This window comes from Peromyscus eremicus, chromosome 6, assembly GCF_949786415.1.
Source record: "Peromyscus eremicus chromosome 6, PerEre_H2_v1, whole genome shotgun sequence".
Classification (NCBI taxonomy): Eukaryota; Metazoa; Chordata; class Mammalia; order Rodentia; family Cricetidae; genus Peromyscus; species Peromyscus eremicus.
This window is the reverse complement of record NC_081421.1, coordinates 18410353-18669205: the sequence shown is the minus strand read 5'-3', so window position 1 is coordinate 18669205 and position 258853 is coordinate 18410353. Positions and strand designations below refer to the sequence as shown.

Here is a 258853-nt window from a genome sequence, read left to right as displayed (position 1 = left end):
AAAGACTAGCAACCACTTGAGGTATAGCCCTGATGGTAGGAAGGAAAGATAACACGGTGGTTCAATGTGAGGAAAAATCTGAAAACTTCAGGATAGTATTTAAGTAAGCATAATAGGAACATAGTGTTTCCCTATAATGATTTTAAATAAAAATTTCAGCTAAATCATAAATTGAAACAAATTATAGACAGTGAGGCAAACAAATTTGTTTAATTTGGATTCACCAATAAAATCAGCTGCTACTCCTTCACTACTAAGCACTTCGGTCCCTCTCAGTCTCCTTGTAGCACTGAATATGGCTTCAGAGTGACTGGAATAAAGTCAGTTCATTGGATTATACCCTACCTGTTACCTCTTTTCATTTTTTGGTGGGATGTAGGCAAAAAAAAAAAAAAAGTAGATAAATGAGAGTGTATGTCCATACCAGCTCTATGGTCATGTGACTCCCAAGGAAGATCCAAGCTTTGCAGCTCCTCCACACACTTTTCTCAGCATCTTTGTACCTGATGTTCCCACAGATGAAACATCATTCCCTCCTTCCTTTTCAAAACTTGATGTAACTTTTCATGAGTGCTTGAGACTAAATGTGCCTTTCTTTCACAGGCTGGGTTCCTCAAATGACTCTTAAACTAATATTTCCTTCTGTCACTTTATCCCCTTCAATTGGCTACATTTCTTCAGAATATGTATCATGACCTAACCTGACATTATATACTTACTGTGGGCTTCTTTATTAACAAGCTCAGTATTTCTCCAAACATTTTGCCTGTGGGGACACCCCAAGACTGCACAGTGCAAAAAAAAGCTACCATGATATTCTAATATATGGTCTGTTTAAGAAGCTTGACTTTGATGAATGTGACAGCTTCTAAAGTCCTAAGATTTTTTTTTAATTTATTTATTTTGTATACAGCATGTATGACCAGAAGAGGGCACCAGATCACATTACAGATGGTTGTGAGCCACCATGTGGTTGCTGGGAATTGAACTCAGGACCTCTGGAAGAGCAGCCAGTGCTCTTAACCTCTGAGCCATCTCTCCAGCCCAAGTCCTAAGATTTTAATTAAAATTCAAACTTAATAGATTTGGGAAGGTAGGGCTTGAAGGTCAGGGAATAACATAATACTAACATTCCTCGCATTACACTGAAGAAAATAGGAAGAGATGGATTTGAGGCTGCCTCTAAAACAGGAAAGTTACTCAAATATTCACCAGTGCTCCATTTTTTTAAACAGAAAATAAATATTCTATATTTGGAGGAAAAAATAAAACTAAAATTTGAATAAATTTAATGTTTAATCAGAATCTTGATCTTTTTTAATCAGATTGCTCATGTCTGTTGCTATCTGTAAACTCAAACTGCCCTTTCATCTTTAGTCCAAAAAGTACTGTAAGAGGAAACCAAGTTGGCCAATACTTAGAAGCAATCTAGATAATCCCCCATTCTTAAACCACGGACCTGCTCACAGCTATTCTACTTTTTTAGCTATTCTATTTCTACATTGTACCACTGCTATTGCCAATGCCCTGTCTATACTGTGTCTTAAATGTAGCCTCTTTTGTGGCAGAATAATGAAATGGAGAGAAGGAGAGGATGGGGAAAAGAGGGGAGACAGAGAGAGACAGAGACAGAAAGATGAAAATCTGGACCACACACATCAATCATTAATGAAGAAAATACCCCTACAGACTTGCCTATAGTCTAATCTGATGAAGACATTTTTTCAATTGAGGTTCCTTTTCTCAACTGTGCAAAGTTTACAGGAAAAACTAGCACAGTGAAATTCACTGTCCTGGGACATAGAGCCTGGAAACTTCAGTGAGTGCCCTCCAAACTCAGATGTGCATCTATATAGGTCGGTAAGCTGGCCAGGAAGTTGACACAAACTCTTTTGTACTTGTCCCTATTGTGTGACAGACTTTTCCTAGGGAGATCACACACACACACACACACACACACACACACACACACACACACATTTACTCACCCTAGATAAGGGACCAGTGACAGACTAAAGTAACAACTGCACTGAAGTCCATTTAGTGGGCCAATGAGTTTTTATCACCATAATGGTGGAGTATTAGTGAAGAATTACTTATAGGAGCAGGAATGTCTCAAAAGCAGGTGAGCCAACACAGGCGACAGCTGACAAAAAGCTACATCCTGGGAGCTCTCTACACAACCTGGAGATAGCTCAGCATATCCAAGAACTTTCTCCTTGGCTGGTCAGTCTCCTCTCCCAGCTGATTCTGGCTATAAATCTGAAAATGAGACTTTCAGAATGAAAGACCCCGCTTATAGCAGGCTTTTACTTAGCATAAGAAACACCATTCTGCGAGGTAAGTACCAGAAAAACAGGGTGTCCTTGGCCTAACTGCAAAATGTATGTTTAGATAAACCACTTGGCATAAACCGTAATCAGCCAGCTGCAAAGCCTGGGACCAAGGAAACACCCACCCTGAACACCCGCCCTGGGAGAGAAACCGTTGAGTCAAAATAAGATATCTATGGTTGGCCACTTGGCCTTGGGGAATAAACAGTTGGGCTGGGAAAGCACCCCCAAGGCCAAGTCAGCCACACACATCAAATTTCCGAGAATTAAAAATATGTCCCCAAGTTCACCCTGGCCTTCTTTGAATCAACCAATGAGAACCCTGTAACTATGCTTCTCGCTTCTGTAACCGTGCCTCTGCCCCTGGGATCCTATAAAAAGTCCCCTTTACCCAAGGAGGGCGCGCAAGTCCTCCGAGAGACTTTGTGGCCCCGGGTACCTGTGTATCTGAATAAACCCTCTTGCTGTTTGCATTTGATCCGTGGTTTCGGTGTGTTCCTTGGACTTGGGGTCTCTCCTGAGGGAAGATCTCCTCCGGGGGTCTTTCAAGAATATTCCAGGTTTCAAATTTCCCAGACATGTGACCTTTTGTTGACCATCAGCCTTCCCCACCCTTCTGGAGAGAATGTTTCAATTTTGAGGAAACAGCTATAGGACACTGTAGCTTAAGTTTTCCTGCCTGGCCCACAGTCAGGGCAAATCTCTCTCACCTGCCAGTCCCACAGCCGCTCAAACCCAACCAAATAAACACAGAGACTTATATTGGTTACAAACTGTATGGCCGTGGCAGGCTTCTTGCTAACTGTTCTTATAGCTTAAATTAATCCATTTCCATAAATCTATACCTTGCCACGTGGCTCATGGCTTACCGGGATCATCACATGCGGCTTGTCATGGTGGCGGCTGGCAGTGTCTTCCTCACCCAGCTTCCTGTTCTCTCAATTCTCCTCTCTGTTAGTCCCGCCTATACTTCCTGCTTGGCCACTGGCCAATCAGTGATTTATTTATTGACCAATCAGCAACACATTTGATATACAGACCATCCCACAGCACTTCCCCTTTTCTTTTCTTAAAAAGGAAGGTTTTAACCTTTACACATCTCCAAAGTCAGCTTGGTATATTTGGGAATTTGGGCGTAGCTTCTCTTACTACTTCCTGCTGGAGGGGGGCGCTGTATCTTATGGGGACACAAAGAAAATTTTAGGATTATGGAGTAGTCCATGAGAGTGTATCATCTGAGCCAGTTGCCTGAAACCGTTTTGGATGTTGGATCATCTGGGCCATGGTGTCATTGGAGACCTTTCAGGAGGTCTTGGCTGGTCAAACCTGATGTATCTTAATCTGGAACAAATCCATAGTCTCTGGCTTTCTGTGGAAACAAAAGCAGAGCCTCCTTTCCAAAGCAACATATCCTTACATCCAAATTTTGAAGTCAAGGTACCTTTAAAATATACATTTTGGCATAACTTAACAGCTTTTGTAATCAAATGTTTTTTTTCAGTTACAAATATCAAAGAGAACATAATCCAGATTCTCTGTGTGGTAGCCATCTTTACGTGGCTTTTTTTTTTTATATTAGCTTGAGCCTATTGCTTTAAACTGTAGCCTTCTAAGCCTGAAAAGGCACTGGCACTATGGCTGCTGGCTCCACCCACTTTAGCTTCCCAACATGGTGGTGATACGTTTTCCGCCAGCTCTGGGAGCTATCAACTCTCAGAAATAGTGGGTCTATGCTTCTATCAAAGCAGCGTGTAGCCCAGAAACCTCTTTTTTTGTTGTTTTGTACTAGCAAAGGCTAAATCCACCACACAGCTTAATGTGCCACTTGCAGAGGCCTCATTCCCGTCATACTGCAGATTGAGCATGCACGCCAGGAACCCGCCATAGTAGCTCAAACACACAGGCTGCCACTAGCTTGAAAGAGACAACTAGGAGCTGTTTTTAGCTCCATTTTAGAATCTTTTTTGTCCGTTTTTAGGTGGAAACTCTTGCCATCACGTTGGACGCCATTTGTAGCTTAAGTTTTCCTGCCTGGCCCACAGTCAGGGCAAATCTCTCTCACCTGCCAGTCCCACAGCCACTCAAACCCAACCAAATAAACACAGAGACTTATATTGGTTACAAACTGTATGACCGTGGCAGGCTTCTTGCTAACTGTTCTTATATCTTAAATTAATCCATTTCCATAAATCTATACCTTGCCACGTGGCTCATGGCTTACCGGGATCTTCACATGAGGCTTGTCATGGTGTCGGCTGGCAGTGTCTTCCTCACCCAGCTTCCTGTTCTCTCAATTCTCCTCTCTGTTAGTCCCGCCTATACTTCCTGCCTGGCCACTGGCCAATCAGTGATTTATTTATTGACCAATCAGCAACACATTTGACATACAGACCATCCCACAGCAGGACACTTTCTTTTTTAATAAGGAAACCTCTTCCCTTCTATCTTTCTGGCTTGTCTTCAGGGTTGCACAGTTCATGTTGCAAAGGCTGTTTCCCTCCCTGCACAGTTAGGGACTCTGGGTGAATTTCTTCCAGAGCAAAGGAGAACCTGCATTGGTAGTATTACATAGATCCACAGGGACCCAGTACAGTATCTAAGAAAGGCACAGATACCTCTGAGTACATATGCCCTGATGTGAAAAGTTCTATGCTTCCAATGGCCACCAACTAAGTCTAGATCATGAAGCTCATGTGGTACTAAACCCACTGGGTCCCAGAAAAACCACCACACCCCTAGACTTTCCCATACAACTGTATTCATTTTTACAACCCCAGTTTTCCTTCCACTCTCCAAGATTGTGGAGACCCACAAAGGTTTCCTAGTGAGATCTGAGCTTGCTTTACCCAGCAGGGCTGCATTAGAGGATTGTTTGACCACATGTGTGGTTAATAGGTGATTGGAAGGGTTTGCACTTGGCTGTGCTAGGGGGAAGTCTTTGCTCCACCCCTTGGTTTTTCCATAAAAAGCCCTTTAGAAGAGACAGAGGGGGCTGGTGGATAAGGATCCAGGCCCTCCAGAGGCTATCCTGTATTTCTATCTGTCTCTCTCTCCCCTCTATATTTCTATCTAAATCAACTCTTTCCCCTCAAGAGTATCCTGGGGGAAAAGTGGGACAAGATGTCTGCTGGGATGATGGGAACAGGAAGTCTCAGACATGGCTCTGGTGCTACCGTTGTTGCAGATTTTGCCATCCACCTTCTTCTAGTTAACTTTGCCCCACAGGCTTACATTGTGCATTGTTTACTTCAGCTTCATTTATACTCTAATTCAGTGATTCTAAACCTGTGGGTGAGATCCCCATAGGGGTCACATATCAGGTATTTAAGATTCATAATAGTAGCAAAATTACAGTTATGAAGCAACAATGAAAATAATTTTATGATTGCAGGGTCACCACAACATGAGAAACTGTACTAAAGGGTCACAGCATTAGGGCATTTGAGAATCACTATTCTAACTGCTCTAACTCCTCCCTGTTCATTTACTGTAGACAGTCCTATTCTCAAGGTTATGGAAATAATATCCCAAGTAAAAAACCCATTGCCTTGAGCTTTAGATCCAAAGAAAAATTTCCACCCATTTGCACTGCTAACCCAAATGGTAACTCGGGGAAAATAAAATAAAAATAAAAATAAAAACCAAAGCTGTTTATGCAAATAAGTCAGAATTTTTAAAGAGCTTCTACAGAAGAGTGAAGAAGAATGCTAAAGCAAAAGACAAAACCCCAAATATGCTCAGAATATGGGCTACCTTCTTAGCTCTGGAACAAAGGCAATGTAAGTGTAAACAATTAGTCAAAACTCCAGCCAGGGTAAGAATGAATATGACAGTTGGAGATTGAAACCAGAGTCTCTGATTCTTCTGTGTACACTCAAAGATTTGCCTAAGGATGCTTGGGTTGTAGTAATGGGAAAGAGACCCACCAGATCTTCTTGAGAACTCTGAGAATGGACCAGTGGGATACATATCTACTCTCATAAAACTTGTCACTCCACTGAGGATGTCCCTTTACTCCACACTACTACTGCAGCCTCAAGAATCAGAACAAGCTGATCCTGAGAACATAAAGAAAAGCTGACTCAGGCCAAGGTAACAGCTGGGCTAACTGTAGATCTTCACCTCTCCTTCCATTCCTCCATCCATTCCCCAGGCTCATGCCCAGCTCTGCAGCAGAACACCTACAGCAGAGTCAGCATGCTGGACAGCCTTATGTCAACTTGACATAAGCTAGAGTTATCTGAAAGGTAACTTAGCAGAGAAAATGCTTCCATAGGATCAGGCTGTAGGACATTTTCTTAATTAGTGATTGATGCTGGAGGGTCCAGCCCACTGTGGGTGGTAAAACAGAATGAACAAGCTATGGGGAACAAGCCACTAAGCAGCACCCCTCCATTGCCTTGGCATCAGCTCCTACCACTAGGTTCCTGCCCTGTTTGAGTTCCTGTCCTGATGTCTTTCCATGATGAACAGTGATGTGAAAGTGTAAGCCAAATAAATCAACTTTCTTAATTGGTCATGGTGTTTTATCACAGCAAGTGGAAACCAAACTAAGACACTCATCCACTTCATCTTTAGTGGCCCCCATGATCTCTCCTTCCTAACTCCCTACCCCTATTTATGCTTTATTCCAGCCCCAAATTCCAGTAGGCACTCTCTGGGAACCCACAGGCCACTCTGTCAGAGGAAAAGGCAGGCTAACATCAGATCTTCATCTCTCCCTGCATTCCTCCAAACCCAACTTTCTAGTCTTGTCCCTAACTCTACAGCAGACTACCTGCTGAGGCCTCCCTTTACCCTGCCCACATCTCCAGTGGATTCCACAGATCTAACACTAATTTCCCTCTCCCTACTTGCTTTATCCCACTTCCTGATACCTAATCACTGCCTGATAGCACATAGGCCACTCTAACAGGGAGTCAGGTAGGCTAACTGCAGATAACTTCTTCCTCCAGCCCTCAATGTTAATCCCCTAGTCTCATCCCCAGCTCTGTAACAGAACACCTTCAGCAACCTCCCTCATACCTCATCTCAGGTATATTCCACAGGTCTTCCCCTCCTCACTTCCTCACTCATTGCTTTGTCACACATGTCCACTCCAGCAGGCATTCCCTGGGAACCCACAGGCCAAACTGGGCATGGAAGCAGGTAGGCTAAAGGCAGATTTTTCATCTCTCCCTACATTCCTCTAAATCCCATCACCCAGTCTCACCCCCAGCTCCTTTTGCAAAGTATCTGCTGTGGCTTCTTCTCACTTTCAGCCTCCATTCCAAGGGGACTAACTAAACAGATGTGGAATACCCTGCTTTCCTCCCCCTTGTGAAGCCATGCTACCACCCCTAGTCCATTCCCATTCCTAAGTCTCAGGTATCAATACCCCAAAACATATTTTACTAGAACCTCACAATGCCCATATCTAACAATATCCCAGATTTTCCTATGGGGACCAGAGCCACCACGCTCTCCTAAGAACCAGAGAGCAAACAGAAACTAAAAAACAAAACACCCATCCAGCAAAGACAAGCACCTAGAATTGTAATCCTCCCAATCCCAGGTGCCTAAACACCATAGTAAAACCATGATTGGTAACAGGCAGTACATTATTTCTCCACTGCAGTCAAGTGCCTGAATATTCTAATTTTTTGAAGTGCAAGTAAAACAACTTAAAACTTATGATCTTTATACATACAATAGAAGTTCTTAAAAAAGAAAAGAATAAATCCCTTAAAAAACTCTATGACGACACAAACAAGCAGTGTAAGGAAATGAATAAAACCATTCAAGAATTGAAAGTAGAAATAGACTCAATAAAGAAAACTCAAACTGAGGGAAATCTGGAAATGAAAAATATAGGAATTCAAACAGTAACCATTCAGGCAAGCTTTACCACCAGAATATAAGAAATATAAAAATCTGAGGCTTTGAAGACATACTAGAAGAAGTGGATACATTAGTCATATAAAATAGTATATGTAAAAATTTCTGGCATAAAATATCCAGGATATCTGGGATAGGTGATAAAACCAAATCTAAAAATAATAGGAACAGAGGAAGGAAAATAAACACAATGTATATGTATATTTATATATACAAATATATGCGTATTTATGTATTTATATATATATATATATATTAATGAAATCATAGAAGAAATTTTCCATAAAGAAGGCACAGAAGCAGTACAAGAAGCATACAAAGCATACAAAGCAACAAATAGACCAGACCAAAAAAGAAAGTCCCCTCAGCACAAAGTAATCAAAACACTAAATGTAGAGAACAAAAAAAGAACATTAAAAGCTGAAAAGGTAAAATATGAAGAAACATATAAAGGCAAGCTTATTAGAATTATACCAGACATTTAGTGAAGACTCTAAAAGACAGAAAAGCCTGGACAGATGTGCTTCATATTCTAAGAGACAACAGATGCCAGCCCAGACTACTATATCCAGCAAAACCTATAATAAAACATTCATGACAAAACCACATTTAAGCAATATCTCTCTATAAATCCAGTCCTACAGAAGATGCTAGAAGGAAAATTTCAATGTAAAGAGGTTAGCTACAAACAAGAGGACACAGGAAATAAATTAATCCCAGACCAGCATAGTCAAAAGAAGAGAAACATGCACACACACACACACACACACACACACACACACACACACACACACACACACACACCATGACCATTGTAAGAAAGTGTTACAGCTCAGCTCTGGAGGGAAAGGTATCTTGACTTATTGGGAAGTCAGGTGATACCTGAAGCTGAGATGCAGTGTGGAATGGTCTCCCAGCAGGATGTAGCAATCCTGTTCCTCTCCTAGGAGAGAGCCATTACAGCTGAGCTTTGCTCCATGTCCCATTAAGGGGGCTCCCTGGCAGAGCTCCATTTCTTCTCTCCAGCCCAAGATGTTGCTTTTTAGCTTCACTCTGCTGAAGGGAAACTCCTGCAGAAATAGAGCAATCTCAAAAAGTGGTCACTTTTTCTCTGCTCAGTCCCCTAAGGGATGTCTCAGCAAGGCTCTTCTGTTCTATGCCTGTGAAAGAAGATTTTCACCCAAGACTCTTTTGAGAAAGAGATTTACTTGGGAAGGAGTAGTCCAGGAAAATGGCTGCCTCTGCAATGGTGGGAAAAGACAGTCAACAACTAAACAGGGTTTATATAGGGCTTCTTAGAGGCAGAGCTTCTCCAGGGAGATTTTCTGCTCAGGGATTGGTTAGTTCTGCTCAGAAATTGGTTAGTTCCTTGTTAACAAATTCAGAAAAGAAACTCACTAAAGATGTGTAAAGTGTATAAGTTTGAAAGACATCATAAGCTAGTTTTCTGTTGGTAATACAAGATAGGATAGCAAGTGAATTAGGTACATTTTGGACTCAACAAAGTCGGATAGATAGTGGAATATTTTCTCTGAATTTGTCAATGCAAATGGACTAGACATTCTTGTTGTATTTATTGCTTATATATATTGTATATGTTATTGTACTTATTGTATATAGTTTTTCTTATATTAGTTATAACTTTAAAATTTTTTTATTTTTATTAGACAAAAAAGAGGGAAATGTGGTGATATTTTATTTGTGCTTTAATAAAGCTTGACTGGAGATCAGAGTGAAAAGGCCAGCCATTTTAAGTAAACAAGAAATCAGGCAGCACACACCATTATTCCTATCACTTAGCAGGTTGGGTCTCTGTGTTCAAGGCCACACTAGGGAACAGAGCCAAGCATGATGATACACGCCTTTAATCGCAATACCAACCATAGAGACCTAGAGGTCTGTACAGACAGACAGAAAGTGACAAAAGTGTGTAGGAAGAGGAAGTAAGGTAGCTGGGCTAAGATTGCCAATGAGAGAGCAGAACAGAAAGGCAATAAAGACTTGGTTAGATACGAAGTTACTCGCATTTGGAAGCTGCAGAGTTGGTGAGGTAAGGTTGGCTGGTGGCTTTCCCTATTTCCCTGATCTAAGGCTTTCACCTCTATATTTGGCTCCATGTTTTTTATTTAATAAGACCATTTAGAAATTTGTCTACATTTGGATCCCATCATGACTGTGGATGTTTTTCTGTGTGCTGTGAATATGTGTTGCTCTGATTGGTTGATAAATAAAGCTGTTTGGCCTATGGAAATGCAACTTAGAGGCAGGTGGGAAGTTCAAAGAGAGAGACAGGAAGGAAAGAGGAGACAGCAGCAAGGCGCCAAGGAACAACATAAAATGAGATGCAGGTAAAGCCATGTGGCAATACATAGATTAATAGTTATGGGCTTATTTAAGATATAAGAGCTAGCTAGCAAAAGGCTTGAGTCATGGCCATACTGTTTGTAAATAATATAAGCCTCTGTGTGTTTACTTGGGGGAAGTCCCGACCGATGACAGGCCAGGTCACAGGAAATCTTCTGACTATAGTATGTTTCTTTGGCACTGATTTCAGAGTCAAGACATGTTTCTTAGGTTCTGGATTCAGGGATAAAGTGTTTCTTCCACTGGCTCAGGTCTCAGATCCAGGGTGTATTTCTTTCACTAGTTCTGGTTTCATGGCCAGGGTGGGTTTCCTTTACTAGCTCTGGTTTCAGGGCCAGGGTGGGTTTCTTTAGCTGAACCCATTTCCCTACAACCATGACGTCACTACTCCATGCAAGCGTGTAGATCACATGGCCACGTTGCGCGCCTACATAGCCATGGAACGTCACGGATCCTGGTCACGCGAGACGCCCTGACCCGGAAATGGCTATCTTGATGTGGAACTGGCTAGGCGGAACTGTCCACCGGGCATATGCGAACACATGTGACCGTGGGGGCGTGTTATAAACCCTTCATCCCTGACTTTCTTTTTAAAAAAGAAAAAATTGTGGTTGACTGGGTATGGGGGTGACGTTTCTCTCAAAGACTGCTTCCAGCTGAATAGTGGGCATTGGTTGGCTCTTGGGGGGGTGGGGATGAGAGGGTATCTTGTGAAGTCCTGGAATGATGGTGGGCAGGTGCTGGAATGATGTTCTGCCATCTGTGCTATGGCTGGGAACCTTCTGTTTGACAAGATACTGTTGACATAGAAAAAGCTTAGAGAGAAAGAATCATTATTACTTTATTTTGGAGTTGGCATTTGTCTGAGGTAGATCTGGCCTGCCCAGATAGAGACATGTGATATTTACCTGAGGTAGATCTGGCCTTAGTACTCTGCTTAATTTTTATCTGAGACAAGCCTTATTAGAGGTAGTTTATTTAAGGCACCTGTTTCCCTTATTAGGTTAACACTTAGGAAATGCAGGTGATCAGTTGCTGAGTATTGAACAACGATAATGTTGTATTACATTATTCCTTACCGCCTGGATATTTTTGATGGTCCTTTTTGCCTCCGGCTCTGTGTGGCCCTGGTTGGGAAATGAAGGGGTGATACCTTATTCCTCTGGAATTGGTGACAAGGCAGTGGATCCTGGTGTCCTCTGGAGCTTGAGAGTGAGAGGCCCTGTTTGTTTCACTGTATATGAAGAGAGATTTTTCTGGGATGGAGGTGAGATAAAAGGTTTTAGATGAGACAGGTGGACCCAGTGAGAAAAACCCTCAGGTTTAGCAGGTGTGGGGGTTACAAGAATGACCTTGAAGGGTCCCTGCCATTTAGGGGAACGGGGTGAAGGGCGCTGGCCTGGAGGGAAGAGAAAAACCTGATCTCCAATATGTATTGGAGGTGGACAATTATTGTCACACGGCTGAGGTAATGAATAGTCTGCATAGCTCCATAGAATAGACCTTAGGTGACATAAAAGAGGAGTTAACAGGCTATCTGGAACAGTTGGAGGGTTGGATAAAAGATCTGGTGTTAGAACTGGCCTTCCACACATTAGTTCAAATGGAGAGATTGAAAGAGGCTTTTTAGGGAGAGCCCTGAGCCTGAGGAGAGCTAGAGGCAATACTCTTACCCAGTCAAGATGAAGTTCCAGTGACATCTTAGTAAGAATAGTTTTTAAAGACCGGTTGGTACGCTCCACCTTTCCTGAGGATTGAGGGCGGTATGGGATATGGAAATCCCAGGGAATATTTAACACTTTAGCTAGTGTCTGAGAAATCTGAGAAGTAAATTCTGGGCCATTGTCAGACTGGAGAGAAGCAGAGACTCCAAACCGAGGAATAATTTCTCGGAGAAGGAGGTCTGCAACTGTCTGAGCCCACTTATTAGAAACCGGATATGCCTCCACCCAATTTGAAAATGAGTCCACCATCATGAGGAGATATTTAACTTTCCTAACGGTGGGCACATGGGTAAAATTGAGCTGCCAGTCAGTCCCTCGAAGGGAACCTCTAGCCTGGTGGGTGGGAAAAGGCTGACTCCTGTACTTGGTATTGGGATATGTTTTTGGCAGATCTCACAAGAGGCAGTAATAATTCTTAAGAACTGTAAATCCTCAGAGGTGGGCTGCAGGTAAGCTTTTATGAATTGAGACAGAGCAAGATTATTAGGATGAAAGAGCTGGTTTAGATAAGAAAGAATTTGTCTAGTATCTGGAGTTCCCTGTGAGGGTGTAGGCTGTACTATATGGATTCCCTGTGGTGGGGGAGGTGAGACTTGGCCCTGGAGGGCCGCTGTTCTGGCTGCCTGGTCAGCCTGGTTGTTTCCCCTAGAGATTATGGAGCTATCGGTCTGATGAGACTGGCAGTGGACAATTCCTATAGCCCTGGGGTGGTGGGAAGCCTCCAGCATGGCCATTATTTGGCCTGAGTTAGATATGGATCCCCCTTTCGCTGTGAGAAGGCCATGCTCCCTCCAAATAGCAGCATGGGACAGGAGGATATGAAAAGCATATTTGGAGTCTGTGTAAACATTTAGAGATTGTCCCTGTGCCAATTGGAAGGCACGGGTGAGAGCTATCAGCTCAGCCTGTTGGTTAGTGGTGTGTGTGGGTAATGCCTTTGCCTCCACTGTCTCAGTATCTGACACTATGGCATAACCTGCTTTACAGGTCCCTTCATATAAGAAGGAGCTGCCATCTGTGTACCAGGTATAAGTAGCCTGAAGCAATGTGCCCTCCTGTATGTGTGAAGGGTGAGGTAACAGCTCTTCTAAGGTTTCAGTGCAGGAATGAGAAGGAGAATAGTCAGCATTAGGTTGAGGGAGGAGGCTTGAAATATTAAGAGGTAGACAAGGCCGGAAAGTAAGCATGGCATCCTCTAGTAATGCCACCTGGAGAGAAAGAACTCGGGAAGGAGGTAAAGTTGGTAAGCCTTTATAAGTTAAAAGATGGGACAGATTATGGTGAGAGAAAATAGTAATAGATGACCCAAAACTTAGCTTCTTTGATTCCCGAATAAGGAGCTCTGCAGCTGCTAAGGCACGGATGCAAGGTGCCCAGCCCTGACTGGTAAGGTCTAGCTTCTTTGACAGATAGGCTACAGGTGCAAAGGAGGGTCCCGGCTGATGCCCTAGAGTTCCCAGGGCAAATCCCTCCTTCTCTGCTACATAGAGGGAGAAGGGACGGGTTAAGTCTGGGAGATGGAGTGCTAGAGCCTGAAGAAGAGCCTGCTGGAGCTTTTGGAAAGGTTTAGTGACAGGATGGAGGAGGGGCTCATGCAGCGAGCCCTGAGCTTCCTCGTATAAGGAGCAAGCAAGGAGAGAAAAAGATGGAACCCAGAACCGTAGAAAGCCAGCTATTCCTAGGAAAGACAGAATCTCCTGTTTAGTAGAAGGGACTGTGAGGGACTGGATTAGATGCTTTCTGTCTACAGTAATAGCCTTGTGAGTTGGAGTAATGGATAGACACAAATAGGTGACCTGGGGAATTGACAACTGAACTTTAGAAGGAGATACCGTGTAACCCTGGATGGATAAGAAATTTAGGATAGCAGAGGTGTTAGTTTGACTAACCTGTAAGGATGGGCTATAGAGTAAAATATCATCTACATACTGTATTACTTTAGAGCCAGAGAGAGACAGAGGAAGCAGGTCAGAGGCCAGAGCCTGACCAAATAGGTGTGGACTGTCTCTGAATCCCTGAGGCAGAACAGTCCAGGTCAGCTGTGTGGACCAGTGAGTGTCAGGGTCAGTCCAGGTGAAAGCAAAGATATTTTGACACTGAGGACTGAAAGGAATAGAAAAGAAGACGTCTTTGAGATCTAGAACTGAGAAGTGAGAGGTTCCCAAAGGGATAGTGGATAGAAAAGCATAAGGGTTAGGCACTACAGGATGGAGAGGGACCACTGCAGAGTTAATGAGCCGGAGGTCGTGAACCAGGCGGTAGGTTCCATTAGACTTTTTAACTGCAAGTATGGGGGTGTTAAAAGGTGAAGAGGTTAGGTGGAGCAGCTTTTTCCTGAGAAGGTCAGAAATGATAGGCTTAAGTCCTCTTAGGCTCTGGAGTGAGAGAGGATACTGAGCTTGGGTGATATACCTGGCAGGATCTTGTAGCTGGATAATAACAGGCTGATGATGTCTAGCAATAGAAGGGTTCTGGGTATCCCAGACTTTTGGGTCTACCTGAGAGACTGTCAGGGGAAAAGAATTGTTAGAGTCAGAAGAGTGAGTGGCTAGGAGAAGTAAAGGAGCTGCTGGTGTGTCTGGGATGAGACGAATGTGTGGAGTGAAAGAAATGGATGATCCTACCTTAGCTAGAAGATCCCTCCCCATTAAAGGTACAGGGCAGCTTGGCACCACTAAGAATGTATGTGTGAGAGGGATGCCTCTGAAAATGCAATTGAGTGGTGGTGTCTGATGAGGTAGATAAGGCTGTCCCCCAACCCTGACAATAGGGAGACAAGCAGGAGAGGTGGGCCCCCATAACTCTCTCAGGACAGAGTATGTAGCTCCGGTGTCTGAAAGGAATGAGATGGGACACACATTGACCTTTATAATTACCCTTGGTTCCTTGTGTGAGATGGGAGTGGCTGGGGCGGAAACCCGGCAGCATCAGTCCTCACCGTAGGCCAAGCCTACAAAGTCAGCCAGAGGGTGGTCTTCGTCTGGCATTCCTATGTTACTTGGGACATTAGGACAGTCAGCTGACCAGTGACCCTTTTGGTAACATTTTGGACAAGGCTTTGTCGGTGCCCTCCATGGGCCAGTGGTGCAAGCCCGGGCCCAATGGCCTTCTCTCCCACACTTGAAACAGGGACCAGACAGCTTTCGGGGAGCCGGTCGGACAGTTCTTGCCAGCATCTGGCAGCTCCTTTTATGGGCTTTTTCATGTCTACCATGGTACACCTTAAATGCTATCACCAGCATATCTGCCTGTAGAGTCAGAGGGCTGTTCTCCAAAGGTTTAAGTTTATCTCTAATGTCAGGGAAGCTCTGTGAGACAAAGTGGGTCATTAGCAGGTGCCTGCCCTCAGGGCTTTCTGGGTCTAAGCTAGTGAACTGAAGTAGAGCTTTGGTGAGCCACTCTAAGAAATGAGACAGATTTTCGTCCTTATCTTGAATTACCATTTTTAGTTTTTCATAGTTTACTAGTTTTAAGGCAGCCTTACAGAGACCTGTCAGGAGACAGGTAATAAACCTATCTCTGGCTAGACAGCCACCCTGGGTGTTATAGTCCCAGTGTGGTTCTCGGTCAGGAACAGCCTCAGCTCCTGGAGGGTGTGAAAGTTTAGTTTGATGAATTTTGTCTGCATGGGTCCTAGCTTGTTCCTATACCCGCCTGCGCTCCTCAGGAAGTAAATTATTAGAAAGTATCATGAATATATCATGAAAGGTGAGACTATAAGATTGAGTTATATATTGAAACTGTTTAATAAAGGCAGCAGAATTAGAAGTATAAGAACCCAGCTTACATGCCGGGCGGTGGTGGCGGTGGTGGCGGCGGCGGCGGCGGCGGCGGCGGCGGCGGCGGCGGCGGCGGCGGCGGCGGTGGCGCACGCCTTTAATCCCAGCACTCGAGAGGCAGAGCCAGGTGGATCTCTGTGAGTTCGAGGCCAGCCTGGACTACCAAGTGAGCTCCAGGAAAGGCGCAAAACTACACAGAGAAACCCTGTCTCGGAAAAAAAAAAAAAAAAAAAAAAAAAAGAAAGAAAAGAACCCAGCTTACTTTCTATCTGAGAGAGTTCTGCTAGAGAGAATGGAACATGAACTTTAATCAGTCCATCCACACCAGCCACCTCTCGCAAAGGGAGAACAGTGGAAGGGTTTGGATGGCTGGAATCAGGCAATTTAGCAGTCCAAGAGCAGGTGGTAGGAGGAGTGAAGTTTGGAGCTAAGGCAGGGCCTTTGGAAACGACCACTGCTGAGGAAGGAGCAGCTTTAGAAGAAGAATCCGGAAGGGGAGCAGAAGGAATGGTTGTTCTAGGAGTTGGAGCTGGAAGTCGAATAGGTGGAGGTTCGTTAGCAGGGTCTAAAGTTAGAGATTCCAGAGTCAGAGAATCCTCTGGTTTAGGCATATCTAAGAGCATATGAGTAGGAGAGAAGGAATCCAAAAGAGATGGTTTAGCAGTGAGAAAGAAAAATGCTATCACATAGGACAACTCTTTCCATTTGCCTAAATGCTGACAGAAATTAGATAACTCCCATAAAATATCGGGATCTAAGGAGCCACTCGGTGGCCATTTTTTGTTGTTTTCTAAAGCATACTTTGGCCATTTTTTAGTACACAGACAAGTTAGCTTAGGAATCTTTATGTAAGGCATTAAACTGAGAGGTTTTAAAGCTTCAACAAGACAGCCTGATGGAGAGGAAGGACTAACAGGGTTGGAAGCCTTGTTTCCCATGTCTGCAGCAGAGAGGCAGAAAAATTTAAAAAAGATTAAAAAAAAAAAAAAGTGATCCAGAGCCAAGGCCCCAGGCGTCCCCAAGGCCAAAGACGGATACCAGGCACAAGCCGCTCCTTGGCTCGTCAGCCACAGAAGCATGGACCCCTGCCATGTGAGGAAAGGATTCCCCGGGAATCCGGACAGCGTCTGCCTCTTCGTCAAGTTGGATGAACGTGTCGGCCTCACATGGCCCCCAGGACGCACCCAACGGTTGTGGTCCCAACGCGAGAAATATCTCAGGCTGCAGATGTGGGAGATGGCTAGAAATCTCAGGCCTGCGATAGGGGCTGACCGTAGCCAATGAAGACTGTGGCCGGGGGTTCCCCCGGTCTCAAGAATACTTGTGAGGTGCTGGATGATCAATGGCCGTTCTCACAGATTCAGGAAACCATTTACGCTGGCTGAAAAATGAGGGGACTCACCAATCAGAGAAAGTGGTGTGGCATGGAATTTGTTTGTGGTCAGGCAAATGGAGAGCAGTCTGTCGCATACGGAGCAGAGTTCTGCAGTCCCAGGTTTACGGGTTTCCAGGCGCAGGGTGCCCGGAAGCGCCCGCTCAGTTTTTGGCACTAAAATGTTAGTTATTCGACTGCACTGTGTTCTTACCCTGCAAGGAAATGTCACAAAACACAACAGAATCTGCTAATAAGAGTTTCATTAAAGATAAAGGGACAGAGAGTGCACAGGCCTGCGGGAAACACATGTGTGGAGAAGAAGAAGCAACCGGGAACATGGCGCTGGATTTTAAAGGCTGGGCATGCACAGATCAACATCACTACTCCACGCAAGAGCGTAGATCACATGGCCACGTTGCACGCCTACATAGCCATGGAACGTCCAAGATCCTGGTCACGTGAGATGCCTTGACCCAGAAATGACTATCTTGACCTGGAATTGCATAGGTGGAAGTGTCTGTCGGGCGTATGCAAACACGCCTGACCATGGGGGTGTGTATGTAAACCCTTCACTTGAAAATCTTCAAATCCTTGAAGAAAGAAATTGAAGAGAATATCAGAAAATGGAAAGATCTCCCATGCTCATGCATCCATAGGATTAACATAGTAAAAATGGCTATACTACCAAAAGCAATATACAAATTCAGTGCAGTTCCCAGCAAAATCCCAACACAATTCTTCACAGATCTTGAAAGAATAATTTTCAGCTTCACCAAAGACACTTAAAACAATACTGAATAATAAAAGAACTACTGAAAGTACCACCATCCCCAATTTGAAGTTGTACTACAAAGCTATAGTAACAAAAACAAAACAAAAAACATGGTATTGGCACAAAAATAGACACATTGATCAATGGGATCCAGCTGAAGCCCCAGATATAAATCTACACACCTACATACACCTTATTTTTTATAATGAAGACAGAAACACAAAGTTGCGGGGGGGGGGGGGGTGTCTTCAGCGTATTCAACAAATGATGCTAGTCAAATACATGTAGAAGAATCCAAATAGATCCATTCTTATCACCCTGTAAAAAACTCAACTCCAAATGGATCAAAGATCTCAACATAAAACCAGATATGCTGAACTTAATAGAAGAGACAATGAGAAATAGTCTTGAACTTATTGGCACAGGAAAGGACTTTCTGATCAGAACACAGCACAGGGACTCATATCAATAATTAATAAATGGGAGCTCATGAACTGAGAAGCTTCTGCATGGCAAAGGACTATACCATTAGAATAAAGCAGCAACCTATAGAATGGTAAAAGATTTTTACAAACACCATATCTGATGGAGGGCTAATAGTATTCAAAATATATAAAGAACTTGAGAAACTAGATATCAAGAAAACAAATAACCTAATTTAAAAGACAGCGCACCTATCTAAACAGAGAATTCTCAATAAAGGAAACACCAATGACCAACAAATACTTTAAGAAATGTTTGACCAAAGGGAGATTTTTGCATTTTGAAATAGTCCAATTTGTGTTGCCCATATGCTGCCTGGAGCATGGCCAAAGTCCCAGTGAACAACTCTTAAAAAAAACTGAGTCTTTCCCTACTTGCACCCCACACCAGAAGTCATCAGTTGTGGAAAGCTATACTTCAGCATCTTTAACACGCTTTTATATTAACATAATTTTTATTGATTCTTTGGGAATTTTATATCATGTATCCCAATCTCACTCCTTTCCCGTTCCTTCCATGTCCACCCTCTACCCTTATAGGCCCCACAAAAGAAAATTTAAAAAACAAAAATAATTTTAGAAGGAAAAGAGAGAGAGAGAGAGAGAGAGAGAGAGAGAGAGAGAGAGAGAGAGACTTCAATTCTCCCATCTTTCCCACCTCTCCATTGCATATTCATTTGTCATAGTTGAAAGGATGAACAACACTGGTGGGTAGGCAGGCCACGACTATGACTACCAGAATTAGTAAGAGCTTTATGAGAAAGAAACCAGGCCTGGAGAGAGGAAAGATGGCGGGAGCAGAGCAGAGAGGAAACAGAAAGAGAAGGGAAGTTCAGAGAGAAAGCGTGGGGGTCAGTGTCAGCTTTTTAAAGTGGTACGTAGTCACCCACTGATGACATAAGGCACCAGCCAAGACCCTAAGCTGTGCATGTAGAGAATCCTAAAAATAGTAGCCTTGGGAGCTTTGCTGTATCACCCAGTCTACCCTTTTGCCCAAACAGCTTTACTTGCAAATGTTCATTACAATGAGTTATTGGTCTGGTTCAAGGCCTTTGGCTTCCGGTATACCATCAATACTGAACCCTCACTGAAACCTCTCTTGGACATCCTGCTGTTGTCCTGAGTCATGGAGATCCTGTGAAACCCAGTCCCTTCATATGCTCCAGCAAGTCATAAATGGAGTAGATGTTGAAATGAGCCAACTCAAAGCCCTGGGTGTGGACCTGGGTGGTAACTGAATTGGTCAGTCTGAGCCTCCACTCAAGTGAGGGTCAGGACCAGATCCTCACCTATGCCATCCAGGCCAGCTTTCCTTCACGAATGGTGAGGGGTGGGGCCAGCTGTCTCAAGTGCAGGGACAACTCTCCCATTCTAGTGGCTGGCAAGGGAGAGGCCAGTTTTCCCAGAGTTGTCAAGGGTTTGGGGGCTAGCTCTCCCATGACCATGACACTGGGAACTGTTCTCCCAGGAGGAGGGTTCAGATCTCCCACTGAGATGGCTCATGAGGGTCAAGACCGGCCCTCTGGTGCCCAGGCCACCAGGGCTAACTCTCCATGGCCCTGAGTAGCAACATGGGCCATGGACATGAACACAAACTCCCATGGACCAGGACATGGCCCTTGGCTGCAACTCAGGTCCAGATGTCACCATGGCAGCACACTCAGATTAATATGGCCCCAGTGGCAGGATGGTGGCCAGACATCAACATAACCTCAGGTGAGGGCACAGACCACAGATATCCATATAGTCTTTGGTAGTAACATGGCCATGAACATCTACACAGATACCAGCTGTTACAGGGCCACAGATCTAGACATGGCCCTCAGCAGCAGCACATTCCCAGCCATCACATCGCCCTAGGTGGCAGCATAAGCCACCCATGTCAGCCTGTTCTCACCACCATCATGTCTTCAGTTCTACTTTTCTCTACAACACATGAACTGCTCTGCTTCTCCTTCTCTCCCATTTCTCTACCACATAGCCTATTCATCATAGTGGTGCCCTCCCACCCACTCAGGCCACTTGGCACCAAGCAGAATTTTTTTCTGTGATAAGAATTTTATCTGTGATAAGATAAAAATCTTATCACAATTTTTAAGAGTTCTCTTAGATGACTTTTTGTCTGGGCTGTTACGTTGGAGGGAGGGTAAGGGTTGTCACAGAAGTCTTCTATGACTCTCTTTCTCAACTGTGAGTCTGCAGTCATTGATACCTTTGCAAAAGTAGCTTCTTTGCCCTTTACAGTCAGGTGAAGCATGGATCATGGACTTCCACATGGTTTCTGGTGACAGCACAGACCATGGACATCCACATGAGACCTCCAGCATCAGTAGGTGCCACTGATCTTAGCATAGTCTCTGGTGGCACTACAGATCATGGACATCAACAGAGCCATCTGCTGCAGCACAGGCCATGGACATCATCACTGCTATTAGTGGCAGCACAGTTAATGACATCAACATGGCATCCATGGCATTAGCCACAGACAACAACATGGTCCCCAGCAGCAGTCCAGCCCATTGACATCAATGTGGCTTCAGGTGACATCATAGACCACAGACATCCACAAGGTCTCCCTTGATAGCACAGACCTTGGACCTCAACATGTTCTCTGATGGCAGGGCAGACCAAGCCCAACAATGTGGCCCTCAGCAGCAGCATGGACCATGGATACTCTCATGGCCCTTGGCAGCAGAACAGACTGTGGCAAGCCACAACAATATGTTATAAGGAGTCCAGCTGTGTATTAAAACAGACCTTTGACCGGCCAAAGGTCTGTCAAGAGGCAAGCCATTTATTATGAATATTTGGTGTTATCCAGCTTTTAATATTTCAGCTGTCTTCTGCTATGAAATTCTTACATGCCCAAATATTCCCTGACCATTTGACAAACAGACCTCCTGAACCTCAGACCAGCTGAACTCTAGGTAACTACTCCCCGCCACCCCCAGCCTAGGAGACAAGCTGACTGGAGGCGCATAGCTTTGTTTCTTGTGCTAATGAAGTTCAGACCATCACCTTGCTATATGTCCTAGTGGCTCTCCAGAGCAATGACTGAGAACAAAAGAGGTTTTTACATATCAAGGTGGAGCAACATTCCTGAGGAGACAGAGAACTGCATGGCCAGGGGAAGAAGGAACGGGCATCTTCTGTAGAGACAGACTGAATGTGACCAGGGAGAAGAGAAGAATACAGAGGTTTTTGTAGATGGTAAGGCAGAACTCTTGTAGAGTTCATCAGAGCCAGGAGTAGAAAGCAAGTAGAGATGGAGGGTGAAGAAACAGAGGACGAAGATGAGGCTAGAAGCATAAAAGTTTAGTTGTTAGCAGAACTATGAGAGGACAGTAAATGAGGGGACAAAGAGGAACTGAGTGTCAAGCTATGTAGACAGGATTTCATCCCAGAGAAATATAGTAGATGGACAAAGAGCTTGGTGTATCTAGATTTATTCCTGCCCTGAATGCTTGACAGAGCTGTAGCTATAAAGATAGAATTTTGTCTTAGAGAAATAAAGTTAACAAACATAAGAGCACAGTGTACAAAGATTTTTTTTTCCCCTCAGATATCCCACACCAGACATAGCATCTTCTCTGGACTCTGGGTAATCCATAACAGACCACATATGCCTGACCTTCAGTGGTAACACAGGCCACAGACATCAACACAGTCCCCAGCTGCAGCAGAACCACAGATCTAACCTGGTCCTGGGCATCAGCACAGACCACAGACATCAACATGGTCTTAGGTGGCTGCACAGGCCACTCACATCAACATGATCCCCAGTAGTATCATGAAAAGTGACTCTTGGTGTTGGGGACCGATTCCGGACAGCAGTGTCCTTACTTTATCAAACCTTACAAAGGCAGGAAGTTCCTGGCCTAGCCTCGGGCTGTACAACTTCCTGGAGTACCTGCTAATCAGCCAGCTGCAGGGGCCTGGGACCAAAGCGACCTCACCCTCTCTTAGGAATTTTCCATTCTTCTCTCAGTGCTTCCCCTGTTCCCCCTCCCTGCCTGAAGCCCTGTTTATAAGCCTCAACACCCAGTCAATAAACGGAGACCTCGACGCAACTCAGAATGTCTCTGTCTTCCTTTACGCGCCTGGTCTCCTTTCTCTCTCGCCCCCATTGATCTTTCAGGAGGTGCCTCCTCGGGTCTCATCAAATAAACTGGCCCGCGGGACCGGGCAAGTGGCGCCCGAACGTGGGGCTCAAGGCACGGTGACCTGCCGGACGACGGACAACGGAAGGGGCCCCGAGAGGATCAGGGTAGAGACGCCCGGACTGCATCACTCGTGCAACGCGGGAGAGTCTTGAGGTAAGTATGTCGTCCCATCGATCATGGGCAAAAATATATCTAAAGAGGCTGTTTTTCTAAAGGAGATGAAAAGGTAATATTAGGGAGAGAGGAATAAGAGTTAAGAAAAAGGATTTGATAAAAATTTTCCAATATGCAGAGGAGAAATGTCCCTGGTTAGTGATTAATGGACCAGGAATTCACCCTCTGACTTGGAACAAGGTTGGAAAAGATATTAACAAATTAATCAGAGATGGGGAAAATGTCCCCAATGCCTTTTTTAGTTTTTATGGTGTGATTAGAGATGTTCTAAAGGAAGCAGAGGGAGATGGGCGTGTTTCACATTTACTAGCCCTTGCAGAGGATTTTCTCTCAAACTCCCCCTGCCTGACACCCAAGGGTCCAGAGGTTTATTGACATCTACCAGTAAGAGCGCTCTCTGTCCTGTCTGTGTCTCTGTCATGTTACTTTTGTTTTGTACCGGTCGATCGATTTGTACTTTGCAGGCTCTCACTGGGGCAGATGTGTCCGGACAGTGAACCTGGCGGCGAAGGGAGACGTCCCAGAGCCCTAAGGCCACCTCAGAGGTGACGATTTGGCTTAGGAGCATCTTTGGGTATCTTCCCCCACAATAGGAGGAAGTGCCACCTTGTATTTTGTCCCGGGAATTTGTCAGAGCCATTTTGTGGGTTTTTTTGTATGTTTTGTTGTGATCATTGTTACTTTACTGTCTCTCCTTCTCTTCCAAGAAAAAAATTTTTTAACTAAATGAAAAAAGGGGAACTGCTTCGGGCTGCAGGAATATATCATAAGAACTCAGCTGGTTATGGCAAAGTCACTACCTGGAGGAATCAGGGAATTCCTCCAGAGGAAGCCAAATCCTAAGGAGTTTTTGGTGTTACTTGGCTTGTTATATATCAGCTGTATTCTGTTATAAAAATCACGTGTGCCTTCATAGTCTTCCCAATTGATTTTTCCCTAAGAAGGGCTAACAATGTGCACTGATCACTCTCTAGACACACACATTCCAGGCATTTGGAGAACAGCCCCAGGAAAGGCTTTCTCTGGAATCAGATATCTCCCCTAGCCATTTTCAAGGACACAAGGAGACACCACCCAGGTGGTCACCCAACTTCCGAGGACTAACAGTGATAACCACCCACAGGCGAGTCTCCTGACTTAAGGTAAATTCCACAAGGAGACACCGCCCAGGTGGTCACCCAACTTCCGAGGACTAACAGTGATAACCACCCACATACAAGTCTCCTGACTTAAGGTAAATTCCACAAGGAGACACCGCCTAGGAGAGGTGGATGTTAAGTAATAGCTTTACACAGTTTAGCTTGGACCCTCCCTTTTATATACCAGGACTTCCAGGGCACAGAAAGAAAAAGAAAAAAGAGAATGGAAGAACTAGATGGGTAAGAACTTGAGAGGAACAAACTGAGATGGGGAAGAACTAGATCGAAGGGCTAAAAGAGAGTACTAGAGGAACGAGATGAAAGATGAGGAAGAGCCAGATGGGGAAGAACAAGATGAGGAAGAGCCAGATGAGAGAGAAGGAGATGGGAGAGGAGCTGATAGGGGAAAGAACTAGATAGATGAGAACCTAGAAGGGTCAGAACTATATGAAGGAATTAAGATAGAACCTAGAGGTAGATAAATATAAAGAAATCAGTCAAGAAAGGAGCTAGACATGAGAGCAGAATAGAAGCTGTGTAGAGAGAGAACTGTCACAGAATAATAAAGTGTATGAACAAAACAAAACAAAAAAAAAAAGGTGCATGTCTGACTGACAGGGATGTGGAAGCCCCTGATGTCTGTTTGATCAAGGACAGAGATCCTCGAGTCTGGATTGTTTTTGATGTGATTGAGCCTGGAGGGTTACCCCCCCCCCCCCAGAGCACATCAGGCTGACATTGTTCTTGGAGCTTTGTTGGTTGTTTTGTTGGGGCAAAGTTTTTTCGTGTGCCCTTGGTCTTGTGTGTAATGTATTAATTGCTCTCATTGTTGACTTGACTGTGACGGACGCTATGGGACAGTTCCCTTCTTCTCTACTAGACCTTTGCCTAGCCTACTGGAAGGATGTGTGAGCCACAATAGAGGGAACTGAGTTCCCCACCCCCACTCCCCGATTGAACTGAGATAAACAGGTAGCTCCTGCCAGGTGAGGCTTGCTGGCTGTGAATGAGGCCGTCATCTCAGTGCTGATGTTCCAGTTCTTGGATTGTCTATGTAAATGTTACTTGTTTCTGTCTACTAACCTCCCTTATTTTCCTAGAGGAAGAGGAGGAGAGAGAGGCATAGCAAAGGCCACCTCCGTCCCTCCCTAGCTCTCTTGCTATGAGGACTGCAGCCAGCTGGCTGCTCTCATGAGGGTGGGGATGCATGCTCTCTGTACAGGCAGGCAAAGACAGGAGCTCTGGACAGGGCAATGGGGACTGCCTGCAATTGACAAAAACTGTGTGAACACTAAAGAGAGAATCTGACCCTCCCTTCCTTTACTATGATAACATCAAGGTCTCTTCTGCCGGCCAGCAGCTTTTCTTGTTAACCCTTCTCTGTCCTGATATTGCTTAAAAAGAAATGTTAAATTACCAGTTCAAGATACTGGGAAAATTATACTTTTGTTTCCACAGGAAAAATAAAAATTTACATGGTGTGAAACCTCAATAACCCCCTTCCTCTATCCCCTACAAAGAGGAGCCTAAACCAGGATTCCTAAGTGTAGATAAGAAGTTAGACCCCCTTTTCCCAGGTGGCTTTATCAGCTACAGAAACTTAGAAAAAAAAAAAAAACACACTAGCCTCACAAAGAAAGGGCGTGCTCCTTCCAATCTCCCTGCTGTGCGTGAGAGATTTGGAATGGGCCCCCTGCCGAGGCTTGTAAACTTACTTCATCTGAATAAACCTTGCTTTTTGCATTCTGTACCTAAGTCTCCCAATGGCTTCTTTGGGGGCTATCTGGGCATAACAATGGGTTTGGGTCATTTGAGTTCAGTGGGTTACAAATACTTGCCATCATTTAAGAGAATTGGTTTCAAATTATTGTTGGTTAAGATAAAAAATAATGTTTTTATAAAAAATGACTTGAGATATATATATATAAAAAAAATGAAACATGTTTCATATTTCTTTGTCTTGCTATTCTGCTGTTACATTGAGACTCCAAAGGGTCATAGTTGTAAAAATGTCTGTCTACTCTACAGGTATGAATGAAAAATGTGGCCACATGTATGTTTGGTTTTGAATGTCTGAGTTTGCATGTCCTTTGTGTTAAGAAATGCAAGTTAATACTAGTCATCTGGCTATTCAGATACTATTCAGATACTAACTTTAAAGCATAAACTGTTTTATTTTAATAAAAAAAAAAACTGAGAGGTATATTTGACTAATATATCTATAGGAGAACAAATTGCCCTGGTTATTGTTACCAAACTTAGAGATATTTTCAAGATTAGGCCTAGATTTGTTTGGCTCAGATACATTTAATAGATAATGGTCCTCAAACCTGTGAAAGATCTGATGAATATGGCATTTACATTATTTGATAAAAAGCTTACTATAGCAAACAGAGACTCTGAGCTCCCCAGCTCCTAGCAATGACTCCCAAGGTCTCCAAAGAAGAAATGGAACAATGACAAGAAGATGCCACCTGAATTGTGGACAATGCTGTCCTGACACCTGTCCTGCCAACACTATGAAGACTATAGGAGCCTGGGATGATGACAGTCTGGGTAATGGATAATCTATGTTGTTTTTTAAATAGACTTAAAAGTCTGCACTCAGGTAAAGTTTATCCCTCTCAGATCTTTGATGACATTGATGACTGGACTAGCTATAGCTTTCTCAGCTTAGTAATTGATTGATCAATGAATTAATTAATTAAAGCTAATAAGTCTCTTTAAAAAAGGTTCTAAATATAGACTTACAGATGTTTTTCATTGGGCCAAGGAAATTTCAGTCCAATCTATTTTTGGTTCTCTAGATAGAAAAGACACTATGGATTTCAGGGCAAATTGATAATACTACAATTACTAAGACTATGGGTCTAAAAGTTCCAATTAAGTTCGTAAGTTTTAACTCCTGTTCCTAGTTTATATCTATCTCAACAGGTTTCCACTTGGCTGACAGATACATCCAAGCATCATTTGCTGGTGACAACCTATTGCAAATGACTATGAGCCCTGAACTTGCTGAAAGCTGATATGGACCAATTCAGCCGATATGCATACCATCTCTTCAGCTGGTCAATAAAACATTCCCTCTTGTCTTTGACTAACATTCTGGCTTTCCAGGGCCTTGACAACAACGTCCCAATGTCAGCAGGAAGTAATTATAGAAGAGAGAAAACATCGCCCCTGTTTCCCCCCCACCCCAGAATGTTAGGTCAAAAGGGAATTTCTTGTCATAGGGAACCTGAGATAAAGTTCCAAGTTGCTTGAGGATAAGGAACTCTGTCAGCCATCATAAGGCTTTTGGCCTTGTGCTTCTGCTAATTACTGTTGGCTCTTATATCACTGATGTCTTAACTAAATGATGATTCATGTCTGGGTACCACTAAACTGAGGATGCTAGAATTCCAATATCCACCTCTGAACCCATGACACACTTGCAGATGGCAAAAACTAAATAAGGGGAAGCTCGCTTTGCCATTGATAATGGGAAAACTCTTATATTCTGGTCCAATTAGTCTCCAATATGGAATTCTTTGAGCAGAGAGGCAGATACACTCGAGAACCTGTGTCTATGACTATTGTCCTCTTGTTAGATATTGGGGGCATCACTGCAGGAATTGGTACAGGAACTACTGCCCTCGTGCAGAGCAACCACCTTATGCAGTTACAAATGGCTATGACTACTGACCTAGAGGCCATAGAAAGATCCATTTCTGCTCTGGAGAAATCTTTAACCTCGCTCTCTGAGGTTGTGTTACAAAACAAAAGAGGTCTGGATTTACTATTTTTAAAGGAGGGGGGATTATGTACAGCCTTGAAGGGAGAATGCTGCTTTTATGCCGACCATACTGGTATTGTCAGGGAATCGATGGAAAAATTAAGGGAAAGGCTGGCTCAAAGAAAAAGGGAGTTTGAAAATCAGCACGGGTGGTTTGACCTTTGGTCCCTGGGCCTTTCAGCGGTTGACTCGGTTTATCAAAAATCAGATTGATTCGGCCTTACCACAACACGTCTCGATTCATTATCACAGAGTAGATTCCGAGGAGGCCGGCTAGGAGCCCCATCAAGGACTCAGATTCAGTGTCCTAAGGCCCTAATGTCCCCACGGTCCTGCTAGAGGGTACTCAATGACGGGAATAGTACAGGGCCCACGCCGGAGACAACAGCGTACAGAGGTCACCCGAGACCGGCTCAACACGGCACGCTGCCGAGCGTGGGAAGCCCCCTGTGTAGCCTAAGACAGGGACTCTCTCGGACCACCCCAATCACATGGACTTGGTCCATTTTTGAGAAAAGAGGGGGAACTGTTGGGGACCGATTCCGGACAGCAGTGTCCTTACTTTATCAAACCTTACAAAGGCAGGAAGTTCCTGGCCTAGCCTCGGGCTGTACAACTTCCTGGAGTACCTGCTAATCAGCCAGCTGCAGGGGCCTGGGACCAAAGCGACCTCACCCTCTCTTAGGAATTTTCCATTCTTCTCTCAGTGCTTCCCCTGTTCCCCCTCCCTGCCTGAAGCCCTGTTTATAAGCCTCAACACCCAGTCAATAAACGGAGACCTCGACGCAACTCAGAATGTCTCTGTCTTCCTTTACGCGCCTGGTCTCCTTTCTCTCTCGCCCCCATTGATCTTTCAGGAGGTGCCTCCTCGGGTCTCATCAAATAAACTGGCCCGCGGGACCGGGCATCTTGGGATTTCTCCAAATTACTCCAGATCCTAACAGGAGGAAAAACAGTGCAACATCTGAGAGAGGGAATCCTATCTGTTAAATGTTTTTTGTTTGTTTGTTTGTTTTTAAGTAAAGCTTGATCCAGGTAATTTGTGGGTCCTGAGATTTGTGAGTTCAGAAAAGTCCTCACTAACTAAGGTATCTCCAGAATTGATGAGACTGTGGTAAGCCAATTCCCAGTAAACTTTTGAATCTTGCTTTTCAACAACATAGTAAGTGTGGAATTGAGCAGTATGTGTTACTGTTGATTCCCAGGCAACTTAAGGATACTGGCTTGTAAGAATCAGGAAAAGTAGACCATTTCAACTAGATTGGATTATTTCTTCACTTTAAATCCTATTGTGTACTGGCTGGTTTTATGTCAACTTGACACAAGCTACAGTCATCAGAGAGGGAAAAGCCTTGAGGAAATAATTCCATGAGATCCAGGTGTAAGGCATCTTTTTAATTAGTAACAAATGGGGTCAGGTTCAACCTATGCTGGGTGGTATCAATCCTGGGCTGGTAGTCCTAGGTCCTATAAGAAAACAGGCTGAGGGTTGGAGAGATGGTTCAGAGGTTAAGAGCACTTGTTCTTCCAGAGGTCCTGAATTCAATTCCCAGCAACCACATGGTGGCTCAGAACCATCTGTAATGAGATCTGGTGCCCTCTTCTGGCCTGCAGGGATATCTGCAGACAGAATACTGTATACATAATAAATAAATAAATAAATAAATAAATAAATAAATAAATAAATAAATACTAAAAAAAAAAGAAAGAAAAAGAAAGCAGGCTGAGCAAGCTATGGGGAGCAAGCCAGTAAACAGCATCCCTCCATGGCTTCTGCATCAGCTCCTGGCTCCAGATTCCTGTCCTGACTTCCTTTGGTGATGAAGAGCAATGCGGATGCTTATGCTGAGTAAACCCTTTTCTCCCCAACTTGCATTTTGGTCATGGTGTTTAGTTGCTGCGATATAAACCCTAAATAATACATATTGATTTCTTCTCTGATGTATTCTCCATAATTGGGACAAATTAATTACCAAAATCTTTTAAAAAATGATGTTATCTTGACCTTGTACAATACCACCAAGAAATTGAAGTCAATTGTTTTAAAATAAATGACCAATAGCTGACAATTTGTGCTTCAATATCATCCTCCAATTGGGTCTGTTTTATCAAAGGCAAAAGAAATCAGATATGCTTTTTGTCTAAGCTTTTCTTTCAGACTAGTTAGTGTAAATGACCTTCATGGTGCTCAAAAATCAAACTTGGAGCCAAAATACGGTGAAAATATGAGTTAAAAGGATGGTCAGTTTTCGGACTCTTTCTCCCAGTTAAGTGAGGCTCAGGGGATAATAGAAGACTATTCTGTAGTAGGTCACCTATTATCCTGCTCAGAGAAGCTGTGAAGACCCACATGTTGAAATGTAACCAGTATACATTCTACAAACCAGGGAGTCAATACAAAAATGTCCTTAATGATTCCCAAGGAAGCCACATGTTCAACAAGGCCATGACTCATCCCAGCAAGTAATACAACTGATAGAGGAAAGACTAAAGGAACTCTTCTCCCACCTGAGTACACATGACAAGTGAAATATGATCAAGAACAGAACATGAAGCAAGGCAGGTGGCACATACCTTAATCCCAGCACTTGGGAAGCAGAGGCAGGAGGATTGCTGAGTTAAAGGTGAACCTGGTCTACAAAGCCAGTTCCCGGACAGCCAGGGCTACACAAGGAAACCCTGTGTCAAAAAGTCAAAGGGGAAAAGAAAAAAACAAGATATGATATATAAATGTGGGAGAACCAGGTGGTATGTAAATGCCCTATAAAGGATCATAATTCCTGCATCTTCTTGAGCATATGGCCCCCTTTCCCACCTTCACCCAGCTCACCATCAAGTTCCCATTCACAGGAGCTGTCTTTCTTCTTCTTAATAAACTGCATCTCTTTCTGTTTCTAACTATGTGTATGAGTTATTGTTCTGGGATACAAGTACATGAAAACTTGCATCCTATAGCATCCTTGGGCTGAAGATATTCCTGAGTGCCTCCTTCTTTCAGTCCCTCTTGGGGAGTTATTCATAGGTCCTCCACCTACCTCTGACTGAGAGGAACTCATAGGGAGAGTGGGTATGTCGTAGCTAGAATAAGCAAAAAGCCTCATTGTGAGAAGCTGTGAATAGCTAATCACAAAACAATTCGATATATTCTTCAAAGAGGCAGAGCCCTTCCTTGTGTCACAAAGAGCAACAATGAGCTGATTAGAATCCCACCCTGAGGAGAAGGGTCCAACATCGTTGAAATTGTCTCATAACAATTGTCTTTCTGATGGAAATTGATCTTCAGAAACTGATTTATGGATATTATTTCTGATAAGGATCACCAGAAAGAACTAAGGAACATGCAGGTGAGGGTGTTTGATAGTCATATTTCTGTAGCCAAATAGTTTAGAGGTGTCCCTTTATTTATGTACATGGTTGGACTGGTTTCATTGGGACTACAGTGACTCCTAGTGGAGCAACTTTGATAAACAGTTTGGTGGTTTGAATAAGAACGGGTCTTATAGAGTCATATATTTGAATGTTTAGTCAACAAAGAGTGGAACTCTTTGGAAGGATTAGAAGGATTAGGAGGTATGGCCTTATTGGAGGAAGTATATCACTGGTATAGGGGGTAGGATTTGAGATTTCAAAAACACATACCAAACTGAGCATCTCTCTCTCTCTCTGTCTGCATATCAGGAAGTAGATCTTAGCTACTGCTCCAGCACCATGCTTTTCACCAGGATAATGGACTAAGCCTCTGAAACTTGTGGAAGTCCCCAATTAAATGCTTTCTTTTTATAAGAGTTACCTTAGTCTATAAAATTATTCCATATTATATCAAAATGTCTAACCTGGTTTGCTTTCATTGCTGTGATAAAACACTGACCAAAACCAACTTGGGGAGGAAAGGGTTTATTTGGCTTACAATGTCTCTCAGTCCATCATTGAGAGACCATGGCAGGAAATCAAGCAGGAACTGAAGCAAATACCATGGAGAATTGTTGTCTATTTGTTTCCTCAGTTTTCTTTTTTTATATAAACTCATAACCACCTATCTAGGGATGATACCACTCATATCAAGAATTAATTAAGAAAACAACCCACAGGCATGCCCAGAGACCAATCTGATGGAGGCAATTCCTCAGCAAAGATTCCCTCTCCCTAGGTAATTCAAGTTTGTATCAAAACAAACGTTCTATTCTGTTGTCTCAAAAACAGAATAGACTAACTTGCCAGCAAGAGAAAGGGTAAGCAGGCAGAAAGTAAAAGTTTTCTTCTTCCATGTCTTTATGTGGGCTGCCAGCAGAAGGTGGGTAAGATTCAGGGTGGGACTTTTGACCCAACAAAGAAAAATCTAACCAGCAAAGTATCCTAAAACAGATATTCTTAAGAATTACCCTCAAAATCCTAGGTCATCAGTCTCTGGAAGAATGGCAGCATAAACATTAACAGAGTTGAATGAGATTGACAATAAACCAGAAGACATGTAAATGTGTGGAGAAATTAGTAAGGAGAAGGTACAAGACATAGGATAATGTTTTCCCTCCAGCTCCTTTGGTATCATGGGAATTTTCCATCAGAGGAGAATAGGACAATATGGATGAGCTAGAAATCTGTGGGCAAAGCTTTTTGGACTTAAAATTCCTTGGGTTACAAACAGAACTATTGAGAAATAGTGGCTAATTTCATAGGAAGTCCTGAGTCATTATCCCTGAGGCAACTGGACCCATTGCCTAGTAGAGTCTAGAAATGCACTTACATTCTTCAACTTAGAAATCACACTTTATGTCCAGATGCCACCATGGGCTTCTTATCTAATATACTATCATCATTATTTCTGATGCAAGAATAGAAGTATGTAACTTTACACCTAATAATATCATATACTAGGCCATTAAACTACCCCAGAAATTAAAATTTTCACTTGCTTGGTTGGCATAGAAGTGCACATGCCCTGTTTAAATTTCATGATGAATTCATCTTTCTTCCTGAATATTGGATTGGATGATATTGGGGAAGGACGTTATTATGCTTCAGTTTTTATTTTTTCCCTAAGGACAGTCATTTGCTGCAGGTCAGAACAGAATGTGACCAGTGACATCATTGAGGCTATTTGGAGCTAACAGTTATCTATTAATCATTGTCTCTGCTTGGTCTGAAGGCAATTTTCTGGTTCTTCATTCTTTATCTATGTACTCTTTTTTGTAATAGCTAACTATGGTTGTCAACTTGATTGCATCTGGAATTAACTAAAATCCAAGCAACTGGACACACTTTGGAAAGATTTTTCTTTGTTGGATCAAAAGTCCCACCCTGAATCTTGTCTACCTTCTGCTGGCAGCCCACATAAAGACATGGAAGAAGAAAGCGTTTACTTTCTGCCTGCTTACTCTCTCTCTTACTGGCAAGTTAATCTATTCTGTTTTTGAGACATCCATTTTGTTAATATTCTGATCTCCCCTTTGAAATCCTACCCCTTGGTGCTGCCCTGAATCCTAGTGTAAGAGCCTCATTCTAAGAAAAAAAACTCCTCCCCTTCTTCTCTCTCTCTTCTGCTTTTCCTCCCATGAGGTACATCCCTCCTTTCTCTCATTCTCTCTCTCTCTCTCTTTCCTATCTTTCTCTTCATCTCTGTATTATAATAAACCCTCCACATGGATGCAGCATCTGGGTTGTGAATTACTGGATGCCACTGCCACTGCCATGCCTGCATAGCATGCATCTGTGCAGCCCACTACTGTATCTGCCCATCATGTGTTCCCTGCATGTGTGGGATACCCTCAGGGGTTCCCACACACAATAATTCATAACATTGGCATCCAACATCTACAGGCAATCCCACTGCTTTCTCCTGCCCACCAGCAGTTTGAGGAGCTCTGGGATCCTGTACCACCCACCATTTTTCAGACTTTAGCACCACCAGGCCTGGTACCTCTGGGGACTCTTCACCTTACTAGATTGGTAAAATTCCTCCCTTCCCTTCTGGTCATTTTTCCACAAGTGAGGATTCATCTTGTTTAGCTCGTTGGTACCACATGTCTTTTGGGCTCAAGGGCCCCTTGTCCCTTGTCTCTATCTTGTGCCATTCATTAGTCCTTGCTGACTCTCTGGGACACTGGAGGTCATATTCATTTCATTTTGCTTGCTGGTGCCACATGTCTTTCAGGATCATAGTCCTTTGGCCCCTGTCCCTGTGTGACAGCGTATGGAAATAGCCTGTGCCCTCTCAATTCCATGGCCCATAACCTTTGTGACAATGCTCCACTGGCTATCTTGTGCTGTTATCATTGGCCCTTGCTGACCCTCTGGGATGATGGAGTTTACTCTGATGGGCCTTATACCTCATTGTGGAAAAATGTGCCTGTGGCTTCCTGCCCCCACCACTGCTACTGACCCATGGCTCAGGTTTATTCCCCTGCAGTTCAGGGGAGGGGTAGTCCTTCTCTCCCGCCCGGCTGTACTGTTACCTCTCCATCTTTCCTCCACAATGTCTATTTTTTTTTTTTTTTGCGAATGGAAATGTATAATTGATATGGCCATCTATATTTCTTTCTGACTGACTTTAAAATGCTTCAATTTATCTGTTCCATATCTGCTCAGTTTATTTTGGGAAACAAATGAACATGTGGTCAGGCTCCATATTTGATAGAGGCGAGGAAAAGTCATCGGGTCTTGGCCTGGCATTCCACAGCTGCCTTTCTCAGGCTCAAGCCATCTGGGCAGGGCGGAGTTCCAGTCACAGCCTGCCATTTGTTCTTCTGCAGCCGCTCATGCCCTTTTCTCCTGTTCTCATTCCACCTTGGAATCTTTCCCCTGTCACTCTTTTTTGCCTTCTCTGGAGACATCTTAAGAAACAATTATTTCGGGGAGGGATGAAAAAAAAAAAGAAAAAAACAATTATTTCTATATGTCATTCAGAATTATAATCTGGCTGTGCTCAAAGATCAGAACTACAGACACAGGGACTTAAAAATGGTAATGGATTCAGATATCACTACCAACAGCTTAAAGAATGTCTCTCTTTACTCAAGCTATAGTCAGACTTAATAATGTGAACCTCTCTGTTTTTGCTAACTTCATTAAGCTGTAACTAACTGGGAAACCTGTATATTCAGATTTAAGTCATATATATGTTCTCAAAGTTATAAGTACATTTAAAAGATTTTGTACCTCCAGTCCTCAAACACCTGTAGAGATCTGAGATTATAGAATTTAACATAAAAGCCTTTTTATGATAAAGAGACATGTCAGCTCCTGGTAGCATCCTGTATCTCCTCCAAGAAGATAGATGGCTGCAAAAGCCAGAAGCTCATGGCAAGGCTGGCCACTCAGTGAAAATCTGACATCCTGTCCAGACTGTGAATAAGTGGAACAACAGAGAACCAATTGCCCCATACTACAAAGTCAGGGTGGGTCAGTCTCCAAATTTCTACTCCACAGAAAAGGTCTGTCAGATCTTCTGGGCCTATCAGCTGAACAAGTGCTGCCTTTGGGTCTTCTGTTTCCTCAACAACCATGTAGAGACTTGGAATTGCTGCCTAGGTAGCTGGAAAGCTGTCTCACTTCATAAATTTATCCTTCTCAGATCTGATGATGTTTGATGATTAGGGTATCAGTTTAACAGCCCCAATACCAAGATTATATATATATATATATATATATATATATATATATATATATATATATATATATATATATATATATGCTCTCCAATTACAGACAGGTATGCCTCATTCACAGACTTCATGTTACAGGATAGACCAGTTTCAGATATAACTCCAGAGGTTCAAAGTTTTAATACTGATAAATGCAGCTTTGATAAACTGATAAAATATTGACTACAAAGAGTTCTTAAGAGTCCTTAAATGAATTTTTTAAAACACTTTTGCCATGATGAAAATCCATTCCAGCTGTCTTACAAATACCTACAGGCTCCAGGAAGAAGTTTTGCTACTTCATCAAGAAATAATGAAAACTAACAATCGCCAGAGCCCATTTCTGACCCCACCTATTTTTCAAGCATATTTTGCAGATGCATTGTTCCTGCCTGACTTCTAGAAAAATAGCAGGCGCCATGGCTTCTATGCTTCTGATTTGGCATGCCATTTACCCACAAGCTCCTGGAATATCACTGCTGTAACCTGTCTCTTCAGCTCCCTCAAGGAAGGTTCCTGAGATCTGCCATGCATGACTTCCAGTTCCCCCCTCCCCACTTCACCCCTTGTCAGCTTGAAGCAGCCTCGAGAATTCAACACCCTTGTTCTCTCACTTGCTCCCATAACTCAGGTCTTTTTACAATAATCAAAATGGGGGAATATTAATATTCCACCCCTTGAAATCCTACCCCTTGGCATCACCCTGGGTCCTGATGTAAAAGCCTCATTCTAAGGAAAAACTTCTCCCTTCCTCTCTCTATTCTGCTTTTCCTCCCATGAGGTGTACATCTTCAACCTCTCTCTCTCTCTCTCTCTCTCTCTCTCTCTCTCTCTCTCTCTCTCTCTCTCTTTCTTCTTCTTCTTCTTCTTCCTTCTTCTTCTTCTTCTTCTTCTTCTCTCTTTCTCTCTGTTGTTGTGATAAATTGTGTGAGGATCACAGGACAGAGCCAGCAACTAGATTAGACATAGAGGTCAGGCAGTGGTGGGCACACATCCTTAATCCTATCACTTGGGAGGCAGAGATCTGTGTCTTGTGAATTCAAGGCCCCACTGACATAGAGCCAGGCAGTCATGGCACAAACCTTTAATCCCAGTACTGGGAAGCACACATACCTTTAATCCTAGAAAGTGATATCTGTGCAGAGAAAATTATATAAAGTGTGAGGAAACAAGAACTCATTCTCTTGAGGCTAAGTATTTCTTAGAGGTGGGTTAGTGGCTGACTTTTCTTGAATGGTAACAGTGCTGCTTAATGAATAACATTGCACTACTGCATTAAAACCAACAGCCTAGAGATAGTTCTTGGGATATTTTAGTGAAGAAAGTAGCTGCTTTTTGTCCTTGTCGAAAGAGTCTGCCTGAGGCTAAAGTGAAGAATTTTGGATTAATTACATTTGCAGAGGAAATCTCAAAACAGTCTAGTATTGACTCTATTGTGTGGTTATTAGTGTTAACTCTGATAAAGATTTATATTGAAAAGGAGCAATCTGAACATGAAAAAATATTTGAGGAGAAAAAGAACACCAGAAAATGGCATGGAGCTAAATTCTGTGTTCAAGAAGATAAACAGATTATGAAATGGAATAAAGGAAGTGGTGACCTCAGGGCAAGATCCCACCTAGCTAAATTTCCAACGTGTAAAAAGGAACTAAAAAAAAAAAAAAAGCTTAGAGCTGGGTGTGGTGGTGCATACCTTTAATCCAGCACTAGGAAGACAGAGGCAGACCAATTTGAATTTGAGCCCAGCCTGGTCTACAGAGCAAGTTCAAGGACAGGCAAGCTTAGGCAGTGAAGGAAAACAGAAAGCTGGTGAATATGTAATTAAACAACAGACCATGTTCCAGCCCCAGCAAGCAGCAGAACTTGGCAGCTTCAGTCATATGGTTCAGTATTTAGAGTTGAGGACAGAAGAAAGGATTTATGGAATAAAGCTGCTGAGGCCAGGCATATGTCAGAGGTGTCTCTGAGTGGAGGCCTAAAAAGGTCATTGTGTGAAGCTGTGAAGTTGAAGCCTAGATTGTCTTGGAGATGTTACAGAGTCATGAGATAACAGCCTAGGAAAGCTGCTAACAGGGAGTGGGAGCAGTCCAAGAGAAAGAAGTGTGTTTCAGTCAACAGAGCTGAATAGAGTTGAAGATCTGAAGAGTATTTTCACATCAGACATGGAGATGCAGAATTTGGAGTTTGCCCAGCTAGCTTTTGGTCTTGCTTTGGCCCATTATTTCCTCACTATTTTTCCTTCCCTACATTTTGAAATGGTAATGTATATCCTATGCCATTATATATTGGAAGTATGTGATCTGCTTTTGTTATAAAATGGCAGAAAAACTGCCTTGATGGGTTGGAGCCAAGGGGGCCTAGAAAGCCAGGCTACATGACCAAACTCACATGGAGAATTTATTGGGGGAGGGGGGATGCAGAGTGTACCTCTGGAGATAAAGGCTGAAGAAAGAGGAGGAATGAGAGGGGAAGAGAAGAGATGGAAAGGTGGGAGAGAGGCAGTGCAGATAAAGCCTCATGGGGAGAAAAAGGGAGAGAGATAGAGAGAAAGGTAAATGGAGCCCACCTCTTAAAGCAGGCTTAGCACATGCACAAATGGGCTACATAGGATGACATTGTCAGGACCCTGAGTGGGCCAAGCTACTGCCTGCTTACTGGCTAGGTCGCTAAGGGGCCAGCAAGGTAAAGTCTAAATGTTAACATTCCTCCCTTTTTTGTTTATTATAAAAAGGTGAGGTGTTAGAAAGGAATAGCATGTGAGGTAGGAATGATGGGTGCCAAATTCTAAAGACTGCTTCCTGCTGACTTGGGACAAAGTGGGGAGGGAGAAGTTGGGAATCAGGGTCATGCACAGTGGGAGGTGTGAATGAAGAAGCATTCAGTTAGCTGTCATCCTGGAGACTTCAGGCATCTGTTCCTTGAGGGAGCTGAGAAGGCAAATTACTAGGAGGAAAAATAAATTGTTATCATCTGCCCCATGAATGGGTTAGCCATGGGAAGAGGGATAACTGCCAGAAAGAATGGAACAGAAAAGTGCCCTGGTTGTTGTGCAGCAGAGGCAAGGGTGAGACACAAGAGCAGATATGCCCTTCATTGGGGCATCTTGGAAAACAAGATTCTAGTTGCTAGGTAGGTGCCCAATTGAGCTTGGAGAGGTGGTATGAGCAGTGAAGTCCCAAGATCTTAGAGGAATGGCATGTCAAATCAAGGAATGATGTGTTCCAGGAGTACCTGAGCCATCACATCTGCTGTTTTTCTGGAGGTGGGAAATGCCGCTATCCATTCTGTGAAAGTGTCAACAAGTTAGGAGATAATGGGGATTTTATGAGTGGGCATGTGGGTGAAGTATTCACCCAGTTGGCATCCTCAGAGCTGGTGTATCTGGAGAACCCCTGTGGGTTTAGCCTTGGCATGAGTCTGACAAGAGGGGTGGACTTGTGCAGGAACCTGCAGGTGTCTATAAAACAACTAGAACAGATTTATATCTTGGTGTCATAGCAAAAGGTTAAAAATTTAAGGACTCCTGAAAACTGTTTATAGTCAGTGCTCTACAAGTTTATCAAAACTGCATTTATCAGTGCTAAAACTTTGAACCTCTAAAGTTACATCTGAAACTAGTTTGTCCTATACCATGAAGTCTGCAAATGAGGTATACCTGTCTTTACTTCTAACAGGAAACTTACTAATGAGCCTCCAAGGTGCTTGTAGACTTGGAGTTGGGGGGAAAGCTGTAAAATGGGCAAGACTGTTGATACCCTGGTCATCAAACACCATCAGATCTGAGAAGGATAAGTAAATGAGCAGTAGTGAGACAGCTTTCCAGCTACCGAGGCAGTCCCAAGTCTCTCATTGGCCATTGCGGGGGGGGGGGGGGGGGGGGGGGGGGGGGGGGCACAAGTCTGAGAAGAAGTACTTGCCTTTAGCTGCTAATCCCAGAAAATCTGACATATTTTTTTGTGGAGTAGGAATTTGGGAAGACTGATCCAACTTAAATTCTCAGCATGGGGCAATCGATCCCCCAGTGTCCTGTTTTCCAGTCTGGGCAGAGACTAGGCAGCAGCTGAGATGAAAGGCAGTTGTTTTGCTCAGTGGCTGGCATTGCCACATCCAAAGCAAGCCTCCAGGTGGAACTCGTCTGTGGCCATTCATCTTCTTGCAAGAGATACAGAATGCTGCATGTCTCTCTATCATAAAAAGCTTATATATTAAATGTCATATTCCCAGATCTCCAAAGGTATTTGAGGATTGGAGAAACAAAATCTGTTAGGTATATCTAAATTATATAAATGTTATTTAGGCTTAATTTGAGAGCATATATAAGTTAAATGTGGATATACAGCTTTCCCAATTAGTTACAGCTTATCAACGTTAGTAAAAGCAAGAAGGTTAGGCATATATTCTTAAATTGGTCTCTGTTAGCCTAAATAGACCTTAGATAAGGAGAGAACCTTTTCAGACTGTTTATGTATCATCAAATAGGAATATCTCAGTCGCTGTTGTTTAGCTGTGGTCCTAAGATATATAAGGCTAAACCAAGTTTTAACATTGCAAACAATTTAGTTTCAATATCAATGGGCTTATTCTTAGATTACAAAATCTGGCTGCCAGCAAGATTCATCCCTGTACATGAATGCAGAGGTGCAACTTTAATATCTCAGTAAACCAGCAAGATTTTAAATTTTATCTTTTATAAACCTTATTTTTAGGACAGTAATTATCATACAGAGCATACCAATCCAAAATATTTGAGGCTTGTTGCTTTCTTAGTCTAGAAGGAGATAAAATGAATGGAGAGGTCATTAGAACTAAGTATACTCTTTATCTTTAGTAAAGGATGGCCACCAGCCGTGTGGCTGCCTGCATCATGATGAGGTTACCAACCAAAAAGGAAGAGAGCCACGTGGTTGATGTTTAAAACATTTTTTTTTTTTTTTTGGTTTTTTCGAGACAGGGTTTCTCTGTGTAGCTTTGCGCCTTTCCTAGAACTCACTTGGTAGTCCAGGCTGGCCTCGAACTCACAGAGATCCACCTGGCTCTGCCTCCCAAGTGCTGGGATTAAAGGTGTGCGCCACCACCGCCCGGCTAAAACACGTTTTTAAAACTATAGTTACACACACATATACACAGAGTTGAATCCAAGTTACATACACATACACACAGAATTAGAGCTAGCTTACATTCACACATATAGGGTTAAATCCAAGTCACATGCATATACATACACATATGTATTAAATAGGAGTTGAGTAAATAAGAAGAAAGGGAGAACCAGTGTGTGCTGAGTGAGATGAAGCTGACTTCTCCATCTCTGATCTGCACATTGTAGCAAACAGAGAGGACATTTAAAGAGAGAGAGTAGACAGGGACATAAGCAGGGTTTTGGAGCAAAGAAAAATAAATAAGTACAGAATTCTTTGTCAGGTCCCCAGCTGTCTGGTCCAAAGAATACTGAGGCCAGATTTGATTTGAAAGGACTGGCTGAATGGAAGGCAAAGCCATCTGTGAATGAGAAAGCAGATTTGTTACAAGAGGAAGAGAGCAGGTCTGCTGTGGGTGGACCAGGTGGATGAGGCTATAGCATGAAGGGTTATCTTCAGACAGGCCATGTCAAGACATGCCAGTAAACAAACAAGAGGTTTGAGGGAGGGGGAAAGCAAAAGAATGAAAGAGTAAAAGACCACGGCAGTGTAGGGACTTGGGACAGGCAGGTCCCAGTTGCTCACAGTAGTCATAAATATCCTGAAAAATATTGGAATCTAGAGGGCTGTTACGTGACCATTTGGATTGATATCTAAGGAGTAATGAAGCCAAATTTGATTGCAAAGAGAATAAGTTAAGGGCCTTTCAGGTTGGGTGCTAGGTGTAGAGGCTGGAGGTTTTGTAAGAGACAATCCAAGGGAGAATCAGAGGGTGTAGAAGGCATGATTCCCACGGATGAGAGAGAGAAAAGGAAAGAGTCACTGCAGCTTGTAGTCATGGGTGTCCCTAAGACAAAGGGAAGACTGAACGAGGACTAAGCTTTCAGAGGGTGGTCACCCAACTCCACAGGAATCAGACTTAGCCTGGCTAAGCTAGAGGAGACTCTGCACCTGGTACCAGGGCTTTCATAGAGGCCAGAGGGTAAGGACAAAACAGCGCTCTAAGAAGGGTCTCACCCATAGGAAAAGGTCAGGAATGGGGTAGCAAAAGCCCATTTGGGCCTAATGAAACTGCAGGATTGCAGCTCCAAAGGCAGTGGGATGGGGTCAGATGAAGAGAGGCAGCCATAGCCTTTAGGGCTGTGGCTGAAGGTACCTTTGCCTCTAAGAGTACCAGAGGGGTGACAGATAATCAACCTTCACTTCCTCACCCTCAAGTGATGGGGCAGGGCACGACCCTGCTCCAAGCTGGCGGACCCTCTGGGGAATGTACCACTGTTCCTGGGAGCACAGGTGAGCAGACCTCCCTGCTGCCTGCCCCTCGGTGACTCCGCATGGCTGAGGCAGTGCTGCACCAGGCAGCCTGAGAGCACAGCCGGCCTTCACCCAGAGCTCTGAGCTGAGAGTGTCATTCGAAATCAGGGAAATGTTTAGAACGACTGAGGAGAAGCTTACACAATTGCCGTTGGTGAATGGGGTGCTGAGCAATTGGGTGAGCCTGTTGCGGGTAGACTTGTTTTGAGGTCCCAGCATAAGGACCACCAGGAGAGCCTGCCGAGTTTTAGGATACCAAATGTTATAAAAACGCAGAAAGGCAGCCTTGGTGGATTGGAGCCAAGGGACCTTAGAAAGCCCGACTACAGGACAGAATTCATGTGGAGAATTTATTGGGGAAGTGGAGAACGGTCGCAGAATGTGCCTCTGGATATAAAGGCTGAGAAGAAAGGAGAAATGAGATAGGAAGGGAAGAGATGGAAAAGGGGAAGAGAGGAGGTGCAGATGCAGCCTCATGGGGAGAGAGAGGGGGACAGAGAAGAAGGTGGGCAGGACCCATGCATAAATGGGCTACATAGGATGATGTTGTCAGATTCCTGAGTGGGCCAAGCTACTGCTTGTTTACTGGCTAGGTCCCCAAGGGGTCAGCAAGGTAATGTCTAAATGTTAACAGCTTTTTTATTTTGATTTTTACAGTTGATTACAGTTAAGAGATTGCATGAATCTCAGAAGAGACTTTTAACTTTGGACTTGAAAACATTGTTGAAACTGTGATAGACTATGGGGACTTTTGAAGTTGGACTAAATGCATTTTGCATTATGATATTGTTATAATCTTATGGGGGCCAAGAGGTGCAATGTGGTAGTTTGGATGAAATTGGCCCCCATAATCTCACAGGGAGTGGCACTATTAGGAAGTGTGGCTTTGTTGGAGTACATATGACCTTGTTAGAAGAAGTATATCATGTGGGGGCAGGCTTTGAGGTTTCCTATGCTCAGAATACCACCTAGTGTCTCAGTCAACCTCCTGTTGCCTGCAGGATATAGGACTTTCAGCTACTTCTCCAGCAATTTGTCTGCCTGCATGCTGATATGCTCCCCACCATGACGATAATGGACTGAACCTGTGAAACTGTAAGGAAGCCATTCAACTAAATGTTTTCCTTATAAGAGTTACCATGGTCATGTTGTCTCTTCATAGCAATAGAAAACCCTAACTAAGATACCCCCCATACCACCTCTTTTCCTTCCCAAATTCATGTGTTACTTTAAAACTAAGTAAGCCCACTTCATGCTGTGAGTATATGTATGGGTATAGGAACACCAACTGCAGCATGGGCAGCCAGCCTATCAGAGGCTACATTTCTGAAGTAATTGAGTCCTCCACCCCAAATAGCCATAAATTAAGGCAGTGGTTATTCACAGGAAGAAACATGCATACAGTAGTTACAAATATTATGAAAAGTAGATCGATTTTATAAGAATAAATAACTTCATGTGACATTCAGATAAGATAAGGCTTAGACTAAAACTCAGTTTTAAATAAATTCCAATCTGTCAGCTTCCCCAAGTAGTCATTTTGTTCAAGCATAATCCTTTCAGTCAGTTAACATGAGAAAACCAAAATAATTTTCAATCATCAAATATCTCTCATCTTTAACACACTGAAGTAATATGTGAAGTAATTATATGTAATCATGCAAGGTGCAAAAGTTAGAGTAAAGGCTTGTACTTTGGGCAAACAGTAGGAATTTGGGATAAGAGTTCCACTGTAGAGATGATGTATGGCCATGTTGCTGGATCCTAATGGCTCCCTCAAGGGAGGGGGTGAGAAGGTATGGTGTCAATGACACAGACACCAAGAGTCAGGTGAAGGCAAACAGCAGACTCATTTATTCAATCACAAGGAAGGCCTTATATACCCTCCTCCCAGCACCCAAGCTATGTCCCAATCTAGTGGCATTGTGTGGTCATCCCTCATTGTATATATGAGTGCTTTATCTGCATGTATGACCTTATGCCAGAAGAGGGCATTTGATCCCACTATAGATGGTTTTGAGCCACCATGTGGTTGATGGGAATTGAACTTGGGACCTCTGGAAGAACAGCCAGTGCTCTCAACCTCTGAGCTATCTCTCCAACCCAATCATCCCCCATTGGCTGGGCACAATCGGGAACTCTGGCAGTGCCTGTTGCTAGGCCCTCAGGCAGACTCCAGGTTGGCTCATAAGGAAGTATATTATGTGCCTGCCTTGTCAACCCTATGGGCCTGTCCTACTATGTGGCTGGAAGCCTGTTTGCAGTTTTACACTTTGTGAGGAAGTTGCTCATGACTGGGAGTTGTGCTATAGGTGCAGTATGGACCAGCCAGAGCCCTACACAGCTCCTGAGGTGGAAAGGGAAGGGGACTTGGAACTACCCCTTAGAGGGAAGCATTGCCCTGAAAGTCTGATTTACCTTTTGGTCTTCACCATAAAATAACTATGCTGAATCATGTAGATCAGAGATGATGGCTGAAGTGGAAGCATGTGGGTTGGAGAAAGGCAGTTTTAATTATTTTCAATGATAAAAATCAGATCTGGGAGCTAGCTTTGTCCCACTGAGTCATTGTCCTGGGACTGGAGTCTTGCCCTAGAGAAGGGGGACAGGGTAATTATGATTTAGCCATTAGCCACTGTGAGAAATCTCCTGGAGAGCCAAATGGAGAAAGTTTTTTTTGTTTGTTTGTTTGTTTTGTTTTGTTTTTTTGTTTTTCGAGACAGGGTTTCTCTGTGTAGCTTTGCGCCTTTCCTGGGACTCACTTGGTAGTCCAGGCTGGCCTCGAACTCACAGAGATCCGCCTGGCTCTGCCTCCCGAGTGCTGGGATTAAAGGCGTGCGCCACCACCGCCCGGCGGGGAAAGTTTTAAGTACCATTATCTTTGAGCTGGAGAGATTGCTCAGTGGTTAAGAGCACTGGCTGCTCTTCCAGAGGACCCAGATTCAGTTCTCAGCACCCACATGTAGCTCACAAGTCCCTGTAACCCCAGTTCCAGAGGATCCTTGACACCCTCTTCTCACCTCTGTGGCACTGCACAAACATGGTGCATATGCATGCAGGTAAAACACTCATTCATACTTGCATACATAAGATAAAAATATTAAGTAAAAACAGTTCTCTCCCCACAAACAAGACTGCTGTAATCTCCCTTATATCCTAGCCATTGTCAGCTCTGTCCTTTGACATCAGACTGTGCATCTCTCATGCCAGCACCTTTATTTTAAAAATCTGTTTCTGCCAGTAGGCAAAAAAAGATCTTCACTGCTCTTATGTTCCAAGTACACAGAACAGACTCCACAGAAGTTGCATACACAAAGTGAGACAGAGTATCCTATGGTTGGGCTGAAAACAAATGCTATAGGCAACAAAAAAACATTTTCTCACTGATCCAGTCAGTGTCTGGTAAGGCTGCTGCTCCTGGTTAATGATCAATCAATTGCTGCTGCTTAGATATTGCCTCTGTGAGAAATTATATAGTTGGAGGTGGGGGTGGGATGATGATAGGGGAGAAGAAGGAAAGAGAGGAAGAGAAGAAAGGGGGAAATGACAGAAAAGAAAATAAGAGGAGGGGAAGGAGACTCCCTTAAAGGATACTAGTTCTATCAGATTAGGGTCCCACTCCCACGGACTCATTGAACCTTGATTGTATCTTTAAAGACTTTATCTCCAAACTCAGCAATTCCCTCAAGTCACTCTTGGATGTGAATAGCTCCTAACAATGGCAGTCCCATCCACAAGGTGGAGCTTCTACTCAACTCCTAAACAGCTTTTAAACACAGACTGAGTTTTTGACAATGAGAGGCATTATTATATTAAAAGAATAATAACCTTCTCAACCATGTTCCTCAAGACTCATCAGATTTATTTTGGAGAGAGACATTAACAATCTCAAATGTTGTAGTGAATGCAGCCCAGAAATTAACTGAGTTACTATGTTTTGAAAATGAGTTCATGGTAGTCTGGGAAATATCCTTCTTTATATTTGAAAAGTTTCTGCACCCCGATAAGCCTCCCCACTGATGCAGCAATCCAAATCAGACTAAATTAGAAAAAGCCCTGGGTTAATGGATAAAGTGTTCCTAGGTGATTTTCCAACCCCCCCCCCCAGAGAGGAGTTGGGAAAGAGAGACTGAAAAACCATGTGTCTGTTTTCTGGGGTGCAGTTTAAATACCCCATGGGAGTGGTCTCAAGCATCTCTAGGGGAAAAGCCATGTTTGGTGGGATTTTCTAAGAGGCAAGGTCTGGGCAGAGAGGTGGGGCTTCTACCAGAACATTCCAAACTCCTTGGGTATATGGGTGACAGGGGCTGAGTGAACCTTCCACCAGAACTATATTGTCCTCCCATGGGCTAGTCCCTTAAGATCAAGCTCTCCCTCAAGTCCAAACATGTTAGCATCTTCTGTCTGTGCTGATTACTGCACCTCTCATCCTCCTATTATCAATTTGAAGCCAGTGGTCCTAGAGACTTGTCTCCTTTTCTTTCTGGATTGTGATAGTCTTAAGCTTCAAGTGTAAATGAAAATCCCTGATGCATGCTGGTCCCTGAGGTAGTCTCTTTGACTGAGTTCTAATGCTTTGCCTGGGATGTATGAGATCTGGGCACTATTACCTCTGATCTGAGGAATTACAGGTACTCATAGGAACTGTGATCTCAGGATATAGTTGGATGCTGGCAGAAAATGTCTCTTTCTCTGTTTCATTTTTAACTGCCATCTCCTTTTGTCCTGTCTAGCATCTATTTGGTAGACCATAGAATATTTGAACATATTCCGGAGTCAGACATAATGACACATCCTGTAGTCTAAACAGTGGGGATGCCAACCTAAGAGGATAACTTTCCTATCAATTCAAAACTAGCCTGGGAAATATAACAAGACCCTATCTTTAAAAAAAAAGTAATTAAAAACATATGAGGACAGCTCCAGAGAAGCTAGCTAACAAGGAGGACCTTAAGAGGGATTATCCTGGGAAATGGAAATAGATGAGATATCCATGAGTAAATTAGGGATAGTGGGGGGCAATGGAGGGTAGAGGATGAGGGATGAGAACATAAGGGAATGGGATGGTCAAGCTGGAACAGGGACAGAGTGGGAGAACAATGAAAGAGATACCATGATAGAGGGAGACATCATGGAGATAGGAAGAAACTGGGTGCTAGGGAAGTTCCCAGAAATCCATAAGGATGATACCAGCTTAGACTACTAGCAATAGTGGAGAGGTGTAGGGCCCTGGTCTCCTCCCATATTTTAGTAAACTTTGCCTGCTTGCCGGCCTTGACCAGATGTTCTCCCTATGCTAATTCCCTGCCGGTATCCACCCTCCTGAATGCTTAAAGGAAGTTCCTTGTTTGTGTATCCTGCATATTGGGCATTAACAGCTTAGATGCAAGAATGTACAACATTCAGTAGCAAACTTCTGCCCTCTGGGGCTCTCCCATTGTGCTGTAAGCCAGTATTTAAGGTTTCTTCCCTCTTTCAATAAATGGCATTTGGCATTCTGCTGAGGCAAGTGACCCGCTGTCTTTGTCTCTGTTTTTTGATCCACAGCCCCTCACTCGGACATGGTGAATGGGTGGTGGTAGTGCAGGCATTATCACTACAAATGGAGGTCCCATCGAGATCCGAGAAAGAAAGGACAAGCTGTTGGACACCCAGGTAAGGCTGGCCAGCAATTTAAAGAAAAAAGAAAAGATGAGGGTGAATTGAAACGGGTGCAGCTAGCTCACAGTCAGTTAATTGGACTGTTGAGGCAGGAAGGCACCAAAGTTAAGATAGGGCAAGACAGCTAAAAATTTTAAATAAAAAAGGAAACCTTCCCAATAGAGAAGAGGGAAGGAAAGGAAATTTCCCGTTAGAAAAGGGAGAACATTTTAATCAAGAAAAAAGGATTTTCCTGGTTAAAAGGGAAAAAAAATTTGAAACTAGGCCTAAAGATTTTTAGGGCCCTGTAGAGGAAGGATGAACAAAAGAGAGAAGCCTCTTCCCAATGGTAGTGGAGGAAGAAAAGACTCTTTCCAATTGTAGAATTTTCAGGATAGCTGAAACTCTGAGCTCTTTCTTCCTGCCAGTGCAGAGTGGCAGCATCTGAATTACAAAGAATCATCAGGTAGGCCTCATTGCTGCTGGCTGAACAGCAAGTTAGCTCAGAGCTTAAAGTTTTGCTGTCTGTTTACTTATTTTGGTTTAAATGTTCATTTTCCCCTCAGAGTGGGAATAATTCAATATTTAGGATCCCTTCGTGGGAAATGTTTTCTGTTTTCCCCTTAATGGTGGGAGTAACTCATTATTAGGTAGTCCCTTCATGGGAGTAGAAAGTTTAAACATGAGTTTGTGTGTGTGCCCAGTGTGGCAGTGGACAAAGGTGAGTGAGAGATAGCCTGGAGCAGAGGGCAGACAGGCACCGGCACTAGAGTCTGAGCACTGGACAGAGCCAAAGCTAAGCCGCAGCCTCTGCCCATGCCCAAAGAGCAGAGGCCGGGGAAGGGACTAGAGCTAAAAGTTTAAATGGGCCTAACTTCTGGTGAAAATGGTTTCAGTCAGGACATGGAATGCTAAGTCAATGCTGTTTGAATTTCCAGGGATATTGATCATTCATTGTATAAAGGATTTTTTGTTCTTTTGATTGTCTTAATAAATGTTTACATGAATGTTTGATTCTCATGGTAGATAAACTAAGGAACAGAATTCATAATTTTGAAAATTTGGTTCTGCTCTTTAAGTTGCTTTCTAGAAATTCTTGGTTTAATTCTATAAAAATATAACACCTAAAATGGATTGGGTTATTATCTTTTTAAATAATGTTGCTAAGATAAACCCATAAATAATAATCTTACTGATAAAGAGGTTACAAAATTATTTTTCCAGTAAATAAAATACAGGTAAATTGTTTGGTCCACATTGTTAATAATTGATTTACATTAATGTATTATTTGAAATCTATAAGAAATGATCATCTTTTTAAGATTTTATAAAAATACTCAAGAGTGTTGCCTCAAGTTACCTCTTCAAATCCTATAGAGATTTATTTAATGCTTTTGTAATTGGCATATGTAAAAAGGACCATAGAAATAGAAGCTGGTGATAGAATTGCTCAATTATTATTGCTTTCATATTTTAAATGCAAAATGGTGCCTATATGTAGAACTTTGGAAGTACAGGAGAAAAGGTGTTTTGACAAACAGTTATCAATGATATGGGATTGAGATTGGAAGATTATTGGATTCTGGTGCTGGATATATCCATAATTTCACAAGAATCCTGAGATCCCAACTGGCCTCTATAAGAAGTTAAGAGAATGGAGACTATTATAAGATCTTAGAGCTGTAAATAAAACCATGCTTCTCATGGGAGCAACACAGCCTGGCTTGCCTGCCCCTGTGGCAATTCCTAAACATTGACATTTAATTGTGATTGACTTATGGATGATATTTTATTGGCTGCTAAAGATAAAAAACTTGTTTTTGATGCCTTTTCTAAATGACAAGAGGTTCTTAGCCTGGCTAATTTACAAATAGCCCCAGAAAAGGTATCAATATGTAGGTCATGAATTGTTACGCACAGGCATACGTCCACAAAAGATTACTCTGTGTATGGATCAGCTATGCACACTTAACGCTTTCCAAACCTTTCTGGGAGATATTCAATGGCTTCAGTCCACTTTTAAAAATTCCAACAGGTCAGCTTCGCCCTTTGTATGATGTCTTAAAGGGTGACCTTGACCCTTTATCTCCCCGTAAATTAACAGCTGAAGTGTGCATAGCCCTACAACGAGTACAAGAGGCCCTGGAACAGGCTCACATGCAATATATAGATCTTTCTTCTCCCTTATTGTATTTGATATTTTGTTTTTCCCATTCACCTACTGGAATGTTTTGGCAAACAGGTCCTATACTATGGGTACATTCCCCAGCTTCTCCAGTGAAAACCATTACTCCTTATCCTCAAACTTTTGTTCAGATTATATTTAAGAGGATCAAGATCAGTGTTCAAACTTTTGGTAAGGAGCCAGATATTGTGGTGACCCCATACACCCAGTCTCAAATAGCATGGTTGCAAGCTAATGATAATGATTGGGCCATATTGACATGCTCCATGCAGGGTCAGTTTGATACTCATTACCCCTCCAATGACATGTGTAAATTTTTTTTTTTTTTGGTTTTTTGAGACAGGGTTTCTCTGTGTAGCTTTGCGCCTTTCCTGGAACTCACTCTGTAGCCCAGGTTGGCCTTGAACTCACAGAGATCCACCCGGCTCTGCCTCCCAAGTGCTGGGATTAAAGGCATGTGCCACCACCGCCCGGTGTAAATTTTTTAAATTGCATCCTGTTATATTTCCCAAGATAGTACAGATGACTCCTATTCCTCAGGCCCATGTGGTATTTACTGATGGTACTTCATGTGGTTTTGCTGTGGTAGTTTCTGGTAACATAGTGAAGAGAATGAAAGTCCAGGGCACTTCTGCCCAGATGGCAGAGGTACAGGCACTGTTGCTTGCTTTACAGATGTTTTCTGATGAGCTTCTGAACATTTATACTGATAGCCAATATGTGGCACATGCAGTTATGCCTTTGGAGACAGCAGCCTACATACCATCCATTTCTCCCATTCATGAATATTTATTGCAAATGCAAGGACTTATATGGTCCTGCTCACATAACCTTTATGTGGGCCATATTAGAGCTTATACTCAATTGCCTGGACCTCTAAGCGAAGGTAATCAGAGGGCTGATGCCATTACTCATATGGCTGTCACATTAGTTTGTTCTGCCTTTGATAAGGCTACTCAGTTGCAACAACGTTATCATCTTAAAGCTGGATCTCTTCGTCATCATACGGGCATAACCCGGGAATAAGCCATCCAGATAGTTAAATCATGTCCTATTTGTGCTGAATTTTTACCTGTTCCTCATTTGGGAGTTAATCCCTGAGAACTATTACCTCATCATGTGTGGCAAATGGACGTTACACACGTGCCTTCCTTTGGAAAATTACAATATATCCATGTGTCTATTGATACATATTCCTCTCTAATTTTTGCTTCTGCCAATTCAAGGGAAAAGGTTAAAGATGTAAAGAATCCTTATCTTCATGCTTTTGCTTACATGGGAGTGCCAACATGTATAAAAACTGATAATGGTCCCGCCTACAGCAGTAGGGATTTTCAAAATTCTGCCAAGATTTTTCTATCATTAATAAGACTGGTATTCCTTATAATCCTCAAGGACAGGCTATAGTAAAATGCTGCCATCATACCTTAAAAACATATATTGCTAAAGTAAAAAGGGGAGAGCTAGGGGCTCATCTCTCCTCTCCATATTCTATTCTTTCCCTTGTTTTATATACTTTAAAATTTTTATCGGTGGATTCTACTGGAGTATCTGCTGCAGATAAGCACTGGAGGGCTCCTGTTGCAAATCATCCTCTGGTGCAATGGAAGGATTTTTCTACTGGCACTTAGAGGGGACCCGATCCAGTGTTGGTGTGGGCCCGGGGATCTGTTTGTGTCTTTTTGCAGGACAATGAGGTTCCTCTTTGGGTCCCTGAGCACTGCGTGCACTCTGTGGCTACTGCTGAATCCCAACATGGCAGAGACCTATTGGGCCTTCATGAAGAACACTCTCCTTCTGATGCCAATGGGAACTGAGAGCCCAATATAGCCAGCCTTGGCAAGCATTCACATAAGCCTAGGAACTGTAGCCATGCAGTTGGATTCTCCAGAAGGTAATGTATGGTAACTGCTCTTTCAAGTATGTTTAAGAATGTGTCACCCAGACACCTTGGAGATTAAGAATAACCCTGAAGGTCACTGACCTTCATTTGTTAACAGTAGCATGCCAGCTAAGCCTTTTCACATTTTGCAACCCTCTTCAAGCTGGTGTAGTACCCCTACTTTTCAGGAGTGCCTCTGTGCAACATTTATTGGCCTCCTGAAATTCATCTAGCCTCCTTTGATGATACCTTTAAAATTTGTGAGCCTGAATGTAGCCATTATTGAGACCATTAGTTCTGCTCCTTGTGTGCTGTTTGTTTTTCCTTTATGGTTCTTAGTTGTTCTTCTGCAGAGCTGCCAGCTTAAGTCGTGCTGGGATCAAGAAAAATGGGCCTTGGTGGTTCATGTTCCTGGAGTCGTGTCCATGCCAGTGGATGCCCACACGCTCCAGAAGAGAATCTGACATTGCTGTTGCCATTGTTACTGTCATAGCGGTGGTGGCCACTGCTGCTACTGTTTCTGGGATTGCTATTTTATAATTGGTTACTACAGCTAGCACCAGGAGACCCTGGCAGCAAAAGTAGCTACCACAGTTAGTTAATCTTTCATTCTATTGGGCATGATAAATTTAATTCAACAGTTATATACATTTGAATTGGCTTTGTAAGTTGTAAAATTTATAAAATTCAAGTTCCATTTGCTTTTGGGATACTATCTTATGAGGACTCCAATTTGCATAAGGCTCAAAGGAAGGGAATGGCTCAATTGCCTTTAGCCTCCTGGCTATGGGTGGGTTAGGACTTCTGTTGGTCTTTTCTGTGTCGAACAGATTGCAAGCCCAGCACCACTTTGAGATCTTTGGCAACAGTTTACTCTACAGCTCATGTGGTTGAGCCTGTATGATAATGAGTATTCAGAGACAGGTAATGCTTGGGGGTGCTCACCAACCTAAGACAGAGCACTTGTGTGGCCGGGGCAGGTGTCTCCATGATGGGTAAGGTGACCTGCTGACATCCCATGCAACCTAAGTCAGAAGCTCATTTTTTAGTAAAAAGGGGGGACCTGTAGGGCCCTGGTCTCCTCCCATATTGAGTAAAGCCATTGCCTGCTTGCCAACCTTGACCAGATGTTCTCCCTATGCTAATTCCCTGCCGGTATCCACCCTCCTGAATGCTTAAAGGAAGTTCCTTGTTTGTGTATCCTGCATATTGGGCATTAACAGCTTAGATGCAAGAATGTAGAACATTCAGTAGCGAACTTCTGCCCTCTGGGGCTCTCCCATTGTGCTGTAAGCCTGTATTTAAGGTTTCTTCCCTCTTTCAATAAATGGCATTTGACATTCTGCTGAGGTGAGTGACCCGCTGTCTTTGTCTCTGTTTTTTGATCCACAGCCCCTCGCTCGGACATGGTGAATGGGTGGTGGTAGCATGGGCATTATCGCTACAGAGAGGGTGCCTAAACTGGCTTACCCTAGTAATCAGATTGGTGAATATTCTGTCATCATAGAGCCTTCATCCATTACTTGATGGAAGCAGATGAAGAAATCCACAGCCAAGCACCAGGCTGAGCTCCAAGAGTCCAGTCAAAGAGAGAGAAAAGGGATTCTATGAGCATGATGAGGATATCTACAGAGACAACCAAACTAAACTAGTAGGAACTCATGAACTTTAGACCAACAGCTCTGGAGCCTCCATGGGACAGAACTAGGCCCTCTGCATAAGTGAGACAGTTGTATAGCTTGTTCTGCTTAAGAGACACTGGCAATAGGATCAGGATCCATCCCTGGTGAATGAACTGGCTTTCCGGAGCCCACTGCCTATGGTAGGACTCTTTGCACAGCTTTGATGCAGGGGGAGGGACCTGGACCTGCCTCTACTGAATGTACCAGGCTCTGCTGACTCCCCATGGGAGGCCATACCTTGTTGGAGCTGGGAATGGGGGGTGGGTTGAGGGGGAGACTAGAGGGTTGGGAGGAGGGAAGAGAGGGGGATCTGTGGTTGGTATGTAAAATGAATTTAAAAAAAAATTCTTTACAAAAAATATGAGGAAACCAGATCACCCCCACTCCATGGAGTCTTAGGAGGTGAAGTGGAAAGTGGGGCTTCAAGGAGAAGCCAATGAGAATTGTGAGAATTAGAACATTACCCAGAAATAGTAGAAAAAAATATTACCCATTACCATCACTTTGTCCTGTAGTGTGCCCACAACCTTAATTCTATTGTTCTGGATTTTGATAAATTAAGTCAACATGCAAGTACTCCTGAAAAGCCATATATTTCAGCTTTACCATTCAAAATGCAAGAGACAGATTAATAACAATGCTGGATTGCCTTGGCTGGCTTTCAATTATGTCACACTTTTTCTAAACTGTCAATAAGGGAAATTCAAACAGAATGTTGGATTCAAATTGAACTTAGAATTCAACTCTGATTCTAACAAGATGTGATCCTTCAATCAGCGTGCCTTAGATTCACTCATGAAATGCTTACCTGATTTTAGAAAATGCTAACATTGTTCAACCAGGTAACATAAATTTGAAGCACCTGAGAACAACAATTTTGAAAAGTTCATAGCACTGGGAGACTGGGAGCCCAAGAGTATCATTCTTCCCTGGCTTACTGTGCTAAAATAAGGATCAGCAATGATCTTAATTATGATCCATTAAAGTGTGAAACAGGAAGTCACCTAGGACACTCTTATTTGCTGATTAGACCATGTCAGGAGAACTCAGTGCTTTTCTAAGATCACAATGAGCAGTCTCATGTTTTTGTCTGACTACTCTGACCACCTACCATTATTTTGTTTACATTGTTCATATTGACCCATTGTACCAAATCCACAACATCTATTTTGCCAGAATTGTAACAAATAAAAACATAGATTTTTGTGGAAATTGTGTATATGTGTTCACTTGTGTACAGGTTTATTTTGTATAGGTACACCTGTGTGCATAGTCCATGGTGCATATGCACGTAGTGGCTAGAGGACAACTCAGGTTATCCACATAGTTTTGAAGACAGAATCTCATCTCTCACTGTCCTGAAGCTCACTGTGTAGGCTAAGTTTGCTACCCAATAAGTGCTAGGTATCAGCCTGTCCCCACCTCCCCAGCACTGGAATGGCCAGTGGCCATTGTGTCCTGATGTTCTTATGTAAGTCCTGGTAGAACTCAAGCAGGTACTTTACTGATGGGGCTATCTCCTCAGCCCTATGCAGATTCTGATGTCAAAAACAACTAGTGAAAAAAGAAAATAATTGGAACTCAATGATATTGATTAAATGAATGAAAGTTCCTGAAGTGTACCTTTCATATGAGCTCATTGAATTCCTCATCATTGTATAAATAAGGAAGGGAAAGACAGATTCTCATAAATTGCACTCTCAGATTACACACAGTCTTAATGCTTGACAGTACATATGGTTCCTGTCTTGTAAGACATGGAGCATTTGATTGCAAAATTTCAAAGAAGGAGTGTTGTTTACTTTCAAAAGGCCTGATAAAGAAACACCCCAAACCATATGACTTGATTTCTGAAGACGAGGGAGGCCATTAGAACTGCTGCCTAAGCTGAACCTATGTATAATCCTTGAAGCATCTGTATAACTTAATTTCATCTGTGCAAAAAGCTGGAAGAAAAAAAAAAACTATTCTTATCTAATCAGGAAATAGCACAAATTTAAATCTCTCACAAATGCATTTTTTCAAGCCACGCATTTACTATTGCCTGCTATCTTTTTTAAAAATAGCAAAAATATCTTTTGCTTTTGAAAAACATTATGAAATCATTAATTCTTCCTAATAACATTTTTAGACTATTTAGACAAGGTGAAAGAGAAAGAGCATATCCAGGAACCTTATACAACTCATGTATGCCATTGTTGAGCTCTGCAAAGCAAGTTATACTCTTAATGTTCAGATGTCTGAATCTTTTGATTTTGAGCCAAAATAAGCCAATTGCATACATCTAAAATAGCTATTTTATTTTAAAAGTTAAGTAATTATTAAAAGAATGATTTTTTTTCTCATAGCAAAAGAATTCAACTCATCCTTTATTTTTTTTGTTTGTTGTTTTTTGAGACAGAGTTTCTCTATGTAGTCCTGGCTGTCCTGGAACTCACTTTATAGATCAGGCTGACCTCAGACTCACAGATATCTGCGGGCTCTGCCTCCTGAATGTTGAGATTAAAGGCGTGCACCACCACTTCCTGACTACAACTCATTCTTATCCCTAAGTCCATAAGATTTAGCTCTATGTGCCCAGATACAATGCTTGAATGTGAGCCATGTCAGCATCTAGTACTTAATACAAAAGAATATATTGGTTCTTTTTAACTAGATTGTTTAATATATGAGCATTTAATGAAACTTTTTTTTAAAACTTCAGCCATAAAAATACAGTGTCTTTCCCTCAATTCCCTAAAGGAAAAGCAACATAAATTGAAAAGAAAAGTAACTATGCAGGTTTGCTGAGTACAAATGGGTTCTAGGGCACAGGCTAACCCCATAATTTCTGTTACAAAGTAGTCCTCATTTGATTATTAGAAAGGTAACCAAACTGGCAACTACTCTTTTCTAGCCTTTCCAAATCCTTCTAACAGAAAAACACTGGCATTCTTTCTAAAATGTTAAGATATAGAATTAACTAATATAATTTCACAAAGCTTTAGTAATCCATTTCAAAATTATGCTGTGAAAAATTATTTCCAAAACACCACATTAATTCTTCATTCTACTGTGCTTTGTTCTGCTACCTTTGACACACATACAAAATCTAAGTGTGAGACATTTTATTAATATATTTTGTAAAGCCTATTTTGAGTTTTTCATCAAAAAGAGCTAAACGTGGCCCTTTATTAAACTTTCTTTGTTAATGTAAGATATCATGTTCTTGTTCACATTTCTTAGTGTGGTGACTGCCAGTATACAGATAAACAATCCTAAAGATTTGACAATTCTATATTTAGTCCTCTACAATGTAGTCACTTTGAAAATTGCCTTCCTCAGTTTAAAAAGAAAGCTATAGACATATATGCATTATGCCTAGTAGTAGTAGTAGTAGTAGTAGTAGTAGTAGTAGTAGTAATAGTAGTAAATGCATTTAACAATCTGCTGATTGAAAAGAAAGCCCTTAGAAGAAAGGGGCTCACAAAGTCCTGACCCTTCTGGAGGATCTATAGGCAGTTTATAGTTGCTGAGAAAGGGGGAAAAGGAAGAAAAGACATTTTCTTCAATATAGGAGCCATTAATAAGGCACCCACTTCAATAAGATAATTATTCATTCATGTTTCTATAAGCAACTCTGATGAAAATGATTGGAACCCTCCCTTCCTCCCCCCACATACAATGACAGAAAAGCAGGATACTTGGAAAGAGGAAGAAGATCAATGGGAGTGGAAGAGGAAAAGAGAAGACAGCCACAGGTGAATATGAACACAGTATTTTACATACACATATGAAAATGTCATAATTAAATCCACTATTATACATAATTAACATATGCTAATAAAACATTTAAAAAGAAGTCCTATTTATCTTAACACTTGTCCTGTATTTGAATACATTTGAGAATTTGAATATTTAAGGGAGTTAGTGGGACTGATATGATTGAGGCATCAAACATCTGTCATGGCATTTGAGGAAGCAGCTCTTAGTGGACTTCAAAGCACATGATGATTAGTTATCTAGCCTTTGGGAAGAGTCTTGCTGTAACAGCTGTTAGGTAAGGCAGGGCACCCCCATAATGAAACACCAGCCTTCTGCTTGGATCTCTCTGGAACAAAATGCTTAAAGTTTCATCTTGGTTCAATTCAAATTAATCTGAGAGTTTCACCAGGTCTCAGCATCAGTGTAATCTCACCCCAGTGTCTATGCTCCACCATCACCCAGAGTCCCAGTCAGTGCACTGTTTGCACATGTGCAAGCTTTGTTTGTAATGCAATGAGTAAGATATGCTCTTGAAATTTCTCTGTATGTCATTCTCCCTGTCATTATTGAATCTAACCTGACTTCAGTGAGAAAAGCATTGTTTCTTTGACCTTAAAAAAGTGTCTAAGATGCTGGGCGGTGGTGGCGCACGCCTTTAATCCCAGCACTCGGGAGGCAGAGCCAGGCCTGTGAGTTCAAGGCCAGCCTGGGCTACCAAGTGAGTTCCAGGAAAAGGCGCAAAGCTGCACAGGGAAACCCTGTCTCGAAAAACCAAAAAAAAAAAAAAAAAGTGTCTAAGAACATTTTTTAATTCTATTCCTGCCCTTTCTCCCCTTCCTTCTCCCACACATATTCTCCCCAGTTCATTCTTCAGCTGACAAATAATATTGCCAAGTGTCTGCCTTGCTGTAACAGGTGGGATGGCGAACCCAACAATAATCTGACTTCTGTGCATATGTCCAGGGCCGGGCTTGTTCACAGTGTCTCGGAGCATCAGTTTCTACTCTGCACCCTGACAGAATCCATATACCTGAAAATCTGCAGAGTAACAGTTTGCTCCTGGCTTCCTCGCTCCACTTCTAAAGAGAGCGATCACCAAAATGAGTGACTTGCTGCGTTGGGAACTGTTTTAGATACAGAACTCATGTTTCCTGGGCCACATTGGTGATCCAAACATATAAAGTGTGTGCCCTAAAGAAAAGGAAACTGTAAGGTGCCCCGGCTATCGGGGTCCTCAACGGGGACCTAAAGGGAGGGCTGGTGAATGAGAGGAACAAGAGACACAAAGAATGAGAGCAAGACAGGACGTCTGATCAAGCTCCAAAACTTTATTTTTCTCTCAAGGCATATATAGGTAGGCAAAGGGGGTTGTAAGCCAGAAGGGACTTAATTATGGGCTGTTTGGCTAGCAGGGAATGTTGCTCTGAGGGTTATCTACTCTTGTCTAACTGCCTAATTGCCTAACTGCAGCTCATTCACCTGATATCTGAGAAGAGGTTCTGGTATTTGTGAGAAGAGGTTCTGGTGCTACGGAGATTTAAGCAAGGCCTCGATCTAAGAAAAGAAGAGAGAAGCTTAAATATGGTAGCTCCCGTCATCTCCTCCCTTTTAATTATTTATGTAGGTCCAAGGTGGCGGTACAAATTCGCCTGGTGGCTATGGGCATTAACCAAGGAGGGAAAACATTGCCCTGATCCTCCTGGTTTATTATAGGTGTCTTTTGTTGGAGGAGGAGCCCTGGATGTATTTTCATCCTTAGACACCAAGCCCTATGCAATCAGGGATATTCCTTGGGGGACCCAGAGGCTGAAAGCTTGGTCCTCCCCCTGCAGTGCCATTGGCCTCACACCTTCCTTGGTACCCAAACTCTTCCCAAGTGGGGCAAGCTTTCATGTTTCTGGGTTTTCATACAGTTCCTGAAGGACAGTCATCGCCCAAAGGCTCTGCGTGGCCTTGATCGGCAAGATCAAGCCAATAATAATGGACCTGTATAGGTTTTGATGCCAGAGAGTCTATTTGTTTTTTGATGAATCAGGTTAGCCTGCCAATTACAAAGGGACCCAAAGTTACAAATAACAAAAGGCTGACTAATGGTCCTACGGGAGGAATCAAAAGGTGTTGGTTAAATGGCGCGCTGCCCGCTGCCCGTGGCTGGCCATGCCGGCAGAGGAGAGTGCTGGTCGGAAGAATCACAGGCTATGGTTTTTAGAGCTTTATTGGGGGAAGGGGGAAGAGAGAGGGAGAGGGAGGGAGAGAGAGGGAGACAGAGGGAGAGAAAAGGAGAGAGAGAGAGAGAGAGAGAGAGAGAGAGAGAGAGAGAGAGAGAGAGAGAGAGAACAGATGGAAGGAAGGAGTGGAAAGGAAAGAGAAGAAAGGGGGAGAGGACAGACAGAAGGAAGGAGCAGAAAGGAAAGAGAGGGGAAAGAGAGGGCCCATCTGCTTTTTAGGATGGATGACGTAATTAAGGACAAAATCCCTACAAAAGGGAGAACATGGTCTCCACCAGCCATCTGCCGTGGCAGAGAATCGCTGCTTATGTAGCTCTAGGCTAGGTTTATGTAGCTTATTTATCTGGGTTTCTACCATTCCAGACTCATTAATATAATAACAACATTCTTCCCTCAGAAAAAGGTTTGTCCCACCCTTTTCTACTGTCAGCAGGTCCAAGGCCCGTCGATTTTGCAGAGCAACCTGTGCAAGAGAGGTTAGCTGCCTCTGAAGAGAGGACAAGAGCACTGCAGAAGCCTCAATTGCTATCTGAAGTTGTTCGGATAAGTGAGCCCTTGTTATGAGGGAGTGACCCAGGGCTCCTCCCGCCAGGCCTGCAGAGACCAGGGAGGTGGCAAGGGAAATTCCAGCCACAAGGGGAAAGAAGACAGCTCTTTTTTGCTTGGGCTGGGGGGCATCCCATCCCAAGAACTCTGGAGGGGTCCCGAGCATAAGTTGGGACCAGAGTAACAGGTAGGCAGAGCATGTCCTGTGGGATAGGGATGGTTAAATTTTTTGACAGAGTGCCATTGCACCAAAAGAAAAACCCAGGGGGAGCAAAAGGATAATTGGTTGCAAGAGGAAAGGGAAACTTTGGAAAAGCAAAAATCAAACTTGGAGCAACCTGGGTCAAGAAACAAGGGTACTTCAGTGATGGGGCGGAAGCCATGGGGATTATCAGTGGTGGTGCAATTAAGGACCTGCAGCAGGGGCACTGCTCTCAGGGGAGGACGCCTCAGGGCTGCACATAGGAAGCACTATGAGAGATTCCCAATACCAGTAACATTGGCAAACATAAGGCCTTCTCGGAGGAGGGAAAGCCAAGAAAATGGAGAGGAGGGGGATGATAGTTGTGTCATTAAATTTTTTTCCTGTATAAGGATATTTTGATAGATGGTAGATTGTACTTGTACATAAGAGCACCAAATGTAGAGTCTGGAGCTAGGCCATCTGGCCATTCGGGTCATGTACATGGCTCCTTCTACTGGACTAGTCCATCGCGAGTCCCATGGGTCCTGAACCACTAGGGGATATCCTGTAGATGTCTTTTAAAATTTAGGGTGGTTCCATTCTCTCCCAATTACCTGTCCCTTAGCAGGAGGAATGGCATCATGAATTTTGCAGTAAGAAAAGGGGCATCCTACGCTTTCCTCCCTCCAATAAATTTTGCAATTGTGGGCAGTCTGACCACACCCACAGAGAAGAAAAAGAAAATTTGTAAGTGGGAGATATAAACTGCAGTCAGGTTGTATTCCTCCCAGTCCTTCTTGGCTTGTGGGCTTGGCAAATTTTGATCTCCTGAAGCTTATAAGAACCTTCTTAATAGACAAAATCTTAGACATGTTAGCAATATAACAGTGGTGAACTTTATCAGAACAAAATTATGAATCCTTGGAGCCTCAAAAAAATATCAGGATAGCAAGAGAATGAAATATGAAATGTGTCATTTATATATCTCTCAAGTCTCATATCTTTTGACAAAAATTAATAAAATACATTTAGAACAGAATTATTAGTTCTAATCACATTTCTATAAGTTTTGATATCATTGATGAACAGTTCTTCAAAAGGGTCTGGAATTGTATCAGTTTATTCACATTCAAGGCTCAATATTTAAGAATCTAGAGGTAAATAACAGCCAGTATTTAGACTGGCAGCTTTAGAGTGCCTTTGTCCTGCAGCTGCCTCGTATATGGTGTGACCAGGCGATCCGGGATTTATAAAGGCATGTCAATGTCCTGTAAAGACATGTATCCTCCTCCTGACATTATGAAAATATCAGGACCTTTTTAAATACCAATGAGGAGATCATAGAGGCTTAGGTGTAACTTTGTGGCTTGGCCTTGTGGTGATGAGGAATACCTGTAGTGGGGGATAAGAAAAATTAAGCATCAATTCTTAAGAGCTCTTGAAGGATATGTAAGGCTGTTGTCTATATATGAGCTCTAGGTATTCCTAAAATTGAAAAGCAGTAGAAGAAATGGTGTATTACTTCTTATTTCATAACCATAAATCATAAGGATGTAAGCCTTGTGGGTGAGCTTCCATAGGGAGAGAATTTGTAATTGTTGGGCAGACATATGAAAAGGTGCCAGTATATCCTGTAGAGCTATTTGCCATTCTATACACTCATAAGTTTCATAGTTTGATATAAATATATCATCTGTATAATAAATGTATTGTAAGGTATATGTATATACATATACATATATACATACATATAGGTTGTGGGACTGTGAGGAAGCTATACTTGACAGTTAATTCTGATAGTTAATCTGTATCTATGAGGAACTTTGCCCAATATGTGAGGCCTGGATAAACAGAACTCGCATTTCCTGCTCTGTATGTCAGCTTTGGCCTCCATCGTGGCAGGGTGAGTAGGCAAGCTAAAAGTGAAACGCTGAATGTCTTTAGGTTGAGGAGGTATGGCAAAGAAGCAATCCTGTACATCTATGACGATTATTTTTTTTATTTCTGGGGATGGCTGTGGGAGATGGCAAGCCAGGCTGTGAGATTTCCCTTGGCTTTAATAAATTTCATAAGGACCTGTAACAGTCTATAAGCCTGATTTTCTTTTTTCTTTCTTTTTTTTTTTTGGTTTTTCAAGACAGGGTTTCTCTGTGTAGCTTTGCGCCTTTCTTGGATCTTGCTCTGTAGACCAGGCTGGCCTTGAACTCACAAAGATCTGTCTGCTTCTGCCTCCAAGTGCTGAGATTAAAGGCGTGCACCACCACTGCCCAAGCCTGATTTTCTTTAAACAACAAATATTGGGGTGACTCAAGGGCTGGTGGGAAGCTTTATATGTCCTATTTTTAAGTTTCTCCTCCCCTAGACAGATCACAGTTACAGTTCTCTCAATATTTAAAAGCCATTGTTTGATCCAGATAGGAGCATTAGATTTTCCTGACCTTCTGGCTACATTATTAGCTTGACTTAGGCCTGTAAGAGATGAAGGAGTAATAGTCATCTTAAGTACTTGGCCAATCTTTTCTTGAAATATAAGAAACATCCATGCTTATATCTAGCAAGCCAATTATCTTTTTTTCCTGTATTTTAAGTGTTTAGTTGGTTTGGAATATTTAATTTCCTGAACCCAGAAGGCCATATCACTAGAATCCACACCAGCAGCTCCCTTAGGCGCTGCCCTGTATGAATCTGAATTGTACAATGATCTTAATCTCTCCAGTAAAGTCAGAACCACACATCCCTGGAGCAACTTTGTACAGCCAAGGAGCTACGGCCTATAATTAGCCCCAGTGTCCCTTCTGGGGAGGTCCATAGACTCATATTAAGGTATACACAAGTTTATTTTTAAAGCCTATATATCTATCTCAGACCTCAATAAAAACTTTGTCCATAGATCTAACTTAGGCATACATCCTCAATATTTTTAGGTAATTTATTGAGATTTATGTATCATTTATAACATATTTAGATGTTTATGTTATATTTCTCTATCCCAATGGCTTGCATTACATATGTAATAAATTATTTCTTAACGTTCTTAAACATTTTTTATATCTAATCCTTTATATCCTATAAAAATTTTACAGCCAGCCTGGGCTACCAAGTGAGTTCCAGGAAAGGTGCAAAGCTACACAGAGAAACCCTGTCTCAACCCCCCCCCCAAATTTACATCTAAAAGCATTTTTGTATTTAATTCATCAAGAGATATAGGTGATTGATTACTGAGAGCAGCCAATATGGTGAATTCCTTTAAACAAAGGAACAGTCAAAGATTTGAAATCTGTTTGGCAAGCTATCTTTTCGATGAATTTGAATGGTAAGGCAAATTATCTTTTAGGCCTGTAAATGGGGATATAATCTAAATGATCTCAAAGCATAGTTTGGACAAAACACTGGCAATAAGGGGTATGGCAGTTTTGTCCAAAGCTTAAACATTTTAAATGCTAGGGGGCTAAGTAATGAATTGATTATATGAAATTTAGCATACTTAGCATGTATACAAATATGATTTTGTATACATTAGAGAATTTGATCATAAAATGATCAAGCTTTAATTTGTATTTTAATAATTATCTCTAATAGCTTATAGCTTAAGTACAACTTATTCTTAACAGTTTATGCTGGCCAATCAATCAGTAAGTTTTATTTCTTAATTGTCTTTAACTAAAGTAAACTTATTTAACAATTTATAAGTTAGTTGTCTTTGTAAACTTAGAACTTAGGTTTTATATCTGTCAGGTTTAGCCTAAAAAATATTAAGTTTGTACTGAAATTATTTTAATATAGAAACAGGAACTCTTATTCAAAAATATAATATATAGGGAGAGTAACAATTCAATAAATCCTTTAAGGTGTGTCATGAAATGAGATAAGCACAGTAAAAAACTAAAACAGAGGAGGATTTTTTTTTTGTAGCAGCTGTAGCCAGTTTGTCCAGTCTGTATCAAGCCAGATAGCCACCGAGAATGGCAAGGTGAGGAGAAGGGTGGAAGTGAGCTGAGATGCAGATAGTTAGGTTCAGAGAGAAGGCAGATATTTAGGATTCCAACCTCCAAACGTCTTCATCTTCGGGGGAGTCTGATGAATCCATACAGGTCGTACATAGTAGGGCATCCCCTAACCAGGACCTGTTTTTGTAATGGGTTAACTGAAGTTCTTGTACTTAGCCAAGATTTTTGTAAATTACCAAGAACTTAAAAGTCAACCCAAAAAGAGGAAAGAGAGAGAAAAGGGCACTTCTTTTTAGGAGAGCTGGGATTTGCCATTAGTTTTTAAATAGGCACTGGCTGTGAGGCTTGCATTAATTTAAATGAAGGCTGCTGGAGCAGAGCTCCTAGTTAGCTGCAGGGCAAGTTTAGGGCTCAAGTTAGCCCTTAGATTCCAATAGTTTTAGCAAAAAAGACTGTAGCAGGACGCTGCTGCTACCATGGAGAACATAGTGAACTTTATTAGTTCTGGTTTACGCTCTCAGGAGGTCTTGTAGTGTGATAACATTGTGTTACCTCCTTGTAAGACCCTGAATGAAGTAACAGCAGGTTTCTCCCTAAAGGGAGGGGTTAGAATCTCTGCCTCTTCTCATAGTCTGACAGTAAATCAATTTCATAAGATTGGCCGCTTTTAGGGGTCTCTTAAATCTTTCCTTACGTGTTTTTGTTTGTTTGTTTGTTTGTTTTGTTTTGTTTTGTTTTGGAGGCCTTATAGGATTAAGATAGACTGTTGCTTCCTTATCTAAGCCTGTAAACAAACTGTAGCTGACTGAAATGTCTTTTGTCTTAAGCCTGTGTCCTGTAACTTCTATCAGAAACTGCTTCTCTTCAGACTCATTGTGACTATTTTTAAGGGGGCGGGGAGTTTATAGGTCCTTATTTCCTAAAGGTGGAGGGTCAGGTTTAGCTGTCTCAGGTATATCAATGGTAATGGAATGACAGACTGATGGTGGACAGGAGGTGCATTTGAGAGCCTGTTCTCCCATTTCTATAATTTCTGTATATCTGGGGAATTATTATAAACCTTTAGGATATCATTTATCAAGTTCCAATAAGAAAAGGCCTGAACAGGCACCTTCTCAGGGCCAAAAGTTTGATAATAATCTCTTAAACAATCTCCTATTCATTTCCATCTTTTTTCATCTATAGTTCCCTCTTGAGGAAACCAAGGATAAATGTCCTCAATATAGTCAAAAAAATTTTAAGATCCTTTTTCTTTACCCTAGTTCCTCGTGTCTTGAGAGATTCTTTCAAACCTGAAATAAACAAGTCCTATTTACTAAATGCTTGTCCCATGGTGACTCACTCACCTTGTGTCAACACCAAATGTCTCTCCTCAGATCTGTCTCATGGGTGGGTGGTCCCACAGTGATCTCTGTTGGTTATTTGCGGTACTCTTACCCTGCGAGGAAATGTCACAAAACACGACAGAATCCACTAACGAGAGTTTTATTAAGATATGGGAGAGAGACTGATGTGCACAGGCCTGTGGAAAAGACACGTGAGTAAAGAAGGAGTCGGGAATCATGGCGCTGGCTTACAAAGGCTGGGCCACGCCTGTGCACACAGGCCCATGTGGCTATTCCACACATGCGGGTAGATCACATGGTTATTGGTCACACGAGATGTTTTGACCCAGAAATGACTAGGCGGAGGTGACTAGGTTCTGCCGGGCATGCGCAACCATGCCCAACTGTGGGGGTGTGTTGTGAATCCATATCAATCTCCTCTCTGGACCTTCACTTGTGAAACCTCAATAACCCCCCTTCCTCTATCCCCTACAGACAAAGAGGATCCTAAACCAGGATTCCTAAGTGTAGATAAGAAGTTAGACCCCTTTTTCCCAGGTGGCTTTATCAGCTACAGAAACTTAGAAAAACACAGAGTCAGAATATATGACCATCTGGCAGAGGCTAAGTGGTCATAAAACATCCCAAACTTCTCGAACCCCGGAGACAGCTCGTAAAACTCCTAGACACGGTTGTTTAACAAACAAGAAATAAAGAAACATGAAAAATTACTGATGTGAACCAGAAAGAAGGGAGGCAGGCTGTGAGAGATGAATTATGTGGTCTGTGCCTTTAAGAACTAGCCTCACAAAGAAAGCAGGCTCCTTCCAACCTCCCTGCTGTGCATGAGAGATTTGGAACAAGCCCCCTGCCTCGGCTTGTAAACTTTGACTTCATCTGAATAAACCTTGCTTTTTGCATTCTGGACCTAAGTCTCCCGGTGGCTTCTTTGGGGGCAATGTGGGCATAACACACTCACAACCAATGCGCCTCTGTGGTCCAATGTCAGCCGGCTTGCCAGGGTGCGATGTTGCTGAGCCCCTCATGGCTTCAGCTCCACATTGGGTGCCAGGTGCCCTGGCCAGCAGAGTCCTCAACGGGGACCTAAAAGGAGGGCTGGCGAATGAGAGGAACAAGAGACACAAAGAATGAGAGCAAGACAGGACATCTGATCAAGCTCCAAAATTTTATTTTTCTCTCAAGGCATTTATAGGTAGGCAAAGGGGGTTGCAAGCAGGAAAGGACTTAATTATGGGCTGTTCAGCCAGCAGGAAATGTTGCTCTGGGGGTTGTCTATCTACTCTTGTCTAACTGCCTAATTGCCTAACTGCAGCTCATTCACCTGATTTCTGAGAAGAGGTTCTGGTATTTGTGAGAAGAGGTTCTGGTGCTATGTAGATTTAAGCAAGGCCTAGATCTAAGAAAAGAGGACAGAAGCCCAAATATGGCAGCATGTGTGTCAAGGGTTGCTTAGGCTTATGGCTCCCATCAATAAAGGAGCCCCAAAATAGCTTGACCACACAACAGCCATGACAGGCATCAGGGCCTGGACACAGCTTCTGTGACAGTCTTACTGGCAGGCAACACCCAGATCCAGGAAAAGCCTTAAGGTGATACCACACAGGGTGAGGAAGTACCTGACATCCCAAACATTCCAACCATTAGATAAGGTGGCCAGATGTCCTTGAGTCTAGCACACACCTATTTTTTGTTTTACAGATACCCCTAGACAACTGTCAGCCAATCAGGGTCCTGGACCCTAGAAAACCCCTCACCCCAACCTCTGCTATGATAAAAACTCTGTCCCACCTGAGCTTAGGGCTCTCTGCTCTCACCGCTGTGTCGATGAGGGACCAAGCTCTAGAGCTTGAAATAAAGGCTCTTCGCTTTTACATGTAGGATTTGGTCTCCGTGGTGGTCTTTTGGGAGTCCCCGAGATCTGGACACAACAGAGACAAGAAATGGCTTAGGGGGTAAGGGCATTCGTGGCCAAGCCAGATATCATGAGTTCAAATACCAGGTTAGAAGGAGAGAACTGATTCCTGCATGGCACCTCTCTCTCTCTCTCTCTCTCTCTCTCTCTCTCTCTCTCTCTCTCTCTCTCTCACTCACACACACACACACACACACACACGCACACACACACACACATAAATGTAATTTTAAAAATTTTTTAAAAGAAAAGAAGATGAACTAAAAGATAATCAATATTTCTCTTGTGCCTCTTGAAAACAAAGAAAGGTGAGAGTGAAACAAGATAGAAAACTAATTAGGAAACTATCCAGAGAAAGAAAATTAACAAAAACTGGTATCATTTTGAAAAAGCATTTTGTCTTTAGAAAATATCTGCCTTTAAATATTGGTGAAGTTCATTCTTTAAAAGTAAAAGCTGAAAGGGATCCCTGCACAGCAGGGGCTTCCTCTCAGACCTCAGATTTAGCACAAATCACACCCAAACACCTGTTTTCATAGAAATCCTTTATTAAGCAGGAAGAAAAGTTAAAGTGGCTCCTTTCTGACTCAGGCAGAAAAACAGCAGCAAATGACCTTGCAGATGTAATTTTTAAGAGAAGAAGGGAAAGTCTGTGTTAGAATGGGCTAGAATGTGGTGGTAAAAAGGGACACAGGACTGACTCTGGATAGAGGGGAGACAGATGTGGTATGGGGGGGGGCAAAACAGCTTGACCACACAGCTGCCATGACAGGTTTAGAGGCCCAGACACAGCTTCTGGCAGGCAACTCCTGGACACAGGAAAAACCATAAACTGACCCCACCCAGTGGGACCTGCATCTAAGAGGAAATGCCTGACACTCCAAACATTCCCTATACCCCTAAACAAATGTCAGTTAATCAGGGTCCTGAACCCTGGAAATCCCCTCACCCCAACCTCTGCTATGATAAAAAACCCCACCCTGCCTGGGCTCTGGGCTCTCTGTTCTCATGCTGCATTGGACAGACAGAGAAACCAAGCCCAGAATTTGAAATTAAAGGCTCTTTTCTTTTACATACGGGATTCAGTCTCCGTGGTGTTTTTTGGGGGTTCCCTGGTGATCTGGGCACAACAGTGGCACATAGGAAAATGGAGATTTATAGAGGTAAAATGAGAAACCCTGTGTTAGGATGAGGTGTTTAATTTTAATTGGGCATGTTAATTAGGTGAAGCAAAGGTGGCTTTTGATATGTGGACTTTGGTAATAGACCTTGATGGCTAGCTTCAGGAATGTAATCTAATGGTTTTTAGCAAGTTAGAGGGAATGGGGGAGAAGGGCAAAGCCTGTCAGAGCCATGCTCAAGTAGGCTAGTGTCCCTTCAAAAACAAAATATGTGAACAAAAGTCTGTAGATTTGCCAGCCATTCATTGCCTTGTGTTCTCAGTGTGTCTAGGCTCAAAATGAGGTCTTGCTGATTCCAGAAGCTAGGAGTGACTTGCACTATATACAGAACTCTCTTCTGGCACTTAAGGAATCTAGAACTCTCCTGGGTCTTTGATTTTTAAGAGGCAATTATCAAATGCTTTCATCTTTCTGGCATGCAGATTGTTTGCAAGCTGCCTATATAAATGTGGTGCAAATCATTTGACCAAAATATCATAGTTGGCAACTATCTTCAAATGTGCATTGTTGCATTTGTCAGTTCATCCTGGTAAGTGCTGGCCAGAGATTGGTTTTGTTTCTTGTAGCCAAATTACACAGGGTCATAAATATTTAATACTCTTGGCTCTGTTTCATGACCTTGACTTCTGCTAGATGGGTCTCTAAAAGGCATGCTGGATAAATTCCCAAGATACCAAGTCATTAACAAAAATACTCAAATGTGATAGAGTCTAGCAACTTCCTTTCTAGGGAAACGATGTAGAACACTGGATACTTACAGATGTTTGACTACAAAGTGCTTAACTCTGGCCTTTCATGAAGATGTTGAGCAGAGTGTTGAAGTTGCATAGTTGGCTAGACCTAGGTATTCTGGTCTAAATAAAGCATTATTCAAAACAATGTGCTATAAAATTGAATATAGGAAGTTAGTTTAAAAAATCATACAGCCTAGAGATCTGACCTTAGCCTCCCTGGTTAAGCCCTGTGTTGGATTTTGTCACTGTTACAAAAGACATGACATAAAAAACCTAAAGGGAGGAATGAGGTTGCATTCCATGGAAAATTTGCTCCATTGTGCCTAGTCCTATGGTGAGGCAAAATAGATCTGAAGGTCATGGTAAAATAAAAATGAATCATGGCACATGAAGCAGAGAGAAATAGAAAGCAACCCTGAATTGGTGAGTCTCTACTTCCCATTTTTGCTTCATCCTGCCCAGCTGGATGGTGCTGCCCATACTCAGCTCAGAGATAACTCCCTCAGTTTGTTTCCAATATGCCAAACATCTCAGGAAATGCCCTCATAAACACATTCAGAATTGTGCTTCACTAATCCCAAGCCATTGGACAATCCAATTAAGTTGACAGTCTAGAGGAACCATCATATACCCCTACACAGTAAACATATATTTTGCATACTTCCAGAATTAGCATCAAACAATTAAAAATCTCCATAATAGATAAAGAGCTACTACATCGTGCACATAAAAAGGCCAATAGTCCAACAAGAAAACTAAAAAGGGATAAGGGGTGGAAAGGAGCTTAATGACTCAAACATAGATTTAGAAGATATACTTGATGTATAAGAGAGAAGTAAATTAAAATTTTATGTTTATAGAAGAGTGGTGATGCATGCCTACAATCTGAGCACTGATGAAGCAGAGGCAGGAGGCTCATGAGTTGAGGCTAATGTGATCTATATCATGAAATACTGTCTCAAGAATAAACAGATGAGTAGATATAAATAAAAACAAAAGTTTACACTGAAATACAACTTTTCCAATATATCTCATATATTATTGATGTAAAATTTATTTGGCACAACTCTTATGGAAGATAGGTGACAAATATATATTTTATATATTATATATATAATTATATAATTCACACTTCATTTTTAGGAATTCATTTTAATTTTTAGGAATTTGCATATATGGAAAATGATCTATATATGGTGTATCATTATTCATTTTAGAATCATTTGTATTAACAAAAAATACTCATCCTAAATATCCATCAAGAGAGATTGGTTTGAAAAATGGTGGTATATCCTTGCAATTGAATACTATGAAGCCTTTAAGATGAAAGAGAAAAAAAGAGTAAGAGAAGGAGGAGGAAAAAAGAATAGGAAAAAAAAAGTTTGCTCTTAGGTCTGTGAATGAAAATTCTCCAAACTATTTTGGGATTGAGGGAACGTGTCCTTAGCAAAGTATGAACAGCATGTAACTTTTTTGATTTGATAGAGTACTGACCAATACAATTATAGCTAGCACCAATGGAAAGAAAATACAAGCTTTCCACTAAGACCAGGAATGAAGGAAGACGTCCTTCCCACCACTGCTTCTCAGTACTGTACTTTGAAGTCCCAGCTAATGCCTAAGGCAGTAAAGGGATAAGTGAGAAGACACAAAACTGTCTCAGTACAAAGATGTGACATTGCTCTAGTTTCATTCTGTTGTTATGATAAAAACTGTGATCTAGATAAACTTATGGGAGTTGCTGTGGGATATCATTCTGTATGCTGTGAATATGTGTTACTCTGATTGGTTGATAAATAAAATGCTGATTGGCCAGTAGCCAGACAGGAAGAATAGGTGGGGTAAGCAGATGAGGAGAATTCTGGGAAGAGGAAGGGCTGAGTCAGGAGTCACCAGCCAGACACAGAGGAAGCAAGATGACAAGGCAGAACTGAGAAAAGGTACTAAGCCTGTGGCTAAACATAAATAAGAGTTATAGGTCAATTTAAGTGTAAAAACTAGTCAGTAATAATCCTGAGCTAATAGCCAAGCACTTAAAATTAATATAAGCCTCTGAATGATTATTTTATAAGTGGGCTGGAGGACTGCAAGGGCTTGGCGGGACCTGAGAAGCCTTCTGACTACAAATGGCAACTCCGGTGGGACAAAACTTCTGACTACATTTTTTAATTTTTTTTATTTTTTATTAGACAAAAAAAGGGGAAATGTGGTAATATCTTATTTGTGCTGAAATGTGGTGATATTTTATTTGTGCTTTAATAAATAAAGCTTGCCTGGAGATCAGAGGAATAGGAACAGGCATTACAAGTAAACAAAGAAGTCAGGCAATGATAGCACACATCTTTAATCCTGTCACTTGGCAGGCAGGAATGTCTGGACCTTTGTGAGTTCAAAGCCAGTCTGGTCTATAGAGGGGGTCCCAGGACAGGCTCAAAAAGCTAAACAGAGAAATCCTGTCTCACAAAAAAAAAAAAAAAAAAAAAAAAAAAAGATTTACAACCTTAAAATTAAATACTAAGGGAGTACAGTAACACAGGAAATAATTACAAGAACTGACATGGGTTTATATGAAATTAAAAAACTCCTATCAAACAAAGAAAACAGTTACTAGAATAAAGAGATAGCTAACAGAATGGAAAAAATCTTCACCATTATACAATATACACAAGATGAATAGCTAGGATATAAGAAAAACTGAAAAACTCAAACATCAAAAACCCAGCTCACCCAGTCAATCAATGGCTTGGTAGAATGAACAGATAATTGTTGAAGGAATACAGAAAAAAAAATACTTTATACATTTGAAAAGTGTACAACATTCACTGTCATTAGGGAAATGCAAACTAAATGGCCTTTGTCCATTGCTTGTGAGAATGTAAACTTGAGTAGAGTGGCTACTGTGGAAATCAGAATAAAGTTCCCTCAAAAACAAACAAAAAACCTAAAAGTGGAAAACCTATGACACAGATATGCCATACTTGGTAAGTACCCAAACAACTCTATGTTGATACACATACTATGCTTACTGCTGCACTATTATCAGTAGCTAGGAAATAGGGCCAACTTAGACGTCCATCAACATATAAATGGATAAAGGAATGTGGTACATGCACATAATATAATTTTATGCAACCACAAGAAAAAATAAAATCATGATCATTGCAGCAAATTAATACTGAAATCATCATGTCAAATGAAAGAAGATGGAATCATAATTTTAAAAAACATAGATTCTAAAATTACATATTTATGTAAACAATTGGTGTATTTATGTCTGTATGTTTTGGTCATGAAACTAAAAAGGGAATTATGAAAAGGGGGTACAAGATCTTAAAGGAGACTGAAAATAGAGAAAGTGATCTTAAAGGAGACTGAAAATAGAGAAAGTGATGGAGTAAATGCAGAGAACAAAAGGTAGAACTTGCCAAGGGAAGACAGGGAACCAGATGGGAGGGGATAGAAAGGGAGGGGAATGAATAAGGTATAATGACCACATTATGAAAATGTCACAATGAAAGCCATGTCTGTCTTTCTACATGCTAACCTAAAGAAATGAAATGTGTAAAAAGTAAGAATCTGAAAACCAGAAGGAAAAAATAGTGTAATTTTGGTGGGGGAATAACCATACAGATTGGACAGTGCACAGAAGAGAGTCTAGAAATACACCCACATAAATATATTCACCTGATATTTGACAAAAGGAAAGGGCAGTTTACAAGAGAAAGGTAATACACATAGACACATGCTCATATATACACACAAGTGAAGCTGAACCTAGGCCTTATGACCGTATACCTAAGTATAAAATGTAAAACTGTGAAACTCCTAAAAGATAACTTAGGAGAAAATTTAGATAATCTTGATAATTCTTCAGTAATGACACCAAAGGACAACCACAAAAGGAACAATCCTGGTAGGCTAGATTTCATTAAAATTTAAAAAATTTTTACTTTGCCAAAGCCATTGTTAAAGCAAGCATGGTCACATGTGCCTGTAGTCCCAACGCATGGGAGATAGAAGCAGGAAGATCAGGAGCTCAAAGTCATCATCCTTGGCTACATGGAGAGACTAAGATCTGCCTGAGCCATATAAGTCATGTGCTGTCAGGATCACAGTTGTGTCAAGATAGACAGACAGACACACAGATAGACATTCAAGAGATTGAAAAGACAAGCCAAATACTTGAACATAATTGTGAAAGACATAATAACTATGCAAAAATGACATAAAATAATTAAGAAAAAATTTCTATATACATAGAAAACAGCTTTTTTAAATCTATTTTGCTGTGGTTTGAATATGATCTGTCAATCAGGTTCATGTTTTGGAAACTTGGATCACAAGGTGGCAATGCTGTAGTAGAAGAACTTTAAGAGGTGGGGGCTTAGTGAGAGATAGTTATGAGGTGTTCACCATCATAAATGGATTAGTACTATCTTTCATAAATGAGTCAAGTTTCTTATCTCTATAAATTCTCATGAGAGCAAGCTAGAAAGCAAGACTACCCAATACCTCAGTCCTTTCTGCACGTGATGTGGGCGTTTGAATTGAGCTGTCCCCGTAAGTCTTAACTGGTGGCTGTTTGGGAGGCTTAGGTGTGGCCTTGCTGGAGGAAGTATGTCACTAAGGGAAGACTTTGGGGTTTCAAAAGACCCATGCCATTTTGAGTTCCTCTTTCTGCTTCCTGCTTGCAGTTTGAGATATTGAGCTCTCAGTTGTTCCTACTCTTATCCAGGTGATTTCATATGTATGGTAATGGATTTCTTTCTGGAACCAGAAGTCCCAAATAAACTCTCCCTCTATAAGTTGCCTTGGTCATGGTGTTTTATCACGGCAACAGAAAAGTGACTAAGACTGAAGACAAGTTCATTTCCTGCTTCCCTGTTTTGCTGTGATGAAGCCATGATTCCCTTGCCAGTCTGTTGGACCTTCCAGTCACAGGACTGTAAACCAAGCAAACCTTATGAGTGCACAGTGTTTCCTGTATAAGTGACCCAGGTCACTTATATTGTAGCAACACAAAATGAACTAACACATCTCTCTTAAGTCAGTTATACGCCCATTTCTATATATTGCCAGAAATAGCTAACGTTTTATTAATTTTTAAGCTGAGAGAAGCGCATAATAGTTTTTTTCTTCATTCTAATCCTGAAAGTTTGATTGCAAATTCCTTGAAACCAACAAAAGTATTTTTTAAATGTTCATGGTAAACATGAGTCATCAGTCTCCATACACTTGCTGTCTGGGTTCTTTGTTTCAAAACCCCTGTGATGGTTCATCTTCTTTGTCAACTTGATTGGATTTGCACTTACTTTGGAGCGTCACTTTAAGGCATGTCTGTGAGGGTGTTTCCAAAGAAGCTTGATGGGGAAGGTGAGACGTACACTGAATATGGGTGTTTCTATCCTAGGAAGTTCATAGATCGAATAAAAAGAGAAAGTGAGCTGAGCACCTACATCCACCCCTCTCTGCTTCCTGACTATGGATGCAATGTGGCCAGCTATCTCACACTCCTGTTCCATGCTTTCCCCACTGAAGTGGGCTATATCCTCCCAAAATGTGAACCTTTCTTTTCTTAATTTGCTTTTATTAGTATTTGTCACAGCAATGAAAAAAGTAACTAATACAATCCTCAAGTCCAAAAGGTGAGTAACACTGGATCCAAAGAGTACACACACACACACCTGGCTGTCCTTTCCAGCAAAGCACAAACCATGGGAACTACTAGACACAGGGCCTCTAATCTTTAGACCAGCAGTTCTCTACCTATGGGTTATGACCTTGTTGTGGGAGTCGAACCTAAGACCATAGAAAAACACAGATATTTACATTTTGATTGATAACATAGCAAAATTACGGTTATGAAGTAGTAACAAAAATAATTTTATGCTTGGCGTCACCACAACATGAGGACTGTGTTAAAGGCTCTCAGCATTAGGAAGGTTGAAGAACTACTGGAAGACTATAGGAACTATGTTGTTATGAAATTCTGGGGCTTCTAACACATTTCCTATCAATAACTGACCAGTCTCCTCTTTTCCCTTTGCTAAAGGTCCAGGCAACCCAGTATGAGATCAAATATGGGTAATGTAAAGTGGGCAATTCCTTTCTTAGACTGCTTGTTGTTATTCCTGAACTATCAGGAATAAGTTCAGCAGTTTCTATATGAACTGTCACCCTTTCTGCATATTGAGAATCAGTAATAATATAAGAGATTCATTAAAGTCTAATAAAACCATCAGAATGGCATAAAACTCTGATTTCTAAACTGAATCGTATGGGCTTTGAACAAATTTACTGATGTTCCCTGCTTTATAACCAACCATTCCTAATTTATTGGCACCAGTATAGAATGTAAGAGCCCCAGGAATGGCTACTTTCTTCACTATGTGAGGAAGAATCCACTTAGCTCTTTTTATAATTTGCAGTTGTTTACTTTTTGGATAATTGTTATTTTTTCCTAAGAAATTCCTATTACAAGCTTTTTGTCCACACTTAATCACCCACATTTGCACAATTTCAGCATTGGTATAGGGACTACAATCACAGCTGGATCCATTCCTGACAATTGACAAAGTCTTATTCTTCCCTTTATGATTAATTCAGAAAACTTTTCTATATAGTTCTTTAACTTTTTACTCTGTTTGTGAGCTAAAAATATCCATTCTAAAATATTATCTTCCTTTTGCATAATAAGTCCAGTAGAGGAATGAGTGGAAGTTAAAATTACCAAAATACACCTCTTTGTGAGATCTAATCAATTCACATAGGCATTTTGCAGCTTTTGTTTTACTTAAGCTAATTCCCTTTTAGCCTTAACTGTTAACTGTCTTGGATTGTTTAAATCTGAAAAAATTTGAAACAAATTAGTTAATTCTTGAGCAAACAAACCAGTGGTATGATGCAGCCTACTAATATCACCCAATAATTTTGAAAATCATTAAGAGTATGCAACTGATCTCTCCTAATCTGTACATTTTGCAGCTAAATTCTCTGTTTACTTAAATTATAACCTAAATAACTAATAGTATCTCCTCTTTGTGTTTTTTTCAGGAGAAATTTGTAATCCCCAACATGGTAAAATTTTCTGTACCATATTAAACATTTTTTCTAAGGTGTCTGTATCAGAAGCAGCCAATAAAATATCATCCATATAATGATAAGTAATAGACTGAAAAAACTGTTTATGAACCACTTCCAGTGGTTGATTTAAAAAATATTGACATAACATATTTAACATTTTTTATTTGTCCTTTAGACCCTATACATTTAATCCATTCTACACTCTGTTTTATTTGACATAAGGTTCTAATGCCTACAAATTGAGTGGAGATTCTCTTGTTAAGCCCAATTGGGATTTTAAGATTTTTTGAAAAATTATAGATACATCAGCTTTAGTGTCTAGTAGACTTGAAATTTGAATGTCATTTACTTGCAGTTTTAGTTTGGGCCTCTTATCATTAATAACAGTTTGTCAAAATACTCTTTTTAATACTTTTAAAACCTCCTGTCATATAATTGGAGCTGTTTTATCTTTAAAATATGGGAGTAATAACAACTGAGCAACTTTACCATCAGCATTTATTGTATAGTCCTTTTCACATAAGCCATCTATAGAAGCATTAAAAGTAAACTCTACAGGATTTTAAGAGGCAATTTTAGGCAACATTATGGAGCATTTCTATGTAATTTTAAAAGGAGGATCCCTTTTTTATAGATCCCAAGCAACGTGTTAATGCAGTTTGTCAACTATCAACAGGGTGGATCAAACAATCTACATGCATTCCATTCAGCAAAAAACAACTTTTGTAAGCTGCTCTCCATCAGCAAAAGAGCACTTCCCATGAGCTTCTACCTTAGTAACCACACTATGTAATAACCTAACAACCCATTTTGTTTCAGGTGTTACATTTTTATAGAATTTAACCAAGAATTTCTAGAAAGCAACCTAAAGAGCAGAGCCAAACTTTTAGTAATGATAAAAGACAGCAGCATACCCAATATGTAGTTTAAAATCATGAATTTTGTTATTTAGTTCATTTACTATGAATATTAAACATTAATTTAAATATTAATTATACAATCAAAAGAAGAGAACACCTTTTTTTTTTTTTTTTTTTTTTTTTTGGTTTTTCAAGACAGGGTTTCTCTGTGTAGCTTTGCGCCTTTCCTGGAACTCACTTGGTAGTCCAGGCTGGCCTCGAACTCACAGAGATCCGCCTGCCTCTGCCTCCCGAGTGCTGGGATTAAAGGCGTGCGCCACCACCGCCCGGCCGAGAACACCCTTTATACAATGAATGACTAATATCTCTGGAAATTTATATAGCATTGACTCTGACTGCAATTGTTTTTTATTAGAAGTTGGCTTGTTCAATTTTTTTTCTTTCTCCCTTGAAGAGATTGTTAATAATGAATTATTTCCACTATTAGGGGAAAAAAAATTTCCCATGAAAGAACCTTGAATATTGAGTTATTCACACTCTGAAGAGACAAAAGCAAGAAGCATTTAAGCAAATAACAAAATTCTAAGCTCTTGGCTGCTGCAACAGTAAGTCACCACCCCCAAACCCCCACTCCCAGCTTGTCATTCTTTATAATTCAGATGCTGCCACTCTGTGCTGATGGCAGATCTGTGAAAGAGCTGACTGGGAGAGCTCTGAGTTTCAGCTATGCTGGATTTTTATATTGGGAAGAGCCTTATTTTTTTTTCTTCCTTTATTTTTACTGAGAAAAGGCTTTTTTTCCCCCTTTATTTTCCATTTATGGCGCATTTTGGTTTTTAGATCTTGATTCAATATTTTTTCCCTTTTACCAGGAAAAATCCCTTTTCTTGATTAACCATTTCTCCCTTTTGTGTTGAGAAATTTTCTGTTATTCCCTTTCCTTCCCTCTTCTCTATTGGGAAGATTTCCATTCTTATTCTTTCTCTTTTTCTTTTTTCTACTGAGAAGAACCTTTTTTTCTTGATTTATTTTCTGTCTCAGGAGCTCTTTTATTTTTAAACTTGCAGTTAGCCTTTTAACATTTCTCATTTCTGAATCTGTTTCATCTGATGAAAGAGGAGAGTCATTTCCAGTGTCTTGGCTTTTCTAACTTCCACTGCCCTCTGAAACAGCATTCCTATCATTCTGTGAAGGCACATTCTCCTCTGCTGACTGACAATTTCTAACCTAAATGTCTTCTCTTTTACTTTCCTGTTCTACTTCAGATGCAGCTTTAAGTGACTCCTCACTCTGCAACAGCTCCAGAACATTTGAAATCAAATTACATAAAAACTAAATTTTTAATGATATGGGCTCTCCATTCTGATGGACTCTCCTCACTTGCTTCCATACTTTCAGTTTTAACTTGCCTTAGGTCCAGTTAAATGACAATGGCAATGTTATTTAATTAATACAAAAAGCTCTGTAAGTTGTTTTTCCTTCAGCTTTACTCAATTTTCTTTTAATAGGCATTTTAATAACTGCATATACTATTGCTCTTGAGATGGGAAGTTTCCCAGGGTTCTGCCAATCCTGCAGTTCTCTTACCCTAAGAGAGACTTCCTCCAGTTCTTTTTGTTTGTTTGTTTTTTGTTTTTTGTTTTTTGTTTTTTGTTTTTTGTTTTTTGTTTTTTGTTGTTTTTCGAGACAGGGTTTCTCTGTGTAGCTTTGCGCCTTTTCCTGGAACTCACTTGGTAGCCCAGGCTGGCCTCGAACTCACAGAGATCCGCCTGGCTCTGCCTCCCGAGTGCTGGGATTAAAGGCGTGCGCCAGCCACCACCGCCCGGCTTCCTCCAGTTCTTAAGGTGTCCAGATCTGCTGTTCGTCAAGCCTCGTGTGGGAACCATGTGGGATCCGGGAATTGAACCTGGGTCCTCTTGGAAAGACAGCTAGTGCTCTTAACCACTAAGCCATCTCTCCAGCCATGGGCAATGGCAGGAATGACTTGAGGAAAGAGGCTCAATTTCCACAGAACAGATCATCCTATCTACTTGATTACTGAACTCCTCCTCCTCAGATGAAGTCACCTTTTGATGACTATTTATATGGGACATAGTATCTTCATGTCTTTTGCCCATTTGGAGAGATTTATCCACATACTTCTTCCCCAGAAGTCTTTCTTAGCCATTTTCCAATCATGCTCTTTCCAAGTCATCCAGCCAGTCCATTGAATCAGTGAACAATTGTACATCTGGCCATCTTTCCTTCTAAACAAATGTATGACCATGTTTACTGCCTGAAGTTCTGCCCACTAAGATTTCCCTTCACCAGTATCACTCAGAGTTGTCCCAGAAAGGAGTTGTAATGCTACAGCTGTCCACTTCTGGGTGGTGCCTGCATAACGTGCAGAACCATCAGTAAACCAGGCCCTAGTCTTCTTTTCCTCAGTCAACTGATCATATGGAACACCCCATGAGGCTATAAGTGAATGCTTGGCAGCAGAAAGCATTACAATGGAGTAGAAACCATAGGTATTTGGGCAACTTCTTCATGTAGCTTGCTAGTGCCTTTAGGACCTGCTTGGACCTGATCTTATATATACTGTTTTGGTGGAAGCTCCACCTCTATTCCCCTCTCTTATCTCTCTCTTTCTTCCCAAACCTGCCCCCTCAAAGCCTGCCAAAAGCCAGCCCTTTCCTGGAGCTGCTCAAGACTCCATCTCCAGGGTACTTAAAGCCTGGTAGCCATATTTGCCATGTGACCTTTCCTCTGTGACTCTTCCTTTGCCTTTCCAAGAGTCACCCAGGATTGCTTTGCTCATTAAACCTGGATTTATTAATTTGGTTTGATTGGCTTATTACATCAGCAGCAGTGGGAACCCAGCAACCAGGAATTTATCATATACCACTTCTATAGATTACTGTTGTGCACATCTTTGTCCTTCTTTATGACTTAGTAGGTCTGATAACACCCAGCTCATGATGGGCAGTTCAGGTCACATGGTAACATGGTGGCCCATTGTCAAACATTCAGTTTCTACTATGGCCCAATATCAGGCCGAGATCTGTCTTTCAAAGGAAGAATAGTTGTCTGCAGATGATGGTACGGCCTTGTTCTAAAATCCTAAAGATCTGTTCTGTGATTTACCTATAGAGGTCTGCCAAAGGCTCCAAACAGCATCCCTGTTTGCCACTGACACCTCAAGTAATGTAGGGTCTGCTCGATCATATGGTCCAAGTGGTAGAACATTCTGCACCACAGCCTGGACCTGTTGAAGAGTCTTCTCCTGTGCCAGGACCCATACAAAACTAGCAGCCCTCTGATTTAATTGGTATGTGAGCCAGCATACCAAAATCCAAAATAAGCACACTAAATGTTATATTTCTTTCTTAGTGGTGGGAGGGGCCAGGTGCAATAACTTATCCTTTACCTTAGAAGGAATATCTTTGCATGCCCCATAGCACTGGACTCCTAAGAATTTCACTGAGATAGAAGGTCCTTGAATTTTGGTTGTATTTATTTCCCATCCTCTGACACGCATGTGTTACCAATGAGTTCAAAGTGGTTGCTACCTCCTGATTACTTGATCCAATCAGCATAATGTTGTCAATATAGTGCACCAGTATATTTTGTGGGGGAGACAGATGATCAAGATCCCTTCTAACTACATTATGACACAGGAAAGGAGAGTTACTAGATACCTGAGGAAAAACAGTAAAGGTATACTGCTGGCCTTGCCAACTGAAAGCAAATTGCTTCTGGGGCCTCATGGACAGGTGCTGAGAGAAAGGCATTTGCTAAATCAATAGCTGCATACCACGTACCAGGAGATGTGCTAATTTCCTCAAGTAAGAACACTGTATCTGGTACAGCAGCTGCAATCAGAGTTGTTACCTGATTGAGTTTTCGATAGTGAACTGTCATTCTCCATGATCCATTTGTCTTCTGCACTGGCCAAAAGGAGATGTGGTGGGAACCACCACCCCTGAATCTTTCAAGTCATTGATGGTGGCATTAATTTCTGCAATTCCTCCAGGGATGCGATACTGTTTTTGATTAACTATTTTCTTTGACAGAGACACTTTAAAGGCTTCCATTTAGCCTCTCCAAACATAATATTCCTCACCCCACAGGTCAGGGAACCAATGAGAGAATTCTGTCAACTTCTAAGTATATCTATCCCAATTATACAATCTGGAAATGGAGAAATAACAACAGGATGAGTTTGGGGACCTACTGAACCTACTGTGAGTTGGACATCAGCTAAAACTCCATTAATCACTGGCCTCCATAAACCCCTACTTTGACTGGAGGACCACAATGTTTCTTGGGATCTCCCAGAATCGGCATCAATTCAGAACAAGTATCCAACAGACCCTTGAAAGTCCGATTGTTTGCTTTCCTCCAGTGTACACTTACCCTTTTAAAAGGCTGTAGGTCCTTCTCGGGAAGAGCTGGAGAAAGGCTAACTGTAAAACTTTTAGATGTCTTATCAGGATCCTTCTTGAATGGTACCTGATCACCCCTTCATTAAATTGGTTTTTGGGTCTGCAAACTGACTCAAGTCTGGAAATTGATTCACTGGCCAAGATTGCCTTTTGCCAGGATCCAGTGCAGGCTTTCATTTGTTTGAGATTTTTTCTGCTTACACAGATCAAACAGAAATGCAGTAGGCTTCTTATCTATTTCATGCCTGGAAACACCATAATAGATTAGCCAGTACCAAAGGTCCATAGGTGTCATGTCACTATTAAATTCACCTTGTGATGACCATTTCAGGTTAGGCCATTATGAACATTGTTTTGTCTACATTGCCCATTATGATAATTATGATCACCTTTCCCTTTGGCGATTCAATGCTACCACCTGGCCCCTGCTACCTCAGGGCTCAATTAAACCCATTGCATTTAATTCATCCAATTGATCAGCAGCATCTCCAACCCTATGGTCTGACACAAGGAAAAGGGCAACAACAAAATTTTTCAAATGTGCTGGTGCCCCTCTCACCATTTTGCCTCTTTTAGGATTTATGAAGGGCATGTCTTCTGGGCCTTCCCATTGTAGATTGGGTTTTACACAGCATACCCACTATGGCATTGCAGTTTCCCTGAGCCTTAAAATCCCTTCATCAACTCTAAGCCAAGAGATATCAAGCATTTCCAACTCCTTTTCAGTAGACCATCTTGTGACAAATGCTTCAGCCAACCATTCAAACAAACTTTTGACACCATTTTTTTTAACTGTGCAAACTTCCATATTAAACCTAGAATCTTCATTCAGAGGCCACATATCAATAAACTCAGCCTGACCCAGTTTTATATTCCCTCCATCATTATCCCACAATCTTAAAATCTGTTCCCACACATATTCCTCAGACTTCTGTTTGAATGAATTCGCCAACTTATTAAGCTCTTTAGTAGTGTAGCATACCTCTTCAATGATTATACTTTCTACCTCTCCACTAGGAGCCTGTTTTGCCTTAAGTCTGGTTATAAGTCTAGAGGCAACTATTGAGGGGTTCTGAGGGACATCAGTAACGTCTTGCCTAGCATTTCCTTCTGAGAAAGCTGCTGCTGGTTTAGCAGATAATGAAGGATTAATTTCCTCTGTCAGAGGTAAAAAATGCAACATTTCATGGGGGTAGGACTGAAGGTGGAGAGACTACTTCCTCAGTTAATTAAACCTTTGAGAATCTGAGAGTTCAAAGTTCTCAGCTTTAATAGGGTCTTCCCACACATCCTCATCCTATGTTACAGGACCCCATTCTTTACCAATTACTGCCCTGACTTTAGCCACCTATACCCTCCAAAACTGGGAATTGAATTTTTGCTGTAGTTCAGCCAACCTTATAGTGAGGGCTTCAGTCTGATTTTCTGCAACTTGAGCTCTGTGGCTGTTGGAGAGAAGATTTTCTTCCATGACACACTAAGAAACCTTTAGATTGCTTGTGTCCATCTGAAGAAGGTCAGTTGTTTTTTTTTTTTTTTTTACTAAGTTCATTGTCGTCTTTACTTTCAGTGCTGGAAGTTGGTTAATTTTATCACAGAGCTCATTCCTATCCTTTGTTAATTTATCTAGAGATACTAAGAGCAACAGAACACCATTGTTTTTCTTATTTTTCCACAAACCATCAGAAGTTTTATATACAGAGTTACCAAATCCACTGCTGCCCACAATTGGTGAATCAGAATAATCAAATACATTTATCTCCTTAAGTTTGTAAACTAGTTCACACTGTGGGCTTTCAGTACTCCCCAAGCTCTCAGGAGAGGCTTCAGTAACTGGAGAGGATTGGGTAACTGTAGATGTTGACAAATTGGAAAGACTATACCAGATATATAAAAGATTGATTCTTTTACTTCTGTTACTCTAAAAGCACTTCTTGTACCAAAATCTATATTATTCAAGGTTCCCTAGATTAAGAGAATTTGCAGAATGACTCTCTCTCTCTCTCTCTTCCTCTCTCTCTCTCTCTCTGTTTCTCTCTCTCTCTCTCTCTCTCTCTCTCTCTATATATATATATATATATATATATATATATGGATTTATTAGAATGACTCACAGGCTATGGTCCAGTTAATTCAACAATTGCTGTCTATGAACAGGAAGTCCAAGAATCCAGTAGTTGCTCAGTCTACAAGACTGGATGTCTCAGCTGGTCCCCAGTGTATATTGGATCCTGAAAAAGTAGCTCTAATGCTAGTGAAGGGATGACATTGCTAGCAAGGTGAGGGCAAGCAAGCAAAGTGAAAGCCTCCTTCTTCCATGTCCTTAATATAGGCTTCCAGCAGAGGTTGTGGCCTAGGTTAACCGTGTGTCTTCCCACCTCAAGATCCAGATTAAGGCTGAGCAGTGTTGGAGCACACTTTTAATCCTAGCACTTGGGAGGCAGAAGCAGGCAGATCTTTGAGGTGGAGGCCCGCTTGGTCTAGAGAGTGAGTTCCAGGACAGCCATGGCTACACAGAGAAACCTTGTCTCAATATATATATATATATAAAATAAGTGGATTTTCCTATTGAATAAAAATCCCTCAGAGGTATGCCCTCCATTTTTGGATTTTAGTCAATTCCAGATGTAGCCAAATTGACAACCAAGAATAGCCATCTCAATTAGGCAGGTAAGTACCCAGACAAAAAATTACATAATGCATTCCAGAGCCAGTTAAAAATGAATTCTGGGCTAAGTATACTAAATACTTACCTTTAACATAGTTTTAATAGGTTAATACTGAATCATATCCATGTATAATATAACTTCAATCCTTGTTGGAAGGTGTTAATAATTCGGCTAGCTCAAGTTTCACAAGAAAATCGACAAGCTAAAATCGCAGAATTTATCTATACACTTCCTTCAATGTCTAATAATCCAAACTGTTCATCATTTCACTATTCAAACTTGGTCCAAACATTGGTCTACAAATTATCTGGGAGAGTTACCTTAAGCTACTGAATGAAAATCTATATTCTAATAGGATTTACAGTTAATTGGCATGCATGTTACAATTTAAAAGGATGTTACCTCATCCAATGGAAACTCAATGCAGAGATGACTCCGGCAACAGATCACTTATTTGTAGTATCATTTAGAGAAGATTGTAATGGCAATCTCAAAATGTCCACATTCTGTTCAAAGTAGTAATGTCAGAGGCAGTTGGATGTAGTCAAGGCTCTGTGCTGCTGCTGGGGAGTTTTTTTTCAGTGACTTTGACTCAGGTAAAGCCCTATTATTAGAATCACCACAGGAGAGAATTTCAGAAGAAGCCATTGTGACGCAGAGTTGAAGGTTATTAAAAGGTATTTTTAAGGGATGGAAAGATGGCTCGGAGGTTAAGAGTACTGGATGCTCTTTCTGAAGACCTGGGTTTGATTCCCAGAACTCATACAGCAGTCACAACTGTCTATAACTGCAGTTCCAGGGGGATCCAACCCTTATTTTCTGTCCTCATGGGCTTAGACATAGAAGCAGGCAAAACACTCACACACATAAAATAAAAAAAAATTAATCCTTCAGTAAAAAATTTTTTTAGCATGTATCTTAAGCACGGGGTTAATAGGATAAGAATCAGGCATGCCCAAGTGACAGAATGGGCTTCTTAAGGGAGATAGGCACTTTATTGTCTTTACATTGCTGTATCCATAATCCTGTGGCTTTCTGAGGTTATGTTTCAAGAGCATAATTTACAACAAGTCTTGAAGATTAAGCAAAACTTAAAATGTCAGTAAATTTTAGAAATTAAGTGAAGACATAAGAGCTAATTTATTTATATAAAAGAACTTCCTTTGTTAATAAAATTATAAATGCTTTTTTCTCTGCTTTAATTTTTAAATTGCATGTATTTATTTAGTATATTGTGGAAGTAGGGAGGGTGGGAATTTGCCCAAAGCATGATTATGGAAAACAAAGGACAACTTGCAGGTGTCAGTTCTCTCTTGCTTTGTGGTTCCTGGGCATTGAACTCAGATTGCTAGGACTGGCAGTGAGTGCCTTTATCTACTGAGCCATCTCACTAGCCCATAGAGTGGTTTTATGAGGGGTCTATTTAGATTTAGGGATGAGACTGGAGTGCTAATATAGTAAGATACAAAGTTGCAAATACTTCTGTCCAAAGTAAATACATTGTTGTCTTTCACATCCTTGTTTGGGATATCCTAAAATTATAAGCATTATCTGGCAAGTAATTTGGTTTCATCAGCTGTATTGAAGTTTCTTGCGAACAAGATCTAAGTGAAAGTCTTCTTTCCCTTCTAATGTCCCTTCATTTTCTGTTTTTCTAATCTGCCTCAGTAAAATCTGTAAACTTTATGCAAATGTGTCATTAAATAACATGAAAAATAGAGGAGCTGTTCTTAAATGAAACCTCCACTTTCCAGTTGTCTGGTGCCTCTTAACTTTGCCTTCTGAACTCCAGTACTGCATCCTAGGAAAGCCCACAATGAGACACTCAGAGAAGAGCAGAAGGTGGTTAAGAGCCACATCAATGGCAGAGGTTTAAAAAAAACCTTGGCTTAAAAAAAAAAAAAATGGCCCATAGTTATCCTGGAAAAGAGCAACTCAGACTGTGAAGCACCTACTTCTGTCTCCCTTCCTCTACTTGAGTACAGTTCAAGCACAGCCTTTATAACTCCCAAAGAGTGCAATTTTCCTAAGCACACAGGATTTGAGTAAGTGGAAAACTGTATGTTTTCCCTTACTCTGCATTTCTGTTTCCTGAAAAGGAAGTATATGCCAAGTACTAGAAGGTCCTCCTTACTTGGCCCACTGGCTTTCAAGCCGCAGTAGGCATGGAAAGATTAGGAAGGAATCAAGAAAGGCTCATGGAGGATAATACTTTAATAGCTAGTTCTCAGGCTCTGACCTTAAGATTCTGATTTCATGTGCATTCCTGTAGTCCCACTCAGAAAGCTGAGGGAAGAGACTCATTTTAGGTCAGGAATATGAGGCCAGCCTTACCTACATAACTAGACCTTATATCAAACAACAATGAAAATAATCACCGCAGCTTTGGGGTAGGAGTATAGCTCAGTAGTACAGCATTTGCCGGGCATATACAAGACTCTCTGAGCCAATAAAAGAAAAAGGAAAAAAATCTTATTCTGGTAATATATATGCTAGTTACTGTGACCTAATCATTACACATTGCAATTCCTACTGAAATGGCAAAGAGTACCTCACAAATGCACTATGTAAATATATATCAATTAAAAATATAATGTAGTTTTCAAAATTGTTCCACTCTAGGAGATTTGGACTTAAGCCCCAAGAGTTAGGTCTTAAAAGGTGCTTTGGTTGAGTCTGGTGGAGGAAGTTTAGGCCCACATGCCAAGGAACAGTGATGTAGACATGGCCCTACATTTATGATGGCTGTGGGACTGTATATTCATAGACCCTTTGTGAGTATCTAGAATATCCTACAACTTCTAGTACCCAATGCCACAGCCTAGCAAAGAGTAACATTTATTTATTTACCTTAATGATCCCACCTCTACCTAGGAGCTGGTGCAACTGTCCAGCATCATGGAAGGATATTGTATTGCACATCATTAGTCAATGAAATATCAAAATTTAAAGTAGTTTCTGCACCATTATAAAGTTGAAAAATGGAAGTTCAGCAAGCATTGTAAGTTAAGAACTATTTTGAGGACCACAGAGCTACCTTTACTTATTCTTCAGTGTCTGTTTTCTGTTTTGATTTGATATTGTCACCATTCATTACTGAGAGATGATTTTCAGAGAGCTGAATCACCATTGCTGAACCACTACCGTGCTTGGGCTGAGTGGGTGGGATGGGGAATTGTGCAAAGTGTAGCTACATTAGAAAGCTATTTCTCAACTTCTCCCCGAAATGACAAGTTGACTTTCAAGATTTGTGAAACAGATTAACTGAAAACTGAATTACCTAAACAGAATTACCGGAACTTACTACCCGTTACCCAGAACCAATATGCCAAAGGCACTAAGGCTTTCTAAGTGAGTACGTTGATCTGAAACTGCTAGGGTCCAGATTCTACCTTTCCACTTACAGCTTACTATCATAGCAAAGTAACAACTTTTTTGAGCCTCGTTTCTCCATCCATAAATTAACAGGTATATGGCATTATTCAACCCCTACACCCTTGATTTGATAAAAGGGTTAGACAGAACATTTAACTGATTGATACCAGTGCTAAGACTAAAATATTTGGTAAATATCTACTTTATTTTTAGGTTAGTGCCACAAAACCATTGTGACAATGTGGGAAGAGGCTGTGTGAAGAAGGATAGTGGAAGTCAACGATCTCTTCTATTTAGGCAGTTCAAATGAATTACTGTAACTTGCATGTCTTGCAAGGGGGCTGGGTCGGTTGAAGGTTCATAACCCTTTTTCATGCCGCAGGCCACACAGCTCTATCTCTTCCCTTCGAAGGCCCTGGAACGACTGGAGGAGGCTCAGTCCCCAACAGGTGTCCTCTGGGCACAGCAGCCCGTGGGTCCCTAGGGCCGCCCCGCCCGCGGTGCGCACCACGGAGGATGCGGCCTGAGCGTGAGCCTGCGCGGCCACGTGACGGCTGCTATAAGAGCAGCAGGCTGCGGACTCCGGCCCTCCTCGCTGGCCGCGGTCCTTTCTCGGCGCCCCGCTCTTCCGACCCACCTGGCCGCAGTATGACAGGTACGCCTGCGTGACCGGGTTCCGCAGCGCGACCGCCGCTGCGCGGGCGGAGCTCCAGCAGCTCCGGAACCGTGGTAGTCTGAGGCTGCCCGAGCTACGGACCCAGCTGCACTGCGGACCCAGCTGCGCTGCAGAGCGGCTGCTTCCGCCTCCTGAGTCCTGGGAAGGCCAGGCGGGGTGGGGCGGACGCGGGGCGCGGCGGGCTCACGCAGAGCCCTCACTTTGGGGCTCCCGATACAGGGAGCTGCGGGCGCCCTGCGGGAACACCAGGCTGCGGCCCTGCTTTGGCCTCAGCGCTGAGCCTATTTTTAGGCCTCTGGGGCCGGGTGCGGCTAGACCGGAGCCGGCTAGCGCCCCGGGAGGGCCTCGGTGGCACTTGTTTCGAGGTTTCAGAAGGCTCTGGGCGAATGTGCCCCAGGACCAGGCACTTAGAGGTGACTGGTCCTTCCGCGCACTTTAAGTTGTAGCCTGGGCTATGACAGCGACTGACCTGACATCTGAAGGTTAAAGCACCTAGCTGTCATTGGTCTTTCCCTTCCACTTGCAAGATTAGCTAACTCTGGTGTTTATAACATCTGACCTCTCCCTTTATTAATTTAATCTGAGAAAGTATAGTGTTGCCACCTGTAACTTTTAAATCCTATTTATATTAAACTTTTCTCCACTTTCTGAAGTCTGGGCCGCTTTGCGGTTAAAGCATAATTCACTTTGCTCAGTTTATTTACTTTTGGGGCAAATGGTTTTGAAATGTTTCTGTCTCAGAATGTTTGGAGGATAACAGAAGTAAGTACAGGCCGAGGTTGATGGATACTTTAGTTGTTATTACAGCGTATAATTGACTGGAGCTGGGAATTCACAACTTTCTACATTTTAGTAGTGTAGTGGCTTGTTCTGAAAGTCTGAATGAAAATGGCTTTCAGGTCAGCTTCTGGGGAATGCACTGATCTCCCAGACAGTCCACAACACTCTCCCTGCTCAGAGGGATTTCACTACTTCTAGCTTCTTCACTGGAAAATGGGCAAAGGAGAATGAGGAAACCTGAAACAGAGTGACAGTGACAAAATCTCCCAGCTCTCTTCTTGGGCAGCAGTGCTCCCAGAAGACCACTGCCAGAGTTTGACCCTCTATGAACTTTAGATGCCCACCAAATAATATTAAAGTCCTCTTAGAGATAGTCCCCAGAATGATCACAGGAAAAGCCTGGGAAAATTTTAAAGGCTGGTATAATGAGGATTGTTCAATGGGGAAAGAATACATGTTCGCCTTCTGTTCTGGCTGGGGCTTTGGGAAAATTGGCATGTATGTCTATGTCTCTCTTAGGGGAGCAAGAGAGGATGGGGGAGGGAGGCATATGGCTCATTCTCCCAAAGAATTGGAGGCTGGCCATGGTTCTTACCTTTAATTGTTGTACTTGGGAAGTAGAGGCAGGGCAACTGTTTGGTCAACTTGGTCTATATAGCTAGGCCCTAGCTCAAAACAGTAAGAATAGAGATGTAGCTTGTTGGTAGAACAGTTGTCTAACATGTGGAAGGGTTCAGAAGCATGTGGATTGGATCCCCAGAGAAGAATGGGGATGAGGAGAAAGAAAAGACAGAAGAGAGATACAGGAGACAGCAAGACACAGGTTTGTTGGCCTCTAAGCTCACCAAAAGTGATTGGTCACTATGAGGTCAGTCTAGGCAGAAGCTCAGTTACTTTCTGGGGTGGTAGGTAACTGGGCTCTTGCTTGGATGAAAATACCACTCATTAGACTTTGTAGAAGAAAGGACATGTGCTTTGTGATCTCATTACTATCCGTTTCCTAAGCTTCACCCCTTGTTAACCTACAGTTTGACCTAAGAATTTGTCTAGACTCTAACTGGGATTTGAGTTTTGTGGTTGGTGATCCTCTGGAAGGTTATCTGGCATTCCTGCTAATCTGCAGTCTTGGCCTATTCCTGGATGGCTACTTGAGTTCTTCCATTAAAGGGGCTGCTGCCTCACTAACACAGAAAGTTGATCTCTGAGGAGATGATTTTGCTGAACTACTGTTTGAGAGTAGACCTGGGAAAAGGCCTTTTCCAGCTGAGATATGCTTCTTTTTCTTTGTATTAAGATCAGGCCTTTGTGACGCTGACTACAAATGATGCCTATGCCAAAGGTGCGCTGGTCCTAGGCTCATCTTTGAAACAGCAAAGGACTACCAGGAGGATGGTTGTACTCACCACCCCACAGGTCTCAGAGTCCATGAGGTGAGGATTACCTGCCTATCTGTCTCTTTGCCCTTGGGGCACTAATATCCTTTCCCCTGTTCCTGGGATCAGTGGGCACCGAGCCCATACCTTCCTAGGGAGCTGAACACTAGATAGAGACAGATAAGTGATGTTAAGCTAAAGATTCCTGAATTTAAAATCTCTTCCTAGCTTTTGGGAGATGTCCCAGGATTCATCTTGGGAGGTGCCATTCTGGCCTCCATCTTCCTAATTTCATCTGGGAATGAGAGAAGACTTGCCCCTCATTGAGTCTTTTGAGGGTGAGCCTGCCAAATTATATCTGTTCTTTCTCATTTGCACTCCTTTCCCCAAATGAAGCTAGAATTGTGTTATTTCCTGTAAACAAGGAAATCTTCAGGTAAAATTGAACAATTTCCTCCATTTCCAGCTGATATTTGCCACCAAATGATCTGTACATATGCTGGAATAAAGTCCTTACTATTAGGCTTTCTGAAACTGTTACAAGATTTGTTAGGGACACACACTAAGAAGTTTAAGCTGCTTATTGACTGGGTTAGTTCCTTTTGATATTTGGAATTCAGTTTTGTGATATCTGGGTGTGCCAGCAGCATTGTGTGGTCTTACTTTTACAGTCTCCTAGCCTTCTTAGAAATTGAGAATACCTTACATTTTAAAAATGTAAACATAGGCCAAGAGCCTTTAAAAATGAGACATTATACGTGTGTGTGTGTGTGTGTGTGTGTGTGTGTGTGTGTATGTGTATCTTCCACATTAATGACATTGATCTTAAATAGCTCTTGAGAAAGGTGCCCAAAAAACTTTTTCCTAATATTTCCATTAGTGAGAATTGCATAACACCCAGATCTAATCTTGAATCCCACTGTCATGATTCACTAAAGTCACTTGTACCACTGACCATTTCTGGTTAAAAACAAAATTTTAAAAAAAAGACCAGTTTACTCTCTGAACTAAAATGTATTTTTATCTAACGTGAGAGATAAAATGCAACACCATTTTTTTTTCCTGTGAATCTGGTAGATGGTTCTTAGTGAAATGTTTGTATCATTCATTTTTCCTCTAGCTAAGTGTCATGCCTACTTTATTACCATACCACTAAAGACATACAAACCTAAGTTCAATACTAAGCACCATTGTAAAAATCTAGGCATGGTGGTACATGTCTGTAATCCCATTACCAGGGAGGCAGAGAGAGGTGGATCCTTGGAGTTCACTGGCCTGCCATCTTACCTAGTCAGTAAGTCCCAGATCTCAATGAGAGAAGATTTCTGAAAAAACAAGGCAGATAGTTACCAAGGAATGATTCCTGAGAACGACCAATGACTTCCACATACTCATGTTCTCATGTGTGTTCACTCAAACACATGAATACACACACACACACACACACACACACACACACACACAAACACACACACACATTTAGGTAATTTTGAACACTGAAAACTCTTAAATATCACAGACCAAAATGAGTTTTTCATTATAGACAAGTAATAATAAGAGCAGTTACATTCGGTTCCAAAACAATGACAGTCTTCTATTGTGCTTTCTTTTGCTGTGATAAACACCATGACCAAAAACAACTTGGAGAGGAATGGGTTTATTTTGGCTTACAACTGAAGGGAAATTAGGGTAGGACTTCAAGGCCCTGGAGGCAGGAACTGAAGGAGAGGCTGTAGAGGAACTCTGCTTACTGGCTTGCTTTCCATCGCTTGCTCACTCAGGACCACCTTGCCCAAGGCTGGCATCACCTGCAGTGGTCTGGACCCTCCCATATCAATCATCAATCAAGAAAATTCCCCCACAGACTGCCTATAGGCTAATTTGATGGAGGCATTTTCTCAATTGAAGTTCTCTCTTCCTAGATGACTAGCATATATCAAATTGGCAAAAACCTAAGCAGTACAGATGGAGAACTTCAGGAAATTCTTGGTTTGTTACTCCAGGAGACGTGATTAGTTATAGGCTTCATCTCACATATTATATGGACATTATTCAGCATCACTTATTTAAAATATACAAAAGTCAGTCAAGTCAATTGCAATAAAATGTTGCTGTCAAACACATAGTACAGAGATATATTCTTAACAAACGTTGCTCAAATTTTTTCAAAGATATTTTCACAGCATGCCAGGTATACAGTGATACAATAAGAAAGAAAAGTTCTCTTGTGATAATGTCTTAAGACAAGTTGAACCATAAACAGTTCCATTACTTCATGGAATTAACTACATGTGAACATGAACATAGTTGTTCTGAGGTGAATCAAGACAGATTTAAGGGGGTATATGATGCCAAAGCACCTGATTGTCTCATGATTAATGGTAGGGCAGTAAGGGAACAGTCTTAAATGGATCATGTGCTTTGAAAAGATTCTATGTGATGTTTTCTGGAATTTATTTTTACAGAAAAGTTTTAGAGACTATCTTTGATGAAGTCATCATGGTAGATGTCTTGGACAGTGGTGATTCTGCTCATCTAACTTTAATGAAGAGGCCTGAGTTGGGCGTCACATTGACAAAACTCCACTGCTGGTCACTTACTCAGTATTCCAAATGTGTGTTCATGGATGCAGATACTCTGGTGAGTGTGACTTTCAAGGCTGAAAGGATGTGCATAGTAATAGAGACCTGTCACTCATTTGAGAAATTCTGTCAAGATTTGACAGTAAAGTTCAGATAAAACCACTATCATAAAAAGTGTCAAGTGATGAAGGGGAGTAATCCCAGGCTGCCTTACAGCTGTCACCATCTTTTCTGTTGTGTAACAGGGAGAACCTAGGAAGGGTGTCCGGAAGCAAAGCATTCTTGTAATGCCTTTCTTTGTCTTTCTCTTTCTTGAATCAGGTCCTCTCAAATATTGATGATCTTTTTGAAAGAGAAGAATTGTCAGCAGCACCAGATCCAGGGTGGCCTGACTGTTTCAATTCTGGAGTCTTTGTCTATCAACCTTCAATTGAAACATATAACCAGCTGTTGCACCTTGCTTCTGAGCAAGGTAGTTTTGATGGTATGTATCTGCTATCATGTATTTGATAAGCTATTAGTAAGGCCTCTTCTCTCTCTGACACATGCATATGCACAATTTCTGTGAATACACCAGAGTAACTTAAACTAAAATAGACAAGTGTTTTTATTTTTTTATTTTTATTTATTTATTTTTGTGTGTGTGTGTGTGTATTTGTTTGTGACAGAGTCTCACATTGTTCAGCCTGGCTTCAAATTCACTGTGTAGCCAAGGATGACTTTGAACTTCTCATCCTCCTGTCTCTACCTCCCCAAGTGGCATTCATCACCACAACTGGGTTTGTTATTCAGTGGTGGGATCAAACCAAGCTTCAGTCATGCTAGGTAAGTACTTCTCTAGATTCATGTAGATGCCTGAAGTGACTTTTTTTTTTTTTTTAATCTAAACTAGAGCAAGTTTTTAAAAACTGAGGAAAGACCAAGGAATGAATTCTGTCTTAAGGCTAAGGTCAAGCACAGTAGCAGCTTGCTTCCCTCAATCCCCATCACTGGAGAAAAAAACGACTTCTGCTTTTAAACCTTAGTAAACTTCCAAAGTACTTGGCAGGCATTGCTAACAAGGATCCAGTGTTATGTCCATGGGAACATAAGAAACCAGCCTGATAATTTGGCAGTCATATTTTCATAACAAAGTTTATATGAACAATCTCTGCTTCCAAAGTGTCATTTTCTATAAGACTATGTATGAAGTAAAATGTAAAATTGTATCTTCATAGCTGATGAGTGTAGCATTGACTAAGTCAGGAGCATTTACTTGTACATATTAACTATATTTATTGCTGTTTGTGACATAGGCCCATTTTGGAGGTCTCATGCAAACACCAGGGTAGGCAGTATAATCCAATTGAGGCAAGAAGGAAATCTGGCTCAATACAACTGAGTATCTAGTGTTGGTTCAAATGTCTAGAGTCTGACAATGGGCAGTTTATTTTAGGCATATTTAAGTAGAGTGCAATTTGGAAAAAAGTTTCCTGGTGTAACACAATTCCATGTGCACAGTGAGGCATAATTACATCGAAATTCTTTTCAAAGCACTGTTACTTCTCCATGAAGATGGGTTCTAGAGAGAGGCTAGATGTGTTATTTTAAGGGCCTAAGGAAGGAACTGATGTCTCAGTCATGCAAATAGTACGAGGTCATCTTGGCCATTAACCATCTTTGGTGCTGTATATGGGAGCCTGGCATAGTACAGAGGTCACCTAGACTATGAACTACATCCATTCCCAGCCTTCTGGGCAGAAAACAAGTTACCCATCTCTCCCTTTGAAGAGACAGCCCTGCATATTTAACATTCCTGGATTCCCTCATGCTATCTGTGAGTGCAACGATTATTGTGCTCCCAATAGGCCCACATATCTTTCACAAAACATTTTTCTCATCTTTTTTTTCCCTCTGATGTTAGAGATGGAACCCAGAGCCTTCAGCATGTTAGGCAAGTGCTCACCAATGGGGAATTTGACCAGCTGAATTAGTAGGTATATTTCTGTTTCAGGCCAATCTGAAGTAATAAGCCATTGTTTAAAATAATAACAAAACCTCACAAGATAAAACCAATAGTTAATATGCAAAAGCAGTTCTTTTTTCAAACTAATGGTAGTGGTTCTTTAGAAAAGGGAGCACATTTAGTGCACACAGGAAGGACATGCTCCATAAAACCTTTGATACTGTGGCAGATTGGAAGCAGGAAACGTGGGGATGGCCAGAAGCCTGGACAGTGTAGCATATCCGTGCTCCAGCAGCTTATTTCTTCCTCTTCTTTCTAAGAACATAACTTGGTTTTGAAGTAAATGGGTCTTTCAGAATAAGCTGAACCAGCCTTTCTCATTATAATTCATCCCTGGGTATCAACAGAAGATCATTCTTGGGTCTTGGGAGATGGCTCAGTAGGAAAGAGCACTTGCAATGCAAGCATGAAGACCTACCTGTGTGTGAATCCCCAGCACCCATGTACAAGATTGGCCTATAATCTCAATGCTAAGGGTTGAAGGAAGACACACAAAGATTCATTTCTGTTAACTAGTTATAAAAGTTAAAAAATTTTAAATGTCTTAAAGGTTAAGCTGAACATTTGTTAGATTGCTGAAGTCAAGCTTGAAATTTCACAGTATTTCAATACACAGTGGGACTTTTTTTTGTTTTTCTCTTCATAGATAATGAATTCTGTATAGTCATTTGCCTGAAGATTTTGGATTTCTATTTGTAATCTCACTGTAAAGAATATAGATGTTTAAGTTTCAATCTTGTTTCACATCCTAAGCTAGTAGTTTAAAACCAGGAATGATTCTGTGTTGTATCTCCTGTTCCCCCACCCCTCACCCCAAATCAAGAGATGTGTGGCTACTTCTGGAGAATTTGTTTTCTTGGGACAGGGTTTATCATGTATCCAAACTAGTTATGTAGCCCAGGCTGACCATGAATTCATTATCATCCTGCCTCAGCCTTCCAAATTCTTCTTGGACACATGTGGTTGTCTCAGCTGAGGAAAGCCAGTGCTACCAGCATCTGAAGGCTAGAAGCTGAGTCCACTGTTGAATAGTTTGCTGAGCACAGGACAGCACCTACCAATTAACTATCCAACCAACAATATCGGCAGTGCTGGGGTTAAAAAGCTCTGTTCTATGCCAGGGCCTCATGCACCTGTGAGGAACTGCAGCGAGGCTGTGGAGATTGGTCAATGGGTAAAGTGCTTGTTCTGCAATTGTAACAACCTGAGTTCAGTTTCCCAGGCCATGTAAGAAGCTAAGGGGAATTTAGAGTGTCACAGTGTTTCTGTAACCCCTGCAATGGGGGATCAGAGATAGGAGGATCTCTGGAACTTATTGCAGGCTAGCCTAATTGATGAGCCTCAGGATCAGTGAGAGAGACCTTGTCTCAAAAAGGAAGGGCAGCAAGCAATTGAAGAACATACCAAAGCCCATATTAACAAATAACACACAAACATACACACACACACACACACACACACACATAGAGTCTTGCTTAAGCAACTTTAAGGAAATATTAAATATTCACTGGGACCAACAAAGTGAAAGGGTGTCACTTTACTGACATGCTTTTAGCTCCTACCATTTTCCTCTTACGAAAAGAATGGAAATGTGGTAATCTTCACATTTAGAACTTCTACAACATTTCTGTTCCTTACACTGAAGACAGTTGCCTTTGCAAAGAAAGAGGGGAGTGATTTTAGCAGAACTCCACTGTGTGGCTCAACTTTCTACTTCCTCTACTCCAATTGAAGGAAGTTTAATCCTCCCAGGAAGCCGGCACAACCACTCTAAGTTCAGAAAATGAATCAGATTCTAAAACATATCTGATGGCCTGCCAGCTGCCTAAAAGCCACACAGTTTTCATTATATAAAGAGAATCTATCTTCTAGTCTAGCTGCTGGAAGTTTAGCTGCCAGTAGTCACATGCCATAGTGAATTATGCAGAGTACAACTAAGGAAAAGGAAATGTGTTAACAGATGGAATCTAAGCTGCACTGTGCACTATGGAGGCACTAGGAGTTGAGGGTTTGTTGTTAAGCAGTTTCAGTGTGTGCAAAGTATTCCTCTGGAAAGTGCTTCTGCTTTTTCACTAGAATGTGAACCACTAAGATTCTCTCTGTGCTGCTAACATGGTTCATCATTTAATTGCAGCTTCCCAGACACTGGCCTTCTTTTCACTTGTTACTGGTAAGGGAATGAGTTTTCTCTGTTGTTATAAGTGAAAAAGTTGAACAGTTGGCTGTTCAACATGTTTAAATTCAATAGAAGAATAAACTAGCTACTCTTAACTAAAAAGCTTTTTCCACTTGAGGTGTGTGTTCCTGCATTTTATTTAGTAAGGGAATCTCACTCCATGCCTTAGGAGCCTGCCCCTCTCTACAGGGGTGTATTCACTTGGAGCAGTACCTGTGTGACAGTGATGAATGGGACTTATACCTAATACCAATAAAATATTTACTTATAAAAAACAACTGTGTGGTGGCAGTAACTATGATTTGCTTCAAATTTTTAATATATTGTATAGTTTGTAAAAATTATTAATAGATACATAAAAATTTTAAAGATCTATTTATTTTTATGTATATGAATGTCTTGCCTGCATATATGTATGAGTACCACATGTGTTCCTAGTGCCTAGGTAGATTAGAAGAGGTCATCAGATCCCCTGGAACTAGAGTTTCTGATAGTTGAGAGTCACCATGTAGGTTCTAGGAATTGAACCCAGGTCCTCTGCAAGAGCAACAAGTACTCCTATCTACTGACCCATCTCTCCAGCTCAATATATAAATACATTTTTAATGTTGTTTTAAAACATTTTTTGTTGCTGGGCATCATGGAACACACCATTCATCCAAGCACTCAGGAGGGAGAGGCATACCTCTCTGTGAGTTCAAAGCTAGCCTTGTCTGCATATAGCAAGTTACAGACCAGCTAGAGGTACACAGTGGGACCCTCTGTTAAATTTTGTTGTTGTTATTTAGGTGTCAAGTCATAGGCATGGGGGCAAACATTTTCAGATGCTCTTTTCTCTTGTGTACATCTTCTAAAACTCCCAGGGTGCCCCTTCACATTTTACATCTTCTGAAACTCCCAGGGTGCCCCTTCACATTTTACATATATTTATCAGGGTCTTACATATCATCATTCTCAGATTGCTACCACAGAAAGCATGTTAGCAGATGATTGTATCTGTCTATCTTGACAGTCCTGCTTAATCTCTTGCTCACGTTCAAAAGATTGGAGCCTGGTGTCCCTGACAAGCCACATGGGCTGCTGATGGCTGAGCTTTTGCAGCTGCTTTTAAGCCCTTTTGATGAGAAAGAATGTGCCTGCTACTCTTCTAATCACTAGCCTTCAGTCACATCCTCTACCAATTGCCTCTGGCTAGGAGAAGAAGCCTAATATGGTAAACCATGCTGACTTTTCTCCCCTGCCCCCAAGTGTCTGTATTATCAGAATTTAGAACTAGTGATTGCATACCTCATTCATGACTGGCATCTAATTTTCCATAGGAGCAAGTCTTAAGTTCAAGTTCCTATAGAGTTTTGTGTTTTTAAATTGTTTTGAAACTGCTTCTTGAAGTTTTCTGAAAAGCTGTACAATATTGTGAAAGTCCATTAGATTTTATAGGACAATATACAAACATTTCATAGAAGATGAAGTTCAGGCATATTAACGAGAGAAAGAGATCCTGACACTACAGGTGATCATCAGGGTGAAATGAAGTTGATACATTGAACTTTAATCTGAACTTAGTCCTCACAAACCTGGAATGTGCTTTATTTCCCCTGTGGCTCTGAAGTATTCTAAATTAAGGCTGCTTGTGTATCTGTATTTATTAGTTTTAAAACCTCAGTACAGGAATTCATATTGCCCACTCTGGAGTGCCCCATTGTTTGTTTAATCTTGATACTTGCTTTAATTACTATAACCAAAGTACCCTAAATTTTTCATTTATATACTAGAACCTGTGTTCATTATAAATTTTGCAGGAAATAGAGAATATATTTTTGTGGCTGAATATTAGGTTTGATTTTACTTTAAGCTGAATTTAGGATCTGTAAGAAAGTTGGTATCCCCCCAGGTTCTCAATTCTCAATGATATCCTTAGTTAGAGTCTGATAATGTTTTAAAATGTCTTACAGATCTGGTGTACCTTCTCTAATCTTTGTAGTTCATCTGGATTTCTACTGAACTTACCCAACAAAAGAATGAAGGACTGAGGCATTTTAAAATAAATGAGTACATATATGCTTTTTCTTAAAAGCTGCTTTTTTCTCATCCTACTCATGAGCCATTTTTCTTAGCCATCTGTCCGCCATTAGCTTCATAACCAGGGGGAAATGAAGGACTTGTGAGAGTCAGGAGGAGGAAAGAACTAATATGTGCCTGCAGACTCTAAATCTAGCTATTTTACATTCTCTTTTATTTCTCCACAGTCCTGTGAGGGACATACTCATGCAGTCATCTGTCAAGTGCTCATTCAGGCCCTGCCATCTAACTAATACTGGGAATCCACCGTTGTTAAAGTTCAGGACAGTAGCTTGCCTGTGGGCTTATGTCAAAGCCAGATCTGATTAGACTCTTTCTCAACTCTGGCTCAGTGTACAGGAGGAGGAAGATGGGAGTGTTGCTGTTGATTTGTTTGTTTTGTTATGTTTCTTTCCCAATTTTCCCACACTGCAACATTCTCTGGAATAAATTCTGAGAATGATTACATAGGAAAAAGTTCTTATTACTTTGTCCATGTTATGGATTAACTACTTAAAATTTACTTCTCTGAGTAGACAGAGCAGCTGGTGCCTTAATAATTTTGTAGTCCAAAGTAAAAGAGAGTCAGGTCTTTTTTTTTCTTTTATTGTTAACCCCCCCCCCCCCCACACACACACGGAAAAGCACTTTATTTAGTGTCACAAAGGACTAAAATTTTAAAAGAATGATGCACAGATGACACTTGAGAATAGTGTATTTCTCCCCAGCATCACCATCAGTACTGTTGTTCAAATGTAGATGGTCTTCTCTTTTCTTTTTTTTTAAATTATTATTAAGAGATTGTTTTTTGTTTTATTTTGTTTTTCGAGACAGGGTTTCTCTGTGTAGCTTTGCACCTTTCCTAGATCTCACTCTGTAGACCAGGCTGGCCTCTAACTCACAAAGATCCACCTGCCTCTGCCTCCCAAGTGCTGGGATTAATTTCTATTCATTTTACATACCAACCACAGATTTTTCTCTCCTCCTTCCTCCTGCCCCACCCCCCCAGCCTTTCCCTCCAATCCCCCCTCCCCCATTTCCACCTCCTCCAAGGCAAGGTCTCCCATGGGAAGTCAGCAGAGCCTGGAACATTCAGTTGAGGCAGGTCCAAGCCCCTCCTTGCTTTGCAAAGTGTCTTAGCATAGGCACTGGGCTCCAAAAAGCCGGCTTATGCACCAGAGATGGGTCCCAATCCCACTCCCTGAGGGGCCCCTAAACAGTTCAAGCTAAACAACTGTCTTGCCTATTCAGAGGGCCTAGTCCAGCACCATGGGGGCTCCTCAGCTATTGGTCCACAGTTCGATTTAGTTTTTTTCTGCAGCTCTGTTCCTTCCTCTCTGATCTGCAAAGCCCAAGAAAACTAGCATTCTAAATCAGCAGCTGCCAGTAGTCTCCTTCTGTTCTTGGATGTTACTGCCCTCACCTGCGTTTCTATAATGGGTCCATTCACTCAATACTTCAAAAATTATTTTAAGCTCTAATCTAAGCTGGCCACCAAGTTGAAGCAAGAATAGTCCTAAATAGCACAGGTTTTGATTTTGGCCTCTCTAAAGCTTATAGTATTTGAGAGCTTGTGGGTGCTTGACAGGTAGTTATACAATCATGATTCTATCAGGATCAGCATGCTAATGAGACTCTGGACCAGGAGCCCCTGCCTCAGACTGGGAAAGTGTAATTCTTGCTATGGCATGTGTATAATATAACTTTGTCATTAAGAATCTTTTTTTTTTTTTTTTAAGTGGAAAGAGCTATTATGCAACATGGGTTGTTAAATCAGTTGTTTTTGGTTTAAATGTGTTGAGGCCAGTGAAATTCGGGAATGCCTGGGCCAAGTGCCTGGATTTACCTAAGCCATGTAGGGTTAATCCACTGATGCCTAGTAAACCTAACTCCAGAGGTAAACCTCACATCTCCATTCTCTCCAGAGCAGTATTAGCTGTGATTTGGTAATCCTTGGCTTGCTGCTGTGTCCAGCAGTGATAGTGTCTTCCAGAAATAATGTAAAAGCCAGCCTTGGAAAATATGTTTTGTGTCATTTCAGTACCTGATTGAGAACAGTTGAAAATTTTCTTAACTTTATCTGCCTTCTTAATGAATTAGGAATCATTTGAGAGTTGGACCTCTCATTGATCATATGTATTATACCTATACCATAAAACTTTAGCTGTTTTCTATAGAAGTGAAATCTTTAAGTGTTATACCCATTGATATAGTAAAACTTAAAAAGGAGTCATTGTCCAAAAAATTGCAGACCAATGCTCCTCAACTTTCATATTCAACATTCTGCATTTCTATCAAGCACTTGAGTAAGACCTATGCTACTGGAACCTGAATCACAAGTGAGGAGCACAATGGTAGGAATATTCTTATGGCAGAGATACTGAGATTCATGTTTAAACTGGAATTGTTTTATACCTTCCTCTTGTGACAGTGGGGAAGCAGTCCCAACAAAATGCAGTTCCAGAAACTAGACAGCATTGGACACATGGACAAATTTCAAAGGCAACACTCACTGTTTTATAAAACCAATAGAACCAATGTCTTCTTATTATGTGTCCATGGTTACCAAGCTCATAACCCTATTCAAGTGCTATGGGGTTGTAAGGTCAGCAGCTTTGGGCAGCCTAGTGGAAGGATGATGCAGAATTGGGTATTTGTTCTTGTTTGCAAAACTGGAGCAATGTGTCCCTTGTTATGTTTTTCCTGCTCCCTGCCTCACCCATGTTGGCATACTCCAGCTTACCAGATTACAGCTGCTGGTGATCACTGCTAATCATATTTGTCAGTTCTGAGATGACTAAGATTTAAAGTGTCTTAACCTGCCAGAGTAAATTAAGCTGCCTCTAAGACTGATAGAAAGTACTGGACAAAATGCTGGATGGTGATGATTACAAATGTTTTTGGTAGTGGAAATTCAGCAGTCTTCATTGGATCTTTAGTGTTTTGTAGTACATATGTACCTATATCCATTTTCTGCTTTGAATAGTGATCTTAATATTTCTAAAAAACAAACAAACAAAAATGAGGGTGCTACTGACGACACTACATAGCTCTTTCTTATTCATGCTTCTACCTGACTGAAATATCAAACTATGTGTTTGGAGAAAGCTGATCTCTCCAGAGTGCTCAATTAAAAGCATTGCCTGAAGTCAGATGTGGTGTCACACACCTGTAACCATAGCACTTAAGAGGTAGCACAGGAAGAACAGAATTTTAAGGTTTTTTCTTGATTACAAAGAGAGTTCAAGGCCACTCTGGGCTACATGAGACCCTGCCTTAAAAATTAACTCTGAGAAACCACAGAATCACTAGATAGCACTAATTTAAATTAATTAATTAAAATTCTAATTTTAATTCACTGTTTTAGGATAAATAATGATTTGTTGTAGTCATATGATGGAACCAATAGCCATAGTTACTGAGATTTCAGTTTGCTGGCATAATGTGCACCACTGATTCACCAAGGCAACTTTATTGCCTTCTGTCCTTACTCCTTACTGTTTCCTGATGCCTAGGTGCCCTCAGCCTTCCACTCAGCTCATGAGCTAGGAATTTTTTTTTTTGCGGGGGGGGGGGGGGGGGGGGGGGGGATGAGGCTGACAATAAACAGAAACCACCTTTCATGACTAGAGGCCACCAGCTAGTGCGTACACTAGGCCAGCAGCTCTGACTCCTGTTTCCTAACTCACAGTGGTCAGACTTGGACAAGAGAAGTGCTAGTCAGGCCTTCGTGGGATTTTTTTGGTGCTTTATGTACGTAGCCAATATTCATTTTAAGAATTGTTTTTCTTTTTTTTTTTTATAGTTAGTTAAAGATTAGATAGTTATAGTTTTCCTTGTTAAGAATTTTAGAAAAGAAACTCACTAAAGAGGTGTAAATGTATAAATTTGAAAGACATTATACAATAGTTCTGGTGATATTTTATTTGTGCTTAAATGTGATTTTATTTGTATGTTAATAAATTAAAGTTGTCTGGGGGTCAGAGCTAAAAAAAAAAGAATTGTTTTTAAATTTATTTACTTTTATTTTATGTTCATTGGTGTTTTGCCTGTAGGTATGTCTGTGTAAGACTGTCCGATCTTGGAGTTACAGACAACTGTGAGATGCACGTGGGTAGTGGGATTTGGATCCTGGGTCCTCTGGAAGCGCAGTTAGTGCCATTAACCAATGAGCCATCTCTGTGCCATAAATAGGGAGTAGAAGGGCTGAGGATGTAGCTCATGGTAGAAGGCTTTCCCAACAAGCATAAGGTTCTGGGTTCCAACCCTAGGTCTGCCAACAAACAAACAACTAGTGTAACAGACAAACAAGTAGTTTTCTAAAGTTCAAAATAAGAACAACTGCTTATATTGTCTGGGGATACATATATAGTAAAATAATTGTGAATTTTATTTGTAATTATAACTTAATAGTTACCCATGTCGGAGGGGCAATGGGATTGGATGTGTGTACCCTCACAGAGAATACAGAACACAGTTGGCAACATTCATGCTCTTAAATTGAATGGTAGATGTATAGAGTTCTATTATTAATATGTTTTATCATCTACATGTATATTTTTCTGTTGATAGTAAAAAGAATACAACATAAAGAATGTTTAGAAAGGTCTTAGGATAATTCCTATTCCTGCCCCTTTGTATTGATATTTTCAGTTACAAAAATAATGTAAGAAAAAATGAAGGATAAACATCTATAGCACCAATCCTCTAATATAATGCCTTGTTTAATTTTTTATTCCTATATGTTTAATGTTTATGTCTTAATTATAATTGCAATGTATGCAGGTGTGTATCTTTATAATATACAGTGGACTGATGGTCTTTATGTTGACTTTAATGGCATAATAACAACTATGAGTGATTAGTTTACTCTCCCTCATGGTCTTTCAGCTTTTCTGCTATGGAATATCTTGAAGGTTCTTGCATTCATTTAGGAAATAGTTTTCCAGTATTTAAGACGTGGGGGGATGATAGTGCTAAGTAAAAAGAGCCAAAATCTCTGTCTTTATAGAATTCAGAATCAAAATGACCAACAGTTTTTTATTGTATTTGGCATTTTAATTACATTGACCCTTGTTAAACTGTTATATTTTTGTAGTTTATTCTGCATTATTTTTATTTTGAGTGAATTGTAGATTCACATGCTGCTGTAAGAAATAATAGATTCTCTATATCCCTCACCCATCTCCCTCAGTGGCAACATCCTATATAACTGTAGTATAATACTAAAATAAGGAATTAACATTGATTCAGTCCACCAATATTATTCCAATTTCATCAGTTTTACTTATGCACTGACTTGTATGTCTGTATGGATGTGTTTCTATTTCATTTTATTACATGTGTACTTTGTTGTGACCACTACCACCGTGAAGAACAGAACAGGGTCCCTCATGATGCCCTTTACAGCCACAGCTCTCTTCTGTCCTTGGCAGCCACAAATATGTCCTCTATGGTTTTATCACTCCAAGGAGGTTATATAAATGGAATCATGCTGGTTTTCACTTAGCATAGTTTTCTTGAGATGAATCCAAGTCCTATGCATTAGTAGTTTGCTCCTTTGTTCTATGACATTTTATTTATGGTTATATTCATGTACTTTTTGGATGACATCTGGGCTATTTCTAGCTTTGCCCTATAATAAATAAAGCTGCTGCGAAACATTTCCCCAGTCTTTGCTTTGATGACTATGTGGAAAAGAAAATTAGTAAGACCGCAGACCCCTGTCCTTGGACATCAGTGTCTGTATCTCCCACTTTATTTAATTTTTTAATTTTTTATTTTTTTATTTGTATTTTTCGAGATAGGGTTTCTTTGTGTAGTTTTGGTGCCTGTCCTGTATCTTGCTCTGTAGACCAGGCTGGCCTCGAACTCAGAGATCCCCCTCGTTCTGCCTCCCGAGTGCTGGGATTAAAGGCGTGCACCACCTCTGCCCAGCTCGCCCTCACTTTTTTATGATCTTTGTGAAATACAAAGTAAGTCCCTGAATGGTGTAGTTACTAGTTTTAATATTCTGTGCCTCAGAATACATGCTTGTCTATGTAGATAGGAACATCTTATGTATTGATCTTTGTTGTATAGTTTAAGGATACTATTGACCAGGGCCTGTAACTAGTAGGAATTCATTTCTTAGTTATGGAGACTGGGAAGTCCAAGGTCCAGATGAAGGAAGATTGTCTATAGAAAGCCGGCATTCTGCTCTCCCATACCATCTTTCTGCAGTGACCTGAAATAGTGCAAGCTGTGAAGGGCCTCCTAGACCACTCTTTTATGACATAAATTCAGTTTCTCTTGGAGATTACAGTTTCAATATGTACATTTGGGGGCCATGACCATTTAATCCACTGCATCTTTGAAATAATGAAGCATATTCTGTTGCATTTCTGATTTTCATTTCACTTGTTGGTTGAGGAATGGGACCTGTTAGTGGTTCCTATACAGAGAACTTATCCCATAAATGTTCACTCAGTGAGTGCCATTGGTCTGTCAATTTGATGGATGGTATTTGAAAAAAATAGGATATATAGAGTGGGGATCAGGCACATTTGGATTTTAAATAAGATGCCCCGATCTTACTAATTTCTCTTAAAGTTGCTAAGATATCTATAGTTTTGAAATGGTCTAGTCCAAATGAAACCAAACAGCACAGACAGACTATTGAGCTTTTTGAATGGTGAAAGAGAATCCTGGAGCTTGACACAAAGCAGACCCAGGACAGGATAGAAATACACAGATGCTAGCTTCACACTTAGAGTCTGACTCATTTCCTCCATCACCCCCACCACACACATACCTCATGTGTCTCCCCCCCAACACACACACACACACACACACACACACACACACACACACACACACACACACCCCACACAGAGCCCATGCGTCTCCTTGCATCACACACACATTCTGCATGTCACCCGCCCCTCCTCACACACTCCATGTGTCTACTCAAGACTGCTTCTAAGCGTATTTTCTGAACTCTTGAGACTAAAATAGAAAACTCAAAGGAAGATTGTGTTTTGAGATTGTTTCCTTACCTGTTTACTTAGGACTTAGGTCAGATTCTTGGCTTTTTAGATTTTTGTTTGTTTGTTTGCCTCCCCTGTTTCGTTTTTGCTTGTTTTTGAGAACAGGTCTCACTCTATAGCATAGACTGTGCTAGAATTCACTTTCTGGCCCAGACAGGCAGACATTAAACTCATAGCAATCCTTCCAGCTTAGCTTCCCCAGTTGGGGAACTATAGGCAAAAGGCTGGGATTCTAGGCAAAAGCTTCCATGCCCTACTTATTTTCCTTTAAAATGAATGGCCATGTCTTCACTTTCCAAGAAGGCATGGAGTCCGGCCCCAAGGGCTGAAGAGGTACTTTACTATGTCATGGATCACCTTAGCCACAGCCATGACTGGCTACTACTTGTCCAGAGACCAGACCAGCAAGAACACATCCCTGATGGTTCGTCTCCATGCTGGCTAAGGGCAGTCACAATTATACAGCAAAATACTGCTCAGCCCTTGGGGCTCCTGGACTTCATGCCTTTCTTAGAAAGTGAGGCCACTCTTTCAAAAGGGAAATCACCCAGGAATAAGGAGCTGGAAGTTGGGGGCCCAGAAGACAACTCCTTATTCCAACTTGCTAGCTTTTGTTTTCTGCTGCTGCTGCTTCCTCCTCCTCCTCCTCCTCCTCCTCCTCCTCCTCCTCCTCCTCCTCCTCTTCTTCTTCCCTTTTCTTTAATCTTAGGTATAAAATCTCATCTGAAAACTGATATGCTGTGATTCTTCTGGTTCCATGGAACTATTCACTATCCCAGAACCCTTCACTTTGTCTACTCCCATGTCTTTCTGTAGCCTCATGTCCCTGCCTGCCTCTGTGCTGAGTGTGTGCTTATTTCTGCCCTATCCAGCTCTTTATCTGCTGCTCATCTCTCCTATATTTGTCAAGTACTCCCCAGTAGACCTCAGGTCTTAGCTCAAGCACAGTGTCCCTATGGAAGCCTTCTCTGAACCATACTCATGTAGCCTTATAACAGTTGTCCTTTTTTGTTTGTTTGTTTTTGTTTTTCACAACAGGGTTTCTCTGTGTAGCAGCTCTGGCTGTCCTGGAATTCACTTGGTAGACCAGGCTGGACTTGAACTCATGGAGATCCTCCTACCTCTGCCTCCCAAGTGCTGGGATCAAAGGCATGTGCCACCACCTCCCAGCAACACCTGTCCATTTTTCTTCTCTGCCCTTACTCCCATCTGTGATCATTTTTGTTAACTTTGACTTGCTAGTATCAGCATCTTTTATGCCACTACTTGTGAAGATAACGGCCATATATCTTATTCACATTGGCTCCATAGTACCTGGTACAATGGGTAGCATATAGTAGCTGTTTCTTAAGTATTTGTTGAAAATAAATCAGAAAGTAGCCATTTACCCTCAAAATATCCTAAAGGATATGACTTGGAATTTATTATTTAGAACAAAATTACTATTTTAAGTTTTCCATATATTTCTATAAAATCCCTAAACTGCCTTAGAGGCTTATAAACTGTAATCCCTTTCTGTTTGTGTGTTTTCTTTCAGGTGGGGACCAGGGTCTACTGAATACATATTTTAGTGGCTGGGCAACGACAGATATCAGAAAACACCTGCCATTTGTGTATAACCTGAGCAGCATTTCAATATACTCCTACCTCCCGGCATTTAAAGCGTAAGTGCAAACAGCTTAACTGCTGTTGGTTATGGTGAGGGCAGGGGAGTGGGCTTTTACTCTATTGTCTTTTGGGGGAAAGTAATAGTTGGGTGCTTTGAGAAAAGCTTGCTTTTGTAAGAAACATGGCTGCAGTTTTGAGAGGCTTGATATTACCCACTGCTTTATACTTGAAGCATCCCAGAGACATTTTGCTACCTTCTGGAACAGAGTTTCTCATTGTTTTGGGTTGGAACACAGAATATGGAGTTCACAGACAAGGTGTAAACCCACCCTTTGCACCATACTAACTGCTGAGCTGTGATCTTCCTTCCCCTCTCCTTTTTCCCCTCCTTTTTTCACAAAGAGGATGTTAACAGTCCTCTCTATGGTTCTTGTGGGGACTTAAAACAGGCAGCAGTGTGCTGTTGTGGTTGAGAGGGGGACTTTGCAACTGACTGCACTCAGCTCACATCCTGAAATTGCCACTTAACAGTTACTGATGCTGGGCTGAAGCCAGTGTCTTCAAGAGTTATTGTGAGCATTGAGAGCTGTAAGCATTAGGAGTCTGGTCTGCACTGAGCACTAGACGAAAGGTCCTTTGTGCCACCTCATTGCAGTGTTTATCAAACTGTGAAAGCCTGAAACCTGTTCTTTAGCTTCTGACTCATCTTTGTTGAACTGAGAAGATGATTCAGACTTCTTGAACAGGGGCCTAGCTGTCAGGGTGATCCTGAGTTATAGACATGAGTGAAGCTCTTTTGAGAGTTGAACTAGTCTCTCCCATCCCTGTGTGGCATAGACATTCCTGAGTGAGCAGGACAAAGGGTCTTTTAGCCCTCATGTCTCATTATCCAAAGTCCTCTCTGTACATCTTGCACCACAGTAATGAGCATGTCTGGATTTTTATGTCAGGAATCTTTCCTTTTCAGTGCTTTTTGGGGCAGACTCTGTGACCATCCCCAGATAAGAATTATGAATATTTTGTGTTTTTCGCTCACTGTTTCCTTGGCATATCTCTGAAAAACTATCAATTTTTTCCTCCTTCTACAGTAAGACAAGCAAACTCTTAATACAGAAATACACCACTATTCTGAGTAAAGCAAATAGAATAGGATGACATTACCAAGAACATAAATGTTATTTTTACTCCTCAGTCTTTGGGCTTGTAAAATACAATCTGTGTTGTATGCAGTTGTGGGCCTGGTTTATTTTAATCCTTATTGACTCATAATGAGTCCTGCTATTTGATCAGTGTTCCTACAGACATGATAGCTTGCCTCCCTAGAGCTGAATTTGTCTATAGTAGAGCAGTTGCTATAATCCAACTGATTAAATGAGTGTAACAAGCAAAAACCATGTGAGAGCAAAGAATTTTTAATGGTATGATCAGTGCTCTGGGTTCTGCAGTGAACGGGTGTTTTGGAATGAACATCATGGGGAGGCATGAATCTGCTTTCATCCATTTAGCTCCAGTTCCTGAACACGATGAACTGAGTGTTCATGAAGCTTCTGTTTCTCTGAAGCTTAGTCTAATCTGCTTTCCATCTTACTTGCCAACATCGGACACATCCCACCTTTCTGGGACAGCTTGGTTTGCTTGAGCACTGCTTGTGTTTTTTAACACAGAAGCAGGGAGATCAGCCTTAGTGCTGGGGAAGAAGAAGAAGAACTTCTTTGCTTTGGTCCATATTTCCCAAGAACCCCACTGTTTCATGTGCTCTGAGTGAATTTCCCAGACAAAGTTTGAGATCTAAATGGTCATAATGGCCAGGGTGGTTTCCTCCTCCTGGTGCAGTGGATGATGTTAGCTCTGGCAAGATCCTTGATTTTTTGCCATTTCTGTAGAGTGTATTGAGAAAATCAGGATCAGTCATCCAATGGTCAGCTTGCAGGCTGACAGGAGTTTATGCTACCATAGGGTAGCTTGCCCTTAGTGGGGCCAGCTCTTCATTTCTATGATATGACTGCTCAAAGCCAGACCTTATTCCTCTGACTGCTGCCTGTTGAAGAATGCTGAAACCAAATTCAAGAGCTCATTTTCTCTTCCATCTGCCAGAAAATGTTTTTAGTTTTCTTCCAGAGACCTAGCTTCATAGACATTTCCCTCTATTTCCTTACATTGGGAAAGGGATGACAAGATGTAGGTAGTTCATTTCTTCTATGTTTTAAGTTAAAATGTATCAATGTCAGAATCATTTTTTAGGCTTAATTAGCCTATCATAAATATCTGGGCCACCATAACTTTCTACAGAGAGGCCTGTAAATTTGTAGCCTACATTGGGTTCAGAATGGCCTGGTGGTCTGCAGGGCTGAGTAGCTCTGGTACATGCTGCCTCCCATGGGTGACCATGGCTAATAGCACGTAGGAGGAGAGACTAAAGAATGGTTTAAAGCAAGGGGCTTCATTGGAAAGAATGGAGATTTTGTTTCAAAACTTCACATAACTAAGATGTCTCCAAAACCTTTAGTTGTTCCCAAATGTTTGGCAGAGAAGCCATTTGAAAGTAGACTGTTCACACAAATGCATGTACACCTATGCACACCTATGGAAATATATAATGCACACTTTGCATGTGCACACACACACACACACACTTTTAAAATGAAATGTGTACTATTACATATAGTTTCAACTCAGATGGCCTCATGGGAATGAACATGTATTTGAGCCATGGAGTAGTAAGCCTAATGCCTTTCTGAATATCATCTGGATAGAACAAAACAAAGGAAAAAGACTTAGTAATTTTATCACTTTTTGTACTACACCGTTGTCTCAGGCTCACCCCAGGACTGTGTTCACCACAACTGTAACATTCCCTTTTTGTTTCTTTTTACATTCTCACATCTTCACTTGAAATCCCAAAATGTTGCTTGTGTCATGTCTCCTCCTTACTTCATATTAAGTGTGCAGAGCTTCTTGACATGTTCTGAGTGCTGAAGAACCAAGGGGTGGCTGCAGATACCTCGATCCTCTTTTCTGGGTGTTGGTAATACCCGTTGGACTTCAGGAGTCCTATTTCTCAATGTGACCTAATCTCTAAGTGTTTATCTCTGTTGGGTATTCTGTCCCTGATCTTACTGCTGCCTGCTCTGCTATCACCTGAGTCTTCATCAACAGGGGAAAGTTTCCATATCAACCTCAACTCACCCTTTACTTGTTAGGTTTTGTTTGTTGTATATTTTTTAATGCTATTGTTCTTGAAAGCAAACATCAGGATCTTGTACATGCTAGGCAAACACTCTATTGCTATGCCACAGTCTTTAGGCTCCCAAACCAGCTTGGAGAAGCATTCTTGGTGATAGGCAAAAAGAACTGAAAGAAGTGAGATCCCACAGGCAGAACCTTGGTTGAAAATTGACATCTGAATTGGAGAGGGGCTCATGGAAGGGAAAAAAAAAAAGAGATTAAGTAGAAGACAAGCCTTTCTTACAGATCTTGAACTCTCAGTCTTCATATTTCATTTGTCCCATATGTATCTTTCATTTGTATTATGCAGAATTTTATTAAATTCTGTTGTCATTGTTTAAAAATTAGGGGTTGACTCCTAGCACCACAATATAAAAATTAAGGAATTTCACTAAGCTTCAAGCTTCCTCTGAAAAATCAAGTATTTGGTGGGATATGTCAGATATGATCATTGGAGTGTGTAGAATGCAAATGCTTCATTTCTTACAGTAGGAAGATCTTTGGGGATAGGTATTGGAGGTATGAAGTTTGGAGGTGTGTATTAATATCTTAGTAAAACTGTAAAATAGATAAATAGATATAAAAGGATTCCCCAACCCTGAATGAGATATTTATTTATTTATTTATTTTTTTGGTTTTTCGAGACAGGGTTTCTCTGTGTAGCTTTGCGCCTTTCCTGGGACTCACTTGGTAGCCCAGGCTGGCCTCGAACTCACAGAGATCCGCCTGGCTCTGCCTCCCAAGTGCTGGGATTAAAGGCGTGCGCCACCACCGCCCGGCATTATTTATACTGCCCCTTTACGGCTCATAGAACATTGCAAAAGAAGTGCTGGACAATAGGGAAAGCTTATGCAATGCCATCTTCTAGATGTGATACAGCACTGTATTCATGAACTTGCAACAGCTATGGTCTCTTGCATTGGGCCTACATAAGACAGGCCCTGACAAGTGTCATCCAGGGATAGGGAAAATGCTCCTGGGGCCTTACCCCTTACTGCTGAACTAGTGGATACTGAGAGATTCTCTAAGAGGGAGCTATTGTCTTTGGGTGTGCACTTAATGTTGAGCTGATAGCTCCAAACTTACAATCACAAAGATTGTCCTGATCAAACTCAGTGGGTTGCCCACAAACATAACAAAAGCCATGAATATGGATAATTTGTAGGGAAGGGAGGAATGTTCCAGGGAGGGAGAGAAATAAGAGACAGTGAGGGTGAGAGCAATCAGAAGGCCATATGTACATCTGTGGAACTGTCAAAAATAAATTTAATTGTAAACAAGTCAGGACATAGGTCTGAATACAATGAAACTATTAGGGCTGCCAGCACATAAATTTTTTTTAGCTACAACATAAGATGATGTAACCAATGGACTGGTAATTGGTAAAAGAATCCTGAATACTGAGCCTGAGGAAAAGGGGTAAGAAGCCTAGAACAGAAGGATTCAAGGAGACCCAGGAAGTAGTGGTATTGTAGAAAGCCTCACAATGAAAATGTTTCCAGGAGAAAGGAACACCTCATCTATGTGAAGTGCTGCTGTAGATAAAATGACAACTTAGAAATGGTACTGGACATAGAATGTAAAGGTCACTGGTGACTTCAGCAAGTGTACATGTAGTAGAGTGGTGGAGGAGAGATCCTGGCTGAAGTGAGTCTAAGAGAATGGAGGTTGTAAATGTACACAGTTTTCCTAGATACCTTCTTTGAATAGGAGCAGGAAAGGGAGAGCAGTTGAGTGGGGAAGGTATTATAGTGATTTTTTTTTGGAAAGAGAGCAGATATCACAACATATTTCTAGCAATAGGAATGGCATGTGGCGGGATGTTATTAATAAACCAGAGAACTGAGAAGAGAGCTAGGAATGATGTCTGTGAGGATGAACAGGAAGAGATCTAGTGTCCACATGGAGAGGTTGTGCTCAGAGAGGAGCCAGGACATTTCATCCTCAAAAAACATGAGGGAAATGGGTGTGTATGTGGATTGGCAGGTGGGATGCAAGCTCCAGTCAGCTGGTAGAGGCAGAGAAAGACATGCAGTCCCAGGAAAGTCTACCTCTTGACATTTTGAGATTTTTGTGGAGAAATGCTGGCCTGACAGGCAATGTAGCTGACTAGGCTCAATCGAAGCTATCAAATCTGCACTGAGTGCTCATGTTCTGACTTCTAGAACTCTATCAAGAGGGTTCACTTGCAAGGCGAGGAAAAATTGTTTGTAGCTGTGTCTGAGGATGGGATAGGAATGCTTCTGTGTTTCACATCCCTACTTCACTCAGTGCACCACTCCTCTTCAGGATTAACCATATCTCATGTACACTTGAGTTTGTGACTTTTTAAAAAAACTTGTACTAGGTCAAGCTGGCCCTGAACTTACTTTGTAGCCCATGCTGGCCAGTAGCCCATGCTGGCCTCAAACAGTCCTTACTTCAGCTCCTCACTCCAAGTGCTGAGATTCCAGGCATGAGCCATGATGTCAGGCTCCCGACTTAAACTGTGGATGGCTGTGAGAAGTACATTTTGGTGAGAAGGGGAGGTATTCATCTCTAGTAAGGAAGAACTATTGTGTAGCTTTCTCCACATGTGTGAATCTGAACAGGCATGTGAGTGAATGCTGATAAGACAGAGACCATGAGCCATTTTGGAGTGGGCAAGAGAATGCCTGTGTCTTTGGCGTGTTTCTAGAGGAGCATCACACAAGTACTGCTTTCTTTTACTTAGTATCTCATAGAACACTGCACATAAAAAGTTGACTGATAAATTTGCTTCTGGCTGTACCCTCCTGTTTTAGTTCCTTTGTACTAAACAGGCCTATAGCCTCATCTGTTACCAACTACTGAACGAGCCATATATTGTCCATCTGATCTTTTGGTAACATCAGGTCACAGGGATTATCTCAACAGCTAACATAAGCACTATTGTTGCTGGCTTGGGTTCAAACTATGTCTTGTGATCTGGATGACTCTTTAGAGATTCTATCAAGTTAAAATTAGAATACTTATTTTAAGAAATGTATGCAAGCTGATACAAATCCCCTTACTGGGTCAGAATAAATGGCTCTTGATAAGTTAGAGACAATTATACCAAAATTCTTTTTTAAATTCCTGGCTGGTGATTTTGTGGATAAACCTAGGATATGTCAGAAAAACTCCTAGTTATTCCTGTCATAAGCTGGTGTCAACTGAGTGTTATGTTCTCACAGCAACATGCCCCTTTCCTAGCCACTGGTTATTTTTCTTTCTGCGAGGTGGTTTACACTTTACCCACTTGCTGCTTTTGGTGGGGAAAATACAACATCAGATATAACCCTGATTTGCATGATTATAAACTGTGTACTACCCACATTTATATTTAGGCTGAAATTATTTGTTCATTTATTTGTTTGCATGTTTGCAGTGCTAAGGCTTAAGCCCAGAACTACATCACGCCAGGCAAGTGTCCTACTGAATGAAATTTCCATACCCATGAAAGTCTTGAAAGACAAAGTATTTTCCTTTTACTTATGACCTTACTCTTATTTCATTTTGATATGATTCTTTTGGATTTTTACAAATGACCAAAGGATAGGAAACGATTTTTAAGTCATTCCCCCATGACCATAATGTACATGTGAAAAATTATCTGAAACTTGTATCCAGATGAATTGAAACCCTGGATACAAAACCCAGACCAGTGTTTGAGACCTTTTGCTCATTTTTGTATACAAGACTATACCTTTAGCCTCCTTGGCTATTCTGCTCTTCAGCTGGCATACTGTAATATAGGTGAAGGATCATCTAAACTTTTGTGGCCAGTGTGCGACTCAGACAGTACTCCTCATACCAAGATAGTCCTACATAGCTTCCAAGAACATTCTCTACTGTGACTACCTTACATAAAACTGCCAAGTTTGTTTTCATTTCCATTCCTGAGCTGCAGTTTGTTTCCCACTTAGCATTGTCTTCTTACCCCTCTACTTCCATCACCCTTCAGGAGCCTTTGGGCTGAACCAGACTACCTGTGTTTGGTGACCAACACAGACACTATTTCTAACATGTTTTCTTTCTCTTGCTCTCTACTACTATCGATTTCTGTAATTTTTATGTATGTGGCAGTTCATCTAACTACTAAAGTATGTAAGAGTCCTTATTCCTTACTGCACAGAAATAAGGCTGGCTACAGCCTCAACTGAAGCCATAAGTAGAAGTCACTGCCTGATTTCTGTGAGCCACTGCATCATTTTCCTTCTTCTGTCCTTTTTTTCTACTTCCACACTCTTCAGTCTTTAGGAGCTATTTCTTGTCTTCCCTTAAATAATCTGCACCAATTAGTTTTGTTTGTTTGTTTGTTTTTCGAGACAGGGTTTCTCTGTGTAGCTTTGCGCCTTTTCCTGGAACTCACTTGGTAGCCCAGGCTGGCCTCGAACTCACAGAGATCCGCCTGGCTCTGCCTCCCGAGTGGTGGGATTAAAGGCGTGCGCCACCACCGCCCGGCTCCAATTAGTATTTTAGGAAAGGTACTCAAATCCTACATTTTGTTTTGTTCTGTTGCAGAAATCTGGGGTCATTGTACCTGCTATTTTCTACAATCCTGTTCATCTTCTTGTATGTAAGAAATTCTATACCTCAGGTCAGAAAGGGCAATTTCATCCACACCCCAGACTCCGTAGAGCAATGATTCTCAATCTGTGGGTTGAGAACCCCTTGGAGGGTTGAGGGACAATTTCACAGGGTCACATATCAGATATCCTGCATATCAGATATTTATGATGTATATATAACAGTACCAAAATTACAGTTATGAAGTAGCAATGAAAATAATTTTATGGTTAGTGGTCACCACAACATGAGGATTAAAGGGTCTCAGCATTAGAAAGGTTCAGAACCACTGCCTTAGAATCTTAGCATCTACTTCAAACAAGCTTATTAAGAATTTAAGACTGCTTTGTTTATAAAACAACTATCCACTGGATTCAGGGTTTTTTGTTTTTTTTTCTCTCTCTTAGGGTAGACTAAGTAAAGATATTTAGAAGGAAGAGGGTCCTTTCTTATTACAAAAGGCAATAGTAATTTAGCTAATGAGTATTGGAAACATGGATTCATGAATATGAGCCCAAGGCCTGGACCACAGTGAAATGTAAGCCTGTGGCTATCTCCAAATGCCATTGCTGTTGAAATTTAAGAGGAAGACCATGGGCCCCAGCATGAATTCATGGAGGTTGTAGGGAGGACCTGAAACTGAGATGCACATTCCTGCCAACAGCAGAGGACTGGACAGTCTGTGAGGATGGGTTGGATCATTATGCCCTTTTCCCACATGTAGCCTGAAGTCCCAGTTTGTAGACTGAGGTACAGAAGAGCAGCTGGGGATGCCTTAGATGATTGATGCCTAGCACAATCTATATGTGGGACACTGTAGACCTAAGAAACACCATTTACTTCTTGTTCTTATTTTTCCTTTCTCATCAAACTTTGTATAAACCTTATCCTTGTAAGAACAGTGTTCAGACTGTTGGTGTTAAGTAATTTCTCTACTACTTACTTCTATTGCAGAATCCTTGACTATACTAGACATATTCCCTTTTCTGCTTAGATTGGCTGTCCATAGGTGGAGAATAACAAATTAACAAACAGTGCCCTATAATCGTGAAAGTCTTGTAGAATAGCTCGTCCTGGTAAAGAGCATCGGCCCTGAGGCCAGATGGCCCCGTTTAATCACAGACTGTTTAGTCACTAGCCACACGATTGATCCTTGACAATTTCTTTAACTTTAAGCCTTGGTTTAAAGATATTTTCTAGTTATTTTAGAGATTAAATGATGCAAATTGCATAATGCAAATGCTAAACAGATTCTAGCATATGTACTTCAAAAATGTGTCAGCTGACTCCTGGTAGCTTACATCTGTGAACTGTCAGGGCAGTAGGTTAGAAAGGATAGTTACTGCCTAATGTTCCCATATATTTTAATTATCTTTGCTACCATGCTGTAACAGTATGGCATTTATATGAGGTATGGGCTAATGAAAATGTAAATATCAGTATGTAGGTTGAAGTTTAGTGGCTGGCTAACACAGAAAAATAAGTGCTATGGCTTCAAGCAGGGAAGTTGCATCAGGAGTGGTGAATTATGAGACCTGTGCTTCTTTATATGCATTTTCTTGTATTTCTACTGTGAGGATGAGACTGTGCCTGTCACCACCTCTGCAAAACACACACACACACACACACACACACACACGTATCAGATTTCTGAGACAGAAACCCTCACTATCACTGGAACATTTGCAAATGATTACTTGAATCCTGCCTATCTTTCTCAGACATTGTCCCTATCCTTACTTCCTGCTTGCTTTTCTATCCTTACTTTCCTCTTTTTTTGGTTTTTCGAGACAGGGTTTCTCTGCATAGCTTTGCGCCTTTCCTGGATCTCACTCTGTAGCCCAGGCTGGCCTTGAACTCACAGAGATCCACCTAGCTCTGCCTCCTGAGTGCTGGGATTAAAGGCGTGCACCACCACCACCCAGCCTTACTTTCCTCTTTTGAAAAGCCCACCTATATTGCCTTGGAACTCCCATAGCCCTTAATGTCAGTATGGCCCTGGTGGCCCTGCTTCTTTATACTGATTATTTTTATGTGACCCATTTTCATGCATGGACAAAAGCTTCTTGTAGACATATACCAAACACAGTGGCCCGAGATATAATACTTACTTATTTAGGGCCTTAGGATTTCTGTCCATTTAAGTATAGAGAATGGGCAGCATGGATGGAATGGAAAGAAGGGGAGGAAAGAAGACCCTATGTATAAAATAAAGAGTTGGGATATCATGCATCTGTTTTCAAAAGAAACATGAGGCATACTAAGCAAACTTGAGGAGGAGCTTTCTTTGTCAGTTTTACTTTTCTTCCATGATCACAGGAGAGTTAAGCTCTACCCTTAGACAAAACTGCCCATCTCTGCTACTTAATAGCTATATGACCTTGAACAGCCCAGTCTCTTTTAGCTTCAACTAATACATTAATTAAAGCCTACCCAATAGGATTATTATTCCCAACCATGCCCTTACAAAATCTAGATGTGTCCCAAACATTACAAAATACAATTGGGAGGTAGGAAATGTTACCCAAATAGTCCACATTATTTTAGCTTTACATCTCAAGTATGTTGGATACATATAGGATAAATCCACTAAGTCTAACTTTTGAACTATGAACAAGTATATAGGACTTATACCCCAGTTTCTGGCTATGACTGGTGGCACATGCATCCACCTTCTAACTGCTGGAATTCAGTAAAAATACCTCGATGCAATCTGTATAAGCTTGAAGTCACAACCTACTGTCTTGAACCTCTGTCTCCAACACTGACTGTAATGCCTTCTTTCCCACTGAATTCCCAAGCACTCAGCATTCCCATTTCCCCTGTGATGCTTCTTGTTCTTGCCTTTATGATTTTATTTTAGCTTTGAGACGGGTTCTCACTAAGTAGTTTAGCCTGGACTTGAACTCATTGTATAGTGTAAGTAGACCTTGAATTCTAAATTCATCTGCCTGTTCTCTCAAGCAGCCAGGACTACCTTCCTGTACAAAAATCGGTCCAGATAGTTGCTGAAATTCATCACCATCTTTTTTATGCTTCTACAGCTTGAAATCTGAGTTGTTCTTTTTGTAAATTAGATTTATTCATTTTATTTGTGTTTTGACAGCAGTATGTATGTGTATCATATGCATGCTAGGTGTCCGAGGAGTCATAGGAGGACATCAGATCCACTGAAGCTGTAATTACAGATGTTTGTGAACTACCATATGGGTGCTGGGAATTGAACCTAGTTTCCCTGCAAGAGCAACAAGTGCTCTTAACCACTGAGTCATCTCTCCAGCCCCTATTGTCTGTTTTTAAATTCACAGATTTCCTTCAAGCCAATAAAGGACCAGGCTTAGCTCTTACGCATTTAAAGGTATCATTTGTTGTTAAATTTGGTATGTATTACGAAAAATTGTGCATGTCAAAAGTGTGCAGTGTGAGGCTGCAGATATGGCTTATCTGGTAAAGTGTCTACTGTGCAGGCAATGAGGTCATGAGTTTGGATCTCCAGCACCCACATAAAAAGCCATGTGTAGATTACAGCCCAACTGTCTCAAAAGTCAAGGAAAACAATTAAGAAAGGTACTGAATGTTGCCTTCTAGTTTCTGTGCGCGCGCACACACACACACACTGTACACACACATCTCTTCATACATATATATAACATACAAGCTGAAGTGGGTTTTAATTTTACTTTTTGTGTAGGTAGGTAGGTAGGTAGGCTTGTACAAGTGAGTGCAGTGTCCTCAGAAGCCAGAAGAGGCACTTAGACCCCATGAAACTGTAGTGGTTGTGGGTTACCCAGTGTGAGTGCTGGGAACTGAACTCAGGTCCTCTGTAAGAGCTGTACATGCTTTTAACCTCTAAGTCATCTCACCAGCTCCAACCCACCACTCAAGAAACATCACGCTGGGCGGTGGTGGCGGCGCACACCTTTAATCCCACCACTCAGGAGGCAGAGCCAGGCGGATCTCTGTGAGTTCGAGGCCAGCCTGGGCTACCAAGTGAGTTCCAGGTAAAGGCGCAAAGCTACACAGAGAAACCCTGTCTCGAAAAAAAAAAAGAAAGAAAAAACCAAAAAAAAAACCCAAAACATCACAACATAGTAGTGTGACTTTAGATAATAATGTACTATATATTTTTAAATGATAGAAGGATTTTCAAAGTTTCACCAAAAGGATATGATACTTCAGGAAATGGATGAGTACACTGATCTAATTATGCACCATGAACATATATCAAAACACTACATTGCCCTACAAGCAAGTATTTATTACTTAACGTTTTGGCAGGCCAGAAGAGAGGCTCTCATCCATTCCTAGTTGAAATTGGAGCCAGGCCACAGATTAGGCAAAGACAGCCTATGTTTCCAGTTCTTCTGTAACCAGCAGGCTACAGACAATATGGTTCTGCTGGCAGGAGTTTTTACTTCTCAGAGAGGGTAAACATAAACAAGTAAGTTCACAAGCGATCACATTTCTATCTTCCATTGACCAAAATTAAATCATATGACCATGTTTAGTATGAGGTAGGAAGTACTCTTTCTGTGAAGGAAGGAGAGAATGCACATTTACTGTTCAATTAACTTCACCTAACATGGGTATGGACTGCTTCTACTTTGACTAGAAGCAATGCAGTTGTGACATTGTGATGTCAGCCACTACACAAATACATCTCTTTAGGATGTGTGCCTAAGAGCTTAGCTACTTGGAGGTAGAACATGAGCATTTTCAAAGTGTCTCCCATTCTTACAGTTAGAGTAGTTTTCTTTCCAACTGCTACCACAGGATGGAAGGTGCACAACTGAGGCTACACACAGAAAAAGGTGCTGATGCTCTGTTACTGCTCAGAATCTACTCACCCTTTCTACTGTTCACTTGGCAGGTTTGGTGCAAATGCCAAAGTTGTGCACTTCTTGGGACGAATCAAGCCATGGAATTACACTTACAGTCACCAAACAAAAAGTGTCCAATGTGAATGTCAAGACCCAACTGTGAGTCATCCAGAATTTCTGAACCTGTGGTGGGATATCTTTACCACCAGTGTTTTACCCCTGCTCCAACACTATGGCCTTGTCAAAGATGCCTGCTCCTATCTAATGATGGTAGGTTTGATTTGCTTTCACTTTTATTTCAGGAAATACAGTGCTGTACTTTCAAAACTTGATATATTGATAGAATTCAGCAATTGTACTATTATTTTAAATAGAGGTAGGACTGTGTGGGGAAAAGCTATGGCCATTTTAGAGCTGGTAAATGACAACAGCACAGAAAACCAAAAGTAGATTGTAGGGCAAATTTCAATAAATATGTTTTTGGAATTCTTCTGTACATCCATACATTGTAATTACAGAATTCTTGGCCCACTGGTCATTAAAAATGATGGTGAGATGATTCCTAGTATTATAAATCTATACAAGAAAAGAGTGCCTAGGCTAGGCATGTAGCCTAGTAAGGGAATGCTTACATAGTATGTGAAAGCCCTTCCTTCCATCTCCAGCTCTGGGTGGGAGAGGTGGGGCAAATGCCACATTTATGGCTTAGAAACTTCAAACTTTTAAATATATCTTTTATTAGCTATCTGCTTAGAAAAATGAACTTTATGTGAACATTACAATAATAGGAATACATAATACATAATAAATACTGTAGGAATATTCTGATTTCCTGTTTTATTCTCCTTAGATCTTGAAATGATCCCTTTGTAAGAGGGACATGACACAGTAAATTTTATAACGACCACTTTCATTAGCATGTTTTCTGACTTTAAAGGTACTTTTCTGAGTTTTGTTCTTCATGATGAATTGGAAGAAGATGAAGAATGTTATTTTACGCATTAAGATACAAAAAAACCCCTAATGAATAAATGATGAGGTAGTATCCAAAGTAAGCATGAGAAAGGGAGAAGTAAATAGCATATTCTTAATAATACTGTATCATAATACCTATTCACAGCAGTGGCTAGCAACACAGTAAGTCCTTCACTGCCTAGTCCATTCCAGTAAGTAGTTATTGTTAATATCCCCTCTTTGTAGATAAATTATACAACTTAGAGAAGTCATGAGATTTTATTCATGTAAAAGGTTACAATAACTTCTACGACTCAAACCCATCTGAAAGACTATAATCTTTATGAAAGTTTATCTCTAGAGCCAATAATTAAGTATAGCATTTGATGGCAGAAGAAGGGAGAATTTTCTTAATTAAATAATCTATTTGGTTATCTCCATACCAAGCTTGACCTTAGGGACATGTCTCTTAAAGACATTCACTATAAACTCAACTTCCTGTACTGTGATGTAGAGAATGATAAGCGACCATGTCTTTAATCCCTGTGTATTTGCAAGTAGAAGGCAAAGGCAAGGTGGATCTGATGTCCATATGTTCTTGCTTTGCCTGCACTCTGACGTTACAGTGCCTAAACTCCTTGGAGCTTCAGAACATTTACATACATGGATTAACGGTTGTTCACATGTCAGCAAAAAACCCTATGCCTAAACTCCTTAGAGTTTAAGTACATTTAAATACTCATCTATAATTTTACACATCAACAAAAACCCTTTACTTAAACTTTTGGGACTTTCAATATATTTACACACAGTTGTAAGATTTATGACAGTAAACCAAGTATAAAAATATTGTTCCACCATTTTTTTCTGTTAAAAGCATTTTTTTAAATCTGTTCTTCTTCCAGTAAGTTTCCAGTACTAACTAAGCATAGAGCTTTTGAATGGCAGCACAGTTGTCTTTTATGGTACACTTGATTACCTAACCATATGCAATGAGAATCTAATTTAAGGTAGAGTAGATTTGCTGCATGTCCCATTCTTTCCACAATACAAGAGCTGAGGGTTATAAGCCAAGAAAAGGTGAAGATGGGAAACAAAAACAGTTGTCTAAAACCAAGCAAATTATCAGAAGCTGAAAGAATAGATGCTACTTGCAATCCAAATGAAAGCTTGAACAGGAAAATTTGGTACAGCTTCAAAACACTTAGCTTTCCTTCATAAAAACAATGACTTGAGTGTGCATTGTCTCTCTCTGGGTAAGTTCTCTGTGAAGCACAGTATCTGAGGAATCATTTTGTTTAAGTTCTCAACCTTTCCAAGCCCACATGGATCAAGAATTTATCATGAGATTTGTGTTCCCTTGTCCGTCCATCTTACACTTTCTACTGAACTGTTTGCAGCTTTCAGACTTGGTCTATACACTGGCTTTCTCTTGTGGCTTCTGTAGAAAGGTATGAAGAACTTAAACATTAACCCTAATTACTTTGTTCTCCCAATGTTTTCACTGAGTCAAGAAGTCTTCATTTTTTTCAGGGTAAAAAATCATATGGCCCTTGTATTCTTGTCTTTTTTGTTTGTTTCATGTAATGCTTTTCAGTTTTTGCATGATGACTCATTTTGGATTTTCTCATGTTCTGTTTATTGATTATTTAAGTTCATCAGAACTTCAGCTCTTAAGGTGCCTCTGGTGACTCTTTCTTCTAGGAACATGTCTCAGGAGCTTTGTCACACCTGTCCATTGGGGAGGCCCCAGCTACACCACAGCCTTCTATGACCTCAGAAGAAAGGAAGGAGCGGTGGGAACAGGGCCAGGCTGATTACATGGGAGCAGATTCTTTTGATAACATCAAGAAAAAACTTGACACTTACCTACAATAGAAGCACTGCCATTTCCCTGTGGACACATCCACGTCTTAGGCACATTTCTGATACTTAGTATGTGAAGCTGTTTGAAAAGTCTGTTACAGTTGTTAGAGGCTTTCACTAAACCTCATCAGATGAGGGTTTGGGCAGAACAAAAGGTGAGAACTGGTCAGACGTTATAAAGTAGCAATTCTGTTATATGAATAACTGCTCTGTTTAACCCTAAACTTTTTCAGAAACTCTTAATTTTTCAATTGCCAACATGTGTGGTAAGGGAAAGTCAACATTAAGCTACTGAGATGGTTCTCACAAGTGGTGCAGAACGTGACTCTCCATCTATCTCACTTCAAAACAAGATATGACACTGTCCCATATCTGTTTGTTGTACCCTTCACTAGACTTGCAATTTAGAATTGCCCAAAGCCTGTCAGAGAGTTAATTCCATTTCCAGGCTACCTTATTAACACTGTGGGGTGACTCATAAGTCTACCAGCTAGTGTTAGTTCACCAGTTTTCTATGCACCATGAAGGCAGCATGCAGACTTACTTTTTTTTTCAGTTCTGTCTACTTGAAAATTGCAGTGTGCTTTGATGGTTACCTGTGGTAGCACCGTATATAACAAATAAAGACTTATTGACATATCTTGGTTGTTTAAGTACTTCTCTACCTCACCCTTGGGGAAAAATCATTCAGTAATTTTTCAAAATTTGTGCAATTGGTCAGTTTCAAAAATATAAACCTTCACACTGGTATATGCTTTAAAAATTATATAAGACATTTAAATCTATTCTCAAGTGATTGTGACAGATCTGATCAGTAGAGAAAAGTGAGATAAAAGGTACCTAGTCTATCTATCATACATTATATCCTTGGTGAGTATTCAGATAGTTTGACTCTTGATACTTTAAAATTATCAGGCCATGTCAGTAATTAGTATACTCAGTAATCATTCAGAATTATCTGACTCAGTCCTGGACCCAGTGATGTATAGTGGTTAATAAAAAAAAATACAAATATAAGTTTGTTAGACTCATGGGTGCCTGAATCTATGTATCCAGTCAGTCACCCTAAAGCAATGACCCACAGTACCAATGGAGTGTAGGCTGTATTGGGTGGCAATCTGTGAAGAGTGGAGCCTAAAACAACCTTTTATAACCAAAACAAAGTATCAAAAATAATTCAGCAGAGAACATGAATGGGAAAAACAAGATTTATTGACAAAAGCTGTAATGGCTTTTATGCCCTCACTTTTATGGTCCCTGTTTTCTTTTCTATTATATCCTATAGATACTAAGTCATTCCTATTTCTGTATGGCTGAATGAATACACAAAGGTTTGGATACCTAAAGACAAGAATGACTAGGCAGCCACTCAGAGGCTGGTAATAACTCCTTAACTTACTTAAGTTATATTAGTGATAAAATATCTGTGTAGCTGAAAGTTTTTCTGTATCCCACCTGGTCCTTAGCCACTCAGACCCAAGTAAACACACAGAGGTTTATATTAATTAAAACTGTTCGGCCATTAGCTCAGGCTTACTACTGACTAGCTTTTACACTTAAACTCAGCCCATTTTTGTTAAGCTATATGTTGCCACATGTTTTGTGGCTTTACTTGTGTGCCATTCATTATATGCTGTTCCCTGGACAGTAGGCTGGCATCTCTTGACTCTGCCTTTCTCTTCCCAGAATTTTCCTTGTCTGCTTATCCCACCTATATTTCCTGCCTGGCTATTGGCCAATCAGCGTTTTAGTAATTCAGTGTACAAAAGCATTATCCCACAGCTTATCTAGGACACTTGGACTAGTAGACAATGAGTTGCTATGATATTCAAGTACAAGAAACATTTACTGAAAATACTGAAGTGTCTCTGCCACTGGTCAGAACACATAATAGAAACAAACATCTTCTAGGTAATTTGGCTAAGTCATATGCTGCTTCCTTTTTTGGTTTCTGAGTCTGCTAGAGATAAACAGAATTCCACCTTATTTTTGTGGCTAAACAATATGTAATCCAAATAAAGTAAATAGGAACCAGTATGATTGGAAATATTTAATTTAGAAAATATTTATAAACATCAAATTCTGTGAAATCAAGAACTGAATTGTTTGTTCTCTTTTTAATACAGCACAAGAAATTAAGCTTTAAGGTGAAAAGCTTATATGATGTTTAGATTTTATGTAATAGGTATTTAGTGAAGTCTATTGATATTATTAGAGTTAGAAACAGTACACAGCACAATAAGTATAAAGGTGTATCAAGCCCTGTGGCTACAGTGTCACCAAATGGCCTACCATTTCTTTGGTAGGCTTCATCTTTCCTCACTTTCATTTTTCAAAGATGCCTTAATTAAACTTTACTGAAAAAAAATCTTACAAAATTGTTTCCATACAGCTCAAATTTCAAAATACCCACAAACCCCTGAAAGTTTATGTGGGAGCCCATGGGCTATGGGCTAGTGAGACCTTACTCAGGGTCAGAGAATTTAGGCTTGCTTTACTCAGCAGGGCTGCATAATGAGATGATTTGGCCACAGGCATGTTTACCAGGTGTTTAGAAGGGTCTACACTTGGCTGTACAGTGTGCTTTGATCTTGCAAGAGGGAGGTCTTTTGCATCTCCCCTTGACATATAAAAAACCCTTTTGAATAAATGAAGTGGCTGTTGGATATTGATCCAGGTCCTCCCGAAGCTATCTTGTGTTTCTGTCTTTCTTCTCGTCGTCTAGGTCTCTCTATCTGATATTTTCTTATCCCTCTCTCCTCCACCTAAGAACCCTTCAAAGGGTGGGAGCTGGAATCTCACAAGTTTATAATAAGATGTATAAAAGAGGCAGTAACTCAAATTATAAGATGGACATTTATGGAAGTGATCAATATGCCCTTACATTTCTATCCCCTTGTGAGCAGTATACTCACTGATAATAAACTAAATAGGATTATTTCTAATCCTAAAAGTACAATTTTAAGGACAAAATCTATAATTTCGTACACAGTTATTATAACAATTCCCACTGTTCTTAAAATGAGGAAATTAAATGGAACCCAGTATTTCAATACATTTTATATAAACTTCAATATACACTAAGATCTGAACGAGAATTTCAACAGGTATACAAAACTTAAATGTAAATGAATAAATTACAGTAACTGTACTTTTTAAAGTGTTTCAATGGAAAATGTGCAACAGTCATCTTTATAGAAGTGAGACAATCTTTTTTTCTGTTAAAAAGAAAATAGTCATTAAATGATGACATCAAGGAAGGTAAATTTTTTTAGGTTTTTATTGATTTTAAATTCAAAGAAAAATTCAGTTTGAAACACAATTAGAAATATAATATTTTCAGTATATTTCTAAGTAATAAAACAATATAGCATCAAATTTTCATTCCAGTAGTTTATGTATCTTGAATTAACTTTTTTATTAATACCTAATATACTAAAAAATTTGCTTGATAAACTTGATTGTTATGAATATGTTTTAAAGCACAGTGCTGTAGTTTTCTGGGTAAGTTTATCTGTAATTAAATAGGTAAGTTGGGTTTCTTTCTTGTTTGTTTGGGCCAGAAACAGTTTATACTTAATCTCATTGTGTGGGTACTACAGAACCCTAATCCCATATGTGATGAGACTGGATTTATATGTGATGCTAGTCCTACAAATCTCCTGTGGGACAGCAGTCCCAGCAGTCCAATCCCAGTCATTCCACATTCACCCCTGCAAAAATGTCGTCCTGAAAACCATGCCTGCCTCATCTGTTATTATGAGAAATGGAGCTGAGAAGATTCTTGCTGGTTAATCCTGTTCTCTTAGAGCAAAAACAGGTTGGGGAAGATTTGGTGAGAGAGACATGGCATATACCTTACTAGGGTACCTATCATCTCTTTCAGTCAAGTCTCTTGTAGCATAAATAAAATCTGAGATGTTCTTTAGTATGTGCCATAATCCATGAAGCTTTTCTCAGGAATCTCTTGTCTGGATTAAAAAAAAAAAATCCACAGGAAAATAATACTACTAATTACATAACCTGACTGCTTATTTATTTTAAATATGACTCAAACTCATCTATAATTCTGTGGCAACTAGTAAGTTTTCTTATTAACAAAAAAGGGTAAAAAAATGTTTGGATAAATTAGTGAAATTCCAGTATTAAATTCTGATTCTAAACACACAAAGGCATTTTTACATTCAGGACTAAGATGTCTTTAAGATTTAAAATGACTTTGAAGGTCATACAGCCCAACTTCCATCCCAATTATCATGCCACTCACATAGAGTAGTAGTCTTCTGTATTATAAAAATTTAAAAAGTTATTTCCAGAAACCCTACATAAATAAAAACAATTTATAGAAAGATCTATTTAAATCACATAATTTAAGCATTCAAACAAACTGGGTAGAACTGGTTCCCTCACCCTTACAGACTATTTACACCGTGTGTTTCTATCATTACATTTAAATAATGAATGTAGTACCACTTCACTAAAATGGACACACAACTTTGATGCGATCCCTAACTTTTTCTAAATACATACTGCAAGTCACATACATAAATTACATCTCAACAAAGCTATAAAAAATTGCAATTAACTTGCTCCCTTGAACTTTGGTCTTTCATTTAAGGTTTGGTTATGGATGCAACTATAGCTTTTGAACATCCAATAAAATCTTTCTTATAGTCTGCATACATATTTGTTAATAATTTACAAGGACTGTGGATCCACTGAATCACCATTTAAAGGCTTTGGTGAATAACCAAATATTTCCAACAAAGAAAAACTAATCTACTGGTCAAAAGTATAAGCTAGGACCACACTTAAGTATGAAGATGTGGAGTACATGGGAGATGTAGGAAAATACTCAGCAAAGGCATTACGAAAAGCTGGAGAGCAAAAAAAAACTTCTATGACCTCCTCTTTCAGGCCAGTTTACAATGCAACTTATTGCTATTTGAAGTATCATTAAATATAAGATTCATATATAGAAGAGATATGACAATAATACCACTTCATTAATATAAAATATGCCCCATATAGAAAGAATATTCTCTAGATCTTTCTTAAATCTGTATTTTTCATGTGTAAAATTTAGGTATCTGTTCCAACTGACTTTACAAAATCCCACAAATTATAAATCAATTAAAGTTCTGATTTCATTGATTTTAGCTTGTTTCATTTCATTAGCATCTGTTTTTTTAGTTCCAAAAGCTCCAGCTGCAAGTTCTCTTTTTGTGTTTTGTATTTTCAACATATTTTCTTCAACAGAATCCTTTACAATGAACTTCAGAAAAAAAAAAAATGAAGTTGGTTAGGAACTTTTCAGGTAACAAAGTTTTTTTTTTTTTTTTTTTAAATTTTCTTTAAAAAAAACCTTAATAAGAAAATTAGACTATTCCTGAGCCACACAAAGGATTAACATACTAATAACACTGCCCACTAAAGTCAGAAAGAATAAAAATAACAGCTTTAAAAGAATTTGTATTTCAACAATACCCAGATTTCAAAATCAAATGATTATATTATATATCCATACACACATATATATGTAAATACATATTTATCTGTCAGGAAGTTATTGCTATTTGAAGTATCATTAAAAACAGGTTCATCTATAATATAGCTTCTTTTGTCATTGCAAGTAATAGGACATTTTATAGTATTCCAGTTAGGAATACTTTATTATTTCACATTTAAATGTGTATATATATATTATATATATAAACCTTTTCTCAACATGCAATGAGGATATTTACAACATATGCAAGAGCTAAGCATGGCTTCCCTTTCTTACCCAATGTCATTTTTTTTTTTGTATGAAGAATATGTCTGAAAGCACAGAATTTATACCGCTGCCCACCATCATCACATGAGAAAAATCACACACACAAAATATATAGGTATCTTTATAGCTAGAATATTATCAAAATGATTTAGTATTATATTAGGAGTAACATCACGCTTCCACAAATGACAGTCTTCACTTACATGAGGAGGTATGTGTCAATATGGCAACAGATGATTAAATTGATATTTGAATAAATTGAAACTTGATAAAATTCAACATTCCTGATAAATATCTTAAAAGTAATAAAATTCTCACCTAGGAATAAAAGTCTTATCCCATGTCCAAGTCTTATTCAAGATTTCCACTAGAAACTTTCCAGGAAAGCATTTAATGTGAAATAATAAAGTGTTCCTAATAAACACTATAATATAAAATGTCCTAGTTACTGCAATAACAATAGAAGTTGTATTATAGAACTTTACTGAAATACATTTAAAAAATTAGATACATTATTTAATATGTTTCTATTCAGAAACATTTCTTATTGCTAAAAATGATAGTTATCAAAGGAATTATAAATTTCATAAATCCTGAGCAATATTCCTCAAGTGGGATATAATGGTGTAGATTCAAATTTCCAATAATAACAGTGACAACTAATAAAATTTTAAAAATGAACATTAAAGAGAACTCTTTATCAGTTATCTAAACATACTTTCTAGACTCAGTAGAACCTAAGTCAAGCTGTAGAACCCACATTTAAAAGGCCAGACATGGAATGATAAGCTTTTAATTCCAGTGCTGGGGAGATGGCAGGCAGATCTCTAAGATTCACTGGCAAACCAGCCTAGCCTGTAAGTTCCAGGCCCGTGAAATGTATCTCAAAAACAAACAAACAACAACAAAAAAAAGGTACATGGTGTGTGGGAGCCCATTCTCGGTTTCCTCGTGGCTTTACCCAGCAGGTCCGCATAGAGGATGATTAGGACCACGGGCCTGAGTGCAGGTGTCTGAGATGGTCTGCACTTGGCTGTGCTGGGGGAGGAGGTCTTTTGTTCCACCCCTTGGCGTCTCTATAAAAACCCTGGGGCAGAGACAGTCGGGGCCGTTGGAATAGGTTCCAGGCCCTCTCGAGGCTATCCTTTATTTTTTATCTGTTTATCTCCGCAATAAATCCTTCTATCTAATATTTCCTGCTGCTCGCACTCAAGAAAACTCTGGGGAACTGTGGGGGTGGTTGGGTAAACGCCCCACAATGGTGTTTGAGAAGCAACACCCTAGGTTGTCCTCTGGCGTCCATATGCATATACCTGCATAAACATAAACATATAACCACATAAACATACTTTTTTATTAAGTTATTTCTATTTATATGTGTGTGTAATGTGATGAAGGCCAGAAGAGGGTATTGGATGGTCTTCTGGAGCTGGAGGTGGTTGTGAGCTGTGTGATCTGTGTGATGTGAACCAAGCTTGGGTCTTCTAAGGAGCAGCAAGCACTCTTCACTGCTGAGCCATTTATACAGCTCCCAACACAAACATACTTGGTAAAAAAGTAAAAAGAATCATAAAGTATTGTTCTGAGAATAGGAAGACATCAGTGCAAATGAATGGACTAAAAATAGACCCCATACACATTTCCTACTAGTAGAAAAGACTATGGACTTTTCAAAACAAAACAAACTCCAAAAACACAAAAGGTAACCAAACAATTGCTTCTTCATTTGGAAAAGGAATAAGTGTAGAAGCATTTCACAAAACACAGTATCTTCCAAAAGAATCATAAGTAAATACAGAACGATTTTTTGTTTTTGTTTTTGTTTTTTGTTTTTCGAGACAGCGTTTCTCTGTGTAGCTTTGCACCTTTCCTGAAACTCACTCTGTAGCCCAGGCTGGCCTCGAACTCATAGAGATCTGACTGGCTCTGCCTCCCGAGTGCTGGGATTAAAGGCATGCGCCACCACTGCCCAGCCAGAATGATTTTTTCAAAGTACAAATAAAACCACCATCCCTAAGACATTAAAACCTAATATAAACAAAGAATGCTTTGACATCCAATAAGGTAAAAGGTTCTTATAATGCTTACTTCTCTGTAACTACAGAAAAAAAAAACGACATCTGAACAACATGTTCAAATAAAAATAGAGCACATTTGAAATCATAGAACTTTAAAATTTTTCTTGACAAAACGCTCAGAAAGTTTACAGACGAGCTGGGAATAAACCATTTCCAACCTATATAATAAACTAAAATCAAAATGGAAAAAGAAGTCCCTGACTATGAAACTATTGGTACTACAAGCAAAAGCAAAGAAATGAACAAGTAGTTCACAGAAGGAAAAACAACCATGATCAGTAGACATATGGACTACATTTAAGGCCCGTGTTTAAGGTATATGCAAATTAGTACATGCTCATTAGCTTATGGCCACACATACTATTCCATATATCATAAAAACTATTATTGTTTGCTTTTTGTTTTATAATGCTAGTGATCAAACCCAAGACCTTCTATAGGCTAATAAGCACTCTATTGGTGAGCTACACTCCCAGGCATTTCATGGCCTACACTGAAGGCAACTTGAAGTTATTTAATAACCATTCTAAATCCACAAGTATAGTTTTGTGAATCTATCCTTAAGAAATACTAGTATATGTGCCCAAAGATGTATGTACAGCATCTTTCATGACAGCATTGTTTTCATTACAAAGCTGAAGACTATTTACTCATGATGGATCTGTGTGCAGGTAATAATGAAGATTCAGATTCACAGATACAAAACAGAATGGTGGTTGTGAGTAGTTGGGTAGTGAAGAGCAATGGGGAGTGTAAAGACTCCTTACATAAAGTGAATATAGAAGGATTCTGTTAAGTACGACAGAAAAGTTCTATAGGAGGATGGTGATGATGACTGCACACTGTAGAGTATTCCTGATGCAGAAGAACTATGTATTTAAAATAATGGCTGAAATGATAAACTGTGCACACATTTTACCACAGTAAGAAAGTGTTGATCTAAATGCAGGTAGATAGTAAATCTTCAATACATGTTTAAGGGAAAAGAATATATTATAAAATAATAAAGTATTACCCTATTTTCTTTCAAATTTTTTATGTTGAGATATATACATAAGAATGTATGTAGCTACAGAGGAAAAAAAAAACCTTTGAACATGTTTGAAATTATGAAGGAGGAAAAAGGGTGTGTTTTAAATTTTCTCCACAATTCTACTTCAGTCATGGCAGTAATGTATTCATATATTGCCTGTGTTACTTTTAAAAAGCAACATAATCTTAAAATAGGTAGCTTTAAAAACTCACTTTTGTGATGATAACCTCTTGCTTCTGGCCAAGTCGATGGCATCTGTCAAAGCACTGATCTTCTGCAGCAGGGTTCCAGGCCTAGGGAGAACAAAACTGTATGACTACTGCTTGGCTGTGTAAGTCTTCTGCACTAATCCTTCATCTCATTATATGTATCATTCTTTTCTAATTGAATTCAAACACTGACATTACAGATGTTCCTGGAAGAAAGCTATTCCCCAATCACTATGAAGACAGGCAGCCTTCTCCCAATATACTGCATTCCATCCACTTCAGCACTAGCTGAAGATATTACCTGAAATGTTTAAGACCAGTGCGTTTTAACATTCAGTGTTTCAGGTTTTTGGAATGTCTGCATAGATCCATAATCTAAAAACCCAAAGTCCAAAACTTTTTGAAGTTTGAGTTAGTACTCCAACAGATTCAAATTTTAGAGCATCTCAGATAGGGATGTTCAACTTGTGCCCAACAAAAGCCTGACAGGTGTTGGCAGCAGCAATATAATGATTTGCCACCTGATCAGAACACCTTGTGACTTTTCAGTGTAAAATGAAAGTTTTCAGTGTAAAATGTGACTTTTCAGTGTAAAAAGAAAATGCATTCTCTCAGATGGCTTAAATGACCACAGAAAATATGTCATTCTCAGGCCCTCATATAAAAAAATTTCTCCTCTTTTGCTGATTTTCTTTTCCCCATTGATGAAATACAATACAAAAAAGTTTCAAAGGTAGTCAAAAGTCCTAAAAGCTCTTTCAGATTTGTTGATGCAACCATATGTATCTGTTTGAATCAGCTGGACTTCAAAAATAAACTTTAAAAGTACATCAGTTCCTTCTTAAGCTGAAGAAAATGATGAAATAAAGGAAAAGGAACACCCAGCTACAGAGTTCTTCAGTAGCAGCCAAATGGCTTCAAAATGATAGAGGCAGTCATGCTGGTGAGACTTTAAGGGTATAGTTTCTGACATGCTAATTAATATGTATGAGGAAAGTCCAAGAGGTTCCAACTGGACAAAGAGCTACAGTCCACTAAGGAATTCTGAGAGTGGGAGAAATTAGTCTTCCTCAGGGATCATCTAATACCAAATGGTCAGCCCTGAAAAAACATACACCAAATGACATTATACAGACTGAGCAGGTTATATTTATGCATTTAGGAATACACACATACATATATGTTTATAACAACAATTAATGAAATAGGCCATGAATTTAAAGGAGAGCAAAGTACATGAGAAGGTTTAGAGGGAGGAAAGGGAAGGGAGCAATGGTATAATTACATTATAATCTCAAAAAAAGAAATTGCTGTCAAGGTAACCAGTACATTGCTCCTCACAGTGGCATTGTAGAGGCAGAGGCATGCAGATCCCTATGAGTTCAAGTCCCATATAGCAAGCTCCACCCTGTCTCAAAATAAAAAAATTAAATTTGGGGGCTGGAGAGATGGGTCAATGGTTAAAGTGCATGCTGCTCTTTCAGAGGATTGGAATGCAGTTCTCAGCTCCCCATTCAAGCACTTCAAAATCACCAGTAACTCCAGCTCCAGGGTGTCTGAAGCTTTCTGCCTAGATTCCTCAGGCACCTGCTATGCACACTGCAGATACATACACATAAATAAATAATAAAAGTTACAAAAAAGTTAAATTTGAAGATTCTTAAAAATGAAAGCAAGAGCTAGGGGTGGCTCAGTGGTATAGAACTTGCTGCGGAAAAATGAGGACCTGGGTTTGAAATCCCCAGCAACCAAAGAGAAGCTGGGCATGGCTCCATGAGCTTGTATCAGTTTGGGGAACAGAGACAAGTGGATTCTAAGATTTCACTGGTCAGCAAGCCTGGACAAAATGGTGAGCTTCAGGTTCAATGACAGATCCTGTCTTGATGGAGTAACATGAAGAGCAATAGAAAAAGACAGCTAACTTCATTCCCTGGTCTACATACTCACTTGTACAGGTACACACTAAAACATACACACAACATACAAACCTGAAAACAGTATTTTGGAGTAACAGTACATTTACACAGCAAGTACTATCTGAAAATAGAAACTATCATAATTCATATGCAGATGATGTCATGCTTAAGCTGTCATTTTCTTCTTAGTTCCCTGGGGACTGAGAAAAGAAATACTTCTACTGTTAATTTGCTGATGACTTAAAAGTTGTATATTTTCCAGTATAGAAGTTTGACTTCAGGATATATCAGATATGGTTTTCTAAAAACCTTATAAATTATTTGTATTTCACAGAAATTTTTAAGTTATTATACCAAGAGATGAAATCAATTGTTTGTATTGCCTATATTTTATTCCAGGGACAATGATATATCTAGTTTAACTAACAGAAATCTAAATTATCTCACAATATAAAACATACAGAACTCTCAGTCTGTGGGGAAGGCTTTGCCCTGGAGGAGATTGGAATGGGGGGTGGGCTAGGGGGAAGGTGAGGGGGACGGGAGGGGGGAGAACAAGGGAATCTGTGGCTGATATGTAGAACTTAATTGTATTGCAAAATAAAAATTAAAAAAAAAAGAGTTTTTACATCTATTTATCAAAAAAAAAACCATACAGAACTCATTCTCACATGTAACAATTAAGGAGGTAACCAGATTCATCAGGAACTCGTGATGTCCATTCAAATTTTACCCCAACACTTAGAGAATGCTTTATTTCTGTTGTTCAGTCTTATTTTTCTGAGTGTTGGCTTTTGCTTTTAAGTTAGAAATGACATTGAAAAGTGTGGCAAGTTCAGTGAAAATTAATCTACTACAAGAGTGCTAAAACAAGCCAGGTGGTGGTGGCGCACGCCTTTAATCGCAGCACTCGAGAGGCAGAGGCAGGCGGATCTCTGTGAGTTCAAGGCCAGCCTGGTCTACAGAAAAAAAAAAAAAAAAAGAGTGCTAAAACATTCTGACACTGTTTTTTAAACTATAACTTGAGTGGCCAACTTAAGCAAGACAAAATAATTTTGGACTCTGTTCTAAAAATAAACTTTTAGGATTATCAACTGAATTACTTAGTATGACATAACATACAAGATTTTTAAAACAGTAACCATAAATTTTAACTTTAGACTTAACCATAGTACGAAGAAAATATACATCACTGCTACCCACGATTTGCACCCATGGAAGTGGTTACAACATGACTCTAGGAAGGTTATCCTCAAAAAGGAAACACACACACACACACACACACACACACACACACACACACACACACACGCCATGACACATGCACCAAGCTAGGAAGCCTTACAGGAATAACTAAGATTCTTAATCTCAGTAAAATGTCTACATGTTAACATGTTTTAAATCTTCTGGTTCAAGGAGCAAGCCTTGAACCATAAATCTTAAATGCATCAGTACATAGAAATTGTACAGGATTACTCTGGCCCACATAGCACACTGAGCAAATTAGAAATTAAAACCAGTCTATGGTCCTTATACCTAAAGAGCCCATTCTGTACATTCTGAAAAATACACTCCTATGTATATGCAACCTCAGATCGTTTGTCTTTGTGAGAAAAGTGCAGAGTGAATTGTGGTTCTCTTATTTCTAGGTCCTGAATTATACAACTACAAGTGACTGCACTCTATCTGCTAATAAAACTTACCCAGAACATGTTGATGGACAGCTGAACCCGAATCAGCTAGGATATATATTTAAAATATACGTTTTAGGTCTCCTTCAGGAATTCCTAAGTCTCAGAAGAGAGAGGTTTAAAATTGCATTTGACCTAATTTTTAGGCAAAATAGAGGCAGCACCATAACAGGAGCCACTATGTGATTTATAGTCAGATTTCCAATGCTTTATCATACAACACAAAGTAAGATTTCATTAGTGTGCTGCTTACTGAATCTTAAAAGCATTATAATAGGCATGTTTTATGTACTCAGAAGAATAGAAATACACAGAATAGTACTTAAGAACACAGAAACTGGGCACAATGTTTAATTTTATTTACTCTTCTGTGACCAGTTTCCTCATCTGAAAATAAGGATAATGTTACCTTTTCACAATTAATTGTAACTACAAAGGCATCTACCAAACAGGTTGTTTTTTTTTTTCTTTCTTTTAGTTTGGTGGCCTGGGTAGTGGGGAAGATAACATTTCCCCACTTTGAAAAGTCTATATAAGTACTTACTGGATCCATTAAGAACACTCGAGAAGCTGCACAAAGATTCAAGCCAACTCCACCTGCTTTTAAGGACAGTAACATTATAGTGGGAGATCCTGCTTCTGTGTTTTGAAAACATTCAATTGATTCAACTCTTTTCTTTTGAGCCATGGAACCATCTAAACGAGTAAACACGAATCCTGAGGCTCTAATGAGAAAAAGAAAACAGACAGGTAATATTATACTATAAAAAATATTAAATAGTTAACAAATTTTAGTTAAACAAAATTCTTTCACTAATTAATTTATGTAGTATTAAAGATCAGTCAAACCCAAGGCCTTGCACAAGCTAAGTAAGCACTTTCATAGCTACTACACAATCAATCCTTCATTCATTTCTCAATAAAGTACCTAGCTGTCTGTCAAATACTAAGTCAATTATTTCCTGATTAATTCAGAACTTGATTTTAAGATATACTCAGTAGAAGTTCTGTGGTTACATGGAATATCATTTTAAACAGATGAAGTGACTAAACCTGGTAAAATATTTTTTTTTTTTTGTTATCAAACAACACACAAGTACTAAATCCTCCTATGTGAAGTAGAAAGTACTGTTAAACTTACTTAAGTGGTGTTTCTATTAAAGACAGGAATGTGGTAAACTGAGAAACAACTAAACTTTTTATGTTGGGGTTCTTTGTCCTTAATTCAATCAAAGCATGCATTAGAGCATTAATCTGAAAAAAAAACAAAACAAAACAAAAAACCCATTGTATCCATTAGATTCCATCTCAATTGGTAAGATAAGTCCAAACATTCTAGTTTTTAAAAATTTATTAGCACACACAAATTTTAATCAGGTTCACATAATGCAGTATTCACTGAACAAATCCCAACATTGAAAAGGTTTTCATATAATTTAACTAAAAAGCAAAAGTAAAAGAATAGAGACTGAAAAAAATACCATAATAATCCAAATCCCTTTCTTTTCCAACTTAAATTTAACACTAAATATCAATACAAGCCAGTAGCACCAAAAGAATATGCAATGACAGGATTAAAACAGAATTACAATTACTATTTTATATGATATTTCCTCATTAAATACAAAATAACAGTAGAATATCTGCACATGGCTACTTTACCTTTGAACTGGATGTCCATTCCATATTGGACTTTTTCTCACTGTCACATGCCAATTCTTCTGGAGGACATTCTAATAAATTATCTCCATGTATATTATTTCTGCATAAAGGGCATTTAGCATGTGGCTATATACAAAAGATCAAAGAATGAATCACACTTGTCATAAGGATAGAGATATAAATTTATCTAAATTTTCTGAAAGTTCTACACTTCTTATGGTTAACGTTTTATTCAGGCTTTTTGTCACATTCATCAACCTGTACCTGAACTCCAAACATACAAACATGTCCTCAAGTTGTAAGAGACATATATAAAGGACAGTGTAAAAGAGTACAGTCTTGACTAATGGCAGCTCATAGCACTGAGTATCATCTGCTACTAAGTAAAATGTGATGAATAATAACTATAATACAGTAAACATGCATGCAATTCTCCAAAAGAAGTCTCATCTGTGGGTTGCAACCCTGTTTGGCATATCAGATATTTACATTACAATTCATAACACTACTAAAATTACAATTATGAAGTAGCAGCGAAATAATTTTGTGGTTGGTGATCACCACACCATGAGGAAATGTATTAAAGGGTTGCAGCATTAGGAAGGTTGAGAACCACTGCAAGGGTTTATAAAACTTGTAGTTTATAAAGCTTATAAGAGCTTGAGAAGTCCATAGCTCTCAAATACTACAAGTTCATTCAAAGCAAGATCTAATAAAATGAGGTTGTATCTTAACTAGATACTCAGCATCATTGCAAAACAAAAAGATACTAAAATTTAAACATTAAAAATATATTCAAAGAACTACCTCTTAGGAAGGAAAGATAAATGACTGGGGGGAGTAGAAAAGGGTAGTAGTTCATACAGCTATGTTTATTTTATAGTCAAGCCTATAACTGTAATTTATGTATTTTCCCACATGTATGTAACTCATCAATTTGAAATATTTTTAATTTGTATTAGCTGAAAGATTGCTTAAAGTATTATCCAGTTTCAAACATTTTCCACAAAAGAATCTAGCCCTACTTTATTCTACTTTGTTCAACACGGCAAAGGGCTGTATGTGTCAATCAGATTCCTGAGACATAGCTGAGACAGATTAGGGTGATAAAAGTACAATATCATCATATTTTGAACTTAGTTTAAGAAAAAAATACAATAAATAGTTTACTTTAAATATATTATACTAAATTAAAATAAACACTTTGCTTTTTACTTTTTAAAAAATGTGGCTACTATAAAACTTAAATTCCTTGTGTCTCACTTTATTAATGTATTTAATTGAACACAAGGATCTAAAATTTAGAACTAGCATTACTGACTAAAACATAGTGCCTCCCAAAAGTAATGCCTTTTAATTTATGATAAATATATCACCTGAAATAATTAACTGTGAAAGGTGCATTATTGAATTCAAGTTAGAACATGTTATCACCCCTGGACTTGGTTGGGTTCTCATTACACCAAAGAAAGTTGTACCACTCCATCAAACACTGACTCCATACTGAACAATAACTAACCTGCTCATTTTGAATGACCTGGCAAATACAAGGTTTACAAAAAACATGTGCACAATGTGTTATCACAGGAACTGTTAATGAATCCAGGCAAACTGCACATTCTTCATCTGAACCAGAGCTCAGAATTAACTTCATCTTCTTTATTAATGTCTTTCTCAGTTCTTCAGGTGTATCATTTCCTAGAAAAAAAAAGAGGCTCAAAAATTAATTGCAAAACAAACTTTGTAATGTAACTAGAATAGTTTATCTTCCATAAGGAACTTTGCTTAATTATCTTTCATCTTTATTCTGGCACTTGCAAAACACATCATAAATTTGGAATTCTAAGAAAAACTCAGAAGATGCCATCTCACTTGATACACATCACACAAGCATAAAATAGTATCTGCCACAATAGCAGCATATGAGAAAGAACTAGTTTGAATGTTCTTCTGGAAATTCTGCAAAGATATCATACTTCTACTTCATTCATAAAAAAATTCTTGGAGCCAGAAAGATTGCTCAGCAGGTAAAGACACCTGTCACCATGCTTGACAACATGACCCACATGGAATGGAAAGAACTGACTCTTGCAAGTTGTCTTTTGACCTCCACAAATGCATCCATGCATATACATATACAAATACATAAAGGTGTTAATTTTTAAAAATCTTAACTAGTTGAGTGATGGTGGTGTACGCCTTTAATCCCAGCACTTGGGAGGCAGAGGCAGGTGGATCTCAGTGAGTTTGAGGCCAGCCTGGTCTACAAAGTGAGTTCCAGGACAGCCAGTACTGTTACTCAGAAAAATCTTGTCTCAATTAAAACAAAAACAAAAACAAAAACTTTTTTTTTTCCTTGGTTTTTCGAGACAAGGTTTCTCTGTGTAGCTTTGCGCCTTTCCTGGAACTCACTTGGTAGTCCAGGTTGGCCTCGAACTCACAGAGATCCACCTAGCTCTGCCTCCAGAGTGCTGGAATTAAAGGCATGCGTCACCACCACCCGGCAACAAAAAAAATCTTAACTAAAGCAAGGCATAAATAGCAAAGTTACAGACCAAATTCAAGTCATATAAAAATATGTCCTTCTGATTGAAATATTTAGCAAATATAATGTTATGAACCAATCACATTTCCTTACCGGAAAGACCACTCGAAGACATTCCATTTGTAAGAAGATGAATATGACAACAAATCTGCTGCAATCTAAGCAGAAGACCCAAAACATCTGCATAGTGTGCAAGAACAGTCCCTTCAGTAAAATACCTAGAGATAAAATGTCAAACTATCAACATCTCTAAACAAGAATAAAAACAAAAGCCACCTCATCTTTAATAAAACCAAGGAAAAAAAATCAGCTAGGAAAATGTAAATAAGCATTGACTACATTCCTCAGCTGGTTCTTCAAAATAAGAGGCACAATGAAAGGGAAATTAGTGTCTCTCATGAGAAAACAGAAATAGGGTATATGCATGATGACCTGAATTTTTTAGTCCAATTTATACACACACACACACACACACACACACACACACACACACACACACACACACACACGGGGGGGGGGGGGATAGGGGGAAGTTGTGGCACAATATTCAATTTTATAAGCAATTATAATGCTTAATCTCTGTTGTATAAACATCAATAAAACCTAGAAGAATTCACATGTGACTCCTATGAATAAGAAAACTGGGTATTTCTTCATGGCCTTGGACATAGCTAGGACCTTTATATGAATCTGGACAAACAGCTAGGCCACAAAGAACTCAAGATAGTCAAATATTGAATAACCAACATAGAGAAAACAAAGGTAGTGAAAGAAAACTCACCAGAAAAAAATAAAAATTATGACTGAGCACTGCCACAATTTAACATCACTCAAAAACAACTCCCACCAAAGAATAAGAATTCATGGCAAAGATAAAGAGACTTTACAAGATGCAGCATATCAACACAAGAGATCCAAGAGAAACCTGAGTATAACAAAGAAAAGGAAATCACCAGAGAAAGGAAGAGTCACACTATGTCTTAGTTACGGTTTCTATTGCTGTGAAGAGACACCATATGTAACTGGAAGTTTTCCTGTGTCCTGCCCAGCCCTGCAGCCAGTCAGACTGAAATAAACATACATAGGGTTATATTAATTACGAACTGTGGCTCATATGGCCTATGGCTCAAGCTTCTTGCTAGCTAGCTCTTAACTAAACTCAGCCCATTTCTATTAATCTATATGTTGCCCCATGTTCCATGACTTTATCTGTGTGCCATTACATGCTGCTCCCTGGTCAGTGGGATGGCATCTCCTCTGCCTCTGCCTTTCTTCTTCCTGTCTCTCTCCTGGATTTCCTGCCTGCCTTTAAGCTGCCTTGTCATAGGCCAAACAGCTTTATTTATCAACCAATCAAAGCAACACATATTCACAGCATACAGAAAGAATCCCACAGCAACCATGACCATGGCAACTCTTATAAAGAAAAACATTTCATTGGGGCTGGCTTACAGTTCAAAGGTTTAGTCCATCGTTATCATGGCAAAGAGCATGGTGGCAGGAAGGCAGACACAGTGCTGGAGAGGTAGCTGAGAGTTCTACATCTAGATCAGCAGACAGCAGGAAGAGAGTGCCACACTGGACCTGGCTTGAGCATCTGAGACTTCAATACCCACCTCCACAGTGACACACTTCCTCCAGCAAGGCCATATCTACTCAAACTAGGCCACACCTCCTAATAGTGCCACTCCCACTGAGCCTATAGGGGCCATTTTTATTCAAATCATGACACACTAAAACCACTGACAAAGCCATATTAAAGGAAATGGGACTGAGAAAACAAAAATTAGTTATAAAGGATTATAAAAAATCAATACCAATAAAAAGCAGATAAAAAGACATTTAAAAGACACAAAAAATAGAACAAAAAAGTACATTTTCTTTTTAAAAAAGCGTGTGTAAAGGAGGGATACATACATAGAATCCAAAGATTTAAATGGTGCTGTTGTTTGGCTGGAACTTCCAGCTACTTTCTGCAAAAGCACCATTCCTCTCTCTCCAAACCCCTCCCTTACAGAGAATCTCCAACAAAGAAAAACTGCCAAAAAGCCCAGTTCTGCATTCTTGGAGGCTATGTTGGCTCATCCCCTGAAGTTGCCAGTGGCCCAAGTCCCCACCCAAAGTGTTATAATTGGGCACAAACCCAGCCTGTGGCAGACACGTCATCACCCCTTACCTACAGGGTACATAAGCGCCCTGCTTTAGTTCAGCCATGTGACTTTCTCCTGCCCCTTCTCCCACCTCGATCTCTGGAGTCTGGAGGACTCACTCAGGAGTTGTTTTGCTCAAAATAAACCTGTTCTTTTACTTTTTCAATTTGGTTTGATCTGGATTACTGCTTCGTCAGAGAAACCTATTACAGGGTACAGAAAATCTATTATCTTCGTGCAGGAAACCTGGGAAGAGTTGAACCTTCATGCAGGTGGATTGGTCCCCTAGCCATGTGGGGGCCACTCCTCTCCATTTATCTTCCTCTCCAGCAGACAGAATCGACTTTTGACTTACGGTAAGTCACCCATTTCCAAGCCACCACCCACAGAGGTCTGGGTACCTCTTCTGGGTCGAAGACCCCCAGGATATCCTTCCAAGCCTCAACTGTGCTGGGACAAACCCAACCAATTACCAGGGTAAAGACTGTCTTTGTTCCCAGGGACCTTTGCAGAGAAGATGTCCTACCCAAAGGCTACCCCCACTGCTGAGCCCCTGTCTATTAAGGGGGGATGCCTTGCCCTAGTCTTTGGTCTCTGGCACAGGCTTAGAAATGGGCAAAACTGAGTCTAAACCAGATCCTCAGTCACCCCTGGGGTGGCTCATACAAAATTTATCCAAATGGGGGCTGACTCACACCATACAACAAATGGTTTGAGCTCCCTTATCCAGAGTTTTTGAGCTCTGCACTCCTGTTCCTTCCTCTTCACTGTACTGTCTACCTGCCTTTCTCATGCCTCTTTCACTTTCCCCAGTCCCTAATAAACGTCTTGCACTAACTCTGTTGTTCTTGGTGTCTATTCTTAGTGGCATACCTTGGCAGGGCCCACAAAAATGTACTCACTTTGCCTTTTTTACTCACTAGGCATTCTTGGCATTTGGTCTGGCCATGCTGGGATTCCATCCGCCTGAAGTAGCTCTGCTCTCTGTTTCTGTTGCTCTCCCAACCTAAACTGCATAAATGTCCCATTCTTACGTTTGTTACAATGTAGGAGTCAGAGCTTGAGAGGCCAGCTGCTTTATGCCCAGCACATGCCTGTTCTCCCTTACATCATCTACTGATCTAACCCTCAATAAGGTTATGTGTGGATCATTTGTCTATAGATTTTATTCCCGATTGTAGAGTCCAATTCTTCAGCTGCTGCTTCCCTCTGCCCCGTATAACTTTCCACATGGACACATGTGGCTTGTCTGCTGCTAACTCTCAGTTCCTGCAGCAATCCTGCAGCTATTTTTCACTCTTAATGTCCCCTATAGGAACACTCACACAGTGTTCCACTTTGCAACCCTCCCTCTCTTCCTCCATGGACTCAGATTGTATTACAACAGCATGACTCAGTACAAATCACTGGCCACAATTGGCAAACTTGATTTCCAAATTCTCAAAAATTGTTAACTGAGACTGCTACAAACAAGTGAGTCCCAAATACTTTATACCTAAACTTGCTCTGTTACACTTCCAAAGTCCCTTACTTCTAAGGCTCTACTTCCTTGCTCCTAAATATCTTTCATTCCTATGATTTCTTTGCATACTGCTCTATGTCTTAAAATTATACTGTAAATTCTTATTTCAGGACTTGTAAGTTGCTCATCTGGCAAGGTTTAAAATCTATATAATTTATAACAAAGTCTGTTTCCTACAGAAAGTTTTGTTTGTCTCACTGTTAGAAAAGTTCTATTTCATATGTATGTATGTATCTGTGCCTGTATGTTTTTCTTGTTCTGTCTATTTCATATGTATGTATGGATCTGTGCCTGTATGTTTTCTTGTGGACATGGGAGCCACACAGAATTACTTCAGGCTCAACTGGGTGTGTAAATGTGTGGCCACTGCATGCTTGTTTCTGAATGGTCTTGGATGCCTGAGTTTACATGTTCCGTGTGTCTTGGTGATAGCTCAGCTGTTACTATTGCAACTAGCTGTCTGGGCTCAGAATCTGCCTCTGGGCTTTCTGGCCACTGAATCTGTTGTAATGAGAGATTCATATGTCATTTGGGAATAAATAATATGAAAGTTATTTTATGATGTTCTACCTTATTAAAAAAAACAGATAAGGGAATTGGGTATGGTTAAAAATCTGTAATAAAATGTTAACTTAGAACTTGTAACTCTAAATTAAAACTGTTCTGGGAAACAACACGTGATTTGCCACCATCTTAATTAAGTACAGCAACGTGGGCAGTTGGCATTTTAACTAGGGTTGGAAAAGGGGGAGTACGTGTGACTTCACTGCCATCTTGAGTAGTGACCACATGCAGTGGGCCTACCAAGGAGACAACAGGTCTCCAAGATACTTTGGATTAAGATGGATTTTTGTATGATTTCTGTCCTGTCCTGAAAACAAGGTTTATAAAAGACAAGATTTAAAAAAAGGCTGGTTTAATGAGGTATTAAAGCTACACCTCCATGTATTCGTGTACAGGGATGTATCTTGCTGGCTGCCAGATTTTGTAACATAAGAGTAATCCACTTGGTATTTATCTTAGAGACACTAAGTTATTTACAGTGTTGAGACTTGGTTTTGACTTCTATAAATTATGGTTGTGCTCTATGTCTTAATTCTTGAAATAAGAACTTGAGACCACAACTAGACACCAGAGAGTGATGTATTCCTATCTTATGATACAGTACGATGGTGGCCTAAGCAGTCTGCAAAGGGTCTCTCCTTACCTAAGTTTTAATCAGGCTAACAAAGACTGATTTAGGAATCTATTTCTAACCTCCTTCGTTTTACTAACATTGTTAAGCTGTAGCTAGTCTGGTAAATTAAATCATACAGAAAACTGTTGTGTTCTATAATGGTGTACTATAAAAGGATCAGAAAAGATCCCAGTCTGGTAAATTAAATCACACAGAAAACTGTTGTGTTCTATAATGGTGTACTATAAAAGGATCAGAAAAGATCCCAGTCTCTTTGTGGACTGTGTTTATGAGTTAAAAGTCTTATCTTGCTATTAGAAGAGCTTCAATTCATAAATTGTTATTTCTTAAGGCTAAATTTAACAGGGATAAAGCTATAAAATCCTAATCTTATAAGACATACAAGTTAACCTTCAGTCACTTCATAAAGGATCAACTTCTTTGAGATGTTAAGAATTAGCTTATATATATGTTCTCAAAGTTAAGCCTAAAACAAGTAACTAAAACAAATAACATTTGTCTAGTTTAGATATACCTAACAGATAATGATCCTCAAACACTTCAAAGATCTGAGAATATGGCATTTAAAATGTTTATTAAAAAAGCTTTTCATCAGCCTGGGCTACCAAGTGAGTTCCAGGAAAGGCGCAAAGCTACACAGAGAAACCCTGTCTCGAAAAACCAAAAAAAAAAAAAAAAGCTTTTCATAATAGAGACATGCCAGGTCCTGGTTGCACCCTTATCTCCTCCAAAGAAGGTGGATAGGAGCAGAACTTCCACTTGGAGCTTATTTTAAATGTAGCAAATCCAGTCACACAGCAGAAAAAAAAAAAAAACTGCCTTTCACTTCAGCTGCTGTCAGGACCCTCTCCAGACTGTGGACAAGCAGAACACTGGGGAATTGATTGTCCCACTTTGTCAAAACAAGGTAGGCCAGTCCGCTCAAGTTCCTACTCCACAGGAAAGTCTGTCAGATCTTCTGGGCTAGGCATCTGAAGACTGATACTGCTCTAAGACCTCTGTTCCCAATGATCATGGAGGAACTTGGGGTAGCTGTCTAGGTAGCCACTAAGTCCCTGTCATTTTAATAGATTGAGAAGCTGCTTCACTTCTGCTTACTCAGGTGAAATTAATCCTTCTCAGATCCGATGGTGTTTGATGACTAGGCTACTGATAGCTTCACCAGTTTAACAGCTCTCTTTCTGACCCCCAAGGCTACAGCCATGTTGGTAATTCATTAGTTTATTAGTTCATTTTCTTGCTAAAAAAAGCAGACAGGTTTGCCTTGTTCACAGGCTTCATAGTAAAGGATAAACATGTTTCAGATGTAACATTACACTAAAGGAACACAAAAAATGATTTAAGATATATAAATGCAAGTTGTAAAGGCATAAGTAAATTATTTAAGGTATGTGAAGATGTTTCAGCTTCAGTCCCCTTTCTATGCTATTATTACCCTGGAATTTCAGAGGTTCAAAATTTTAGCATTGATAAGTGAAATTCTGATAAACTGATAGAGCATGGACTATTTACTGTAGAGGTATTTGCTCCACCCATGACGTTGGGCTATAGGGCCCGAAGGTGTTACTTCTTGCCTCTTAAAAGGAAAAGGAGAAGGGTCACATGCCCCTGCTTCCTGGTCTGATCAAACTGCCAGGTGGATTCATTCCAGGTCAGAACAGAGGATGACTTCAGCTGTTCTGTATTCATGAGTGTATTTCCTCAACTTATATCTTAATAAATCCCTGTTACCCATTAAATAGACTCACTTGTATTGATCTTAACAAGTGGTGCCTATGTGAAAAAAAGACCCCACACTCCCTGTGGCTCCTGCCCAACAGCCTCTGCAGCAGTGGCAGCAGGTTTGGTCAGAGGCTGTGCTCACTGCAAGCCTGCCTCGATAGCACCCCCTCCCCAGTTGTTTGGTCCTAACCACATGGATCTGAGCACAACTCGCCCTCATGTGACCAAACCATAACACATGTGGGCAGCTGCTGGTGAGTTTCTCCGCCAAGAGCAGCCCCCTGTATGCAGCCCAGATACCCCCAGGAAATGCCTGACCCCTGCTCAAATGACAGCCTGCATACAGTAGCTGTGATAGGAGCCTGTAGGCCAGGCAGCTCATGCAGCAGTGGTTCTAGTAACCACTGCCAGAAGCATGCATGTTCTGCAGCAGATAGAGCACCGTGTCAGAGAGAAAGGTGACTGTGCTAGGTGTCTTTCTAGTTCTGTGCTTGTAGTGACTGGATCCGTTACAGCCCCCCGCCAGGTTAGAGACTACGAACAGACTGTTCCTTTACTTTTAAAACTGTTCAGTGTAGCCTGCTAAAAGAAATATTAGGAGATTCTGTCTCATATGGGAAGAGCCGACTGGTGTGCAACAGAAGAAAACCAATAATCTAAGGACCATTGTTATCAAGATTCTATTTCTCTCCATGCTTATTCTTGATTTCTCAGAATCCTTCCTCACATGTCATGTCATCTTAAGATTCAAACTTTCCATTTTGATATTTAATAATGTTCAAGTTTTCCACAGTGAAAATAAGTCTTCTCAATAGCAGTCTCTGAAGTCTCCACAAGGAAGATGGAGCCCCACAACAATGACTCTACTTGGTCCAGAAAGATGCCATTATACCTAAGAACATTATTCTGATAATTCTTTAGGACAGTTCCAAGATGAGATGGTCAATCGTACTACACTTCTAGCCAGAATCTCAGACAATCTTACCCATTATTCTGAGACTGGCTGCTGTCGGTGACTATTGGGGTCCAGCCCCTAATAGTCTCCTTTCCAGGGTCCGGGGAAGAATCTATCAACCAGCTGAGAATCTATTCTTTAAAGTCGGCAAATCAATCTACGCACGCAGAGTTCTTTGGTCCATTCGCTTTAATCCAAATCTTCACGTCCCTTGCTTTACAGTTATATATCCCCCGCCTGAACTTCCTCAGGCAGTGATCATCTGCTATCAGGATCAAATGGAGGTGTGATAAGAATCACAAAGAGGGGCACTAGTTGTTAATTACCATTTGTGACCCAAAGGGGAAGTGACTAATGAATTAACTAAAGGCTAAATACGGGTAATATCTAAGAAGAAGGATCTTATGTGCACAACTATAATCTTAAATGTGTTTGGTAAAAGATGTTAAAAATCTATAAGTTGCTAGGTCAATGGGAGAAAATAAAAGTGTCTTCTTTTTTCCTGTGGCTCCTATCTGTCCAAGCTGTCTGCCGTTTTTCTGCAGGGTGGGGGAAAGTGTGTTCATTCTCTAGGCAACCTGTGTACAGGTAGATGCCTCTGGTGATAGTTAAAGGGAGATCTGGAACTGGAGGTAAGATTTGGGAAAGGAGGAAGTAAAGCTTAATTGGCACATCCGCCAGGCCTTCTCAAACAGGTAGCCTGGATTAAGTCTGTTCTTAGAGAGTACAGAGGTATCTCTGATAAGGTACTTTCCTCCATCCGGTGATGGACCTGGCCGGATGCTACCGATAAGGATAATTATTACAGGGAGGCTTGAACTGGGAGTTCTGGCTGAGCATAGGTGTTAGCACAGAAGGTTATCTAAATATTCCTAGAAGTGGTTAGGTAAGGAGTTAGAGGTCTATAAAGTTAGTAAGGCTGTAAGAAAGGAGGAGTCTGAGCTAAATTGTATAAAGCTATTACTTAATGTCTACCTGATGTAGGCAGTGTCCCCTTGTGGAATTTACCTTAAGTCAGGAGACTTGTATGTGGGCTGTTATCGCTGTTAGTCCTCGGAAACTGGGCGACCACCTGGGCGGTGTCTCCTTGTGGAATTTACCTTAAGTCAGGAGACTCGCCTGTGGGCTGTTATCACTGTTAGTCCTTGGAAATTGGGCGACCGCCTGGGTGGTGTCTCCTTTAGTCCTTGAAAGTGGCTAGGGGAGATATCTGATTCCAGAGAAAGCCTTTCTTGAGGCTGTTCTCCAAATGCCTGGAATGTGTATGATTCAGTCCACACTGTTAGACCTTCTTAGGGAAAAATCAATTGGGAAAACTATGAAGGCACACATGATTTTCATAACAGAATACAGCTGATATATAACAAGCCAAGTAACACCAAAAACTCCTTGGGATTTGGCTTCCTCTGGAGGAATTCCCTGATCCCTCCAGGTAGTGACTTTGCCATAACCAGGTGAGTTCTTATGATATATTCCTGTGGCCCGCAGCAGGCTGCAGACTCTATGGCTAATCCTACTGAGACTCAACGATCTAAGCTTTCTTACAGGACCCCACAGAGATACCGTCGACCCCCAAACAGCAGGAAGCAATTCTAAGAAAACGACACCCCTCTCCCAAAGGTTTCTGTGGTGATATTTTATTTGTGTACCCCAATAAAGCTTATCTGGAGCTAAGAGGTAAAAAGCCATCCACTATGTTAAACATAGAAGTCAGGCAATGGCAGAACATGCCTTTAATCCTAGCATTTGGGAGGAAGAGATTCATCCAGATCTCTGTGAGTTCAAGAGCCAGGTGTGGTGGCACACGCCTTTAATTCCCAGAACTAGTTAACCATAGAGATCTGGAGGTCTGTACAGACAGACAGGAAGTGATAAAACTGGGCAGAAAGAGGAAGCGATGTAGCTGGATGGAGAGAAGAAGTGAGATGCAAGGCACAGAGAGGATATAGGTGTGAGTATATAGGAAGTAGCTCTTTTTGGCTGAGGATTTCCTAGCAGTAAGAACGTGGCTGACTTTTTTTCTGCTTATCTGATCTCTCAGTTTTCATCCCAATATCTGGCTCTGAGTTTTTTAATTAATAAGACCGTTTAGCAATTCATCTTACATCTGGCGCCCCAACATTTGTGGCATGAATTCATGAAAAAGCCCTGTGGCCTTACAGGCCCTGGCTCACACCTAAGCTGCATGCGGCTAGAGTCTCCATCCCATGTGGGTTAGAGTCACTAACCAGCTGGATCTAGATGGCTGGAGCTTTCACTTCTCTCCCGCTGGATTGTGGGCTCTCTCTGGATCCCCATCTCAGGCTGATACCCCGTACTAAGTAGCTGTCTTGAAACCTGCTTGGGCTTCTATTGTTCTACCCAGAGGAGTAAGCCTCACATCTGAATTGTCATTGTTGGCAAATTTGCTGAGTCACTTAAAATACCTTAAAGGGAGAAATTAGTTAAAGGAGAAATTTTTCCCATATTAAAAAAAGGGAGACATTTTGGTCTCTGTACTTGTTAAAACAAATCAGAGAAATTCAGACCCACACAGAAGAATTTAAAAGTGAATCAATCTCAGCATTGCATTATACAGTTACAAAGAAAAAGCTTAAGGTTTTCAAACAGTCAACCTTAATCTAGCCAGTAACCTTACAGTAAATGCCAAATGTTCAAGACTGTGTAAGAGCTAACTAGACTCCTGTGGAAATGTTAGATTTGAAAAAATATTAGATTTTAGAAGCTATAGTCTCATATGGTATGTGTTCTACATTTGTAAAGCAGATGGTAAACTCATAGTCAACTTGTAATAAAACTATCCCTCAAGACTGGAAAGATTTGATTAGAGCTGTCCTAGAGGCTGGTCCCCAGTTAAAATGGAGGACCTGGTGGAAAGAAGAGTCTAAGAACAATGAGGCTAGAGATATTGAAATTTTCCAAAATCAACTTCTTGGAGAAGGCAATTATGCTGATACACAAAGACAATCTTTATATGATGACCACACCATAATTTTATGTCAAATGGAAGACCTGAATGCTTGGGACAGAACTGAAGAAACAGGAAAGAAAATTGAGTCATTTACAAAAGTTATACAGGGCCCAAAAGAAACCTTCACTGATTTCTTACAAAGGCTGTCTTCAGCAGTAAACAGAATGATACCAAATTCAGAGGCTAGAGAGATAATAATTAAATCTCTGGATTTTGAAAATGCTAATGCACAATGCAAAAGGGTACTTAGGCCATTAAAAGGAAGAACAGCACCCTTGCAGGACTGGATCTGAGATACAATTAATATTGAATCTCATGACCATGATGCTACTGAGGTGACTTTTCAGAAGTCTGAAGAAAAATAAAAATGTCAGATGATTTAATTGCGGTACACAAGGTCACCTAAAAAGGGACTGTAGACAGGGCATTCCTAGAAACAATGTTTCTTCAAGGAACAATGGCAACAGAATGCCCCTCCCTTCTGGATTATGCAGAAGGTGTGGCAAAGGCAAACTGGACTAAGGATTGTAGATCAACAAGGGATAGACAAGGTAATTCTTTTTCTTTGCCATTGGGAAACTCCCTGAGGGGCCTTTCGAAGCACCCCAAGGTAAATTCAGTTCAATCCTTTCCTGCCATCATAGAAGAAAAATCAGAGCAATTAAATAATCTAAGGCATATTGTAAAAAACCATTATTGCTTGGGGTGATAGAACAGCTATAGGAGAGAGAAAACCAAAAATTCAGGAGAAACAATAAAGTGAGTATTTTGGCAAACTTCTATGAATGAAGAAAGACCAAAATTAAAAATACAAATGAATAATGTTCTCATTGAAAGTCTTATAAACACAAGTGTGGGCATAACAGAAATTGCACCAGAATCTTGGCATCCAAATTGTTCTCTTCAGGAAGTAAATGTTCAGCTGTTAGAGATTGGAACATTATCCCAAATGAAACAGAATGAAAGATGGGTCAAATGTATAGGACCAGAAGGATAGAGAGGAAAATTAAAGCCATACATGGCTAATATAACTAGGAATCTATAAGGCTGTTATTTATTACATCAATGGAATGCCCAGATTAACATTCCTCCAACCTCAGAAACAAACCAGAAACTAACATGTTTCTGAGAAAAATATTCGAAAGTATTATAAAGAACAGCCACCAACCACCTAGATTGTAAAAGAACAGGTAACAGGAGCTGTTGATCTTTCAAAGACACCAACAGCTCTACCTTTAAAATGGTTAACAGACAAGCCTGTATGGGTTCAGCAATGGCTTTTAACAACAGAGAAACTACAGGCCTTAGAACAACTGGTACAAGAGCAGTTAAATGCTCAGCATATTGAAGAATCAACCAGCCCTTGGAATTCTCCTGTATTTCTTATTTAAAAAAAAAATCTGGTAAGTGGAGAATGGTAACAGATCTAAGAGCAATTAACAAAGTAATTCAGCCAATGGGCTCTCTACAATCTGGAATTTCTTTGCCTCCTCTGTTTCCTAAAGGATTGCTTCTTATAGTTATCAATTTAAAAGACTGTTTCTTCTCAATACCCTTACAAGAAAACGACAGAGAAAAATTTGCCTTCACAGCAGCTACTTATAATAAATAATTCCCAGCCAGTCAAGAGATATCAATGGAAGGTTCACCCACAGAGAATGTTAAATAGCACAACCCTGGGCCAATATTTTGTATGGCAGCAGTTGGAAGTAATACGTAAACAATTTCCCAAATCTACAATTTATCATTACATGGACAATATTTTACTAGTTATTCAAATGTAGATACTTTAGAAAGAATATTTGAAGAAGTAAAGAAAATTTTGCCTTGTTGGAGATTACAAATTGCTCCTAAAAAGAAACAAAGAGGAGATTCTATTAATTATTTAGGATATAAAATAGGTTTACAAGAAATTAGACCCCAAAAGGTGTAAATTAGGAGAGATTGATTATGGACTCTTAATGACTTTCAAAGATTATTCAGAGACACTTCCCATCTATGGACTGATATTGAGGTAAAAAATGATAAACTGAGTAATTTGTTCAAAACCTTAGAGGGTGATAAGGACTTAAATAGTCCAAAAAAATTAACAGCTGAAGCTGATAGAAAATTGGATTTGGTAGAATAGAAAATACAGGATGCACATGTGGACTGTGTAGATCTAAAGCTTGATTGAATTTTGGTTATTTTACCCTCTAAGCATTCTCCTACAGGAATTTTAATGCAAAGAGAGATATTATATTGGAATGGATATCTCTACCAAATAAACGGAGTAAAAAATTAAAAACTTATGTGGAAAAGATCTCTGACTTGATTTTAAAAGGAAAAACTGAGACTTCATCAATTAGCAGGAATAGACCCAGCAGAAATTGTAGTATCTTTAACTAATGATGAAATTGGCAAGTTATGGGCAGAAAGTGAACCGTGTCAAAGAACCTGCAGCATTTTTCTGGGAGAGATTAACAACAAACATCCCAAAAGTGATAGAATTACATATAAAGAGAGCTAACTAGATCCTGCTTCACACTGTATGGGAAACACCCACATATGGAGCCCCTACACTTTATACAGATGCAAACAATCAAGGAAGGGCAGGTTACAAATCAGAAAACTTAAGTAAAGTGGTTCAAAGTCCTTATAATTCAGTCCAAAACAGGAATTATATGCTATTCTGATGGTATTAATGGATTTTTCACAACCTTTCAACATAGTTATTGACTCTCTATGATAAAAGAGTGGTCTTACATACAGCAGAATTTATCCCTGATGAGTCAGAATTAACTTCACTATTTATTCAGTTACAAGACATAATCAGAAATAGGAATCATCCCTTATATATAACTCACATCCAATCCTATATGGGTCTGCCAGGACCTGTAGCACAAAACAATGACGAGATCGCTAAACTATTGATAGGACATGTGCTGGAGGCCTCAGAATTTCAAAAACATCATGTCAATAGTAAGGGTTTAAAAAGGATTTTTCCATAACCTGGCAACAAGCCAAATAAATTATAAGGAAATGTCCTACTTGTTCTTTTTACAATCAAACTCTACTATCAGCAGGATGTAACCCAAAGAGTACTCAGAGAAATGAAATCTGGCAGATGGATGTGTTTCATTTTGTAGAATTTGGAAAATTGAAGTATGTACATAAAACCATTAATACCTATTCAGGATTTCAAGGGGCAACTGCTCTAAGCTCTGAAAAGGCTGATTCTGTAATCATGCATTTGCTAGAAGTTATGGCTAAAACTGACAATGTTCCAGCATATGTCTCTGGGAAAATGAAACAGTTGTTTGCTTATTACAATATAAAGCATATTACAGGTACACCACATAATCATATGGGCCAAGCAGTCATAGAAAGATCAATTGAACTCTAAAGGATATGCTAAATAAACAGAAAGTTTATTTAAAACCCCCCAGAAATAGATTACATAATGCTCTATTAACTTTGAATTTTCTCAGTGTTAATGAGAAAGGAACAGCTGCGGAGAGACACTGGATAATAGAAAAAAACTACAGAATTAAATCAGCCTATATACTTTAAAGATGTGCTGACCTCAGAATGGAAACCAGGATATGTATTACACTGGGGACGAGGTTTGGCTTTTGTTTCTACAGGAGAAGAAAAGCTATGGATACCATCAAAATTTATAAAGATTCAATTTGAACATGAGAGGGCTCTTGATTAGAAGAGGTGATAGTTCATCAACCAACATGACAATTCAATTTAAACTAACTTATACCACTAACAAATGCTTTTCATTTAACCAGATATAACTTGCCAAAGGGAACCTCCCCAGAGTTAGGTTTGGGGTAGTTTTTGTTTTTGTCTTTCAAGAGAATAAAGGCTAACTAATCTGAAGAACACGGGCCAATTGAGACATCTGAAGAAAAAGGAGAAATCATCCAGCAAAAATGTCCTCCAAAAAGAGTAAATTCACATATAAAATTTCATAAGTCTTCCTAAATGTTTGTTTCTTCTCTGCAGACACTTAACACAAATGGTCTTTATGTAGTCCCAGTTCAATTAAAAATTAAAGCTGGCTTTGGAGTTGGAGTATGGCTTTCTCCTTCTCCAAACCCAAGCATGCTTGTTAAAAGAAAATGCAAAACCTCTGTATCATGTCAGAAGTACCATCTGATTTGTGACAGAAGAAAACCAAAATTAAGGGACTATTCTATTGTCACTATTCTCATAATTCTTTGGTTCTATTTTCAATCTTTAAAACTTTTCTTAAGGTATGAATTTTATATCAAAATTTATAGGATATATATATATATATATAAACGTTTGTCATGATATTAATGGTCATATAGAGTACTAACTAATCCTAGAAAAAAAAGGCTTCATCTAGCTGCCTGTACATGTTTTAATTGGAGTCTCCATCAGTTTTCTGCAGGGAATCATGACCACGCCTAACAGCAAATTTGATGTCTCCAAAAAGATGACAGGGCCCCAAAATGATGATTCCATTAAGATGATAATAATGCCACTAAGCTGACAAACACCATCCAAAGATTGGCATTCAGCTACAAACTTCTCACAACAATTTCAAAATGGCTAGCTGAGATGTTCCAGCTTCACAGACAACTAGAGCAAGGACTAGAGACAAGTCCTGCACTTTCCCATTATGCAGAGACTGGACAACAAATGATACAGCTACCACTTCCAGGACCTGACAGTTAACTCAATTTTTTTTCCTATTCAGGATCCCCTAAAGATGCCTTCACCCACAAACAGCAGTAAGCAATTTTAAGAACATGATGCCCACATTCCTAAGAGGTAGGGTGGGTGGGTTTTGGTCTTTCAATGGGTTTTGGATAATTGCCACTGTTTAGGATGGTTGGTTACAAATTGTTATTGTTAATGGTCAGGAAAAAGGCTAAATAAAGGAAATTAGATTTAAGGTTCTTCTTTGGAAAAAAAAAAAAAGAGGATTTACCAGCTGGATCAAGAACAAAGAGGGAGAACAAGGAATAGGAGACCATGGTAAATGAAGACCACATGAGAATAGGAAGAAGCAAAGTGCTAGAGAGGCCCACAGAAATCCACAAAGATACCCCCACAATAGACTGCTGGCAATGGTCGAGAGACAGCCCGAACTGACCTACTCTGGTGATGGCATGGCCAAACACCCTAATTGTCGTGCTAGAAACCCCATCCAATAACTGAGGGAACTGGATGCAGAGATCCACGGCTAGGCCCTGGGTGGAGCTCCGGGAGTCCAATTAGCAAGAAAGAGGAGGGTTTATATGAGCAAGAATTGTTGAGGCCAAGGTTGGATAAAGCACAGGGACAAATAGCCAAACGAATGGAAACACATGAACTATGAACCAATGGCTAAGGGGTCCCCAACTGGATCAGGCCCTCTGAATGGGTGATATAGTCGATTGGCTTGATCTGTTTGGGAGGCATCCAGGCAGTGGGACCAGGTCCTGTGCTCATTGCATGAGTTGGCTGTTTGAAACCTGGGGCTTATACAAGGTTGCTTGGCTCAGCCTGGGAGGAGGGGACTGGACCTGCCTGGACTAAGTCTACCAGGCTGATCTCAGTCCTCGGGAGAGGCTTTGCCCTGGAGGAGGTGGGAATAGGGGATAAACTGGAAGGAAGGGGAGGGGGGCGGGAGGGGGGAGAACAAGGGAATCCGTGGCTGATATGTACAACTGAATTGTATCGTAAAATAAAATAAAATTAAATTAAAAAAAAGAGGATTTAGATAAATGATATATTATTAAAGCTACTTTAAAAAAGCAACTACTAATTTTAAATATTTTTACATTGGATTGGATTTTTGTATATTGTATACAAATTATGTATATTGATACAAATTTGAGACTGAGTTATGCTGTGAATATCGCTCTGTATAAATAAACACTGATTGGCCAGTGGCCAGGCAGGAAGTATAGGCAGGACTAACAGAGAGGAGAAAAGAGGAAACAGGAAGGCAGAGGAGGAACTGCCTGGAGCGGCTGCCAGGACAAGGAAGATGTAAGATACCGATAAGCCACGAGCAACATGACAAAGTATAGATTAATAGAAATGGGCTAAATATAGGAGTAAGAGCTAGACAATGATAGGCCTGAGCTAATGGCCAAGCAGTTTAAATAATATAAGTCTGTGTGTTTATTTTATAAGTGGGCTCCGGGACTGGCGGGACTTGGTGGGAGCTAGAAATTCTCTAGCTACAGAGTTATATAGATATGGTAAGACAAAAAGGCAGATTATTGAATCTACTTTTAAAAGGCAACTACTAGTTTTAAATAATTTACTTGGATTAGATTTTTGTATATTGTATACAAATTATGTATATTGATAAATTTGAGATTGATTTTGTTAGAAAATACTGAACACATTTCTAATCTTGTTCAAAGTATTGTACCTATACAGTTCATTTAACAATATAATGCAAATTGCTAGTCCTTGAAAGTTATTATTACCAATTATTTAGGATATAAAGAAATACAAGTTAGTAGTTAGTCATTACAATTGAACTTGTAATCATATTAAGTACATTTTCAATATCAAGCAGAAATACATTTTAGATAGACAGGTCATCTTCAAATACTTTAGAGATCTGCAGAATATGTCATTTAAGATATTTTAATAACATAGATTTTTTTCTTTTTTTTTCTAATGACTATGAGACATGTCTGCTCCTGGCAGCACCAATCTACTTCAGAGAAGATGGTGGGCACTGAAGAAACTCCATATGGAGTTGACTTTCTTTGTGGCAAAAGTTAGCCACTGGGCAAGAAAATGCCCTTGTCTCAACTGCTGACAGTATGCTGTCCAAATTGGACAAGCAGGACAAAAAAGAAAGGACTGCCAATTCTTTCCAAGACAAGGTAGGAAGGCTCTTTAGAAAATCTTGCTTCACAGATGAGTCTGTCAGATATGCTAAGACTGTAGGCTGAAGAATGGATGCCCCAATGTAGCAGAAGAACCTTGGGTAACTGTCCAGGAAGCTAGCTGTCGCTGTCATAATTCACATTTTTTGGTAGTCACTTGTTTGCACTTCCTGTTTAACTAGGTAATATTATTTCCTTCTCAGGTCTCTGAGGGAGTTGAAGATTAGATAGTTATAGTTGTAGTTTTCTTGTTAACAATTTCAGAAAAGAAACTCACTAAGAGGTGTAAAGTATACAAGTTTGAAAGACATCAAAAGATAGTTTTTGGTTGTTAATTTAAGTTATGATAGAAAGTAAATTAGGTACATTTTGGACTCACCAAAACAGGATAGATAATGGAATATTTTCACTGAATTTGTCAAATGCGAATGGACTAGACATTGTTGATATATTTATTGCCTGTATATACAGTATACAGTTATTGTACTCATTGTATATAGTTTTTCTTATATTAGTTATAAATATTTCTTATTTTAGACACAAAAAAGGGAAATGTGGTAATATTTTATTTGTGCATCCTAATAAAGCTTTTCTGCAGATCAGAGGATAAAGCCAGCCACTATGTTAAGCATAGAAGTCAGGCAATGGTAGAACATGCCTTTAATTCTAGCACTTGGGAGGAAGAGATTCATCTAGATCTCTGTGAGTTCAAGGCCACACTGAAAACAGAGCCAGGCGTGGTGGCACATGCCTTTAATTCCCAGAACTAGTTAACCATAGAGATCTGGAGGTCTGTATAGACAGACAGGAAGTGATAGAGCTGGGCAGAAAGAGGAAGTGATGAAGCTGGATGGAAAGAGGAAGTGAGATGGCAGGGCACAGAAAGGATATAAGTGTGAGCACACAGGAAGTAGCTCTTTTTGGCTGAGGATTTCCTAGCAGTAAGAACGTGGCTGGCTTTTTTTCTGCTTATCCGATCTCTCAGTTTTAACCCAATATCTGGCTCCAGGTTTTTTAATTAATAAGATCATATAAGATTCATGTTACATGTTTTATTTTTCTCAGGGTTGTAGATGGATGGTTATAGGGTTGGGGGTGGAAAAATAAAATCTAGACTCAGTATTCTCCTTGGAAAGAAGAGGAGGAATGGATAGGTATACTAGTAAACTGTTTTAGCAAACTATCAGCCTTGAGTAATTTGCGCTGACACAGATTCTTACATATTTGATACAAATGTAAACTATTCTTATATTCCTATTTAAGATAACTTGTATATTTATACAAATATAAAAGAATATTTGTTGTATTGTACATATATTTCTACTCCTGTTTGAAATATCTGGGATATTGATACACATTAAGGATACTGTTGTCACATTGCATTATATATTTCTACCTCTGTTTAAGATATTTTGTGTATTATCACAATTTTGAGGTCATTGTCCTTATTTATACGGACATCTGCTTAGAGACTGTTTACCTTGTTAATGTGAAGCCTTAGATCTTAGGTTATTTAGATAGAGAAGACTTACAGATTTATAGTCACCCATGCTTGTTATTTGCATAGTTATGTTAGTTAGGTTCTCCAGATTTACTGAAACAAATGTCAGATGGATAGGTAATCTTCAAACACATCATACACCCAGAGAATATGGCATTTAAATATTCTGATAACTTAGAATTCTGTAGATGTGAGACACATTGCTCTTGGTAGCATGGATCTGATCCCAAGAGAATGTTGGGCTTCTAAGACATTTCTATTTGGAAAATTCTTGGCAAAAAATGGCCTGCTGGCCAAAGAACTGCCCTTGCCTCAACTGCTGACTGTATGAATGCTGTCCTTTCCGGATAAGCGGTACACAAGGAAAAGCAACTACTAAGCTCTGCCAAGATAGGGTAAGATGGTATTTCAAAATTACTGTTTCTGAAAATGGTCTGTCAGATATTCTGGGCCTATAGCCAAATTGGATGCCCCAACAATGCTGAGAAACTTTAGGTGACTGTCCAGGCAGCCAGCTGTCTCTATCTATTCTCACAGGATTTTTGAAAATTGCTTCCATTTTCTGTTTTCTCAGGTATTATTATGTTCCTTCTCATGTCTTTGATGTAGTTGAAGACTAGATAGTTATAGTTACAATCTTCTTGTATCTTAGCTAGAACATATTAAGTACTAGAGATAGAATCTTCAGGATAGACAGCTATTGGAGTAACCTTGGTAATTTGCCATTCACCTATATTCTGGACATTTAGCATGTGTTTCTTGTTTGATGTTATTCTTGTTGGTTGTAGTACCATTTTTGTTTATGTTATTACTCTTTGTTTTTCCTGGGTAATACTTAATAATCATTCTTATTGTATATAGTTTGCATTAAGTTTAGAACCTTCTTATTTAGACAAAAAGGGGAAATGTAGTGGTATTTGCCCTGCCCATGACCTTGGGTTATAGGGACTAAAGGAGGTGGTGCTTCTTGCCATTGTACGTGACCTCTTAAAAGGGAGAAAGGTCACGAGCCCCTTCTCCCTGCTGCCTGCTTCCTGGTGTGATGAAACTCTGAGGCGGATTCATTCCTAGTCAGAACAGAGGATGACTGCAGCAGTTTACTTGGTTCTGTATTCAAAAGTGTATTTCTCAATTTATATCTTAATAAATCTCTATTACCCATTAAACAGACTCACATGGATTAATTTTAACAATTTACTATTTAGTCACAAGCTCAAGATTTTAAATTTCCTTTGGTTATCTTCTAAGTATAGACTTAAAGTTGTGTTTCACTGGGCTAAAACATCTATCAGACATAGGAAAAATATTCATGCCTTTTAACCCAAAGCCATAGCCTTTGCTAAGACACCAAGATGTAAATATGTTCCAGCTGTTTTATAGACACTTGCATGTTCCTGGGGAAAGAGTGCTGCTAGTGTATCAAGGAATCTGGCCTGGTGGAAACTCATATCGAGTCACTCCACAAATTGTCTGAAGAACTTTGTCAATACAACTAGAGCACATCTCCAATCCATTCTTTCTAGCAGTCTTCAATCTTTCCATGGCTAGCCCTGTTCACAGGGCCAGTGGTAATAATCTATTTTTTTTTTTTCTCCTAGCAACTTGCTTTCTCCACTTCCTCCAGGAATAGAATCGTGAGGTTTCCAGGATGGCAGTTAACCACATGCTTCTTCACCTATAACTCTCACTAAGCATGAGCCCACTGACACCCTCCATCCCTCCCCATGTTGTCCCATGCCAACAGGAAGTAGCCAGATTTGAAGTGGCACCCTTATACCCAAACAGCCCCATTCATCTCTCCAAACCCCGCCCTCTCAGAGATTCTCCAATAAAGAAAAACTGCCAAAAAGTACAGTTCCGAATTCTTGTCTGCTGCGGTATCTCACCCAAGGCGCTATAATTGGGCAAAAACCCAGCTTGTTTCAGACATGTCATCAACTCTGGCCTGCAGGGTACATAAGCGCCCTGCTTTAGTTCAGCCATGTGACTTTCTCCTGCCCCTTCTCCCACCTTGATCTCTGGTGGCTGGAGGACTCACTCAGGAGTTGTTTTGCCCAAAATAAACCTGTTCTTTTACTTTTTCAAATTGGCTTGATCTGGATTACTGTGGTGGTAGAGAAGCCTTATTATCAGGTTTCACAGAAAACCTACTAGCTATATTTTCCAGTAAGTCAACAGGAAAGTTCTGGTCAGACTGCTGAACTTTCCAGGTGGTATAGATGAACACATCAAGTTTTTGTTATGATTTAAATATGAAACATACTCCATTGGCTCACATGCTAAACTCTAGGTCTCTAGCTGCAGGTATGACACCCAAGGTTCCAGAAGATTCAGGCCTTTGGGGAATAGGTATATCTTGTCCTTTTTAGTATTCTCTTGTTTGCCTTTTATTTACCTTGATACTGCTGTGCTCCACACTGTTATCCTGATCAAAATGGACTGTCACCTCTGAAGCAGAGAGCCAAAATAAATAATCTCTCCTTTAAGTCACTGCTCTCAATTAAGTCAAGAATTTGGCTATAGGAAGACAAAACTGAAATACTCCATTCATACTGTAATGGGACATACAATATCAACACAAACTCTGAAGAAACGAATGAATGATCCAAAAATTACTTAACAACTCTGAAACTTCAAGTTGATGATGAATAGACTATCCTGGTGAAAAGCCCAAATTTTAAAGCTAGATTTGTGAATTCTGTCAATTTAGCTATGCAGACTTGGCTAGCTGCTTAATCCTGCCTGCGTTTCCTAGTTGCACAATATATTGCCTGGCAGGACTACTCATAAAATTAGTATGTACAAAGCAATTACAACACTACCTAGATTACTTTAAATGCTATATACTACTAATAACAATGGCAATGTCTTAAACAGTCAAAAATGTAAAAAGTAGGCCACATAATATATAGGATAAAGTTTTGAATTCTCAAACCAAACTGCCAGAATTAAAATACCAGCTCCATCATACCAACTGTGACAATCAATTATTCTTTGGTGCCTTAACCTCCTAGTTAAAAATGTGTTCATTGTACTGACTTAATAAAGCACTGTTAACACACACAGTAAACACTTAGACCAACTATACCTAACCAATGCTTAACAAGTATTAATAAATGTATTATCTATTAAAGAGAATACTTTAACAATAACAACTCTGAGAATACAATTCAAATAGACAGCTTTGTCAGCATTCTGCATTCCCTGGCATGGCTACATTCGACAGGCACTCAGCATTCTAGTTTAAGAAACTGCTTTTAAGAACCTACCATGTACACCCCAAGACTAAGTTCTCAGCACAGAAGAGATTTATTTGCCCCAGAGGGAAAAAGAGTAGGGAATAAAAGACAAATACAGAAAATAGAGGATGAGTAAAGTGGGAGTAATAAGGGAGGAGGGGAGGGATATTTGTTCCAGAAGGACAAAGGACTGCCTCTGGATAGAGAGGAGACAGAAGAGGCTCATAGGCAAATGATGGTTTATAAAGGTAAAAGTAGAAATCATATGTAAGGATGAGGAGAAAAAAAAATTTAAAAAAAAAGAACCTACTATGTTGACAAGATAATTTACCAGACACTTGTAGTATCTTTTTTGATTCTAATTTAATCACTCTTTGGTGATCTTACTCAGTCTCATGGCTTCAATTATTTACAGATGACACACAAACTTATGTATCAAACTGAGAACACTGAATTCTATACCTTCATATCTAACAGATAAAACCAATCTGGTATCTTCACCCGGACACTTTATGAATGACATGTCCAAAGCTGAACTGATCCCACTTTAAAAACATCTACCTCTGTCAATGGCAATTTCATCTGTTTTAGTTACTTTCTTTACTGCTGTGAACAAATACAGAAAAACAACCTAAGGAAGGAAGGCTTCTTTGTGCACCCAGGATGGGAGGCAGCTGGTGAGATTGCATCCAGTCAGGAAGCAGAGCAAGAGGAGTACTGATGCTCATCTCAGTGGGGACCCCAGCCCATATAATAGTGTTCCCACAGTCAGGATGGGTCTTCTTGCTTCAATTAGCCTGATCTAGAAAATCCTTCAGACATGTCTCCTCAGCAACTCTAGAGTCTGTCAAGTTGACAGTATTGATCATCAAGAGTCCACCTCCTGTCAATTTGATGTACAAATATATCACTTTTAAGCCATGATCTTTACCCCTTGTCTCCATAGACTTATGGCCATCTCATAATGCAAAATGCATTCAGTCCAACTTCAAAAGTCTCCATAATCTTAGTGAAGGGTCCAGAAATATAGAAATATAAAATTATAAGCTTAAGAGATAAAAACTGACAGCCATCAGCTTGGCTAACAACAACAAAAAAAGGACTAACCTTTAACTGGGCCCCTCTGGGTTTTACAATGGGCAGCTCTGTCAACAATCTAAAAGCTAGTTTTCTTTTACTAAAGATTACCTTTTGCAGCCCTGGGATTAGATATTCTTCGACAACTCCCTATCACTCACTATGGAAACCAAAGTTAACTTTTAATGAGTTCTTCATGACAACCTGCCTTGCATTGTTTGTACTCTTCCTCAGTATGTCAGGAGAAGTTGCAGGTTTGGACAAACATCGATGAACTAAGTCTTGAAGGGCTGCAGCGATATACAAATATTGTTTAGCTAAGCCTCCCTAAAACCTTGTTAATGGAAAATTGTAAAAACCTAAAACAATTTGTCTCTAAAAGTTTAACCTCAAAATTGTAAAAATTCCTTTATCTATGTCTCATGCTTACCTCTTACTATAAAAAGAGGCTCCAGATGCCACAGTCTCAGAATTCCAACACTGGCTATGGTCTCAGCTAGCTGATAAGCTTTTGTGTCCCATGGTGTTTTATTTTTTTAATTTTTAATTTTTAATTTTTCTGGAATAAAGTTTGCTTCTGGTTTAATAGATTTTGGTAGTCTGTCCTCCATTAGTGTAAGACCCTGGACCCAACATTAGCAGTTCTAACACTTTGGAATTTAAGTACATTGCCTCTTCTGAAACCCAAGCAATATCTTAACCATGAGTCTCTATAATATGAAAAGAAAACTTAAGAGTTACATACTTCAAACATATAATGGCACAGACTAAAGATTCTCATTACCAAGGGAGGAATGGTAGCACAGCAAGGAAAAACTGGACCAGAGATCAAAACCCAGCAGGGCAAACACCAAATCCTGCATCTCCATGTCAAGTACCTAGTGTTTGTGATGGAATCATCTGGATTTCTAAGGGCTCAGATAGCTTTGCCCCTATATTTCTGCCTGCTGCAGCACACATAGCCTCAACTTGGGCTGCCTCTATTCCCTGCTTTTCCTTGATGGATATCCCATTGTCCAGGTATCCAACATCCTGGGACTTCCATCATTGTAACTTGGGCCTTCACAGCGGTCTCTCAGGCCTCCTTGTGAAGAATCTAATCCTGCTACATGCTGTTTTTACCTCAGTGACTTTCTTTTTTTTTTTTTTTTTTGTTTTTGTTTTTGTTTTTTCGAGACAGGGTTTCTCTGTGTAGCTTTGCGCCTTTCCTGGAACTCACTTGGTAACCCAGGCTGGCCTCGAACTCACAGAGATCTGCCTGGCTCTGCCTCCCGAGTGCTGGGATTAAAGGCGTGCGCCACCACCACCTGGCTCCTCAGTGACTTTCTAATACCTTGACACAACACTTCATTAGGCCTTCACTCTTGTATCATTCTTTGCTGGATCATTAGTACCTTGACAACACTGCCAAATTCTGTTGCCAGCATGAGAAGTAGTTTAGCCTAACTACACTGGCCTCTGGGTGCCTCCAAAGACAACAGAGAAACACTTGCCTAGGTGTTCTCACTAACCCCAGTGGGGAATAATAGCTCAGTGGCATTCTGTGTTCAGAACCTCTCTTTTCAACTGAATTTGACTTTCATTAAGGCAGAGTATTGGATAGGTGGGATCCTGCCCTCAGGGTACCTTTCCAGTTGTTCCAATGCAGACAAAGAGGTTCCTCTATAATGGGGTTACATTGATTTAATCCCATTTAATTATACATGCTTTACTCAACATATGCCTTGCCTAAAACTTTTAAATTGCTTATGGCTTTTTATCTCACCAAATTACACAATTTTAAATATTGTTCTGCCCATTTGTTGCTCTTTTTCACTGCAGACCTAGATAACAGCAGTGAACTATTCTATCCTGAAACTTCCTCAGCCAAATAAATTAATTAATTACCTTTTAATTCCATTACCTTCTCAGGATATGATGAAAATGTTGCCAGATTCTTGGCCAGAATATAACACAAATAGCCTTTAACCCAGTGTGATGGTTAATCTCAACTGTCAACATGATAAAACCTAGAATCACTTAGGAATCAAGCCTCTAGGCATGTCTATGGGAGAGTACACAGATCAGGTTAAATGTGGGGAAGATAAGCTCAGTATGGGTAGACACTGTTCCCTAGGGTGGGATCCTGAACAGTATTTAAAAAGAAAGAAAACAAAGTACAAACATTTGTTACCCTGCTTCCTAGCTGTAGATGCAATGAGACAAGTTGCCCAGAGTGCTGCCACTGTGACTTCCTCTGTAGTGGTAGACAATAACCTCAAACTGTGAGCAAAGTAAACCTCCTTTCCCTTGTTGCTACATTTTACTGCTGCAACAGGAAAAAAAAAACAACACACCAAGTGGCCACTGTAGTGCTTGTTCCTCTCTGAAATTTCATGAACTGAACCTCCACTGTTCTCAGCATTCTTGTTTAAATTCCCACCAGAATGGCTAGCTCATTACACCCTGCTTAGAACATTCTAGCTTTTCTAACCTGAAGTTTCAAACTCTTTCACAACTTTCTCACAAATTCCAAAGGCTTACAAGCCACTTGGTCAGGTTTATCAAAGCAACAATCTGACTTCTAGGCACCAATTTTCAGTATTAATTTCTTTTCTTAATGCTTTGCCCAAATAGTTGAGAAGAAACTAAGGAATGTAATCAGTACACTGTGAGGCAAGGGTATCTACAGAGGAAGATGGTAAGAAGTTGAAGTAAAAAATCTGAATTTGCAACCATCTTTGAAAAAGTAAGGTTCTTAGAGTAGGATCGTATTCTGTGTAGTATTACAAACATGGGTAATACATCAGCATGACTTGCAACAATATGTAGAAATCTAAGAACAGGAAATGATGACAATTAAAAATAATTAGGAATCAGGTGAATGAATAATTCTAGCAAAAGCATTATCAGCTGTCAACTGCCCACAGGGATCAGAGTAAGACAAAGACAAAAGGAGACTGTAAACTAGGGACTCTTCATAACAGAGGTACTTTATTGAGGTAGGCACAAAGCAGATTTAATAAGAGAGATAACAGAGGTAGTTTATTGAGGTAGGCACAAAGCAGATTTAATAAGAGAGATAAAGGAAAAAAATGGAGATTTCCAAGTTCCAAATCCTGGCAGTGATAAGTGAAATTTCTTCTCAAACTATTTCAAGCAAAATTACTAAGTACCTAACATTCATATATACTGGGATACAAATAGATTAAAATGAGTTTATATTTACAATAAAATGAAGCAGGCAGTTTAAAAACATGTTTTATGGGGCATGAGGAATGCATAGGGAAGGAATCAGGAAATACTAAAGTTGTTTCTATAGGCTAGTAAGGGAAGACTTCACTGAAAAGTTGATACATATATAGACAAAAAACCAAGATGTGGTTCAGGAGTATGTCAAACAGAAAACAAGTATAAAACCAAGTTGGGAGTATGCCCCTGCCCTGTGTGTGTCTACTCCCATGACACTAAGAAATGAAGTAAACAAGTTCCTCTGATCACTGACCAAAATCAATATTGTAAATAAGCTTTAATTTTTTTACAAGCCAGAAATTACTTACCTTATGAATTATACTTTTGTTTCATTCATCAACTATTTTTTAAAAAGAAAAATTTAAAGCATAAGCCACAAAAGAAAAGTAATTTTCAATATATTTCATACTTAATGGCTAAAATGTCTAAAAACTGTAATTCACCTAACAAGAGGCTAAGAAAGCAGAAAAACCCAAAAATTAAACATAGCATTCTGTTTCCATACCTTCCAATGGTAGCTTTGCCTTCATTTTTAACAGACTGATAAATCTTTCTCTCTTCTTCTGAAAGTGTAATGTACTGAATAAATACTTTCCTTTCTGGTAACTCCAAAACAGGTTTCCCTTTAATTTTGCTTGTCTTTGTTCTTCGAAGTGTGATGCTTTTAATTAAGGACTGTAAACGCCTACTCAAATAAAACAAGCAATTAGATAACTCTTTATTTCTAAATCAGGTGAGCAGAAAGGAAAAAAAAGCAGAAATTTATTGATTTATAACTTTAGTAAATTAAATGGTTTTTAAAAAATCCTTTATTTAGGCTTTTATAGTCACAAGAATATTATATAAATAAAAAATTATTACAAAAAAATAATGAAATTGTGCCTCAGCACAATCATCTTTTACTATGTACTTACTTTTCCAAAGCTTTTCTGGTTTTGTTGTTACCATTGACACTTTTATTCCTCAAGTACATATATCAATTATAGCACTCAATATACAATATTTGCATTCCTACTAAGCAGCTATTAAGTTTAAGGTGTTTTATTAAATAGAGTGCAGACAGGAGTAAGATCCTATCTTCTGCACTCAAAGTCATCCTCTTCTTGATTTAAAAAAAAATCCCATCTAAAATAATATGAAAAGGTATGAAAATCAAATCAACTTTTTATAAATTAATTAACTGAAAAATAAAAACATAATAATAATAATAATAATAAAATGCACAATTTTTAACTTAGACTAAGTACAACATAAATAGGAATCATGTGACCAGTTTTGACAGCTAACATAACAGTTTAAATTTTCAATCATTTTCACTTTAACTCTCAGTCAGAAATACATTTGACTGTATCTACCCATAACAAATAAATATTCAATACATATACATTATATATCTTCACTTGGAGAATGTACTCTGGTATTTTTCATATTCTCTATTACATCTGTTTCTTTTTCCATGCTGACTGCCACCTTTATAATGATTCTATGACCCACCATTGAGTCCCAAATCCTGTTTAGACAATTACTGCTTAGAACCACACCAGTCAAGTATGTGGCAAAATACCCATCAATGTTTTCATTCCTTTCTTACCTTTTTAGCAATACCCACCCAAATCAACCATATGAAATGTTCATTAAAACTTGAGATCACTGTACACTATGCACTATATACCACACCAAATGCCTCTATAAAAGAACTGTAAGTTATCAAAATATAATGCATGTAGATGTAATTCTAAATGGTCTTATTAAATAAGAAACACAGAGCCAAATAAAGAGTTAAAAGTCCAGAGATCAGATCAGTAGCCAAGAGCTAAGACTACCTTATCTTACCACTCGCTGCCGTCCTTCCCCTGAGAGAGAGAGACCTTCTTCCTGTATCCTGTCTTTTTATTGCCTTTCTGTTCTGCCTTCTCATTGGTTCTAAACCCAACCACACGACTTCCTCTTCACTGCCTGTCTATACAGACCTCCAGATCTTTATGGTTCCTACTGAGATTAAAGGTTTGGGTCACACTTGGTTGTGTCCTTGAACACACATAGACTCTGCCTGCCATGTGATCGGATTAAGGGCGTGTGCCACCACCGCCAGACTTCTGCTAATTGGCTTGCTCTTGGTTCTGATCCCCAGGCAACTTTATTAACATACAAATAAAATTACATTTCAGCACAAATAAAATATCACCATAAATGCATAGTGAATCATCAAAGGATATAGCTTTTCCTATCATTGTTGAACCTGTTTGTGATAGCTTTGGGGTAACAGCAACACACAATGACCATAAAGCTCTGCCTTTCCTTTCAGTTTTGCTAAAATAGGGAAAAAGTGCACAAACAGAAACCTTTATCCCCAGACACAAGTTACTACGTTTTAAGAGTCAGTGGCACTGACAATTGTGTGCTTTGGAGACTAAAGTTAAGAGATAAGTGAAAATGGTAATGGAAGTGGCAATTAGTTGCACTAACTGTCGCTAATATATCAGCTATCATACACTTACTTACCTAAGTCCTCCCTCATCTCCCATTGTAACAGGACGCTGTATTGTTCTATGCCACCATTCTCTATCAATAAATGGTTTAAGTTTTAAAAAGGACAGAAGAGACCACAAGTCCTTTAAAGAATTCTGGATAGGAGTACCTAAAAAAAAAAAAAAGACAAGGAAACCATTATAACTCTACAAAGTTAAATTGATTTTGTGGTGCTAAGGATCATACATGCTAGGCAAGAATTCTACTGAGTTATAGCTCATTAGCCAGAATATTTACCTGGCCCAATGAGACAAACAATAGTTGAATTAGACAATGTACTAGGTACACACTGACTCAGATCCTCATACACTTAAACATGGCAAATGTTTAAACACTGAGCCATCTCCTCAGTCTTGCTATTAGTGTGTGTGGGTCCCCGCAAGTACCACAGGCCAGCAGAAAAACAACCAGGGTGAGGTAAGAATAAAACTTGGGTAAGACTTAGCCAGTGCTGGGTCAAAACTTCTGGAGTCTTGACACCAGGTGATTATAGACAGATTTAAATACACTATAATTTTGGAAAAGTTTCCTGGTAACAACCATCCCAACCCCATGTGCACAATAAAGCTTCAAGTATGACTACATTGAAACTCTGTTGCAAAGCACATGTGACCATGAATGAACTCTATAGCTTTAAGGGCATAGGATCTAGTGTGGACTCTGACAGAGATGGAGGTCAGCAGGCTATAAGTCACAGGTCACATCTCTCCTAAGGATAGTTCTTATTGACTGACAAACAAAGATAAAGATAAAGGTCTAGGGAGGGAGAGTCTGGGATAAACATTCTGGGGGCTTTGAGTGAGGCCTGGCTCTACAGATAACAAAGGTCACCAGGTTATTAACAGCATCTACTCCCAACCTTCTGGGTGGAAAACAGGTATTAATTTTCTCCATTGAGGAGACAACTCTGCTGATTAACAGTCCTGGTTTCTCCAGTGCTTATCTTTGAGCACTCATGACCCTACATCTCATTTCTAAGTTTTTAAAGAAAAAATAGTGGACATAATGGAAGTCACAGTAGAATGCACTGCCTCTATGTCTAGGCAAGCATAAGAGAATTACAAGAGGACCAAGAAAAGAGGAAAGCCATCTTATCCATGATTGAAAAGTCATTTGATAGATTCTGTCTGTCTCTTTATATAAATCATTAATTTGGCCTGTGGTGATATATTGTGTACCCTAATAAATTTGCCTGAGGATCAGAGGACAGCACCAGCCACTAGATTAGACATAGAGGTCAGGCAGTGGTGGCACACACCTTTAATCCTAGCATTTGAGATCTCATGCCTTTGCTTGGAAAGCATACGTCTTTAATTCGAGGAAGTAAAATGGCAGGGCAGAGAAAAGGTATAAAATGGTATGAGGAAACAAGAACTCAGTCGTTTTAGGCTGAGGATTTCATAGAGGTAAGAACTAGTGGCGGGCTGTTCTGCTTCTCTGATCTTTCACCTTTCACCCTGATATCTGGCTCTGAGTTTTTTATTAAAAGACCATCTAAGATTCAAACAACATTGACTATCAATAGTATCAGAAAAATCTGACATATTTAAGGAACATGTATCAAGGAATTGTTGACAACTAAGGTTATGCTTGAGCAGCAGCAAATAATCTCTAGTAGCTCTATTTTGTAAAATTATGGTCATCATTGTTACATACAAATGGTAGTGAACTTTGGATGTTGATTTTGTATCCAGCAATTTTGGATTTGAATTCATTCAAATGCTCAGAAAACCATATAAGTGCAGAAACAGTAGCAAGCATCTATAACCTCAGGGATCCTACAACAAGGTGAGAGGTAGAGACAGGAGAATTCATGGAAGCTCACAGACCAGCTAACCTGGCATCTGTAGTAGACCCTATCTTAAGCAAAAGGTGAAGACTAACAACCAAGGTTGTCACCAAATCTACACTTTCTCTAATCTACACACACACACACACACACACACACACACACACACACACGTAATTTTTTTTAAAAAAATCTGAAATTGACCTCTTAAAGATTGAAAGAAAATAGTGGTTACCAGAGGCCGAGAAGAATAGTGGAGGAGAAAGAAGGAGAAAGATTGCTCAATGGTTATTAAGGTATAGCATGGCTGCAAAAATAAGTTCTGCTGTTACACTGCACAGTAGTAGGATAATGATTGAAAAATAATGCAATACACATATTCTAAAAGCTAGAAGAAATAATTTTGAATGATGTTACTATAAAAATAAATGAGGACATAAATATAATTACCCTAATTTGAATATGATACAATGAGCTATCATACCACATTAAGGTCCATGAACATAAATAATATTTAGGCATCAATTAAAAAACCTAATGAAAATAAGGGCTGCAAGATAGCTCAGCAGATAAAGTGTTTGCCACACGACTATGATAGGACAGGAGTTGGATCCACTTAAATTCCAGGTGTGTACTGTAGCCTGCCTGTAATCCCGGTGCTTGGAATGAAGATAGGATTCCTAAAGCTAGCTGGATACTGTGAGCTCTGGGTTCAACTAAGAGACCATGCCTCAATGAATAGGAGGGGAATGATCCAAAGATCCCTGACACTTACAAGCTTCCACAGGAATGCACACATATTTGGATGCTCACCAGCACACAAATACATGCCCACATATATGTGAACACAAGACACACAAAATTTAAATAAAATTTTAAAAAATCCTGAAAGCTAAAATTACCTGTCAATACCCATCTTCTTTCTGCCTCTAAGTCAAGTACAGCTTTTGTCTGCTGAGCATTTGGATTTCGTATGGCATGTCCTTCATCCAGGATCACTCTTAGCCATTTTATGCTATGTAATGTACTGTCATCTTTATTCTGAAATAGAGGTTTAATATGAAATCAAAAAGCACAGTACAATAACATAGTACTTAAATGTTTGTTAAATAATAGTAGTTCTGATCCCTCTATCAACTCTTACTAGGTACCTGGCACTGTTAAGTACTCCAAAGACAATTACTGAACACCCAAAAGCCTAGAATATTACCTCTGTTTTACAGCTAAGAATACCAAGGAACAAGATATTAAATATGTTGTTTGAAGTACTACTAAGAAGCAGCTAGCTCCTACTCCAAGCTAAGAGTCATGCATAATACACAGAACCATTTTACACACAATGAAACAGTGACAGAAAAGCCATCCCTTGTAAGAAATTTTTCAGTGTAACAACATTGCTTTCTTTTATACAAATGGCAATGTTCTTTCAACACTGAGATTTTAACTATTTGGTATTTCCAAAATAACTGGAATTATTAAGGAAAATAACAGGCTCATGAAAAAAGTTGAGAACTTAATGACTACTATAAACAAAGTTTATTTTCAAACTGTAACACTCATCATTAAAAAAACAAAAAAACAATTTTTCAGAACACCAAAAAGAAATTTATATATATTATGATAAACACTAGATATAATCCAAATTTAAAATTTTAACCTTAAATGTTCTAAATGACAAACATTTCCAAATTAGTATCTCAAGAGGGTGCAAAGCCCTTCTTTGCAACATGTTATCTTACAGACATTCTTAAGCATTTTCAAAGAAAGAAAGGGAAGAGCATATACTATGAATTTTTGAATAATTTAGAAACATGAAGAAGAGTAATCAACCTTAAAAAAATCTCTAGGTAGGGCTGAAAAGATGGTTTAGTGGTTAGGAGTATTTGCTGCTCTTGCAGAAGACCCAAATTCTGTTCCCAGCATCCATATCAAATGACTAAGAAATATCTTGAATTTCAGCTATAGGGGCCTCCAAAGTCACCAGCATTCACTATCATACACACACACACACACACACACACACAGTTTTTAAAAAAAAATAAATATTTTTAAAGGCTTTAGGTATTTGCATACTTACTCCATAATCATGAGTTAAAATATTATAAGTAGTCAAAACAATATCCTGTTTTGAAAGGAAGGCTGGATCTCTAATACGATCAGGACCATAATAAACATAAAAATTCAAGTGCACTTCTGATTTTATATGTTGTCCAAATTGTTCCTAAAAAAATTACAAATATTTTAATAAGAATCAGATGAGTATCAAGTTGAGCATGCATATCATGAGCATGCCAGCAAGAGTGTCAAAAATCAGTTTTCCTACAATCTAAAACTGAAGTATAATGATAGCTACACTAATAAGTATCATATTGTGTCAAATCGTAAAACTGACAAACATACAAAATATGTTATATAAATTTTGCCTGTCCTACCAATGAGCAGCCATTTCACATATATAGTCCATTTGTGTAGCCATTTCATTATTATGCAGCCCAGGCTAGTCTCAAACTCAACACTGAGATTAAACATTAGCATGTCTTCAATTTTAAGTAAAAAAAGCCTAAGTTTCTTTGTAAACAACAGACTTAGATGAGTTTGAGCAAGAAAAGAAAAAAGAAGGAGGAAAGGAAAGGAAAGAAGGAAAGAACAAGATGAGAGAGAAGGTGCCATGGAGACTATTGGAGCCCATTTAGTCTTTACCCAGCAGGTCTGCATAGGGAGGATGATTGGACCATGGAAATGGATGCCAGGTGTCTAAGATGGTCTGCACTTGGCTGTGCTTGGGGGATGAATTTCACTCCATGCCTTGACATTTCTTTAAATACCCTAGGGCAAGGAGGGACACATGGATGACCCCATGAAGGAGAAGTGGATGAGATCTACATGAGTGGACTGGGTGTGTGGGGGGGGGTGGCAGAGGGCAAGGAGAGGGGGATGAGAACATAGGGAAATGGGAGGGTCAAGCTGGAACAGGGACAGAGTGGGAGGGCAGGGAGGAAGATACCATGATAGATGAGGACATCATAGTAATAGGAAGAGGCAGGGTGCTGGGGAGGCTCTCAGGAATCCACAAGGTTGACCCCACCTTGGTCTGCTGAGGTGCCTGGACCAGTCTACTCTGGTGACCAGCCTAGCAAATAACCTAGCTGTCATCATAGAGCCTTTGTCCAGTGATTGATGGAGGCAGATACAGAGATCCACAGCCAGACAACAGGCTGAGTTCCGGGAATCTAATTGATGAGAGAGAGGAGAGATACTGCAGATGAGGGACATCGAGATCATGATGGGAGGACGTGCAGAGATGACCAGCCACACTAGTGGAAGCCCATGAACTGTGAACTGGTGGCTGTGGAGCCCCCATGGGACTGGACTAGGCCCTCTGGACACAGAAGACGGTTGTTTGGCTCGAACTGTTTGGGGGGCACCCAGGCAGGGGGTTCGGGATCTGTCCCTGGTGCATGGGCAGGCTTCTGGGAATCCAATGTCTGTGGTGTGACACCTTGCACAGCCTTGGTGCAGTGGGAAGGGGCTTGGACCTGCCTAGGCTCAGTGAGCTGGGCTCTGCTGACTCCCCATGGAGACCTCGATTTGGGGGATGTGGGGATGTGGGGTGGCTTGGGAAAGAGGGCTGGGGGGTTGAAGGAAAGAGGAGGGGGGGTCTGTGGATAGCATGAGGATTGAGTAGAAAATTTCTTAATAAAGAAAAATAAAAATAAGAGAAGGAAATCAGATGGAAAGGGGTTGTGTTGGGGAGTCTGGGGGCGGGGGGAGCAATTGGAGTCAGAATGATCAAGAGAGATACATTGTATACATTATGAAACTGTCAAAGAATAAATAAAAAATATTTTTTCAAAAGAAAAAAAAATACCCTAGGGCAGACAGTCGAGGGCTGGTGGATAAGGATCTCGGCCCACCTGAGGCTATCCTGCATCTCTCTCTGTTTCTCTCCCCTCTTTATTTCTAACTAAGTCTCTTATCCCTCATTCCTCAAGAGTCCCTGAGGTAAATAAATGTGGGGGCTGGTCCCCCACAGATGGTGTCACTGAACAGAGACTAAGAAAAAAGAAAAAAATATATATATTTATCCAGAGTACTTAGTGAAAGTAGGAGGCCCTACAAGTTAAAGAGGAGGGTCCAATATGGTTTTGTAGTTAAAAAAAAAAAAAGATAAAATAAAATAAATAAATAAATGGGACAGGGGGTTTTATCCTCAAGAGAAAAAGAAAAAAATGGACTGGAAGGATGTCTTAGTATAAGGCTGCAGCTTAGATTCTCTATCAAGATTTTTCTCTTTCTGTCTCTCTCTTAATTTCTATCTATAAAAATTAAGGAAGCAGGAACAGATACATAGTGTAGGAAAAACTTAAAAGAGTAAGATAGTGTAGAAAAACTAGAAAAATAGCAAAAAGAAAACTTAGGATAAGATAGGCAACTAGACAGAAACTAAGTCTTTAATTTTCTAACTTTAGGGCTATGAACGCAAACTGAGATAAAATCTATCCTCTTGGAGCTTAATGGGCAGAAAAAAAAGGCTCTTCTTTGAGCTTAACAGGCAGAAAAAAGATACCTGTGGGAAGTTTTTGGTCCCAAGCAGCAGAAAAAAGTAATTCTTCCTGAAGCAAAATGTGGGTGTAATAAGCCAAAGTTTAGAAGTTTGGGGGATGAACTAGGTGGTCTTTCTCTCAAATTAAAAGCTTTCTTAAAAAACTTAATCTCTCTTTAAAACACTAAAAAGCCTCAGAACTTACTTTCTCAGTTTCTCTTTCTGTAAGGACAAAATTAGATTCACCTGAAAGAATGTGGGAAATCACCTGTGATTTGCTCTAAGAAAAAAACCAACAAACCTCTTGGAACAGGGCAAAACCTCTCTGCTAAGTTCTGTCTCTCTAAACTAGGAAAAAATTAGCAGCCATAAGTTCCCTAAGGTTATAGCCTCACAAAAAAAAGTGCAGGCAGAAAGCAGAAGCAGGGACAGCTTCCCCAAAAAGTGAAGAGACGGGGGAGGGGCTGTTGGTGAGAATGAAGCAATGGAGGCTTTCTCTTCTAAGCTCTGTCTCTTCAGGCCAGTAGAAACTCCCCCAGCAGGTAAGACTGAGCCATAGATGCAGGAAAGTGTAGGTGAAGAGCCACAGAGCGCCAAATGGGGCAGGAAACTCCTGGCATGGTAGAAGCAGTAAAAGCTGAGCTTCTCAGCTGCAGCTACAGCTAAGACATCAGGGACTTTGTTTCTGGGTGGGCGTCTATCACAATGAAAAGGTTGCTCATAATCGCCCTAGCACAAAGATCCCCTGAGGCAATGCAAACTCTCTGTTAGCATTGTATTTCCCTTATAACCAACAACTGAGAAGCAATTAGCCAGCACCTCCAAGTTTGAGTGTGTTCTGGGGATACTAGGATTCCTACAGTGGTCAGGCAGTCTCAACAAAAGTAGTGCTGAACTGGGAGCAGCTGAGACAGAATCAGGAAAAAAGCCCCTACCTTCAGAAGCAGAGAAAATTGCCACTGTGGCATCAGGAACTGTTTCTGGGGGAAGGGATGAGCTGAGACCACACTGGGAGTTGTCTGGGAGAAAGTATCTCTGAAAAGGCTGTAAAAAAGCTTTGTTTCAAGTACTTTTACTTTTATCACTGACAGGTGACATGGAGGAGAAAGCCCCAAGGGAATTTTGCTTCCAGCGTGGAGGGACCTCCCTGCATATGCATGGGCAGGTGCACTCAGCTTCAGGAGCCATGTCAGCAAGGGAAAACACCTACTAAAGCCAGCTCAGGTAGAACAAAATCATTTGACTCAAGAAACCTCCTGTAGTGAAGAAAAAAGCTGGTTTACTCTTGACTTTTCAATAGGAAAGCAAGCCAGTAAAAGGGAACTGAAAGTTGACTCCCAGACCTGAAAAGAACTATGGGAAACGGAGTCCAAAAGGTAGCTCATAACAGCAGGCTGATATAAGAGAAATGCATTCTGGGAAAGAAAGTTTTTCCAATAAAGATGGCTACTGCCCGGTAAAAATGTTTTTTCAAATCGAAATGAACTTTCTTTCCTAAGCATTGCTAGATAGCTTAAATTTACTTCCCAAAAAGCTGTGAGCAAACAAACAGTTTGCCTCACAGGAGATATTAAAAAAACAAACAAACAAACAAAAAGCTTATGAGATTGAGTTGTGTTTAAGATTCCAGAGAAACATTGATAGCATTAAAAGACACTCATAGTAAACTTAAAATACAGCTTTTAAAAGATTAAGAAGGAGGAAAATTGTCTGAGAGTTTGTTGAGTGTCAGCCCCAATGAGAAACTATAAGGATAGAACTTGGAGCTGCGCAGCTTTTGGCTCATTTGAGAAAATGCCTTATATTGCCTGATAGCTGCACAAGAATTTTCACTAAGAGTTTTACGGAAGTTCAATATGGGAATTTAATCCTCGCCCTGAGGTGAGACTTCTATAGTAACTGAGTGAAGTCAATGGCATTTATCTGAATTGAAGCCCTTAGGGGACCTATTATGAATTTGGGCAAAGGACAGTCCCTAGCAAAGTAGCCATCTACCGTAGGCTAAGTTCCTGCCAGTTCCAGAACAGCTGAGAGGGCCTGGTAGGAAAGGAGTCTGGGAAAAAAACAAAACAACAAAACAAAAACCTTTACCCCAAGGATTACAGCCTTAACAATGACACTATATTGTACAAAGAGCTAAGTCACTTAAAAATACATTATGCCCCTTAGAAGGATTTTCTTCTCATTATTTTTGAGTTTGAAATGAAGTCAAAAGAAAATTACTCTCTGTCTTTTGGAAGATAATGTTAAACCTCTTCTAGGTGTTAAGAAATCTTTTAGGTGTTTGCTAGGTTAGATATTTGCTAAGGGTAGCCCTATAGAGAGTTTGCTAAGAGATTCTTCCTAGTGTGAGTTAGTTAACAGTAAGAAGTATCTTTGTAAGGTAGTCCTGTAAGTTTCCTTATGAATATAAGTTTGTATGAATATAAGAAGTATGTTTGCTAATACAGTACTATAGAGTTTCCTTAAGAATATAAGTTTGTAAGAAGTATAAATAAGTGTATGTTGAATGTGAGCTTGTAAAAAAGTGTAAATGTTGAATGTTAGTCTAAATGCTTAATGTAAATACATGTAGTGTAAATGGTCATGCTAGTTGTAAATGTAAGTGTAAATAAGTGTAAATACAGTAAGTCAGACAAATGTAGGTTTAGAATATATAGGATTTAGGTCTAAGGATATGGTAAAAGTTTATTAGAGGGATTATATGGTGAAGTTAAATAAAAAAGTAATTTAGATTAGAGTAGGAACCTGGAATGCAGAAAACAGTGTCCATAGCACACTGCAAACTTGGCAGTTCCAAAAGCCACCAATAATAACAAAAAACATCTTCAAAGATTGCCAACTATAGAAGTAGCAGTCAGGTGTCCACGGCTGACACCCGTAGAGTGTCATAGCTTCCCAAGTAGCAGACGCCATGAGCCAGCAAAAGCAGAGCCAACACTAGCAGTGAGGCTCTACAAGCTTTGAGCCATGAAGAAGCCACAGTGAGAAGTGGACACACTAAGCTACTAGAATGGCTAACCACAGGCAGCAACATAGAAAACCCAGCCAAGATGCTACACCGTGAGGAAGGCAAATGGCAGACAGCTTGGAGAGTCCAGAGGCTTGTGTCACCACAGGAAAGGGGAACAGCGAGCAGTGATGAGCAATGAAGACTGTGGAAGCCAGAGAGCTTCCAGGAGCAGAGAAGCAGTGTCAGTACTAGAAAAGCAGCTGAGACACACAGTAACTGCTGAATCCTCCAGGCTGAACAGCTAGACTGGGATTCTGTGGAAACTGCTGAATGCTACAGAGGATTCCTAGACCCAGGGTGCTGAGTACTTGGTCTGTCAGTGAGGCAGGTAGTGGGACCCTCCCAGGGCCAGAGTTGCTGTGGGAGGGTCATGCATGGTTCAGCTCATGGCAGCTGGAAGAGCCTTGAGCCATGTGGCTGTGTGGTGAAGCTCTCTAGCCTCAGGACACAGAGGTCTGGAAATGGCCTGGTTATTGAAGGCTACAGACTGAAAAGCGCAGCGGTAGCTGAGTATGAAAGTTGCAGAAATGCTTGTTTGAACTAAAATGGTTAACTCAGAAGTTTTGGTTATAGGACTCCTCATATTTGGAGCTGTTTGCTGGCACAGCCATATCTGGATGGAATGGCAGAAATCATAGAGCCAGCACAGCTGCTTGACAAAGATCCAGCAAAGCTGAGTCACATGATGGCTGCCATGTCACCTTTGGTTTTCATCTCTACCTGTTGCATACTTGAGAGACTTTTAATGTTTCTACAATTTGAGGATATTGGTTGATGGAAAATTTCTTATGTATCATTTATGCCTTCTCTCAGGAATGCTGCTTCTAAGCTTCCCCAGAACAGTCCTGAACATACTATTCCCCTCACTTTTAGGGAGATATCCTTATTTACTTGAATGTCTTCCTTATGCCTTAGAAGTTGTGACACATAAAGAAGCCCGAGGTCTCTTCACAGGGCTATGAGACATTCTTGAAACATCTGCCCCTGTACTTACACAGGAACAAGATATTCAAAACAAAGTAAACACAAAAAGTTCAACAAGATTCGGTAGGCTAGAGGAGTTTGCCACAGTTCAAATTACAAGCCTCTTCCCACTGTACACTCAGACAATTACGTGGCATACAACTCTGCCCTACATAGAGACATATTGATGAGCAAAGTATGGAGTGGAAAGATGATAAAAGTATGAGGTGTTAGGACCTCCCTCTCTTAGAAGTTAGCTCATGTAGGGCCACTATAATGTCATATGACCAAGGAACAACAGAATTAGACATATAGAAAAATTCCATAAAGATATAAATGTGAATATTGACTGTATTATGCCAGAATTTGAATAATAACTATAGCAGCTTTTGCCTGGGGATTTTTCTTGGGCACTGAGAGTTAATAATACACTGCGTGACAAAGGCTGTCACATGCCTCTAGTTTCTTAAAAGTTAGGTTATGGGGTTAATGAGTAAGAAGAATGATAACTCTGTTTATTAATGATGTCAAAACTTGAGGGAAAATGATTGGAAATAACTTTGTTCTATCATAGTTTATTAATGATGATTAAAAGATGAGCAAAGGGAAGTGAAACACATGTCCAAAAAACAAAAATAATATGATCTATGTTTTGGAACATCATGACTGTATCCCTGCTTACTAAATTCTGTATAAATAAAGGAACATTCTGGCTGCTAGTCAGTTAGGCTGCAAGATTCTCCCGACCACCGTGGCCTGGCTCACTTCCTTCCCCTACCAACTCCTTACATCCTCTGCTGGGACCTGTTCCACTAGGGATGACTCTTATATGCTTCCTGTCTGTCCATCTCTCCTAAAATGAAACTAAGAAGTATCCCATGTCTGATTCTTCCATTGCTGCTCTTGCATCCACCCATCTTCAGACCTGCCCTCATCCAGAGCTGGACTCTGGCAGTTTGCTATAAAGACTTAAGGGCAGTTGACAAGCCAGGCCCTGATTTTGAGCATTCAGAGGTACTTTTAGGAATGGTACCAGAAGTCTTTTTGAGCTATTGAACTTAAGAAACAAAATAGACAGTAATGATTTCATTATGAAACTGTTTAAGTAAAATAGAACTACTTAAAAAGAGATGTTTAAATAGAGACATTTGGGGATTTTTTTTCTAAAAAATTATAAAGGTTGAGTGTTACTATTTCTCAGTCTATTTAATTTAAAAAATGTTTTAGTGTTATTTGAGTGAATTAATGTTATGTTTTGTATAGTTCTATTAAGAAATTGTTCTTGAATGTAGGTTTGTAAGAAAGTGTTAATGGTTATATTGAGGGTAGGTTTGTAGGAATTATAATTGTGTATAGTATGTTCATGTTAGAATTATGTTAACCTATTGATATTAATACACCATGGTTTGGTGAAGTTAAGGAATTATTTAAGTTTGATGTGAATACATAAAAAGTTTATCCTATGCTGGGAGGTGTGACAGCTATGGAGATTGCTGTGAGCTCTTAATGGAGAGTTGTTTATATATTAAGAAGGGGGTACCTGTTGGAGCCCATTTAGGCTTTACCCAGCAGATCTGCATAGGGAGGATGAAATGGAGCAGTATATATTAATAGAAGGATAAAACTTAGAATGAAAGAACATCAACTCTTCTGAAGAGAGAACAATAGGTTACGTCTCCAGATACTCTGTGTGTCATGTAGCCTATCAACAGGATGGAATAGCTGCTTTGGAATGCAGTTAAACAATCTGTCTTAATATAAATACTAGTATTAAATAGTCTTAAAAACTAATTCATGATGTTTGTGGAACTGGTATTTAAGATCTTACTCCTTTAATTTGATTATTTTCCTTATCTGCAAACAAAAAAGGGGACCTAGAGAGATATCTTAGCAGTTAAGAGCAACTTGCTGCTCTTGCAGTGGGCCTTGTTTGGTTCCCAGCACTCACATGACAGTTCCCATCAATCTATAACTCTAGTTCAAGAGGATCGAATGTCCTCCTATGGCCTCCATGGGTACCTTTAAGCACATGAATACACACACACACATACACACACACACATACACACACACACACACACACACACACACACACACACACACACATTAAGTAAAAATATAGATTTTTCAAAACAAAAAGAAAGGGGGAGGAGGAATAGGTCCCAATCTGTTCCTGAGACTTTTAGGTGATTAACTTGAAAGGTAAAAACAGAGTATACTATTGGAAGAATGAAATACTGTTTATCATGTGCCTCTAAATTGTAAGTTCTCAACCTTTGGGTCATGACTGCTAGAATTTGTAACCACCCCCCAAAGACTGGGCATGCACTGGCAAGTCACTTAGTCATTCCAGGGCCATACATCCTACATAATCCGTGTGCTGTGTGGTCATGTAATTTGCATGCAGCATGATCACGTAATTTGTGAGCATGAATGGCATAGATAAGTAAGCACATATGTGCATGCATGGGTGAATCCATAAGAGTGGATCCCACATACCCTTCCCCCCTCTTCCTGTACAATCTTTCAACAGGCCTAAGTGCATCCCTTCTGTCCCCCTTCCATTAGGTTTTGTTGTGCCTCCTGGCTTTTCTCTCACAGTCAACAGCACTGTATAATAAATAACACTGGTGCCACTCTGCACTCAGGACCCTTTATCGAAGTTTTGCTCTATCTATGACTGCCCACTTCTCCATTTGCCTAGCTGCCAGATGACTTCACACATACTGGCTGCTTTGATTGATGAGTTTTCCCTTTCCAGCCAGTGTAAAGTCCCCTGGAACCGAGGGAATGACCATAGATAGTCCAGTGCCCCTCTGCTGTCCCCAGGACTAGAGGTACACCCATCCATGGCCTTCATTGGCTATGGTCGGTGCCCATCACAGGCTTCAATTTCCCACATCTGCAGTCTGAATTATTATTCTCACCGTCGGACCCTTGTCCTTGGGCTGCATAAACCCCACTCCATTTTCTCGTGTTACAAAGCATTAAATGTTGTTGGACGCCCCCCCCCACACCAGGTGTCCTCTGGCTATGCACATTCTGGCTTTCACCCTTCCAGCTTGACGAAGAATTGGGTGACTTGTGCCAATTACTGATCATCACTTGATCTTGGGGATGCCTGAGATTGTAGTCTTGGATGACATTTTTTTTTCCTATTTTATTTCTCTCTGCTGCAGTCACAGGAAAAAAGGCTTCCAGCCCTATCAGTCCTACTTACCCCTGGGATGGCTTCTGCAAACTCTCAAACCTCTCAGCCAAAGGCTTACTGAAAGATCTGTAAGTTTGTCTACCTCAGCTTTAAGAAATGGCCCAAAGGGGTTGGGGAGTTAGCTCAGTGGTAGAGCGCTTGCCTAGCAAGCGCAAGGCCCTGGGTTCGGTCCTCAGCTCTGGGGGGGGGAAATAAAAATAAACAAACAAACAAACAAACAAAAATGGCCCAAATATCCCTTAGATAACAATAAGAAATGGCCACCTAATAGCTCCTTAGACCCTGATATTTTACAGTAATTATCTAACTTCTGCCAGTGAATAAGAAAATGGAAGGAGTTGCCTTATAGTCAAGCTTTTTTCTATCTAACCTCTAGACCTTCCCTTCTCAATTCTCTCCTGCCCACGTGCTCCTAGGTATGCAACCTGAACCTGAAGAATCTTTGTCTACTGCTCTGAACTCTGCAAAAGAACCTCTGCCTATCTGTCCTCCCACTCCTGCTTGAGCATCTGCCCTTTCAGCTCCTCCTCTAGTCCCCTCCTCCTCTCCAGTATCAGGCTGCCCCAACCACTCAACTCTTGCTCCAATCTTTACACCTCCTATCACTCATTCTCATACTACTAAGGGATCTGACTCCAGCCATGCCAACATGCTAACCATTCTCGCTTTGCGAGAGGTAGCTGGGGTGGATGGATTGGTTAAGGTCTATGTCCCTTTCTCCCTCGCAGAACTTTCTCAGATAGAAAAAAAATGGGTTCCTATACTTTTAATTCTGCTTCCTTTATTAAACTATTCCAATATATTACCCAATTTTATAGTCTCACTTTTTATGATGTATATATGATACTTGCTAATTACCTACTTCTTGAGGAGTGCACACTAGTTTGGGAGCAGGCTAGGCCACATGCAGATGAGGTTCATCAAACCAATGCTGCCCACCCACCGGAGCTGAGGCAGTTCTCGATCAGGACCCACATTGGGATTATAATACCCCGGGGGGCTCTCTAGCTAGGGATAGGTTTATAACCTGCCTCCTGACAGGTCTTCATAAGGCTGCCCTCAAATCAGTTAACTATGAAAAGCTAAAAAATGTAATTCAAGATAAGAACAAAAATCTGTCCCATTTCTTAGAACGCCTTACAAAGACTCTCCTTCAATATACTAGCCTAGATCATGAGAGCCTAGAGGGCAGATAGGTCCTTATGACCTACTTTCATAAGGGTTAAACTTAAGTGTCTGGAGAGGGGTCCTCTGACTCAACAGGCAGAAGTTTTAGTGGTGGCATTTAAGGTGTACCATGGGAGAGATGAGAAAGCCTGTAAACAGAATTGCCAAATTTGGGTACATGCTATCTGACTGGCTTCCCAAAGGCATCCAGGTCCCTGTTTTACATGTGGTAGAAGGGCCACTGGGCTCATGCATGCTATGCCCCATGTGGGCCACCAACTGGGCCTTGTCCAAAGGGCCTCCAAGAGGGACACTGGTCAGCTGACTGTTCCCGTGCACTTCGTGATTTCAGTATTCAAATGAAGACCTCCTCTAGCCGATCTCCTAGGCATGGCCATGGGTGAGGATTGAAGGTACCCTGTTCCCGGACTGACCATAACCATCTCTCACAGGGAACCCAGGGTAGCCATTACAGTATCAGGGTGATCCGTTTCCTTCCTTTTGGACACTGGAACCAGTTACTCAGCCCTGAGGGAGTTTTGGGGTCCCACCTCTCCTTTTCGTCTTCCTATTGTCAGGGTAGGGGGACACCCTTACCTACCTCATCAGACCCCACCACTTAATTGTATTTTCAAGGGTATCCCTCTCACCCACACATTTTTAGTTGTGCCAACCTTCCCTGTGCCCTTAATAGGAAGAGATTTTCCACCTAAGGTAGGAACTTTTATTTCATTTGCTCCCTCCATTTGCCTCACTCTAGACTCAGCAGTGTCCCTCCTCCTCCTCTTAGCCACCCAGCCTATAAGCTCTAACACTTCATTTCCCATGCCAGCCTCTCAGGTGGACCCCAAAGTCTAGGACACCCAGAACCCTTCTATTGTTAGGCACCATCCCCCCATTATTATCCAGTTGCAGGACCCTACCAGATACATCACACAAGCTTAGTACCCTCTCTCACTCCAGAGTTTTAGAGGACTTAAACCTATCATTTACGACCTCAGGAAAAAGCTGCTCCGCCCAACCTCTTTGCCTTTTAACACCCCCATACTTGAAGTTAAGAAGTCTAATGGAACCTACTGCCTGGTTCAAGACCTCTGGCTTATCAATTCTACAGTGGTCCCTCTTCATCCTGTGGTACCTAACCCTTATACACTTCTTTCCACTGTCCCTTCAGGAACCTCTCACTTCTTAGTTCTAGACCTCAAGGATGCCTTATTTTCTATTCCTCTCAGTTCTCAAGTCTCAAAATGCCTTTGCTTTCACCTAGACTAACCCTGACACTCATCTGTCTATGCAGCTGACCTGGACTATCATGCCACAGGGATTCAGGGACAGTAAACACCTATTTGGTCAGGTCCTAGCCTCTGACCTGCTCTCTCTGTCCCTCCCTGGCTCTAAACTAATACAGTATGTAGATGACATTCTACTCTGCTGCTCATCATTACAACTTAACCAAACTAACACCTCTGCTCTCCTAAATTTCTTATCCAGCTGGAGTTATAGGGTCTCGCCTTCCAAAGTTCAGCTGTCCACACTTCATGTCACTTACTTAGGTCTAACCATTACTCCAACCCACACGGCTATCACTGTAGAAAGAAATCAAGTCTCTTGCAGTATCCTCTACTAAACAGGAGATTCTGTCCTTTCTGGAAATAGCTGGCTTCTTATGGTCTTGGGTTCTATCTTTTTCTCTCCTTGTTTGTCCCTTATATGAGGCAGCTCTGGGCTCACTGCATAAACCCCTCTTTTACCCCATTACTAAACCCTTCTAGAAGCTCCAACAAGCTCTCCTCCAGGTCCCAGCACTTCGCCTCCCAGACCTAACTTGTCCTTTCTCCCTTTATATAACAGAAAGTAAGGGGTATGCCCTTAGACACCTAGGGTATTGGCTGGGACCCTCCTTTGCACCTGTAGCATATCTGTCAAAGAAACTAGATCTTACCACTCAGGGATGGGCACCTTGCATTCATGCTTTAGCAGCTGCTGAGCTCGTTATTCAGGAATCAAAGAAGCTAAACTTTGGGTCACCCACCACTGTCTTCTCTCACCATAAACTGTCCCATCTCTTAACTTATAAAGGCTTACAGGTTATTTTTTTTTTTTACCTCCTTCCCAAGTTATTTCTCTCCAGGTGGCATTACTGGAAAATGCCATACTTACTTTCCTGACTTGCCCACCCCTTAATATTTCAAGCCTCCTTCCTCAACCTAACACTGACTATTCTCCATCTCATTCCTGCACTGAAACCTTAGAAGAACTATTACCCTATTCTTCACATATACAGGAGGACACGTTGCCTCAGGCCACTTATACCTGATATACAGATAGCAGCTCCTTTTTACATGAGGGGACTCATAAAGCAGGCTATGCAATAGTGTCAAATAATGGGGTGGTAGAAGCACAGTCATTACCCGCACACACTACTAACCAACAGGCTGAGCTGATAACTCTCACCCGTGCCTTCCAATTGGCTCAGGGGCAATCCTTAAATGTTTATACAGACTCCAAATATGCTTTCCATATCCTCCTGTCCCATGCTGCTATTTAGAAAGAGCATGGGCTCCATACAGCAAAGGGAGAATTCATGTCTAACTCAGGCCAAATAATGGCCATGCTAAAATCCTCTCATCTTCCCAAGGCTACAGGAATTATCCACTGCTAGTCTCACCAGACCAACAGCTCCATCATCTCTAAGGGAAATAACTGGGTTGACCAGGTAGCCAGGACAGTGGCCCTCCAGGGCCAAGTCTCACTCACCCACCACAGGGAATCCATACAGTGCAGCCCACACCCTCAAAGGTAACTCCGTGACACAAGCAAATTCTGTCTTATGTACATCAGCTCTTTTACCCTAATAGTCTTGCTCTGTTTCAATTTGTAAAAGCCCACTTGCAGCCCACCTCTGAGGACTTACAATACTTAAGAACTATTATTGCCTCTTGTGAAATTTGCCAACAGTCAGATCCTAACACCAAATACCAGAGGCAACCTTTTCCCACCCACCAGGTTAGAGGTTTCCTTCCACAGACTGATGGGCAGCTCGATTTTACTATATACCCACTGTCAGGTGAATTAAATATTTCTTCGTGATGGTGGAATCATTTTCGAACTGTGTGGAGGCATATCCGGTTTCTAATAAGCAGGTTCAGACAGTTGCAGATCTCCTTCTCCGGGAAATTATTCCCTGGTTTGGGATTCCTGCCTCTCTCCAGTCTGATAATTGTCTGGAGTTCACCTCCCAGATTTCCCAGACACTAGCTAAGGCTCTTAATATTCCTTGGCATTTTCATATTCCGTACCATCCTCAGTCCTCAGGGAAGGTGGAGTGCACCAACTGGTCTTTAAAATCCATCCTTACTAAGATGTCACAGGAACCTCACCTAGACTAGGTAACATTGTTTCTTCCAGTTCTTTTTAGGCTCTGGGCCCTTCACAACTGGCCTCTCTCAACCTCCCCATTTGAACTGACATATGGGAGACCGGCTCTACCACCAGGCATCCTATCCAAGTCTTCACCCCTCCCAGATGACCTCCTAACCCCCTTACTCTGTCATCTTTGCTCTCTCCTATGGAATTTCGCTGACCACTCCTTACCCCAGCCATGTGACCGTCCTTGCCCACTTCAAATCCACATTGGAGATCAGATCCTTCTTTCCACTCTAGGCCAGCGCCCCTCACCCCTTTCCCCTAAATGGCAGGGACCCTTCAAGGTAATTCTTGTAACCCCCACAGCTGCTAAGCTCAAGGGCTTCCCACACTGGATTTACTTGTCCCATCTGAAGTCTTTTATCTCACTTTCAACCTAGAAGAATTCCTCCTCATTTACAGTGACACAGACAGGGCCTTGTTCTCTCAAGTTCCAGAGGACACCAGGATCCACTGCCTTGTCACCAATTCCAGAAGAATGAGGTTTCACCCGATATGCTTTTCCTTCCTGGTTCCCTCTCCTAAAACTATTCAGCTAATTGTTACAAGACCACCATAGAGCTAGAGGCCAAGGACCATCAAGTGTACCCAGGCAGTAAGGAACAATAACATTCCGGGGGTATTTATACCCCCAGACCCAAAAGGGTCTGGACTCTGCAAAAAAACAGACTTTAATATAACAATCTATTCCTGTTAAATGCCCTTAGCAATTGATCACCTCTGTCTCCTAGATGCTAAACTAATAAAGGAAACAAGTGCCTTAAAATTTGTCTCAGATAAGGCTTATCTCAGGTAAAAATTAAAAGCAAATTCCAAGCCCCCCATCCCGTCTTTAACACTAACCAATAAAATTTTGACAACAGAGTACTAAACATTATAATATCATGGCTACCAGCTCAAGATTTTAAATTCCCTGTGGCTGCTTCTTAATATGTTTAAAAATGCTTCCAAGCTACAGAGACACCTTGAATCCACCTGTACAGGTCAGGTCCACTCAAGATAAGTATAACTCAAACTTTCCTGGTCCTGGGACCCCCTTCCTTCACCCTGGGACCCCTTGGGGAACCCCTTCAAGGCAACTTTTTTCTAAAGTTCCTCTTCTGCCTCACCAGCACCTTGTCAGACTGAAACAACCATAGAGCCTTAAGCAGCGGAAGATGATGGACGATTCCCAAAGCAGTAGAGGACAATCTACTACCTCAGGACATCCAGCTACCTCAAAAGCCTCCTTCTCTACCCCCAAGAGTTAACCGACACCCACCAAGTCAGCTGGAAGCAGTTTTGGGAGATAGGACCTCCCCATTCCTGTTCACCCACCAATTTTTACAAGAACAAAAGAGTCTGGGATTATAGAATTCCTAGTCACTCCCCCATGACTACGCATGTGCTGGCAAGACGCTTAGTCATTCCCGGGCCTTACATCCTACATAACCCGTGCCCTGATGGTCACATAATTTGTACACAGCATGATCATGTAATCTATGCACATGCATGGCGTAGCTACACAAGCCCATATACACATGCATGGGGGAATCCACAAAGTGGATCCCACACACCCTTCCCCTGCTCTTCCTGCACAATCTTACAATAGGCCTAAGCACATCACTTCCGTCGCCCTTCTTCTAATGAACTATTATAATGGGTTTTGTTGTGCCTTGTGGCTTTTCTAGTATGGTAAACAGTGCCACATAATAAATAACAGTGACCCCTTTGGGGATCTGAATGACCCCTTCAAAGGGGTCACCCAAGACCACTGGAAAACACAGATAATTACATTATAATTTATAACAATAGCAAAATTACAGTTATGAAGTAGCAACAAAACTAATTTTATGATTGAGGGTCACCACAACATGAGGAACTGTATTAAAGAGTCATAGCATTAGGAAGGTTGAGAACCACTGCTTTACATGTTTAAATGTCCATTATTCCCTTAAATTTTTGCAAAGTTTTATTTGCCAAGGTTTCCTTTCTATGTTTATATTACTTAAAGTTTTTAAATATGAAATACGATTCCCAATTTTATATTTATCTAGCCACCTATTTTTATCTTGTTTTGTATGTGGTATTAGCCATGCTGGGCAAGCAGTTACCACAGATCTATGCCCTTTGATTAACTATTTTAAAAATACATTTGCACATACCAAGACTAGAAACTCACAATTATATCATTTATGTCTCTTATCAGTATTTCTAAGTTTCACCTTAAACCTGCCATTCAAGCATGCACTTATACCCCTGCCAAGGCAAACCACACATCTAAAGACAGACCATAGTTTTACTGGAATAATAGAGAGGAGGAAAAACATGCCTCAAGAAGGAAAAATGATACCTGAGTCAAGAGAAGAAATATTGTAAAATGAATAAATGCAAACAAAAAGATGTCATGACGTAGAGGGATAAACCACATAATGTGAAGAAGAAATCCATTAAGTCAATGCCTAAGAAATAGTCAAGAAGAAATATAAAACCAAGAAGAGAAGAGGAATACAATGTCAAAAAGAGGAGAGTGAGTATGATGAGTCACTGGGAATCTCCCAATGCAATTCTGACAGCTGGAAACAGAAGCCAATGCAATGAGTAAGAGCATAAAGAAGACATTAATCTCCAAGAGCTACAACAGGAAAGGAATGCAGAAGAACAATTAATTCAGGGGAGACATAATCAAAAGGAAGTATTTAAAATAAAGACCTGAATATTTTTCATGAAAAACCCAGTAGAATTAGACTGAATAACCAAGAGACGAGGAAAAGGAACAGAAAAATGAAGTGTGGAAAATGGAATGAGAAAAATTAAAGCAATAGTTCTATAAAGAGCAGGACTTCTTCTTCCTGAGAAAGGACAGATAAGAGACAGACAGCCTCAAAGAAAGCAAGAAGGAAAGCTCACACCCAGTAGTCTTTATGTTCAAATGCTTCCAAAATTGCTGCAAGCCACAAGAATATATTATAGAGATTCGGCTGTATATAATAAAGCTATACCTAGAAAGGTCAAGGAACCTTTTCTAGAGGGAAGCCATTTATTGGTGTTATTCAGCTTTTTACATATCAGCTGTCTTCTGCTATGAATTTTTTGTGCACTCATATACTACTAGGCCATATGGCAAACAGCATAAGCTTCTCAGACCTACTGCTGATCTACTAGGTAACCCCCCTACAGAGCCTAGGAGACAGGTGGACTGTAGATGCATAGCTTTGTTTCTTGTGCAAATGAAGCTCAGATCATCCTTTTCCTTCAGGCCTAGTGGCATTCCAGAGCTACTGATTCAAGACAAGAGTTTTTTGCATTACCAGGTGCAGTAAAAACTGGTCTGGGCAGAGTCACATAGCCAGAGAGGAGAGAAAAAGGCAGCATTTCTGTAGACGGTAAGAAAGACTGGCTCACACCAAGGAGTAGGGAGTAAGGAAAAGTTCTGCAGGTTGTAGGTGGATTTGAATCAAGTCAGGGGAGGAGAAGAGGAAGGAAAGATGGAAGATGGAGGAACTGAAGATGAGGATGAGGTCAAGAGCATAAGAGCTTATCTATTACTAGAGCTATGAGAGGACAGAAAAAGAATGGATAGAGAAGAACTGAGTGTGAGGATGGAACTTAAGCTGTATAGATAGAATTTTGTCTTCAAGAAATAAAGTAAATGGATGAAAGAGCATGGTGTACATAGATTATTTTCCCTCAGATAACCCCACACTGGATGTATCATCTTTCCCAGTACTCTGGGAAGGATTTTCTCAGGGCAGGCCCCTGGGAAAATTTTAATACAAAATAATCATATTTAATGATAAAATGAAGTTTGAGGTTCAAATTAGAAAGGACATAAAAGCAGGCTGCTTCTTACAAATAACATAGAGAAATCCCATCCCAATGACAAGTTCTTAAAAAAGAAAAGCAATCTGCAGGGGGGAACCATGATTTTCTGTTTGGTAGCTTTAAACAAAAGACTCTTAGGTCAAAATGTTGGTGACCACATTCGAGCTCTCTTGTGTACTTGATGGATGGCCTTAGTGAAGTTATTTTATTTGTTCACCTAGAAACTGAAAATGGTGAGGATTAAGTGAGAAAAATCTATGAAAAGAAATGAAGGACAAACCAAGCAGACAGGAGCACATGTTAACGTTATGCACTGTTATATACTATAAGTTACTATTAGTGAAATTCTTACAATTTTCAAATTCAATCTCTAAATATAACAAGTGTATTAAATTATCAATATGTCCCTCTTAAGAGGGAACAAAATGGCAGAAGCAGAAGTAAAAATCAAAGCCTACATTAGCAATTATTAAGTTAATCATACAAACCCTCAAAAAAAAAAGTACTTTAGTTCAGCAAATATAATTCACTTAACAGATATAAAATGAAGTTCACATATATTTCTAACAATACTGTCTAGCAACACTTGTTGTTTGATATTTTGTTTGTGTTCTGACAAATAAAGCTTGCCTGGAGATCAGAGGGCAGAGCTAGCCACTAGTTAAGCATAGAGGCCAGGAAGTGGGAGGCTCATGCCTTTAATCACAACACTTGGGAGGTGGAGACAGGAATATAAGGCTGGTGGAGACACGATCTCGGTCCCCTTTCAGTCTGAGGATTCATAGAGGTAAGAAGTCCATAGTGGCTGCTGCTTTGCTTCTCTGACCTTTCAGCTTTCACCCCAATATCTGACTCCTGATTTTTATTAATAAGACTAATTAGGGTCATGTTTCACTTATAGACAAATATGATATCCCATTTTAAGCAGAGAGGTTTTAGACTTACAATCCAATTGCTCAGCACAGAAAGTGGACAGATGATCAGTGTTGTTCTTGTCCTCTCTCCAGTGTCACATTTCTTTGAGCCCTCTACCACAGATACTCCTAAAAGAACAAGGTGTCGATAGACTTTACCTGCTTTTTTAAATACTGAGTTATCCATCTCAATATGGTCCTAACAATCATCTATGAAGACAGAAATCCAGAAGAATTAAAAAACAGGAAACTGGCACTGGGAGGTGGTGGTGCTTGCCTTTAATCCCAGCACTTGGAAGGAAGAGGCAGGTGGATCTCGGTGAGTTTGAGGCCAGCCTGTTCTACAGAGGGAGTTCCAGGATTTCCAGTCTCTCTCACTCCATAAAACCCAAAATTAAATAGTGATTATTTATCAAGAAGAATAAGAGGACTGTAACTAGACACTTGGAGCAGTCTTTCCTCTTCAGTTAAACTTTTCCAGAAACACCCTCATAGACACAACCAGGAGAGTGTTTCTATGGTGAGTCTAACCCCAATTAAACTAACAAAGAAGATTAACAATTCAATCTCTTGTCAACTTAAAACACAAGCACATCACTTTAAGTCATAACATTCCACCCTGGCCCCCGAACTTTCATGTTCATCTCAAAATGCAAAATGCATTTAGTTCATTTCTAAAATTCCTCACACACTTTTTGAATAGACCCAATACTGTTCAATAGTTCAAGGTTATTCTGAAACTCAGGGCAATTTCTTAACTGTGAGCCCCTATATCCTTCCTCATAAACATCCTAAGGTTGTAGCACCTCCAACATCTTGGAGCTTCCACTATATATAAGGTGATACCTTCCCAGTTTGTACAATGTTCTCCCACACCTCCCTGCAGGAAGTTTGACCCTGCCACACACTTTCTATCCACAGCAGCTTTTTGAAATCTTCACCCAAGCCTCCATGAACCTTGCTTCATGCATTTTGCATGCCTACAAAATCAGTACCATATGGACAATACTTCCAAGTTCTGTAGGCAGCTCAAAATGTAGCCCAAAGCTACAACCACTTCTGTATACCTTTACGGCTAACCCTGAGAAAATACTACTCTATGTGGCAACTGTGGAGCAGAGAATGCCTTCAGTGGCATTCTGTGTCTTGGCTATCTCCTTTTAAATTCATCTGCCTTGTTACAAACTAGAGCGTTCAATGCGTAAGGTCTTGCCTCTGTGTACTCCTATCCTAGTGCAGCTGCAAGATTGTTCTTTATGTCGTTAATCTCTGTAACCATTATAGTCACTCTTTCCATATCTCCCCTGTCCTCTCATCCCTTCCTTGCCAAGCTCTACATTTGTCTTACCTTTCTGCCCAACTTGCAGTTTTTTCTTTCAACCTGGGTAAAAGCAGTGAGAAGTAACCATAACACAGCCTAAATGCTATCCTGTCTTGAAATTCCTATGCCAAACAACCAGGTAATCAATGCTTTTTAATTTAGCCCTACTCAAATGGTTAAGACATGGACAGAATGAAGTCAGGTTCTTTACCAGAATAAAACACAAAATGCCACTAGCCCAGTTCCTAAGAAAGTCCTTTGAAACCTGATAAGCCATTTCCCACTATTCTCACTTCTCTCAGAATTCTGATCTTCCAAATTCCAAAATGGCCCATTAGTCTCTTGTCTAAAGCATGTCTATAGCCTACAGCTTCAAAATCTTTCACATTGTTCCTGCAAACCAGTGCTATACTGTGGTGATATTTTATTTGTGCTCTAACAAATAAAGCTTGCCTGGGGATCAGAGGAAATAGCCAGCCACTATATTAAACATAGAGGTCAGGCAGTGGTACCACATGCCTTTAATGTTAGCATTCAGGAGGAAGAGCTTCATCAGGATCTCTGTGAGTTCCAAGCCACATTGGGAACAGAGCCAGGTGTAGTGGCACACACCTTTAATCCCAGAACTAGTTAACTATAGAGGAATGGAGGTGTGTACAAACAGGAAGTGATAGAGCTGGGCAGAAAGAGGAGGTGATATAGCTGGGTGGAAAGAGGAAGTAGCTCTCTCTTGGGCTCAAGATTTCCTAGCAGTAAGAGCTTGTGGCTGGCTTGTTCTATCCCTTTGATCTTTCAGCTTTCACCCAATATCTAGGGTGAAAGCTGAAAGATAGTAATTTGTGCTACACTAATGCTTACAAACCAGTCAGGTTAAACACAGCAATAACACTATTCCTCAGTACCAATTTTCTGTTAGTTGTTGTGACAAAATACCCCACAAAAGTAAATAAAAGATATATTTTGGCCTCCAAATTGAGAATATATTGCCCATTATGGAGAGGAAGTCATAGCAGCAAAAGTATGAGGCAGCTGGTCACACTACATCCACACCCAGGAAGTACAGAAAAATGTTGATGCTCAGCTCATTTTCTCCTTATTAAGTCCAGGAGTAGCCCATGGAATGGGACTGCCTACATTCAGGGTGGATTTTTCCCTCTATAATTAAATCTTTCTAGATTTAATTTTAATTATGTGTGTGTATATAGTGTGTGTGTGTGTGTGTGTGTGTGTGTGTGTGTGTGCCCCTAAAGAGGTCAGAAGTAGCTGGATCCCATTTGTGAGCTACCCAACATAGGTGCTGGAAATTGAATTTGGGTCCTCTGGAAGAGTAGTATGTGCTCTTAACCCCTATGCCATCCAGGTTCAAAATATATATTTTTTACTAATTAATTTATTTATTTTACATCCAGACCCTAGCCTTCCTCCCTCCTCTTCTCCCACTCCCTCTCCCCACTTCCCCTCTGCCTTCCCCTCAATCTACCCCTCCTCCATATCCCCTCAGAAAGTGGCAGGCCTCCTCTGGGCATCAGCAAAACAGGGCACATCAAGCTACCATAAGACCAAGCACCTTCTCCTGTATTCAGGCTGGGCAAGGCAATCCAGCATAAAGAATAGGTTTCTAAGAACCAGCCAAAAGCATCAGGGAGAACCCTGCTCCCACTGCCAGGAATCTCACAAGTAGACCAAGCTACACAACTGTCACATCTATGCAGAGAGCCTAGATTGGTCCCATGCAGGCTACCTGGTTGTCGGTTCTGATTCTGTGAGTTTCCATAAGCCAGGCTAACTGTTTCTGTGGGTTTTCATCTGATGTCCCTGATTACCCCCTGGCTCCTATAAATCCCCCCTTCCTCTCCTCAGCAGGATTCCCCAAACTCCTCCCAATGTTTGACCATGGGTCTCTGAATCTGCCTCCATCAGGCACTGGATGAAGGCTCTCTGATGACAACCTAGGTAGTCACCAATCCTGTTCAGGCTGTACTGCCAGGAGCCTTAGCTGGGGCCATCCTTGTAGACTCATGGAAGTTTCTCTTCCATCAGGCTTCTACCCAACTCCATAAAGCACCCTTCCCCAGTCATCTTTTTCAGCACTCTTCCCTTTCTCCCACCGCCCCCCCCAACCCAATCCCTGAAGTTTCCATGCCCACCCACCCCCAGTCCAACCAGCAGATCTCTATTTCCCATTCCCTGGGAGAACCATATGTCCCCCTTGGGCCCTCCTTGTTACCTAGCCTCTCTAGGTAAAATATATCATTTTTAAACAGACTACATTCAAGTCTGCTTTTATGCCATTATACTGTTTTATCTTCTTTGTATCATTTAACATCTAAAGTCTTTTACTTATGTATTGCATCCCTTATGACTGCTGAATAAGCCATGGAAATAAGATCTTGTGCTGTACATGGAAACCAAGGCACAGAGATACAATTCTCTCAGACATCTAATCTTAATTCTATCTTTTTCCATCCTATTCATAAGCAAGATTGTTTTTCTATGTACAAAATAAAAATTATAAAAAAGATCATTGACATTCTTAAGTGAAAAGCAAATTCTAATAACACTAAAAATTAGATCTTTATTTAAATTTATGCAAGTTAAGCTTTAAACCAATCATAAATGACTCCATTCCTTTACTAGAACAGAACAGGAGGGGAAAGAGGAAAACTAGACTTACTGACCCTTTTTCAATATTTTCTTCTTTGTTGCAAGGGCAGATGAAGTAAGTGCATGACCAAATTTTGTATCTTCTTTAACCTTAGATGATCCTGATAAGAAAAAATCACAGAATATAAAAATTTCTTACTCTGCCTTCTTAGGCACTTTCTATATTCTGCAACTTGGCATATTACTTTAATTAAATAAAAATAGTATTTGGTAAGTAGCAAGCCATTTATGACACTAAGCATATCCCTATAGCTCAGATGATGTAATCACATCCCAGCTGTTACTTCTCTTAAAAGAAAAAGAAGGAACAGACAAATGCAAAGAGATTCAGCTCTCAGGAAAAAAAGCTGTACCAGTATGAAGCTGCTAAATTTCATATCAGTCTAATGGTGATAAGCTGTTTTCCAAATGTAATACAATTTCTCAGTTAATGAGAAAGACAATATGATTTGAAGTAATAGGAAAATAAAGCATATTTCAAAGATGAAATAAATGGTATACATTGTTTTCTACGTGCATAATGTGAATACTGCCAAGAAGGCACTCCAAACCTGTTCATTAAGCTTGTGTGTGTGTGTGTGTGTGTGTGTGTGTGTGTGTGTGTATGTGTTTGTACAAGCACGTCAGCACTTGTATATGTGTGTATACATGCTTGTGCGCACTTATGTAAAAAATAAAAAGTTTTATTCAATTTATTTTGTAAGTAGTAGAAAACAACTGTTTTGTTTAAAGTTGGTTTAAATATTATCCATTAGATTTTTAACTTGAAATTATTCGTTGAATTTGCATAATTTAATTTAACACATAGTAAGTTCATGAAAAGTTCAAACGAAGGAAAAAGTTCAAAAGCAGCCAAATTTTATACTATTGCTAAAGATCTTTCACGCTAACAAGATGTCAATTAATGATTGTTTTATTTTAAAAATATTTACATGAAGGTTATGTAAGTACTGAGATGTAATATACACCTACCTTTTACTCTACTTTTAGTATCTGACTGTGCATTTTTCAGCTTGTCTAAAATAAAAAAAAAATAAACAATGGACACACTAGGAGATTAGACTATATGACAGTATCAAATGAAGTCATATTACCTTTTATTTTCTGTGGAAGTTCACTAGTTTCAATTTCCTCTGAATCACTGCTTTCAATGTACTGAACAGCAATTTTTCTTCTGAAATTGAAAGATTCAAAATAAAATGTAATAAAGCAATATGTTTAATAAATGCAATACAGAAGTTGTTTAACTCCTATTTGCTTTAAAAAAATTTTCCAAAAAACTCTCTTATTTGCCAAGTAAATATCAAATATGCTAAAAAGCTTCTTTTTTTTAATGACCAGATAGCTTCATTTGTAAAATATAGTACCACTAAGATTATATTTGAAAAGTCATTCACATAGAGTTCAATGTTCAGTCGTTCAACTAAAACATGTAACATTAGAACCAAAAATTGGCAATGTGGAAGATAGCAGATGACAACTACATGCGGATTACTAAATTCACAAGGAAGTAAAGGAGGGACTGTGAGAGCCACTGTCCTTGGAGGGGAGTGATGACAGGAAAACACTAGCTTTAGTAGCAAAGAAATACCGAATAAACAGAACAGGAATATCCAGAGCTGATTCAAAGCACTCAAGTCCCAAATGGGGCATGCTCTCTTCCCCAAAGAGGGCTGAGAACAACTAGGGAGGATGGGGATCTCAGCTTAGGACAAACAGAGCTTCAGATAGTCCTACTCTCAGTACAAGATAATTTATAGGGCAGAAAAAGAAGGGAGGAAGGGCTGACATCTGTACAGCCAATTTGTACAACATCTGTGCAAATCTTCAGAGTCAGCGTGGAATCCAAAGACAAAACAAACAAACAAACAAACAAAGCCACAGGAAGTACATTAATGCCAGCCACATCACTGAGAAGATTTACAGTTCCAGCAGACAGTAATTTGGGGGCACATATTCCACATTCATATCTTTCAGTATTTGGCTGGAGCAGAGGTAACACGTCATTTAAAAAGACATATGCTTTGTTAGCAGCCTGGTGGAAGTACATGCAGAGCTCCTCTTTGCATCACCCAGGACAAGTGTCAGGAGACTATTTTGAGTCCTGGAATGCAAAACAGTTCTAACAGGGGTGGTGGTGGTGGGTGGGAGCTCTGACCAGAAGCACACAGTGTTCTTAAGTAGTAGCAATAGGGTCTGAACCATGGACTAGAGTAAGACTCACTGGTTCTTCAGAAGTAGGGCATGAAGTATCAAGAACTTAAAAGTTAACTAGAGCTGGGCAGTGGTGGAGCACGCCTTTAATCCCAAGCACTCGGGAGGCAGAGCCAGGTGGATCTCGTCTACAGAGCTAGATCCAGGACAGGCACCAAAACTACACAGAGAAACCCTGTCTCAAAAAACCAAAAACAAAAAAGTTAACTAGGGCACCTAACACTGCAAACCTTGCTGACATCCCTTTCTAGTGTCTACAGACTGACAGACATTTCTATAGTTACAATGCCCACAAAGTACAACCTCTGGAAGTAAGGTAAACAAAATAAAGATCAACCAACACAGGAAGTTTAATATCACAAAGCTTCTCCTATCACCAGAAAACACCAAGCCAAAGTGAGAAGAAAACATATAACAGTGTAGAGATAATATGATACCTGCACTCATGCAAGTGTTGGCTCAGACATCTTCTGTACCTACACTGAGGTATGTGACCACATAGAGAAAATCACCTGTATACACACAAGTGACCACACTGAGATAGTCTGTACCTGCATGCAGTAAGTGACTGTAAATAGTCTGCAAATGAACATATATAAATAGCTTCAGAGAGATGGGTAGAGATTCATTGGGTCTGCACTAGCTCTGTCAACAGTCAGTCATATTGGAGAGGAGTTCATAGGGCCCTATTTCTCCCTGCTGTATTAGTAGATATTGATAGATTTTGAGAGGGAAAGTATCTTGATCAAAAGCCCTTGGCTGGGAAGCTCAAAAGCCCTAAGGTAGAACCTACTATTGTTTTGATAAATGGTCATGTTGTCAAATTACCTTCTAAATATGTTTACACCTAAGTTTCTTTTTGCAGTTTACTGCAGTCAGTGCAGACATTCACAATTGATCAAAGTGCTGAAAATAAGAGATTAAGTGCTCAGCCCTAAGTGAGACATCTCTGTCATCCCTTATTCTCTAATAAGGGGCATGGAATGTTGGCGAAGAGGAGGCAAAAAACAATGTATGAGCGGGTAGATGGAGAGGAACAAAGCTATCAAATTCATGAACTCACTACAACTGTGGTTACCTGAACATAGTAAGGAGAGTTAAAATCCTGACACAGATTGAGGTTTTCTCCAGGCCCCACCCCTTCCTGAGGAGCTAATGGAAGCTGATAGTTGCTAGAAGAAAGAGAACCATTCTTTTTTGAGTGTGGCTACTGTTAGGTTTTCCATCCTCCAGTAGATGGTCCCATACCCATGAATCTATGGGCAGCACTAACTAGACTTAGTGGTTTATCAAAAAAAGAAGAGGAGGAGGAAGGAGGGGGAGAGGAAGAGGAAGGGGAAAAGAGCAGAAGGAGGAAGGACAAATTGAGCACGGAATTCAATTCCCCCAAGGAATAAATAGGGGGCATGTATGATGATATTTCACTGCATGCATGTATGAAATTCTCAAGAATAAAGAAATTTAAAAAAAAACAAAGAAAAATACTAAACAAATAAATGCTGATGGGAATGCTGCTTTGAGAATGTAAACTGGTGTGGCCACTGTAGAAGCCATAACAGGTCATCAAAAAGCTAAAAATAGAACTACTGCATGGCCCAGTTATACCACTCCTGCACATATACCCAAAAGACTGTGAGTTAACACACTATGGAGATACAAGCACATCAGTACTTACTATTGCATTATCCACAGCAGCTAAAAAAAAAATGCATCTAGCATAAATGTATCATCAACAGCCAAATGAGTAAAAATGACATGCTACATCTACACAATAGTGTTAGCCATAAAGAAAAATGAATCATGGAAAGAAAATGGATGGAATAAGCCAGACTCAGAAAGGTAAATAAATTTTGTGGATCTTAGATTGAACAAAGATATATAAAGCCATATATACTCAAAATTCTCCATACATATTTATATAACAGCAAAGCAAAGAGGATACTGGAAGAAAGAAATTAGAGGGAGGTAAGAAAAAAAAACAGAGAAAGAAGAGAAAGATGGACAAGCTATGGAGGATGAATATGGTCAAAGTACCTAGTATTGAAAAATATTGTCTTTATGAAGCCTACCCATATGTACAATACACACCAATTAAAGAAAATCTTGATAGGGCCTTTGAAAATGGAGTTATAAGAGGATAAGAACAGGGAAAATATAATTATTGATAGCTGCTGGTAGCAAATGGAGTATACAGCAGTGACAACTAGAGTTCAGAAGGTCAACCTATCAGAACTAAGGGTTCTGTTAGAGGAAACCATCATACAAGGCGTTATGGAATTACTGCCTTTTGAACGAACTGGCTGTCTCTTGTTGTAAACTTCTTGTGTAATAACAGCTATGATTCTCCCCATTTACCGTGCATTTCCATGTTACGTGTACATGCACTCTCATGAATGCATCTCAATCTTATGGGCACACATAATTGTGGATAGTCTAGAAGATGGTTTCTTATTTAACTCTACAATTTTTAAGAATAGAAACATACTAAAATGTGCTTCATACTAGATCTATTGTTCCATGTGGACTGTAGGCACTTAGAGGTCTTGTTCTCCATCCTTAGCCACTGACAAGATAAATATTAGACAGACAAAATGTCTTCATAGAACTTTCACAGAGCGGAATTGCAGGTGACTGGCCTTGTTAGATCAAAATGCTTCAGAAGAATTATAGTGAACCAGAAGTGATAGTGCAGGTGTTTGGCCTTGGTATATCTTAGTGCTTCAAGAGATCAATAGCACCTATGTTGCCCTAAGCTTCCTCCACTAGCATCTCCCCATTCTGATTCAAATAACAATTAACACTTTGTATTTATTTCTACACCGGTTTTTAATGCAAGATTTTAGGCTCAGTAGACTAATTATATGTAGGTCCTGATATTCAGGTAACTAACAGAAAAAGGCTATTAACTGACTAACCGTATCTGGATATTATTAATCACATAAAGTAGTACACATACTCTTTGCCTTTTCCTTAAATCTCTCATTGGTTTAATTTCTTTCCTTGTAACCTTTGTAGCTATCCCTTTAAGAGATAGCCAGTACTTTTTACAATCTACAGCTGTTATCAATCACCAATTAAGCTGACCAAGTCTTTGCCAAGTGTGACGCTTATCAGAATGCTTGTCCCTGAGAGTTTACTTTGTAGTTTTTACTAACAAGTTGTTAATGAATGGATGGAGATTTTGTGTGTGTGTGTGTGTGTGTTCATATTCTTAGCGAAACAAAGAAGGGAAGAAGATGGAAAAGACCTAGATAGATATGAGAGAACAGCAACAAGAGAACTGATGGAGAAGAACAAAGATGAGGACTGAGATGGAAAGAACTAGATATACATGAGAGAACAACAGAAGGGACTGAGAACAGGAGGGACTGAGAGGTGCTAAGTAAGAGAACAGAAAAGAAACTGTGTAGATATAGAATTGACTTAGAAGAATAAGGTGAATGGACTAACGAACTCAGTGTGCTTAGATTCACTGAATATCCCTCAAATTAGAATCCTTAGCCGCTTGTAGCATCTGTTCTGGATCCTGATAGAAATCTCCTCAAGGAGGAAATTCATTATATAATCACTGCATAAATTGTAAGTAAGAACAATGGACTTTGGAATTAGACTACCAAGATTCAAATCTTCATTCTACTAGTAACTTGCTATGACTTTATGCAAATCACCAAACTATGTCTGTTTCCTCACTTGGAAAATGGAAATAAAATATAACTGACTATATAGCATAAATGTGACTGTATACAAAAGACCTAAAAATACTACCATTCTGAAGAATAAGCATGTCTGTATCGGCTATAGTACATACACTGGCTGCTGTTGTACACATTTTCCTTGTTATATATTAATTTCCTTTCATCTGATCTATTCTACCTAACAGTGCTATATTACACAGGCTTATGACTAGTTCAGTTTTAAGATTTGGCATTTACAGAAGAAGGAAATCAGGCTAGATTCTGGGATTAAGAGCACTGGCTCCTCTTCCAGAAGACCTGGGTTCAATTGCCCACACCCACATGGCAGCTTGCAGTGATGTGTAACTTCTATTTCAAGAGATCCAATGCCCTCTTCTGGCTTCCTTGAGCACCAGGCACCCATGTGGCACACAGACATACATACAGGCAAGCACTTATACACATAAAATAATAAAATGAAAAAATTTCTAAATAAAAAACAAAAACTAGTAAGTAATGATTTTGAGTTCAGTTCAAGAGGAGATTAATGACGGAATCATCAACTAGACCGTATTTTGTGACTGGTGCTGAGGAATTGCTAGTGGAGATTTAGACACAAGATCACATCCATGTACACTGATGGGAGACCATACTATATAACAAAAGCCTGGTACCTATACCTAGTTGAAAGGGTAAATGAAGCTTATAGAGTTAACAGATTCAAGGTAAGATATAACGAGAATAATATCTTTTATGCAAACTCTCTCTACACTCTAGTCTGTGTTGACTCTCCACAATTTTCTGAAAAGAGCAAAGAACACTGTGTTAAGTCTTCCAAACACATCCTTCAATTTTATCCCCCAAAATCCAAAGGAAAAATCTCAGTGTCTCATTAAGAAAATCTAGGTTAAAAAAAAGGAAAGTGGTAGTGATTATTAAAAATTAATAAACCATTTATTGTATAGATTAATATTACTTTCACTTTTGGAATGAAGAATAGGAAAGACTGGCAGCATGATTTAAGAATTAATAAATTATTTTTTATAGAGTAATATTACTTTTTACTTTTAAAATAAGAACACTATACTGTCATTGTGATTTAGCAGTCTACAATTAGAAATGTATTTGAAGTAACTTATAACTGAAATACAGTTCTCATTTCTTTCTCTTACAAGAAGGCAGAGAAAACAAACATGCCATGGAGCTAAACCTAAACACTTTACCTTTTAGGGCAGAAGCTAGACAATTCTGACATGGGATACTTATTCTTCTCCTGAATATCTGAAACACCAGGTTCTTCACTACATCTGGATGGCTCTATTTCAAAGAAACACACAGAATTATCAAAATGTCTTATAATAACACCATCTCTCTGAAAGGCTTAATATTTTTCCATAACTAACCTTGAACTTTAATAACTTCACTTTCATGCCCTCTGGAACTCTTTCTGCATTTCTCCTAAACTAGTATTTTCCCACTGAGATATACCTTCAGTTTTTTATGACCCAAATGAAAGGTCTTTTTCCAACAGTCACCACCCAACTCAGAGGCTGAATTTATTTCTGTATCACAAAAACAAACAAACAAACAAAAACCAAAAACAACACACGTACACACAGGGAAGGAGGACAGACAGACAGACACTAATAGACCCTAATAAAATGCTAAATATACATTTGTATTTCCAAACATTAGCTGTCACTTAGCAACCTTCCTTATCACTGTTTAGTCCTCCCAGTCATTTTCTTCCCAGAGAACTTCACTAATTTGCAATGAAAATTTGATGCCATTACTTATTATAAGTTAATTTTCTTACCTCTACCCCCCCACCCACTTGCTTATGTATTGCTTCAATCTTAAGAATGCTAACTTATATAATTATTCTTGAATTCTCAATTTTCCCACAACGCACTGTATATACAATGAAGTTCTAAAACAAAACATTATTTTTTCTTTAAATTGTTCTTTGAAGAAATTTTTCTCTCAATTAAAAACACTTTCCCTAACTTTTCTAACTGGTATACTAATAACCAATCAATTATTTTGACAAAACCTTTTCTGATTACGAATCCTCACAAGGTTCTTTAGAAAAAGAGATCCTAAATTTTTATATTACAAAACTTAAAATAGAATTACAATAGGTGAGAAAATATATATCCATAAAGTGGTCGGACCATATTCACAACTACAACTCACCTGCGCTTAGTTCATCTGCCTCTTTGTCAGTATTACTCCCTCCGAGTTTACCAGTCTCCTCCTTGTATTCCTACATAAAAAGGCATTTTCTTCAATGGGATACCAGTTTTAAATGATGTTAAGATGAATTTTGTTTTATATTGCTTTACTTTACATGACGAAGATTACTTATAAATGCTAACAGATAGATCACCATTTTAAAAATGGTTAAAAAGGAGGTAAAAAAGCAAAAAAGAATATACAAATTGATTTAAATTTTTTCATTAGTATCTCAAAAATGAAAATTATGAGAAGCTTCACTCCTACTGATGTTTATGGAGCCGGAAGGACTATGTACACTAGCAGAGTAGGAAAGGAATCATGAGTATTGTCTAGTTTTAAGCCCTGCAACCTACAATAATGACAAACTTGCAAGATATACTAGTACAATGATAATACAAATGTTATTAGAGTAACCAAACACGTTTTAATATTGGATTTAAGGCCCATTCCATGAGAGAGAACCCATACCTGGCATTGCTAAAGTAGCCCAGAACCTGAGACTAGATAGGTAATGGGCCTAGGGGAAAGCCTACTGCTATTATTCTGCTAAATGAACATAGGGATAAAACAACTCCTAATGAAAAAACAAAACAAAAAAAACAAAAAAAAACAACTCCTAATGACATATTGCTATACCCATAGATCAGTGCATTGCTCAATTCTCATCAGAGAGAAGTTTCTTCTTGTAGTAGATAGTAATAAAGAGATACAACGTGATTGATTTTGAAGGACTCGGCTCTAAATGGGATGTCCTTATCAAACTTTTCCCCTCAAGGCTGAGGATCTATGTGGAAGAATAGGCAGAATAACTTTAAGAGTCAAATGACTCCAAGAAAACAGCATTTTCCAGACACAACAGGACTGACGTACATTATGAACTCAGAGACTGTGACATCACACACAAGACCTACACACATTCAAGCCAGACAAAATCCCAGCATAGGGGAAGAGAAAATAAACACAAAGTCCCACCCCTACACAACAAGTGATTTGCAATTCATACCTGTTGGGAAAGAGAAAATGAGTTTTCTCCAATGAAGTGAGACACTAGATATATAAACCACATTGCAGAACAGGCCCCATGATCAGAAATAGTTGGCTAACACAAAATGGACTCCATTTTTTTATTTGCTTTTATCAGTGCTTTGTTTAAGTATCCTTTTCTTTTTAGTTTTTTTTTTTTTTTTTTGGCACCACCCCCATGCTGACCCCCTTTTTTATGTTTTTGTTTTGTTTTGAGAGAAAGAATATGAAATTGGGTGGGAAGGGAGGTGGGAAGATCTTGTATAAAAATGTTTTAATCCAATAAATACAAAAAAAACCCACTTTCCTAGTTAGTTTTCTAATTATACATATTGACATTTCCTTAAAATATGAGGAAAAGCAATGAATGTAATCTCCCACTATACTAAAAAAAAATGAAAACTAGTTGGTCTTAATCTTTCCAAATGAAAACAAACACACAAAAAAACCCTCTCAAAATATAAATGTCACTGTGAAAAAAAAAATCATGAGATGAGATTTACACTAGAATAAAAAGCTCCCACACTAAATTTTCAAACCAAGATTCTCCATTCAGTAAATAATGGAGCTACCATTACCATACTCTCTTTTCTGGAATTCCCAAAGCTAACAAGATAAAGCAGTAGTATTTATAGAAAAAAAAAATGAGATACTAAAGCCCTAGTAAAAGTAAAAATTTTTAAAAAAATTCAATAATAAGCTCTAAGGAAAAGTAGTGTACATGAAAAGTAAAATACAGAAAGCATCTTTGCACTGTTTTGTAAATCAGACTTTTAGGATTTTTAGGTAAGAACAGTTTACTTCTAATTTCTCTTTTGCCTACCATCCCCACCCCCCCCCCCCCACCCACGCCAGCAACAATGAGCTCTCAGCTGCTGTTCTACTGCCATACCTGCCTGCCTACTACCATGATCACCACCATGATAATAATGGACAACCCTCTGAATCTGTAAGTGACCCAATTAATTATTTGTTTGTTTGTTTGTTCGTTTGTTTTGTAAATTACCTTGGTCATGGTGCTCTTCACAGCAATAGAATTAAGACAAATATGATACTTTATTTGTTTGTTTATTTGTGTCTTCTGGTTTTTTTAACTTGTTTTTTTATTGTTATTGTTTTGAAATAATGTCTTACTATGTAGCCCTAACTGGCCTGGAATCAGATTGCCATGAATTCAGAGATCCACCTGCTTCAGCCTTAAGTACTGGGATTAAAATTCATGCAACCCCTGCCAGGCAGTGGTGACACACACCTTTAATCGCAGCACTTGGGAGGCAAAGGCAGGTGGATTTCTGTGAGTTCAAGGGTATCCTCGTCTATAGAGCTAGTTCTAGGACAGCTACAGCTGTCACACAGAGAAATCCTGTCTTGAAAAACAACAACAAAAAACAACAACAAATAAACAAAAACACACGCACCCCCTCAGAAATTGGTGCTTACACTTTAATAAGCACTATTATAAATAAAAAACATTAATCACATTATAAATAAAAAACATTAATCACATCTCAAGAAGATCAGCTATTATTAATTAGCTGTCAACTACTTTTAGTGAGATAGAAATTTCTACAGTAAATCAGCCTTCACAGAACACACTTCCTTTACCTTTCTTGGTTGATTCTTCTTGCTTCTTTTACTGAGAAGAGGCTTGCCATCAGCAAAGTTGGTAAGAATTACTGCAATGGCAGTAAGAGTTTTGCCCTTTGAAATATTTTTAAAGACAAATGGTCAGATTCTAAAACCCATCTAGAAACATTTCAAAACCTATTTTAAAATAATAAAACACTGAGTATAAGTCAAAGCCACAGCATGCATGATTATTAAACAATATAATTGCTAATGAAAAATAAGTGTTTCACTTAGCTAAGAAAATATTTCTTATACCATATTATAAGTTACTAAATGATTGACTATAAGCCCCACAGAGAAAGGTCATTTTATTGAATGACAAACACTCTACAATGAACTATCATTTTTTATCATGAAACTAATATTAATTAATATTCACATGTATAGAGGCCAGAGAAGAATCTTAGTGTCAGTTCTCAGGCACTGCTACCCACGCCCTTTTTGAGACATCATCTTCTCCCTCCAAACCCTCCCATAAACCCCTCCTTTCTCTTTCAAACTCATGGCCTCTTTTATCATTACAGTTGTTATATGCATATTTGCACACACTCACACACTATTTTTACTTGAAAGAACAGGCAACTGACTGAGTGTCTAGGGTGAATTTTCTTGAAAGTAATCAATATAAGGTGTAAGAAACTGTCTTTAAGGAAAACAACAGTATTTCTTGTAAGGGTTAATTTCAATTTTTAGTCAAAAGTTAAAATGTTACAAAACTTCAACATTACAGTATGACTAAAGCAACTGCAAAGATTGTAACTGCTTTTCTCATAAGATCAGTAGCAATGTTAAAGAATATAAGCTTTAAACGCTGCATGATGAAATGCACTATATGTCAGGTCTACAATCAGTACTTTCCAATGGGCAAGCCTCATCTTAGAATCATTAACAAGTGAAACAGTCAATGTACAACATGCACAGATGATAATCAATAAATTTAGTATCATTGCCTAGTGGTTAGTTCCTTTAATGAATAAATACTTGAATTTTAGTATTTTATCTTAAAAGCTTTTAAAACACTTGTGAGATTAATACTGACTGTTAACTTGACAGGAACTTCAATCTCCTGGAAGACAACTAGGACATGTCCATAATGAAGTTTCTAGACTAGGTAAATGAGGTAGGATAAGCCACTCTAACTGTGCATGGCACCATTCCATAGATTGGGGTGATCATCTGCATCCATTTCTGCCTCTTGACTATAGGCAAAATATGACTATCTATTAAATTCCTGCCTCTGTACCTTCCCCATGATGGACTGTAACTCCCAGAACTGAAAGTAAAAAAAAAATTCTTCTCTGAAGTCTGATATGATATCATAGATATAAGAAAAGCAACTAATAATACAATACTTTTCCTTTTACAATATCTGTAAGGAAAAAATCAACACAATCCCAACATACCAAATAAAGTAATAATTTGACAGTTCAGCTGCCACTTTTCCACCTAAGCATCAAAACAACTTGCAAAACTAAACAGTGACATTCTTATAAAAGCTGTTATTATTTAGAATTGTCTTTAAAATATGCTACTTATATAAGTTTTTGTCTATTGCTACTTTTAATATTCTAAAACTATTTATTTTAATGCCTAATACTGTAAAAGTTACAGAGCTCAAAGTGACAGCTCTATGACCAAACCCACAGGAATGGCCATGGTAACCAGTCACAAATATCTACTATGCTACATACCCAGTATTTGAACTAGAATATGGTTTCAAATAACACTGTATTCTTTACTAACACAGAAAAGCTATTATTAAAGACACCAAGAGGAGTTAAATGTGTAGGACAGTAGGCAGGATCCATGCCTAACATGGCTGAAGCCCTAGGTTTCATGCCCAGGGTGGAGAAAGGAAGAAAGGAAGAGGGCAGCAAGAAAACTGCCAGGGGTCTGAGGAGTCAAGGTTTTGTCCTACTGTTTAATTCTGAGTAGGGAACCTTAGTGTTAACAGGGTACAGCCCCTAGGAATGGGGATGGATACTGCTAGAAGAATCAATATCAATATCAATGTCACTGCCCATCATGGCCCCACTCCACTTGGGAAGTCCCAGTGGCACCTAAGCATGAGGTGAACCATGGGGTCTAACTGTCTTCAGCTTACCACTTTCTTGTGCTGCACGTAAGAAGACTGCTCTAAGAGATGGCAGCACTGCTTTCTGTCCTCTTCTCATGTCTACCTTATCAGGCCTATTGGTCCTGATCCCAACCCCTGTCCCACTCTCTTCATCTACTTTATTATTACCACATTCTGAATTTCTATCACACTTGTCATGGCTCCAATCTGACTTGTCCCCACAACTGTTTTGTTTCTTGTGGTAGCATCTAACATCCCATCGCTCCTGTCTAACTTTTCATGACTTAAGTCAAACTTTTCAGAGCCTGCATTACTGTTTCTAAATTTCTCAGCAGACCTAGTGACATTGAAGTTGAGGTCACACAGTCATGACATAAAGCCAGTGTCTATATTCTAGTAGTAAGGGAATCTGTAAGAAGGGACATCCACCTTGTCCTAGCTTAGTTTGGTGTTAAGCCCCCTAATCAGATAACCTTAAAGTCTATGGCATCATCAGCACAGTCCTTGAAAATAATTTCACTCTCTGGAATCTGAGGATGCCTCTCTTGGCCAAGCAGGTCTAAAGCAAAAGCACAGCAAGAAACAAACAGGCCAGTAGAGCTAAACAGGTTCTAAGATGGTTGTGAGACTACTGTTTCTCTCTTGTTGTTGACATTACTGCCAATACCAAAGGACTTCTTTTTTAAAGCACAAAATGAGGTGCAAGCTCCTCAGCAGGAAGTAACTGGGCTATGGTGGTATTTTATTTGTACTGAAATGTGATTTTAATTGTATGTTAATAAATAAAGTTGCACGGGGGTCAGAGCTATTAGAGCCACAGCAAGAGCGTGGCGGTGGTGGCGCACGCCTTTAATCCCAGCACTTGGTAGACAGAGCTAGGTAGATCTCTGTGTGTAAAAGGATACAGCTAGCATTGGAGACACACGCCTTTAATCTCAATCCCAACCATAAAAGACCTGGAAGTCTCTACAGACAGGTAGTGACAAGGCAGTCATGTGTTTGGGTTTACAACCAATGAGAAGGCAGAACAGAAAGACTATATAAAGACAAGCACACAGGAAGTAGGTCCCTTTAGGAGAGCTCTCTTGGCTGAAGAGGATCGCTGAAGCAGGAAGGGTAAGGCTCTTAGCTCTGACCTCCTGGCTTTCTTCTCTGAATCGGCTCTGTGTTTCTTATTTAATAAGACGGTTGGTTACATCTACACTGGGCCTTACTTTATTTTCTACTGTTTTTTTCAATGATGGGAACTGAATTTGATATCATTGACCTCTACATTTGAAAAACCATATGAAAGCTGGGCAGCAGTGGTGCACACCTTTAATCCCAGCACTCGGGAGGCAGAGCCAGGCAGACCTCTTTGAGTTTGAGGCCAGCCTGGTCTACAGAGCGAGATCCAGGACAGGTATCAAAACTACACAAAGAAACCCTCTTTCAACAAAACAAAACAAAACCAAAAAAAAAAAGAAAAGAAAAAAGAAAATTAGGAATATACACTTATATACTCATTAATGTTAATGTATTTTGTCACCCATTTTTAACTATTCTTTGTTATTTGACCCATCTATTGGCTCCTTAGAAGCCCCTACTAAAAACATAAAAAGAAAGGAAAATAAAGTATGCTCTATCTACATTGAAAGCAAATTCTAGTCCTAAACTGGCACCCATCTTTCAACTTTAAAATTTCTTTTTACAAAATTGTAATTGCAAAGTAAGATTTTTCTAACTGAAGAAAAAAATTACCAAACCCATATCATCAGCTAAAATTCCTCCATGGACATTTTCTGGTCGTTCCTTCTCAGAAAAATTTGTTACTGTGTTATAATACAAGTCATTTTGCTGTTCCCAGAATGGAGGAAGCTCTTTGCTGTTCTCTCGTGAAATCATCCAAGCCAGAGCTTGTTTTTGGTGTGGAAGCAATGGGGTTTCAATAGCCTACAAATACAACATCATAAAGAGAAATATAGTCAGTCTTTTCTCTTTTCATATGCAGAACCTGAGTTATTTTCTTATGGTATGAAATGTATAAGTTACCAAAACAATTGTTTTGAAACTTTACATTTGAGATATTGGTTTACATTTTTGAGTTCTTTATATTTTCTAGATATCAACCCCAAAACAGACATGGAGCTGTCAGAGATTGACCCAATGTTCTAAACTATCTTGGCAGTCCATTAACTATTTCCTTTACCATGCAAAAGCTTTTTAATTTTATGTAACACTATCGGTCAGTTCCTGGAATTATTTCTTGAGTTTTTGAAATTCTTTTCTGAAATTGAAATTGTCTATCAGCAAATGAGGAAATGAAGAAAATAGGCATTTCTCAAAAATCAAAATACAGATAGGCAGTAGATATGTGAAAGAATGCCCAATGTCCTTAGTTACACACTAAGAATCCATCTTACCCTTGTGAGAATAGATACCATTTTAAAAACAAACAGAAAATGTTCACAAGGACTTAGGAGAAAGGGAACTTTTATATAATGCTAGTGGAAATGTAAGCTAGTGCAATCACTATCAAAATCAGTATGAAGGTTCCTAGAAAAGCTACAAACAGAACTACCATATAATGATGGTGCATTACAACAGCACCATCAGCAGCAATCAGCCTAGATGCCCATCAGTAAATGAAGACAAAACAAAACAAAACAAAAAAACACAGTATATTTATACAGTAGAGTTTATTCAGTCATAAAGCACAAAATCATGTGTCTTACAGAAAAAGAGATGGAATCTGGATCATTATTATTTTGTGGAAAAGGCCAGGCTTAGAAAGAAAGCCAGACTCAAATTATATATTTTCTCTCATTCTGGGAACTTAAGAGTGTGTGCGTGTGAAAATATCCATATATACATACTACAAACATATATGACAAGAAAACAGAAAGGAGACTACATGGAAATACTCAGGGAAGAAAGGAGAAGGTAATACAATATGAATACAGTCAAACTCAAAGTATATTGCATACCTGAAGGGCAATGTCATTATAAAATTTTATACACGACATAAAGCATTTTTTAAAAAATATACAGGTTCTGTACCTCAGCTGGTTCCATTTCATTAGTTTTACCATCTTCTTTTAAATCTTCAAATAATTTGTCAAATTCCATTTTGAGCTATAGTTAAAAAATAATAAATACTGAATAAACCAATTAAAGTGAAAACTGTATATAATTCATAGATTTCAGATCACTTTCACTGAACAAGTCAAATGACCAAGTGTACCTAAAATAAGTATGAGATACTAAACTATTCACTGAAAAGCACTACAGGTGATTTTTCTATAGAAGTAAATGTACTCATTTCAGATGAATATACAAAAGAGCTACAAAGGACCAGGGATATAGCCTGCTGAGAGAGCACTGACCCCAGCATTTACAAGGCCCAATCCTAATGCTACTGAAAGGACAGTAGTGACATCCTCAGGTACCAGTCACAGTCCTGTCACAAATGACCCTGCATGTTTAGGCAGAGAATTATGGCCTGTGTCTTATTTTCATAAGATCAGGAACACGAAACAAATTAAACTCTCCCACTAGAACTCTATGATTCTATTAGCATTTAAACTACTAGATACACGTAACTTGTTATGTTCTACAAAATGTTAAATAATTTCATTATTAGGCTAATTTAGCTGATCATTTAAACTGATCAGGGAAAACTGTAATTGGGAAATAAGAAGAATACCTCTAGTCAATAAACAGATATAAAATGTTTCAACATTTTTGTCTAAAACTACTAGTGGATAAACAGTCATAAAAATGTTTTAATGTTATTGTCTAAATTATTTATATTAATATTAACAAACACTATATATATTTTTTTCAGAGTAACTTGGTGTAACAACATCCTAGATTACAAATTTGGCAAAATAAGTAGAGTAACATCAAAGATTTTAAGGTTTTTAAGATTGAATTTGCAACCTTACTAAAGAAAGAGACTAATTTTCACATTCTAGTGTTTTTTATCACCACTTTAGACATTCTGAAAATTTAAAATACAAAAATATAATATACACAGTATATTTGTGATTTTACATATGTATGACTGTGTATATGTGAATCCACCCTTCTTTTCATAGATCTAGCTAATTAAAAATATAGTGAGTCATACAAGTTTATATCTGTACTAAGCTTCTAGCTGCTATACAAAGACTTCCCTTGTCATTGTTTCCTAAATAATACAGCCTAACTACTACATATCTTTTATACTTACAGCAGATATTATAATTTAGAAATTATTTAAAATATATAAGATGTGCAGTGATTCTATAAAAAAAGATATCTTTTTTTATATATAAGAGATTGGATGGTTCTAGTTTCTGTGAATTAAAAGGGATGACTATAGTTCTTATCACTACTTTTTATGTTTGCAAATGAATATATACATTCTATATGTTATACAGTAATTTTCATTATAATTTTATTAACATACCTAAAGATCACTAATACTAGCACATACATATTTATCCTGTTCTTTTAAACAGCAACTTTTATCACTAAAAATTTACATTATAGTAAAAATAAAAGCGTACCTGAGACAGGCATGGTGACAAACATCTGTAATCCAAGTATTTGAGAGGCAGAGGCAGAAAGACTAGAATTCAAGGCCATTCTCAGCCACACAGCTGTGGTGGTTTGAAAGAAATTGGCCCCCAAAGGGAGTGACACCATTAGGAGTCGTGTGGCCTTGTTGGAGTAGGTGTGGTCTTATTGGAGGAAGTGTGCCACTGTGGAGGCAGGCTTTGTGTTCTTATATTTGCTCAAGCCACACCAATGAGACAGACCACTTCTCATTGCCTGTGCAAGATGTAGAACTCTCAGCTCCCTCTCCAGCACCATATCTACCTGCACGCCTCCATGTCCCACCATGATGATAATGGACTGAACCCCTAAACTGTAAGCCACCCCAATTAAATATTTTCCTTTATAAGAGTTACTGTGGTCATGGTGTCTCTTCACAGCAATAGAAACCCTAAGACAAAAGTGATTTAGAGGTAAGTCTACAATGAGACCTTGACTCCAGATAAAAATGAAAAAACAACAAAAAGCTTACCTGTTCAGTTGTCATCTGTACTGGAACATGACCTGGCATATTATAACTTGGTCCAGCTCTTCCAGAGCCCCAATTATTCTCCAAACTCAATCCTAGAGCTACAGTAGTTTCCAAATGGAAAAAAATAAAATGACCAAATAAAAAGAAATTAAGTACCAGAAATAAATGTAAATACGAAACAATATTAAAAATTCCCATAGACCTGGGCCTGTAGCTCAGTGGCAGAGTAATTGCCTAGCATGGATAGTACTCAGAACTAAATATATTATAACAGAATATAAGAAATAAAACAAAACATAAAGTATGTAAGTGCTCTACCACTGAACTATATACCTAGACCTAAAAAAAATTTTAAAGCTAAATACTAAATCATTCCCAAAAGAAAAAAAAATTGCATTATTATTTGAATAAATTCTAAGCAAATATCATTTTTTTTTACTCTCTACTGAGCAAATCTTCTTCTCCAAAAGTTATAAAAACAAATGTTTAAAATGAAGAATTATGTTAACATTGAGGAAAATTAAACAGGGTACACTGACCTTTCTTGTGTATTTTTGTATATGGATGAATCTATAGTTAGAAACATGCAGTTCTATATTTGGACATATAATAGTGGAACCATAAAATTAACTATCTCATTTTGCATGAGTAGTCTCTGATGGTTACACAATGACAAAATCAACACATTGATATAGTCCTCAGAATCTGTCCTGTTGTTAAATTATACATAATTGTATTTCAATAGAAATATAAAAGGAAAAGTCAGCAATTTCTTCAAAGGATTAAAAAAAAGTTATAACTCAGAGTATTTTGCATACGTTACTTTAGCCAAACACATTCAAGGAGACTAATTACTTTACAATCCCTGCATTTTACAAGATCAAACTTACTTTTTGGTGTTGGACTCATTTTAAATCCATGTTTCTTCAACTGATCTAAAACCACTTTTCTATTTTCTTCTTTTCCCCAAAAAGTCATATGAAGAGGCATGGTAAAAGCATTATTTGCACCAAAAGGAACAATCCTATTATAGTAAGGGGAAAAAATGAGAAATTGAAAGTTATTTTTATACTAATTCTGAATATATTAAATATATTACTCAAACACAAAAATGCAAAACAAGAAGGGATTATTTAAGCAAATTTGAAAAACTTAAAAAGAAAATTATCAGAGGAAGAAGTAATTTTTATAACAGGATGTCAAAAATTTTGAGATGATAGGATAAAGTAGTTTACAAAAGATAGCTTACATCCAAGATTGGAAAATAAACAAAATAATGCATCTATTTGAGAGGACAGTTTTAGCATTCAATGTTCACTAAAAATTTACTCTCGACTGAAAAATGTTATAAAGGAAAAAGCAAAGACAAATCTAACCACTTATTTTATCTTCCAAATCAGCTGGGATGAATATTCTAAGCATTATGATTGGGGTATAACTATCCAAAATATTTACACTAAGATAACAAACACAAACTCTAACAGAGAATAAGTAGCCAGAATGAAAAATGAAATGCTAACAATAATGAAAAACAAAATGGTGAAAAAACTGGCAGAACATATGCCCTAGCTAAAGGCAGCCACTTCCTAAGTCCTAGTCAATGGAATCCATGTGCCAAACCTATCATTTATCAAAAGAAAATTCTTAGTAAGTTTTACATTCAGAAAGAAAATTATTATATAGAAAATATAGAATATCTAGATTTCATTTCCAGTAAGAAATAAAGAAAACTCTAAAATGTGCAAGTGAGTTAAGCATGGTGGTGCACATTTCTAATTCTAGTACACAGGAGGCTACGGCAGGGTTAGGAGTGCAAGGCCAGGTTGTACTAGCAAAACACTGTCTCAAAACAAAAGCAGAAAAGATAAACACCCCACTATCATGAAGTCCCTCTGGTAACGCATGCCTGTCATGCCAGTACTCAAGAGTCTGAGGCAGAAGATCACCATGCACAACTGCAAGAGACAGGATAAGGACATATTGTACCCTAATAGGTAAACCCATTTTTTTTTTCTCCATGGTAATAATGTAATAAGGAAATAAAAGTAAAGCTGTTTGATGGCTAGATAGGAAAGGCAAAGAAGAAAACTGAACTGAAAGTAGTAAGGTATGGTGCCATGACATTTCCAGAGGCTCAGGAAATGCTTACATATTCAAAGATAACTAAAAATCACAATTACTAAAACTAACTCTAAAAGCACATACCCTTCCACTTGTGCCAATTTGTTGTCCATGATATAGGCCAAGGCAGCTGCAAGATCTCTCTTTAAATGGCCAACCTGATTTCCATTCACATTATTTACTTTAATTGCATTCTTATCATAGGGATTATTAGGCTCTCGTTGCAAAGAAACCATTTCATTATTATTTACCTAGTAAAAATAAGGAACAGATAGTAATAATATAAATATGAACAGTAATAAATTAACTTCTTTGTACTGTTTCTAGAATGTCTAATGATGCATTATTGTTAGTTTTTCTTTGTTTTTTGTTTGCTTGCTTCAGACAGGGTCTCGTGTATCCAAGGCTGGCTTCAAATTTGTTATATAGCCAAAGACGATCTTGAACTGAAGATGGTATTGAACTTTGATACTTCTGCCTCTATCTCCCGAGAGCTGAGATTACAAATATGTGCTACCACTCCCAGTTTATATTCTGTTGGGAATTGAACCCAAGACTTAGAAAAGATTACAAAGCAATCTATCAACTGAGCCACAGGTTCAGCTCAAACTAGAAATATTAAGGAATATATTTTACAATGATTCTTCTACCCTAGTTTTCTAATTTATATTTATTAAGAAGCCAGTAAGTCTTTAAGATATGAAAGGTACAGTTAAGTCTACCTTGAAGATTCATGCCACGTACATTTTTCAAAATAGCTAATTTTTAGATACATGTGCCCCAAAACTGTATGACTGGGTCAGAGACATATGCTCATCCATGTTCATATTTACCCTATTCATTACTGCTAGGACATGGAAATAGCCTATATGTCCATCAATTTATATGCTACGAGCCGCAGGAATATAGTAGGAATTCATTTGAATATGGTAAAGCTATACCTGGAAGAATCAGGGAATTCTTCTGGAGGACCCAATTCTCAAGGAATATTTGCTGTTATTCAGCTTTTAATGTACCAGCTGTTTCCTGATATGAATTTCTTGTGCACTCTCATACCTCCCCAAGAACTCCTAACGGTATATTTTATCTGATATACTTCTCTAGCATCCAAAGCCAAAAGGCAGACAGGATAAAGCATTTCAGACCAACCACTGAGTCTCCTGAATTTACCTTGGTAAACACCCTAATGGAGACACCGCCTGTGTGTCCTGGTGACCTTGCCTTAGCCAGAGCATTGCTATTACATGAATATATAACTGTAAACCTCAGGGACTTGGGGAGGACTAGACTGGAGAACTAGATGGAGAATCAGAAAGACAAAATGGTAGATGAAGAAGAGCCTGATGAGGAAGAACTAGATGGGTAAGAACAAGACGAGAAAGACCAAGATGGGGCAGAACTAAGATAAAAGAATTAAGATACCACTTAGAGGGAACAGCAGAAAGATGTAGAGAGATCAGGCAAGAAAGGAGCTAAGTATGAGAGCAGAAAAGAAGCAGTGTAGAGAAAGAACTGACTCAGAAGTATAAAGTGTATGGACTAAAGAGTTTCGTGTTCATAGATTTATTAGTGAACCACTCAGATTAATCCACTGCTGGTAGCATCTCTTCTGGAATTCTGGGTGAAGGCTATCAAGGGGCTGGACCCCAATAGCTTTCATTACTAATAAAGAGTGAAAATGTGATACCTATATAAAATGGGATTTTATTGAGTTATAAAGAAAAATGAAATTTGCAGGTCAAGAGAAGGAGCTGGAAAACATTACACTGGGTGAAGTAACCCAGACCCAGAGACCAAACATTGCATGTTCTCAATCATACATGGATCTTAGTGTCAAGTCTTTAGATCTGTATGTTTTAATTGGAGTACCTGTACAATCCAGGAAACCAGAAAGGGACAATGCAGGAGGTGCTTAAGGGTGGGAGAAAGAAGACAGGTGATATGAAGGGGAAAAGAAAAATAACGAGGAGGTTTAAGTGGGAAGAGGGATGAGAGGTACAGCAGAGGAAAGGTTAAGGGAGAGATAATTAACATGATGTATGTAAAAAAGAAAGGCAAACAGAAATTATATATATGTGTGTGTGTATTATATATATGTATATATATATATATATATATATATATATATATATATATATATATATATATATAGTGGTTGTGTGTGTGTATGTGTGTATAATGTTCTCCCATATAAAAGAGTTTAATTACAGTTACCATACTCGCCTTCAAGTTGTCCAAGGAACTCCTGAAACAATACAGGATATTGTCTTGCCCTTGGCTGCCCTCCAGAACTTTATAGTAAGACAAGTGTGAAGACATCATACACACTGGCCATAGGATATACAGAAATGAAGTTGGTACTGACTTATTCCCTACTGACTAGCTTTCATAGTATAGGAAGGTGCTATGGAGGCTTCTGGGGGAAAAAAGTCATCAACAGTCTTTCTCAGCTGTGAACTATGTGAATTAGAATAATTACTGGTGTGGCACAAAATGTCCTTAGGTACAACAATGGCATGAATGTAATGGGAGTAATTAACCACTTTCTGTTTGGATTTATTTTTTATTAATATATGATTTCAATTTATATATGTACATTTATAGAAAAAGTATAGAATATATAAAATAAGTTTTGTTATAATAAAGTAAGTTATGTTATAAAAACTCAATGCATTTTACCTATTTTTAAAATAATGAAGGTATTACTTACAAAACTATACAGTGGAAAAATGGGCTAAATATTTAATCAGCGTATATTCTTATTAGTTAACTAGTGTTATAGATAGAAATTATTCTAAAATCACATAAGATTAATAACTACAATCTATGAGATTAATAACTACAATCTAATATTTCACAAAATTATAATTTAGAAAACAATGTAAATTTTGCAATACTACAAATCTGAAATACCACAACTCATACAGAGATGAGAACCATAGAGCAGTTAGATACCAAATAAGAATGGATAGATTGCTAAAAGGACTAGAAGAAAGAAAATATTTCAAGAGCAAAGACTGGAGTAAAATTAACACAAGTGTTAAAAAAGCTTTTGAAAAACATTGTATTAAAAATAAATGATAGCGGAAAAACAGAAAAATGAAAAATTATGGTAAAAAATATTCAGAGCCGGTAGAAGATATAGGTAGTATAGAGGTGACAAACAGCAAACAGAACAAGTAAGAGAGAGGAAGTGAGAGAATATGAAGTTTCTAAAAAAGAAATGGCTTTGGAGTAAAGCAAATATTTAAAACTATAATTTTAGACATTTTTCTGAAATAGAAGGAAATAAATTTATAGAACAAATACTTTAATAAAACTATTAGACTTTTAAGATGAGAATATCTTTTAATTACCAGGCAAAAAAATTCCAATTCAGTTAAGTGGGAAAGAAAATCCTACTGACATCAAAATTTTCACTAACAATATATTGTGCAGCATTTGGATATAAAGAAAAAATATGGATCAAGCACTTTATATTTAGCCAAAGTAGCAAATGAAAATTATGAATTTACAAAAACTCAAGAAATAATTGTTCTTCTCTAAGTAATCTCCTAGATAGCACATCTCATACTAAATAACATGAGATGTTCTAACATAAAAATACAGAGAATGAAAAACAAGACAAATGGGAAACACAGAATTCCCCTAAAGTATCTCCTGATAACTTAATGCAATTAAAAAAAAAAAATGTTCTGAAGCTATCAAGTACTCAGAAGGCAGACAAGTGGACCACTGAGTTCACTCTGAGTTCAAGGTCAACCTGAACTACTTAGTGAGTTCCAGGCTATAAAGTTAAACCCTGTCTCAAACCCCTGTCCTCAACAATAACAAAAATCTTTTAACAAGCTTTAAAATAAAAATATGAGGGAAGGAGAAAAGTAACAAAATCAACAAGATTCCACAAAACAGACCTTGTTTTTGACACACAAATCTATAACAGGAAACCAGAGGGGGCCTTATAGCCCATAACAGCCAAAGATAATAAATACATTAACCCTGTTTTGATACTAACTGAAAAAAAGACATTTTAAATAATCAACAGAATTCAATTATTGTTTATTACATATAAGTAATTGTTAATTTTGTTAATGAAAATAAAATGTAAAAACTTTTTTTAAAAGATGTGTTTTATTTCTAAGCCGGGCGGTGGTGGCGCACGCCTTTAATCCCAGCACTCGGGAGGCAGAGCCAGGCGGATCTCTGTGAGTTCGAGGCCAGCCTGGGCTACCAAGTGAGTCCCAGGAAAAGCGCAAAGCTACACAGAGAAACCCTGTCTCGAAAAACAAAAAAAAAAAAAAACAAAAAAAAAACAAACAAACAAAAAAAAAAGATGTGTTTTATTTCTAATCACATATATGTGTGTATTCTGGTGGGGTTGGGGGGGTAACATGTGAGTACCCATGTATGCCAGAAAAGGGCACTGGACTTCTGGAACTGTACTTAAAGGGAGTTGTGAGTTGCCAGCCATGAATGCTGAGAACAGAACTCCAGTCCTCTGCTAGAGCAGCCAACCACTCTTAACTTCAGCCCCCAAATTGCATTTTATATATATATATATATATATATATATACTGAACTATATTAATATAAAATGATACATTAAGTTTTGTTTTTACAAAAGATCAAAGAAAAAATAAAGCAAATATAGAACATACTTGCTAACCTCTGAATCGTATTCTATGTTTGAAATTTTCTTATGATAAATTAGATAAATATTAGAAGTATTATCCAAATAACAAAGATGACTGTAATGAAGATTACTGTCCAGAAAAAAATATATATATTCTCAATCTGTCCCCTTTCCTTTCTCTCATGCGCGCGCGCACACACACACACACATACATTCATTCATTCATTCAATTCAGAGAACAGTGATACATACAAAGAAAAATCAGGAATTTATTTACTATAAAAATAAAGGAAAGAACCCAAAAGTAAATGATTAACTTATCTAGTAAAAAAATTGATGACTTCCTAAATTCAGCATATATTTTCTGCATTTGGGGCAAATCATTTAACCATCTAGATCTCTATCTTCCATTGAGAAGGAGTACCTCAGTAATTACAAGGATCAAATGACAGTGTGAGCAAAAGTGCTTTATATACTGTAAGCATGGTTCACGTCAGGAGAGGGAAGCCGGGTTGGTCTGTGAGCAGGCTCAAACTTAACAAAGACAAAATTGTAAAATCCTTATCTTATAAAAGTTACTAACTTGTAAACTGTTAGAGTTAATTAAGGCATGGAAGTCAACTTCATTAATATTCTCAGAACTATGTTTGTAGTTATGCTAAGCACAAACATAATTCACTCACAAGCACAACTTTTAGCTTTCTGTATATGGTGTTAAGGTTAAGCCTGAAGCAAGTTAACTAAAAACAAGTAAAGTTTGTTTAAAATCAGGTATACTTAATAGAATATGGCCCTCAAGACCTCTCAGAGATCTGCTGAATATGGCATTTAAAGTGTTTAATGAAAAAGCTTCCTGTGATAGAAAAGAATTGCAGCTACTACTGGTAACCCCAAGGTCTCCAAAGAAGAAACTGGGGCACAGATGACTCCACCTGGACAAAGAACTGTTCCATGCCTTGCCTGATGCCATGGTCCTGCCCAAACTGTAGACACTGTTGGGTTTACTGCCCTATTCTGCCTGGCTAAGATAGGTCAGTTTTTCCAAGTCTGTCATCCACAGGAAAGTCTCTCAGACTGTCTGGGTCTCACCTTTTAATATAATTTACTCTTTTAAAACTATAAGCATATCACAACTTCATTTAGTATCTATTCTTATACTCACTACTCCTGTGTAATAGCGTAGTCCAACAACTTGACCTCTCAAAGTTCCAAATAAAACGGAATCTAGCTCTTCATCACCAGTTGGGAAGTCATCTGGAGGGATAATATCTTGGAATTCAAAACGTGGAAAGAAAGTTGGGTATGAAAGTCTTGGAAAATTTCCATGGTCTCCATACTGGACAGACTGCAAATACTTCCAAACAGGATCCCTATTTAAAAAAAAAAAAAAAAAAAAAAAAAAAAAGCACATTAAAACCAGAACTTAACCTAGCATTTCTCAAAAAACACAGTCAAAGAGTATTTTTCAGGCCAATCACTTCCTCACATTTTATTTCAACAAGCAAAATGCTATGTGGCAAATATTACTTAACAATTACCCTGCCTAAAGCAAGAACTGAGTAGGGAAAGTTACCAGGATAATCTGACCTGTTAAATACTGGAAATTCTGTCCTGGTAAAGCTATATATTTACATTAAAATCTATATGACATCTGAAGCTAGAATTACATGTCAACATTTTCAATACCAACTAATGAAGAAAAGATGGATTTATAAAAACAAAATTACCATTGTATATGTTATTTTCTTTTTCTTTTTCTTTTTTTTTTCTTTTGTTTGTTTTTTTGAGACAGAGTTTCTCTGTGTAGCCCTGGCTTACCAAGAAACTCACTCTGTAGACCAGGCTGGCCTTGAAATCAGAGATCTGCCTGCCTCTGACTTCTGAGTACTGGGATTAAAGGCGTGTGCCCCACAGTCTGGCTATAAACGTATTTTTAACTTTTGACATAAATTCATCCAGCATCCTCTGCTTTAACCTCTTCAGAACAGAACACATTTTAATTCAGGTATCTAAACTATGGCATCATAGAAAGCTGACCTGAAGGTCCCTTACCTATCCATCCCTGTTATTTTAAAGTTAACTTCAATCTTAAGAATAATTATTGCACAAATGGGCATGAAAACCACTGTAGATGATTAAAAGTGATGTTTGCTGGAAGCCTTCTAGAAGTCATTCTCCTAAAAGCACATGGGGCTATTCTTTAGCTCCTCTGCAGATATACATTAGCACACTTGTGCACATTACCGTCAGATACCCCGAGTCGAGCTGTCTCGGAGCTGATACAATAACAATTCTAGAGTTCCGTGGAATAACAACGTCTAGAGCACAGTGGGTAGCTAATGGGTGTTTTGATGAATAAGGCACTTCGGGTGGAACTTCGGACCCCCACAATCGGTGAAGATTTTCCGAGGCGCTGGCAGCAGACCCTCGGGTCAGCCTAGACAATACATTGGTGTCTCCGCGAGCCACACCCACAAGCGACCCGCAGAAGGAACACAAGCTGCACCTATCGCCAGAGAGCGAACGTTCACTTGAGGACAGCGCAGGGCCACCGGCCTCGCGCCCCACCCCCTCAGCCCTTTCACCTCTTTAACATCCAGGACATGGCGCCGGGCGGGGTGACCTCGGGATGCCCTGGGCGCCCCGGACCTTCCCAGGACGCCTGGAAAAGCTCCTCAAGGTCTCGCGACCCAGGCACCAGGAACCAAACCGAACCGTGAGACCGCAACCCCCGAGAGTAACGCCGCCGTGGGTTTATTTAGAAGTCGACGCCCACAACTTCCAGCAGCAGAGAGGCCAGTGACGTTATGTGATCGGCACTGCAATTGTCCAATCGAAACGAAGAAACTGTGGCTACTAACCAATCAGAGTATGGGAGGGCGGGGAGCTCCTCCCTGTGTGATACAAAGGCAGTGGGATGTCTCGGAGGTTCCATCCGGGTTCTTTCGCGACCCGAGGGCAGTTGCGCGGGAAAACTTCGAGGCCTCTTAAGTGAGCCACCTGGCTTAAGGGTCCATGCCGGACGTGGGTAGACTTCTTCCCGTGCCCCAAAACCATAAGGATGTCCGCTTAGGTCTGACCCTCCCTAGCCCACCTCATCTGATGTAATGCCTTACAGGGCCTCCCCTAGAGGGAGCTCTGGGTGGAATGCCTGCCTGATTTCCTCTGCTACCCTGTGACTATATTTGTTCTTAGTAATCTCAGTGTATGCAAGACCCTAAATTCTGGAAATCTGAGTGAGAACATAATTTCCCTCTCCCACCTTATTTTATTGTGTTTAAAGAAATTTTCATCCCTTAGTAGAAGAAAGCCATAAAATAGGACAACCTTACAACTCTATTGCTGAAAGTGGCAGGCTGGTGTAGCATTGGTTAAAGGTGAAGTAGCAGCTGTGGTTTTCCCCAGGAAATCGAAGGAGGCACTATAAGGAAACTTTATAATATAAAGGGAAATTCAGGCCTTGAAGTTGTGTGTGCATCGGCAACAGCCAAGGTAGAGGTGATTCCTGCACCTTGAAAGACAACAAAACCGATATCAATGCAGTCTTTTTAACTGACGCATCTTCACCTGCACCTAAAATAGAAAGCTAGTGGTGGCGCTGAGCCAAACATAATATGGTGTGCTGTAAACCATCAGAATTGCTTAGATGTATTTGTAAATGTTTTAAACACAGTCATCCTTCCTAGAGTAGTCCATTTTATGCTTCCATCGTCAAAGAGTATGGAAGGTAAGATACTTCTTAAGTGGCCTGTGTGTGTTCATTATTTTAAATAATGATGATCTCTGAACCAGCAGTGAAATGAGAGCATTTTAAGGTGGGCTGCTGGCATGGCGTCCTGGGAAATGCTAATGTCAACAACAAACAAAAAACAATTCACTTTAACAGGATTGAGAGACAAATTATCAGTGAACATGACCTGGGAACACAGATTTAGATCACCCCAAATGCTTTGTTCCAACTGAAGCTATTTTGTGAAGTTTTTGTACTAACAGAACAAAGAAAGTTGTAAATCAAGACACTTTTCAAATACATTTGGTGGGACCACTAGGGAGGTAGAAAAAAGCATAACGGGAAACCTTTTTATAAGCCTAAGGCACTGATGTTATCCTTAGCTTTTTAGTTTATTGAAAACTAGTGCTATATGTACATTCCAAATGATTTACCAAATGGTCACAAAAACATGTTTAGTATAGAGGACAATAAATGGCTATTAAGAAGGCAAAAGGTGGGCCAAGACCATTTGGCTCTGGGATTGCAGCATTCCAAACACTACACAATCATTGTAGCTCTAAACAGTTAATCAGCCTTGCAGAAGATTCATTTGAAGGTGTATCATCTTGCCTGGAATTTTTGTGCATGTTAAGCATCCACTGATAGAATCTGAAGCAATTATTTCATTCCTCCAACAGAAAAAAAGGGAAGATGATAACTTCCTTTCAGTTATTGTATTTTCTTCAGGATGTATTAGGGTACAAATGGCAAAGTTTGAATTTTTTTTTCAGTAGTGGGTATTGAATCCCAGGGCCTGTCCAATATAGGCTCGCTCTCTACCAGAATGCTATATCCTCAGCTTTTATTTTACTTGTATCTTTGTGACAAGGCCTCAGAAAGTTGCCCAGCCTGTCCTTGAACTAAATGTGGAGCCCAGGTCAACTTTGACCCTGAGCAGAAGCCTCAGCCTCCACAGTAGCCTGTATCATCAATCACAGCTGATTAGCTGATTACATTTTATATGTAAAATTAATAAAGCCATGCTCATTGGACTAAAAGATAAAATTCCATATACCATGGTTCTCTCAAGACATAGCATCTTTTTCTACTGAAAACAAAAACCCAAACCCCAACAGCAAACACAACCCATTATCAATTTCAGCATTGTCTTTTAGCCATAAAACCAATGTATTTACTCAAGTAATAATGTAGAAAAGAAGCCCTATACAAGCTTCTTTTGCCAAAGAAGTTGCCATCATTCACCTGAGATTTCATCTGAAAATTGGACTGAAAATGTTCCACAACAATGCTTCCTTAAGCTACTGCCCAAATATATGTAAATGTATATAATTCATGTTTCTATAGTATCTGTTCATTAAAAATATGCCATATAATTTTCTAATTATGCTATCTATTGCCAAATGCCTAGAATGGTTGGTATTTGGTGTTTGATAATTACATGTTGAATAACTAAGACAGGAGGATTTCTCTGAGGCTGAGACTATCTAAAGGGAATACAGAAGAGTGTGATATAACAAGACACCCAACAATTTCTTGTCACTTCAGAGTGTATACCCTGCATGCATGAACAAACATATATATCACACATATATTCACATACACAAACACACAGAAAAAGAACCTAAGAAAAGAGAAAAATGTTATTAATTTACAACTGTTTTTTCTTACATAATCAGGCACCAATTCCATAGCAAAATGCTGGAAAAACCATAGCTGGGAGAATAAAAAAAAAGTGTAGAAAATTAATGCTGAGTATATTTCTGCTTGGTTAATTAGTATCAAGTTTAAACAATGAATAATAGGGCTGGAGAGATGGCTCAGCAGTTAAGAGCACTGGCTCCTCTTCCAGAGGACCTCAGCTCAATTCCCAGCACCCACATGGCAGCTCACAGCTGTCCATAACTAGACATAAATGCAGGCAAAATACTAATGTACATAAAATAAAAATAAATAAATAATTTTTTAAAATGCATAATATTATCTTTGCTATTATCCTTGTAAAATGAGTTATTCTAATGACTCCTTCAACCCATAATGAGCAATATCATTGGTTGAGGTCTGCTTCTGAATGATGTTCAGTGTCAAGGTTGTTCCACAAATAACAGAGTAATGCAGTATCCAGAAGCCAGTTATTTTTCCATATATCCTTGAAGCAAACTGAATTGTTTCAAATCTAAAGGCAGAAGATAGGTTCACCTCAACTCCTACCCATTGAAACACCAAGAGATGCTTCCTTTTAGGCCTATATCTACTGGATGTTCCAAAACTGCTTGAGATCAGCTTTTTCCTTGGCTTCCTGTCCAGGATCCTTTTGTTTTTTTTAGACTGGGTCTCACTACATAGCTCTGGCTGTCTTGAACCAGGCTGGCCTCAAACTCACAGAAATCTGCCTGTCTCTGCCTTCTAGTGCTGGGATCAAAGGTGTGCACTATGACACCTGGCTCTGCCCAGGGTCCTTTACCCAAAGGCAGCACCTCTCCAAGTCTACCTTTGTATAGAAATGTTAAATGAAATTATTTCCAGCTACTGTCATGACCATGCCAAAGCTATCTGTTTTCTTTTACATAATAAATCCTGGAAAGATTGATGAACATTTTCTGCCTACTTTGTGGCTAAAAGATTAAAAGACTAAAACTTCAACTCTATATTCAATTTTGATATAATAAAATTTAATTTTTATGTAGGAAACTATTATATTAGTAAATCTGTGTTCACCAAACTGTCAATGTCTGACAATCATACAAAAGACAAACTAAAGTTTAACTTGTTATTTCAAATACTCTTTTAGAAAGTAAAGATTTAAAAACTAAGAATCATATTTCTCAAATCTAAAGAAAACATCGTAGTAGATTTAAAAAAAAAAAAAAACCTTACCTTCCTGGTTTAATAAATTTAGAAGTTCCACAAGACTTAAGAGTAGATGTAGCCATCTTATTAAAATAGAAACACAGAGCCAAATGCAGAGTTGAAAGCCCAAGAGGTCAGAGCAATAGCTAAGAGCTAAAAACCCTTTTTTACCCTTCACTGCTGCTGCAGTCCTTCCCCTCAGCAAGAGGACTACTTCCTGTGTGTCTGTCGTTTTATTGACTTTCTGTTCTGCCTTCTCATTGGTTGTAAACCCAACCACATGACCTCCTCGTCACTGCCTGTCTATACAGACCCCAGGTCTTCTGTGGTTGGTATTGAGATTAAAGGCCTGTGTCTCCATGCTCCTTGAACACCCAGAGATCCACATAGCTCTGCCTCCCAAATGCTGGGATTAAAGGCATGTGCCACCACTGCCAGCTTCTGCTGTGACTTGTTATTAGCTCTGACCCCCAGGCAACTTTATTTATTAACATACAAATAAAATCACATTTCAGTACAAATAAAATATCACCATACTTAAGTTTATGAACACATGAAGTTTTAGGGTATTATGTTAATATTCTATTACTATCTTAAATAATGATGTTAATTGATGGTGATTTAAAGTTTAATTAGTAAATATATATCAGCCTAGCTAATCAATATGCTGACATTTGACCTTTCAAACATTATTAGATAAAGTGCTGGGTTAAAGAGAAAAAGATGCTACAATGGCATCCCTAAGAAGCACAAACCACTGATGATAGGAGTTTAACATATTGTAGTCAGCACAGTTAGCTGTTCAGAAAATTCACGTGATCAGGAAGTAACAGTAGCTGACTAACAGAGAAATTTGTAAAAACAATCAAAAGAAGGACTTTTACTCATAAAATTAGCATAGGCATAGGGGTTACACCTGAATCCCAGCACTGGAAAGCAGAGGGAGAAGGCTCACCAACAATCTTGTTCCAAAACAAAAAATTAGTAATTGAGTGTGGTAGCACATACCTTTAACACAAGTACTCAGGGGGCAAAGGCAAAGGGATCTCTGTAAATTAAAGACCAGACTGGCCTACATAGTGAGCTCCAGAACACCTAGGACTCATAGAGATACCTTGTCCTAATTTTAAAAAATATATATATATAAAGGAAAGAAAGAAAAAATTTAGTGCAGAGTCTTTTTTAGGTCCTGTTTAAGTTTTGTTTTCTGTAGCATGAATCCTAATTGGTCTTAATAATAAAAACTCAGAGCCAGATATTGAGGTAAATGCTGAAAGGTCAGAGAAGCAGAGCAGCCAGCTACTAGAAAGACTGCTTACCTCTAGGAATCCTCAGCCTGAAAGAGAACAAGATGCTGTCTCTATGAATCCTCAGACTGAATGGGCCTCAGATCCTGTCTCCACCCACCTTATATTCCTGTCTCCACCTCCCTAATGCTGGGATTAAAGATGTGTGCCACTACTGCTGGCCTCTATAGCTAACTAGTGGCTTAGCTCCACATTATAATCTTCAGGCAAGCTTTAGTTGTTAGATCACAAACAAAATATCACTGTAGTTGTCTAAATGAAAAACATGGCATGGTATCCTAAGGAAATCTGTTTCAGATATTATGATAGGAAACTTTTGACTCCATGTAACAGAAAAGCAGCCCATTCTAATTTTTTTAATGATGAATAGAGTGTATATTTTTAATGGAAGGCTTACATAATGAGAGGCTATATATATATAAAATGAGAGACTGTATGTAAAATATAAAAGTGAAAACTTTGTTACAACTCCTAAGGGAAAGGTACCATCCAAGAAAAGTTGCAACTACAAACGACATCCAACATGGAGCCCAAATTTCCACATAGGGCCTGAGAAAGCTGAAAGAAGGAAAAAAACAAAAAACCAGACACAGCTCCTTTAAGAAGTGCTTCTGTGCAGCAGAGCACTTAAGTAGCCAACACGCCAAGTAGAAACCGTAAGCTAAGTAAAAATGCCTGTCACAGTGCAGACACCAACATCCTAGAACTAGGGAGTTTAAATGCAGTTCTCAGACAAATGCAGCTCCCAGTTAAACACAGCTCTCGGCCTGTCCTACAGGATTAAGGCTTGGCTGTCATGGATCCTAGGAGAAGACAGAGCCAACCACCAGAAACACACTGCAGAAGGCCTAGCTGCCACTTAACAGTTTAAGGTTTGGCTCAGGCAGTCAGAGAATACTACATGTGTACAGTAAAACAGGTCCAGACTGAAGAAAACAACACTTTAAACAGGTTACAATGTGTGTAGGTGCTTAAGAAAAAAAAAAGAAAATTAATATAGACCATCACAGCAAAATATAAATAGTTTAAAAATAATTAAGCAAAGTCTTTAAAGAAAGAGTAAAGTAATATAAAAAAAAGCCATGCAAAGATGGGAAATATATAGGGAGTCTGGATTCTGTATGGTACTTTGTTGACTTTGAATTTTTTGAAGACTAATGAGCAAACAGCAGCTGCTGAGAAACATGAGGATTGTAAAAGGGATTGTTGAGTTAAACCAGCCTAGATACTTTAGGGATGTCTTAACTTTAAGATGGAATTCAAAAAATGTATTGCATTGGGGGAGGGGCTATGCTTTTGTTTCCATAGGAAATGAAAGCTGTGAATTTCTTCAAAATTAGTACAGACCAGATTTAATTGGGGAGACACCCCCTGAAAATCTTGTCTAGAGACAAAGAAATAAACCTGGAAAAACTACAAGACAGGTGACATGGGAACAGCTCTGAGACAGGATGAGACATGATGAATCTTGCTGGTTACAGAGTCCTCATGATTTATTATTACACACCATCCTTTCATGTGGCATGGATAAAGCTTTGGTTCAAACAAACTTATAAAGTTGACAAATGTCTTTTACCTGTTCAAATATAAAACAAAAAATCATCTTTAGCTGGCTTGTATAAAATGCACAGTTCATGCTTGTGTTAATGCAGATATGTATGTTACCTTTGAAAGCTGTGTGTTTTCAGAGCAAGGAGACTAGACACCAATTAAAATGGGTGGCCCAGGTGATCGTCTCAGAGTGCCTCTGTTGCAGTTTCCTCTGAGTTCTGCATTCAGAGCTTCCAGGGTGCTAGCTGAGGTAATCCACCCTCACAGACTATTCTGTCCAGGACTTCAGATAAGCCTTGTACTTCCCCATTACAGAGACTAAACATCAAATGTTATATCTAGTTTTCTTAGGACTTGACCATTTAATGCAGCCTGGGAGTTCAACTCCCAGAATTGCTCCAGGATTGTAAATAGAATGCCTTTAGAGTAGTGGGAGTTAGGAGTAATTTTTAGCTATGAGAGAATAAGATTCAATATACTTACTGATGATCACATTCTTTATTTCTCAAGTTGTCTTCTTCCTCTTTTCTTTGTTCTGTCTTTCCTTATACACCATCCCAATGAAAAGCAACAAAAAGCCACATTTTGAGGGTCATAGTACATTCCTTGAGCAAATAATAAAGAGCAGAGCCATTTACCATGGCAATGGGACATAATGTTTGGCACTTAACTGTGGTGATATTTTTATTTGTGCTCTAACAAATAAAGCTTGCCAGGGGATCAGATAATAAAGCCAGCCACTATATTAAACACAGGAGTCAGGCAGTGGTAGCACATGCCTTTAATCCTAGCATTATGGAGGCAGAGATTTATCTGGATCTCTGTGAGTTCAAGGCCACATGGGAACAGAACCATGCATGGTGGCATATGCCTTTAATCCTAGCACTAGTTAACCATAGAAGTCTGGAGGTCTGTACCCAAAGACAGGAACTGATAGAGCTGGGTGGAAAGAGGAAGTGATGTAGCTGGGCAGAGAGAGGAAGTAAAATGGCAGATCACAAAAGTTGTATAAGGTGTGAGTAAACAGGAATGTAGCTGAAAGCTTTTCTGTGTCCCACCTGTCCCGCAGTCAGGACAAATCTCTCTCAACCACCAATCCCATAGCTGCTCAGATCCAAAATAAACACACACAGGCTTGTATTATTTTTAAACTATGGCCATGGCAGGCTTCTTGTTAGCTAGTTATTATGTCTTAAATTAACCCATTTTATAAATCTATAAGTTGCCACATGGCCGTGGCTTACTGGTCTTCTGGCATGTGTTATTCCTTTGGTGGTAGCTGGTTTCTGCTTTAGCCTCCCCTTTCTCTTCTTGTCTATCTGTTTAGATTTTCTGCCTGCCTCTAAGCTGCCTTGCCATAGGCCAAAGGGCATTATTTATCAACCAATCAGAACAACATATTTTCACAGCATGCAGAAGGACATTCTCCCATCACAGAAAGTTTCTCTCTTGGGTTGAGGATTTCCCAGTGGTAAGAACTTGTAGTTGGCTTGATCTGGTCTTCTGATTTTTCAGCTTTCACGCCAATATTTGACTCTGGGTTTTTTTATTAATAAGACCATTTAGCAATTCGTGTTACACTTCCCCATAAGGTGGCATTGAAAGTGTCCTAAATACAAAAATATGTATTTTTATCCTGCATGCAACCACAGACCACAAGGAAGGGAACTTGTAACTCTTTATTCAAGGCTGATGCCAGACCATCTTCTGCAGACCTGGCTAATTGTGAAACTTTTTTTGCAGTTAGCTGGACAGAAAACTATTTTTCTCTGGACTTGGTTAATTGGTTAATAGCTTTTTTCTGTTATCCACATGAATTTCAGGACTTAAAAATAAACAGTTAGCTGAGTTTTGAATTTTGTACCATAAACTGAGATTAGAGGTTCATGCAGCATGTTAATTGCTAAAGATTTCAAGTCGAGAGTATTGGTGTAAATATTAAGGCCACTCCACATAGTTAAAAGGAGATTTATTTAATGGCGTAACTTACAAATTAAGGGATAGGTAGGTCACGGGGTCTGGGGAAGGTGTATCACAGTCCAGTGGTGTTCTCTGGAGCTCTGCTTGATCCACCTCCACCATCCAGGGTCCCGGAACGGAGAGAGCGCCCGCCGATCCAGATCTCGGGTCCCCAGGCACCTCCCTTGGCCCCGTCTTGTAGGCGTGACAGTTGCCGAAGTCTCAATGGGGGTTGGAACTTCCAGATCAATGGCTACCCACTACATCTCCCCCTTTTTGTCTAAATAAGAAAGTTCTAACCTAATACAAGACTATATACAAAGGAATGGTTACCAAATATTGTCCAGGAATAATGAGGGATAATGACCTAGATAAGATGGAACTACAACCAATGCAAACAATATAAAGCAAGAAACACATACTAAAATCCAGAGAAGTATAGAGCATAGGTAAATGGCATGTTACAAAGATCATTCCAAAAGGTGTCCTATCCTAAAGAACCTGAATCTAATACTTAATATGTTCTATCTACTAAGTTGTAACTGTAACTGCTAGTCTTCAATCCCATCAAAGACCTGAGAAGGAATATAATGGTACCTGAGAAATGGTAGATGAATGCAAGCAACTTTCGAGAATCTTACGAGAGTAGACTGAGACAGCTGGCAGCCTGGACAGTCACCTAACGTTTCTCAGCATTGTTGGTGCATTCAAATTGGTTATAGGCCTAAAGTATCTGACAGACCATTTTCAGAAGCAGGAATTCTGAAAGACCATCTTACCCTGTCTTGGCAGAGTACAGTGGTCGCTTTCCTTGTGTCCCACTTGTCCAGAAAGGATAGCATTGCATTTGTACTGTCAGCCATCGAGGCAAGGGCAGTTCTTTGCCCAGTAGGCCATTTTGCGCCAAGAAGACAAACTTCCAAATGGAAATGTCTTAGAAGCCCAACATTCTCTCAGGATCAAATTGGTGCAGCCAGGAGCAATTGTGTCTCACATCAACAGAATTCTAAGTTATTTAAATGCCACATTCTCTAGGTCTATGAAGTGTTTAAAGATTACCTGTCCATCTGACCTATGTATCTGTAAATCTGGATAACCTAACTAATGTAACTATAGAGATGACAAGCATAGGTGACTATAAATCTATAAGTCTTATCTACCAAAATAACCTAAGGACTAAGGCTTCACGTAAACAAGGTAAACAGTCTATAAGCAAATGTATGGTAAAGAACGATGACTTCAAAATTGTGACAACACACAAGATATTTATAACAGAGGTAGGAATATATAGTGCGATATGCAATATGACAATAATCGTAAATATATATCAATATACCGAATATCCTAAACAGAAGTAGAACATACATAAAGTATGACAGATAAATTTACATTTGTATCAATATACAAATATTTCAAATAAGAGTAGAAATATATGTACGTTATTAACAAATATAGTTCTGTATTTGTATCAATATACAAATTATCTTAAACAGGAATATAAAAATAGTTTACATTTGTATCAACATATAAGAATCTATAACAGTGCAAATTACAGTACAAATTATCTAAGGCTGCTATCTTACTAAATTTGTATACTAGTATATACAATAATCTACCATAATATCTTATACCTATCCATTCCATTTCTTCTTTTCCCTTTTTTTTTTTTTTTAGAATACTGAGTCTAATATTTTCTTCCACCCCCCAACCCTATAACCATCATCCATAACCCTGAGAATTATGAAACCTAAGGGAAAAGGGGCGTCGTTTTCATAGAATTGCTTCCTGCTGTTTAGGGGGTGATGTTCTCTCTGTTGGGTACTGTGAGAAAGCTCAGATAGTTAAATCTCAGTTAGACTAACTGTAGGTTCTGCAGCAAGTCTTAGAGTAATGGGTAAGATTGTCTGAAATTCTGGCAAGAAGTGTAGTATGATGATGATTACCATGGCATCATTCTGGATTGGGTAGAGTTGTTGTTGTTGGAGCCCCATCTTCCTTCTGGAGACTTCCGAGATTGCTATTGGAAAAAACTTATTTGTTATCAAAATGGAAGGTTTGGATTTAAAGAGGACATAGCATGTAAGAAAGGATTCTGAGAAATCAAGAGTAAGCATGGAGAGAATTAGAATCTAGAAGACAATGGTCCCTTTTTATTGGTTTCCTTCTGTCCCACACCAGAGGGCTCTTCTGATATGGGACTGAAGAATCTCTCAAACTTTTCTTTTAACAATATGCTTGGGTTTAGAGAAGGAGTGAGCCAATTCCATCTCCAAAGCCAGCTTGGCTTATAATTGAATTGGAACCACAACTTTTCTAGATTGATAGAGAGATAGATGTTAGACAGTGAGATTTTACCATGTGTAGATTGGTGCCAATAGATTCTTTCTTTCTGCTGTAAACATCTGGATATCCAAGGCCTTATGATTTTTGGAAGATGGGTATTTCCATTATCCTGGAAAGACAAAAACAGAACCCTACCCCAACCTTTGATTGTTAAATTTTTCTTACAACTTGTAGAGATGTCACATTGGTGGATGATCTTTTACTTCTCCTCATCAAGGGGTTTTCCCTGTTTGAATCGAATTTTTATTAATTTTGTTGGTATCCATAGCTTTTCTCCTCCTGCAGAAACAAAGGCAAAACCCCTTCCCCAACGTAGAACATATCCAGGTTTCCATTCTGAGGTCAGCACATCCTTGAAATAAACCGGTTGGTTTAGCTCAGGAGTTTTGTCTGTCATCCACTGTCTCTCCGCAGCTGTTGTTCCTTTCTCATCAGCATTGAGAAAATTCAAGGTTAATAAAGCACTATGCAATCTATTTCTAGGAGTCATTGTTACCTGTTGCTGTTTATTTAGCATATCCTTTAAAGTTTGATTGGATCTTTCTATGACTGCTTGGCCTGTGGGATTGTGTATACCTGTAACATGCTTTATACTGTAATAAGCAAAGAATTGTCTCATTTTATTGGAGACATATGCTGGGGCATTGTCTGTCTTAATTTGTACAGGTATTCCCATGATGGCCATAACTTCTAATAGGTGTGTAACCACAGAATCAGCCTTTTCAGAACTCATAGGAGTTGCCCATTGAAATCCTGAATAGGTGTCAATGGTATGATGTACATACTTTAATCTTCCAAATTCTGCAAAATGAAACACATCCATCTGCCAAATTTCATTTCTTTGTTTACCTTTTGGATTGCTCCCTGCAGGTAATGGAATTTGGTTATAGATGGAACAAGTGGAACATTTTTTTCACAATATCTTTAGCCTGTTGCCAAGTGATGGAGAAATCCTTCTTCAAACCTTTGCTATTTACATGGTATTTCTTATGAAATTCTGAGGCTTCTAGCACATTACCTATTAATAACTGATCGATCTCATCATTACCTTGTGCTAGAGGTCCTGGCAAACCTGTATGGGATCTGATATGTGTTATATATATAGGATGTTCCCTTTTTCTGATGATTTCCTGAAATTGTATGAATAATGACGTTAATTCTGTATTATCAGGAATAAATTCAGCAGTTTCAATATGTAAAACAACTCTCTCTGCATATTGAAAGTCAGTGGCTATATTGAGGGGTTCTGTGAAGTCCATCAGTACCATAAGAATGGCATACAGTTCTGCCTTTTGTACAGAGCTGTATGGACTTTGTACCACTTTACTTAAGTCTCCTGATTTATATCCTGCTTTCCCTGATTTATTTGCATCAGTATAGAATGTGAGGACTCCAGAAATTGGCTTTTGTCATACAATGTGAGGAAGGACCCATTCAGTCTTCTTTATGAATTCTATTCTCTTGCTTTTGGGTAGTGGTTGTTAATCTCTCCCAAAAAGTTACTGCAGGCTCTCTGCCAGTATTTATTATCTTTCCATAGTGATGAAATTTCCTCATTAGTTAAAGGTACTACAATTTCTGCTGGGTCCATTCCTGTCAACTGGCGAAGTCTTAGTTTACCTTTTTGAATCAAATCAGAGATCTTTTCTATATAAGTCTTTAATTTCTTATTTGGTTTACGTGGTAGGAATATCCATTCCAATATAATATCTTCCCTCTGCATCAAAATACCTGTTGGGGAATGTCTGGAGGGGAATATGACAAGAATGCATTTAATTTCTGGATCCACACGATCCACATGTGCTTCTCAAATTGTCTTTTCTACTAGAGCCAATTCCTTCTCAGCTTCGGCTGATAATTCTCTTGGACTATTTAATTCTTTGTCCCCTTCTAGAGTATTAGCCAAATTTTGTAGTCCATCTTTGGGTATTCCCATGATACCCAGTAAGTTGGAAATGCTTCCCAATAACTTTTGAAAATCATTAAGAGTCTTCAATCGATCTCTCCTTAGCTGTACCTTTTGGGGTCTAATTTTTTGTAGCTCTATCTTATATCCTAAGTAGTTAATAGAATCTCCTCTTTGTATTTTTTCAGGAGCAATTTGCAGTCCCCAGTGAGGCAAAACTTTTTTTACTTCTTCAAACATGCTTTCTAATGTATCTAACTTTGGATCAGCTAATAGGATATCATCCATATAGTGATAAATTATGGATTGTGGAAATTTTACATGAATTATTTCCAATGGTTTCTGCACAAAGTATTGGCACAAAGTAGGGCTGTTTAACATTCCCTGTGGGAGGACCTTCCATTGATATCTCTTGACTGGCTGAGAATTGTTATAATTAGGTACTGTGAAGGCAAATTTTTCTTTATCATTTTCTTGTAAGGGTATGGTAAAGAAACAGTCTTTTAAGTCAATAACTATTATAGGCCATTCTTTAGGTAGCAGAGAGGGCAAGGGCATCCCAGTCTGTAGGGAGCCCATTGGCTGAATTACTTTATTAATAGCTCTCAGATCTGTCAGCATTCTCCAATTACCAGACTTTTCTTTAATAACAAATACAGGAGAATTCCAAGGACTGGTATTAAATGTGTTGAGCATTTAACTACTCTTGAACCAGCTGTTCTAAAGCTTATAGCTTGTCTTTTGTCAAAGGCCATTGTCCAACCCAGACAAGTTTATTAGTTAGCCATTTTAAAGGTAAGGCAGTTGGTACTTCTGAGAGTTCAACAGCAGTTGTGCTCTGTTTGTGTATAGCCTGAATGGTTGGTGCCTGATTTTTATAGCATGTGATGATATTATTCCTAGAAACATGCATTGGTCTGTATTCTTTTTCTGAAAGTGTAGGAATTTTAATCTGGGTATTCCACTGTTGTAACAGATCTCGGCCCCAAAGATTTAATGCTACATTTGCTACATATGGCTTCAGCCTTCCTCTCTGTCCTTCTGGCCCTATGCATTCAACCCATCTCGAACTCTGTTTTATCTGAGATAGGGTGCCAATCCCTAAAAGTTGGACATCTACCTCTTAAAGAGGCCAATTTGGATGCCATGATTTTGGTGCAATTATATTCACATCTGCACCTGTGTCTACCAGGCCCTCCATAACCAGGTCATTAATTCGAATTCTAAGCTTTGGTCTTTGACCATTTATGGAAGTCTGCCAAAATATTTGTTTTATAGTGTTCTTTGTAAACTGTGATCCACCCATCAGAGCTGTTTTATCATCCATTGCAGTATCGGTTTTTACATTAGGCATTGGTTTATTCAGTTGTCTTGGAGAGGAATTTCTTCCACAGTGGCTGGGAATGTTCATACTACATTTGATTTGGGGGCCTGCAAGAGGCCCCCTGAGGTGTTTCCCACCAGTAAAGGGTTACCTCGTATATCTATTTTTGATCTGCACTCACTGGTCCAATGTCGGCCTTTGCCACACCTTCTACATAATCCGGGAGGTGGTTGGGGTCTCCTGTTTAGGCTATTCCTAAAAGGAGTTTTACTTCTAGGAGTACCCCACATACAGTTTTTACTTATATGACCTGGTGTACCACATTTAAAACATTTGGTAACACGGGGCCTTCTTTCACCTCTGGGATTTGTCTCTCCTATCCAAGCCTCATTACTGCAGTTACGAGACTCAACACCATTAGTATACTGAATCCATTCTTCCAAAGGAGCTGATCTGATCTTTAATGGTGTAAGTATTCTTCTGCATTCTGCATTAGCATTGTCGAACGACAAGGACTCAATTAATACTTTTCTTAATTCTTTATCTGATACAGCTCTTGTTATTGCTGTGTTCAGTCTTTGTAAAAAATCAGTGAAGGGTTCGTGCGGTCCCTGAAATATCTTTGTGTATACCTCAGTTGGTTTTCCAGGTTCTGGAATTTTTTCCCAAGCATTTAGAGCTGCTGTATGGCATAGGGATAGTGTATGCTCATCATAAATGGCTTGTACATTCCTGTCAGTGAAACATCCCTCACCAAGTATTTGATCTTGGGAGATCACAAAACCTCTGAGTTTACCTTGTTGTTCTAAATTTTTTGCCTCTTCTCTCAACCAGCTTTTCCACTGTAGCTGCTGACTATATTCTAGAACAGCTGAAATTAACTGATGCCAGTCATCTGGGATGATTCTATGTGAGGTAGACCACGAATTTAACAATTGTTTTACATATGTGGAGTGTATCCCATACGTAACTACTGCTTCCTTTATATTTTTAAAGTCCCTTGTTGAAATTGGTCGTAATGTATATGTATTATATGGCTTGGGGTGTGTGTCATCTGCTGGCTTCTCATGGACAATAACAGGATAAGCCATTGTATGAGAGCCATTTGGAGATGTTACAACCTCTATGGTCTTGCCCTTCTGCTTATTAGGTCCCTTGTCATGTTTACTGAGAGTTTCTTCTAAGGCCTGTAAACGAGCACCTAGGGTCTGTTCTATGGAGTGAACCTCCTCTCTGGCAAGGGACTCCAGATTTCTCATGGAATCATAGAAGTTTTTATGTTCCTCAGAAACACATGATTCCATGGACCTTATCTTATCAATTAATGATAATCTTTCTTCCTTATATAGTGTCTGGAGAGTTAGTGTTCTGTCCATTAAATATTCACATTTATTATTAATAAGATCAATTTTTGGTACAAGCCTGTTTTGTAAATCCTGATCAGCAGATTCCAGAGAAAGAATCTTTTTCTCTAAGGTCTCATTGCTATTCTTTTTTTTTTTTTTAAAGATTTATTTATTTATTACGCATACAGTGTTCTGCCTGCATGTTTTGCCGGCAGGCCAGAAGAGGGCACCAGATCTCATTATAGATGGTTGTGAGCCACCATGTGGTTGCTGGGAATTGAACTCAGAACCTTTGGAAGAGCAGCCAGTAGTACTCTTAACCACTGAGCCATCTCTCCAGCCCCTCATTGCTATTCTTTAAAGCAGATTCTAGAGATAGAATCTTTTTTCTGTAAGCCTTTATTGTTATTTTTGAAAGCCTGTAAATCCTGGTTAGCAGATTCCAGAGAAAGAATCTTTTTCTGTAAGCCTTCATTGCTCTCGCTTAAAGCGTGTATCAGGCCCAATAATGACTCATCTTTGTTCTTGTTATTAAACCAGTGTTTGAACACTGTGTGGATTATTACAATGAATGCCAAAATGGTACAGGCCAGATACGCCTTAGGAAGGTCGTATATTTCCAGGAAGATGTCATTTATCATCAGGCAAAAAGGTTTTCAAATTCTTGTGAGGTAATGTTGTCAGCCATATTACAAGAATTATTCAAAATTTGTTAGTCAATTTTAAGGTATAAAATTATCAGGTACTTTTACTTACCTTTCGTGGTTTGGGGGGGTGTAGTAGCACTTTTCAGCCAGCAGGTGGCATTGGTACAGCTCCAAAGCAGGACCTGCTGGTGATCTTGGCTGACTGCAGCTCGCTGGAGTCAAGATGGCGGGACCCGGAGCCGGTGCCGGCACCCAGGAAGCAGGGGAGTGCCTCTTTCACTGGTCTGGGGCTAAGCTAGGGAACTGAGACCGGACTAGCTGCTCCCTTTTTCAGGAATGGAACCGTGTAGGCGTTCCCTGGTTATATGGAACTTTGCAGGCAGGTTTAGGTACCCGCTAGCCACGGAGGAGACTGAGGGCAGGAGCCACCCAGACCTTTGGAATTTGCCCCACGTGAGCACCAGATATTGGTGTAAATATTAAGGCCACTCCACATAGTTAAAAGGAGATTTATTTAATGGTGTAACTTACAAATTAAGGGAGAGGTAGGTCGCAGGGTCCGGGGAAGGTGTGTCACAGTCCAGCGGTGTTCTCTGGAGCTCTGCTTGATCCACCTCCACCATCCAGGGTCCCAGAATGGAGAGAGCACCCGCTGATCCAGATCTTGGGTCCCCAGGCGCCTCCCTTGGCCCTGCCTTGTAGGCGTGACAGTTGCCAAAGTCTCAATGAGGGTTGGAACTTCCAGATCAAAGCTGGAATGGCTACCCACTACAAGGGAGTTATATCTTAATGTTATCAGCCTGACTTTCAGCAAGTGGGGAAATTGGCTCCAAAGTTGCTTCATGTCTCATGTTGGTTCCACAATTAGACAACCAGGAATAGGTCCCTGTGCATTTTCTAAGGAGGTTTATTTTATGAAGCATTTAGTCTAGTCTGAATTTGCTCTGAAGGCCCAAAATCAGTCAACAGTATGTGACTTGTCTTAGAATCTGAGAAGAATAAATCCCTTAAAGAAAACCATGAAAAAGCAATTAAACAAGTGAGGGAAACAGCTCAAGACCTGAAAAGGGAAATAGAAACAATGAAAAAGACACAAACAGAGGGAATGCTGGAAATAGAAAATCTGAGTAAATGAACAGGAACCACAGATGCAAGCTTAACCAACAGAATACAAGAGATGGAAGAGAGGATCTCTAGTGTAGAGGATACAATAGAGAAAATGGATTCATCAGTCAAAGAAAATACTAAAGCCAAAAAAGTCATAAAACAAAATGTCCAAGAAATCTGGGACACCATGAAAAGACCAAACCTAAGAATAATAGGGAAAGAGGAAGGAGAAGAATACCAACTCAAAGGCACAGAAAATATACTCAACAAGATCATAGAAGAAAACTTTCCCAACTTAAAGAAGGAAATACCTATGAAGTTACTAGAAGCCTATTGAACACCAAGTAGACTAGACCTCCCCCCAAAAAAAGTCTCCTCACCACATAATAATTAAATGACTAAACATACAGAATAAAGAAAGAATATTAAGAGCAGCAAAGGAAAAAGGGCAAGTGACTTATAAAGGAAAATCCGTCAGAATAATACCCAATTTCTCAATGGAGACTTTGAAAGCCAGAAGGACCTGGACAGATGTAGTGCAGACACTAAGAGACCATGGATGCCAGCCTAGACTAATATACCCAGCAAAACTTTCAATCATCATAGATGGAGTGAACAAGACATTCCAAAATAAAACCAGATTTAAACAATACCTATCCACAAATCCAGCCCTACAGAAAGCACTAGAAGGAAAATTCCAACCTCAGGAAGTCAGATACACCCACAAAAACACAGGCGATAGATAACGCCACAGCAGTAAACCCCAAAGAAAAGAAGTATACACATACTACCACCAAAAGGTAACAGGAACTAACCATCACTGGCCATTAATATCCCTTAATATCAATGGACTTAACTCACCTATAAAAACACACAGGCTAACAGAATGTATATGAAAGCAGGACCCATCTTTCTGCTGCATACAAAAAATAACTCAATTTCAAAGGTAGACACTACCTAAGAATAAAAGGCTAGGAAAAGTCTTTCCAATCAAATGGTCTTAAGAAGCAAGCAGGTGTAGCCATCTTAATATCCAATAAAATAGACTTCAAACTAAAATCAATCAAAAGAGATCAAGAAGGACATTATATACTCATCACAGGAAAGAGCCACCAAGACGAAGTTTCAATTCTGAACATTTGTGCCCCAAACACAAGGGCAACCACATATGTAAAAAGAAACATTACTAAAGCTTAAATCACACATAAAACCCCACAAATTAATAGTGAGAGACTTCAACACCCCACTCTCACCACTGGACAGATCTAAAAAACCGAAACTTAACAGAGAAATAAGGGACTTAACTGATATTATGACTCAAATGGACTTAATTGAATCTACAGAACATTCCATCCTAACAAAAAAGAATATGCCTTCTTCACAGCATCCCATGGAACCTTCTCTAAAATCGACCACATACTCAGCCACAAAGCAAACCTCAACAGATACAAAAAAATTGGAATAACCTCCTGCATTCTATCAGACCACCACGGTTTAAAGTTAGATTTCAACAACAACAAAAATTACAGAAAGTCTACAGTCTCATGGAAACTTAATATTGCTCAATTGAATCACCAATGGGTCAAGGAAGAAATAAAGAAAGAAATTAAAGACTTTCTGGAGATCAATGAAAATTAACGTACAACATTCCGAAACTTATGTAAAACTATGAAAGCAGTGCTAACAGGAAAATTCAAAGCACTAAATACCCACATAAAGGAGTTGGAGAAATCTCACACTAGTGACTTAACAGCATACCTGAAAGCCCTAGAACACGAAGCAGCAAAGTCACCCAGGAGGAATAGACACCAGGAAATAATCAAATTGAGAGCTGAAATCAATCAAATAGAAACAAAGAGAACAATACAAAGAATCAATGAAACAAAGAGTTTTTTCTATGAGAAAATCAACAAGATAGACAAGCCCCTATCCAAACTAACCAAAAGGCAGAGAAATAGCATCCAAATTAACAAAATCAGAAATGAAAAGGGAGACATTAGAAGTAACATTGAGGAACTCCAGAGAACCATCAGGTCATACTTCAAAAACCTATACTCCACAAAACTGGAAAATCTAAAAGAAATGGATAATTTTCTGGATAGGTACCACATACCTAAGTTAAATCAAGATCAGATATACTAAATAGACCAATAACCCCTAATGAAATAAAAACTGTCATTAAAAGTCTCCCAACCAAAAAAAGCCCAGGACCAGATGGTTTCAGTACAGAATTCTACCAGATCCTCAAAGAAGAGAAAATACCAATACTCTTTAAATTGTTCCACACAGTAGAAATAGAAGGAACATGACCAAACTTCTTCAATGAAGCTACAATTTCCCTGATTCCCAAGCCAAACAAAGATGCAACAAAGAAAGAAAACTACAGACCAATCTCCCTCATGAACATTGATGCAAAAATATTCAATAAAATATTGGCAAACAGACTCCAAGAACACATCAAAACAATCGTCCACCATGATCAAGTAGGCTTCATCCCAGGGATGCAAGGGTGGTTCAATATATGAAAGTCTGTCAATGTAATACACCATATAAACAAACTGAAAGAAAAAAATAACACATGATCATCTCACTAGATGCTGAAAAGGCCTTTTACAAAATCCAACACCCCTTCACGATAAAGGTCTTGGAGAGATCAGGAATAAGGGAACATACCTAATCATAATAAAGGCAATTTACAGCAAATCAACAGCCAACATCAAAGTAAATGGAGAGAAACTCAAAGCGATTCCACTAAAATCAGGATCAAGACAAGGCTGTCCACTCTCCCCATACTTATTCAATATAGTACTTGAAGTTCCAGCCAGAGAAATAAGACACCATAAGGAGATCAAGGGGATACAAATTGGAAAGGAAGAAGTCAAACTTTCACTATTTGCAGATGATATGATAGTATACATAAGTAACCCCAAAAATTTGACCAAGGAACTCACACAGCTTATTAACACCTTCAGCAGTGTAGCAGGATACAAGATTAACTAAAAAAAATCAGTAGCTCTCCTATATACAAATAACAAACAGGCTGAGAAAGAAATCAGAGATCTATCACCCTTTACAATAGCCACAAATGATATAAAATACCTTGCGGTAACTCTGACTAAAAAAGTGAAGGACCTGTATGACAAGAACTGTAAGTCCCTGAAGAAAGAAATTGAAGAAGATGTCAGGAAATGGAAAGATCTCCCATGCCTATGGATAGGTAGGATTAACATAGTAAAAATGACAATCTTACCAAAAGCAATCTAAGATTCAATGCAATCCCCATCAAAATACCAACACAATTCTTCATAATCTGGAAAGAACAATACTCAATTTCATATGGAAAAACAAAAAACCCAGGATAGCCAAAAGAATCCTGTACAATAAAGCAACCTCTGGAGGCACCACAATCCCTTACTTCAAGCTCTACTATAGAGCTACAGTAATAAAAATAGCTTGGTACTGGCATAAAAACCAACATGTGGACCAATGGAACCAAACTGAAGACCCTGACATTAATCTGCACACCTATGAACATATGATTTTTGACAAAGAAGCCAAAACTGTACAGTGCAAAAAAGAAAGCATCTTCAACAAATAGTGCTGGCATAACTGGATGTCAACATGTAGAAGACTGCAAATACATCCATATCTGTTACCGTGCACAAAACTTAAGTCCAAGTGGATCAAAGGCCTAAACATAGATCCAGTTACTCTGAACCTGATAGAAGAGAAAGTAGGAAGTAGTCTTGAACGCATTGGCACAGGAGATCACTTCCTAAATATAACACCAGTAGCACAGACACTGAGAGTAACAATTAATAAATGGGACCTCTTGTAACTGAAAAGCTTTTGTAGGGCAAAGGACATGGTCAATAAGATAAACAACAGCCTACAGAATGGGAAAAGATCTTCACCAACCCCACATCTGACAGAGGGCTGATATCCAGAATATATAAAGAACTCAAGAAATTAGACATCAAATACTGAACAATCCAATTAAAAAAAGGGCTATAGAGCTAAACAGAGAATTCTCAAAAGAAGAATCTCAAATGGCTGAAAGACATTTAAGGAATTGCTCAACATTTTTAATCATCAGGGAAATGCAAACCAACTCTGAGATACCATCTTACACACATCAGAATGGCTAAGATCAAAAACACTGAAGACAGCTTATGTTGGAGAGGATGTAGAGCAAGGGGAACTCTCTTCCATTGTTGATGGGAATGCAAGCTTATATAGACAGCCACTTTGGAAATGAATATGGAGCTTTCTTAGAAAATTGGGAATCAACCTTCCTCAAGACCCAGCTATTCATTCCACTCTTGGGCATATACCCAAGGAATGCTCAATCATACCACAAGGGCACATGCTAACTATGTTCATAGCAGCATTATTTGTAATAGACAGAACCTGGAAACAACCTAGATGCCCTTCAACTAAAGAATGGATAAACAAAATATGGTACATATACACAATGGAGTACTACTCAGCTGAAAAAAAAACAATGACATCATGAGGTTTGCAGGCAAATAGATGGAACTAGAAAAAATTCATCCTGAGTAAGGTAACCCAGACTCAGAAAGACAAACATGGTATTTACTCACTCATAAGTGGATACTAGATGTAAAGCAAAGGATAACCAGACAGCAACTCACAACTCCAGAGAGGCTACCTAGTAAAGAGGACCCTAAGAAAGACACAAGGATCACCCAACAACAGAGAAATAGATGATGAGATCTACATAAGCAATCTGGAGGTGGCGGTGGGGGTAATGGAGGGCAAGGGTCAGGGGAAGGAGAGCTTAGGGGAGAGGGAGGCCCCAGCTGGATAAGGAGCAGTGTGGGAGAATGCAGAGGGAGATACCATGATGAATGAAGACCCCAGGGGAATAGGAATAAGCAGAGTGCTAGAGAGATCTCCAGAAATCCACAAAGATACCTCCACTGTAGACTACTGTCAATGGTCGAGAGAGTGCTTGAGCTGACCTGCTCTGGTGATTGGATGGCTGAACACTCTGGCTATCATGATAGAACTCTCATCCAGTTTTTGATGGAAGCAGATGCAGAGATCCATGGCCGAGCCCCAGGTGGAGCTATGTAGTCCAATCGGCAAGAGAGAGGAGGGATTGTATGAGCGACAGATATTGAGAACATGGTTGGAGGAAGCACAGGCACAAATAGACAAACTAGTGGAAGTGCATGAACTTTGAACCAATAGCCGAGGAGCCCCCATGGCACTGGACCAGGCCTTCTGAATAAGTAAGAGAGTTGATTAGCTTCAACTATTTGGGAGACCCCCAGGTAGTGGAGCCAGGACCTGCCCTTGGTGCATGGGTTGACTTTTTTGAGCCTAGGGTCTATGCGGGGACACTTTGCTCAGCCTTGGTGTAGGGAGGAGGGGACTGGCCCTGCCTTGGCTGAGTCTGCCAGGCTGGGCTGACTCCCCAGTGGAGACCTTACTTTGAGGAGGTGGGAGTGAGGGGTGGATTGGGGCGGAGGGCTGGGGGTGGGAGGAGGGAGGAGGGAGGACAGGGGAATCTATGGCTGATATGTGAAATTAAGTTAATTATAAAATAAAAATACTATAAAAAAAGAATCTGAGAAGAAGCTGCTGTTTTCTTTATGTTACTTTGAGTTAAGGATATAAAACAGAGCCTAAATGTCTTACAGTCCTTGTGGAACAAGTTCTAGTTCTAGTTATGAAGCATATACTAGTATGTTTTCTATTTATCAAAATTATACAGCTTAATGAGGAGTCATCTTTAGACAGTCCACAGATATAAGTGCCCACAAGATGGAGACGTCATCATGAGATTACATGTTTACATTACATGAAAACGTACAGTAATGGAGAGATTCCACAACTGTTTTTGTACATGTAAAATTACAAACAGACACAACCAGTTTTCAGAGTCTGTTGTCCTGTAAGCCTTGCTTGAACAGGATTCCTCCATCAGAGAATTATTCATCTGGTGAGTTGACAGCTGAATTATCAATTGTCATCTGTTGTATTTATGTCATGGCCCATGATAGCTTTTGACAACCATTATCTCAATTTTCCCAGGGTCCCCTGTGAATGCTGTTGCCCCTACACAACAGGAAGCAGTCTAGAGAACACAATGCCTGCATTCCCGAGAGGTGGAGTGGGTGGTTTTTGGTCATTGGTTGGATTATGGATGTTTGTCATAATTTAGTTAGGATATAGAAATATCAGGGGAAAAGACAACTATTCTCAAATATTTGCATTGGTATGGATTCTTATATATTGATACAAATTTAAGGTTATTTTTGTTATACTGTATGTATATTTCTACTCTAGTTTAAGGTCTTGTACCTATGCATTTCATTTAAAAATGTAATATAAAATTCTAGTCTTTGAAAGTTATTACTAAAAACTATTTAGGATAATTTGAAAAATACAGATTAGTAGTTAGTCATCTATAACAATCAAACTTGTAGTCATGTTAGATACATTTTCAAGGTTAAACAGATATATTTTATATAGATAGGTGGTCTTCAAATGCTTCAGGGACCAACAGTATATGGCATTTAGGATGTTTAGTAACCTAAGGCTTTCTATGACAATGTGACACATCTGCTCCTGGAAGTACCAATCTACTTCATAAGAACATGATGAGCATTGAAGAACCTTCATATGGAGTTTACTTTCATTGTCACAAAGCTAGTCATTTGGGCAAGAAACTGCCCTTGTCTAAAGTATTGACTGTATACTGTAGAAACTAGACAAGCAGGACACAAAGGAAAAAGGCTGCTGAATTTTACCAAGACAAGGTGGGACAGTCCTTCAAAATTTCTGCTTCATAGAAAAGTCTGTAAGATATTCTAGGCTTGTAAGGCAAACTCAGATGCCTCAAGGGTGCAGAGGAACCTTGGGTGATTGTCCAGGAAGCCAGCTGCTTGTCATTTCCACAGTTTTGGAAGTTGTTTACTCTACCCTTGTTTACTTAGGTAATATTACATTCTTCTCAGTTGTCTGATGGAGTTGAAGGCAAAATAAATATAGTTATAGTTTTCCTTGTTACCACAATCAGAAAAGAAACTTTCATAATGAATTAAAGTTTATATGGCTGAGAAACATAAAAGCTTAAATTGTTTATCTAAAAAAAATGTTTTGAGATCTAAAAAGGTAAATTTGGGGTTGATAATACAAGTTAGTATAGAAGGTATGTTACACTGTGGTGGTATTGTGTTCCCCAAAATATTGTGCACCCTAATAAATTTATCTGGGCTCAGAGACAGAACAGCCACTAGATACAAAGGCTAGAAAATGGTGGCACTCACACACTTTAATCCTAGCATTCCAGAGATAGAAATCCCTCTGGATCTCTGGAGTTCAAGGCCACATTGGAAACAGCCAGGCATGGTAACACATGCCTTTATCCCAAGAAGTGAGCCTTTAATCCCAGGGAGTGATGGCAAAAACAGAAAGATATATAAGGCGTGAAGACCAGAAACTAGAAGCTTTTAGCTGGTTAAGGTTCCAGGCTTTGGAGCAGCAGTTCAGCTGAGATTCATTCTGGATGAGGACTCAGAGACTTCCAGTCTGGGGAAACAGGATCAGCTGAGGAACTGGCGAGGTGTGGTGGCTGTGGCCTGTTCTGTCTCTCTGATCTTCCAGTGTTCACTCCAATAACTTGCCTCAGGTTTGATTTTATTGATAAGACTCTTTGAGATTCCTGCTATAGTACACAACTTTGGACTCATCAAGGTAGGATAGATAATGGAGAATTTTCTCTGAATTTTCTAAACGTAAATGCACTGGATATGTAAATGTAATTCTTACTTGATAATTGTTCTTATTGTATATAATCTTACTATGTTAAAGCTAAAACTTTTCTTTTATTTAGACAAAAAGGGGGTAATGTAATGCTGTGGAATGTTTAACTATGTAAAGATTTGTTTATGTTGTGGAATACTTGTTTATGAAAAGATGTGTTGCATTTTTTAATTATGTAAAGATATATTGCTGTTTTATCTCGCCTGCCTAAGGTACCTGAGTGGTCTAGTAAAAAGCTGAATGGCCAATAGGCAAGACTTGTAGGCGGGGTGTGGGGGAGGGGGTAAGTAGGAGAAGGAATTTAGGATCAGAGAAGAAAGAAAAGGAGATGACATGGAGATGTCAGGGGCCAGACAGACAGACACAGAGGATGCAGGAAAGTAGGACATACAGAATGAGAGAAAGATAAAAAGCCCTGAGACAGACAAATGGCTGGAACTAGAAAAAAAAATCTTGAGTGTGGTAACAAAGGCACAGGAAGACAAACATGGTATGTACTTACTCATAAGAGGATATTAGCTGCAAGGAAAGAACAACCAGGCTACAATCCACAGCCCCTGAGAGGCTAGGTAATGAGGAGGACCCCAAGAAGGATGCATGGAATTCTCTGAGAAGGGGTAATAGAAAAAACCTCCCAGGAAAACTGGGGGTTGGGGGTGGGATGGGGATGTAAGAGATAGGATTGGGCAGGTTGGGGGCAGGGTGGAGGGGGAAAGTAATGAAAGAGATGTCTTGATGGGGGGGGCATTTGGGGGTTAGGGAGAAACCTGGTGCCAGGGTAACTTCCAGGAATCCACAAGGGTGACCCCAGCTAAAACTCCTAGTGACAGTAGAGAGGGTGCCTGAACTGACCTTCTCCTGTAATCAGATTGGTGACTAACCTAAAATCATCAGAGAGCCTTCATCCAGTAACTGATGGAAACAGGCACAGAGATCCACAGACAAGCACTGGGCTAAGCTCCAAGAGTCTTGTTGAAGAGAGAGAGGAGGGCTTATATGAGCCATGGGGGTCAAGATCATGAGAGGGAAACCCACAAAGCTTGTGGGAGCTCACCAACTCTGCAACGACAGCTAGGAAGCCTGCATGGGACTGAACCAGGCCCTCTGCATGTGTGTTACAGTTGTGTAGCTTGGTCTGTTTGTGGGGCTCCTAGCAGTGGTATCAGGACCTGTCCCTGGTGCTTGATCTGTCTTTTGGGAACCTATTCCCCATGTTGGGTTGCCTTGCCCAGTCTTAATTAATGCAAACAATAATAGGTTCATCCTATATTGTTTGCTCCCAGGGTCTGGGAAGAGTCTAACAACCAGCTGAGGATTCTAATCTGAGGCATATTCAATGAATCTAAGCACACTGAGTTCTTTAGTCTTTATTCTTTATTCTTCTAAGTCAATTCTATCTACACAGTTTCTTTTATGTTCTCATACTTAGCTCTACTCAGTCCCTCCTGCTCTCAGTCCCTTCTACTGTTCTCTCATCATTCTACCTAGTTCTTTCCATCTCCAGCCTCATCTTTATTCTTCTCAGTCAATTCTCTTCAGTGCTCTCAGAGAGCCAGTATATATATATATATATATATATATATATATATATATATATATATATATATATATATATATATATATATTCTCCAAAGAGTAATTCTTTGGCAAAGCAATTTGAGGCTTGAAGTTTTCAGGGTTGCAGAGAGAGGTGATAAGGATCCACACATAAAGCAACAATTGTCAGCCTCCAATTACAACCCAAATGGGGAGTGACTAAAGGGGAGTTCTCTGGTAGGGTCAACTAAAGGCCAAGATCAATTAGGAAATTTATGTGCTCAAACTGTAATCTAGAAATGGCTAGGTAGAATGTTAGGGTCAATAAATCACAGGAAAGTAAATTGTCTTTGGTGCCACTTTTCCTGCTTATCCCGGCTGCAGCTGCTTTCTGATAGGAAGGGGGACATATGCTAGGTGGCTAAGTAACCTATGTCAGAGCGTGTAGCATCTAGTTAATAAAAGCACTTTCACTCAGAGTAATTACTGAGGAGAAAAATCTAGGAAAAGCACCTGGTTGGGGAGGAATTAAAACTTAACTTGCACAAGAAAGAAGCTTGGTACCTATCACCTGCCTGGCCTTGTAGGCAATCTCCTTGGGTCAGTGAGAAGTAACTGCCTTAACTCAGTAACTAGCAAATGGCTAAAACATCATCCCAAGAATGTGAGCAGTAAATCTCTTAAGTTAGGGTCTTATGTACATAACCCGGGGTGAAGGTAAGGAGTTGAGGATTTAATTGTTAGTGGTTCTTTTCTCTTATCTGTAAGTGAGATGAGCTAATGTTTATCTATGTACAGTTTTGTCCTTGGAAAAAGGTATCTTTGCTGAAATACTTTTGTGTGGAGAATGGCCCTGGCCAGATATATGTTAACGAAAAATAAATACAGCTGGGGACAGTTATCCAACTACCCCAAATGTACAGGGAAAGTTGTGTCCAAGACTGGGATGCAATCATGAGATTGCATGTACATGTAACATGGAAATGCACAGTAAATGGGGAAAATCATAATTGTTATTGCACAAGAAGTTTACAACAAGAGACAGCCAATTCATTCAAAAGGCAGTAATTCCATAATGCCTTGCTTGATGGTTTCCTCTAACAGAACCCTTAGTTCTGATAGGTTGACCTACTGAACATTAGTTGTCACTGCTGTATACTCTCATGGATTTTTGCCACCAGCAGCTCTCAATACTTGATGCAGGGGGAGGAGCTTGGTCTTGCCTCAACTTGATGTGCCATGCTTTGTTGACTACCATGGGAGGTGTGCCCCTTTCTGAACAGAGACACAGGAGAAGTGGATTAGGGGGTTGATGGGAGGTGGGGAGAGGAGACCAGTGAAGAGGAAAGAAGGGAAACAGCTCTTCTCTGCTCCAGAGAAAGAAAGTTGTTACAACAAACATCACATAAGACATTTATTGAGAGGAAGGAATCCAGGAGGGTGGTTGCCTCTGCCAGGGTGGAAAAAGACAGCCCCAAACTGAGCAAGTACAGGGCTTATATAGGGTTCCTTAGAGGCAGAGCTTTCCAGGGTGAAGATTTTTAGGGTGGGTATTGATAGAATCTCAATTCCTGAGCTTGGGGAAAGCTCAGAAATTGGTTGGATTTCATGCCCAGGTATTGGTTAGATTTCAAGTCTTGAGTTCGTTAGGGGCAGAGTGTGTTTCCTTGGCTCTGGTCTCAGGGCCAGGGTGTTCTTTCACTGGACCTTTTTATAAAAACCTCATCCATCTAAAGCTATAAACAATGCAGTATTTCTCATTTGTATTTCTATTTCTCAGCATCTTTTGAGTACAGGATCTGAGATGGTCTGTGAAAACACAAGAGGGTAACTATTCTCAACAGTAGGCTTGGACAGCTTTTATTTTGAGGTTAATTAGCTGAGGGCCTGTCTTGCCTACCAAGCACTACCTACCTCAGAAGATCCCTGAAATCCATACTGCCCATTAGCAAAATTGTTCTTCATGAAAATTTATTTTAGAGCTGAGTGTGGTTTCTACTGCCTTTAATCCCAGAATTTAGGAGGAAGAGTCAGACAGATCTCTGTGAGTTCAAGGCCAGCCTACTCTACATAGCAAGTTCCAGGATAGTCAGGACTACATGGAAAAACCTATCTCAAAAAACAAAAACAAGAGACAAACAAATAAACAAAACAAAACAAAACTACCCTATTTTGGAAACAAAATAATGGAGACTCTGTGGTTGATATATTGTGTACCTTAATAAACTTATCTGAAAGTTCAGTGAAATAGAACAAGCAGCAGCCAACCTCACTTCACCAACTCCTTGGCTGGTCTTATTTTCTCAGACTGAAAGCCTCTGAGTCCTCATTCGAATGGATCTCAGCTGAACTGCTTAAAAGCCTCTAGTTTCTGGTCCTCACAACTTAAGAGTGTGAGTTTCCTGTGTTTTTGCTCCTCATATACCTTTCTGCTTCCTGCCATCACTTCCTGGGATTAAAGGTGTGTGTCTTTCCCAACCAAGACATGAAATCTCAAGTCCTGGGATTAAAGGCATGTGCCACCACACCTGGTTCTCTTCCTGGTGTAGCCTTGAACTCACAGAGATCCAGATAGATATTTTCCTCTCAAGTGACAGGATTAAAGGTCTGTGTGCCACCACTGTCTGGCCTCTATGTCTAAACTAGTGGTTGTTCTGTTCTCTGACCCCAGATAAGCTTATTAGGATACATAGTATATCAACCACAAGATTCAAACAAAATCTGAAACATGTAACTAGAGAGTTTCTCTTTGGGCCCTACCAAGCCCTGGCAGTCTTTTAGCCCACTTATAAAATAAACACACAGATGCTTATATTATTTAAACTGCTTATCTTTAGCTCAGGCCTACCATTGTCTAGCTCTTACACTTATACTCAGCCCATTTCTGTTAATCTATATGTCGCCATGTGTTCCGTGGCTTTACCTGTTGCCTTTACATGCTGTTCCTTGGACAGCGGGCTGGTGTCTCTCCCTGCTTCCACTTCCAAGCCTCTCCTCTCTGTTTGTCCTGCCTATCTTATACTTCCTGCCTGGCTACTGGCCAATCAGTGTTTTATTTATCAATCAATCATGGCAACATATATTCACAACATGCAGGACATCCCACAGCAGAAACAAAACTAAAGGATAATGTCACAGCAAAGCTTCATCACTTAAAATAAATCTGTCTTCTCCACATATGTTTTCTCCTACTGATGCATTAGCTGGGAACCCCCATGATCCCTAGACCCTGATCCAAGGGGTTCCTTGATGACCAGTAAGTTTCTGTGTCTCTGTCTGTCCCCATCATTGTGTGATTCTGCACTTTCACTTTCTAAGATGCACTAAGATTTGTGGTGTGGTCTGGTAACAGTCAGTGCCTGTGGCAGGCAACCAGCTGATGCACTGAAAGGTCAGGATCATGGAGTCCTAGAAGATATGTCAGACTCTAGGGATGGTGAATTGGAAGCCTCCAATAGGGATATGGAAGCCCCTAAGGTCTGTTTAATGGAGGATAGAGAGCCTTGAGTCTGGACAGTTTTTGGTGTGATTGAGCCTGGAGGGTCAATCCCACTAGAGCACATTAAGCTGTCATTATTCTTAGAGCTTTGTTGGTCATCTCATTAGGGCAAAGTTTTTTTCATGTGGCCTTGGTCTTGTGTGTAGCATGTTAATTTTTCTCATTGTAGACTTGACTGTGATGAATGCCATGGGACAGTCCCCCTTTTCTCCCCTAGACCTTTGCTCAGCCCACTGGAAGGATGTATAAGACACTGATCATAATAGAGGGGCACAAATTCACAAAAGAAAGTTTGTGGTGCAGAATGGCCCTCCTTCAATGTTAGCTGGCCTCTGAAGGGTACCTTTGATTCTGACCCCATTGGATCTGTGGAGGATATTGTGTTTTGACTATGGAATGGGCACCCCAACCAGATACCTTACATTGTTACTTGGTGAGGACTCATAGAAGATCCCCCATCTTGGGTTAAAGCCTTCCTTACCCAACAGGTTAAGGTGCTGGCTACAGAGAAAAAGGACCCACCCAACAGGGGTCCCTCTGCTCTGATCTTTCAGGGTGGAAACTCTGAGGAAGATAATTTCCCTCCACCTTCTTACCTTACCACAGCTCCTGGACCATGCCAGTGGCCCAGGAAGAGCCTCCTATGGTTCCTGCAGACCCTGCCCCAGAAGGAGGGCCAATGAAGAGTACTCAGAGATAGAGAGAAGAAACTCCTGATCCAGGAGTGGTTGCCATTCTCCTGAGAGCTGCTGGTCCCCCTGATAATGATGGGAATCAGTCTTTTCATTACTGGCCCTTTGCTAGCAGTGATCTGTACAACTGGAAGTCTCAGAATGCCCCTTTTTCTGAGAATCCCTGGGACCTGCTTAACCTCTTTGATACTGTCCTCTTTACCCACCAGCCTACTTGGGATGATTGTCAACATCTTTTACAGGTCCTGTTTACTACAGAAGAGAGGGATTGAATCCAACTTGAGGCCTCGATATGGGTTCCAGGCCCCAACAGAGAGCCCACAGCTAACTTGGCTCTCATAGATGCTGGATTCCCCCTAACCCATCCTGAGTGGGATTACAATACAGAGCAAGGTAAAAGAAAGCTCCTAGTCTATTGCCAGACTCTATTAGCAGGTCTCAAAGGAGCCACATATCGACCTGAAAATTTGAGCAAGTTCTATGATGTTAGTCAGGGCCAGGATGAAAGTCCAGCTGCATTTCTGGAATGGCTACAGGAGGCTTTCGGAAGATATACTCCATATGATCAGAGTCACAGGAAAATGTAGCTGGTTTGACTCTGGCCTTTATCAATTAGGTGCTGTGGCTATCGCTCTATATAAATAAAGCACCGATTGGCCAGGGACCAGGCAGGAAGTATAGGCGGGACAAGGAGAGAGGAGAATTGAGGAAGGAGGAAGGAAAAGGAGACCAGCTGGAGCCACCACCAAGACAAGGAAGATGTAAAGTACCAGTAAGCCATGAGCCACATGGCAAAGTAAAGATTAATAGAAATGGGCTGAATATAAGAGTGAGAGCTAGACAATGATAAGCCTGAGCTAATGGCCAAGCAGTTTAAATAATGTAAGAGTCTGTGTGTTTATTTTATAAGTGGGCTCTGGGACTGGTGGGACTTGGCGGTGGGAGCTGGAGAAAAATTCTCCAGCTACAATTAGGCAGCCCCACATATTAAAAGGAAACTACAGAATGTAGAGCACCTAGGAGAGAAAAGCATTAGAGATTTAGTTGTAGTGGCTGAGAAAGTGTATAATGAAATGGAAAGTATTGAAGTAAAAAAGATAAAGAAAAAAAAGCGACAGAACCAGCATCTGGCTAGTGTTCTACTAGCTGCTACTGCTGATCCTGATTAACATCACAGCATTGCAGTAGCTGGTGGCTGAGGGAAGAAGAAAAACCAAGAAGTAACAGAGGGCTCTGGCTAGGAAGGAACCAGTGTACTTGTTGTAGGAAAGAAGGGCACTGGGCAAAAGATTGCCCTGAGAAGATGACTAAGGGTGACACTAGAGTCCTTAGTCATAGAGATATGGATAGTGATTAGGGGAGACAAAGTTTGGCCCCCCTCCCTGAACCTAGGGTAACCCTAAAAATAGAGGGGAAAAAGATTGATTTCATGGTGGATATGGGAGCTCAGAATTCAATGTTATTAAAGGCTGCTGGGCCCATGACAGACAAATGTACTTGGTTTCAAGAGGCCACAGAAGCTAATCCCTATTCGTGGACTACCCAAAGAACAGTAGACTTAGGAGCAGGCTGGGTAACCCACTCATTTCTGATAATTACAGTATGCCCATACCCCCTGTTAGGGCATGACATACTGATCAAAATGAAAGCTCAGATACATTTCTCTGAGGAAGGAGCTAAACTACTCAGTGAAAATGGAAAACATATTCATGTGTTGGTAACCAGTGATATGACTGAAGAATAAAGAGTGGCTCCTGTACCTGACCTCAGACTGGAGGAATGGCTCCAGGAGTTTCCATCAGCTTCAGCTGAGACCAGGGGAATGAGGCTAGCAGTACATCACCCCCTGTCTATGTGCAAATCAAGTCAGGGGCAGAACCACTAAAAGTCTGCCAGTACCCTATGCCCTTGGAGGACAAGAAGGGTATCACTTCACACATAAGGCGACTGCTAAAACTGGGAATTCTCTGGTCTGTGCAATTGGCCTGGAACATACTCCTGCTGCCTGTTAAAAAACCCCATACTAATGACTATAGACCAGTCCAAGACCTGAGGGAGGTCAATAAAAGGGTGATTGACATCCACCCAATAGTCTCAAACCCTTATACTTTGCTCAGCTCCCTACTTGCTGATCAACAATGGTCCACAGTCCTAGATTTAAAGGATGCTTTTTTTTAACCTGCTTCTGACTCCCAAAAGTCAGCAATACTTCACCTTTTAATGGCATGACCCAGAAATTGGTGTCAGCGGCCAGCTGACATGGACTAGGCTCCCATAAGGATTCAAAAATTCTCCCACCATCTTTGTTGAAGCCTTACATGAGGACCTGAGTGAGTACTGCCTGCAGAACCTCAAAGTTAGTCTCTTACAGTATGTGGATGATTTACTAATCACAGCTGCCAAATGAGGGAGCTGCCTTGAAGGGACTAAGGGACTACTCTGTGCCCTGGGGAGTTTAGGATATCAAGGTTTGGTTAAGAATGCCCAGCTCTGTCAACAACAGGTTGTTGTACTTTGAGTACATCCTGAAGGAAAGGCAATGGTGGCTTTCAGACACAGGAAAAGAAACAGTTCTTAAGATCCCAATCCCCATGACTGCCAGGCAAGTGAGGGAGTTCCTAGGCACAGCAGGCTTTTGTGGATCCTGGGCTTTGCTGAATTGGTTAAGCCCCTGTATTAGACAACTAAAGAGGGAAAGACATTTTGTGGACCGAGCATCATCAGCAAGCCTTTAACAAACTTAAACAAAGCCTGCTTTGAGCCCCAGCATTGGGCCTGCCAGATGTGACTAAGCCCTTCCGCTTATTCGTGGATGAGCACAAAGGGATTGCCAAGGGTGTCCTGACTCAGACTTTGGGTTCCTGGAAGTGACCTGTGGCCTACTTATCTAAGAAACTGGACTCAGTCAAAGCAGGATGGCCCCCATGCCTTTGTAGAGTAGCAGCTGTAGCTTTTCTAGTCAAGGATTCAGACAAATTGATTTTGGAGGGAGTTCTTAAACAAACCCCCAATTGGTGGCAGAGTAATGCCAGAATGACTCATTATCAGACCCCATTGCTCAACCCTGCTAGAATAACATTCCAGGTGCCCATAGCCCTGAACCCAGCCTCCCTGCTACCAGACCCAACATGGAGGCACCTCTGCATGACTGTTCTGGGATTTTAGCTGAGGTACACTGTATCCAACCTGACTTGAGGGATACTCTTCTGCCTGATGCAGACATCACCTGGTACACTGATGGAAGCAGTTTTGTGCAAAATGGACAGAGGTATGCAGAGGCAGCAGTCACCACCTCAGAGGAGGTAGTCTGGGCTGAACCAATGCCATAGGGCATCTCTGCTCAGAAAGCAGAGTTAGTGGCATTGACAAAGACCCTGGAACTAGGGTGGGGAAAAGGGGTTAATATCTACACTGACAGCGCTTATGCATTTGCCACCACCCATGTACATGGAGCAATATATAAGGAAAGGGGACTGTTGACTGCAGAGGGTAAGACTATCAAAAATAAAGGAGAAATCCAAGCCTTCTCAAGGCCCTATGGAGTCCTAAGAAAGTGACCATAATACATTGCCCAAGATACCAGAAAGGGAATGGACCAATTCCAAAGGGCAATAATTTGACAGACAAGACTGCCTGGGAAGTGGCACCACAGAATGGCCTGGTTCTGATCCCAGTTCTGGTGGATCCAGGGCCCCCTGACCCACCTGAAATTCTTTAACACACCAAGGAGGACCTTGCTTGGATAAAATCCCTTCCCATGGTGCAGTGTCTAGAGAGACAGTGGCGGTCACCAGACAACAAGGTTATTTTGCCTGAATACATGGGACAAAAGATGCTTCAAAAAATTCATAGTGCCTCCCATATGGGAGGTGGGAGGACCTACTGAGGCAGTTCAGAGTAAAAATCAGGGATGGACACCAGAAAGTCACAGACATTGTCCAAATGTAAAGCCTGTCAACTAACCAACACCATCCAAATTCAAAGAATCCTGGAATAAGACTTCAAGGAAAGAAACCTGGAGCCTACTGGGAGGTACACTTTACTGAAATAAAGCCTGGTTAAGTATGGGTATATCTGTTAGTGTTTGTAGATACCTTTTCAGAATGAGTAGAAGAGTTTCCTACCAAGCACAAGATGGCACAGATAATGGCCAAGAAGCTTCTGAAAGACATACTACCCAGGTATGGATTTCCTGCTATGATAGGGTCAGAAAATGGACCAGCATTTTTGTCCCAGGTGAGTCAGAATTTAACCACTGCCCTGGGGAGCGATTGGAAACTACATTGTGCTTATAGACCCCAGAGTTCAGGACAGGTAGAATGTATGAACAGACCTCTAAAAGACACCCTTACCAAATTAGCCTTGGAGCTTAAACAGACTGGGTGGCACTTCTGCCCTTTGCCTAATATAGAGTGAGAAATTCCCCCTACCAGATGGGGTTAACACCCTATGAGATCATGTTTGGTACACCACCCCTATTATTCCCAGCTTGCAGACAGACCTCTTGACAGAACTAGATGACTGAGATC

The 258853-nt window shown here is 39.8% G+C and overlaps 2 protein-coding genes across 5 annotated transcripts; one reads left to right on the top strand and one right to left on the bottom strand.

Moving 5' to 3' along the window:
- Nucleotides 1–88195: 88195 nt before the first annotated feature.
- On the top strand, nt 88196–124030 carry Gyg1 (glycogenin 1). Of its 3 annotated transcripts, none has more exons than XM_059265270.1 (7): nt 88196–88326; nt 90422–90557; nt 92966–93140; nt 93404–93566; nt 107887–108013; nt 120622–120841; nt 123230–124030. In XM_059265270.1, the coding sequence occupies exons 1-7, from the start codon at nt 88320–88322 to the stop codon at nt 123401–123403; spliced, it is 1002 nt and encodes a 333-aa protein (XP_059121253.1). In that variant the 5' UTR covers nt 88196–88319; the 3' UTR covers nt 123404–124030. The 3 variants fall into 3 exon arrangements, with proteins under 3 accessions (XP_059121253.1, XP_059121256.1, XP_059121255.1); XM_059265272.1 differs by lacking the exon at nt 88196–88326 and adding an exon at nt 88996–89109; XM_059265273.1 differs by lacking the exon at nt 90422–90557 and having other exon boundaries at nt 88307–88326.
- A 2623-nt stretch (nt 124031–126653) lies between these two features.
- Hltf (helicase like transcription factor) lies at nt 126654–223517 on the bottom strand. 2 transcript variants are annotated; one of them, XM_059265268.1, is made up of 25 exons: nt 223316–223517; nt 221893–222100; nt 216182–216348; nt 214867–215000; nt 213977–214074; nt 211963–212037; nt 210664–210855; nt 206823–206918; nt 204153–204222; nt 203180–203273; nt 197163–197242; nt 197041–197085; nt 196083–196169; nt 192115–192212; nt 173120–173263; nt 171945–172083; nt 169227–169362; nt 167230–167409; nt 140395–140519; nt 139276–139454; nt 137757–137882; nt 137236–137348; nt 136639–136819; nt 132491–132571; nt 126654–128666 (listed from the first exon to the last, which is right to left on the bottom strand). In XM_059265268.1, the coding sequence occupies exons 1-25, from the start codon at nt 223333–223335 to the stop codon at nt 128514–128516; spliced, it is 3021 nt and encodes a 1006-aa protein (XP_059121251.1). In that variant the 5' UTR covers nt 223336–223517; the 3' UTR covers nt 126654–128513. The 2 variants fall into 2 exon arrangements, with proteins under 2 accessions (XP_059121251.1, XP_059121252.1); XM_059265269.1 differs by lacking the exon at nt 197041–197085.
- Nucleotides 223518–258853: the final 35336 nt, after the last annotated feature.

What these genes read in the sequence shown, in the direction of transcription:
- Gyg1 (XM_059265270.1), top strand. An exon ending in TACCTCCCGGCATTTAAAGC is followed by an intron (nt 108,014 to 120,621) that starts GTAAGTGCAAAC and finishes TTCACTTGGCAG; the next exon opens with GTTTGGTGCAAATGCCAAAG. An exon ending in CCTGCTCCTATCTAATGATG is followed by an intron (nt 120,842 to 123,229) that starts GTAGGTTTGATT and finishes TCTTTCTTCTAG; the next exon opens with GAACATGTCTCAGGAGCTTT.
- Hltf (XM_059265268.1), bottom strand. Translation starts at nt 223,335, where the DNA reads ATGTCCTGGATGTTAAAGAG. An exon ending in AATGAGTCCAACACCAAAAA is followed by an intron (nt 214,075 to 214,866) that starts GTAAGTTTGATC and finishes AAACTACTGTAG; the next exon opens with CTCTAGGATTGAGTTTGGAG. An exon ending in TCTAGCTTCTGCCCTAAAAG is followed by an intron (nt 197,243 to 203,179) that starts GTAAAGTGTTTA and finishes TTTCAATTTCAG; the next exon opens with AAGAAAAATTGCTGTTCAGT.